Source organism: Danio aesculapii, chromosome 8 (assembly GCF_903798145.1).
Source record: "Danio aesculapii chromosome 8, fDanAes4.1, whole genome shotgun sequence".
Taxonomy (NCBI): Eukaryota; Metazoa; Chordata; class Actinopteri; order Cypriniformes; family Danionidae; genus Danio; species Danio aesculapii.
This window is the reverse complement of record NC_079442.1, coordinates 33,773,185-34,050,839: the sequence shown is the minus strand read 5'-3', so window position 1 is coordinate 34,050,839 and position 277,655 is coordinate 33,773,185. Positions and strand designations below refer to the sequence as shown.

The 277,655-nt window shown below is 36.2% G+C and overlaps 9 protein-coding genes and 1 long non-coding RNA gene across 14 annotated transcripts in view; 6 read left to right on the top strand and 4 right to left on the bottom strand.

Annotated features, from left to right (window-relative positions):
- Positions 1-31,589, bottom strand: part of colgalt2b (collagen beta(1-O)galactosyltransferase 2b) — a 39,736-nt gene extending 8,147 nt beyond the window's left edge. Inside the window, exons 1-9 of the mRNA XM_056463799.1 lie at positions 31,261-31,589; positions 9,338-9,448; positions 7,837-7,954; positions 7,575-7,709; positions 6,327-6,531; positions 2,877-2,996; positions 1,467-1,540; positions 1,239-1,345; positions 996-1,128 (exon numbers count right to left, since the gene is read on the bottom strand). Coding sequence (XP_056319774.1) covers positions 996-1,128; positions 1,239-1,345; positions 1,467-1,540; positions 2,877-2,996; positions 6,327-6,531; positions 7,575-7,709; positions 7,837-7,954; positions 9,338-9,448; positions 31,261-31,490 — 1,233 coding nt within the window. The 5' untranslated portion in view covers positions 31,491-31,589. The remainder of the gene's footprint in view (positions 1-995; positions 1,129-1,238; positions 1,346-1,466; positions 1,541-2,876; positions 2,997-6,326; positions 6,532-7,574; positions 7,710-7,836; positions 7,955-9,337; positions 9,449-31,260) is intronic.
- A 4,790-nt stretch (positions 31,590-36,379) lies between these two features.
- On the bottom strand, positions 36,380-100,036 carry zgc:92140 (uncharacterized protein LOC447854 homolog). Of its 3 annotated transcripts, none has more exons than XM_056463796.1 (6): positions 99,930-100,036; positions 76,515-76,638; positions 52,963-53,048; positions 44,418-44,488; positions 40,796-40,856; positions 36,380-37,814 (listed from the first exon to the last, which is right to left on the bottom strand). In XM_056463796.1, exons 2-6 carry the CDS (start codon positions 76,603-76,605, stop codon positions 37,764-37,766), a joined length of 360 nt encoding a protein of 119 aa, XP_056319771.1. In that variant the 5' UTR covers positions 76,606-76,638; positions 99,930-100,036; the 3' UTR covers positions 36,380-37,763. The 3 variants fall into 3 exon arrangements, with proteins under 3 accessions (XP_056319771.1, XP_056319772.1, XP_056319773.1); XM_056463797.1 differs by having other exon boundaries at positions 99,855-99,939; XM_056463798.1 differs by lacking the exon at positions 99,930-100,036 and adding an exon at positions 85,031-85,119.
- A 1,785-nt stretch (positions 100,037-101,821) lies between these two features.
- Positions 101,822-125,422, bottom strand: edem3 (ER degradation enhancer, mannosidase alpha-like 3). Of its 3 annotated transcripts, XM_056463793.1 has the most exons (21): positions 124,242-125,422; positions 124,100-124,145; positions 123,053-123,153; positions 122,928-122,967; positions 122,722-122,834; positions 119,607-119,757; positions 117,508-117,642; positions 116,936-117,041; positions 116,737-116,834; positions 115,081-115,206; positions 114,914-114,997; positions 114,739-114,822; positions 113,522-113,646; positions 113,193-113,367; positions 112,647-112,792; positions 111,951-112,095; positions 107,664-107,855; positions 107,367-107,532; positions 105,056-105,241; positions 104,825-104,872; positions 101,822-102,971 (listed from the first exon to the last, which is right to left on the bottom strand). In XM_056463793.1, exons 1-21 carry the CDS (start codon positions 124,352-124,354, stop codon positions 102,691-102,693), a joined length of 2,661 nt encoding a protein of 886 aa, XP_056319768.1. In that variant the 5' UTR covers positions 124,355-125,422; the 3' UTR covers positions 101,822-102,690. The 3 variants fall into 3 exon arrangements, with proteins under 3 accessions (XP_056319768.1, XP_056319769.1, XP_056319770.1); XM_056463794.1 differs by lacking the exon at positions 104,825-104,872 and having other exon boundaries at positions 124,242-125,421; XM_056463795.1 differs by lacking the exon at positions 104,825-104,872 and having other exon boundaries at positions 101,822-102,965; positions 124,242-125,421.
- A 1,053-nt stretch (positions 125,423-126,475) lies between these two features.
- On the top strand, positions 126,476-138,351 carry npl (N-acetylneuraminate pyruvate lyase (dihydrodipicolinate synthase)). The gene is made up of 12 exons (XM_056463792.1): positions 126,476-126,551; positions 126,733-126,802; positions 126,891-126,964; positions 127,054-127,141; positions 128,416-128,473; positions 128,688-128,763; positions 130,032-130,124; positions 130,248-130,396; positions 132,361-132,407; positions 135,821-135,905; positions 136,046-136,085; positions 137,483-138,351. Exons 2-12 carry the CDS (start codon positions 126,735-126,737, stop codon positions 137,626-137,628), a joined length of 924 nt encoding a protein of 307 aa, XP_056319767.1. The 5' UTR covers positions 126,476-126,551; positions 126,733-126,734; the 3' UTR covers positions 137,629-138,351.
- A 3,685-nt stretch (positions 138,352-142,036) lies between these two features.
- On the top strand, positions 142,037-151,671 carry sec22bb (SEC22 homolog B, vesicle trafficking protein b). The gene is made up of 5 exons (XM_056463790.1): positions 142,037-142,244; positions 145,353-145,462; positions 147,706-147,866; positions 147,951-148,097; positions 150,500-151,671. The coding sequence occupies exons 1-5, from the start codon at positions 142,170-142,172 to the stop codon at positions 150,652-150,654; spliced, it is 648 nt and encodes a 215-aa protein (XP_056319765.1). The 5' UTR covers positions 142,037-142,169; the 3' UTR covers positions 150,655-151,671.
- A 1,602-nt stretch (positions 151,672-153,273) lies between these two features.
- Positions 153,274-159,682, top strand: si:ch73-281k2.5 (neurogenic locus notch homolog protein 2). Its single transcript, XM_056463789.1, has 5 exons — positions 153,274-153,559; positions 154,675-154,788; positions 156,062-156,295; positions 158,796-158,951; positions 159,047-159,682. The coding sequence occupies exons 1-5, from the start codon at positions 153,487-153,489 to the stop codon at positions 159,250-159,252; spliced, it is 783 nt and encodes a 260-aa protein (XP_056319764.1). The 5' UTR covers positions 153,274-153,486; the 3' UTR covers positions 159,253-159,682.
- Positions 159,683-161,033: 1,351 nt separating this feature from the next.
- On the top strand, positions 161,034-162,105 carry LOC130233648 (uncharacterized). The gene is made up of 2 exons (XR_008838227.1): positions 161,034-161,283; positions 161,383-162,105. It is a non-coding gene; the product is annotated as an uncharacterized LOC130233648 (long non-coding RNA).
- A 21,325-nt stretch (positions 162,106-183,430) lies between these two features.
- On the top strand, positions 183,431-250,421 carry notch2 (notch receptor 2). Its single transcript, XM_056463788.1, is given in 36 exon segments — positions 183,431-183,771; positions 202,574-202,652; positions 223,471-223,736; positions 224,071-224,412; positions 225,081-225,203; positions 226,636-226,869; positions 227,080-227,235; positions 227,349-227,534; positions 227,644-227,757; positions 229,942-230,055; positions 230,162-230,395; positions 231,169-231,279; positions 231,652-231,844; positions 233,740-233,885; positions 233,974-234,087; positions 235,565-235,684; positions 235,824-235,976; positions 236,363-236,591; positions 236,678-236,879; positions 237,475-237,628; positions 237,713-237,897; positions 239,455-239,587; positions 239,665-239,907; positions 240,012-240,124; positions 242,015-242,520; positions 242,991-243,341; positions 243,442-243,584; positions 244,184-244,388; positions 244,935-245,025; positions 245,117-245,267; positions 245,385-245,707; positions 246,297-246,444; positions 246,562-246,659; positions 246,766-247,587; positions 247,590-247,631; positions 247,633-250,421. Coding segments are annotated over 36 exon segments (7,425 nt in total). The 5' UTR covers positions 183,431-183,698; the 3' UTR covers positions 248,161-250,421.
- A 464-nt stretch (positions 250,422-250,885) lies between these two features.
- slc35a3a (solute carrier family 35 member A3a) lies at positions 250,886-270,543 on the top strand. Its single transcript, XM_056463786.1, has 8 exons — positions 250,886-251,260; positions 254,004-254,226; positions 256,711-256,865; positions 261,590-261,712; positions 261,793-261,967; positions 267,795-267,913; positions 268,047-268,180; positions 269,388-270,543. The coding sequence occupies exons 2-8, from the start codon at positions 254,037-254,039 to the stop codon at positions 269,476-269,478; spliced, it is 987 nt and encodes a 328-aa protein (XP_056319761.1). The 5' UTR covers positions 250,886-251,260; positions 254,004-254,036; the 3' UTR covers positions 269,479-270,543.
- A 2,372-nt stretch (positions 270,544-272,915) lies between these two features.
- The window catches only part of fam78bb (family with sequence similarity 78 member Bb), a 6,535-nt gene continuing 1,795 nt past the window's right edge, over positions 272,916-277,655 (bottom strand). Inside the window, exon 2 of the mRNA XM_056463787.1 lies at positions 272,916-273,687. Within this exon, the coding sequence (XP_056319762.1) occupies positions 273,165-273,687 (523 nt within the window). The 3' untranslated portion in view covers positions 272,916-273,164. The remainder of the gene's footprint in view (positions 273,688-277,655) is intronic.

The following is a 277,655-nucleotide window of genomic DNA, read 5'->3' as shown; positions in this document are numbered from 1 at the left end:
TACAGGAGACGTATATGGCCTGTATATGCACATACAGTTGAAGTCAGAATTATTAGCCCCCCTTTTAAGTATTTTTCTTTTTTAAATATTTCCAAAATGATGTTTAACAGAGCAAAGAAATTTTCACAGTATGTCTGATAATAATTTTTCTTTTGGAGAAAGTCTTATTTGTTTTATTTCGGCTAGAATAAAAGCAGTTTTTTTTTCTTTTTTAAAAACCTTTTTAAGGTCAAAATTAATAGCCCCTTTGAGATATATTTTTTTCCGATAGTCTACAGAACAAACCATCGTTATACAATAACTTGCCTAAATACCCTAACCCTTCTAGTCAACATAATTAACCTAGTAAAGCTTTTAAATGTCACTTTAAGCTGTATAGAAGTGTCTTGAAAAATATCTAGTAAAATATTATTTACTGTCATCATGGCAAAGATCAAATAAATCAGTTATAAATGAGTTATTAAAACTGTTATGTTAAGAAATGTGTTGAAAAAAATCTCTCTGTTAAACAGAAATTGGAGGAAAAAAATAAACAGGGGGCTAATAAGTTCAACTGTATATGCACCTCAATTTGCCTATTTGTGCCATTTGTACACATTTATGCACATATATTATCATATATGTGCTTTTATACTACATATAGGTTTCATATATACACATATATCCTCATATAAGTTCTTTCCATGTGGGTTTGCTCCCTCGTTTTGCTAAATGATGACCATATTGTAATAAATTTGTTCCCTTTCTTATATATACAAATGAAAAAATTTGTTTAGCGTGGTAAAAAATTCACAAATTGTTCATTCATGGCCTTGATTTTTGTACAATGGGTTGAATAAGTTAATAAATCATGGCTAAGATTTACTTAAATGAAAGAAATATTTTTTATTGCTCACCACAAGAATCAACTGCTTAATTCAAGTCCTAGTTTTAAAAGATTTTGTCATCTATTTTTAATGTAAAGTGCATATCTATTTATGTGAGTGTGTCTGTACCTGTTTCCAGGTGAAGTGGTGGCTGAGGAAACAGCCGATCTCTCCACGTGTCAAAACTCTACCAGAATATGGATCTTTATATCCTGGGATCATCTCTATACCAAGAGCTTGAAGCTGAGATGTATTCAAAGCCCTGAGAAGAAACAAACAAAGTCTGAAGCGCGTACACATGACCAGTTCTGACACATTTCAAAATACCCCAAAATAAACAGGATTCCACAGATTGTCCCTTTGATGACCTACTTCCCATCGACGGCATCAACCAGCGTGGCCTCAAGACCCAAAACTGCCATCGTGTTCAACATCCGTTCCCTTCGGTCGAACCTCCGCTTCAGATTAATCAGGAAGATCTGAGGGGAAACGAGGGAACGAGAGCATCGGAAGAACAAACCAAGACGAAATGTCACTTCAAACTATTACTATCATGAGTCTCCAGTCATGCAAGACATTCCAGAGATTCTGCTCTCTCACCTCGTCAAAGCTCATCTTGTCCTGAGGTTTGCTCGGAGTGAAGAGGAACTCGGATGGTTTTATGTTATGATCGACTGCAAGAAAAGACATTTGAACTGCACCTCTGACAATTACACCATGGAACATAAAGTTTAAATAAAAACACCAGTTAATAGAGCTTGAACATATAAAGTTAAAAAGCATTTAAGTGATGGAAAAGGGGTGGTTTATTAGGGGCAGTGGCTATGGGTGTGTTTCATGATGAGTTTGTGTGTTTGGCTAAGTTTACATGCCTCAAATAATCCATTACTAATATGGGGTGTGTAAAACCATCTTTAGCCAACTGCGAGTTCTGTAGATACAAACATAGCCAGCGTTTTTATTGTGTTTTGTCCAGATAATATATATATATATATATATATATATATATATATATATATATATATATATATATATATATATATATATATATATATATATATATATATATATATATATTTATGAAAAATAGAAGTCCTATCAGCAAAGAGATGAAATCAAATATATAACTTATAGGATATAGAACACTTATAATTATATATATATAAATTTTTGATTCATAACAATTCATAAATGTGTATTTATGAATTGTGTTTTGAATTTTTGAAAAACAAAAAAATTGTGGCACGAAAATGTTTTGAAATGGATTTGTGTGTTTATGAATTGTGTTTTGAATTTTTAAATTGGATTTGTGTATTTAGAAATCGTGTTTTGAATTTACGAATTGGATTTCTGCATTTATGAATCGTGTTAAGAACTTACGAATTAGATTTGTGTATTTATGAATTGTGTTTTGAATTTACGAATTGGATTAGTGTATTTACGAATCGTGTTTTGAACTTACAAATTGTATTTTGTAAATGTATTATTTTTAAGACTGATCTGGCTCCATACTGACAGAGTTCAGGAAATACTTTGAAATACTTTGTTTATTATCTTAATATGTTTATTATCATACTAACCCACACCTGATTTATAGGTAATGTAAAACCTCAATCAGACTGAATATTTAAATACTAAATACTGAGCATCTATTATGACATGCAAAGATGGGAGATGCATGAAAACAAGCAGCTTTTGATGTAAACAATAGTGTTAAAAATAAACATTATTTCTGTAATTTCTTAACTCGAATAATGTTGCTTCTAATTTTAAACCTTAAGCACTTTATTTTGTTTAAGGAATAAGGTATTTTGACTACTTGATTAAAACACAAAGCTTTATATACCCATCGTCTCCTGAAATGTTTTAAAAAGATTGTCATCCAATTTCTCCAAAGTGTGGATACATTTGGAAAAACTCAAATCAAACATGATACATATGCATAGGTCACTTTGCATTTCTATAACAGATATATTTATGTATATGACGTGTGTAATTGTTAATACTCACTCATGGCCTCAGTGATGGTGTGTGTGAAACTCTCCTCTTCATCTTCAACACTCTGTTGGGCCTTCAGAGGGACAGGCAGAAACCCGTAATGTTCTCTGTTACACACATACATCTGTACACCTAAAAAAAACACAGACGCTTCATAAAATAGATGTGCACGCAAACAGTGATATCTGACATAATTCCATGTACCCTATAATCATCTCTCCACACAATTAGAAACATGAAGTGTTGCATCACTGATGTGTTTGTGTGGTTTGGTGCAGTTATGGGTGTGTTTGGAACCATGGCTTTGTCGTCTTTGTGTTGGTTGTGTGTTTGCTGGATTTACTGTAATTTCTCTGCATGCCCTTTCTCTCGCTCACATTATTTCCCTCAGTGGGATATCCACAAACACCCAGAGAAGCCATAAAAACACCCAGCTGGGGCTGGTTACATTAGCCACAAGATTATCCGACATTAAAGCTGTTACACTAGCAAAAAAAAACTCCTCAGCGATATATACCAGAGCTGGACAGATGGAGGAGCAGTGAATTATGTGTTATGCTCTGATCCGTGTCTGTTTTTGACCCCAAAAAAACAGCAAGCATATGTGCTCTGGAAACATTCTCTGCTTAAAAATGTTGTGTTTCTTAAATAAAAAAAAAACTCATGCACCTAAATAATGCCATAAAATCTGTCATAATGTATAATATTTTAAGTATAATGACCTGCATCTATTTTTATGTTTTTTTCCACATTTGTACATATTTTGTTGAGTAAATTTATATTAATTTAATGTTTAATTAATAGATTTTACATGAATAAATATAAATTTAGCACTGTATATAATACATATAGTAGTATTAAATAGTAAAAGTGAATTGTTCTTTTGTATTGCATTAACATAATGATATGTATCATTTAATATTTCAATTCCATATATATATAGGTAATTTATGAAAGATGATTCTTCATAACGCATATAGCAGATAGATGAGATACATGGATATCGCATACAGACCCTGAGCATACGTCAATAGCGCTACCACATTTGTACAGTGCTCCCAGTACAAATGTCATTCAATCACACTAGTTAACCGCAAAGCCAATGTAAAAATTCTGGACTTTAGCGCTGTGTTTGGGTGTAGTAATGAGCAAGCAAAGAAAACAAAGCATAAAGGCAGAACATTTCATAGGTAAGATTTAACTTATGTTTTTGTATGTTATGAACTTTTGTGCTAAACAGGTAATGTTACTGATGATAATACAGTCTCTTACTGCATTCACCATAAGGCAAAATAGCACCAATACACACTAAATACTAGGCTTTTGCTAGTTTTGTTGAATAAAATAAGCAAATAATGTAAATGAAATATGACATCAAGATGCTGCGGTGCCAGAAACTTGATTTATTGTCAGCTAAGTGAACGAGTCATCCATAACGAGGATTCATTCAGTAACAATTCACTCCCTCCGTTTGAATGATAAGCAGGAGAGGGGGTGTGTTTCAGGACACGGATTAGGTCAAATTTAACAGGGAGGGAGGATAATACATTTCCATGCACACAAACACATGCTCTTTGTCAGCAATGCCTGTGCGGTCACTTATCCATCGATGTAGAAAAGTGATGTAAAATTATAATTTTCGTAATTTAAACTAATATTTGCATACTGAGCACCAGGAAAACTCCAGATTATAGACATATGTATATATTTGCATATCTCTGGCTCTGGATGGCTCAGTCCTTTACTGCACCTTGGTCCCACATTCATTTCAAAGCAGCGCTATCCTCTACTAAAATGGTGGCTCTATTGACGCATTCATTTCAATAGAAAACAATAGCGTAGGCGACATCTAATGTAAATATCTATGGATGAGATAGATAAACATTTTGTTTTCATGCATAGTTTTTAGTAAGGGGATTAAAGTTTACAAATGCTTTAAGAACATTCATTCGTTCAATTTACTTCGGCTTAGTCCCTTTATTTATCTGGGGTCACCACAGCGGAATGAACTGCCAATTTATCAAACATATGTTGCAGCGAATGTCCTTCCGGCTGCAATCCAGTACTGGGAAACATCCAGACACACTTATGCACACACATACACTACAGACAATTTAGTTTATTTAATTCACCTATAGCGCATGTCTTTGGACTCGTGGGGGAAACCGGAGCACCCGGAGGAAACCACGCAAACCAAGCCAAGACTCGAACCAGCGACCTTCTTGCTAAGCGACAGTGACCAGCGACAGTGCTAACCACTGAGCCACCATGTAGCCCCTGCTTGAATCATTAATAGATTTATCAGATTTTGCATATTTATTTTTGTAAGAGATATTATAAGTTTTTACATGTTACATGTTTGTGTTAATTCTGGTCATTTTGGAGTCAATAAATAATTTAATAACAAATTATTTTTGTAAAAATCCTTCAAAATTGTATTAGTGTCAAAAATATCAGTAATATTTAGCCTTTTCTCGTTGCTCACAAACTACTGGGACTGAATTTTGTTGGGAAACATGAATTTTCCAATGATTTTATTGTTAGTTTTTATGTATTACTATGATATTTTCAAATAAGATTCCTCATTAATATTGAAAACAGATGTTACTGATCAGATACAGGATACATTTAATTAAAGAATATTAAAGTATTACTATTTTATAAAACAATGGTTCTTTGGTTTAACTGACCCAGAATGCAAAAAAAGTATAAATCAGGAATAAAAATAAATAAATAAAAAAAATTAATTTAAATGATTATGAATTACATCTTATTTTTTATTTCATATCATAATTGAGAAAAAACTTAAAGGTGCAGTATGTAAGTTTGACACACAGTTTAATATGTATTAATTAGATTATAAACCGTACCATTTCATCAGTGAGTGCACTATTCTGTGCTTCTGAATGGCTGTATTTAAATTTCTGTCATGTTTCGTCTGGTGCAAACAGCCAAATTGCTTTTCACTGCAAATCTCATCACGTAGCATGTTGTTAGGACATGGGTTTACAATCTAACCTGCTCACCTAATGTTTATGCTCAAAATATTTATATTATTTGCTCATTAATAACCTCATGTGGAACTCTGAATCTGTGTCTCATTTCGGAGTCTGCTACTGTCCACCAGAGGTCGCATTTCAGTCACGAGCTCATGCTTTGAATGTCTTTCTGAATGATTTATTGAAATATGTGGTTTTCCAACAAGGCAACCTGGGATGCTGAATTATAATTGGGTAAACTGGCATTGGGAAGGATAAAAAACCATAAACAATACAGCGTTATGGCATGGAATATACAAAGCAAAAGGTTTTTTACTTCAGCATTGTTTTTCAAATAAACAAGAATGTTCACTTGGCATGTTTCTTAAATATCTGTAAACATATTATGGTATCTTTATGCTTTAGGAGACGCTATCTTTAAGAGATATAGTTTTGATGGACAGCTGTTAAAGGAGTCTCTCACCAGCTTCTCGTGCAGAGAATGCAAACACCATGATGTCATCAAATGCCCAGCTGTAGTCAGGATGAGGCGGGTAGAAGGCCATGTCCAGTGTGGCGCTGCGTCTCAGATCCAGCAGGAAGGTGGAGTGAACCATGGGAACTGAAAAACAGCCCAAACGCTTCCACTCACGGATAGGCTGGTAGTCTGGGGTGCGCTTGTAATAACCCTGAGAGTAAGTCAGAAAGGTCAGGATATTAATGTATTGAACATAATTACATAATCAATATGAATGATGAATGAATGATTTTGCGCATTGCAGTTTGGTCCTGAGTTGTGTTTAGGATGAAATTTAGGCTAAATTATAAATATATTTGACAAAAGGGATATACAGAGATGTACATAAATTGTAATTTGAAGCTTTAATGTATATGAAAACACAGACAGGAATAAAAAAGATGACTTTCATCAGTTTATTCGCGTCCTTTCACTGAAGAAAAATGACAACAAGTGCTGAGTGATATGACACGATACATTAACATGCAATAAACACTTATTTTTAGCAGTTTACATATGTTTTTTGCCCTATTACAAATATACATAGCAATTTTCACAATATACATGTTAAACTAACACAACATACATTTAAACAAACCGTATGGCTCTTTGGGGTGGTGTTTTAATATAAATTTATAATCACTATAAGCCATATTTTCCCTTCTAATAAGCAGTGAACACTCCATGATCATACACGGCTGGCTGCTTCACCAAACAGCTCGTTTTTAATCTCCCTGTCTCTCCAGATTTCAAAATAAGAGTCTCATTTTAAACTAAATAGAAACTTACAAATAAGGGGGGGAAATTATCATTGCTATAATCTCACTAGTAAATGTTGTGGCCAATCAAACGCAGTCTAGGATGTGCATATTAATGATCCTGGGTGGATCGTCAGAGTCTCTGGTTTGTTCTAACAGGCCTGTTTTTCAGAAAAACAAACTGTGTTTAAGGCAAGGAAACAATGTGGTTTAAGGCTCAAGGTATATTATTTCCATGTACTGAGTGATGAACTTATTATTCAGCTATATGCCTATATCTAGATTTTCATCCGAAGGGACCTTTGAAGAATGCTAGTAACCAAAAAGTGCCAATTGTCATAGTTTATATTAAAAACACAGCCATTGCTCAGAATATATTTTTATGTTTATATTTTTATGTAACATGAAGGTGAATAAATTATGGCTAAAAAAAATATTTTTTGGTGAGTTTGGTTACCTGAGGTGTGATGCCACACCAGAAGTTTGAGTAAAGAGATCTTGAATCCAGCATGGGCGCCACCAGGGTTAAGTTCTCTGCCATCAGAAGATTCAACACCCGTGGGTTGGTCAGCAGGTTATCACTGTCAACATACTGAGAGAAAAAGAAATTATGAAATTACCGTATTTGGGTTTTAGTATTTGGGTTTTTATATTAACACTGCTGTATTAGATGCACCCTAATCAAGTAAGGGATGACAACAATGATAGAGTGAACTCACCAGTATATAATCAGCCCAGCGAGCTCTTGCAGCCTTCAATGCCGCCTGTCTGAGCTTCATTACATGACTGACACGAGAGGAAGACCAGTGTTTTGGCCCCCACTCATCTGTGTATGACCTAAATAAATAAATAAATAAAGAAATAAATAAATGTAAAAATGAAATCTAATTCAGTTTATTAGATGATTAGAAAATGTTACATTCATATTAAAATAATTATATTTAAAATAATAAGACATGTACTCAAAATTTCTATTTAATGTCTCCTACAGTTCATCATTGTCAAACATTTAAACCAGGCAGGATTAACCTTACAGCAGTACTCAACACTGATTACTGTCAGACTTTCCAAATCCTTAATCGCTTAAATAAGATTATAATCCTTTAAAATTAAAGGACAGACAAAACCAGACACTTTTAAGGTGAGATCATTCTAAGGTTAAATATATGTTTGAAATCATATCATAATACATGACCTTTCTTTCTCAGTAACTGTTACAAATTACAGTTACATCACAAGTTTTTTTGTGTTCAGAAGTTTTAAAATGTAATGTGTTTTTTAGCTGTTAGGTACACAAATGTTTTTACTTTATACACTCACCGGCCACTTTATTAGGTACACCTGTCCAACTGCTAGTTAATGCTAGATAAATTCCTCATACAAGGTTATTGGCTTGCAAGAAAGTGAGGCACTTAGCAATAGCTTGCCAACACCAGCTTGTGAGACATAAAAGACTTATTGTCTAAGTTTCATATTAGCATTCAAAGAGCCTAGCGCCTAGAGCCTAGCTGTTAGGTACACAAATGTTTTTACTTTATACACTCACCGGCCACTTTATTAGGTACACCTGTCCAACTGCTAGTTAATGCAAATTTCTAATCAGCCAATCACATGGCACCAACTCAATGCATTTAGGCATGTAGACATGGTCAAGGTGATCTGCAGCAGTTCAAACCGAGCATCAGAATGGGGAAGAAAGGTAATTTAAGTGACTTTGAATGTGGCATGGTTATTAGTGCAAGACAGGCTGCTCCGAGTATTTCAACTGCTAAAACTGCTGATCTACTGTGATTTTTGTTATGGGATGTGGTGGAACGAGAGATTTGAATCATGAATGTGCAGCTGACAAATCTGCAGCAACTGCGTGCTGCTATCATGTCAATATGGACCAAAATCTCTGAGGAATATTTCCAGTACCTTGTTGAATCTATGCCACAAAGGATTAATGCAGTTCAGAAGGCAAAATGTGGTCCAAGCCGGTACTAAAAAGGTGTACCTAATAAAGTGGCCGGTGAGTGTATATCCATACTGGAAAAAACAGGAAGGTGAATAAATCTCAACAGAACATGCACACTAATTTAATCCTTCTTCTGGAAAAGCTTTGATTCAGAAAGAACTAATACAAAGTCCTGACATAAACAGCTATTAGTGCTAATTGGTTCGGAAGTGAATTGATTAGTGCTAATTGATCTGTTTTGAAACAAGATGTTTTCAACCAACCGTGGCTCCTCCATGGGCCTCCACTCAACATAGTGATATCTGCTCTGCCTGTTCTTCAGCCACTCTCTTAGCATTGCTGTGCTGTTGTCCACATTATGGTCCGTTGCAGCCCTTCAGGAAATGACAATGAGAATGTACTTTTATTTTCACATAAACAAGACCATCTTCAAAAACAGCTGCTCATCAGGAGCACCGAAGGCTCCATGCGTCCCTCGGGCAAGGGTGGATATACCCAGCAATGTGTTTCCAGTTAGTATTTCCTTTTAGACTTGTGGCAGAGCTTGATCAGAATATTAAAACTCACATGAAGATGCCAAAAGTGCTATTTCACAGTGCTAGCGAGCAGCTAGTGCTGTATTCCTAGGGCAGATAAATTCCTCATACAAGGTTATTGGCTTGCAAGAAAGTGAGGCACTTAGCAATAGCTTGCCAACACCAGCTTGTGAGACATAAAAGACTTATTGTCTAAGTTTCATATTAGCATTCAAAGAGCCTAGCGTAGCATGCTTAAATATCTAACAAGACATACCTTGCAACATTTCAGCAAAACTAATCCATAGTTTGACTAAATTAAAAGTGACAAACATACTGTGACATAACAGTGAGTTTTCCCAGCATTACTACTTGTGGTTTGTGGCGATCACATGTAAACACTGACACAAGCATACAAACACACACAGTGTCCTCAGTTGAGTCAGGGCTGTTTGGCTGCGCCAGTGGAAACCTCCACTGCGCAGCACAGGGTCTCTGCAGTGAAAGCGTGTGGGAAAGAACCAACAAATATTGACATCACCTCAGTCGTCACATTCACACACACATGCACATTTCCTCACCCCACCTTTACCAGAAATAAAATCCAACTGCTGTGTATATTCAGATTTTTACTGTACAGTTATATAAAGTTACTTACATACATAACTTTAAATTAGATCAATTACAACACTACAACAAGTCTATTTTTAAGGCTGTTTGTGTTTCCAAATATATTGTTCCTTTGTCCTGTTAGCGTTATAGACTCCTTAACATTCTTTCATTCATTCATTTTCTTTTCAGCTTAGTCCCTATATTACTGTGGGGTCGTCACAGCAAAATAAATCGCCAACTTATCCAGCATATGCTTTATGCAGCGAATGCCCTTCCAGCTGCAACCCATCACTGGGAAACATCCATACACACTCATTCACACACACACACACACACACACACACATACACACACTACGGCCAATTTAGCTTACCCAATTCACCACGTCGTCTTTGGACTTGTGGGGGAATTCGGAGCACCTGGAGGAAACCCACGCAAACACGGGGATAACATGCTAACTCCACACAGAAATGCCAACTGACCCAGCTGAGGCTTAAATCAGCGACCTTCTTGCTGTGAGGTGATCATGCTACCCACTGCGTGACAAAACTCAATTATATTATTTACTTGATTTGAAGCATAAAACTTGATCAATTGAATAAAGTTTGGGCTTCAAACAATAATACACTAAAAAATGCAGAGACCAAAATAAAACCAAAGACCAAAAAACTAATATTTTGATGTTGCTTTAACTTATTTTAATAGATTTAATCAGGTTTCAACTATTTTTTTAAGTTATACCAAGTTTAACTTCATTTGTTTAGTCTGTATGATTGATGTAAGTTGAGATGACTAGAAAAGTTAATTTGATTCAACTCAAAAATGTAAGGCAGCAGGGTTTTTTTACAGTGTACAACAGTATGTTTGTGAAACAGAACAAAACAAGCCTCGACTGGGTCAGTTGGCGTTTCTGTGTGGAGTTTGCATGTTCTCCCCGTGTTCGCGTGGGTTTCCTCTTTGTGCTCCAGTTTCTGCCACAGTCCAAAGACATGCGGTATAGGTGAATTGGGTAGGCTAAATTGTCTGTAGTGTATGAGTGTGAATGAGTGTGTACCGATGTTTCCCAGAGATGGGTTGCAGCTGGAAGGGCATCTGCTGCGTAAAATATATGCTGGATAAGTTGGCGGTTCATTCCGCTGTGGTGACCCCAGATTAATAAAGGGACTAAGCCGAAAAGAAAATTAATTAATGAATGTATTTTCTTTCAAGTACAAAGAGGGGGACAGATCATTAGAAATGTTTTGATGTGTAGATATTTTATTAACATAAAAATACAGGCATCATGGCACCTCGAACTGTGCATGGTTTAGAACAACTTTTTACTTGGTGGATAAAGTAGAGAAAGGACCTGAGTCATATCTAGTTGCCAGAATGTCACATTATTCAGTTGTAAACTAGTCAAATAATACAAAAAAGTCTAAATAACTAAATACAAAAAATAGAAATTCGGTATTCGAACATGACAAGATTAAGTACCAAAAATCTGATAAATCTTAATGAACCAATACCTATTAAATTGATTTAAACTTTGCCATGTAACTCCAGCATTATTCTACTCACATTTATGCCTCGTTTTCACTGAGAGGTGCAGTTCAGTACAGTACAGTATGAGTCGGTACAGATCACTCTGATCAGGCTTGCATTTCCACTGCCAACAATAGTCTTTACTAGGTAGGCATTTGCCAAAAAGCTTCAACCGAAGTAATTTTTTCTGGAAGAAGAAAACTGTATGGGTCATTAAAATATTGCATCTTTTGTGTGTTGTGTTCAAGTTCATTATTTCAGATGTAGATGAGTGGCGAGTGTAGACACATTGAGAAACATGACATGAACAGCCCCATAAACAACAATGGAGGACATAAAGCAGATCCTGTTTTTGATTCTTGTCATGTGGCTGTTTGTCACAAGAAGACACAAGCTTTATTTGAGCTAATGTAGACCATGCATCATAGCTGTGCACACTCATTGCATTATCACGGTATCATGTTTTGGCTGTATATTTAAAAATGGCACTTTTTATGTTGACGTTCTCTTGGCTTGTTGGATGAGCAAAGCCCAGTTATTATCAGTGGAAACAGAAATAAATCCATAACATACTGTACTGTATATAGAAGCATACTGGTTATTTTGGGCCATGTTTTTTGTTTAAAAATGCATATATTTCCGTTTTGGTCTTCCGTCCACACTGAAAAATAGTTTTTAGAAAATTAAAATGTATCTGTTTGAAAATGCAGTCCAAAGGGGAAAAATGTAGAAAATGCCATTTTGTGCTGCAATGTGGATTGTGAAAACAGATGCTGTGTCCCAATTCGCATACTATCCATCCTAAATAGTATTTGAAAAAATAATTGGTATGTCCCACATAATAGTATGTTGAAAAAAGTATGCCAAAGGTTCCCGGATGGTTTACTATTTCCGGTAAAACTTTTGAGTGTAGAACCATCCATACTCTAACGGCTGATATTGCCCACAGTACATTGCACATTAGACGTGAACTTGACTAGAACTACAAACGCTGGTGAAAAGTGTAAATAAACTACAAACATAATGGACACACGAGACCAACCTTCAAGTAGAGAGGCTTCGGTAAAGATGTTTGTATGACTGTTAATTAATATCAAGCCAATTGGAAAACATTTAAATCTCGTTTTCTGTGTTATTTTTCATCTATAACAACAATACTGCACTTATATAAAGACGTGTTTGGACATTAACGTCTGAATGCATAATTACCCAAAGACCTGAGGAGATTTCTCTGAAAGACTTGTGAATGTGAAATTAACCTGCTGCTGCTTCTTCAATAAGGTAGAAAATTAAATATGACAGAAATGTGGATGGTGTGTGGATGATTGACAGAGCTCGTAACTAAGTAACACAACGATCTGTTAATGAGACTGTAGTATGTCCCAAAGCTTGTGTACTATTCCGTTACACACTCAAAAGTATATTTTCCTTCACACAAAAAAGTACACACTTTTAGGGCGTAGTATAAGTATGCGAATTGGAACGCAGCAAGTGGCTTTCGAAAACAATTACATCATGTGACAAAGTCATGTGACCAATTCAGCTAACCTGGTGAACAACATTGTAAAGCAGATATTTTGGATGCTGTCCATTTATGGCAGCTTTATTAAAGATTAATGTCAGTTTGTACATGCTCCATATCGCCTCTCTTTAAAGGACACAGTATGTTTACTGGGAGCTATTGTTCTTTTCCATACAATCAGACTTACAACTTGGTGAAGAAAACAGACAAAAATTCACATTTGAGTCACATTTGAGAAAAGACAGAAGGCAAACAACTGACTCTGAAGGACAAGTCCACCCTGTTCCCACTGCCGCCTCCCAAATCTACACTTATGTCTGCCATGAGCATCTGCAGTGAATAATACTAGTGTAAAGCTGCAAATACACCCACAAACAAACATTGTCAGATAACAATATCTTAGTGTAAGCGTTATTACACTCTTTGCCTTTAAATAACAAGTGATGGACCAGCTATTTGACACCGCGACTGCTATTTTGTCCTTTACGCAAACACAGACAATTACTCAGTCAACTGAGTCTCGCTCTTAACAACACAGAGTGCCAGAAATACAAGCCAAGATAGTGTGTATTTTAAGTATGTGGGTGTCCGGGTTTTTAAGAGTGTATAACAGCAGGCAGAACAGACAGCACTGAGCTTGATTAGCAGTCTGGTTCTTTATCACTGGTTCGAAACACCTGACAAGCAGGTAATGACAGGTAAAAAAGATCACTAGCTTTCAGACACACGGCGCTCCTCTGATGACTTCAGTAAATGTAAGTGTGCCACAGTTGTTTTAAAGGAAAACCAGCCTACAAGCTGCAATCATTTTTACAGAACATCTGTGAAAAATCTGGAATGAACAAAGAAGGAGAAAAGCAACAGAGTGCATGCATGTGCATGTTATTATATCAAGATAAATGCACATTTGTTAGCTTTACTTTGCATGCAACTCTCATTGTTATATTCATCATCTCTCGGTTACTTCTAGCATTGCATTTGGATGAATTAAATATATATATATATATTGTGGTTTCATCACACTGCTGGTATAAACATCTGGAATAAACAGACACGCTCTCTTTAAATGCCTCTCTAATGGCTAATGATTTCACATGCGCGTTGTCCAAACCTCCTGGGTAGAGACACACACACACACTGCATTTTGGGTTGACAAACTGCAATACATACAATTCCCGGTGGTTATGGTGATTTATGGTCCTTTATGACTTTATGCATTACTATGTATTTGCATTTTGTCTGACTGTTCTGTTAATGAGGGAGACTAACAAAGAACAAGGTTTGGGGAAAAAAATCTTAATCTTGGAGTTCTTAATACTCCAATCACATCAAAATAATGTCAATATATATATAATTTAAGATTCAGAAATTTTCCTTTTAGAATAACCCTGACACTTTTGTGAGATTCCTCCAAATGTTCGCTAATTTCTGCTGATATCAGTGTATTTCTGCCTGCATGAAGTCTTAGAGTCTGTATTTTGGCTGTGGCTGCGGGGGGCAACACTTATATTCATGACCGGACAAGCAAACAGCCTGAAGAATTTTAACCAGCCAACATCTGAATGACTGAACTTCTGCTTTCTGGAGCTTCAATCGGTCATATATCCAAGCAGACACTTTCCCCTAACCTTTCACTCTCACCTCTCCATCCTTAACAAATTTCCACAGCCAGAGGTAACAACACACTGCTAACACTGACCATTTTTCATTCTCACACACAAACTTTCATAGACTACGGTTTAATTCACTTACAGAGCATGTCTTTGGACTGTGGGGGAATCCGGAACACCCGGAGGAAACCCACACAAACATAGGAAGAACATGCGAACTCACAACAAAGTCTCATTAGTAAATAGTAAACACAAATTAAAGAGCCCATATTATACATGAAATAGGGTCATATTTAGGTTGTAAGGGTCTCCAACAACAGTCTAATATGCATGCAAGGTCAAACAACACTTTGATGGTCTTATAATCTGCATTTATTTTTACCTAATTATCCCAGCGACTCCCATATGAATCGTTCAGCGATTCATTTGTTCCCAAACCCATCCTCAGCGCGAAGCTAATCTGCGCTGATTGGACCAATGGCAGCCTGCTGCGATTGGTCGACAGTGACAGGCTTCAGCACGAGACAGAGTGAAATGCCCAGCTGCTAATCTACAATATAAAAGTAGTCACAGTGCATACACGCTTCACAGTGGATTTTGGCTGCCAGTGGGTGAATGTAAACACAGACGATGGACTAGAAAATACTGACGACGAACTATTTTATTGAGCAAAAAGTCCAAGAACTGGCGAGGAGATCTCCTAGCCTCCTAGTCACAGTCTTCTTACTCTTTTCACACACACACACACACAAAGGGCCTGCGCGTCCATAAATGAGCGGCTGAATAGAGAGGGCGCGGCGCTCAGTTATATCCGCGAATACCCGTGCGTTACACACACACACACACAGGGCCAGCGCGTCCATAAAGGAGCGGCTGAATTGAGGCGGCGCGGCGCTCAGTTATATCCGCGAATACCCGTGCATTGCACACACGAGGAGACACACACACACAGGGCCGGCGCGTCCATAAATGAGCGGCTGAATTGAGACGGCGCGGCGCTCGGTTATATCCGCGAATACCCGTGCGTTACACACACACACACAGGGCCGGCGCGTCCATAAAGGAGCGGCTGAATTGAGGCGGCGCGGCGCTCAGTTATATCCGCGACTACCCGTGCGTTACACACACGAGGAGACACACACACACAGGGCCGGCGCGTCCATAAATGAGCGGCTGAATTGAGGCGGCGCGGCGCTCAGTTATATCCGCGACTACCCGTACGTTACACACACGAGGAGACACACACACACAGGGCCGGCGCGTCCATAAATGAGCGGCTGAATTGAGGCGGCGCGGCGCTTAGTTATATCCGCGAATACCTGTGCGTTACACACACGGGGAGACACACACACACACATTAATTGACCATTGCATGTGTGTAAACAGCTGACGATCCGTAATCAAAGCGGCACGCGTCGCGTTTTCAACGTGGCTTTACACACGATATGAGAATATAAAGAGTTAACCTGATACAGCACACACGGTTACAAGTAACAAAACACAACTAAATACATCATTTGCAAGCTAGAGTAACCGAGGCAATAATTTTAATCGCACATACTTACACTGGTGAAATGGGGGTAGAAACTGATTCATGATGCACTGATCCATGTTCTGACAGTCTATACTGATCCTTCCTTTAACAAACTGATGAAGTCTTCTTTGAAAGCATATAGTTTTCAGAAGCACTCAGAACTGCTCAAGGCTGGGCTATAATGCTGAGGTTTCCTCTTTAATTAGACTCAATAATATCCATCTGCACAGCGTGACTTCGTTCGACCGGTGTCTGTCTGTGTGTGTGTGTGTGTGAGACTTTTTTTTCTGTTAGTGGGCGGGGCCGCAGGTTTCAAATCTCCCGGGTTTGCGCGCCCAACTACTTGTGTTTCGTAGCTGCGTCATCGCGAAACACCTAATGACTCATTATCAAGACGACTCGTTTGAAGCACTATGAGTCAACTCTTTTATAGATGAATCAAAAGTTTTAAACACTGTACACTTACAGATTTAAGCCTTAGCTGGATATTTCACTTCACTTAGAGCTGTGTTACACACTACATGGAAGGGCATTTTCAAAAACCCATAATATGGGCTCTTTAATGCCTTAACAGTGAGAAATAGCATATTATAGTTATATGTTACAGTAAATGTGAAACTCACATTTAATAAAATGATTACAACTTTTATTCTAATGCGTTAATAGTCATTTAGTAAAACAATTACGACTTTTATTCTGATGCGTTAATAGTCATTTAGTAAAACGATAACGACTTTTATTCTGATGTGTTAATAGTCATTTAGTAAAACGATTATGACTTTTATTCTAATGCGTTAATAGTCATTTAGTAAAACGATTACGACTTTTATTCTAATGTGTCATTAGTCATTTAATAAAACGATTATGACTCTTATTCTAATGTGTCATTAGTCATTTAATAAAATGATTACGACTTTTATTCTGATGCGTTAATAGTCATTTAGTAAAACGATTATGACTCTTATTCTAATGTGTCATTAGTCATTTAATAAAATGATTACGACTTTTATTCTAATGCGTTAATAGTCATTTAGTAAAACGATTACGACTCTTATTCTAATGTGTCATTAGTCATTTAATAAAACGATTACGACTTTTATTCTAATGTGTCATTAGTCATTTAATAAAACGATTACGACTTTTATTCTAATGCGTTAATAGTCATTTAGTAAAACGATTACGACTTTTATTCTAATGCGTTAATAGTCATTTAGTAAAACGATTACGACTTTTATTCTAATGCGTTAATAGTCATTTAGTAAAACGATTACGACTTTTATTCTAATGCGTTAATAGTCATTTAGTAAAACGATTACGATTTGGTGACTTAATCAAGCATTTGATAATGTGATGTACACCACTCCCAATACAACAATCTGACCAAAATATCAATTTTGTCCATTATTACAATATGATAAGTTACTACATTGGCAACATTCTGGTACTGATTGTCATGGCAAAACTGATTCAAGTGTTTAGGGCTGTGTCTGCGTGTCTGTGTGTGCGTGGCAGGATATTTAGGTTTTTTGTATGTACGTGTGCATGCCCCTGCTGAGCTTGGAGGAAGCAGGACTTTGCTTATAAAAACCTAATATTCCTTCTCAGCTCTTTTGAAGTTTATTGTAAGTCTTCAACTCATTATCTGACTCCCCAAGGCCCACTCTCTCTTTTCATCTCTCTGTTTCTCCTTCATATGTCTTTATTGACAGCATCTGGACAACACATGCTACTCACCTCCATACATGCACATCTTACACTCTATCCACCTGCTCATACAGACATTATAGAGAAATATCTGCTGATAAACAATATGCAATCAAACCATATCCTGAAGTAGATTGATCACATGTACACTGTAAAACCCAACAGTCAACTTTATCAAATGAAATGAGTGTAGTTAACTCAAAATTTACTGAAAGTTAATTTTACTCATTTGAAAAGAGTTTTGAACTCAGTGTTGAAGGTAATGAGTTAATTAAATACCTCATTACTTCAACTTATATGGAGTAAGTTCACAATACTCAAATAGATTCGTTTTTTTAACTCAAATGGTTCGTAGCAATTGGTTTCCTCAAGCGGATTGAGTTGTCTTAACTTATTGGGTTTTACAGTACTCAGTTGGTTTGAGTTCTCTTCATTTATTGGGTTTTACTGTGCTCAAATTGCTTCATTTACTGAAATGGACTAAGTTCACAGTACTCATTAGGATTAGTTTTTGAACTTAAATGGTTTGTTGCAATCGGTTCCTCAAATGGTTTGAGTTATCTTAGCTTATTGGGTTTTACAGTGTAGAGCTTGAAAATTTGCTCAAATTTACTCTTTAATTCTGCTCATACAGCACGGTAACAAACGTCCTCCTGCATGATTATTCTTTTGAAAACAATGGCTCTGCTGTATTAAGATCACCCACTTTGAATGTTATCAGCTGATAGATTTGGGCCAGCAGGGGCCTTCTGCGCTTACTATAGTATATACATAAGCTGTTATCATTCATCCACATAGTTAATCAGCTATACTAATAGAGAAGACTCCAGATCCAGATCTGTTTTTACATTATTGTGATGGTTGGGTTTAGGGTTGGGGTAGGGGTAGAAGTTAATAAAATACAATTAATGGGAAATTTAATAAATAATATAAATAATTCTTGTTAACTTCTGGCCGCAGCCATATGTGATCTATAGCTGATTAACCATGTGGATGGATGATAACAGAAGGCACCTTCTAGCCCATATCTATCAGCTGATAACAATCGATAGCGTCCATTAGATACACAATGCAAAGATAATATTCTTTTATTACTATAAATATATGTAAAGATATCCTTAATTACTGATACTCACTTAAAAAATAAGGGTTCCCTAAAATGTTTTTGCAGTGATCTTTAGTGGCCTTTTTTTAGAGTACAGAACATTTGCTCTATTAAAAAAACTTTCTGGAACTGAAAGGACATATGGATGCCACTTCATGACACCACTGATGCCAATAAACAATCTTTGTTTTAAAAAGTGCACTCACCCTCATGTCTATCAAAGGTGCATGATTTACTCTGTAGAATACATAAATACATTTTAAGGATGTTTTTTTCTTGCAAATACAATAAAGATGAGGTTTTCAACACTGAAGCATTGACTTTTGTTGTATGTACAAAAACAAACAAGCCAAAAGGTCCAGTTTTCAAAACATCTTTTGTTTTTTAATACATAAATACATGGTCGGTTTGAAGAAAACACAAGGCTCTTCAACCATGATTCTAAATATATTCAAATCAAATATTAATTTTAAACAATTTAATGTGACTTTAAAACACTGTTTATACTTAAAAAAGATATCTAAACTAAATTAAGCGGAAATTTAACTAAAAAGCTTATATTGTAAATGTCCCCACAAGAATAGCAATACCAGTCATGTGTTACATAATTTTGTGGTCTCCGTGGGAAAACTATACATTAGTAAATTATATTAAATGTATGTTTTTATAATTTTTTTTATACATTTACAAATGCAGAAAATGTTCTGTAAGGCTTGTGTTTATGAGTAAGTTTTGGCAATGGAATATACAGTTTGAGTATTAAAATCATTATGTCTACAGAAGTCCCCATTAAACAAGGAAACCCAACATGTGTGTGTGTTTGCCTTGCAATGGCTCTGCCCCCATGAATGGGTTGACGTGGCTGCCGGGCTCTGTAGTTTGAGGAGGGGGCAATGGGCTTGTGAAACCCCTGCTACTCAAATTCCTCCAGCCACCTTCTGTCAACACGGCCCTCATGACACACACAAACACAGCTTGAGCGGGGTGCCAGTTTATCCCTGCTGCTGACAACAGAAATTTATGTATTATCTATAAGGCATTTAGCAAACTTTTTTGCAAGTGCTGGTGCAAAGGTGATGTGATGCTTGGTAATGTTTTCTTTAGTGTGCTGCATCTGCATATAAAAGATCTGAAAGTAAATAGTTAGAAAGCGCATAAACTCCCACAAAAGGGATTTATTCTGTCTAACAGAATATTAACAAAAGTGTTAAAAGTCCAGATATTACTGCTGCTATGTCTATGTGAACATTTCATGTATTAGTGCATAATGCTGGCAAAGGTTACATGGAAAGAAAACATAAGTGAACTGTAAAGTGTTTTTGCAAAGTCATGCAGAGGCTGTGTTTCAATACAAGTTACAAAATACCACTGTGATCCATTTTTGCAAAACTGAAACCAAAAAATCTTGAAAAACAAAGCACAAGAATGCCTTGTAATAACTGTTTAAATTTTTTTTAAGACTTTTTCAATTTAACTCAACTTAAATGACACTGATAAAAAAACACAAGTAAAAAATAACCACATTTTATTGACTGTAAATTAAAGTATGTGTACATGAGCAAAGTAGCCACGATATTAAACTATTCTAAGCTTCATCCATGACTCACACTTAAATTAGTCAACGGTGTGGTCTACTGCTCTTACGCTTTGGTCGACAGAGCAACAGACTACACTAAGAAACCCATTCATTTCAATGGCTTGTGCAATCCAATCCATTGAAAGGGATGGGCTTCTTGGTGCAGTGCTTTCTGCACCAGGTGTGAAAGCCTCTTCACAGTCTGGAGCAGCATTTTTTGCATAAATTTTAGCAGCCGAAAATGTCCTAATTAAGTCCTAATTATGAAAAAGTACAAAGTCTATTGTTTCCAAATTTTTGAAACTAAAAAGCAAGATGCTTGCAATATCACTTAAGCATTCATATATAGAGAGCACAAGCATTTTCATAATTAAAAGAAATAATCAGAATGGCCCATATAAACAAAACCCCATAAACCCTCTCCTTTAAAAAATCAAAACTGATTAACAAAAGAAATGGATTAAAACACCAATTGTACAGAGGATATGGCTTCATTATTAATTTATTCCTTAAAATATCTTGAAATTACTTGATTTTCCCTACATTACTCCACTATTATAGTTCAGTAAGAATGAATGAAAATAAGTGAGTGAATTTGAGCACTGAGTGCACTGGAAGGGATGCTGTTTTGTTTGTGCTTTGCAGGTTGATGAATCCCCCAGATAAATTATATTTTAAACTTCTTGGTCAGACCCTGTGATAGTTATATAATAATTAGCGAGCTGTCTATTAGTAATGGGTATTTTGATTTCAGCCATTTATACAAAAGGCCAAATATACATGCCGTGTGAACTCTGACAGTGCATTATGGGCTTTTTTTCTAGCTGTTGAGTGTACATGGGTTGTACACATGTTGTTGTGGTGCATTGTGGGATTGACTGAGTGCACTTCAGAATGTCCACTATATTGTTTCGTAAACCACTAGAAATGATTGCTCCCTCAAAGTGTGCACTGTTAAACGTTATAAGGGGATACAGCCCAGGTGTAAACAGGGCCTTAATTTGATACAGCTGCACACTGAAGTAGAACCATTCAGAACATAATATGCTAATGACTCATTGTTCTCATATGCACGTGTTCAGGACTTACAAATCTGATTAAAGCATCAATAGTTGGCAAACTGTCGCAAATCTTTTAGAGAAGAAAAAATATCACTAACATGTGAACATTTTGATCAAACTGCATATATGACTCTAAACTGGCTTGTCTGGAATTCAGGATAGATTCCCACAATTTCAGCTGACACATTGACGGAGTTTATCAAGCAACCACATGAACTCAGAGACTCTTGCTGCAGCTGAGAATATAAACACCTCAGATAAACTATGAACGAGTACGCGATCTGTGTTTATGCAAAGAACAAGAGAAGACAAATTGATTGTGAAAAAATATGAGACGGGGTGTAAGAGAAAAAGACTGAATCGGTGAGAGGAAGACAGATTGATGGATTGCTTGCTGCGGAGACCTTCTGTTAACCAGAAGGATGAAACCACCAGACAGCACTAAAACTGCATTTCACCTCCAACAACATAAACCTCTGTCACCTTCGAATACCTCACTTTTCGCTAGAATGTGTCCCTGCAGAGCTGTCTGCTTCACGCATGCCTGTTTACTGTCAAATGTGCAGTTTGGGACAACCTAAAACAACTATGACTATGACATGTAGAGAGTCGGACTCAAAAACCTCTACAAAATACCTAGAGAACTTATGCATTATTCTCAAATATTACAGTAATACTGTAGTTTCAATAGGCAAGAAAACATTTTGAGTCAGTTAACATGCAACTATAATATATATCTAAAATTAAGACAATTGTATCATTTATATAACAAAATTCATTCATTTATTCATTCATTCATTCATTTTCTTTTCGGCTTAGTCCCTTTATTCATCAGGGGTTGCCACAGCGGAATGAACCACCAACTTATCAAGCATATATTTTACGCAGCAGATGCCTTTCCAGCTGCAACCCAGTACTGGGAAACACCCATACACAATTTTATTCACACTCATACACTACAGCCAGTTTAGCTTAGCCAATTGTACCGCATGTCTTTGGACTGGCACCCGGAGGAAACCCACGCGAACACAGGGAGAACATGCAAACTCCACAAAGAAACGCCAACTGGCCCAGCCAGGCTCAAACCATCTTGCTGTGAGACGATTGTGCTACCCACTGCACAACCGTGACACCCTATTTTACAAAATATATAATTTTATTAGAGATTAATTGCTGATGAATACCCAATATAACTCCATTCTGTCCTCAAATATTGGAAAATATTTAATAAAAAAAAAAACTTTCAAAGGACGTCTAATCATTTATGTAATAATTTATATAATTTATAGTTGTGGTTGACTGTAATGTAATTGAGTTTTATTCTGTAAACTACTGATGCATTTCTTCCTAATTTAAAATGTTGTCATTTTAATTACATATTTAGATTTCAAGTACTTTTGAGCACAACATTGATAATAACAATAAATAATTAACAATCACTAAATCAGCAAACTAATATGATTAATAAATAATAATGTGACACTGGGAACTAAATTAATGGTTGAAAATTCTGATTTATCATTACAGGATTAAATAACATTTTAAAATACACTTAAACAGGCAGTTATTTTATATTGTAATACTTTTGAGCAAATTATTACTTCCTTAATAAGAGATTCTTTTAGAAAGGAAGAGTGAATGAATGAATGAATTCAGTGTCCAACACGTCCAAATTACATACAATAAAACATCAATTTTATATACATTGGCCGGTCACTTTAGGCATGGGCAGGTATATGATTCTGATGGTATGATAACCTTGAAAAAAAAAATTCACGGTATTGTGATTACTCCTTTAAAATAAGTTGTTTTTACATGTCCGGGTAAAAAACAAAAACTTTTTTTCCCTTTGAACACAAAATATTTTATTTTGAGGTACATTTAAAGTATTTAGGAACAGTAAACAGGTCAGGTTTAATAATTCAAACAAATCATTGACTTCTGCTCTCTGCATTTTTGCATATATTTTCTGCTGGAGAAACTGTTGTCCTGAAAATAAAAAAAAATGTAAAAAAATAAATAAATAAATAAAAATTCTTACACATACCTTAGGAACGGTATAGCAAAAATTTTGCCAGTTTTAAAACATTGACTTTTCCAATCCATGGAATACCTTGAAAACGATTATCGTCCTATGCCTAGGCCGCTTATTCAATTCAATTCAATTCAATTCACCTTTATTTGTATAGCGCTTTTACAATGTAGATTGTGTCAAAGCAGCTTCACATAAAAGGTCATAGTAAATTATTATAACCACAAAACTTTTACATAACAGTATCATGCAGATCGTTTGGTCATCTGCCCTGACTCAAAACACTGCGCTCCAATAAAATACTATTCCAGCTCGACTAGACAGTCAGCTATGGTCCTGCTGTCTGGACTTTTGTGCACTATTGTTCCTCTGCTCTTGAACCCCTGACTGTTGGACACCTTCTGGAGTTTAAAGAGACAGTTCACCCAAAAAATAACAACTTTTTCAAAAATGTTGGCTGCCAGTAGCCATCAACATCCATAGTAGTTAAAAAATACTATGGAAGTCAATAGCTACATATTTTTTTCAACATGTCTTTTTAGTAAGAGCCAGTTATCTGTAATTCATTCGCAATGACAAGTTAGTTAAAGGGCCATGAAACCCCCCTCTTTCAGTTCAAGTCTACATTAGATATTTTTCCAAAAATGCTCTGAGATGGACGTGGAGCTCTACGAGCAGAGGGAGGAGCGGGCGTGGCCGACAGAGCAGGGGAAAAAGAGGGGAGAGAAAAACTGTTGTCAGTTGACTCACAAAATGAGACACAAACCGGGAGGAGAGCCTTGATTTTATAGTTTACAAAGTTAAAATGCAAAGAAATAAACTAAGTAATTTAATGTCCTGCTACATTTGTTATTTGTAATTTGATATACACATGACCACATTTTGTTATATCATTATAAAGATAATCATGTTTATGTAAACACTTCTCTTCTCCTCAATCCCTGGGTCTGAATGCAGACACAGTGGACAGCAGGGCAGCAGGTCTCTTGCCCAGTCTATTCCAACCATTAGCCCTGCTGGTAATCTGGAGGATTTTTAACATGTGCTAACACAGCAGCACGTATATAGGCGATGTGTCTGAATGGTAACAAACTCAACTGATAAAAGAGAACGTCTGCCATTGTCCAATTCTCGTACAGCTCTCCCTGCAAAAATGGTTGCTGCAATCCAACAGCTTTGCTGTATCAGCCCTGACAGCATCGCGGGGAAAAACATGCAACAAACCCTGTGGATCATAGAAACAAACACATACGACCCTGTGATGTGCGCAGACGTTACCTCACCCAGTCTTTGGGTCTCACAGCTTGGCAGGTCTGCTTTGCCTTTGGAAAGCACGTGCTCTCATGAACAATCTTCTCATAGAATAAGAAAACTTCGCTATAAATAATAATGAGAAACCGACGCGTTACCACTTCGCTAGCAGATGAGTGCTATGTCACAGATTTTAATCCTGCCCCAAAAATTATCTTAAACCTGGAAGATGAAATTAGCTGACAAAAGCTCAAAATGATCCAGTTTTCCCAACAATTAAAGCTAACAGGTGCTAACGTTGTCTTAACTGATGCTCAACACACACAAATCTGTTAAAATCTCGAAAAAGTATCTAGGGTGTCCTGAATCTTTAAATAGGTTAAAACATGGTGAAAATTGATATTGAAATGTAATAGGAATTCATGATTGTATTATCTAAAATGTATAATTTAATCATTAATACAATTAAAACACTTTTTTGTGGGTATTTTTTGGCTTGCGGTAGTAATACGTCACAATGTCATTACTTTGTTAGGACGTGTTAGGACGTTGGACGTTGGAAGCAACACAGTTTTTTGACCGAGCTATATCGAGTCTATTGTACCTTTGTATTTTTATTTCGCATTTCTTCAGTAAACCCTTTTTAAAAGAAGATTCAGTTTTACTCGCGTCCTTTCAAATAGTGGTTGTTGGACTAGCTGCAAAAGGATGTGCAAGAAAGGTGTGCCACTATACTTCTTTTCTTAAATATCTTTAGAATAAGTAGAAGGTTATAAATGATGACCCTTTAAGTGGACAAATAATTGGATTGAAATTGTTTTTGGAAGAGTTGAAACTGGTTCTGGACACATTGAAAAGAACAATACTGAATAAAAAATATGCTAGTTAGGCTATAGACCCCACCAAAGTGATGCAGTGCCAGTGTTTTGTTTACAGCAGCACTCATGCAAACCTAATAAAACACAAACACACTCGCAGCTGTAATGACACATAATCATTTCCAGATCTCTATTTCAGATCAATATCCAATATATCTCCATTCTTTCCTCAAGACCTTTGTTATATTCACCATGCTTTATTTATTTATTTATTTATTTTTCCCAGCATTCCTCAACAACAACATCATAACTGGAGGAATGAACACCTGAGTCCACTTGCAAGGTTCATTCATTCATTCATTTTCTTTTTGGCTTAGTCCCTTTATTAATCCAGGGTCGCCACAGTGGAATGAACCGCCAACTTACGCCCTTCCAGCTGCAACCCATTACTGGAAGACATCCACACACGCACACTCATTCACATACATACAATACTTATTGGGTAAGACAATTTACAGTAGCTTACCCAATTCACCTATAGCACATTGTTTTTTGGACTTGTGAGGGAAAGCGGAGCACACGGAGGAAACCCACGCAAACACAGGGAGAATATGCAAACTCCACACAGAAACGCCAACTGACGAGGCTCGAACCAGCAACCTTCTTACAGTCTAAAACCATGCTTACATGGTTGTCATGAAAAATCATATCACTCCGATAATAAGTCTAGTAAACACACAAAAGAGAGCAGTCGGCTCTTGTAAACGCTGATTGGTCCGATGACCCAGTCTGTTGCAATTGGTTGACTGCGTTCAGCACGAGAGTGAAATGCCCACCACAGTTTATCAACATTGTTAAAGTAGTCAGAGTGCAGAGTGTATGTGTGAGCCCAATGCAGGAGTGCATTAAAGCAATGCAATTAAAAACCAGCATATTGCTCTATTCCTAACCATAAGTAATAACAACGACATGCATCCAGAATTAATTCACACAGTGGCAAAAGTTGAACTATTTTAAAACTTGTCCGCCACATGTGTGTAGGAACAGCTGACGGTGGCCATAGCAACTACAAACAGCAGAGGATCGCGAGCTCACAAACGCATTTAAATCTGTAAAGAAAGCGGTACGTGCCGTGTTTGCAACATGGTTTTAGATGCGATACGTGAGTATAAAGACTTAACCAGATACACTACAAGCCGCGTAAAGCGGTTACAAGAAACAAAATACAATTAAATACACATTTTGCAAGTTAGAGAAAACAAGGAGGCAACCATTTTAATCGCACTCAAGATACTTACACTTGTGAAATGGAGGAAGGAACTGGTCCATGAACTGTGCACTGATAAAGTTCCTGTCAAGCTCTGACAACGTCCCATACATCAATGGTCTTTTCTGATCCTTCCTTTAACAAAGGGGTGACGAATCCCCCATTGTAAGCATGTAGATTGCTGAGGCACTCATCAGTATAATGACGGGAACACAGCACATGGCTGGGGCTATAATGCTGAGGTATTTTTGCAAACATAAACTTCAACCACTGACTCTTCACAGCCTCATCTTTGGGTAGGGAAAATAACACCAACTTTCTCTCAAACTTCAGAGCACAGCGTCTTTGATTCAACCGGGATTTGCTACAGTGTTTATCTTCTTCTTTTTTTTGCTACATTTTTTGTGGAGGGGGGTTTCAATTATCCCATGTTTACGTACACAACAAATGGGCGGGGCTTGAGTTACATATCAACGTCACGCCGACACGGCTAAAGATTCATAACCCCTACGATTCATTTAAACCACTATGAGTCAACACTTTTATAGATGAATCAATAGTTTTAAACACAATGCACTTTCAGATTTAAGCCTTAGCTGAATATTTCACTTCACTTAGAGCTGTGTTACACGCTGAAAAGTTCATTTTCAAAAACCCATATTTGGGGCTCTTTAAGGAGCTATGTTTCATATACAATCATGACATGATGTTACACTTACACAGACATAAAGCAAAACTCTTAAATCGCAAAAAAAAAAAAAAAAAAAAAACTTGAATCGCTATTCTGCTGAGTAATTTATTTATGCAGTCAATTCACTTGATTGTGGATCTGGTGAATAAGCTCATAAGTGATCATAATATATATTTTGGAAGATGCTGGAGCTAATATATTTGATAATATGTTTGAAAATTTTTATTTGAGCTCCTATGGTGCTCCTATGATTACAGTGAAGGTAAAAATCATCAGCTCAAAAAAAATGCAAAAAGTATTTTGAAAATGTGTTTTATTTTATTCTCTTGTAGTTATTAAAATATGCCTTTTGTGGTTTTATGATATTGTTGCAGTTTATATTTCATCTATGTTAGAAATTGAATTCCGGGTCACTAAAGACCTGAATATGGAATAATGACTATCAAAACTTTAATGCATTCAAGGGTTGCTATATCATTTGTTTTTGTCAGTTTTAAATCAGTTAGTTAGTTAGTTAGTTAGTTAGTTAGTTAGTTAGTTAGTTAGTTAGTTAGTTAGTTAGTTAATAGTTTCAAAAGTTTTCATCTTTGTTGTGAAAGGTCCATCATGATTACAACAATGGACCCTTTTAACAAAACTATTATGACATGTTTACGGTCAACAGCATTTTAGGCTGAGTCCGAAATCACCTACTACTCAGTAGGTACTGCATTTTAATTTAAATGTACTAGTCGGCCATTAGAAATGTACTGTCAGCAGTATGAATGGAACTCGGACGTACTACATCTGCCATTTTGTCATCATCACATGACCTACCCGCATCACTTGCGTCACTTAACTTCCATTCATGAATTCTCTCTCAAAAAAAGTTAAATTTGAAAAAATAAAATAAAATAAAACTAATAAATTAAAAAATTATAATAATTATGTAAAAAAAATGTAATAAAAAATAAATAAATAAATAAATAAAAATAATTCTCTTGCGGTGCTTTGTGGAATAGCATAGCGTCCATCCGATGCACACTTCAGAATCTCGCTGGAAGTAGTAGGCCATCAGGGTACTTTTCACATACTGTTTTTCGAATTCTGTGAATTTGCTCATACTAGTCAACTCGCATACTGTTTTTATTTATATAGTACTGCATACTGTACTATATAGTGTGTGACGTCGGACACAGCTTTAAAGTCTTCAAAATTTTTAATATGTAGACTTTTTTAAAAACGTATGCACATTTATATTTATTTACGTATGCATTAAATAATCTTTGCATCAAATTACAAAAAAGCTAATTACCACTTGTGCAAGGCTTTTGAAATGCAGAGTGTATGGACAGGACAGTAAATTTGATGTTGTTCTCTCTTCTGGCTGCCGTTATCAGTCTCACATTTTTTTTTCCTTTATCTGAAAGTCTTGATAACATCATTGTGGAGTTTTTCTGTCATTATTTCAGCAAATAGGATTGTAAAAAAAAGTACTCTCCCATTCACTGCACTCTAACTTTACCCAACTATGACGATTTCCACTATTTAGAAACCCAGAGGGTCCATAAACTAAAATGGAATCATAAATGTTGCTTATTCGGATCTCAAACACAAATACCAATGTTAATTTCTCCTCTACACGTCTCTAATTCAATTGGAGAAATCACCAGAACAGATGAGAGAGGAGAAAGTGGAATAGAGAGATGTCACAGTGGGTGACCTGTGCACGTGGTGAATTGGGATGGAATGTGGTTTGCTGGGCTACTCGTGGTGCCCCTGTGTAATTCTCAACAGTGCTCCTCCCCTGCCCCATTCTTCTCGCTCCATCCTTTCTTCCCGCTAATTCCCCACATTCTTTCGCAAAACAGTGAGACTTCCAGCCTGTCATTTTACTGCTCAGTTTGTTCTGTAAACTCCTGAAGGTCTTCCTGACACACAAATGACCACAGACAGTGTATTAATGATTTAAATTTGGCATGAAATGGACATTTATGCCACTTGTTATAAAATTCCTATCTAATTGTATGTGCACATAGATGTGTTGAACAATCCTAAGCTAATTTTTGTCGATAATCATTACAGCTCATTGCAATGCGTTGTAACATTGCAACTTTAAGTTCAATAACTGGATAAACAATTTGTCATTGAGGATTTTAAAGCAGCAGTGCTAGTAAATGCTAGCTTATAGTCCAAACGATAGTAAATGAATTAAAAATTCAGAATTATGCTTATCCAGCTAAAACCTGCCAGAAGAATTAGAGAAAAAACAAGTGGTAAAACATGAAATATAGTGTACTGTCAACCCAAACACGTGGAACTGAATGTTTTCCAATCGGTTTTGCTTGGATGTTGGAGCACAGTAGCATTAGGGAAGGGAGGGAGCTGAAATTGAAAGCTTTGTGTATATGTGAGCCTCTATCCAATGGATCTGGAAAGAAAAGTAAATCACCTGTTTACCAAAGGCTGAAGGGAATGGAAAGGAAGTGAGAACAGTTGATATCGATGCTCATCTGTGGCATATGGAAATGGAGAGATAATATGCCAGAGTTTAAACCTTCTTCTCCTCCCACTTGTAATTATTAAGGCACTAAGGATGGAAATATTATGAATGCAGACACAATACTGTTCAACTGCATTCACAATTCAGCACACCCACCTAACTAGAGAGCAGTGACTGATATGAACTATTCCTATAGCATAACTACAGTTAACAACATTGTAAGTACTTCTACATACTCGTATATATGCGTATTCACCAGTAACAACAACTTAAAAGCGCAAACAGAATTCTCTCCTGCGTGAAAGTCACCAGCAACACAGTGGTTTATCTAATTTGTTGCGGAATATACAAAGTATTTGTATTAACTTACCTTGAGCTTTCACTTTACTGATATTACACTGATTACTAGTAGCCTATATCAAAATAAAGCTCAAATGGTTAACAGGATGAGCGGTTGCGCGAGACAAACGACAATTAACGTTGTGCTGTCGCCGCGAATATTAGCTGACAGGAAAACGTCATTAAACAGTAGGCGCTCTAATTATAAGACCCGACAGGACATGTTGCTTAGCCAGCAAATGTCTTTCATCTCCATTTAACATGTAATTAAATCCCTGCACACACGCGTGGACAGAGTGTAGTAAAAGCTCTTTAACAGGTCTGTTTCACGCAGACAGCGGCGTCTCTGTTCCTCTATCTGCCTGAAGGTTTTCATTAACCGAACTTTACCTGCGCACGCTTCACAATAACTCCACTATGCACAGGACCTTCTCGGTTTTCAGCCACCACACTAGCTGCAAAAACAAACATCTGAGCACACAAACTTTCGTCCGAAAAAGCAACCCCCCCATAAAAAAAAATGTTCAGACAAGAGTTTCTCACCATATCGCAATGCGGTCCTTCGGGTAGTCCAGGCGGTCGATGCAGTCCAGGTAGTAGGGCAGGCTGTGCGCAGAGTTTCGAGCTAGAATCGCGATCATGACTTTGGGCTTGAGCAGGGAGGATTCTGGCACGGGGTTCAGGTCCTGCACGTGAGCCATAAGCTCCCCTCGGCAGTTTTGCGCCATCAGAGCGCAAATCACAGCCGCAATAACGAATCCCTCAGCCGGCATCTCTGCCTGATGGACACCGCTGCCTGCCACAACCTGAGCGGGGTTTCCGAGTGAATGGGAGGCTGAAAAACAGAGAGGGTGGGTAAGAAGGGTAGAGAGAGGTGGAGAGGTTTAGAGGGGTTACCTTTGACGAAAGTCTGGTGCCTCCTCCAAATTTTTACACCCTTCACTTTGACAGATCAGCAAACTGATGGCATCTTGGTTGCGCATAGACCTAGTGGAAAACCGCTCAATAAATAAACTAATAAAACGCCAATATCATGTTCATAGTTATGCTTCGTAGGACAACATGCTGTCAATTAGCAGATTTAGGGCTAGGCATAAACATTACCCAACAAAGTGAGTGCTGCTTGCAGTTTACAGGCCCTAATACACATGAGCGCAAATATGACATGCAAATCCACCTGATCATGTTTGTGTGGAGGCTATACTGTGTAGCAGTGTAGAAATTCTAACTGACCATAAAGAAACTTTGTGAGATGAACTGCAATGAGTGAGAACTTGGCATTTGTTTTTTTATGTATAAGTTGCAATGAATAAAATGAAGACAAGGACTTGGTCTCAATATTTGTGCTTCAAGAAATATAAACACATTAACTGACATTTATACATGATGATATATTGAACATTTTGTTTTCAAAATATTTTGGAAATTCTTTGCATTTACTTATTGAATGAATAATAAATCGTATATCTAAGTCTAGGTCTATATTAGGCTACTATTCTTGAAATGGTGAGTTATTGCCTACACATTAGGCTCCATCTTCACTTTATTAGAGCACTATTTCCATTGCACCCTCATTTATGCGCATCTGGACCTGGGCATGTTCAGAGCTCTTGATTGACTTTCGTTTCCCTCCATTCTTTTCTCATTGCTCATTTAATTTCTCCGTTGGGTGCTCGACCTCTTTCCACTCGCGTCTCGTGTATACCAAACTTCTGAGAGTTTAGTCGTGAAATCAGCAGCACATTCACTGCAGCTGACACCTGCTGCTCCGGAATCTCATTCAAACTCATGAATTTTTCTGACGTAAATCAATCATTTTTTGGTGGCCAATACAAAACAGTAAGTTGCATATATAATAAATGCATTTTGTATTTAGGTGCAAAATACGATTATAACGGTGTTTACATTTAAGTAATTTAGTTTTGCTACTACGCTACTCGTTTTCCTCGAGGAACATTTGGGTTTTGTACTTCTGTGCGGGTGTTTTAACACGCGTATATTTGATTGTTTGGCGACACCTGGTGTTTAAAAGCGGAAACGAGGAAAAATGTAAACTAGATGGGTTTTATTATTGTTCTATCAGCGTTTTCAAACGACTTCATTAGGGTTTGTCTGCTGGAATCGGTTCAGCCTGCTTTATCTGATCCAGATTAATCTAGATTTTGGAACATGGTAACAAGTGCCTCTAAGCAATTACGCAAGGTTTAGCAACAAACATTAGTCAACATTTTCCACTTCCATTTTCCTATTTTTTCACATTTGGTCGATACATGCGTTTTAGACACAGAACAGACTTTTAAACTTCATGTTCTCCCACAAAGCAGTTTTTTTCTGGCTTCAGCAAACTTGGTTTCCGTCTGCAACTTCTATGTCTGGTACAAATTCTACATCAGCTGAGTTGTTCTGCAATATTTAACTCTGCCAAAAACGTGAGAAGTTTGGCTGAGGCCACTGTCGAGTTCCTGAAGTAATGCATATACCAGTAGCCTAGTGTTACTTCACAATTCTTATAGTACAGATCAAGAAGAAATCAAGTGATTGAAGAGGTTTATTGACATTCTTTTGGAAACCTCCTGAATTCTAAATGGTGTTTATATAAAATCACAATCATGAAGGCTTTCTACAGCAAAAAGCAGTGCCAGTCATGTAGGAAGCAATGGAATAGAAAAGAGGAGTGGAAAAGAGATATATGTGCAGAACAACGGGGGAAAAGGAGGGCAAAAGAGGCCTGCTGGATTGAGTTAGATGTAATTGCTGTGAGCTCATGTTGGCAATGATGAATGACAACCAGGCCAGAGCTCTCTCTGGGCTGATCTCAACTCTCTCAAACTAGATTTTTCTCCACTTCTCCTACACACACCAGATGGAGCTCTCATACACACGCTCGCACATTAAACCTTTCAAAATGATCCCATTTACATCATTCAGATCCACTTCAAAACACACCAACCATCATGAAGCTCTGTTCCCTCCACCGCTGTCCTCTAGTCACACCAGCACTCTATGTGAGAGAGAAGAACATAGCCAAGCCTCCAGAACATGTTGTTCTCTAATGAGATTGTGTTTTCATGAGGAGATTTATTGGGTTTTACCTCATCATGGAAACATGTTGCCCATATTTCTGCGCATGCTGTTGTCTTCTGTGGAGATAAATGAGACAGAGAATCCCTTTTCTCAATATGACAACCACAGTTTATTCATGTAATGTGTGAGGATAATAAAAACGGTAAAGACATTTACTTTTGTCAATTATTATGCCAATTTCTTTTTGCACATTTTTTTTCGAGTAGATATGAAATTATCACATTTATTTCATTAACATTTTTGTCATCATGTTGTACTTTGAAATACAAAATTGTTTCAGAGAAATATTACTCTGACTATAAACACAAGTAATAATGTCATTTAAATGTATATTACTTCAAATTTAACCATGATAACAAAACATTAATCTAAAAAGGAATAGTATTATCCTATATTTTTTCCTATTTGCACAGTCTTGAGAGAGATTTGTGCAGGACGGGAGTTAAATAATTAAAATGTGTGAATGCAATGTGTGAATTACATGTGTGAATGCAACATACAGTTTAATTGTTGGAAACAGTGTAGTGCGAAAAAGTCTAGTTACTGATAACCTAAATAGAGTTTCAGCAGGTTTTAATTTGCCATTACACAGTTTAAGAAGGCCTTGGAGCAGAAAGACTTAAATTCATTATAATAAAGTCATTAATAAAGTCATTGCATGAAATATTCAATGAAATTCAATGCAAATAAATAAATAAACATGTTTTATTAGATGATTATTTCCATATTCTAGTGTTTGCAAGCAGTTATTAAAATATTTTTAATTCAAATGTAAAATTTAAGAGGGTAAAAAGGAAAAGTCCATTTACAACCCGCAGAAACTCCTTCAAACTGTATTACACGAAGACTGACTGATCAGAAATTAGAACAATACAAACCAAATTACACAATATGTAAAACAAGTTTGGGTCTTGTTTAACATCAGGGGCCAGTTTTTCAATCCAGTGGGATTTTGGATCACTTATTGGCTCAAATCTTGGAAATAAGTTTTTCAACAGTAACAGAGGGATTTCGAATTAAGATCAGACCATGGAATGCACTCTTACATTTGATTTAGATCAAACCTGAACTTTAGGTTATTCTTTGAACTCAGATTGGGATCTATTTGATCCAAAAGAAACATGATTATCCTGATCCCATCAGAAGAGTGGATTCAGTTGTGATTTTTTTTTAACCAAATAAAATTTTTTAAGTTTTAGTTTTTCAAGTTATTATCACAAACCTAATGGCTACTGGTGATATGTGAATTCCTTCATATTTGATGCCTATAAAGCATGTTGCATCTAATGAGATATGGTAAACAACAACAAAACAATATCAAAGCATAGAACAAACTAAAAATGTTTGTTGATTGCAGCTTCTGTTTCTTACTATTAAAACAAACAATGGCTGCTTGTGGCCACTGGTATTTGGCCTACCTGTTGTTCTTTGTTAAATCAGTAGGCTACACTGTTGGTTCATTTTTAAGGCTCTAGTAAACAGGATTTGGTAAGTTGGTATTTAGATCACAGTGATCCAACCTAATGTTCCTTTAAAAACTGTCATAAAAGTAAGATAGATCAGTTAATCGTTTCCTTTCCTTTCTATTCCATGTTATTTCCTCTCTGGGCTGGCTACCTGTCATTGATTTTAAATGATTCATTTTTGTTTATAAATTCTTAAATGGTCTGGGACCATCTTATTGATCAGATCTCCTACATGTATATAATCCTGGTAGGTCACTAAGGTCATCTGATCAGTTTATTATTTCTCTACCAATGTTCCAGTGAAAGTGAAGTGGGGATCAGGATTTTGCTGTTATCAGCCAAAAATATTGGGACAAGATTCCACCCTACATTAGACACGCTCCAACTTTATCTGTTTTTAAAAATCTTCTGAAACTGCATCTCTGTTCTTTAGCATCTGAGTCTTTTTTAATGTTTAGGGGTTTGTCTTAGGTTTTAATTGTTATGCATGTGCTGTATTGCTTATTTTAATTTGATTGTGCTCAGCACTTTGGGCAACGTTTTGTTGGTAAAACTGTGCTATATAAACAAACTAACTAATTAACTAATCCTGGATAGCAAAACATGGGATTTCCAAATCTGGATTCAATTTTATTCTTTCCAAATCTGGATTAAAACGGCCCAGGAGTCACAACTGATGTTGAAAAGTCTAAAAATGTCACATATTATAGTGTAGTGCTGCCTTTCAATCTGCAGGTGGAGACAAACCACAACAAGTGAGTGTAATTAAAACGAACATATGCTTCGCGTTGGTTTGTCAACATCTCCTGTGTCTCATCTCTGTGTGAACTCTTCGAAAAGACGTGATGTCGGACAGCTATTTTAACAGTATAGTTAAACAATTGTAAGATGTTATACATTAACCCACTTGTGTAAATGCCATCTGCACATTTCTGCATTTGAAATTCGAACCCCAGAACCCATTAAGTATTTTAAACGTTATGAGTCAGACCACCAACAGGAAATATGACGCTGGAATAGATTAATGATGTCAGCAAAGCAGTACGTACCTACACACACACACACACACACCTAATAAATGGGCGAGACAGCACACAAACAGAAACCACAGCTCCCGTGTCTTATATTTTAATAGAAAAAGAAAACATATCGAAAATAAACATTAAAAAGGATTTAATCCACTAATTATAATTACAGATGCTTGGTCGGCGCTGTGTCTCCAAAGTGACCCCATCCCACCTCAGACCAGTGTAGTGGTCTCTGAATTTTATGCATTATAGCCAACTCAACTGAACGAGAAACATAGCTAAACATAAACAGGCCTACAGCAGACACCTCATCCCTCTGACAACGATTAACATGGTCAAACCTGGCTCTCAGACATAAATTAACACACTGAAAACCTCAAACAATCCCAGTTTGCTTTCTTCACAGTCAATTAACTATATTAAGAAAAGCCTCGACAGTTGATACAGATCTGTACGTTAAATTGTGCCATCTTGCGGCTTGCTGTTAGGGCTATGTTTGGGTTTGTGCGTGGGTAACAAGTCTGACCATGTTTCCGCCCATTTTCTGAGAACTTTACAAATAATACCAGGATATTCAAATTGAAAGTGAGAACTACTATGTTTGGAAAGAGGGTGGGGTGATTAATTTGGCCTATGCATGTGTGATCGAGTGTGTTATGGGGTCACCGCACAGCCCTGACCTTTACAGCACAAGCTTGAGGAGGTCTGATCTATGCAAAAAAGCAACACATTTATGGAACAAACAAATCAATCTTGACAAAATAAAAAAAAAGGTCCTTCAAAAGGCAGGAGTCCAGATCAAATGTTCAAAAACTTGCCACCTCGTTCTTTATCAAAATATCAAAATAATCAGCCAGTTCGTTCATACATAAAGTCGCTCTTATTAAAATATCTCTCTTGTTCAGTCCCAAAAACCCACAACACTCCATCTTTACATTCGCTCTCCGTTCTCTCTCCAGAAGATGATGGTAAGCTCTCCTCTCGATCCTCCGTATGTCAGATTTTTCTCTGGCCTGCCACTTAAAACAAGGACTGGGAGGGGCATGTCGTCTTTCTTCTCTCCATTTCCTTTCATCTTGCTTTCCTCGACATAATCTCTCTCTCAGTCGGAGGAAGGGGGCCGTTTCAATGCTGGCTGTAGGAGGAGGGGGGGACGGCGGGTCGTCATTTCACATCAGAGTGAGTCTGTGTTGATAATACATCAATCAAGCTGTTCTTTCTTCACCCAAAACCATCTAGATTCTCCAAGCAAGGCAACCCCGAGAGAGGAGAAGGGGTCAAGGGTGCAACAGCCTATGAGGAAAAGTCCTGCGCTCTTTCGCTCTCACAAGCACACACTCTCACGCACTCACACACGCACGCACACTCGCTCTCAGACCGACAGAGTGTCACAGACATAGGAAACACTGATTTTTGAGTTCACACTCGCTCTCTTTTTCCATCTCTGGCAAGATCTGGCACCTCTCTGCTATGTCACATCGTCCTCCTCCTCCTCCTCCTCCGAGCAGTAGTCCCGACCCTGGAGAAGATTAAAGCAGAAATTAAAACGATATAATATTTATATCCTATCCCTCTGAGCGACAAAACATTTTTTCAGTTGCCAGGTAGCTCCAGCCAAAATTTCCCTCCTCAAGAATAGTAAATCTTATCCAAGGAGAAGCTGATATGAGAAACACAGAATACAAGAGTTTCTCCAGTTTCAAATGGGAAAAAGATCCAGACAAAGCGATAGTTCACCCAAAGCTCATCATTCTGTCAACGTTTACTCCGCCTTTGCTTGTTCCAAACCTGTTTGACTTTCTTCTGTTGAATACCAAACAAGATATTCTGAAGGAAGTAACCTATGAGTAGTAGTTTCAGGTTTTCAGCCTTCATTCATTCATTATTTTCCTTCGGCTTAGTCTCTATTTCAGAGGTTGCCACAGCGGAATGAACCGCCAACTATTCCAGCATATGTTTTACGCAGCCGATGCCCTTTCAGCTGCAACCCAGTACTGGGAAACACCCATACACACTCATTCAAACACACACACACACACACACACACACGCACACGCATACACACACACACACACACACACACTCATACACTACAGACAATTTAGTTTATTCAATTCACCTATAGCGCATGTCTTTGGACTGTGGGGAAAACCGGAGCACCTGGAGGAAACTCATGCGAACAAGGGAAGAACATGCAAACTCGAACCAGTGACTTATTTTGCTGTGAGACTACAGTGTTAACCACTGATCCACCATGCTGCCTGTTTTCAGCTGTCTTCAAAATATATTTTGTGTTCAACAGAAATAAAACCTCTTAGTTTTGGAAGCACTTGAGGGCTAGCAAATGTATTTTTTTTTCTAATTACTGTTTAGGGATTTTCACTTTTATTTGTAAGGACAGTGGGGATTTTACAGACAGGAAAGTGTAGGGAGCGGAGATACATTGTAGAACGCAGCAGTCAACTTTAATCAAATGACATAAGTGTAGTTAACTCAAAATATACTGAAAGGTAATTCTACTTAATGGAAAAGAGTTTTGAACTCAGTGTTGAAGGTAATAAGTTAATTAAATACCTCATTACTTCAACTTAAATAGGGTAAGTTCACAGTACTTATAAAGATTAGTTTTTTTAACTCAAGTGGTTTGTTGCAATCGGTTTCCTCAAACGGTTTGAGTTGCCTTAACTTATTGGGTTTTACAGTGTGCTTATGCTGCATATAAATATTTGTTATGAGACTGAATAGAAAACAGAATAGAATAGAGAGTGTTATGCTGATGATACACTAAGCGTGTTTTAGAGCAGTGTTGCTGGATACTTTGGAAAGTGATGCCATTAATGGGTAAGAAAGTGAGGCACAGGGCAAATAATTAGGGCAACCGGATCCAGGTAAAATTGTTTGCCTATACTCGATAGGAAATTAGCCAAGCAACATCGCTCTGCAATATTGCCCAGCAACATTGCTTAAAACGTTGCCCTGTGCATTACTGTCATAATAGGACCAGATCATTCTGCAAATGTCTTTCTTTTTTTTTTCGTTCCTTTAAAACCTGATTTACCACATTTTAATATTTTTTTATAGGTTTAATAATTTTTATTCTTCTTATTTTTTATTTATTATACTGGTTTCATTTATTCTTATGTAAAGCACTTTTAATTACCATTGTGTATGAAATGTGCTACATAAATAAACTAGCCTAGCCTAAATGCAATTAATTTATTTTCTATTTTTAAAAAGAACTGAAAATAGAATAGCAAGCAGTAGTGTTCGCCATGTATTTAGTTACATAAATAGTTTTATTTGCTTATTGCTGAAATCTTGTAACAGGACAAGGTCTTAAACCAGGGGTTTTATATATATATATATATATATTTTTTTTTTTTTGCCAAATCTGAAATATATTCTGTTAAGCAGTTTGTGTAAACAGAAAACAAGAGCCACCACGAAATCAAATTTTTACAAACTTACTCCACTACATCCGCTTGTACAATTGAACTGACACTTTTACAAAGTATTTCATTCTAAACAGTCAGATCTGATTGTAATTTATTAATATAGCAACCAAAATAAATATTCAAAATATTCACAACACTAATAGATTCGATTTCATCACATGTAAAAATGACTGTGAGGACAGTTAGTCAGTGATTCTCTCTTACATTTTCTATAATTTTTTAGTTGGGTAAATAAATTATTATTTATTAATAATAATAATAATTATTATTAATCATGCTCTCTCTGTGTTATCACAGCAAAATAAGTCACTGGTTCGAGTCCTGGCTGGACCAGTTGGCATTTCTGTGTGGAGTTTGCATGTTCTCCCCTTGTTCGCGCGAGTTTCCTCCAGGTGCTCTGGTTTCCCCCACAATCCAAATATATGAACTATAAATGAATTGGGTAAGCAAAATTAGTGTATGAGTGTGTGTGAATGTGAGAGTGTATGGGTGTTTCCCTGTACTGAGTTGCAGCTGGAAGGGCATCCACTGCGTAAAACATATGTTGGAATAGTTGGCGGTTCATTCCGCTGTGGCCTGATAAATAAGGGACAAAGCTGAAGGAAAATAAATTAATTATTTATTATTATTATTATTATTATTATTATTATTATTATTATTATTATTATTATTATTATTATTATAGTACAATATCAGATTATTATTATTAAAATCTAAAATGTTTAATTATAATACGTTTAAATCCAACTGATCTCAAACCTTAGACACAAAGACAGATAAGAGAGAGCGAGTGAGAGAGAAAGAGGGAAGTAATGGGGAAAAAAGCAGATCCATAAATACATCATTTTATCTCCAGAGCTCAACAGGAAGTACCAGACAGGCGAAGCACATGGTCGGAATGACAAGCCAATCTTTTAAATGTCACAATCTAGATAAACGAGCGGTTTCATATACAGTACACCGCCGCCCCTTTAAAAAGTGGAACCCATCTGCTTCCTCCTTTACTTCTGTGCCTCATTTTGTTTTCCCTCCATTCCTCCCTCACCTTCTCAATCTTCTCATCCAGCATTCTGAAGAACTCCTGCTGACTCTCTGACGTATGAATGCTGAGAGAAGGAGAGAGAAAAAGAGAGGAAGTTAGAGGGGGTAGGAGAAGGGAAGCAACAAATACACTCAAATTTTCCATTACAACCAGCATAAAGAGCACAAGCACACACTCTCGTGCATACACACAGACACACAGACACACACAAGGCTACCAGCTCCTGTAGGACCCAGAGTGGCTGGGCAGGAATCATTTTTATAGACACATTACAGCAGCAGGGGCCATAAACCCTCTCCACACACACACAGCACATTAACTGAACATTACTGCATCGACACACATAAAACAATAATGAACTGTTCGTTAATGAACATGCCCCCCAACTACAATTTCTTTTCATCCAGACGTTTCGATCAACATATGTAGTAGTATTCTGTGCAGCATGTTTAAAATGCATCGCAGATCAGTGAAAATTAACGTCCATTAAATAAACAGTCATAAAATATTAAAGGTTACCATATAAATCAATCTACCAGTAAAGATGCTATATGTAAGAATTTTTGTGTTCATTGTTTTTTTTTAAATATTTTTAATGGTTTATTAATTATTAAATATGTTTGTTTAATATTTTAATATTGCCAATATGTGAAGAGCTTGTAAAAAATTTAACTCTCAACTTCCTTGGTCATCTATGAAATTCTGTAGAAAGAATTAATGAAGATTTCATAAAAAAAAATAAATAAAAAAAAACGTAAAAACCATAAACAAAACATAATTTTTGTATAAAATAACAAAAAGGTGTTGTGTTTACATTCCATTTTAGACAACTCAGTGGCAATATTTTAACTTCAGAACAGTTAAGAAATCAATATTTGGAAGAAAAACCTTCATCTTTCAATCATTCATTTATTTTCCTTCGGCTTTGTCGCTTATTTGTAAGGGGTCACCACAGCAGAATGAACCGCCAACTATTCCAGCATATGTTTTACGCAGCGGATGCCCTTCCAGCTGCAACCCAGTACTGGGAAACACCAATACACTCACATTCACACACTCATACACTACGTTAAGTTTATTTATAAACTAATTTCGAGAGGATCATGCGGTTATGATTGTCCTCCGCTGGTCCCACATCAGCTCACGATTGATAATCAGATGATCCCTAACTCACTATAAATAACCAGAGTTTTATTATCTCAGTATCTTCGTCTTGAAGAATCCCCACCCTTACTCCCTCTCCTATCCAGATGGGCGACACGGCGGCCCAGTGATTAGCACTGTTGCCTCAAAGCAAGAATATCTCCGGTTTAAGTCCCTTCTAAACCAGTTGACATTTCTGTGTGGAGTTTGCTCTTTCTTCCCATGCTCGAGTGGGTTTTCCCCCGGTTCTCCGGTTTCCTTCCACAGTCCAAAAACATGCAATCTAAGTAAATTGAACATACCAAATTTTTATCATAGCCAAGCTCTTAGCGAGTACACCTCTCCTCAGCCATCCTATATCTGTCAATAGCCAGAAAAAGCTGGAGGGTGGGTGGGGGGGGTCATCAAGATCTACCTGAGCTCAAACTCCCCTTTCGCCCTGCTAATGGGAGCCCAGGGCTCGAGGATCTCATAAGGTCAGGGCTCTCTCCTGGGACAGCATGCCAAACAAGCTGTATTATCAATCATCAGCTAAGTGTGAACTCTTGAAATCTAATTTAGTTCATCCAATTCACTTATAGCGCTTGTCTTTAGACTGTGGGGAAAACCGGAGCACTCGGAGGAAACCCATGCCAACAAGGGGAGAATATGCAAACTCCACACAGAAATGCCAACTGGCCCAGCCAGAACTCGAACCAGTGAACTGCTTGCTGTAAGGTGACAGTGCTGACCACTGAACCACCGTGCCACCCCGTCTTTCAATCACAACAAATAAAAACTAAGCAATTGCCATTAAATTGGAATAAATGGTATTAGACCTTTATGCAACATGATGAATATTAACATTTTACTCAAAACCATAACTAATAAGTCTAGAAAAGTTTTTTTTACATAACTATTCAGCAGTACAAAAAATGGTCATGTCTAGAATTCAGAATATTTACAGTGCTTCCCACACATAGACTTTACTTGGGCAGACCGCTCATATATTAACAGCCGCCCAAGTATATTTAGTAACACTTTTTTTGTATTCTAACCATCCTTTTACAATTTTTTTGTATCCAAGCAGTATAACCAAACATCCACGATCGATTGCGTAGTGGAAAATTCTCTCTCGTTTACTCATTTCAATAATCTACATCAGGGGTCACCAATCTCGGTCCTGGAGGGCCGGTGTCCCTGCAGGGTTTAGCTCAAACTTGCCTCAACACACCTGGCTGGGTGTTTCAAGTATACCTAGTAAGACCTTGATTAGCTCGTTCAGGTGTGTTTGATTAGGTTTGGAGCTAAAATCTGCAGGACACCGGCCCTCCAGGAACAAGTTTGGTGGCCCCTGATCTACATGTTTTAATTTTGTAATTATTATATTTATTTGAGATTTTGTCTGTTTTTATTCCTTTTTTTCTGTCATTTCTTTCTTATTTGCTGTTTATTTTCTTAAGTTGATGATGTCAATATATTAAATATTTTATACATCTTAAATGACACCAAAATGTCATGCCAATAAAGCAACCTGAACTTAAATGTGAGATAGAGAGAAGCAGATTTTACCTGTCAATGGGTGCACATGGCTCTTTCCTTTTTAATTTATAAGTCTTTTTAAACTTTAACCCATTGAAAAGAAACAATTTATAACAGTTTATTAATAACTAAAAATATTGTTAAGAATAAAATTGTGGTTTATGTGCCCCATATAGTTAACTATTTATGTGATGTGGGTAAATGGTGTGTTTTGATCAGGCTACCACCACAACTATACTTCAAACTTGTGGGAAGCACTGGATTATATTATTATATTTACAGAATATAAATGATAAGTAATAATGAATTAATAATGCTAAAGTTAACAGTTAAAACCCTCTGTTAAAAATGTCTGAAATGAAGAGATACTGAGGAAAAAGAAAGATCTTTGAAAGTGCGCAGTCATGCCTGCAATCATTTTGATAATGGAAAAGTACACTAAAAGCACAAGTTGTGCAATGGTTATTGTAAATAATGGTATATTTACACCCCTAGCTTGAAATTAAATAAGGGTGAAACTTAATCTATGATTGAAATAATACTTTAAATGACTTAAAGATAAAAAAAACATGCTCGATTTTTATTCTTATAATAATCACAGTTCAGTTGTTGTTTTTGTTATCACTGTTGCTTTACAAATACTATTTCACTAGAAACAATTATACCAATTAAACACCCTGAAATAGACAATTACATCCGAAGGCAATAAACACCTCATGTTTACATACAATAAGTTGCAAAACATATGGCACGTTACACTCAAACAGAACATGCAAATGAGATCCAGAGGGGATAAAACCGGCCGCGAAGCAAAACAAACCAATCCAAACCACACACAATTTACAGACTTCTGGCACGTTTTCAACAGAGCGAGAACTCAAATGCCCTCACCAGCATACACAAAACAAACAGAAACACACGCATGGCGCAAACACAAAGACGCATGCATAAACCCACTCACTTGGTCTTGTTGGCGCTGGGCCCGGGCACCTCTTTGTGCTGTTTGGTCCTGTGCTGCGTCGAGCTCTTCTCCTGCAAACACACCCAGAATGAATACGTTTGCACTTACTACTGTTCACAATGGAGCCAAACTCCAAGTCCCTGGTGGCCCTTCGGTGCAGAGGCCCCGTCGGCTCCTGGATGTGAGCCAGAAGCAGCTTCTCTGCCTGGGACACAGCGTGATACTGAGGCCCTGGGAGTGACCTTACTCTGGCCACCGCTAATGAGAATGATGCCCTGCTGAGAGACAGCGAGAGACGGGACTGCCCTCGCTTTCACTGCCTCGCTGTTATTCTGTGAACCCGCTTATCAGAACACGGGCATCCCAACACCTGCTCCGCCTGTACAGCTTCATTAACACAGGCCAGTCTAAAAGGGGATGTGTAGTGGAAAATAGCTCAGTTTGAAGCTTAATAGTTCAGTGTATTGTGCAGAGATTGTGTGTGTTTATGATGCAACTAGACAGTTTAATGAAACGTAAGAGATTCTTGGTTACAATGTCGATAGCTGTGGGCAATAAAGGCACAATATGAAAGATTTTTTTCATTAAAATATACAAACATTACCCCAAATATTCCCAAAAAATTAAAACAGCGTTATACAATTTTATAATTGTCCACACGAATGTTTTTGTTTAAAACTGCATATTTTTCTCTCTTTTTCGGTCTTCCATCCACACAGAGGTGGCATTTTCAGGAGGAGGCTTTAGAAAACGATGACGCAGTTTAGTCATGTGACCAATCAGCTAACATGGTGGACTACATTTTAACGCAGATGCTTTGGGTGCTGTCCGGTTTGACGACTTTATTAAAGCTTAATATGAGTTTGTACATGCTCCATATTGCCTCTCTTTAAAGGACATGGAATGTTTACTGGTGGCTGTGGTTCAGCAGCAGAAGCAGACGACAGTTGTGACATTCTGCCAAAAGCTTCAAACCTATGGAATAAAATCACTGTCATTAATATTTCGTGCGTAAATAAAATTCACGCATCCGTAATTATAAAATCGTAAAGGAAAACGGAGCGTACTCGTAATTTTACGAGGCTACAATTCCAAAATCTGCAATTAGAACAGACACAGATACGACATTTTGTTTTTCTGTTTGTTTATGACTGATAAATTTACGATGAGTGTACTTTACAAACACGAATTACAGTTTCTCCACGGACACGAAGTCCTGATTACGAGTACGAATCAAACAGCGACACTTCACTGTCAAAAATACGTCACCGCTTCCACAGGCATTAATAAACAAGCGAGAGTCATCGATCATAACGGCGCGCCCGCTGGACGTTCGAGCTCCACACACACCGTCTCAGATAAGATTTCTGTTATTCCCTCTTTGAGAAATGTCCGTCATGAGCTGTAATAAAGGTTGAGACTCAATGAGGTCCTATTTCGCTGTGTTTCTTGGACATTTTACTGAATCAAAATTAAGAACGGGCCGAGGATAGAGAGCTAGCATAATGTCAGTTAACATTACAGGTCTCTCAGTGAATCACTGAACGGTGTTCAACTATAACATGACATGTGTTGATCAAGTCACCTTTTTTAAAGCCAGATCGACCATTGATCTAATATGTAATGAAGATATCAGCAAAAGGCAGTTTAAATAATTGAGGGTTTGTGCTCACCAGAAGTTTGTAACGTTAAACATTTATGAGACTATGAATCAAAATAAATAAATGTTAAATATGTGACCCCGGACCACAAAACCAGACATGAGGGGCAATCATCTGAAACTATCCTGTATGTCATCTGAAAGCTGAATAATTAAGCTCCTCATTGATGAATGGAGAGGAGATGATATGATCAGATATATATATATATATATATATATATATATATATATATATATATATATATATATATATATATATATATATATATATATATTTATATATTTATATTATCTTTAAATTTGTACAAAGTAAGGTATTAGTAACTATTGATATAAATGTTTGTTATGTTATTTGTTATTATCTGTTTGTTATATTACTTGATTAAACTATTAGTTACATTATATTGTATTACTATAATTAATAAACTATTACCATAAACATTTATATTACCATCTAGCCGTATACTATTCGGTGCGTTTCCCTCTTTCCGTGTGTGTTTGTTCTATATTGGTGATTGTTTAATTACCACATTATATTTTGCTTATTCTGGTTTATTTAAAGTTAATTAATTGATAAGAGTAAAACTTTTCTTTGTTTTATCTACCTATACTGGATAAATCTGTCTAATTTAATTTGTGTTCTCTGGTGATCTTAGAGTATTTGAGAGTTATTTAAACAGTTAAAATAGGTGACTTAATCAACAGATGTCATGTTATAGTTAAGTGATTCACTGAGAGACTCTGCGCTCGCTGCCTGTAACGTTAACTGACATTATGCTAGCTCTCTATCCTCGGCCCGTTCTTCATTTTGATTCTGTAAAATGTCCAAGAAACACAGCGAAATAGGACCTCATTGAGTCTCAACCTTTATTACAGCTCATGACGGACATTTCTCAAAGAGGGAATAACAGAAATCTTATCTGAGACGGTGTGTGTAAGCTCGAACGTCCAGCAGGCGCGCCGTTATGATCGATGACTCTCGCTTGTTTATTAATGCCTGTGGAAGCGGTGACGTATTTTTGACAGTGAAGTGTCGCTGTTTGATTCGTACTCGTAATCAGGACTTCGTGTCCGTGGAGAAACTGTAATTCGTGTTTGTAAAGTACACTCATCGTAAATTTATCAGTCATAAACAAACAGAAAAACAAAATGTCGTATCTGTGTCTGTTCTAATTGCAGATTTTGGAATTGTAGCCCCTTAAAATTACGAGTACGCTCCGTTTTCCTTTACGATTTTATAATCACGGATGCGTGAATTTTATTTACGCACGAAATATTAATGACAGTGATTTTATTCCATACAAACCTCCTCACTATCATTATTCATATTATTAATATTATTACTTCTACTTTTGTTACCATTATTAGTATTACTGTTCTGACTTGTCCTCCTGTTATCTCCTGATTATTATCATTATAAGTATTTCTACCATTGTCATTATTCAGGTTGCTGTCCTTGTTGTAATAGTAGTAGTGATTGTAGTAGTAGTTGTGCTTGTTGAAGTAGTAGTTGAAGTAGTAGCAGTTATAGTAGACGTCATTGGTGTAGTAGTATCAGAATTAGTAGATGTTGTAGTAGCAGTGGTTGTCATTGATGTAGTAGTATCAGAATTAGTAGATGTTGTAGTAGCAGTGTTGTCATTGGTGTAGTAGTATTAGAATTAGTAGATGTTGTAGTAGCAGTGGTTGTCATTGGTGTAGTAGTATCAGAATTAGTAGATGTTGTAGTAGCAGTGGTTGTCATTGGTGTAGTAGTATCAGAATTAGTAGATGTTGTAGTAGCAGTGGTTGTCATTGGTGTAGTAGTATCAGAATTAGTAGATGTTGTAGTAGCAGTGGTTGTCATTGGTGTGGTAGTATTAGAATTAGTAGATGTTGTAGTAGCAGTGGTTGTCATTGGTGTGGTAGTATCAGAATTAGTAGATGTTGTAGTAGCAGTGGTTGTCATTGGTGTAGTAGTATCAGAATTAGTAGATGTTGTAGTAGCAGTGGTTGTCATTGGTGTAGTAGTATCAGAATTAGTAGATGTTGTAGTAGCAGTGGTTGTCATTGGTGTAGTAGTATCAGAATTAGTAGATGTTGTAGTAGCAGTGGTTGTCATTGGTGTAGTAGTATCAGAATTAGTAGATGTTGTAGTAGCAGTGGTTGTCATTGGTGTAGTAGTATCAGAATTAGTAGATGTTGTAGTAGCAGTGGTTGTCATTGGTGTAGTAGTATTAGAATTAGTAGATGTTGTAGTAGCAGTGGTTGTCATTGGTGTAGTAGTATCAGAATTAGTAGATGTTGTAGTAGCAGTGGTGTCATTGGTGTAGTAGTATCAGAATTAGTAGATGTTGTAGTAGCAGTGGTTGTCATTGGTGTAGTAGTATCAGAATTAGTAGATGTTGTAGTAGCAGTGGTTGTCATTGGTGTAGTAGTATTAGAATTAGTAGATGTTGTAGTAGCAGTGGTTGTCATTGGTGTGGTAGTATCAGAATTAGTAGATGTTGTAGTAGCAGTGGTTGTCATTGGTGTAGTAGTATTAGAATTAGTAGATGTTGTAGTAGCAGTGTTGTCATTGGTGTAGTAGTATCAGAATTAGTAGATGTTGTAGTAGCAGTGTTGTCATTGGTGTAGTAGTATCAGAATTAGTAGATGTTGTAGTAGCAGTGGTTGTCATTGGTGTAGTAGTATCAGAATTAGTAGATGTTGTAGTAGCAGTGGTTGTCATTGGTGTAGTAGTATCAGAATTAGTAGATGTTGTAGTAGCAGTGGTTGTCATTGGTGTAGTAGTATCAGAATTAGTAGATGTTGTAGTAGCAGTGGTTGTCATTGGTGTAGTAGTATCAGAATTAGTAGATGTTGTAGTAGCAGTGGTTGTCATTGGTGTGGTAGTATTAGAATTAGTAGATGTTGTAGTAGCAGTGGTTGTCATTGGTGTGGTAGTATCAGAATTAGTAGATGTTGTAGTAGCAGTGGTTGTCATTGGTGTAGTAGTATCAGAATTAGTAGATGTTGTAGTAGCAGTGGTTGTCATTGGTGTAGTAGTATCAGAATTAGTAGATGTTGTAGTAGCAGTGGTTGTCATTGGTGTAGTAGTATTAGAATTAGTAGATGTTGTAGTAGCAGTGGTTGTCATTGGTGTAGTAGTATCAGAATTAGTAGATGTTGTAGTAGCAGTGGTTGTCATTGGTGTAGTAGTATTAGAAGTAGCAGATGTTGTCGATGTAGATGTTGCAGTAGCAGTCGTTGTAGTAGTATGACTAGTAGTAGTGGTAAATGTTGTTGTAGTAGTATCAGTTGTAGTAGTATCAATAGTAGTAGTTGTTGTAGTAGTATTTTAGTAATTTTCTGTAGTAGTAGTAGTTGGTGTAGTACTTGTAATTATTAATATTGTTGTTGTCAGTCGTTATTACTGTTGTCCTTTCTTTTCATTATTACTACCATCACATTGCTATCATTGTTGTCACTCTTTACCACTGATTGATTTTTTTCTCTATCTATTTTATTTATATCTATGCTATTTGTTTCATTTAATGACTGTTTTACATGTTGTTGATGTATATGCAGTATATATTTTTTTTCTTATATATGTACTCTGACCATCCACCTAGTTACCTTTACAGACACACACACACTGTCATCATGTTTTTGTTGTTGTTTTGTTTTTTTAGTATGTGATCCCATTTTGTGTACTACTTGCATATTCTAATAAAAAAAAGTTTCAAAGAGACGGAAAGTAAATAAAAGCCAGGCAGATATGATGCAGGTAAAAGCGTCTTATGTCTGTACCCATGAACAGTACATGAATTTTCAGTCGTTTTAGTGTGGATGAACATTTTTTGGGAAGAATTGAAAACGATAGTGTGGACATGCAGCATTGTTAGATGAAAACGCCTCTTCAAATTTATCTGCATAAGAGTAGACGTAGCCAAAGAATGTTCAAATCCTAGAACAAGCAATTTTAATAGAGACATGAAGTGCGTTTCTATGACTATTTTAATGACATTATACACAGGATGGGAATTATACATTGACGATCACAGGGGTCAACTTGTTAGTTTGTGAAATACATGTTTCAGTCATTTATGTATATTTATTTATAATTACATCTGATTTATAATCATAATTTTTCAGTGTTTCGAGGGATTACTTTGTGTATTCTGACAGTATATTCTGATTAGCTATTTCAGGTGTTACTATAAAGTTAGGTCAAACTATGCATCCAATTTGACTTTAAATTCAGGCTATATGTTGATAAAACACCAAATTTATGTGAACATTTAGGATGTCTATCGGTGCTCTAGATCTGCCAGTTGCAGTTGGATTTTTTTTTTTCCTTGCAGAGACTGATTGGCACGATTTTGCATTCACAATGGTATGAACTGTTAAAACGGTTGTTAAATATTATCTATTACTTTAATTATTAACATTATTATTTAAAATGGGGTGACACAGTGGCCCAGTGGTTAGCACTGTCTCCCCACAACAAGAAGGTCGCTGGTTTGAGTCCTGGCTATATCAGTTAGCATTTCTGTATGGAGTTTGCATGTTCTCCCCATGTTCTCGTGGGTTTCCTCCTGGTGCTCCGGTTTCCCCCACAGTCCAAAGACATGCAGTACAGGTGAATTGATTAAACTAAATTGACCGTAGTGTATGAGTGTGTATGGATATTTCCCACTACTGGGTTGCAGCTGGAAGGGCATCCTCAGTGTAAAATATATGCTGGATAAGTTGGTGGTTCATTCCGCTGTGGTGACCCCTGATTAATAATGGGACTAAGCGGAATGAAAATTAATGAATGGATTATTTAAAATACAGATCAGAGTGAACCATTTCTCAGTATTAAAGGGGTGATCTCCCCATACATCGTGTTTTCACGTCCTTCGAGGAGCATCAAGCATTAATTGCCCAGTAATTCGGACCATAATTACACAGCCTCGATTTCTGGTTTGTCTGTTTTTTAGAAAACTGGGAAACATCAAAGATGCTTTATTATGCTGTGTGTTTTATTAGACTGGACAGAGCACCATTATAACAGAACCCTAAAATGTATTTAGTATGATGATAAAACCGCAATTAATTGAAAGAAAGATGAAATAATTGAAATCAAAGAATTGGAAAGTGCTAGACTGTATCATAAGTGTCGAGTGTCGCACTCGTCTCTCATCAGCAATTGCTTTTGCTTTAGTTTTGCTTTGACAGCTTTCTTTCTCTGCTTCATACTGCCATAATAAGTTTGGAATATGTTTGTTCATCCATCCAGAAGTCTCTTAGGCTGTATTGAAGACCACAACTCCCATGATTCCACACTTGGTCATTACGTAATCAAGCTATGCCTTTGTTTGTTGTAAATACAGCTCTCTAGCAGTGAAAAAAATCCTACTGTGGCCATAAGGGTTAAAACATGACAATTTTATTCTGATCGCAGTATCATTCCACTCCAAACATTTGTTTTTAAATCTCAAATCACACCAGTAGTTTCAGTTTGGCTTTAAATAAATTTTATGTCTGACATTTAGAAGAAACGCAGTCTATAGTAAAAGCCACTATAATTTGTTTGTATTATTCGAATACTTTCCATTCCTTTTGCGATCTAAATACTGTTAAATAACTTGTATTTGAAAGAGGGAAACTAAAATACAAGTTTATACATATTTGGTTTTATTTAGGGCCCATTTTACTATGTTGTTTTTCTAAAATGTGACTTTTACATGACAAATTTGTTTATGTTTTCTCCGTATGTAACTCACAGCATAAACATGCTAAATAGCGTAAACAGCATGTGTTTGGTGTAACAAATGTAAATCTAAAACAGCAGATTTTTTCTATATTGGACAAAAGCTTAAATATGTATTTTGGAAAAGAAATAAAAAGGAAAAAATAAATGCAGGTTACACCCCCGCTGAGCACATTACCATATAGCATTAACATATGACGACCCATATTTGCATGTCAATGGCAGCGTTTAACAAGCTGGCAGTGACATTATTACTACTTTAACAGGTGAAAAGGTTAACCAACTATAACAGATGTCATTTCCATAAAGTATTAAACCATCTGTTTGGCTGCTTTATTTTGGTATTTAAAGGTCAGAATTGTCACAATACAAGAAAAGTGGAAAAAACTATATGCATGTGTATAGAGCTTTACGTAAAAAAAATAAATAAAATAAAGATGTACATTAAAGGAAAGACATTTTAATAGGCTTAGTAAAAGCTAAAGTTAACTAAATGAATTTATTTCATTACTTCATTCATTCACCTTCGGGTTATTTCCTTTATTCATTAGGGGTCACCACAGAGGACTGAACCACCAACTTATCCAGCATGTTTTACACAGCGGATGCCCTGCCAGCTGCAACCCAGTACTGGGAAACATCCATAGACACTCATTCACACACATACACTACGGACGATTTAATTTATTCAATTCACCTATAGGGAATATCTTTGGACTGTGGGGGAAACCGGAACCTGGCCCAGCCAGGACTTGAACCAGTGACCTTCTTGCTGTGAGGAGACCACTGAGCCATTGTGTCTCCATATATTCTTTTATTAAAGTTTATTATCATTTTATTATTAGGCAAAAAAATAGTCCAGACAAAGCCAGATGTCCCAGAACATTTGAGTGAGTGTGTTTATGAGAACTGGAGAAAATTGAATTTTGTCTGGTATGTGGCTGCCTAAGCATGAGAGTAAGAGACAAAGGGGGAAAATTTGTCAACTTCCCTCTCCCACATTCCAAACATGTTGGCACTCGCTGCATACACTTAGTTTTACTTCTCTATCTGTGCGTCAAAAACAAGCATATGTGCCTCAAGCAGACTGAATGCAAATACAAAGAAAAAATATGACAGGCATCACTGAACAAAAAGCAATTTCCCATGTGTGTTTTGAATCTCACCAGGTTCTCCTGGTTGCGTGCGTTTACTCGGTCCTCTTCTCCGCGCATGTACTTCACCTCCTCCACCCCCTTCATCTTATATTCATCTAAAGTGACAGACAGAGAAGGACATGTGTTAGAAATGATTCACCAAGAAGTGCAACTTCAGTCCTGTATGACTTTTGTCTTACATGGGACTAAAAAAAGAGACATTGAAAGAATGTACTGGTCATTTTTTCCAGTGAATGAGGACCAAAGCTTTCATGCATCAAAAAGGACACAAGAGCACCATAAAAGTGTTTTAAAAATAGCCCATATGACTCATATGCTATTTTCCAAGGCGTCTGAAGCCATAGCATACTTTGTGTGTGGGAAACAAGTAAAATGCAAATCTTTATGTTCAGCTTTTTAAAGGAATCTGTTGCACAAATGATTCAGTGAATCACTCAGATATCCCTTGTTTCACCTCTGTATGAACTACCATTAAAATCAACGAATCAGCTTTTTGAATGAATCTGTTGACCAAATTATTGAATGACTCAATTATCTTGTTTCAATCATCTGTCCAACAAATGATTCACTGACTCACTCATAGATTTCACTTGTTTCTTCATTGAAATCAACTTTTTGAATCACTTACTCATTAAAAGAATCTCCTTGTTTCATTACTGGATGATTCAGTTTTTTAACGAATATGTTGCACAAATAGTTGAGTGGATGACCTTTATCGGTAGATGAATCAGCTTGTTTGAACAAATCCGTTTACTGAATGATTCATTGAGTCACTCAAAGAGGACCCTCGTTACACTGCTGTATGAATTAGCCTTTAACTTGTTCCATAATGGGATGAATCAGCTTTTTTGCTCAAATCTGTCAAATGAATGATTCACTTACTAATTTAAAGATTTAATTCATTTCATGACTGGATGATTCAGCTTTTTGATGAATCTGTTGCACAAATAATTCAGTAAATCACTAAAATAATTCACCTGTTTTACCCATGGATGAATCAGCTTGTTTGAACAAATCTGTTAACTGAATGATTCAGTGAGTCACTCAAAGATGCCCCTTGGTATAATGCTGTATGAATTAGCTTTTTACGTATTCCTTCACAATATGAATCAGCGTTTTTGAGCAAATCTGTCAAATGAATGATTCACTTCCTCATTTAAAGATTTCACTTGTTTCATTACTGGATGATTCAGCTTTTTAATGAATCTGTTGCACAAATGATTCAGTGAATCACTAAAAGAATTCACTTGTTTTATTAGTGGATGAACCACCTTGTTTGAACAAATCTGTTTACTGAATGATTCTGTGAATCACTCAAAGATGCCCCTCCTTACATTACTGTATAAATTAGCATTCAACTTGTTCCATCACAGGATGAATCAGCTTTTTGAGCAAATCTGTCAAACAAATTATTTACTTATTTAAAGTTCTCACTTGTTTCATCACTGTGTGAATCAGCTTTTTTAATGAATCTGTTACACAAATGATTCACTGAATCACTCAAAGATGTCTCTATATCCCTATATATGACATGAATCAGCTTTTTGAATGAATATGTTGAACAATTATTTAATGACTCACTTGACTTGTTTCATCAGTGCAAGGAAATCTGTCAAATGAATGATTCAGTGACTCACTCATATATTTCACTTGTTTCTTTACTGGGTAAAATTAACTTTTTTTGGAACAAATCTGCTGAATAAATGATTCACATACTCAATAAAATCATCCCCTTGTTTCATTACTGGATGATTCAGCTATTAACGAATCTGTTGCACAAACAATTCAGCGAATCACTAAAAGAATTCACTTGTTTTATCAGTAGACGAATCAGCTTGTTTGAACAAATCTGTTTACTGAATGATTCAGTGACTCACTCAAAGATGCCCGTCGTTACATTACTTTATGAATTAGATTTTAACTTGTTCCATCACGGGATGAATCAACTTTAAGCAAATCTGTCAAATGAATGATTCACTTACTAATTTAAAGACGAAACATTTGTTTCATTACTGGATGAATCAGTGTTTTTTATTGAATCTCAAGCAAATGATTAAATGACAAATTCATTTTGACAATTATTTGTCACCACCTACTGGCCAAAAAATATAACTTGCATGATCTTCGGATGAAGAATCAAGTAACTTTCAAAAGTTAACTGTACTCCATGTTCAATACAGTGTTTCTATGCAAACTTTACTACACTTATTTACATGTGAGGTCATCTGACTAGAAACTGAAAACAAGACAATGTGTGGATGAAAAGACTAAAGACTGAAGCTGTTTAATAACCACAACAACTGCTCTCTTAGATTAAATATGCCACTATACTTCAAGCTATGCTCAATTTAGGAATACATTTGTGATTTAAACACTCATGCAGTCTTCTAATGATTAAATGTGTTAGTCTGAAATAACAAGAGTGTAAACAGTAACAAAACTAACAGTCAAAACTCCTCAACCCAGCTCTAGCAGATAAACATTTTGGATTTTGCCCTTTCCCAGCCATCAGTAATTACCAGCGGCCATGTGCGTGTTTGCATGTCCACGCATTCACTTCCTCATAACACATACACACACCCACACATACACACACATAAATCTGTCTTTTACTCTTGTCTACAAATCAGCGTGAGGCAATCGCAGCCCACTCAATCTCTGTTTATCTTCGCCTCTATCCGTCTTTCTCTCCTTTTCTCACTGTGAACTCCCTGTCAGTTACCATCATGACAGCTGGAGTGGGCAGCCTGTGAATGTGACTCAGTGCAGCCCATCCACACAAGCACAAAAAAAGCGAGAAAAGAGAGAGAGAGAAATATAAAAGGAGAGAGGAAAAAGAGAAGGAGCAACACCGCCAGTCTTTCACAGCTTGAGGAATGTAAACATGTCTTTGCACAAAAGACCACGCTCCGACATGCTGACAAACACTCGCACACACACACAAAGCCGAAACCAGAGCGAAACATCACACACAAATTAAAATCAAACTTAAATTGATTTGGCTAAGGTGGGTTACACAAAACAGGCCTCCTGGATTCTGAGAGCCAGAGACATAAATGCACATACATTCATACATACGACTACATCTCTATTCCCCCACACACACGTTCGCATCTATAGCATTACTAAAAAAGGAGACCTGAGGAACATTTTCCATATTCCACATTATCAGAGAGAGACAATCATTCATCTCAGACAATCGGAGGACTTTGGAGTTGTTCAATGTCATTATACTAAGGACACATTACCATATTCTTCGAGACACATTATTCATTTCATATTAAAAAAGGATCATAGATCACCATCCTCCAGTGATTCTGAATAGTCAACTACACATTGACAGGATTACTAGTTCTGTTTCATTACTGTTTAGTTCGGGTTTTTTAATGAATCAGGCAAACAAATGATTCATTTGAAGAAATCACTTGTAACTTAACTGGAAGAATCCATTTTTTAACAAATCCATTGAGTGAATGATTCAATGACTCGTATGAAGAAGTCATTTGTTTTATCAGTGAATGAATTAGCTTTCTGTACATATCTCTGAAACAAATGATTCAATGACTCACTTAAAGATGTTGCTTGTTTTGTCACTATGAATGAGCTTTAACGCGTTTCATTACTGGATGAATCTACTTTTCAAATTAAATAACGAATGGTTATTGACTCACTTGTTTTATCAGTGAATGAATCAGCTTTTTGAACAAATCTGTTAAAAGGATGATTCAATGACTCACTCGGAGATTAAATCAGTTCAATTCATCTTTATTTGTATAGCGCTTTTACAATGTAGATTGTGTCACAGCAGCTTTACATAGAAGATTATAGTGAATTGAAACAGTGTCAGTTAAATTTTCAGTGTTTAAGTTCAGTTCAGTTTAGCTCAGTTTAGTGTGGTTTAATATTCACTGCTGAGAGTCCAAACACTAAAGAGCAAATTCATCGATGCGCAGCTCTACAAGTCCCGAACTATGCAAGCCAGTGGCAACAGCGGCGAGGAAAAAACTTCACCAATTGGTGAAAGGGAAGAATTAAAAAACCTCGAGAGAAACCAGGCTCAGTTGGGCATGTCCATTTCTTATATGACCAAGCATCTTGTGCAGATTGCACTTGTTTATTTACGAGGTAAATCAGCTTTTTTAAACAAATATGTTAAACAAATTGTTTCAATGACTTGCGTATAAAGAAGTATTTCGTTTATTCAGTGGATTGATTAGGTTTCTGTACAACTTAGTGGAATGAATGATTCAATGACTCACTCAAAGATGTTGCTTGTTTTTTCTGTGAATTAGCTTTTAACATGTTTAATTGCTGGATGAATCTAATTTTCATATAAAAGTATTGAACCAATGGTTTATTGTCTCACTTGTTTTATCAGTGAATAAATTACTTCACTTGTTTCATTTTTAAATGAATCACTTTAACAAATGATTAAATGACAATTACAGCTACTTGTCGCCACCTACTGGCCTTAAATATAACGGATTCAACCTTCATTTGAAGCATCAATAACTTAAGTAATTTAAAATAAATTAAAATGATAATAACTTGTAACTATAAATACTGAATGAATCTGATTTTTTGAACGAATGTGTTGAAATGTGTACTCAATGACTCACTTAATCACTTTGCTTGTTTCACCACTGAACAAATTAGTTTTTTGAATGAATCTGTAAAAAAATTATTCAATGACTGAATCAAAGATGTTGCTTGTTTTGTCACTATGACTTAGCTTTAACATATTTCATCACTGGGTGAATCTACTTTTTATATGAAAGTGTTGAACAAATGGTTTGACTCAGTTATCAGTGAATGAATCAGCTTTTTGGACAGATATGTTGAACAAACTGATTTATTCAAGAACTTCACTTCAATGCATTACTGGATGAATCAGGATTTTTAAATGAATCTCTTTTACAGATGATTCAATGACTCACTCAAAGACAACTTTTTTTCATCACTGAATCCATTTTTTTAACAAATCGGTCTAATAAACGATCTAATGACTTGAAGGTCTTAAACGTCACAATTGTTATTTTATTGAATGAATCAGCTTTTTGGACAAACAATTTGATTCATTCAAGAACTTCACTTTTTTATTAATGGATGAATCAGCATTTTTAAATAAATCTCTTTAACAAATGATTTAATGAAAATTACAGTTACTTGTCGCCAGCTACTGGCCTTAAATGTAATGGATACAACCTTCATTTGAAACATCAATAATTAATAATTTGATCATAAGCAAGTAATTTTAAGTAACTTAAAATCATATCAATATCTTGTAACTATAAACACTGAATGAATCAGCTTTTTTGAATGAATGTGTTGAAAAATTTACTCAATAAATCACTCAGAGACTTTGCTTGTTTCACAACTGGACGAATCAGTTTTTGAATGAATCTGTTCGACAGATGGTTCAATGACTCACTCAAAGACAACTTTTTTTCCATCAATGAATCCATTTTTTTAACAAAACGGTGTAATAAATGATTCAATGACTCACTCAAAGATATCAATTGGCTTATAAATGGATGAATCAGCTTTTAATCAGTATTCAATGAACACACACACACACACACACACACACACACACACACACACACACAATTGAATGAACAGTGACACCATTACTAAAACAAAAGATCTAAACATATTCCAAATCCATCTTTTCAGAGAGAGAAACAATCACAAATTGATGCAGAACTCTGGGGTTGTTTGCTGTGAGAGAGAGTGACATTTTGTCAGTTTTGTATGTTCCAGACAGGCTATTTTTGGCAGTAAGATGAGAGCTTCTTTTATGTACGGATATTGTGATTGGCTAATTAGTGATAACAGCTTGATGTCGACCTTTAGGACCTGATGCAGAGATGCATGCTTGCCTTCTCAATAGACGGAAATTGAAAAAAGGTGGCTACTTTTATTATAGACCTGACATAAGGGGAATAAGAAATGTGGCAATATTGATCTAATTTGGAATATCTGATATGATTCCATATTATTGTATTCATAAAAAGAAACAACATTGGGAATACTGAGTTTTTTTATGTGTCTTTTATTAGGCTGTTATATTTCCTAAAGGTAATGATGGTAGGCAGCTTTGTGCCAGCTTTGGGTGTCATGACTCATAAGTATGACAGCACCAAGGCAAGGATATTTTTACAGCATCTGATTTTTCAGTCTTCAAAGCCCCAGAGACAGAGCTGGCCAGTTCAACTGTGTGAGTTAACTGCCAATTTGAAACAATAAAATTCATTTAGTTATTTATTCCTGGTACCACTAAAATGTATAATTAAAAATTAAATACTGCATAGTCATTTTTCTGCATAGATTAAGTTAAAAAATGCATGTAATTTTATGACAGACAAAAAGAGAGCGGGGGGGGGGGGGGGTATTTAATCTCAGCAGTCACACAATTTATTTATTTATTATTTAAATTTTTTTAACCATAGCCTCACTGTTTTATTCATTATTTTACCGCAGCTCCGCGTTTTAAAAAAAATTTCTCGCAGCTCCATCGGCAGAATGCAGCCTGCAGGTTAATGCTGACGTAATTATCATTCGACTGACGAGGGCAAATGTAGTAAGCGGAGTATATTTTTCGTTAAAACCAGTGGCAGCTAGAGTACAACACATGAAGACGATGAAACGGCCGGTAAGTTAACGTTAAGCTAGTTAAGAGCAGTGCAAAACAACGATGTCTGCAAACCACCGTGTGTGTACCGAATTATTCCTTGTACTGTAGCCCTTTAGCAGCAGCCTCTAGTTCAGTTTGCTGCTAACAGTGAAGAGACAGGCCCCGTAATGTTACCAAACACCAGCCATGAACCTAACACACCAGAATGGGCAGGTAGGATTGTCACTGAGGGAATATAAGAATTAGAATAATTCAGATTAATATTAATGAATATTACACCTGCTCAATGAAAAATGCCGAGACAATTAATGAAATCAGATGATTCCCTACATTAATAAATTTGACTTATCTTGATCAGAAAGCTAAAAATGAAAAAAAAAAGATGAAGCCATCATTAGAAAGTAATACTGTGGTTAAAAAAATGTCTGGCAGATAACAGTGCAATACTTCTTTTATACTTTATTTGTATTTAAGGACTGGATATCTATAAAGAATTTTGCACAGAACATATAATCAGATATTGCAGAAAAGGACTTTGTCATGTTTTAAAGAATAGTGTTGGAAATTTAGCTACTCTTTAATGTTTTCATATTTATGAAAAATATTTAAAGTTATAAAGCAGCCGTTTCATTAAAAAAGATATGAAAGTCTCATTTGAAAATTTAATACATTTAATTTTAATCTTTATTTTATACGAATAGCTTAATATATATTTGTATTTATTTGCTTTTTTTCATTTCAAAGTTTGGATATTTATAAGCACTAATTCTTACAGAAAATAGATTCTGATACTGTTAAACATTACATTGTGTTAACTGTTCAAATAAATCTTGAAGTACTGAAGTACTGAATTGGAAATGACGTTATTTTAATATAGTTAGTCATGAACTGAAGTGGGCCGGTCTAAGGCTTGAAACTCCAGGGCTGAAAAGGAGTTCAACTCCGGCCCTGCGCTCACCACACACCAGCTATAGGTGGAGTGGAGAGACAATGATAGAGTAATTTCAGTGGGTGGGGATGATTGGGAGGCCATGGCCAATAGTGGAAATTTGGCCAGGACAGCGCGGTTACACCCCTACTCTTTACGAGAAGTGCCATGGCATTTTTAAAAAGATTGCAGAGAGTCAGGACGTCGGTTTAACGACTCATCCGAAAGATGGCCCTCACTGGCAGTATAATATCCCTTCACTATACTGGGGCATAAGGACCCACACAGACCGCAGGCTGAGTACCCCCTGCTGGCCTCACTAACACCACTTCCAACAGCAACCTAGTTTTTGCATGTGGCCTTCCACACAGGTACTGACCAGGCTCAGCATTGCTTAGCTTCAGTGAGAAACCAGTCTTGGGCTGCAGGGTGATATAATAATTATAGTAAAATACTATAGTGAAATACTTATTATAAGTTATAATAAGGCAGACATATTTAGATAGAAAAATCATTTGATTACATATTAAAATACATTATTTAAGGTTTACGGTGCAGCCCTAAAGTATAAATCAATAGTCTTTTAAAATCTTTATGTTTTCCATTAAACTGCAATGTTTTACTCATTTGTCAGTTAGACATTTTTAATGGGCGGCATGATGGCGCACTGAGTAGCGATGTGGGTTGCTGTTTCGAGCCTCGGCTGGGTCAGTTGGCATTTCTGTGTGGAGTTTGCATGTTCTCCCTGCGTTCGCATGGGTTTCCTCCAGGTGCTCCAGTTTCCCCCACAGTTCAAAGAAATGCATGACTGGTAATTTGGTAAGCTAAATTGTCCGCAGTGTTTATGTGTGAATGAGAGTATATAAGTGTTTCACAGTGATGGGTTGCAGCTGGAAGGGCTTCCGCTGCATAAAACATATTCTGGATAAGTTGGCGGTTCATTCCACTGTGGCAACCCCTGATTAATAAAGGGACTAAGCCGAAAAGAAAATGAATGAATAAACATTTTTTAATTATTTCAAATATAAATTTCGTATTATCACTTAATATTATCCATTTTAATAAGTAAAAAATTAACACCAAAAATATACATTTTCATATCACAGCACACATACTGATCATCAAAAACTCCAATGTTTTATTCTCATCTTGATGCGTTCGTGACTGGATTTGTTCTGACGGCCAGGTAATTTAGCTGTCTGGCTGCTCGCTTAGCTAAAAAATGAAACAAACGGGATGACACGACAGCAACACAACCCCGTCTTTCTCACACTTCTACCTTCCGGCCTAATTTGAGATGTGTTCTGCACTGTGAGTGGCGTGTCTGAGGAACATGAGTGGGCCGCTTTACTTTTAGAAACAGCGTAGAGAAGCTTTGCCCTGCAGCTCCTCTATAAGTGGGTGTCTGTTAACACAGTCAGTCCAGCGCAGAAGAGGAGACTTTGTCAATCTCCTGCTTTTCTCTCATAGTAGGTGGAAGATTACATGCTAATATAACTGGGAAGAGTTACGGAATCAAAAAGAAAATATATATACAATTGAAGTCAAAATTATTAGCCCTCCTTTCTTGGTTAAATATCTCCCAAATTATGTTTAACAGAGCAATAAATTGTTCACAGTATTTCCTTATTTGTTGTGTTTTCCTTATTTGAAAGTCTTATTTGTTTTATCTGGGCTAGAATAAAAACAGTTTTTAATTGATTTAAAACCTTTTTAAGGTCAATATTATTAGACCCGTTAAGCAAATTTTTTTTCCCGACCACTGTTATACACTGACTTGCCTAGTTACCCCTAATTAACCTTGTTAAGCCCTCCCAGCAAACTATTTTGTGCTTATTAGACATCTAACAGACATCTAAACGTAGACAGCTTGACTAAAACAAGGCTAAACTTGGGCTGTCAGTGAAAATCTAATAGACATCTAAGAATAGCCTGAAATTAGACTAATCGTAAAATAGACAGATTAGACAGACTTTGTGTTTAGTCATTCATTTCTGTTTATTTGATGACTAGTCTAGTTTTGAACTATTCTTAGACGTCTATTAAATTTTCACTGACAGAAGTTTAGCCATGTTTCAGCCAAGATGACTTTGTTCAGATGTCTATTAAAAATCTTTACAATTTTTTCCAACTGCTTACACACGTTTTCAAAACAGTGTCACCTTTTTACCAAAACTCTACACACAATTCCCAAAATTGCACACACAAAATGCCTCAGATTTCTTTCAAAATGTAACACTGCATTCAAAATGCCATAAACGCATGTCAGAATGAAGCATTGGGATCAAATGGTAAACACCTCTTTCAAAATATAACACTTTTGGATATTTAGTGTCAACACTGTTGTTCTAAATTGAAAGCTCTTTTCTCTTTCATAGGCTTATATATTTCAATAAAATGTTCTATGGTGACAGTAATCTGTTGAAAGGAGTAAAATGTATACTGTAAACACCAATGACATGAAATATTTATTATATAGGCCAAATATTGTTGGTGTATATAGCATAAAAAGCATAAACATACTGTATGTAAAAATGTAAAGAATATACAGTGAATCCAGAAAGTATTCATAGCGCTTGTTACAGCCTTATTCCAAAATGGATTAAATTCATTTATTTCCCCAGAATTCTACACACAATACCCCATAATGACAATGTGAAAAAAACAGCCATTCAGATCTCTCCAGAGATGTTCAATAGGATTTAGGTCTAGGCTCTGGCTGGGCCACTCAAGGAGATTCACAAAGTTGTTGTGACCATTGAGTTACTGATCACCTCCCTGAATAGGGCCCTTCTCCCCCAATCACTCAGCTTAGATAACCAGCCAGCTCTAGGAAGAGTTCTGGTGGTTCCAAACATCTTCCACTTACGGATGATGGAGGCCACTGTGCTCATTGTAACTTTCAGAGCAGCAGAAATTTTTCTGCAACCTTCCCCAGCCTTGGCCATCAAACACTTTACAGAGCCAGGCTCAAAAGTATTTCTCTATTCTTTTTTAGAGGAATTTAGGATTTGGAAAAGGTGAATATGCGGTAGGTCCAAAACAACAAATTGTAGATGTATGGCAAACCAGTTTTGTTTTGTTTTGTTTTTTTGGACCAGAACAGTCCGGTTTCCTGTCACCTTTGGCCTATACTACAGTAAAGCAGTGATTGTTTAGTGATCACTAAAGAAATTAGTGTTTGCCCGTTTGAGGAGTGTGTGTGTAACCGGCTGAATAAGTGTAGCATTTTGATTGGTTGTGTTTGGAAAAGGAAAGCAAGTAGCTTCCTGTTAGATTAGTGTGTTTTAGCTTGAGCATTGTGTGTAATGTTTTAAGAAAATGTTTTATGCGATTGAATTGAGTTCAAGGCTGAGAAACAGCTTCTGGTTTTGGAGATTCGAGGTGTAGTTTTGCATTTTAAGTGAGATGTTTCAGAAATTGTGTGACAAGAAAGGATTTAGTGTGTAAGCAGCTGGAAAAAATACTGTAAAAACAAATCATGCTTGCTGGGTTTAAATTGCAGTCAAAGTGAATTCTAGTATGCTAAAAAATAAAATAATATGTACTGTCATCATGGCAAAGATAAAAGAAATCCGCCTATTATAATTAAAACTATTATGTTTAAAAATGTCTTGAAAGAAAATCTTCTCTCCGTTAAACAGAAATTGGGGCAAAAATATACAGGGGGGCTAGTAATTCAGGAGGTCTAATAATTCTGATTGTATATAATAAAAACAAAACACAAGACACGTTTTACTCTACCTTCAGACACATGCGCAAAACACGCCTCTGGTTAAAGATCAGTCGTTAAACTTCTCAAGTCATACGTCTAAACCTCAGACGACAGAGTGTCATTGAGATGATCTGTTGCTCCGCTATACGCCGTTGCTGTTAAAAACATTAGCAAAACATTGGGTTTGTGGACACGGTCACCTGGTGACTTTGAGAAATTGCTGTGTGTATGTATTCAGCCACACGTACACACGCGCACACACATATGTATATTCAAACAGTGGTTTTTATCTCTGAAGGTCGACAAGTCTGTATTATCAGGCAGTGCTGTTTTATTAAGCCTGATATTGTCAACTTGCGCAAGTAGCCGTATCTTTTAAAAATCTGTTCGCAGTTAATAGCTAATATATATTGTAGGTCTACAAATTGACATGAATCATTTTTTCTCATCAATAAAAACGAACCTGAGTGGAAAGTTTCATTGCAGCATTGCTGAAATGCATTATGCATCATATCGACATGTGAATCAATGCTGGGAATATCTGGCAGTTCTCCATGCATCATTTTTGTTTGATGCAGGGAGAAACCAATCACTGCTGATACAGAGTTTTTACATCAGGGGTTTAATTTCTAGCAAAATATGCGTGTATGCACTGTTAACAATTTCCTGTAGAATTTACAGTAACTTACTAGCAACAGTTCACCAGTAACTTACTGTAAACTAATTACAAATACTGTATTTTAGTAACTCAAATTACAGAAAAAATACTGTATTTACATTTACAGCACCATTTATCCTGCTGTATATGTATTTACAGAATTGTATGTATATCTTTACTGTAATTTTTACAATGTAGCTTTAAAATTCAGTAACATACTGCATAACTGTCCTACAGTAAAATACAGTTCATATTACAGTTAAATACTGTGTAATTTACAACAATCTAACAAAGTTAACAGTGTGTGTACAGAAATGTAAACCCTGAATGAATGGAAGACATGAAGTTATACAGATTAAACAATATAATCACTCATGATGATGTTAAACACTGATCGAGAGACCTTGACCTTTACTCTTGAGATTCGAAGGTGATTTTGCAGCTTGTATATTGATTTTTGCAGCTTGTATATTGAGAAAAAAACAGTGTAAAATGAAATAAATGCAAAATAATATCTATTGCATTGTGCTCTTGTGGTGCATGGAAAAGCAAATGTAGGGTTTTGCAAAATAGTTTATTTTTTAAATAAAACTACTGCGTGTGATCTCTATTAATTAAAAAAATTCTATTTATGTTTACTTACTGATTTTATTTAATTTTATTTAGGTTAAACCGACAGAAAATGACCATTACTTCCTTTGCAAATGTAGCTTAATTTAACACAAGTTTTTTTATTTTTTTTTTTAAACATTTTGATGCTTTTTGAAATGACAGATCTGATCAGCTCTTGTTGAAAACTATAATATCTTCCGGTCATTTTGTCAATGCAAATCTCCATCAGTGTGAACGGCCCGTTATATAGACTGTCAGCAAACACACACACATACAGATCACATGTAACCAGACAGCATATTCTCCGCCTGCTGCCCCTCTTGTTTGTTTTAGGGCAGCTTGGCCTTTCCTGTCATTGTGCGGAGACCGTGTGTGTGTGTGTGTGTGCTGCTGGGATTGACTAAGCTCTGAATCACAGATGAGGACACACAAGCACACACATACACTCGGCCTGAACACTGACACAGTTTGACTAGTAAACAGTCTGTTGGCAACAATCAAGTCAATCTAGAAATCAAGAAAAAGTGAGGAATGAGAAAAAAATTTATAAACTACGATACAGGAAAAAACACATTAAAACAGGGAATCGGTTTTACAACTGACTCACAAGTTGGATTGTTTTAATCAATGAAGAATGTATGGCAAGATTCAATGAATAAGTGACACTTACAAGCTGATTCTTTGAATAAAAGACCATAAAAAGAATAAGCCACCAGCCTAAAGCCTAAAAAAAACATCCTCATTCCTTCATAATGTACAGCATCTTTAGAAGACAAATTATATCATACTGAAGCAAAACGTAACATAAAAACCTAAATACACCAACATTCATCAATACCTGCCTCTAATAGTAAGAAAATAAAAGTATCTGTTGGAAAATCAAACATCTTCCAGTCACTTTGCTGGTGCAAATCGTCATTAATGTGAACACCCAGCCTGATTTCACAAGAAAACATAACTATTTTACATTTTGTCAGTTTAGTGGCTATTTCAAATTTAGTCGTATAAAATTGTACAGTTTTAAAAAGGAAGCATGGCACCCCAACCCCCCCCCCCCCCCCCCTCTAAATCCAACCGCCATTGAGGATAAGCAAATCGTACTACATTGTACAAATTCATACGAATTAGCCACTAAATCAAAAAGTTATGAATAGTCATGAGATATCATTGGAACACCCCATTATATTTTACTGGCAGCAAACAACAAAAAAACACTACTGTTGGTTTTGGTGGTTTATGAGGACTCTCCATAACCCTAATGTATTTCATTCTGTACAAACCACTTATTTAATGGCCTTATCATACCCCTAAACCCAATCTTGAATGTTAAAAGTAGGAATTTTAAGTGTTTTGAATTACTAGGACATATGTCCTCATAAACCAAATCAAAATTGGAATACCTAGGGGGAAAAGTACATTTTATTTGAAAGCCTATAACTCCAGAAGTACTGTCAATATCGCAATAGCCTTTTAGATGTTGGTTTTCAACAAACAAGTATTTTGTCATCTTAATTTTTAGGGGTTTAGATGGTTCATTTGCAGAGATATGTGCATTTATGTGTTCCATATAGGGATTTATGAGTTAAATTGTAAGAAATCCTTATGAATTAGCCACTAAATCAAAAAGCAGTCAGATATCGCTGAAACACCCCATTAATTTACTGGCAGCTAACACCAAAAAACACTACTGTTGATTTTGGTGGTTTATGAGGACTCTTCATAAGCATAATGCATTTTATATTGTACAAGCAATTTATTAAATGGCCTTACCATACCCCTAAGCCCAATTTTAAATGTTAAAATGCCCTGTTAAGTAGGACTTTAAGCGTTTTAAATTACAAGGACACGTCCTCTTAAACCAAATGTCCCCATAAACCAATTCAAAATTGTAATACCTAGGTCATATTCATGTTATTATACAAAGTTGTGTCCTCGTAAACCAACCAAAACCAGCGCACACACCTAAATAGTATTAAATATATCAAAATACTTTCTACATCTCAGGTAAATCATGATTTCGCACACAAACCTACACTATCTGCCTAATAAACAGTCTGTTGACACTAAACAAGTCAGAGAGTTGAGAGAAAAAGCGAGGGATGCGAGCTGTCTTTCTCTGTTCTATTGATAGAGCCGTTTGACTGACAGCCGGGAAGGGCACCGGAAAGAAGGACATCAGGCTGGCAGCAGAACCAGCGAAAAAGAGCGAGAAGAAGAGACATAATCCACAGTAAACCAGGTCACTGTGCTCTGCTGAATATAATACTCATCAATCTGTTGTCGCTCGTAACAGTTTGCTCAGATTATCAGATCGCCACATGAGCCTAAAGATCACACGCAGTGAAGGAAAGAGATGTAGACCAGAAGATACAGATTTTACAAGACCAAATGCAGAACTAAAAGAGCCCGTATCTGAATATGACCACGAGTTTTATGACTATATGGCTACTTCCTTATGATATATTATGCTGAACGAGAACAGCAGTTTTTATATTGGTAAAGCTGTTATCGAGGATGTGGCTATACTGACACAGTGGATTCAGCATGACCCTACCGCATGCACGTTATTATTGATCGACAATTAAGTTCTTTGTCAAATGCAGTAAATAAGCATGATTAAAACCAAGACATTTTAAGTCAAATCAGCTCACGTCATGAATGTTCAGTCAAGCTTGAAATTATTTTTACCCCTGACAAATTCTGATGAAGTTTTTGTTCAACTATAAATAAAAGCTCAGAAAGCTTTTTTTTTTCCACAATAATGCCTCTTGTACATCGTCTTATTATCTTTTGGGAGAAGCCAGTGTCATTTCTGGTCAAAAGAAAAACTGGCTGGTTGAATGAAAGTACCCAAGTCAGAATTTGTCTTAGCAGGGGTACAAATAATTTCAGGCTTTACTCTGTATTTGGGAAGTAATCATTTGATGCTTTACATGGCAATGATGAGAGTTCAAAAATGAGGGGGAAAGGTACATCTTCTGTTTTTTTTCCTTACGTTTGAAAGCCTATAACTCCAGAAGTACTGTCAATGCCTCAATAGCCTTTTAGATGTTGGTTATCAACAAGAAATATTTTAGCATCTCCATTTTTAAGGCTTTAGATGGTTCATTTGCAGAGATATGGATGTATTCCCTTATTACACTGTTAAACCATTTATTTACAAGAGAAATGAGTAATGTTGGAAAAACAAATAAACTAGAAATGTATCTGGTTTCTTGGGCATTTATAATAAAATGTTATACAATTCATTTAATGTGCTAAAATTATTTTTTTTTTTTAAACATTTGCATGCCTTGTGACTCCACAAGTATTAAAAATATCAGAATTCATTTCAAGAGTTCACACTTAGCTTCCTTAGAGGGGAGTTTGAGCTCAGGTAGATTGAACTCCCCCAACTTATTTCTGACTAATGACAGATATGGAGTGGCTAAGGAGACATGTACGCTTGCTAAGAGCTTGACTTTGATGCAAATTTGGTAATGTCAATTTGTCGAATTTACTAAGGTTGCGAGATTTTTGGACTGTGGGAGGAAACTGGAGAACCTGGGGAAAACCCACACGAGCATGGGGAGAACGAGCAAACTCCACACAGAAATGACGACTGGTTTAGTACAGTTTAGGACTTTAACCAGAGACATTCCTGCTGTGAGGCAACAGTGCTAATCACTGGGCCGCCGTGTCACCCATCTAAAAAGGAGGGAAAGTAGGTGTGGTTGGGGGGATTCTTTAAGATGAAGATACTGTGATAAGAATCTCTGGTTATTATTGTAAGTTAGGAATCTTCTGATAAGTGAATCATTTGTAAGGTAATGCGGGACTAGACGTGTACAATCATAAAAGTGTGATAGTCTCAAAATTAGTTTATGAATAAACTTCACTTTGCATCTCATGTAAATCTCACGGGTGTTTAAATTATTTTTTTGGAAAACAAAGTTTTCAATCAATTAAACTAAAATTAAAATGTAAAATAAACTTTTACTTTCACATTCTAATAAAACTACATCTGATGAATTATAAATCATATAAAATATATTGTGTATAAATAACACAAAAAAAAAAACATAGCTACAAGCTTATTGCACAGTATATATCTAACACCCCTTTACTTTTAAAAAAATATTATGAAACAAATTATGCAACAGCAAATTTTTCAAACAGTTTCTTATTTAATCATACAAGATGCCAAGGAAGAGAATTAAACTGTGACTGAGATTACTTTTGGCTCATTTCTCACACTGGAAAAAACTGACAAACAAGTTGGCAGCATTGCATTGTGGGACACTGTGTGATTTGTTAAATTTAGATGCAAGGCTTCATTTAACATGAATGAAAATGAGCTTGAGAAACAAACTGTTCTTCTTGATCGCTAATAACTTCTGAACTAGAATAACTCGAATTTTTAATTAAAACATATACAGAAAGTGTCACAAGAGCGTTCGATTTGTTATGTTATAGTTTGTATATTTTACTGTTTATTTTGTTGAAAATTTGGAGTTAAGGTTGGAGTAGATTTTAGGTTTTGAAAGAATTGTAATCTACTCACAATGGCAGAATTTATTGGATTAAAATACAGGGAAAATAATAATACAGAAAAATGACTGTTAAAATGACCATTTTTTATTTTAATCAGTCAGAAAAGGTCATTAGTTTCAGTCTCACATGATTATGAAATCTGTTTTTACATGTTGACTTGCCTCTCATTACCATCAATATGAAAAATCCTTTGATGAACACAATCTGCAGTATTTATTTGAAGCTGAATTTTTTTCCACAACATTTTAAAGTCTTTGTCACTTGATTTTCTTTAATACATTCAGATTAAAGGGATAGTTTACTAAAAATGGACAATTTACTCACTATTTACTCACCCTCAAGTGATTCCAAAGCTATACGAGTTTCTTTCTTCGGTTAAAATTTGTGTAATGGTGCGCTTTAAACCATCTTTTTATTAATATCAACAAAACTGAGGAAAGGATCTTTGCTCCAAAGTCAATTGGAAATCATTCACCTGTGTTTATCAACACATGAGCCCACTGAACAAGTGCGCTCTGTAATATCTGAGTGTTCACATAGCTTGCTTACCTAGGGTCAATATGTAGACAGTATTTGTTCTCTTTGCTTTTTTACAGAGATTGAGAGTTTGGTGTACAGCAAAAAGTTATGTTTTTTATTTTACAAAGTTGTGATTGTAAGCATAATACACTATAGATTTACTGTGTGGTACGGAAACATTACAGTACAATCTGAAGCTAAGCTTGGAGGGATGGTGAAGACAGCCATGAGAATCATAGGGAAAAGGGAATACTGATCCTTACAATCTCTCTATGAGCAATCAGTTCAGGACGAAGCTATTAAAATATTAGCTGACCCCTCGCACAGTTTAATTTGTGAGTACGAGTTACTGCCTTCTGGTAGACGATACAGGTTGCCCGTGTGCAGATACAATTGTTTTGGGAAATCATTTTTACCTACATCAACTAGACTTTTAAATATGTAATATTTAATGTTTGTGGGCATCACGGTGGCGCAGTGGGTAGCACGATCGCCTCACAGTAAGAAGGTTCGAGTCCCAGCTGGGTCAGTTGGCATTTCTGTGTGGAGTTGCATGTTCTCCCTGTGTTTGTGTGGGTTATCTCCAGGGGCTTCGGTTTCCCTCACAAGCCCAAAGACATGTGACTATGGACATACACTATGGACAGTTTAGCTTATTCAATTTACCTATATCACAAGCCCAAAGACATGTGATATAGGTGAATTGAATAAGCTAAACTGTCCATAGTGTGTATGTGTGAATGCAAGAGGTGTGGGTGTTTCCCAGTGCTGGGTTGCAGCTGGAAGGGCATCCACTGTGTAAACATGTGCTGGATAAGTTGGTGGTTCATTCCGCTGTGGCGACCCCTGAATATAAATGGTACTAAGCCAAAAAAAAATTGAATGAATGAATGATTGTTTATGATTGCTTGTGTTTCTTGATGTCTGTGTTTTGTTTAGTGTATGCAAATTTGGGCTTTAGAGTCCGAGACAAATTTCTCCATTGGGGACATTAAAGTGTAAACAAACAAACAAAAACAACACTGAAAACCTTGTCATTGACTTGCATAGTAGGAAAATCAAATACTACACAAGTCAATGGTTACAGATTTACATTAACATATCTTATAGGTTTGAAACAAGATTAAACAATGATAGAATGATCATTTTTGGGTGAACTATCCCTTTAACACCATCCATCTGAATGGTGATGTGCAAACTAAATATACACAGCACAAATATCACTAGTTTGGAAGTACTTTGCTTTAAAAAAACATGAAAAGCAGCAAGGAGCCAAGAAACATTGCATTTACTGGCTTTTAATTCATCCAGATTGATGCCATGCGTTTGAATAACAGTGTGTGGATACTGTAAATACACAGCAGACATATTCTAAGTAGTTTGAAAGTACTTTGCTTAACAGAACACGAAAAGCAGCAAGAAGCCAAGAAACGCTGCATGAGGGGGGAAGTGAAGTAAAATAGCTTAGGTAATGGGAAGGCGGCGGAAAAGCAGGCAGAATAATGAAAAGGAGTCGACCCGTTGCGAAGAAAGGAAGGAAACAAGGAAAGCGTGGCCTTGAGAAGAACGACAGATATGCAGAGGGAGGGATAAATGTCAGGGGAGGAAAAAACGGGAGTCGGTGATCCCACGTCACTCACTCTCTTTCTCTCACTCCCTCGTTCTCAGACTGTTTCCGCTCCATCTCACACACAAATCCTTAGAGATTGAGAAAAGAACATGGAAGGAAGATGGATAGAGAGAGAGAGAGAGACAGCAGAGCCTCCTGTGGCTGGTCATTGAGAGCTTCCTGTGTAGATTTTCTGCCGTTTTACCCCTAATTCTTAATCTCCTATAATCTCTGTCAGTCTCTGACAGGTCGCATACTAAGTGCTGCTGTTATCTAAACCCTTTAAAACATATTTACAACCTCTCACACACACAAAAACGCAGCGAACACACTCACAGGCATGAGTCAGTGGCTCACTCCAGCTGATAATGTTATCCTCAAACACACGCCTGCTGGCACAGACGCAGCTGACAGGCTTTACATAGGCAAACGCGTCAGTTTGACTGGCTGGACGGATGCATCCAAGAATTCCCAGAATGTAATCAACATCCCAAAACATTGTAAAACACATTATTTATTGCTTCGACATAAATTACTTACATGGCTATTATGCGTAAATTACTTGAGTGGCTGTAAATTACTTCGATGGCCAATGATTTGTCGATGTTCGAAAGCTTTTTCTTCTTTTTCTGTTCGAATTACTTTCAACATATCATGTCTGACGGAATAACAATGATATTATGAATGCAATGAAATCAATCACTGACTATTCAAACATTGCATTTGGTTTTAAAGAGGGGTAGTTCACCCAAAATGTAATACTAGATCATTTACTTGTCATTCGCCTGTTCAAAAGCTTTTAGAGTTTCTTTCTTCTGTTGAACACAAAAGGAGATATTTTGAAGAATGCTGTTTAATGGCACTCATTGACTTCCATGGAAGTTTTTTTTTCTTATGATGAAAGTCAATGGGTAGCCAGCAACCAGCATTTTTCAAAATATGTTTTTTTGTGTTCAAGAGAAGAAAGAACCCCATAAAGGTTTAAAACCACATGAGGGAGAATCAAATGATGAGGTGATATTACATTTTGGTTTGAAAAATCGCTTTAAGCTTCTAGCTTAAGGTTAGCCAGCAATTAAAAACAACTACTACCAAATTTCTGTGATCATTTGTTTTACTTAAGTAAAAATGTACAGCATTAGTGCAAGCAAATTACTTTCATGTTTTGCTTTAAGCACCTGACTTTAATGTTTACTGTTTAATCTAATTATCAATTAGCCATATTCTACGGTGGCCAAGAGAGCTTATCACGCTGCAATTTAAGAAAGCACATGCAATTACAAAAAACACCAGCAAATTAAGAAACGATCTTCATCAATCTGACAGCACACCTGTTGCAAATTGGTCACAGCACAAACAACTGAAGAAACGCGCTGCAAATTGGTCACAACACTCAAAACACAACGGAAATGTTTCAAGGGGACCCAAAACCAGAGATATGGATATGTTATTATGCCGTGACGGTTGCTCATTGAAGTGATTGGTGGTCTTTGAAAGGCGAGTTGTTTTTTGTTTATTTTAATATCCTAATTACACGACATAATAACACATCCATATCTCACCAGGTTCCGTCATGGTTTTGGGTGCCCTTGAAACATTTCGGTTGTGTTACATGGATATTTGCAAGTGTTATGACCATTTTGCAGCACGTTTCTACAGTTGTTTGTGTTGTGACCAATTTGCAGCACGTTTCCTCAGTTGTTTGTGTTGTGACCAATTTGCAGCACGTTTCCTCAGTTGTTTGTGTTGTGACCAATTTGCAGCGCGTTTCTTCAGTTGTTTGTGTTGTGAGAATTTGGAACACGTTTGCTATCAAATTGATAAAGTTAGTTTCTTAATTTGCTGGTGTTTTTTGCAATTACATGTGCTTTCTTAAATTGCAGCGCGTTAAGCTCTCTCAGCCACCGTAATATTATTCAATTATTCTGTGAAATCATTTACTGAATGAACATTGAACTGTTTGAACTGAATTTAGACATATATTTAGAATTTTTTGTGTTTGTCTTTGTCTTAATATTACACAACCAGTGGTGAAAATAGTAGTGAACTGAGCTAAACTGAACTGAACTTGAACACTACAAACTGAACTACACTGTTCCTATTTACTGTGACCTTTTATGTGAAGCTGCTTTGACACAATCTACATTGTATAAGCGCTATACAAATAAAGGTGAATGGAAATTGAATTGAATAGTGAAATATCATAATCAAGATAAACTTACAATTACTTGCTAAAAATGTAGTAAAAGTAAAAGCCATTCTAAAAGTACCCAAGAGTAGTGAGCATTACATTCTGAACCTTTTTCTATCTTACAAATTAAAAAATGAGCTTACATCACTGCCATTTTCTTTTAACGGTGTTAAATGTAAGTTCAGTTATTTGCCATTTATGAACTATACATTTAAATAGTTCTCACATTAAATAAAATGAGAATAATTTAATGTCAGATCACATCGCATAAATATATGCACCTATAATAAGCCTAAAGAAAGTGGGTTGATGCGTTTACCTGTGGAGCAAAATCTACGTAACCCAAGGGGCAAACTAACAAGCTACGAGTGTCCAGCAGTTGGTGCCTCAAACCAAGCTCTTGATAGAACACATGCAAATTGTCTATGTATTTGAAAACGTATTTCACGCATTCAGTCATTGTTTAAAGCCATTTCAGGGTTTCAGTCTTCATACAGTAGGCATCCTTCATCTTCTCATCAGTTACATGTAATCTAAACAGTTTCTTGGAGGTTATGTGTAAAGATTTTGCATCTTGGAAGCTGTCATTGCTTCCACGCTGTACATGTTTGATGCATTTATAATGACGTATTTTTATTTAATGCCCTGTCAGCAACAAAGGCTATTTTCATGGCAAGAATATTTTATAAATAAATGTACATTTAAAAACAACAAACAAATGAATATATGAATTAATCAAGATTTTTAACGTTAATACATGATGAAAAATACTAATATTTTTTCTTGGTGACATTTTGCTGAAAATCTCCTTAAGTGAGTTAATTTCATAAAAAGCCTTCTGCAGTCATTGTGGAAGGTGTCATAGTTAAACTTAGAGCACAGTGTATGAGAGAATACAACAAATAATTATTTACAGTCCTATTTGCTGAAATAATAAAAGAAAAACTCCACGATAGTGTTACCAAGACTTTTAGAAAAAGGAAAAAAAGTGTGAGACTGTTGACGTCAATCCGAGGAGAGAATAATGTCAAATTTACTCTTAGCCCCATAGACACATTAGAAACACCTCGCAAAAGCGGTAATGCATTTTTGTAGCTTGACGCAAAGATGATATAATACATTCATAAATACATATAAATGTTTATACGTTTAAAAAATATATATTTATATACACATGTATGAGCCTACGAACATTTATATGTATTTTCGAATGTATTATATCATCTTTGCGTCAAACTACAAAAATGTGTCTATGGGGCTGAGAGTAAATTTGACATTATTCTGTATATATATATATATACACACACGTACGTATATATGTATATGTACGTATATATGAATATGTACTGTATGTATGTATGTATGTATGTATGTATGTGAATGGATGACCTTCATTGCCAATCAGTCATTTCTGTTGAGCACATGAACACAATGGCAAATCAGCGATGTTTAAGAATGCACTCGACAGCAGTCAAATGATAGCGAGAAATGGACGTTTTTAAAATTTCACCATCGATTGATACTAAATTCCAGTATCATGACAAGCGTAGTACATACTATACATATGTGTATAGTTCAACCAATGCAGTGTAAAAAACAGGCTTAAATGAATCAATGGAACAAAATAGTGACACAACATTCTCAAAATGTGATAGACAACCATGGGAATCAATCACATCTCTGATTCCATCTGTAAGAGTTTTATCCATGGATAATCATATTGTCCAATCCTGCATGACTTGAATTTTTCTTTAAAAAACAAACAAACAAATCAATTTTGAAGAATACTGGGGTCAAACCAAGCAGTCGATCTCAATTATTTCCTTTGTGTTACAAAAAAAGAAAGTCATGCAGGCTTGGACCAACAGGGTGAGGGTGAGAAAATTATAGATGCGTATACATAGTGGCTTTTTCTTTTGAGTGAATAATACCTTTAAGTGCCACAATGGTCATAACTCATGCCTCGCCTAATCCAGGATTTAAACTCTACAATAGTTTATTTGGCTTTGCGGATCTTTAAATATTATGTACACTAGCCCTTGACAAAGCAATCACCATTTCTATTTGCACACTGGTGAGTAATGTGGGTTTGTTAATTCTGACCATTCATGCAACATAAATTCGTTGTGCGTGTATGTGTGTGTGTGTTGGTGACTGACCAGTGAAGAGGTCACCGTTGCTGTAGGCTTTGCCCCGGCCCTCTTCGTCGGTGGGCACAGCCGACACCTGCTTAGCCGAGGTGCAGCCCATGGCCTCACTCCGTCCCCCCTCTCACCATCTCACCTGACAAGAGACAGTAAACACATTCAGCGCGCACACACACTTTTCAAGTCACGACAGACACACGATTAGCTCCATTAGAGGTTCTGCTGGGTTACGTACTACCGATCATCAGGAAAAGAAAACACATCTGAGTTGAGCTTGAACAGATCCAGACATGCTTTCTATCACAGCCCCCGAGCCAGAGTAACAGATTCATCTTTTTTCCACCTCTTTACTTATGATCGTGTGTATCTTCAAATTGAACACAGGCCAAGACTAACACGAGACACACACACACACAGCAGCAGCAGAAAAGCATTTAGACACACTTAAGGTATGAATGTCAGCGCACTATAAAACATCAAGCCAATGGCATTCACAAATAAAGAAATATAGCACGCAGTTCAAGCACAACATCAACGCTGTTAGGCTTTTAAAGATCAAACAACAGATCTCTGTTTAGAATTAAGGATCTGGATTCTTTGTGGACGTATTTTAATTCTCACAGCTAATGGGATGGAATATACCTGCGGTTACTCCAAGATAACTGTGAAGAAATGACTTTAAACATCAACTAAAGAGGATTAAATAAAACAAACTGACAAAATGGCTTGTATAAGTGAAGTATAAGAAAAACAGCTGCAACTTTTATTGTATCGAATGCACTGACTATCAGACATTATTAAGCATGACTTACATATTATAACAAAGCATTGCTAGGTTTTACTAGAAGAAAATAGCCCAGAATTCAGCATGTAAGCACTTCACATTAAACTTGCGACAATGTGGTACTTCTCCGCAGTTTAATAACCTTAACAATCAATCAATGCCCTTTTCCTCTTCCTCCGCCTCTGGCTCAAAATTATTTTAAAATTGGGCAAACTTCGCATATTTCGCAGAGTTAAAAACAAGACAATTTCTTCCATGGTGGCTAGTGTGGAACCCGCAGATGCTGGAACCCGCCTTTATGCATGCGCAACGTCGTAAATTGTATAGCAAGTGTAAACACATGAATCAGATATGGGTCATAATTAAAAGAACATGTAAACGGACAAAATCAGATATAGGCAACAAATCGGAATTGGGCATCAAGACCTGACAGTGTAAACGTGACCTTAGTGAATGATGCGCAAAAAGAAAGCCCTGCCCCTACTCAATATTCTCTTCTAGTTTGAAGTACATCAACATACATACTGAAATAAAAGTCTCAGCTGACTTTAAAGGATTTATTTATCTTGAAAAAGGTAGTTGCTTACAACTGACAAAATGAGTTTTTTGAGAACAATAAACTTAATAATTTTAACAGGTAAACTTAATATGTTCTACAGTCTGAAGGCCCATCATACTCACATTCAAGTTCTTTTTCTTTATTTATTTAATGGTAACAGTTTTCAATAACCTGAGCAGCAGTATACTGATGATGAACATTGCAACACTGACAATATTGTTGAAAGCAATGTTTAGATGAAGATGGAAGTATGTGCAATGTCAATACAAAATAAAGACACTACTAACCCAACAGCTGTGAGAAAACATATATTAAGAAAGCATCTCATATTAATAGCTGTGTGGATGTTTGCACAGTCTCAGCAATTTCAGCCATTCAGCCAATTTCAGTATTTCAGCCATCACCTTGGACCAGCCGCGTGCATTTTTAATCAAAAATGAATGCCCCCTGCTCTTAGGCCCCGTTTACACTAATACGTTTTAGATTTAAAACGTTGTTTTAGAATGAAAATGATCCATGTCTACACTGTCGTTTCACCTAGTGTTTCTGAACAGATCTCAGTCCATACTGATGAAAACACTGATGAAAACACTGATGAAAACACACATCATGTGACCACACAAATTCTGGCATGTGTTGCAGTGTATGTGCACATTTGAGCTTCAGGCAGTCAGTGGGTGCTTTGAGCACAGCCCCCCAGATAAGAGCTGTGCACGTCGGACAACTCATCAAGGATATACCGCTGAATCTCATCTCACTATAGACATTTTTGGTGTCTGTTAAGTTGTTAATACCAAGATGAAAATAGGCAGTTCCTCATATCATGTTTTCACTTTAATTTAAAGATAATGAAACAACGTAGCCAGAGTGATGTGAATGATGTTAAAGTACACTGTTCCCTTTGAAGATTCACTCAACATCTCATTGGGTGTTTGTTTTCCATATCAAACTTGTGAAGTCTGAACTTACAAGGAAAGGATGCAAGACTGAACTTTGTGTAGGCTACTTAATATTGAGGAAAAAGCCCCAATCAGCCCCAAATGTCTGCAGCCATGGCTTCGTTTCCAGATGTCTGCATTTTCCCCCCATCCGCACTGACATGGAGCAGCAGCGTTTTAAAACCAAAACAGCCTCTTCAGCATTTCCAAAACACTATGTTTTCGGTGTTTGAAAACTCTGCGGTACTGTGGATGGAAGGCGTAACTGTAGCAAAACGTATGCATTTTAAAACGAAAACGTATTAGTGTAAACAGGGCCTCAATTATGCAATCTTCTCCCCCCACCCCCACCGCCGCTCTTCAGTTCGCGATTGTCCCAAACTTTGAACTTTGCTTTGGCCTGATTTCTGAATTTTGCTTGGAATTTAGAAGGACCTTTACTCCTTAAATATCCCACTATTGCAAACATTTTGAATTAAAAACATTTTAGACTAAATTTAAAGCTTAATGGTGGAGAGCACTATATGATGGCTAATGGGGTATGCTAAGGCTGTTCTGCTAAATCGCCTACTAAATAGGTACTACACTTGAATTTGAATTTACAACATGAACATTAGAAAAGTGCATTCTATACAGTATTACGTACTACAACCAGCATTGTATTTATCACCAGGGGTGTGGCGGACATTTTAAAAAGGGGGGGGGGGGGTCTGTCCTAAATGGTCTGTCTCTAAAAGTGAGGGAGACGTATCCCCCCGTCCCCCGTCCCCCCCGGTTGCTACGCCCCTGTTTATCACATGGCCTACCCACATCAGTGGCATTGCTTTACTTCCATTCATAAATTCTCTCGCATGGGATAGCGTAGCGTCCATCAGATACGCACTTTAAAATCTCGCCGGAACTAGTAGGTCATTCAGGTACTTCTCGCATGACTATTATGACTTCGGACATACATCTAGACTTTCATACTGTTTTTAATGTACTATATAATATGGAAGTATGTGATTTCAGAGGCATCATTTGTTTATGGCCATAACTCATTTACCTTTTCACTTTTGCCAATTATTTTTAAGCCTCAAAATTTGTAGAAGTTACAAAACTGAAAACTTTTGTTGGCAAAAATTCTGCAGTGAACCAAAAGCCAGGGTGTTCAAAATATGCCTACAAAAATATGTAATCATTGCATCACATTGCATATTAAAGCACCTTCAGAATCATCAGCAGTGAGATGACAACATCTTCACCAACATGGACCTCGAAGCGACAGTAACAGACTCAGAAACGAGGGAGACAAACTAGAAGAGGACAAAACAGAGAAGAGAAAGATCAAAAGAGCCGCTACTCCTCCTCCTGCCTCTCTCCTCGTTTGAAGTCGATAGGAGGGGCAGTGTTTAGCTCTGCCTTTAACAGCACGGGGCGCAGGACAAAGCACCAGGTGTACAGGCGAGAGAAAGGTGTGCGTGTGTGCGCTCACTCACGAGTCTGACCGCTCTCTGCTTCTAGCCTTGAGTAAACAAAACCTACCTCTCAAGGCTGCCGAGATTCAGTCCGCCATCCCTTAAAAGCCTGTGAAAGTATAATCACCCACAGTAGGGGTTTTCGATGAGGAAGTGTTTAGATTTACACCATCTCAGATCTCAAAAGAGTGTTAGGAGTTGCTCAGAACTGGAACGGCCTTCCTTTGCGAAGATCTACATGTGCAACTTGCCTGATTGCTTATATACAGCATCTCCAACAAAGTTATGTGTGTATTATGTGTGTCTATTTAAAACTTGCTAACAAGCAATTAGAATGCTACACTCAAACAATTGCCCAGAAAAATCACAGCAATAACACATCAACCATCCACTGTATCTATACCATCCATACAAAGACATCATCCATGCCACAGTTCTATCCATCTATACCACTTTTCCACCCAATGCATTCACCATTATAATCTATACTACCCATACATCATCCATCTACACCCCATGTACCCACCCACCCACTCATCCATCCATCCATCCACCCATAGACAGGCATCATCCATCCATCTATACCACTTATCCACCCAATGAATTCACCATTATAATCTATGCTACCCATACATCATCCATCATACTTACCCCCAGCCTGATCTCATGAGGAAACGTAACTAATTTATGTTTTATCAGTTCAGTGGAGCGTTCAGTCATACAAAAATGTACAATTTTAAAATCCCAATCCCACCCCTAAACCCAACCATCATTGGGGGATAAGCAATTCGTACTAAATTGGGGAGGGGATTGTAGTAAGGTTTATAGTCTAGTGAATGCGATAGAGCCACGTAGGCCAGTCACAATAAGGAATTTTTGTTGTGTGATATATAGTCACAGAAATTGTTGCGATAAGCGATATTATTGTCACTTTGAGATTATTTTATACCACTGATTACATAATAATGCAAATAGCCACAAACACTTTAAAATACATATCATTGTCAAGGTTTTTTAAATTCTATAATTTAATGTTTAAAAGGTAAATGTCCTACCAAATACACTATTAAATGTCCTATTGGGTAAATGTCCAATTATAACCCTTGTAACCGATGAGGTAGAATGTAAATCTCATTGTAAAATGGCTTTAACGTTATTTGTGAATTTGTAAATAAATATTGCAGCGGCAGATATTATCGAGGTCATCTCGAGTATTGCCCAATAAGTCAATATATTGATTATTGTGACAGGGCTAAGCCAAAAAAACTTGATTTATTGTTACACTGTGCAGTAACTGCAAAAACTTTATAATTTACATGTATTTTAAAGTATTTTAAAGTTATTTTTATATGTCATTTAAAGTATTTAAAGCCAGTTTAAAGCATTCAAGGCACAAGTATTTATTACGTTTGTAACTTAAAGAAAAAGTCTCTACAGTGTTATTCAACACTTGATAATTCAATTTATGTACCTGAAGACTTCTAGACTCCCAGGAAAAAAAAAAAAACATTCGCAATATGTATCACAAAAAAATAAAATATTACCGTTTTTTCCAATATTGTGCAGTCCTGGTCCATACCACTTAACCAATGCATCCACCTACACAATACCCATCTATTTCTTTTATCTATAACACCCATTTATCTATTAATATCCATCAATCTATACATCCATTTATATAACCCGTCCATCCATTTTTACCACCCATCCGCCCCACAGACTAATACTTTCATACAACCACATCAACCCATTCATTCATCCATACCAAGACATGGTATCATCCTATAGCACTCACTAAACTATTCATCCTTTCCATCAATCTATACCACTCATCTACCCCACCATCCAATCCATCTAATGTATCCATCCATCCACCCATAAATCCACCCACCCAAAATATCCATCCATCAACCTGGCAGACACACACCATTTTAGTTACATCTGTCGATGCATGAGTTGCATCCAGATCTAAATCTGTATTTGACCTATAACCAACCTGTATGAAAGCACACAAGTTTGTTATTACTTTGGTGACACTAGTGCTGCAGGAACTGCTTTGAATATAGTGATTCTAGCAAAGTAGCTAAAAATACGATTTAAATTATTCATCCTTGTGTTACCTAACAGAGGTTGAGAGTCTGTTCACACCTCTTACTACTGTGACATAAACAAGAAGCCATCTGGGCACTTGTGTCAGGTTCACTTTCTCTTAAGCAGAAATAACATTGATGTCTGTGTTGTGTTCAATGCACGTATATACAGGTCATGTGAGTGTCACAGGATGGTCAAATCTGTGTCAACAGGACACAGCTTAAACCTGCTAAATGACTAAAACACACTTTGATGATAATCCGATTCAAACAAAAGCGATATTTTTCCATTGAAATAAAAATAAGGGGAAAAGCGAATAAAGCAGCATTTAAATCCCTTAAAGAGCCCCTATTTTTGGATTTTGAAAAAGACCTTTCATGCAGTGTGTAACACAGCACTAAGCGAATGAAAACATCCAGCTGAGGTTTAAATCTGAAAGTGCACAGTGTTTAAAACTATTGATTCTTTAACGAAATAGTCGACTCAGAGTCGAATAAATGAATCGCGTTGAATTCGGATCTTTTGCTTGAACGCGTCAATGTCGACATGGTACATCATAGGGCTGGATGATTAATCAAAAAGTAATTGAAATCGACATTCAGAACCTATAATCGATCAAATTTTACAAGGTCAACTTTTTCAGTTACTTTCCCTACCGCATGTGGTCACATGACCCCTTCTGTTTACAATTCTGCAAGGAGCGCAGGCTTCACATGGTCGCATACCCCTTGCCATGACTGATGCTGAAGCTGACGTGTCAAAATGTTACTACACGTCACGATGACACACAGCGCAAGCTCTGTGATTGGTCAGCTTGGTAGCATTGACGAATGTGGGCAGCACGAAGAAGACAAAAAAATTAAACAAATAAATAAAACAATCACTTATTAATCGTTATCGAGTAAATAGAACATTTTAATCGAGATTTAGATTTTAGGCCAAATCATCCAGCCCTAGTACATCACCAAATATTCAGTGCTGGAGCTCGTAAAACGTGAACGTGCCTTCCCCTTCAGACCCGAACAGAGTGCTGAGGATCACGGGACTGATAATTACAAGAAGATGACGATCACTGACAGATGAAGATTCGGCTGTGTGGAAAAAAGGGTTAAAGTTCATTTTCACAACAATCCCAAAGTATAGCCAAGCTAGTGCCGTTTGTTCCTGTCATTTTTCAGATTTTTGATACAATAACCTACGCTGCAACTTCTATTAAAGGAAGGAGCAGCAGAGACTATTATGTATGAGACTTTGTCAAACTTTGACAGAGACTTTGTCTGTTGCAGTTCATATGGACAAGTTTCTTCTTCCTCTGGATCATAACATGTAAGTGTAATTAAAACATTTTCTCTGTAGTTTGCAAAATATGTAATTAATTGTGTGTTATAACTTGCAATCGGTCCACGTAGATTGCAATTACGTATCTATTATGGATCAGTGCTTGTACTGTATCTCTCAAGTTAAATCTGTATGGGGCTATTCACATATTGTGTCCAAAACCCCGTTGAAAACGTGACGCGTGCTTCTTTGTTTACCAATTTAATTGTGTTTCTGAGCTCGCGATCCTCTGCTGTTTGCCTTTGCTATGGCCATCATCAGCTGTTCCTCACACACACGGCACAGTAAATTTTCAAAATAGTTCAACTTTTGCCACTGTGTGGATTATTACTGAATGTGTGTCGTTGTTATTTCTTGGGGTTAGGGTTAAGAATACATTGGGCTCACACATATACTCTGAGCTTCTTCCTAACCGTGGTGGGCGTGTCTCTTGGACCCGCGCTGAACCCATTCAATCAATAAGAACAAACTGGATCATCGGACCAATCACAGCAGATTAGCCTCACACAAAGGAGGGATTTGGAAACAAATGAATTGCTGAAATAATCATATGACAGTCGTTGGGATGATTAGGTAAAAATAAATAATGCATATTATAAGACAGTGAAAGTGTTTTGTGACCTTGCATGCATATCAGCCTGTTGTTATGGACCCCCAAAATCAAAATATGACCTTTTATAATGCACAATAGGATTTTTTTAACAAAGAGACAAACAGTAAACAGGCATTTAAACCCCTGATGTGCATCTAAGAATAAGGAATGCACTTATATTAAAATTGTGATAATAGCTAAGACAACAATTACTTTTACAATACAACTGATGAACAACAGATATTAACCAAAAGTGACAGTAAAATCTTTACAAAGAATTCCCACAGAAATGTTTGTTAACAGTTTTCAAAATTGATCACCAAGATCACCAAAATGAAATATGGGTACAAGTACATATTTTCGATGCGCAAAGCGCCTTCTTAACCAACAACATACCATCATACTATCTCTAAGCATTCAAACAATCATCCCCTGACAATAAAAAGAAAATAATGTGCAAGGACAAATGAATAACCTACTTTCTAAGCAACAGCCTTAAAGATGAAGTCAAGCAAGACTTCAACACACCCCAACCACAACACACACACACAAACACACACACATACAATCACACACCCTCAAACAGGCCGCAGGGCTGAGAGCTGTCTGAGCCACCGCTCACCCTGAAAAACAGGCTGATCTGGAGAGAGCAAGAATCATGGGAAGGAGAAAACAAGTCCTCAGAATGCCAGCTGAGACGGGACAACAAAACACCAAACACCAAGAGGAGACCCCATTCATTCAGACGCCCTCTATAATATTTACTCACCCACAAAGACTGAAGCATCAACAACACCCCCCTGTCCCAGATTAAACAGATCATCAAGCCTGCTGAGACCCACAGTCCAAACGTCTCAGTGCTGTCATGATTATCTTCAGACTAAAGCCTCTTTCTCTTTTCCTTTCGATCCTTCTTTATGTCTTAAGCAGGGTAAGCGGTGGTTTGGGGGTGGAGAGATGTTAAAATAATAGAGCTACTGTTTAAGAAGGGAACTCTCCAACCTTGTGAAGAGAGGGGGACGAAAGGACTGAAAAACAGAGAAAGAGAGAGTTCAAGTTTGAGAAAGCAACGAGTCTGAGAAACAGATGGGACGATAAAGATGTCAAAGATGGTCAACGTGACATTTTATGGCCAGAACTTTGGTTAAAAGCAGTAATTTTTACCCACAAGACCCCTTATAGTTGAAAAAAAACATCAATGTCGGACCAAGATGGTTAAGGAAACCATAATAAGGTTTAAACGAACTTCCTCACTCAGCAGCCAATTTGGCTACAGAATTTTATAATAAGTTCTTCTACAATAGCCAAAACAAAAATGCCAGCCCCCAAAAGATTAGTAATTTGAATTTAAATCATTGAACTGCTTTCAGCTTTAGCCAATCACAGTCCACAGAATGTGGATGTAAAATTCTGTTGTAATTTTAACAACATTTACTTTGCTTGGAAATAGTTAGTAGTAGCAAAGACTCTAGAATACACAAGACATATCACTCGTATAGATGTGAATAGGCAAAAGTGTTACAGTCAATATGGCGAATCAAGCCCCGCATACCAGTACAGGAACCAATCATCGATCGCTATAGACTGACGGAGAAGCTCGGACCAGACGTGTGCTTTTTTGTTACGTGGTCAACAAACACACTGGAATCTCAGCAAAAATTTGCTTCACAGACATAAGAAATATATCCAGATAAAGCTTTAAATCCGTACTTTTAAATGAACCAAGTGCATTTGAAAACAAAGGTTTTTTGGTTTTGTAATCTGTATGAAATGACCACAAGGTACAGTCTCTCCTGTCAAACGCACATTACATGACAGCAACTACTCAGACACCTACAAACTTGTAAACAAAGAGTCACGTTTGTTTCAAAGAGTTTCATTTCTGAAGGAGACTCTCCATCAAGACCAAGTTATGAATTACTTCAGAAGACCAGTGGATGATAATGTGTAGAACGGCCATAAATGAGGTTGGTGTCGTGATCTCGTTTCTTTCGAGTGTACATACGCATTAGCTTGGGCAACCTGAAAATATGCAGATTTTGTTTGATTCAGACGTTTAGAAACTAAACTTGTGAGACGGTTGTTGTTTAATTTTATTGGTGATTCCAAATATGTATTGTAATCATAAACTTGGATCTTAAAATGACTTGCCTTAAAGCATAGGTCTCAAACTCAACTCCTTGAGGGATGCAGCTCTGCATAGTTTAGCTCCAACCACCTCCAAATCACATCTGCTTAGAAGTCCATAGTAGTCCTGAACACCTTGATTGTTTGGATCAGCTATGTTTGATTAGGGTTGGAGCTAAACTGTGCAGAGCTGCGGCCCTCCAGGAATTGAGTTTGTGACCTACAGTATGCCTTAAAGGGACTTTGGTAATAGTAAATAGCTAAAAGGTTAGTTCACAAAAACAATTTGTTGAGACCTTTTTTTCATCTACAGAACACAAATGAAGATATTTTAGATGAAATCTTTGACCCTCCATGTACAGAAAAGGTCCTGAGACGATCAGAGACCAGAAAAGGAACCAAAAATGTAAACATAGACCCTGACGACCCGACATAAGAGTGAAGACTCAAATGAAAAAAGTAATAACATTTTTTAGCTCACAAAAGCTTCAGATGACAACATGGAATGTTTTGACAAAGTTTTTGATTCTTTTTCTGGACTTTGAACATCTCCGAACCTTTGTGGTCTGTGAAGGATGAGAGAGATCTAACACTTAAATAGTTTAGTTGAAAAATATAGCTGATGCTAAATGTATTAAATATTAGTGGACAAGCAGTCGATTTTTATCCGATCAAACATCCATTGACATCCATTCTTAAACAATTGTGTTCTGATGCCATTTATGAGGACCTAATCGTGTCCTCGGGCTCCAGCTCAGCGTTAAATGGTCGCACACTTAACAGAAAATGCTGGCCTATAGCAACATGCTGCATCACATCTTGCACCCTTAAGTTCAATTACACGCAAAGTGATGAAACCTAATTGATCAATTATAACCTGCCAAATTCTCTAATGTGTTGATATGTGTTATGGGCAATTTTCACCTTCCTTTAGCAAGTTGGTGGTGTTAATTTCAAACCCTGCCTACCACCATTACTAATAAATGATTGCAGGTTAATCAATGTGTTGACTATTTGAAAAGTAAGGTCAGTAGGACAGTAAGGTCTGACTTTGCTTAGACAAAAGTCTTGTGACTTAAAAAATGTCCAGTATAGAATATAAAGTCATGATGGTGCAGTGGAAAAAGAATTAATATTGTGTATGACTCCCATGAGCTTGGAGGACTGCATCCATACATCTCTGCAACGACTCAAATAACTTATTAATAAAGTCATCTGGAATGGCAAAGAAAGTGTTCTTGCATGACTCCTAGAGTTCATCAAGATTCTTTGGGTTTATCTTCAATGCCTCCTCCATCTTACCCCAGACATGCTCAATAATGTTCATACCTGGTGACTGGGCTGGCCAATCCTAGTACACCTTGACCTTCTTTCCTTTCAGGAACTTTGATGTGGAGGCTGAAGTATGAGAAGGAGGTTTGTAATGTAATGGGCAGTACAAACGTCTTCATACCTCAGGCTGTTGATGTTGTTATCCACTCTGCAGATCTCTCGCACGCCCACATACTGAATATAACCCCAAACCATGATTTTTCCTTCACCAAACTGATTTCTGTGAGAATCTTGGGTCCATGCGGGTTCCAATAGGTCTTCTGCAGTATGTGATGATTGTAATGCAGTTCAACAGATGATTCATCAGAAAACTCTACCTTCTGCCACTTTTCCAAATGATCAACTAGAAGTCAAGCTATTATTTGATGCTCTTACAACTGGGATTGATGACAAGACTATTGTCAGGTAGTGTATATTAAAAAGTCAAATCGGATGGGTGAGATTTTAAGCAAATGAAGATTGGTCCTGTTTTTGTTTTCCCCCCACAAATATACAGTAAAACAGTAATAAGTGAACTATTCGTATTTAAAATGAAAATTTTCATCTAGTATGCTCATTTTTGTGTATGAAAACTGAAGATCGTTTTTTAGGATCCTTAATTGAATGGAAAGTTCAATAGAGCAGCATTTAATTTATATGTAGACAGAAACTTTTGTTCATAAGGCACCTTGATGACAATATTTACAAAATGTTCTATACAAATAAACTTTAGCTTTGGTTCTTTTTTGTTCTTTTCTTGGTACTTTTCAAGTTTAATTAGCGTTTTGCCATTATTAGTTAAACTGTGCGGAAAAACGCTGCCATATGTAAGCAAAACTTTCAAAAATCACAAATTACACTGTTGTTATGTAAAAGTATCCACATTTTATTTTTATTTTATACCAATTTGCCTTATAAAGCAGCAATAACCAATGTTTTTCATGGAAATCATTCACGAGCTAGCATAAAACACCTAGCATAACCGTTTTTAAGCCCAAAATAAAAACTCACTTTCCCCTCGGGAGCAGTAAACATTCATAAATCATCCTTACAGGCCGTAAACCTTCCAACAGAATTGAGACAACGAGACAACTGAAGCAAGAATGGTGTCACATACTATTCACACAGAAGCTCATTCTACTCATACTTCATGAATAAGAGTCAGTGTCTTCAACTCAGACGGTGTAGAAACCTTATTTGCAGAAGTCGAAATCGATCAGTGTCACACAGTACCACTCAGGGCTGTCCCAAACACCGCCTGACTCCAACACTGACTTCACTCCGCAACTGATTTTTGCCTGTCAGCTCTATACCAAGTGTGAAGCCTGGTGTATCTGTCAGAAAAAAGCTCAGTGACTCATAAACAACATCCACCTCTCATATATGACTAGTCGAACCAAACTTTGCTCATTTGTCTTCCGATGTATCAGTCTCTTCAAAACAACACACCATTGTATTGTTCCTTTCTGCTATTATTAAGAAGAGGCATAATTTTTTCCTTCAGCAAAGCAAAGCCAGAGCTTCGTGGAAACTTACTCTGGGGTTCATGTCTGTAATTTTTCCGTATCCATCTCTATAAAGCTGACAAGCATCTTCTAATTCAGCCTATAAATATTCATTTGAAATTACAAAACCATCTATTATATAGCAATTCTGTTGTCTGCTGTCATGTAATTGGGATGGCTGTTTCCTGTAAATATACACACACAGCTTTCTAATGAGCTCTTGAAAGTCTCCAAATGAATATTGTCAATATACACTCACTGGCCACTTTATTAGGTACACCTGTCCAACAGTTTGTTAACGCAAATTTCTAATCAGCCAATCACATGCCAGCAACTCAATGCATTTAGACATGTAAAGATGATCAAGACGTTCTGCTGCAGTTCAAACCGAGCATCAGAAAGGGGAAGAAGGTGATTTAAATGACTTTGAACGTGGCATGGTTGTTGTTGCCTGACAGGCTGGTCTGAGTATTTCAGAAACTGCTGATATACTGGGATTTTTCACACAACCATCTCTAGGGTTTACAGAGAATGGTCAGAAAAAGAGAAAAATATCCAGTGAGCGGCAGTTCTGTGGGTGCAAATGCCTTGTCGATGCCAGAGGTCAGAGGAGAATGGCCAGACTGGTTCGAGCTAATAAAAAGGCAACAGTAATTCAAATAACCACTCGTTATAACCAAGGTATGCAGAAGAGCATCTCTGAATGCACAACACATCCAACCTTGAAGCGGATGAGCTACAGCAGCAGAAGACCACACCGGGTGTCACTCCTGTAAGCTAAGAACAAGAAACTGAGGCTACAATCCACACCGGCTCACCAAAATTGGACAATAGAAGGTTGGAAAAACGTTGCCTGGTCTGATAAATCTTGATTTTTGCTGCGGTATTCGGATGGTAGGGTCAGAATTTGGAGTCAGAAACTTGAAAGAATTGATCCATCCTGCCTTTTTTAATGGTTTAGGCTGGTGGTGGTGGTTTAATAGTGTAGAGGATATTTTCCTGGCACACTTTGGGCCTATTAGTACCAATTGAGCATCACGTCAACACCACAGTGTTACCTGTTGCTGACCATGTCCATCCCTTTATGATCTTCTGATGGCTACTTCCAGCAGAATAACGCGCCATGTCATAAAGCGTGAATCATCTCAGACTGGTTTCTTGAACATGACGATGAGTTCACTGTACTCAAATGGCCTCCACAGTCACCAGATCTCAATCCAATAGAGAACCTTTGGGATGAGGTGGAACGGGAGATTCGCATCAATGATGTGCAGCCGACAAGTCTGCAGTGACTGCATGATGCTATCATGTCAATATGAACCAAAATCTCTGAGGAATATTTCCAGTGCCTTGATGAATCTATGCCACAAAGGATTAAGGCAGTTGTAAAGGCAAAAGGGGGTCCAACCTGGTACTAGTGGGGTGTACCTAATAAATTGGCCGGTGAGTACACATATTTTAACCTAATGATCAAACTTTATTTTCGTGTATGTAAACATACAGTCTTTAGCAGTTCATTCACAAGAAAAACTCTTGAAAACTTTCTTGAAAACATACCTTATTTCTGTGAACCTGAATTTGCACTTTAGTCATTTATGTGGATCCGAGAGTGAACAGATTTGTTTTTTACACTTCATCTATATCATCTATATAGTACACTTTTAGTTTTTAAGTACTATGTTGAGGTAAAACATACATGTATTTCACCTTTATTTGAAGTATAACAAAAATGTTTTAGTTATACCCCTTCAATCCTTATCCATCTCTATGACAAGCACCTCCTAATTCTGCCTATAAATATTCATTTGAAATTAGGAAACCATCTATTATATAGCAATTCTGTTGCCTGCTGTCGTGTAATTGGTCTGCCCGTTTCCTGCAAATATACACACACAGCTTTCTAATGAGCTCTTGAAAGTCTCCAAATGAAAATCTCTCCCACTGTGCGGAACTCATTTACATCTCTTTACAAAATGTTTACTAATTCGGGCAAAATCTAAATAAGGCTTAAAAATATCATCTTTTCCATCTAAATGGCAGCGGTGGTAGACGACACAGTTATTTAAGCATTCAAATGAGCGTGTTCATCTATCTCGTGATGCACGGATGAGGAGATCGTCGATGTTTGACAATGGATGTTGGATCTGTCTTATCAGAAGAGAGGAGGTTTGTCGCACGATGACCTCTACTTGATGGGACAAAAGCGTGAGACAAAGCTCAACCTCTTCAGTCACCTCTGAACCTAAAACTGGAGGACTGGATTTGTAATCGACTCTGTCAACGCTTTCTGAGGCAAGAAAAATGAAGGACAGTGGGTGTGTGTACTATCTTTGACTGTGCAGGTGTTGAGTATTGACTGTTAGCAATTTACTGTAGAATCTACAGTAACTTACTGTAAATCAATTAAATAAAATACTGTATTTACATTTACAGCACTATTTATCTTGCTGTACATGTATCTACAGTATTATATACACTAAAAAAATATTTTTACTGCTTGTTCAAACTAATTTGTTAAAAGGAGCTGAAAAACACAATTCTTGAGATGTGTGTGAGAGAACTTAATTGTTTTATGTTCAATCTACTTAGATTTGTAAAAACAGTTAGGTTTTATTTTAATCTATTTGTGTTGGGACAACATAACGGAATGCTATGGAACTCAGCATTTTTTGCAGTGCATCTTTACTGTAAAATATACAATATTTTCACAATATGACTTTAAAATACAGTAACATACTACATAATTATCCTACAGTAAAATTAAGTTAATATTACAGTTAAATACTGTGCAATTTACAAAAATTGTTAACAGTGTAGCAGGACTAGCGATTAGTAAGAGTTCGGCTGTAATCTGCCACAATGCAAAACTATGAGCCCTACATCATACACCCGGTGCAATAAGGCGCAAGACGTGTTTGCCCCGGCGTGTTGCTATTTTCAGACCAACGCAACCTTAATTTTACCATTTTCCAACACATTGTTTAAATAGCAAATCCATTTACACCACTTTGTGGACTCATGGGTGTTCCGGTCTAGAAAAGAGCTGTGTTAAGGCGCATTGTTGGCGTGTTGCTATTTTTGTGTGCAATAGACCAGCTGAAAGCAGGTCTAAAGTCCAGCGCAGAGCACGTTAGTTGTGCACCTCACTTACAGTTGCTTAATACACACAGGATGTACAACAATACGCAAATATCTTTACAAATGAAAAAGAATTAAAGAAAATAAATTATTAAGTATTATTTTCTACATAAATATAAAAACCACTGCCTCCATGCTTTCTTCATCTCAGGGGCTTTTTTTTAGTTTATTCATGACAACGTGCTGTTGTATAATGTTATTATTATTAGCAGTTTTATTTATTATATAGATATTTATATTTGTTTTTTTTAAAAACAAGCTCAGATTTGTCCACATGTCAAGTTTTGGACCATATGGGACGTATAGTGGGTTTGTATATAACTTCCATTTTTTGACCAAGCTTCGTTATTATTGTTTATTTATTTGTTTGCTGGAAATTAGATGTGAATTCAAAAATAGTTTTTAAACAAATCTTTGCGCTTAACAAAGGAAATTAAATACTGTATGTAGGCTAAAGGATGTCTTCAGTGGAGCACGTAAAACACCATTTCGTTATCTACGAAAGAGAGAAAGAGAAAGTGATTATAAAGGACGCACTGCAGATGGTCTGTTTAACCATTTTCTAGATAGTGCAGCGCTTAGTTTTTCCACTTCCAAAGTCCGCTATGTAAATAGCAAATGCACCATGGCGTGACGCAACTGACTCTTAAAGTGAATGGGAGATGAGACTCTAATTGGTTTATTCTTAAAACACACCCATAACTCATTAAGAGTATAAGCACAACCCTGTTAGACCATGTGCCAGAGCGCAAACCAAAATCCGTCCTTAAAAATCCTTAAAAAAACCGAATCAAACATCACATAATCCGCCCAGTTCAGCGGGAATCAGGCAGGCAGATAAAGCACACAATCGCATCATAACGAAGGGATTAAAATGAAGACAACTGAAACAAATGACATGTGACTGTACAGCATTTCATTATTTGTCTATACGCACCGGCCTTTGTATTTTCATTCATTATATTTGTTTACTCGCCGACCGACTGTTGGCATTGTGCAGAGTCGTCTCGCCACTAATGGAGACATGACCCAGCGCACAACCCTTAATGTAAAACCACAGAAATTCTCTGGTAATAACTCGGTATAATATGCATTTTATAACATCCTCATTTTGATAGACGCCGACAAACAGTCAACCCAAACTGGGTCCCAGCAACCAGCCCTTTTCAAAATATCTTCTTTTGTGATTAACAGAAGAAAGAAACTCAAATAGGTTTTGAACAAGTGAAGAGTCAGTAAATGATGACAGAATTGTAATTTTAAATCTCTTTAAAACAGAGTAAATAAGTAAAAATAAAATCCTCAGATCTGAGATTTCACTTTTGAGTCCTGAAAAAAGTAGTCAGAACATTTCACTAAATAACTCCATTTGCAATCTACATATTAAAAGTAGTACCACAGGTTTGGAAAGACAGGTGGGTTGAGTAAACGATGACATTTTTTCCTCTAACCACCCCACACTGTGCAAAAATCACACGTATCAGTTCAGAAATCAAAAATTGCAATTGACAAATACAACACATAACATCCCCAGAGTCAGTCATACAGAACAACCACCTCCACTCTGGGTAATATGGTAGCCTCCTTTCTGAGTGATGTCACCCTGACATTGCATCACCACCCCAGGAGCTAAATGAGTTGCTTTTCTCAGGTCCCTTAAAGCGACTGGAGCGAGAGAATCTGAATGTAACGGTGACGCTGGAGAAGCTTGAAATTGACTGACGGGGAGGAGGACCCACAGACGCTATTAATAGCCTTTCAGCCTCTTCAGTCACCAGAACAAAAGCCATATGTGAGCAAAGCAACACATACACACTGCTTATAGATGAGAGCGAAACAGATGGAGGCATCAGACTGATGAGAGGTACAGATCTGGCTGTGTCCCCCCATAGAGAAGTCTGCCTTCTTTCCGTAAATTTGTTCTTTTAACCAGTCTGTTTCGGTAGAAAATGACGAACTGTGCTTTTATACGTCATCGTGTGGTTCCTGACATCCCAGAGTGGCACATTACTTGCTCTACAACATTCCTATGAAGCAATTTCTACGAAGCAAACTTCAATAAACATGTTAATTAAGGCGGTTTATTCTAATTTTGTGTGTGAATTTGCTGCAGCTATGAAACGGCATATAAAAAAAACAAAGCTGTTTAGAGTCTCAATATAATTTGCATTCACATTAAACATGAAATTCAGTCACTTCACTTGGATGAAAACATCTTTGTGTACTTAAATTGCTATTAGGACTGAAACTACTTTGTATGTGTGCTGAATGAACAACCTCATAAGCATGAAATGGGGATATTTACAGTATGTTAACTTTTTTTGTTGTTACTCTTAAAAAGGCAAGGGTGGAAAACAATGAGAAAAAAAATCATTTTATGTAATTTTTTTTTTTATATCATCTGACCCTAGCAAAATATATCCAAAGGAATTTTTTTATATTCTGATTTATCTAAGATTTTATTAGTTGTATATCCCAGGATATGTTGTCTTTAGTGTATAGGGAAGACAAGGTAAGTTTATTTATATAGCACATTTCATACACAATGGTAAATCAAGTGCTTTACATAAATAAGAATAAAAGAAACAAGAAAACAAAAACATCAAAGAATAAAAATTATTAAAAACTGATAAAAATGTGTTAAAACAAGTTTTAAAGGGATGAAAAAGAAAAGAAAGACGTAATAGTGCGATCTGTGAGACCTAGCACAGTGCTTATTCAGTAAAGGCACAGCTAAACAGATGTGTTTTAAGACTTGATTTGAATGTGCCTAATGTTGGAGCACATCTGATCATTTCTGGAAGCTGATTCCAGCAGCTGGGGGCGCAGTACAGTAGCTGAAGGCCGATTCACCATGCTTTGACTGAACTCTTGGAATTTCTAATTTACTTGATCCTAATGATCTGAGTGATCTGTTGGTTTTGTAATCAGTGAGCATATCTGTAATGTATTGAGGTTCTATGCCATTTAATGATTTATAGACAAGTATTAATACTTTAAAATCTATTTTGAATGTAACTGGGAGCCAATGTAAAGACCTGAGGACAGGTGTGAGGTGCTCGGATTTTCTGGTTCTGGTCAGAATCCTGGCAGCAGCGTCTTTTTGGGAGGGCCAGTGAGAAGCCCATTACAGTAATCAACCCTGATGTGATAAAAGCATGAACAAGTTTCTCTAAGTCCTCAACGGAAACAAAGAATCTAATTATTGCGAAGTGTTTAGGATGATAGTATGCTGATTTAGTTACTCCTTTTAAAACTCAGATCTGACTCCAGAATCAAAACAAGATTCTTGACCTCATTTTTAGTTGTGTGACCACTAGAGCAAAGGTACGCATTCACCTAGAGTATAAAAAAAATTAAGTAATTATTTATTTATTTACTATTATTTTTATTATGGGGCAACCCGGTGGCGCAGTGGGTAGCACGAACGCTTCACAGCAAGAAGGTCACTGGTTTGCATCTCGGTTGGGCCAGTTGGCGTTTCTATGTGGAGTTTGCATGTTCTCCCCATGTTCGCTTGGGTTTCCTCTGGGTGCTCCAGTATCCCCCATAAGTCTCAAGACGTGGTACAGGTGAACTGGGTAAGCTTAATTGGCCGTTGTGTATGTGTGTGAATGGGAGTGAATGGATGTCTCCCAGTGATGGGTTGCAGCTGGAAGGGCATCCGCTACATAAAACATATGCTGGATAAGTTCCATTTAAACAAGTAATCATATTATTTTCATGAAAAAAAATGCAGGGTTCCATACAATTTATTCATGCTGACCCAACACAAAGTGTTTAAGTGAACTTAATAATCTTAAGTGAAATTATCAAAAAAATAAAATAAAATCTCAAAAATTGTGTTGCTCGTTTTAAATAAATAGTTTGAAACCATTTTTAAAATATCAGTATACAATAATCAGGTCTTGGAGGTCTTAAAGAGGCCATATGTGCTAGAATACAACCCCCTACGAGGCCAAAAGGTGAATTTCATGTTGAAATACTGCATCATATCTATTTTTATACATCAAAATATGCTCAATTTGGTAGTTACAACTATTACAAAATTAAAACATGCAAAACAAAGAAAGTACCGCTGTAGCTATACAGTACACATGAATTGGTAACTATAATATAATAAGATATTTACACTATTAAAAATAAATGTTAATTATTGGCGTTGATGGCTCAAAGCATTAAGTCTCTTTAGACTCTAAAGATTATTAAAATGTTCACTGTGAAAACTCCTTTTTTTGGTTCTTCATGGTATCTTTATTTGTAAAGGCAAATAAAGGTAAAATGGCATACTGTACACCTTAGAGTATTCTTGTAGGATTTTTAAGAAGAGAGCCAGGTTTTTTACATTCAGTTTTTCTATAGTGGTTGATGAATTCAATAAAAGCATAGTCTGATAAGCAACCTCAGACATTGGCTTACAGGAGATTGGTTTTTAAAGAATTATTTATTTACTATTAAAAATCTATTTGCTTATAAGAAACAGAATGGGATTTTTTTACTTCAGGGACCTAACTTTATAAGCATATTAATAGTTCTTTTAGTCAACAGAATCACTGGAATCATGATAGGACTCTACTGTGGGATACAGTCTTACACAACAACTGTTCAGTGAGCTGTCAAACCAGATCATTCAGAGTCTGACAAAACTGAAAGAATCTGTTTTCAGAAATGATTAATGGATCTCGTAAACCACTCTGAAAAAACATGGTTTATTCATGGTTTATTGAATAAAACTATGAATAATGCAAGCCAGACCTGTCTGAAAAAGCAAGCTGAACTCGTCTGAAAAAGACGAACTTGTCTGAAAAAGATCATTTTAAGTTTAAGTTAGAAATTCTTCAAGAATCGCAGATTTGCTTGAATATCTAATTATTTGTTCACAAATCAAACATTACCAAATTAATCAAGTATCATAAAATGGCTAAATGTAAAGTTGCATACAGTATTTGATAGATCTATAATATATATATATAAAAATAACATGTCAAAAAGAGAAGGATTTCTGATGTGCGCATCTGAGGGACAATTTACAACACCATATCTCATTTGTGAATGAAAGTGAAGCAATGCAAATGATGCTGTGGATCATAAAAATGGCTATATGGTAAAAAGCCGTACACCTAGATTACATTTATACTATATATAGACCATTTTGAGGGATGTAAACAAAAACAAATGATCCCAACGTATATCCTGTTTTACATTTTAAATTTCTATAGCTTCCGAGAATCCAGAAAGAGCCACATAATGATAATGTATTGATAGCTGTTCTAACATTAACATCAAGTTATGATTGAATTGCCTCTTGTTACAGTTATGAATTAGTTTGATAACAAGCAGGAAATGTTCATGGGCCGATGACATCCCCACATTAAAATGGTCTATTAACTACAGAATGCTACATGCATCAGACGTCACTAAATACTTCAACTATGGCTGGTGATCGGGGCCAAAAGCCTTTAAACTAAACTAAGTTTGATCAAGAACATGCACAGTATGAACGTTTAGAGGTGCAATTGTTATAGAGTTAGAGTGCAAAAGTTTGTGACCATTTAGAAGTCATTGTGCGACAGTAAGCTCACAATCTTGACACTCAAGACTAGAGCTAAACGATATTGGGGGGAAAATTACATTGTAATATTTGGATTTTCTGTGATTTATATTGAGATACAATACTTTTGAATAATTTCAGATTGATTAGGATGATTTTGAAGGGGAATGCTTATAATTAAAATATAATAAACAACAAGCTTAGATACATTTGATAGAGCAAAGATACAAATGTAGGAGTCAAACAGTATTGGGGTACAGAAATAAACTAAAATCAAATGTACAATAAAGCTGAATAGTCTTTATTATACATAAAAACTTTGAATATTTGTTAAGGCTAAATATATTGATTACTTGTGGCCAAATGCTTTGAACTTGCTTATACAGTCATAGGCTTTAGAAGCACATGCAACTGATAAACCTTCACTCTATTATGGTTAAACGTTTAAATGACTGCCTCCACAAACCTCATGAGTTCTTAACTGTTGTACCTGGTTAACTTAAATCCTGACTTCACATTGAACATACTACGATGTGACAATGGGCTCTATGCACAGCGTGACAATAAACTTCCGGTGAAAGCTTAATGTGACTATTTTCAATTTCACAAGGTCTATGTTAACAGCATCGAACACATTCAGTTAAACAGACTTAAGCATTCGTTTAGTTTTTCAAGCGTAAAACGAGATGAAAGACCGTTGAAACCGTTAGCACCGGCAGTAGCAGCAAGCTAGCGTAGAAATTCCATTAAAAATACAGGGGTAAAATAAACTGTCATATTTTAAAGACATGGCGGGGGGGAAATAGAATTTAATGCAGTGCTTCTTGTCTGATCTGAGACCTCATATCGTATATCTAACAGGCAGTGAAGATTGCTGATTTTTTTCTTAATTGTGACAATTTTGTAATGGAAAGACAGGTCACCGCTGGGCTGTCTGGCTGAAAATTAAAAGTCTGTGTGCATACAGCCCATTGTGAATTCACACATTGCTAAAATGGTGTATTGTGTAGCCCTACTCAAGACTATTTGTGTAAATGTAAAGTAAATAATTTTCAGTTTCTTGACAGATAGATGGATTCAAGACCCCAATCAATGTATTGTTAGGGACCACCAATATTCATTTAGTTTTTTCCTGTATTTTACTCTCTCTATAAATTTGCTAGTAGCTTTGAATCGCCATCACTGTTTTAGCCAAACAATAAAATAATGTTCTACTTAAGAAAAAATAAGTAAAGCGAGTAAATTAACAGCAAATGTTTATTTCGGGCTGAACTATCCCTTTAACAGTTCTGGTCTCGCCAGATAAATACGGTGATCCGCTTCAACAAGATCCGACTCAAGGAAACGATTCGTTTATGAATCAGACATCACACAGCTCTCCCTAGACGTAAACATGTCTGCCATTCAAACACACCGCCATACACACTGAACGCACGCTAATGAAAATACTGCATATGAAAGCACAGTGACAGAAGGACACACACAGCTGCGCCACAGCAGAGACAGAGGGCGCATTGTCTACCCTCAGGACAGTGAAGACACACACACACACATACATACACACGTGTACATATGCATGCATGCCAACCAGGTGCCTTTTGCTTTCTTTATTTGCAGTTCAGCCGTATCACGTTAAAAACAGTGAAATGTCAATAACTGTGCATGCAGTGAGACAGAAACCTCAGGTTAGCCAAGCATCGATCTCCCCTATTCCTGTCTTAATTATGGATGTGACTGAAAACCTAGTGCGCTGCCTACCTAGACAGCATTTTGGACATCAGAGGCGTTCAATTCGGATACCTGAGATGCCCAGAAACGCTGTGCACACACAGTCAGCAGCTTACAAGGTAATGAGACGCAGCCCAAACCACCACCATGCAGCCCAGAATAACTGTTCACAGATCAGATCAAAGTGAAAATGCAAAAAATAAAGACCAATCATTGAGGAGGAATCTACTCACCAGCAACAAAGAAAAACAAAATGCATGTAACAATTATCACAAGCACTCCACCGAATCGGCGCAGGAAACACTCACTTGTCAGAAGTGACCCGCTCGGTCCACTGTCGGCGGCGGCGGAGGCTCGCGCACACACACACACACCCGCACACGCGCACTGGCGGACGGACGGGAGTGAGCGCTGCTGTAGTGATGTGATGTGGAGCTCTGGCTCACAGCCCGCACTCCTGATTTGCTCGAGGAACTGCAGCCATCTTGATGAAGCCCGAGTGACAAACCAACCAGACGCCTAGACGTAGGAGAGGAGGAACTAGTCAAATTATACTAAACATTTTCCCTCATCATCATCATCATCATCATCCCCAGTTGCATGTCTTGAAGAGGAGGTTGTCAGGACTCTTAGTTGCTGATGCAATTTTTTTTATAAATGTTTAGGACAGTAATATTTCACAAAACGTATTAATGCATATAATCTTTTTTTCAAATAGGCTTATAATTAATATATTTATTTTCATTGTTATGTATGTTTGTATATGTATTTACTAGGCTATTTTATCAATAAAAATGCTGAATTTATTTATTTTCAATTTAATTTACAATATAATTTACTCCTATTACGGCGATGGTCATTATTGTCAGCATTACTATATAATCTGTGCTACCTAATATCTCCAATAATATCTGGTTGCAGACTACCATGCATACTTGTTTTCAAGAGTTAATGGAACAGCATTTATTTGCTTTTAGTTTTCACTTAACTGTAATTTTTGATCAATGTCATGCATCCTTGTTGACTAAAAATATTAATTGTATACTTTTTTAATCAATACACTAAACCAGAAATGCCCAAACTAGGGCCTGCGGGCCAAAGTTGGCCCATGGTAACCTTTGATTTGGCCCACCATCCCATCTGACAAGAGTGATGAGAATGATGGGCATGGTATAAATATTGTCCATTCAAATTTAATGCAACCCTTTGTTTGTTTGTTTTATAGTTAAAAGCTAACTGAAATTAAATGTTTAAATTAAATGGTGTAAATTCATCAGATTTTGTTTAAATGTACATACTGTTACCCGACAATACAGAGACTTCGGTAAGCAAATCAAGGCAAATGCAGATTCTGCTTGACTAGTGTATTCAGCATAGAACTCCACTGTGTTATAAATGAGATTGTTTGTTTTTATTGCAATTAGTTATCATTTTAAAAAGTTATACTGCATCAGTTAATAGATTTAAAGTAATGTTTTCTATTTATTTGGAAATTTTCTGAAATAAATTACCCATGGTAACATTAATGTAATTTAGTTTGGTATATTTACCTTCGGCCCTGGGCTCACAATGATATTTGGATTTTGGCCCTTCATACGAAAAAGTTTGGGCACCCCTACACTAAACAGTTCAATTATAATATACCTTACATAATATTTTAGTTTTTATATATTAATCCACGCTATGTTTTTTGCATGGTTTCTTGCTATTTATATGTAGAAATGTATAATTTCTGAAATCTACAATATGAGATGTTGTTTGTGTGTTATAAATATAAACTGTAACTATTTTTATGGGTTTAGTTTGGTTCAATGCTTATTTAATAGAAAGGGTGTACTGGGTGTGTGTACAAGTAAAACGCATCAAATCAGATATTATAGAAGTGGTTACAGGAGTTCCCCAATGCTCTGTTTTGGGGCCATTGTTATTTCCTGTTTGCTTAATATGTTTAGATGTTAATAATGAAACTACGAGGTGTAGCTTTTGTAATAATTTAGCCTTTTTAAAAACTGTTTTCCAACATTAATATGTTTTACAATGTCATTTCTATCTGTGATGTGTTTTACTGTATTATGTACACCCATGCGCAAAAGTCTAGCTGCAGTTTTTAATATGCACATTGTTAAAATTTAATCAAGTTCCCAATCCCTCCATAAATATTACATTACAGAAATGCTATCCAATAAAAAAGAAGCACATATTACAACTTTCAATCAATTTTATTGAGCTTATCACGTTTCATGCCCCCTGGCATGGGCTCCTATTCAATTAATTAGCTATCGGGACAAACGGAGCACTAGCGCCCTCTGGCGGATCCTTCGCACGCCTCCTTCATCCTTAAAGCGGAAAAGTCTGTCACTGACATGCAAAGTTGTCATCCGTGGTCCTTTAATGCTACTCTTCCAAACACTGACCTCATGATAAAGTCATAAGCTGAATGTATAAGACCGTTAAATACTTTTAAATCAAGGAGAGTTTTTGAGCTTTCCGTTCGTATGAGACCTCCGGGGTGATCCTCTTACTATTTAAACACAACAAACATACACACAAGCACTCAGACATACACATATATCGTTCCGTTAAGGTCCTCATATTTGTTTTTATCAGACCATTGCAAACTGAGACAAAAACAAAAAAAATCGAGTATGAATCCTATTTCAAAAGCAATTACTCACAGTTAAACCAGCCATTAAATTAATCGGTCCTTCAGATGATTAATCAGCACTGATGATTTAAGCCTGCGCTTCTGTAATCGGCAAACCCATTTGTTAAAAGGAAGACAAAAACAGGAGCGATTGTGTTCCCTAGGCGTGTAGAAAAAGAGATGAGTGGTAATGTGTGGGTGAGATCTGGAAATCAGTTTGTCAAGAGATCAGAACATGAAATGTGAATCCGAAAAAAGCCCCTGAGAACTGGCCGTAGAAAATGAGCTCTTTAAGTAAAAGTTCTTAAACTCGCCGGTGTGATATATATATATATTTATATATATCGTCCTTATTTGACAGATCTGATTTCTCAGTCTGCGCTATGGCTGGGATGATGTACTAGCGGAGTCCGAGATGAAGAATGTCAAAGCTCATCCTTCTCCATTTGCTTAAATGCTTCCAAGTCCTCCTGCCAATCAGCCATCAGCGAGTCCACCGATTGGTTGTTGGAGTCCTCGTCTGCCGGAGGCTCCTCCCCTGCATCCACGGAGACGTAGCTGCCCAGTCCCTCCGCAGGCTGAACCGACTCGCCTGCTGTCTGCTCCTGAGTGGTGACTTGTGATTGGTCAATGGGTTCTGAGGGAGCGGGAGAACTGTGTTCTCTCTCCTCAGTGGAACAGTCTCCTTCTTCTGCTCCATCTGTACCTTGGGAGTAAAAACAAGGGTTGGTTAAATGAATTACAAGGGTTGCATCTAAAAATCAGTTGTACTTCATGGGCAATCCCCAGCAGACCACATTAGATTTGGAGAATTTACTAGGATTTTGGAATGTGATGATAATAGTATATAGCACATTAAAATTGAACAAAATGAAAATCTAAACAGTTCATGATGGTAATCAGGGCTTGACATTAATACCCGCCAGCCCGCCAATTGCGGGTAGATTCCTGCTGTGGCAAATTAGACAGACATCTCCACTAGCCACTTTGACTGGTTGAAAATAATTTTTAAACTGCCAGAGCTGCCTCGTCCCTAAAGATTAGAATGTTAGTTTAAGACCGTTTGTCAATATGCACGCAACTGTGATCTTAGAACCGAGAAGTAGCATGATTGATTACTTTTTGCGCAAACAAAAGAAAGCAGGTAAATACCGAATGAGAGGACAGTGCTCATGCACCCACAGTCCTCCTGCTTGCAAGAGCTTCAGATTTTTTGTATTCAGTAGCTGTTGCCGCTTTCACCATTCTTTGAACAGATTATAACTAGGCATAACGTTCACCGTGTGCACGTGATCATCTTTTCACTATCGCACACAGAACGTTTTTCACCTGCTTTCTTTTGCTTGCAGTTATTTTTGTTAAAATGGTTTAATTATCATCCTTTACAAAAACATTGTTTTAATAGGGGATTAACTCTCCATTTATTTATAGTTCCCTAATGATCTGGGATCTTTAGCCTGGACAAACTACTGTGTATAGTTTTAGATAAAGAAGAATAATCATTTTAAATGCCAAATGTTTTTTAATAATACTTTTGTTGAATAAAAAGTGTGTGTTCACAGCTATATTTAGCTTGTTTTGACACATTTAAAAAAAAAATGTAGAAAGGAAATAATTAGTTTGGTGTGGCCAGAGAAAAAAAGGCAAATCTTTAGTGTTGAGCCCTGAAAAGTCATTTAAAATAAAAAATAAAAAAGTTAAGGCATGTGGACGTAACAATTTAAATCAAGTAATTTCAGCGTGCCAAAGTCAAATTTATGTATATAAAATATATTTTCCCAACAACAAAATTGTGGCTAGTGAAAATGACGAGTGGCTAGTAACGTTAGAAAACTACTAGCCACAGTGGCTGGTGATCAAAAATGTTAATGTGAAAATGCATCATCACACCAAACTGGTCAGATTAATATTAAATGCTTCTAGATTTAAGAATTTTTAGATATTTGGACAAGAAATAAGAAAAGCATTTTTCACAGTGAACCTGCAATTGTCATATTGCTCATTGTAAATGAACATCCTCAACTGACAAGGAACACACCGGCAAAAAAATTGCACAAAAGTGTTCTTGGAGCTTTGTATGATTAGAGTTGAACCTCTGAAGTCATTTTGAATGTTTCAACAATGTTTTTGGTTACATTTCTGAACTTCAAACATTTTGGGGCCATTGCTGTCAATGGAGGATGATAGAGCTCTCAGATTTCATCTAATACACAGGCGTCAAACTCAATTCCTGGAGGGCCACAGCTCTGCACAGTTTAGCTTTAACCCTAATTAAACACACCTAATCAAACAAATTGAGTCCTTCAGGCTTGTTTGAAACCTGCAGGTAAGTGTGTTGAAGCAGGGTCGGAACTCAAATGTGCAGGGCTGCACACAGAGTTTGACACCTCTGATCTAAAATATCTTGATTTGTGTTCTAAAGATGAACAAAGGTCTTAGGCATTTGGAATGGCACGAGGCTGAGGAATCAATAACAGAATTAATATTTTTGGGTGAACTCATCTTTTAAAAAAGTGGTTTGGATGCATGAAGGGAAAGCCAAAGAGGAGAAGTACTTACTGCCATCCAACAGGGCGCCCGGGAGGGCTTTTCCCTTAAATATGGCTTCTGCATATCCAAGTATAAAAGTAGGGGGGAAAACAGAGGAGTTGAGAAAAGGAAAAACAGTTACAAACACAGAGGGGAAAAGTAATGAAAGGAAGAATATTTAGAAAGGAATGGAAAGATTGAACATGCACCACTTCTCATTACTCGTGTTCCTATTAAGATCTTTTCATATTCGTGTCTCACCTCTGTCTCGAGCTTTATCACTAAGCAGCACTTCCACTTCCTTGTATTCCTTCAGAGCCTCTAACAGGATGTTGCCCTCTTTGTGGAACAGAAAGAGGAGAGGTAAAGTGACATCATCCGTGTTCCGTCCATCTCCCGCCATCTGGAACAATGGGGCCGTATCACTGCTGCTGCCCTCATTGTCATCTAAACAGAAGTGACCAAAAAAAAAAGATATTAGCACACATTTATTCCATATGAAACAGTGCTGTTATCATTAGCAAGACACAAAACTATTGAAAACACTGGGAATAAAGCTATATATTCAATATATACATTTTTAGGGTTTCTGCAGGTTTTATCAAGTCAAATTTAAGACTTTACATGACCTTTTTAAGACTTTTATAAATGAAATTTTAGACTTAAACAAGGCTAAACATTAAGAATTTTTTCTAATGGCCCATTTAAAACATAAAACAAAACATTAAAAATAAATGTTATTGTAAGAATGATAATTAAACCACATTGGTAAATGGAGTTAATAAATAAACTTTTGTTAAAAGTTGTATTGATGGATGGACTGGATGTTTGTTTGCCTGATTGGGTTTGAACTTTGAACTTCACATAGACCTAGGAAAATTAAGCCCTGTTTAAAATGATTTAAGACCTACAACACAATATTTCAGTGATTTTAAAACTTTTTAAGGCCTAAAATTTTGTTTTTGAAAATGTAAGACATTTTAAGACCTAGCAAATACTCTGATTTTAGAATAAATAAATAAATAAATAAGATTATTTTAAAATTTAAAAATTTAAAGGTTGTCTTACAAATAAATACATTTAAAGTTGACAAATTAAACTAGCTAAAATACAGTACACAAAAATAAAAAAATATAAACAAACATTTAAATATTTAAAATATCAAAAAACACTGAAATGCAAGCTAAAAACGGGGGGTCTGAAGAAATGTTAAGAGGAATAAAGAAAAAAATATTTAAGGAAAGAAAATGTATTTTTAGGGCTGTTGACATTACTGTAAAACTGCTGTTACAATATTATCATTACTACACTAAACTGAACTGAACTTCAACTCTGAAAACTGTAGTAGCACAGTTTCAGTTTACTTGAACTTCTATGTTAAGCTGCTTTGACACAATCTACATTGTAAAAGTGGTATATAAATAAACATGAATTGAATGAAATTAAGTATGAAACGTGCTAAACAAATAAATTTGAACTTAAATTCCCCATGAATAACACATTAGTAACATTAATGAGGAAATATAAACATACGGTCAACTAGTATTACACTCAAGACCATGAAAAATCAACAGAATGTCTAAACCAGGGGCGCTCAAACTTGGTCCTGGAGGGTCAGTGTCCTGCAAAGATTAGTTCCAACCCCAATCAGCCACACCTGGGTTAGCTAATCAAGCTCTTACTAGGCTTTCTAGAAACTCCCTTGCAGGTGTGTTCAGGTAAGTTGGAGTTAAACTAAGCAGGCCCTCCAGGACCGAGTTTGGACACCCCTGGTCTAGGCCTCTAAGTTCAAAAGTTTGGGATCAGTTTTTTTTTTAAATTATTAATTTTATTTAATAATTTAAATAAAATATTCTGTTCATCAAGGTGGCATTTATATAAAAAAAATTTAAATGTTAAATATTTATTAAATATTTATTTATGACTTATTGTATGTAGTTTCAAATGAAATTATTAGTCCAGTCATTATTGCTTTTTTTTACTATTACCATTAATAATAACAACAACAACAACAACAATAATAATAATAATAATAATAATAATAATAATAATAATAATAATAATAATAACAATCATAATTATTATTACAGTGATTTCTGAAGGATCATGTGACTCTGAAGACAGGAGTAATGAAGCTGAAAATTAATCTGTAAAATCACTGGAATAAGTGATTAAATGAAATGATAAACTACTTTGAACAGTTATTTTATAGTGCAATAACATTTAAATTTTACAATTTGTACTGTATTTTTAAATAAACAAATGGAGTATTTGTGAGCAGAATAAGCTTATTTTAAAACATTTAAAAATAATACTGACCACAAACATTTGACCTGTAGTGTACCTGCAACTGTTTTGAAATATAATCCCTAGTTTTCTGTAAGACTCACAAAAAAAATCTGTCAAAACTAGTGTCAAAATAAAAACCATGAAAAAAAAAGAGCATCAAATCCCAAATTCTAATACTACAAGACTTTTATCAATTTAATAAACAGTAAATATTTCTTAGATGATATTTTAAAGCTTTTTAAAGGAGGACGTTACATTTTGTGAACCCTAAAGTATTTCTCACCTATGACAATCCCTCCAATGGCTCCAGCTTTCTGCACATGCCTTGCTTTTTCTGCAAACATGCACTGGCCTCTCTGCAGCAGAGCGATACGACCTGCCACAATCTCACTATTACTCAACTCAGAACAGCCATTATAGGGCTCTGCTACAGTCACAAACCCACGCACCTGAGGTAGAGGGAGAAAAGAGAACAGTATGACTAACAAATGTAGTCCCTTTAGCAAGAAAAGACCAAAAATGACAGAGAAATAGCTAGTGAGAAAGTTCATCATAAAAGGTCAGCGTTAATCATTCTCACTCCAGAGCTGCTTTTGGAAAGGTCCATTCCGAACTGCGCAGGGCCTGCGGTCAGAACCACTCTGCCGAAAAAGGGGTGTGAGACGATCTGAACAGCCCGTGGAGGAAGCTGTTCTTTCTGCTGCTGGCTAGAAAGCTCCATCATTTCCTGCATAAAGCGCATGCCGTCCTCTGCAGCAACTGCGCTCACCGCCTGGAGAGAGGAAGAACAGGCTTTGAGTTGCAATCTACAGATTCAAAATACTAATTTTATTGTCTCATTTAAATTATCTTAAAAAATGAAATGTTTTTCAGATAATGATAATTACACAACATTTTGTCAAGAAGTGTGTTTTGTACTAGTACATTGGCTTTTTAAGCTTTTGTACTGATTGGTAACGGGCAAAAATGAATCGCATCCAAAACAAAAATTAGTTTTGACATGATTTAAATGTGTGTACGGTGTATATTTGGTAAGTATATAAATACACAGACATGTATATGTTTGAGAAAATGTTTGTTTATAATTGTTTTGTATAGTTTGTATATCACATATACATAATAAATATATTTATACAGTAGTTCTGTGTGGTTCTTGAATCTGATTGGCTGACAGCCATACAATATTCTGCAAATGGCAGCACTCGTCCAGCCTCTTAACCCTTTACTCGTTTATTACTCCTCCCACATACAGCAACAAGCAGTGGACACTCTACAGCAGGGCTATTCAATTGGCCGGCCCCCGAGGCAATTTGTTCCGGCTCTTCAAGCAGCGTGACCAAGACATCAAAAATTTATTTAGTTCAGTCGAAAAACGGTCGCCATAGTTATGAAGTGGCGTGCGTTTGTTCAATACAGCACAAGCTGCAGTTGAAGACTGCACAGAGCGTGAGTAACCATAAAGCGAGTGGCGCGAGCAGCCGAAAACATTTGTATGTGTTTGTAGAAAAGGCCTTTTGTACAATGCACTGATATTGTTAACAGGGATGCAACGATTAGCCGATTTCACTATTAAGTGTGCTTTAATTCGTCACGGTTAATTAATCGCAAAGTGTTCTCTAAGCCGCATTTCTGTTGCAAGGAACGAAATGAAACTGCTGCAATTAAACAAAGTTATGCCAAGTTGCCAACTATGCGCTAGTTTAAAGTTCCAAGCTTGTACACCGAGGCAAATACGCACGTACACCAGATTAACTATAGCAGCGGCCGTTCCCATATCACGTCTTTTCCGCTTGCAAGCTTGTTATTTCTAATGTAAGAATATATGACAATATGCGCTCACAAGCAGAGCAACGCGCACTTGCGGCTTTCCGGACGCACGCAGTAGAAAACATCTCACGGTGAGAGTTGTGCGTGCCTTTCAGTGCAATGTAAACAAAAGATATGTTAGACAAATTATTATTAAAATGATTATGTATGCATGAACGCAGATGGCAACAACAGTTAATCTAAATAGCTACTTACCTAATATAAAGCTTGAATTTATATTAGACAAGAGAACCGTGAAACCATGATTATTCTTCAAACTATATAATCGTACAACCAAAATCTATAATTGTTGCATCCCTAATTGTTATGCAGTTCAAAACAACATATGAATGTGTCTGAATGTAGAAGAAACCTACTTAAGCAATGCACTGCTTTTGTTGTGCTCTGAAATGCAACATTTGAATGTTGGTAAAAAATAAAGTCTATTGTAAAATGTACTGATATTATGTAGTTTCAAAATACAACATATTAACATTTTAATGTAGAAAAAGCCAACGTGGGTGTCTTAAAGAGCAAAAATACAGCATGTGGGCTCTTATATGCAGTTCTGTCATCACTTAAATTGAAAGTCATATCTCTCTGGCTCTTCGTTTGGGATCCTTTTCATGAACCGGCCCCCATGACAAACTAATTGAATAGCCCTGCTCTACAGTTTGACAACTATTGCTGCTGTTGGACAACATAATGTACTTTTGAGACTTTTTTTAGTCGGGAATGTAGTTGTTTAGATAGCAACTAAGCAGTTTATTTATAAATATAGTGCCTATTTTAAAATATTTATAATTTCTTAGAGACAGCACATCGGCAGCCATTAGCCTGTCATTGAGCAGAACAAAGACGACTGACGTTGTCCACCCACAAGCTGATCAAATCATTATTAAACAGCTAAGTGATGTTCTAAGTCGATCTCTCTTTTGTATGTTGTAGTGCTGTATTTATACCACATAACTGTAGTGTATTGAGTTTGATATCGGGCTAGCATATCAGGAATGTGTATTTTGTGTTGGCCACTCTTTGTAAAACCCTAAGTTATGTTTTTGGTTGACCATTTGTTTGTTTCTAATGCATCTCCTGTTTTCGTTACTGCAGACTAGTTCAGTTAGAAAGAAAGAAAGAAGAAATGGCCACATGTGTTTAGCATTTTTTCCTTATCACAAACACAATCTGGTGGTGTTGGCACTGCTTTGGCTTTTTCGGGGATAATTATTGTGATCTCCCGATTGCAACAGAGAAATACTGGGAAATCTCTGTAGACTGGTGGCATTTCATGCCATTTACCCATATAACCTTAAAATGTCAGCAAAATCACCTGTTTTGTAATCACTATAGACATTACTCTAGATAATCATTTAAATATCAGCTCTAAAGTGAAGTTTTCTGTTGTTCTGACGTCAGCTGCAGATGTGAATGAGTGAAAGTAGTTTCTCATTCAAAAGGGTTTTTAGACACTCTGTGTTTGATATTCTTTTTATATACACGATTGTGCCGTTGAAATGTTGTATGAACGCAATATCACATGAGTAGCAGTATGATATGGCTGCATATGCTCACTGGTAGGACACTAACCAATGCACACCTCCCACCAGTGCCAATATATAGCCATATTGCACTGCTACTTATGTGATATTGCTCATATATAACATACACACACAAACACGCATATTTATATGCAGTTGAAGTCAGAATTATTAGCCCCCCTGAATTATTAGCCCCCCTGAATTATTAGCCCCCCTGAATTATTTTTCCCCCAATTTCTGTTTAATGGAGAGAAGATTTTTTCAACACTTTTTTAAACATAATAGTTTTAATAACTAATTTCTAATAACAGATTTATTTTATCTTTTCCATGATGACAGTAAATAATATTTGACTAAATATTTTTTAAATAAATAAGTGACATTTAAAGGCTTAACTCGGTTAATTAGGTTAACTAGGGAGGATAGTTAATTATTTTATTGTATTAATTATTGTTTTGTATTAATTATAATATTGTATAACGATGATTTGTTCTGTAGACTAACAAAATAGAATATAGCTTAAAGGGGCTAATAATTTTAACCTTAAAATAGCTTTTAAAAAATTAAAAAGTGCTTTTATTCTAGCCGAAATAAATCAAATAAGACTTTCTCCAGAAGAAAAAATATTATCAGACATACTGTAAAAATGTCCTCGCTCTGGTTAACATCATTTGGGAAATATTTAAAAAAGAAAAAATATAAATCAAAGGGGGGCTAATAATTCTGACTTCAACTGTATATATAACAATCTTTTATTTTGGATGAGATTATTCCTTGCCCGGAACTAGTATACCGATACATGGTTATGAGTGACTCATTGGATAATTCATTCAAATGTTTCATTCAAAACAGCTGATTAGAACAGTGTTTCTCAATCCTGTTCCTGGAGGCACACCAACAGTACACATTTTGGATGTCTCCCTTATCTGACCCATTCATTTGAGGTTTTGGAATCTCTTCTAATGCTCTGATGAGTTGATTCGGGTGTGTTTGATTATGAAAAGGTTGAAAATGTGTACTTCTGGTGGGCCTTCAGGAACAGGGTTGGGGAAATACTGCTTTGGAAAGAACACAATAAATGACTATTTAAAAATTGATAATTGAATGCTTGACTTGAATTTTTTGTTGATAAAGAAGCAAAACAAAGACTATCAATACTTAACTTCTTGTACAAAAATCAACATCACATTTGCAGTCCTGCTCATGTGCTAATATAATATTTCTAAAAATAAAAAAAACAAAAACTCATTCTGGGATATTTTCTGCTTTCATAACATGAATTATAGGGTCAATTTAATTCACTGCTTTGATGACATGAATTTTAGGGTCAGTGGAATTTTGGACTCCCAATGGATGTTTTTTTTTAATTGAAGATAAAGTGTGTGACTCAATAATGCAAAAACACTGATATAATATAATATAATAACATAATTTTGTTTAATTAACTTTTATATGAATACATTGTTTGATTTTTTTTTTCAATTAAAATACAGATACAGACAAAGTAAGTTAGTATATGGTACCTGTGTGGCATGCTGAACAAGCTGTACTCGGCCATCTTTCAGATGGATGAGACTCACACCCATCCGCCTCAGCAGCTCCAGATGTTCAGGGTTATTGGCCATGAAGTCCTGAGCCCTAAGAGGAGGACGGCCCATGCCAGGTTCACTGCAAAAGACAGATGGAAAAAAAGAAAAACGAAATGTTATCTTCCCAAAACATCTTGTAATTTCAACCTGGACTGCATTTCTTTAAAATAAAACAGAATAATAATAAGTATGATGTCAAAATTTATTATTGTTCTAGTACATTTGATAGTAATCATACTAATGGAATTGATAAAATATCAGTTAGTCTGATATGATCAATGACAAATGATTCTTCAAACATATTTATATGTACAGATTTGTTGTTTTATTTCTCAATTATTTATAAATGTTCAGATGCTTAATATTTTTGAGCAAAACAATACTCTTATTAATGTAATGTTAAGGTTTTTTTTTAAATAAAAAATATCATTTGTTTTATTATGCCTTTCTGTCACTTTTGATCAAATTCTTGCATTCCTAATGTGAAACAGTGTTGGTAATTGTTTTCATTAAAACATATAAACATACATCATTATGCAAAACTTTTGACCAGTAATGCATATATCTAAATTATGCATATAATATACAGCACAACATGCTATTTAAACGATGAGCAGCTAGTTATATCACCGATGAGCGATGGGGCGCAGGCAACTCTTATCCACCGCGCTCCTGATTGGCTCACGAAAATTGCGTGGGAAGGCGGGATCAGGAAAGAGTAGGCGGGTGTTTGGGCAAGTCCACTCAAAATTTAAGTCATCGAGCTCCTCTATAACCTGCGGTGACAGAAAGATATCATATCAACATCTGATTAGAGAAACAAGTAGGCAGCCAGTCAGAGTGAATTTAATTATATAATATAACAGAGCTCTTCATGGTTTAAGTGATACTTCACCCAAAAAATGAAAAACCTCTCATTTAATCAAACCTCTTGACTTTTTTCTTCTGTTAAACACACAAGAAAACATTTTGAAGAATGTCGGAAACCTGAAGCTATTGATTTCAATGCTATTTAACTATAAATCTTAGTGTTCATCAATTACAACATTCATCAAAATATAAATTTTTGGTGTTTGGAATCACTTGAAGGTGATTAAATTGAGAGTATTGAGTGAATTAAATCAACTTGTGTCCAATTGCCACAACTAGATCTGTTATTCTATTGATGTGTAGTACCACACTGTTGATGACAGGGGGCGCCGGTGAGTTTGAAGCAGTGGAGAGGGACAGAGGCAGGAGATGAGCTTCAGTGGTAAAGACGTAGTCCTCCACGTTGAAAGGCAAATCCTCCTCTTCAGCAAACAGCAGGAACAGGTACTTAAACATCTCCGCCAGGAAAAACGAGTCCATGCTTAAACAAGGTGGGCGGCAGTGTAGAGAAATAAATATGCCGTGAGACAGCCTGTTGCCCACTCATGAACACTCACTTTACAAAATCTATTTGTAGATGAAAATTTCACATAAACCAATATACTCTCTCACTACCCACAAACGCCTGCTCTTACCGATCCTCGTGGCTCCCCGTCCTCACATCCTTCATAGCAGCAAAGCCACAGGGAACTCGAGCGAAACGATTCAGGTTCTCCAGTACAGTACGGCCCACTTCCAAGTAATATGGGTCTCTGGTTGCCTTTAATGGAAATTCACATTTGAATTTTGTCTTTCCTTTCTTTTTTATTCCTTTAAAACCTCCTTTAACACATTTTAATCTGTTTTTTTATCATTTTTATTTTTACTTGTTTCTTTTATTCTTGTTTATGGAAAGCACTTTGAATTACCATTGTGTATGAAATGTGCTATATATATATATATATATATATATATACACTTGTCTTGCCTTAATCATTTCAATGGATTTCTATATTGAAGTGCATATTAGAGCTGCATTGCTAATTGTTAATAGATCTTTATGACGATTTTATTACTAAATGAGAATGATTTGGCTGTCTATTAAACCTTTTACGAGTACAATAACCTCAAAAAGTCCGATTTGAAATTGTGCTGCTGCTTAGAGAAAAGCTAACAAGTGTGTTTAAGAAACAGCTACAGACTTTTGTGTTTTGAATCACACAGTATCACCGATTCTGAGATCAAAATAGAGTAAATCACCTTTTAAATTCAACTTGATGCTTCAACTGAAGGTTGAATCGGTTACAGCGTTTTGCCAGTAGGTGGCGACAATTAAAGTTAAAAAAATTATTTGCTATTTCAGAATAAGTTTAAGAGACTCATTCAAAAACACTGATTGAATCATCTGTTCAAATGATTGACTCAAAAGGCTGACTCGTCCAGTATGTAAACAATGAATTTTTTAAGTTTAGGTCGATAAATCTGGCATTTGGAACAACATTACCCAAAATAAAAACAAGTGAAAATTGTGTGCATAAAGTCGAGTCATTGATTCATTCATCAAAAATGTTTTTTAATTCATTAAAATTAATAATTTTTCTTAAAATAGGCAGCAAAATAATGAATTCATGAATAAAAATATTAATAATTCTGATGCCCTATCCACATGGGAATAGATTTTGGTCAATCAAAAAGAATTTATTATTGTTTTGGCCTTTTATCCACATAACATCGGTGTTATTAGTGCCCTGAAACAAACATTGCAATTCAGCCTGAAAGCAGTTACATTTGAGGGTTGACGAGAAATAAAATAACAGATGAGAAGGAGATGTTGTATTGATATTTATCTGAGAAATAATTGATAACTTTTTACCTTGTAAAGGAAGTAGGTGCTTTCTGCAAACTCTGGCCGCAGGGGGTGCTGAGCCCAGTGAACCCTGAAATCAGTGGTGAATGCCTGGCGAGACAGTACGAGACTCAAAGTCAAGAATAGTAAACCACAGGTAATGATGATATGCACAAAATATATGGCAAAAAAGAGGAAGTACCTCAGGGAGGAAGTTGTGTTTCTTGGTAACCTGATAAAGCATTTCATGAGTCTCTATGGCTGGCCGGATATCTCCCTTTAACACCTGCAGAGACCATAAAAATGTATTTTTGTGTTTAGAGATTTAGGAATAAACGGAAAAAGACAGAGAACACCCTGATTTCTCACCTGCAGTCCAGGGAAAAAGGCAAGCAATGAGTCCATCCATGTGCGCGCTGGAAGCAGGGGCTTGTGGATGTGGACATCAAGTAGTAGAGGAGGTTGGCTGATGTACTTCATAATGGATGCATAGTGCTGGAAAATATATGTCAAGCAGTCACAATTTATAAATACAACTTTTTTTAAATTGAGTTGCAAAAGATGAAGCATAAAAAATAATTCTTGAAAATAAAACAAAAAAAAAGACTAATAAAAAATAAATAAATAAATAAAGAAAGAAAGAAAAATCAAGACAAAACAAAACAGGACAAAACAAGACAAGACAAAACAAGATAAAAGAAGAAAAATCAAGACAAAACAAATAAAAAACAGGACAAAACAAGACAAAACAATTCAAGAAAAATAAAGACAAATCCAGACAAATCAAGACAAAACAGAACAAAACAAAACAGGACAAAACAAAACAAGAAAAACAGGACAAAACAAGACAAAACAAAACAAGATAAAAGAAGAAAATTCAAGACAAAACAAATAAAAAACAAGACAAAAGAAAACAGGACAAAACAAGATAAAATATGAAAAATCAAGACAAAACAAATAAAAACAAATAAAAAACAGGACAAAACAAAACAAGACAAAACAAGATAAAATATGAAAAATCAAGACAAAACAGAACAGGACAAAACAAAACAAAAAAAAAACAGGACAAAACAAGACAAAACAAAACAAGATAAAAGAAGAAAATTCAAGACAAAACAAATAAAAAACAAGACAAAAGAAAACAGGACAAAACAAAACAGGACAAAACAAGATAAAATATGAAAAATCAAGACAAAACAAATAAAAACAAATAAAAAACAGGACAAAACAAAACAAGACAAAACAAGACAAGAAAAATAAAGACAAATCCAGACAAGACAAAAAACGAGACAGATCATGAAAAATTCAAAGTCAAGACAAAAGAAAACAAATCCAGAAAAACAAGACAAAAAAGACAAAACCAATGCAAATCCAGACAAATCCAAACAAAACAAAACGAAACAAGACAAATCCAAACAAAACAAGACAAATCAAGACAAGACAAAACAGATCAAGACAAGACAAATTAAGACAAATTCAGACAAATCCAAACAAAACAAGACAAATCAAGACAAAACACAACAAGACCAATCACGACAAAACAAGACAAATCTAGACAAAACAAAACAATACAAATCCAGACAAATCAAGATAAGACAAGGCAAATCCAGACAAAACAAGACAAGACAAGGCAAATCCAGACAAAACAAGACATGAAAACATGACAACTGAAATGAAACCTAAATTTGGACTGTTTTTCTAACTATTTTCATTTTGTTTTTCAAAATATTTTCAAGTTTAAATTTAACTTCTACACAGTGGATTTGTGTATCCACTTGAGCAATCATGCATATGAAATTAGCAAAGTCAGCCTCTTCAGCATGAAATGGTGTCTGAAACTCATGTGCAACTCAAAAACAAAGTAGCGTGTGACCTAATTTTATGAAAGTTTTCTCAAAATAACTGATGTTTGGGATGAAAAATAAAACAGATTGGTGACGTAAAGCTAAGAGAAGACTATTACAGTGCAACCACAAGCTATTACAGGATTATGACAACATTAACAACAGGATGGTAGATACTCACAGTGTTAAAGCGTAGTAAAAGTTGGTCATCGCCCAGTAATATATATGCCTTCATCAAGTACTCATAATAAGAATCTATGCCTGCCCCAACTCCACTGTCTGGTAAAGAAACAATGACACAAACAAACAAGACTCAGGCTTGACTGACTTTGAAAGTTGTTTATGTTGTGACTGGGTTGTTAGGTACGTTTCAGGCTCACCCCTGCGGACCCATTCTCCAGAGTGGATGTTGATGGTTGTTCCCACTAGATTACTGTTCCTCTGTCTCTTTTCCCAAAGGAAATCAAGAGCCCTTCTTGCATGAGCCTGTAAACAATCAAAGAAAACACCAACACCTAAATACTGGCCTACTTTAAACGATTTAAGCATTGTAAGTCTCTTTCGCCACACACACAATCAGAACATTCCTAACCTCATAATACTTTTCAAAGTGCACAGCGGGTCAAGCCAATGTTTTCTGTGTTTTACAGATGCCACAGTTATGTCATAACTGGTATAGTATAAGAGTATAGTGTAATAATTTTTGATTGAATGAGAACTAACGTTCCAGGATTTAACACTTTGGTTTGTAATAACCACAGTGTTCTTTTGTTTGCTACAAAGCCTGGTGATCTTAAGTGCTCTAATCAACATGAATTATACTAAACGTAATTACACTTCTCTGGAGGTGAAATGAAGACTCTAAGAAATAAATATATATTATGCAAGGATGTTTTTGATGTTCTAATACCATCAGAAACAGAACAAAACTGAAGCAATAGTGATATTTTACCTCAAATGTGGGATCTCCAGTAAAGCGACTCAAAGCTGCAAATTCAAGGATGATGGTCCCGGCACAGGCGGTGCAGGTTTCGGTCTCTGTGCCTGTGCGGGTCTCAGGTCCATGGACTCCGTGACGCAGGTTTACCTGGAAATGAAACTGATTACTAATCAATGTTATAATAAATGGTGTTTAGCACAGAATAATCCCTAAAACTATTTAATTTGGCAATTTATTTAATAAAAACAATAGTAATAATAATAATAATAATCATAGTCATAATACATTTTATGTATCAATATTGAGTATTTTAATATGCGTGACCTTAGACAACAAAACCAGTCTTATGTTGCACAGGTATATTTTTTGACAATAGTCATTACATTACATTACAATACATTGTAAGGGTTAAACAATATACTGTAGAAATTTTTCTTTTATGCTAAAAATCATTAGAATATCGTGTAAAGATCATGCTCCATGAAGATATTTTGTAAATATCCTACTGTTAAAATATCAAAACTCAGTTTTTGATTCATAATGTGCCCTGCAGACATCTTTATAGACAATTTAATCAGAATTTAGACAACTTTATATGCAATTTATTTATTTATTTATTTTTATTTCTCAGATTCCAGATTTTTCCAAGTATTACTCTATACTAACAAACCATGCATAAATTAAAAGATTATTTATTCAAATTTCAGATAATGGAAAAATATTAACTTTAAAAATAAATTGACACTTACTGCATGTATCATTTACTTAAAAAACAAATACATTTTCAGCAGCATAACCCCAGACCGCAATGTTATTTTGAACATCTGAAATCATTACAATATGCTAAATTTTGTGCTCAAGTAACATTTTCTTTAATCAACCTTTAAAAAGTTATGCTTAATATTTTTCAGAAATATTCATTTTAACACTCCCTGGATCAGAAACACTGGATGTATATGTTCTTGGACATCACATATATGGAACTGTCTGTGGAAGGATGCATGGCGCTTCTTCAAAAACTATTACTTCATGGATATGTGCAATAACTAAGATAAAAGATATGTTTTTGTGATTTTTTTTCTTTGCATTTTATTTAAGCTATGTGTAAAAGTCCAATGTATCTACCTTTGTTAAAAGTGTTCTTGTAAGAAGTTAAATGCAGAGGTTAATTTATTTATTTACTTTAGTCATTTATTTATATCTATTCTACCTTTTTTTAAATATATTTTTATTCTACTTTATTTACTTTATTTTTATTACCATTATTATTATTCTCTAGCTTCTTGTTTTTGGCTCTGATTTGTTCCCTTTTTTGTTTAATTATTTGTTATGTTGGCCAGGAAGGGTGGGGTAGGGTAGCATAATAATAGAAAACGTAGTTGGTTGGTATCCTTGTCTATAACTATAACTGTTCAATAAAAATCTGATCACAAAAAAACAGAAATATTAATTTTATCAGCATTATTTCACAGATAGAAAGTTCAAAAGAACATTCTGATAAAGAAATAGAAATGAATTATATGAAATAGACATTTTTGTAACATTTATAAATGTCTTTGTCACATTTAATAATGAAAAAGATATATCACTTCATTGCCACTTTTAATAACTTGTCCATCCATGCTAAATAAAAGTACGATGAGTTATTGTATCATTTAAGAATAAAGCAGCTGCAAGGAATTGTAAGACGTGATATTAGGCGAGTTTTGTAGAAAATGTGTTTTCTCCAACAATATTCAAAAAGATTTGATTACAGAATGATGTGATGGAACAACCAGAAATAGACCTCCAGAAAAGTATGCATTGAATTTGGAGAATGTTCCGCAAGACTGTATAACAAACTAACAGCAACTGGGAAAGGGTGATTCATGCTGATGATGAGATTGTGTCCAAGTCACTGCCTTCATTTCCCTCAGGCAGACATTCAACAAGCCTCTGCACTGAGCCGATTCAACAGAAATACAAGATGCATGTGCATGGAGACAAAGAGAGACTAATGCCTGCAAGAATTTCCTTTCCAAAGAGGGACATATTTTCATTCCGGTGATGACATTTTGCATCAATTGGTTTTGAAAAAGTCCTGCATGTACTGTATGAGTGTGTTCACTCACTCTAGGGTAAGGCAGGCCGCTGCTGGTGTTAAATGCAGGCAGCAGTCTGAGTCCCAGATCTTTGGCCATGTGAAGCAGCTCATTCTGGTACCAGACCATTCGTCCATTTTCTTTCAACATGACAGCCATCGAATGGCCCCCCAACAGTCCACTAAAAGAACAGGCAAGGGTTAAATAAGCAAAACAACCAAAATGTCAGTCCATTATGAAACTCAAAGACCTTTAACACTGTCAATGAATCAATCACAGCATGACAAGTAAACCAATTTTCCCCTATTGATGGGCCAACCAGCAAGATTTAATCTTTACATCAATGTGCCAATTACAAAAAAGTGATTACAAAAAATATTAACAAAAAAGTTATTCAGCAAGGAATTTCTTAGAAAATGGGATTTGATTGTTTGTACATTTGTAAATCTATGTATCATTTATTGAAGTCTTAATGATATGATAGTATATAATGAACTTTAACTTAATTTACTGTTGTATTTTGTGCAGTTGCCCAAGTTGATGCCAAATGGAAAAAATGATGAGATATGCACTGCATGAGTGTGATGGCATGAATCTTCCTTACGCGGTCATTAATTTCAAATAGCGTGTGAAGGAACAGATTGTGGGTGACTAGAGCTCACTTATTCATGCAAAATCTGACACTGCCTTAAAGCCCAAAGTATATAAGTATATATGTATATGTATATATATGTATATGTATATATATATATGTATATATATATATATATATATATATATATATATGTATATATGTATATATGTATATATATATATATATATATATATATATATATATGTATATTTATGTATATATATATATATATGTATATTTATATATATACATATATATATATGTATATATATATGTGTGTGTGTGTGTGTGTGTGTGCGTGCGTGCGTGCGTGCATGTATATATATATATATATATATATATATATATATATATATATGTATATATATATGTATATATATATATATGTATATTTATGTGTGTGTGTGCGTGCGTGCGTGCATGTATATATATATATATATATATATATATATATATATATATGTATATATATATGTATATATATATATGTATATTTATGTGTGTGTGTGCGTGCGTGCGTGCATGTATATATATATATATATATATATATATATATATATATATATATATATATATATATATATATATATATATAAATATATATATTTATATATATATATATATATATATACACATACATATACATACACACACACACACACATACATATACATATATATAAATATATACATACTCACACATATATACATACACACATATACACATATATATATATATATATATATATATATATATATATATATATATAATTTATTCTTTTTTTTTTTTTTTCAATGCATACACTAGTGTATGTAAACACACAAAATTATGGTACCCATTTAGTACTCGATATTAACAAACCATTTACTAATACCAAAGTCCCTTTAAGGAAAGTAATTTAATTCGGCGACTATCTATGAAACACCTCTCAGGCAATATGCTTGGGCATTCTGTCTGAATGGGCAAACATCAAATTCTTCAAAACCGCTTGCCAAGCTTACCATTGAATATCATATTAGGAATCACCAACAAAATTAAACAACAACTGTCTCTTTAGTTTCATTTCTAAACGTCCGAATGACACAAAATCTGCAGAAACTCATGTCTGGTCCAAGTCCCTCTCTCTAAATATTGTCAGTCTATAGAGATTAATGATTGGCTCCTGTACTAGTGGGCGTGGCTTTATTAACCATTTGGGCGTTACACTTTTCCACATGCAAAAAGATACAAGTGACAGGTCTTGTGTATTCTATAGTCTTTGCTACTACTACTAGCTTAATAAACTAATAATTAGCTGCTTATTAATAGCTAGTAAGCTAGAGGTTGGGTTAAGGTTTTGGGTAGGATTAGGGGTGCTATTAACTATTAATAAGCAATTAATATCTAATTAATAGGCAGGTAATACGCCAGTAGTTAGTAGCATTAATTGTAACCTAAACCAAAGTGTTACCCTATTTCTTTATCAGCAGATTAGTAGTGCGGAGTAAGTTATTTCAAAAAAGAAATGAATCGTTTATGTTGTGTACGTTTAAAGAGTCTGTATAGATTTCTCATTTGAGTTTCATTCCTAACAAGAGGTTTGTGGGTGCATGTGGGCGTGTAATGTTGGATAGTTCTAGTTTGAACTTGGGCTTAAAAAAAAAAAAAAAAAAGAAGGAAAAATGCAGACAATGTGTTGCTCTCTGTTGTGTTTTTGTATATTTCACCTGTCTGTGCAATAAAGTATCTATATAAAAAAAACTAATTACATCATTAAATTACTTTTCTAATTACTTTGCCTGTAAAGTTATTTAATTATTAAGAAAATTAATTACTTGACTTAAAATACTACTAATAATGTTGCCTTTATATCTCATCTCAAAGAAAACATAAATTAATTCCTATAAATTTAAGTCAAACAAGGCTTTGGGTTTAGTTACAAAAACAAGTATCTTAATTACTTCAAATATATAAAGCAATTTAATAAAATACATAACATTCTTTAGTTAAAAAACATAATTACTCTGCAAAAAAATTACAAATACGTATCAAAAGATGAAACGACATATTACATTGAAATTAATTAATTTCCTAATTAATTCTCTTAAGCATCTTCAATGTTATTAAGCATGTTATTTATAAATAAATAACTTCATAAATGTATTCATAAATGTAATCTTCTTTAGTTTAAAAATACAATTAATCTGCTAAATATATTTGTATAACAACAAAAAATACTACTCTGCTTCTCTGAATTGATGACGTGTGTAGCCTGATTTTACCCACATTAAAATTTACACACAACTCACATATGCACTTTCATTTGTCCACAAAGAGTGACACTGAACTAAGCTGTGTTTGCATAGAGAATTAATAGATATCAACAACTTTATCTTAAATATCTTATCTTAAAAAAGTACAATAACACTTTTGTAACATGGAAAATAAAAAGCACAGAAAATGGACAAGCATGAATCTGTCATCTGTGCATATTTGAATATGTACATATAAGTGATAAACATATCAACCTACCCCAGAACCCGGATGTTGGTTTCAAATACAGACACCACGATGTCATTATCCAAGCGTACATCCTTCACCACTCGCCTCACCGCCTCTTCAAATTCCACCGTCTTATTTAACAGCTGTGAGATATCAGAGAAGATTATGAGCAAACAACCTTGGGTTTGACTGTACATATACACAAGGTTTCAAGTTTTGTTTGAGATGTTACTCACCGCAAGGGTGTCAAGAGTATCGATGAGGGTGAGGGAGAACCTAAAGGAACAAAGGAACATATTTTTAACAAAAAAAAATCATAATCAACATTTCTTCATGATAATTTTCTTTTCAATTGACGTACTTCCCCAAGGCATCATCTACGTCCCCTCGACTGGGCTCTAGTCCACGTACTCGCCCACGGCAAGTCAATGGCATCAGCTCGTCTGCAGGGTATGCATGGTCCTGTGCAAATGAGAACAACAGAGATCAAATAAGAATGCAGATTTTTCTCAAACATTAATATGCATGCCCTATCCCCTATTTTTTTTTTTTTCTTAGAAAAACACACTTATTGCATTTCAGTCTCATATATCACTTCCAGCCTGCTTAGAGACACTACTGGGAATACCAGAGGTTTTGGGAAATATTTTACACTTGTCAGAAACATTTAGTTGCAAACTAGCGAAGTTTAAGAGATAGCTCCCCATAAATAATAACTATTGGATCATTTCACTACTTGGTGTCATTGCAAATCTATAGCTCTTTCTTTTTTTAGTGAGGCGTGAAGATATTTTAGAAAATGTTTCAACTCTTTTAGTCCATACAATGAAAGTCGGTGGGTTTAAAATAACACTTGGCAATCCTGGGTGGATGGATTAAAAAACAAAACAATCATAACAAAAAATGTAATAATATGCAGTAGTTACACTTTAAGTGTACTTATAATAACAGCAAATTATGCAGAATTACATGTAATTAACACTAAACCAAACCTCACCCAAATATAATTTGAGTAATTATACTGTAATAACAGCACATTAAAATAAAATTGTGACCAGAAATGAGCAAAGAATTTTTTTAAGAAGTTCTTACTTTCATCAAGTTAACATTAAAGTAGAATATAAAAGCAGTAAATGCATTTCTAATGTCACAAAAGATTTCTATTTTAATAATGGCTGCTCTTTTCTGCTCTCCATTTAAGATGAATAAAGAATCATTGATGTTTTTAAGAAATCAACTACTATATAAGCATATGTAATGACTTCTGAAGGATCGTGCAACACTGAAAACTTAAGTAAAGTCAAACATATGAATATATATGCATAAGAATGAACCTAAGTGAAAACATAAGTTTCAAAGCCTCTGTGTGTACCCATCTGTCAACAGTTATTAGTCACTGTGTACATACCATGTAATTCCGATAAGCGTGGTCAAACATTTCCAGCACTTGGATCCTGAGAAGCAAAAGGCAATTCTTAAATTCAGTAAAACACCCTCTAATCATATTCCAAGTGGCTCACAGCTTTACATGTCCTCACACAGACACATACCTCAGTTTGCTCTTCTCATCTCTGCTCATGGTCTCCGACAACCTGATACAGGTTCCTATAAAAAACAGCAGCCAAAAAGCAGGCAACATCGTTGCAGAATGAAGCATCCACATGGCTCTAATCCAGTTTCCCAACCTTCACATAGATGAGGAAAACTGGTGCAGGTGTCCAAGTCAAAGTCTTACTTGCTTTAAATGCTTTTATTTAGCACAATGCCAAAGTTCATCCACCTCAGGTCCATCATTTTCTCCAATTTAATATAAGAATATTTGATGCGGGGTACATTCAGTAACAACCACAGCATTTGAATACATTCACAGTTCCAGCTCAATTACCTCACAGTTCCTGTTCTTATCTAAACGTCTCACTTGGATGAATGCAGCTCTGATGCATTTCTGAGATGTTTTCCGTGTCTTTACCAAACTGACTAGAAAAAGAAGAGCTATGAAGTCTCGTTTTCCACCTTTTTGTTAAGCGCTAACACAGCCAGCTGCTGTTGTCACACATTACTGTCACCTTGATAACACGTTGGCACCCATGTGACCTAATCTCTATCGAGAATTACCTATAAAACAACAGCAACCAAAGGGCATCACTGTGGATCCCCAGCAGAGACGGGCTCAAGAGGAGCTCCGGATGGGGCCATGGAAAGAGATGCTTTGCCTCTAATAGCAACCATCACGAGGTGTCACGATCAGCAGTTTACATCCCGAGAAAGAAGCGGATAAAAACTATCGTATCGATTTCACTAGAACTGATTGAAACGAGTTAGACAGTACGCGGGTCCCAATGCCATCTTCTTGATAGCTCAAACTATATAAAAAACGGTGCAGCGTTATTCAGGTTTAAAACACCCAGTAAAATATTGTTGTCAAGACGATTTGATGAAAAAAGCATTCATTCACGCTCCACGCTTTGTTGTTTAGCTCACCGGCTAACCCTCCGATGACAGCTCGCCACTACTGGACATTTGTTATTGAGGCAGAAACGCTGCTTTAACTAGTGGAAAAGCCCAGCTTGAATCTGTTCTTCTGTCGTCCATTGTTGCCTAGAATATCCGTTCAGCTCCCAGATTCTGATTAATATAAGATATCCAGCGTATGAGAGATTTTATGTCAGGTGTAATACAAAGGGCCAGAGTTCTCTCTCTCAGTCGGCCAGTGAATGATGAGCACTCTTCTTACGCCAGATCATAAGCAGACGTCAACATCCGCATCCGGGTAGCCCGAGAACACACGTCAAAGGTGTCTTGCAGAAACTACATTTCCCAGCATGCCTTACAAACAAGCTTTTATTTTATTTAGAATCATGCAAAATAATAATAATAATAATAATAATAATAATAATAATAATAATAATAATAATTACAATAATAATACAATTAATTTACATTCTTTAGCACATCGTCTGAAGTAACTTTAGTAATAATCTTAAAAGGTGGGAATTTCGAAATTCACAAATATATTATTATTATTATTATTATTATTATTATTACGTTTATTACTACTATAAAGCATTTGCCAGATTATTAAATGTTTGTAAATAAATATATAATAAATTATTTGAATTATATAAACTATAAAATGACGTAATATAAATATTTGATATTTTTCTAAGTGTATTGAATGTAAATAAATATTTTAATTATGCAAACTAAACAATAAAAAACTTTTACGCAATATTAAGAAATGTTTAGTTTTTCAGCAATTCAGCAATTTATTTTAAACATTATCCGTTTAAATATTTTATTCATCATTTAGTATCTCAATGATGTTGAAATAAGTGCAAGACAAGAGAACAGACAGACCGGCAGACAGACAGACCCTGATGATGATGGCGTCATTTCAAAGAATATTTGAATAAGTGCATTGTAAAAAATGGTTTGTCTGTAATGTCAGGTATGAGCTTATTTGTTTAGTTCCCATGTTTTTATTACATTATATCAAATTATATTATATCAAAGGTGTATTCTATAGCTTTTGATTATATTTATATAATAAAAACATAGGAAATAAATGAATAAGCTCATGCTTGACATTACAGATAAACCAATTCACCCGCTTTCAATGATAAATTGTTTCAGGGGAAATATAATTTTTAACTGACTATCACTTGAGGAAATGTTAAGCAACGTTAGATATTTTTGTTGACGCAGCAACAAGTTTTGCGTGCGTACGCCTCCTTCCTCTCGCGTGCATCACATGATTGCCCCGTGCAGTGACGTCACATACAAACAAGTACAGTTCAACGTTCAGTGCGCTGCTGCTGCGCTGAGAGAGACAAGTGAATAGTACAGACCGTGAAAGAAAGGTAAGGGATTGGCTTTCATATGTTGACAGAATTCAAATCATGCAACTGGTTGGTCAAGTTTAATGATCATTCGTCCATAAATAATCACTTTTCAGAGGTATCTAAAATGTGTTTGACTAAATAAATATGTGGAATGTAACCGCTGTGGAGCTGTTCACTAGATTTGTGTCATTGTATGCAGAAATGTCTCAAAACGTCAAAAAGCTCACAGGGCTCGTGGCAGCTACATTCACTCCACTCACTGCAGAAGGGTAAAAATATTGTAATTACTCACAAAAAATGCCTTGCAGAATCATATCTAATGTGAAGGGGTTTAAACGTTATTCTTCAACTTCTTAGGGAGATCAACCTGTCTGTAATTGCACCGTACGTCAATTACCTAATAGAGAAACAGAATGTCAAGAGTGTGTTTGGTAAGTCAGTTATTTTGAGGACTGAGGGTTTCGTTTTTGCTTGTTTGTAGTCTAAATCAACTTGTTTTTGTTTGTTTTTTTTTTTGTAGTTAATGGCACAACAGGTGAGGGCTGTTCTCTGACTGTGGACGAAAGGAAGCAGCTTGCTGCAGCTTGGTGCCAACATGGAAAGGGCAAGTGAGTTGAAGCACATTTATGGTGTTTGTTCAGCTGTGAGAAATTATTATGCCACAGGGGCTATAAAATATTTGAACTGTAACAGAATATCACTAAAAGAACACTTTATTTAATCATAAATGCAGGACAAAACTGGGTAAGGCGTCCTTGTTAATTGTCCCATGTAGCTACTATGGTAATTACAATTAATTTGAATGTAATTGCATGCAACTAACCCTAAGCAAAACCTGTATTCTAACCTAAAACCACACTGTAAGTACATGTATTTAACTACTCAGTAGTTAAATCAATAGTTACACTGTAAAAAAAGACAACTTAAAAAAAAAGGGTAACCCAAAACTGTAATGTGAAATATTATTTCAGTTTAAAAGCTTTCTAACAGAATATTTTTCAGAATATAATTTATTTATTTGGTGCAATGCTGAATTTTCAGCATCATTACTTTAGTCTTCAGTGTCACATGATTCAGGTTCGCTGCTCAAGACACATTTCTGGTTTATATTAATGTTGAAAACATTTGTGCTGTTTCATTTTTTGTGGAACTACATGGAATTAGAAATAAATAGAATAGAATGTAAATAAATAGAATTTAAATAAATAAATTAATAAATCAATACAAAGGTATTTATAATATTTCTAAATATAATAATGTGATTTATTTTTTATTTAATGATCTATAAAAATGTACATGTAAAATATATTTAAAAAACTGATAAGTCCGGTTTATTTTACGAAAACAATTTTTATATTTTTTTCCACCACATTTTTAATTTCCAGCAACGGTACTTCTGATATGCAATAATGTTAAATAAATTGTATACAAAGTCTTTATGTTTTATTGTAATTGAGAAAATTAACTATGATACTAGGTTAGAAGAAACAGGAGTTTTCTGATAAAATAGTCAGCAAATCTGTAAATCTTCTTTGTTTTGCAAACTAACAAAACTCTCTTGTGATAAAAGTATATCCATTGTAACTTTGTATTAGTACAACATCTTGTGATCGTTATTATTCGCCTCTTTGTGATGAAATGCTTGTTTTCCTCAGCTAAAAATCTGGATAAAAGTGTCTTCTAAATAGATAAATGTCTCAAATACAAAATTGTTCATAGCTAAAGAAACACCATAAGACACATCTGCATTTCTTTATTTTCCTCATAAACATTGTTTAATTTTTTATACTGTTTTTGTGTGTGTGTGTGTGTGTGTGTGTGTGTGTGTGTGTGTGTGTGTGTGTGTGTGTGTGTGTGTGTGTGTGTGTGTGTGTGTGTTCAGGCTTGAGCAAGTGATTGTTCATGTTGGCTGCATGAGTATAAAAGACTCTCAAGAACTGGTGAGCACACTGCTTCACATCCTCTTATATTTTACATGCATTATCAACACTTTTTCATGCGTATGCTTCTTTTGTTATGTGGTTCTCCAGTCCCACAAACATCTTTCCTCCCATTTATTATCCATTTGTGTTTCAGCATGTGCAGATAAACAGGTAGTTCCCCCCTAGTGACTGGTTAAAAATGCTGAATGGATGTTTTTTTGCTTTCCTGTAGGCTCGGCATGCAGCCAGTATAGGGGCCGATGGCATATCAGTAATATCTCCTTCCTATTTTAAACCCATCAATGCAGGTTTTAACACTTTTTGTTGTTGTTGTTGTTGTTTAAAATAGTTGCAGTTGTTTTTTTACATACACTACCAGTCAAAAGTTTGGAATCAGAAAGAGTTTATAAATTTTTTATAATAAGCTTATTCTGATAAGAAAGGCTGCATTCTTTTATAGAAAATACATTAGAAAATGTGAAATAATTAAATGTTATTGTAATATTAAATGACTGTTATTTTATTGCATATAATTCAAACTCTTCTTGCAGTTTAAAGCTGGGTTTTAAACATAATTAGTCTTCAGGGTCACATAATCCTTAAATATTATCATGATCTGCTCAAAAAGAAAAAAATTCTTCTTATTATTATTATTGTTATTGTTTTAAGTTTGGAAAACAAATACAATGCTATTCAGAAGTACCTTTTAAATGTATTTACTTTTATTCATCATAATAAATTTACAATGTTTAAAACAAATTGCAAATAAATGCTATTATTTTGAACTTTTTGTTCATCAAAGAATCCTCAAAGTAAGGCAAGGCAGGGCAAGTTTATTTATATAGCACATTTCACACCCAGTGGCAATTCAAAGTGCTTTACATAAACAGGAATAAAAGAAACAAGTATAAGAAAATAAAAACAAATAATAGAAAGGATTAATAAAAACAGATAAAAATGTGTTAAAACAGGTTATAAAAGAATGAAAAAGAAGAGAAAAACATAATAGTACGATCTGTTGGACGTAGCACAGTGCTCATTCAGTAAAGGCACAACTAAACAGATGTGTTTTCACAAGATGTGTCTTGATTTGAATGTGCCTACTGTTGGAGCACATCTGATCATTTCTGGAAGCTGATTCCAGCAGCGAGAGGAGTAGCAGCTGAAAGCTGATTCACCCTGCTTTGACTGAACTCTTGGAATTTCTAGTTTAGTAAAATGTATCATAGTTTCCACAATACTATGAATCAAGAAGATAAAAAATCAGCACTGATAATTGTAAGAATCATTGATTTTGTACCAATGACAACTGATCATAATAGAACAGCAAATCATCATATCATAATGACTTCTGAAGAATCATGTGACACTGAAGACTGGAGTAATGATGATAAAAATTCAGCTTTGAATCACATGAATAAATTACATTTGAAACTACATTCAATAAGAAAACTGTGTATTTCATCTAATAAACGCAGCCTTGTTAGCAGTATTGCCCTCTTTTGAAACGTTAAAATCATCTTTTGACTGGTAGTGTTTATATGATTGTCATTAAAAAGCTTTGTTTTTTTCACAGATGCATTGAGGTTGTTTATAAAGGAAGTGAGCGCCTCTGCTCCAGATCTTCCTATGTATTATTATCATCTTCCAGGCATGACCGGTGTTGCATGTAAGTGCTAACATTACTGGCAGCCAAAATCCTTACTCTGCCGTAAATTCTTCAGAATTGCACATTACACCATGACTCATTGACTTCCTCTGAGTTTTCTTTCTTTTTTCCTTTTTGTTTCAGTAGAGGCAGCTGATGTGCTGAATGGGATCGAGAGGGAGATTCCCTCATTTCAGGGAGTGAAATACAGTGGGACGGATCTGAGGGATCTCGGACAGTGTGTTTGTTACAGTCAGTCCCGTAACTGGTCTGTCCTGTATGGAGTAGATGAGGTAAGAATTTCCCTCACTGCATTTGTCCTGTTCTTGTTATAATTTAAGTTTTTTTAATCGATTTAAAGGGTCAGATTTACTGCTCAAGAAACATTTCTGATTATTATTAATGTTAAAAACAGTTGTGCTGATTCATTTTTTGTGTAACTACATATAATTAGAATAGAATTTAAATGAATTAATGAATTTAATTAATGAATACATTTGTATTTTAATAATATTTCTGAATATTCAACAAAGGCGCCAACACCAAAGCTAAAAAAATGCAAATTTATTAAATTATAAAGACTGACACATATCATGTAACGTTTCGAGCCACACTGCTCTTCATCAGACAATGTTCATCACAATCAGGTGCTCCTTTTTGTACACTTCCAGGTCACATGATCATATATATATATATATATATATATATATATATATACATACACGCATTTATAAATTATACAACTTAGATATTTCAAGTGAAATATAAAAATTAACCATAATGTTACATCACAAATTATAAAAAACTGAATGTACCAGGATACAACAAAATATACAACAAAATCTAGCCAAAAAATAATACCCAAACACCTAATTAAACATTAAAGAATTATTAAAGAAAAGGACGAATGTCAAACTCCTCCTTTAAATCTTTTGGAGACAATGTATCTAAAGTGAAAATCCAAAAGGCTTCCTGTTGTAACAGCAATTTGTTAAGATCTCCCCCCTCCCCCCAACCCCCGACGTGGACACTTCACAACTTCAATATTGTAGAGTGGACACTGAATGTCTCATAACTGAGAAATGTTGCACAACAGGACTTCTAGGATCATGATGTCGAATAGCGCATCGATGTTCAGAAATGTGAATTTTTAAAGGCCTACTCGTTTTACCTACATAACATAAACCACACGGGCACCGCAGCATATAGATTACGTTTCGTGGTCTTGCACGAAATAATGCCTTAAATATTAAACTTTTTCGCTGTATGGGGATGTGGGAAATTTGACGTTTTATATGTGAAGCTACATTGTAAACAATTCCCACATTTAAAATTACCCGTGTGGTATGGTGTTTAAAAAACGCGGAGCGGGTTTCAGATCAGCTCTTACCAATATATTTCAGATATTAGATGTTCTTTTGTGTACCAAACGAGGTGAATTTCAAAACATTCTTTGAGGGTAGGATCACTTAAAATAATATGCCAATGTTTTAACAGCACTTTATTAATGTCTTTAGTCACTGGCGAATATTTCATATAACAATTAATGTTTTGTTTGGGTACATTTTTTTTGGCTAGATTTTATTGTAAATTTTGTTGTATCCTGGTACATTCTGTTTTTTATAATTTGTGATGTAACATTATGGTTTATTTCTGTATTTTCACTTGAAATATCTAAGTTGTATAGTTGTATTTATAAATGTGTGTATATATATGTATGTATCTATGTGTATATATATATATATATATATATATATATATATATATATATATATATATATATATATATATATATATATATATATATATATATATATATATATATATATATATATATATATATATATATATATATATATATATATATATATATATATATATATATTAGTTTTAGTTTTTCTTGTTTTGCGATAGGATTTCATGTGATCCGGAAGTGTACACAAAGGAGCACCTGATTGTGTTGAACATTGTCTGATGAAGAGCCATGTGGCTCGAAACATTACACGCTTTGTTTCAGCCTTTTTAATTCAATAAATTAGCATTTTTGAAACTTTGGTGTTGCCGCCTTTGTTGAATATATAATTTGCACCTTTTGCGTTTTTTGGCTGAGCACCCAGTTAAGAGGGATGTGCGTACTTTTGTACAGTTTTTCATAATAATATTTCTAATAATAATAATGTAAATGTGATTTGTCCTATTCTTGTCAAAATTTAAGGTTTTGATTGTATGTGTTTTTTTTTTACCCTTTCTAATGTAGCAGCTCTTAGGTGCTTTGGTGCTTGGTGTTCATGGAGCAGTGGGGAGGTGAGTGCCAACATCATGGCATCTTATCACTGATTTTCTTGCCTAAGTTGTCATTAATAAATGACCTTTGGCTGTTTTATCCATTATGTGGTTATGTTGTAGCTGTAGATAATCATAGTCTTGTGTGACGGATGTACTTGATGGCAATAGCGTCTTTTTAACACTGCCAGAGCACTGTGTAAAGGTGATGATTTAGCAATAATTTTCGTAAAAACAGGTACCTTGTGAAACATGTTGTTTTTCAGCAATAATGGATAGTAACTGGTTACGTGTTATGCAATTAGATTTAAAAAATGCAAAAGTTGTAATTATATTATTTAATTTAAGCATTTTACAGTAATTTTTAATGGATTAGATGATTGCTTAATATTCACTTCAATGGCAGTAAATTATTTATATTTCTTAAATCATATTGTCTAAGTGTTTAGATTTTGTTAATTGAAAACATGTAATAGCAATAATATAATATCAGTAAAAATAATAATCCCATAAGGGGCGTCACGGTGGCTCAGTGTTTAGCACTGTCGCCTCAAAGCAAAAAAGTCGCTGGTTCGAGTCTCGGCTGGACCAGTTGGCATTTCTGTGTGGAGTTTGCATGTTTTCCCCATGTTGATGTGGGTTTCCTCCTGGTGCTCCGGTTACCCTCACAGTCCAAAGACTTGCGCTATAAGTGAATCGAATAAACTAAATTGGCTGTATGTATGTGTGTAAATGAGTGCTTATAGATGTTTCCCAGTACTGGGTTGCAGCTGGAAGGGCATCCACTTAGTAAAACATATGCTGAATAAGTTGTCAGTTCATTCTGCTGTGGCGACCCCTGATAAATAAAGGGACTAAGCCGAAGGAAAATTAATAAATGAATAATCCCATAAACAAATTCAAAAACAAGAGTCTGAAAAGCAAAAAGTAGGCCATTTACATTAAGTTTTTCATCATGTCATTTTTGTAATTACTAACAGAAAACTAGGGCTGCACAATATATTGAAAAATAATCCTTATTGTGATAATAGTACATGCAATATCCATACTCAGAATCATAAATTAAATATATTTTACATACCAGGCCTTGGTGTTGCATCATACATTTTTTTATCATCTAACTTTAACCAATCATATGGGGCCTTACTATGTTTATTCACACCTTCCCAGTACATGCTGTTATGCTACTGGCTAAACCGGACTCAAAGGTGAATCTTGTGCAAAGAGCTGGTGCATATTCAAGCTCAAACCAATGCACAACGTTTTGCTTTGGTTGTGCAACGGGGTTTGTGATATGTTTTTTCTTGTTTGGTGGGTGGGACAAAAATGTCTAATCGGTATAAACCACAAGGTATTAAAATTATATAATCTCACACAGTAAAGTATTTTATTCAAGATAGCAAGGACAGTGGCTGTAACATTGAGGGTATTTTGCAGTATTAAACACATATTTAGATGGAATTCTTCAGGCTCCGAAAATGTTTCAAATGGAATATGACGAATGGCCTTCCCAACTGCCATAGTTTCAACTCCTCTGTCATCAGAACAAGGTGTTCTACCGTTTGCACTTAAAAACATGTTTGTGATCTTTTGTCAAGGCTGAACGCAGCCCTGAAAATAAACACTAATGATGGGAGTAGAGACGAGTGAGAAAAAAGACAACAGCGAATAAGAATCAGGATTTTTCAGGTTTTCAGTTATTCAAAGTATTTTAAAGTCTAAATGTTTGCACATTTTGTTTGTTGACAGTTTGTTTTAGCCTGAATTAGATTAAACCTTTTTAAAACAAAAAGAAATTGTGTTCCTTTTTGTTAGAAACACAATTAAACCAAAGAAACTGCTCAATAGGATATATGCCAAGCTAGTGTTGTTCCCATACTGATAAACTTCCAGTGACCATTTTTTCCATTTTATACGATTCCTTTTACAGCATCGATGTTGTAATGTAATTAAAATACAAGCAGTTAAATAGATTTTGGCATTCATTCAGTTGCTCAAGCGTAAAACGAGACAAAAAGCCGTTTACTCGCACGCGCCTGTCAGAATCGGCAGGCTAGCGCAGAAGCTTAATTGAATATACTGGGGTAAAATAAATGCTCATATTATAAAGACATGGTGGGGAAAAATGTAATTTAATGCAGTGCTTCTTGTACAATCTGGGACCCACTTTATATCGGATATCACTCAGCCTGTGGAGATTGCTGATTTTTTAAAGAAAACAGACCTTAAACGCGTTGATTTTGTAATTGCAAACAGTTTCCCTGAAGCACTTAACCGGCAAATTAATTAAAAGTCCTATTAGCATGCTTCGGCATATACCCTATAGTTTTTTAAAGTACAAGTTAAAGGCATAATTACATCTGAAAAATGTCTATCACCTCTTTAGTTTTGTATGTTCATTACACAATAAACAGCATTTCTCTTGGGAAATGTTAAATTGCAAAAACAAAATCTAAACAACATTGCATATCTTATATTTTCTCAGTATTGTGCAGCCCTATAGACAACAATTAAGCAATATAAAAATCCATGTTATGTAAAAAGTAGTCCAATTACATTATCTAAAATGAGTAGTTCAGTAGATGAGTAGTCCAGTATTAATGACTTTTCATCATTTCATCAACTTTCCACACTTTGAAATCATTAATAAACTTAATTTTGTACAGTTTGTAAGTTTTACCCAGAAATTAATTGAATGTTGTTTTTGTTTTGAAAACTATAAATATCTAAACAGCAAAATGAGGGAATTCATGAAAAAGTTTGATATTTCTCACCACATTTTCTCTTTCTTACCACATTGTTTCATTTGCACAACAACCAGAAATTGTACTCCTAACATGCAACAATGTCAAATATGTGAAGTTTAACATACTCAATGTTTCTAGCTATGATAATAACACCAGGCATGCATCAAAAGGAAATTATTTAGCTTCCTGTTTCAAAAACTAATGCAAAGCAACGCACTGTAATGTATTAACGAATGAAAACATGAAATGAATTGCCATCAGATATTACATGCTTTGTAACAAGTAAAATGAGGTTTAAAATCGTTGAAGAAATATTTAATGACACAATATTAAGTGGATTGTTGATCTGGATGTTATGTATGAATTTTGGGTTTTTATGTTTTTTATTTGTCTTTGTTGTTATGTATTAATGTAATTTTGTTTTGTGTTCGATGGACCACAGGAGGAATAGCCACTACCTTGGTAGTGGCTAATGAGGATCCAGATAAATAAATAAAAACAGATAACAGCATTGTAATTAACAATACAAAGGATTTGAATATTATTTTTGTACTAAAAGGAATTTGGATGTCCTTTTTTTCTGCTATTTATTTTCTAAAAAATGATGACTTAAAAAAGAAATTGCATAAATGCCTGCTGTCAAGCTTTCAAACTTTACCCATGATACACTCTCTCTATATTTTCCAGCACATATAACTACCTCGGACACATAGTGAACCAGATGCTTTCTGCTTTTAATGGCGGCGATCACACACAGACTAGAGCCCTGCAGGTACAGTATAGCAATCAATCTCCTGTTACAGTATACGTGCCATTCTTAAGTAGAAATTTATTTGATGAATATTATTTAATATTTAATGAACTACTATCATTTTGGCTACAGTAATTAACGATATGCAACTCTGGTTACAGTTTAAATTTATGGAGGTTATCACGTTTGCCAGGACTCTTGGTAAGTTGATCAGCTTTCCACATACATTTCAGATGTTTTTAAAGATTTTTTATAAAATGTCTTTAATGACCAAACTGTAATGATATTGATGAAATATCAGTGCAATTTAAAATAACCATTTATTCCTTTATTTAATTATTTTATGAAAATCTATTATTTTCTTAATGATGAATTATTTCCAAAAATTATACTGTGTGCCATGTTGTTTACCTACATTTAAACAATGTAGAAAAAATGTCATTAAACGTAATTTTATTTGACATTCGTGTATGAAGAAAATCTGGATTAATAAGAGTTCAGTGCTTGGAACTGGCCATACAGTGAGCCCCAAACACCATTGGTTCTTGTCTAAATTGAACAAGTGTAAAACCCTGGTAAAAAAACAGGCATATCAGAACACAATACAGACTTTTAAGTTGCTCACGGGTCCATTTCTAACATAAAGGCTAGTCGGGCAGATTTGCATGAGCAGCCGCATCAGGAGATCAGCAGCCAAAACAGAGGCTGATATGTTACACATGGGACCATTAATATGCACACCCCAGGCTGAGATTTTAACAATGATCATTTTTCTTCCTATTTCTAAGTTTTCATTAAACTTACTGCTGTATGTATGTGGCAGATCAGAGCTCATTAATATTCAACACCTTTCCAAATATGGTCAATAAGGACCGTCTGATTCTAGGGGTATTTTATGGGGTAATGAATGAGCATATAAAACTATTTCTGGATCATTTTTAAACTGACCTAAGGCCCTTCTGTTACATTTTAATTCTTTTATATTTTTTCCAAAGTTCAGTTTAACAGATTTTTTTTCAACACATTTCTAAACATAATAGTTTTAATAACTACTTCTAATAACCAATTTCTTTTATCTTTGCCATGATGACCGTACATAATATTTTACTAGATATTATTTAAGGTGCTTGTATTTAGCTTAAATTGCAATATAAAGGCTTAACTAATTAGGTTAAAGTTAGGCTATTTAGGCAAGTCATTGTATAGTGGCTTGTTATATAGCTAACAACAAAAATATTGCTTAAGGGAGATGATAATATTGACCTTAAAATGGTTTAAAAAAATAAAAACTGCTTTTATTCTAGCTGAAATAAAACAAATTACACTTTTTCCAGAAGAAAAAATATTATTGAAAATACTGGGAAAAAATCCTTAATCCATTAAATATCACTTGAAACATATTTGAAAGAGAATAAATGTTGCACAGGAGGGCTAATACATTTTAAAAGACAAGCATTTAATTGAATTGTAAATCATTTTAAAACATGTCTTTTGTGCATCCTATTTCAAATGTTTGGTTGTTTAAAAAATTGGATAATAAAAATAACTTTGGATGAAAAGCTCTTTATTAAATGTTTTTAATGATTATTTATCTGCAGGTTTTGATGTGTCTGTGAATAAGCAGGTGATGAGTGAAGTATCAGGGTTGCCAATGGGTCCTCCTCGACTTCCATTGCTGCCATGTCCCGTCTCTAAAGCCCAAGCTATAGCACAGAAAATCCACAACTTCTCTCAGGGACATTAAAATGAATGTAGAGATTTCAGTAAATCTAACTGAAATTGCAAACAAATAATCTGTACTGTTTCTTTACACTACAGTATGTTGATGTACTGTATCTTTTATGTTTGCATGCTTTCATACTTTATATTTTCCTGTAATGTTTTTATTGTCAACCCATTTTAGCCTTATTAGCATTTTCTATCTGTAATTAATAACATTAAAAGAAAATAACAATGTCAATGAACTTACTTAAATTACCTAGCAGTTACTATTATTCCTCACTGTTACTGATATCTTTACTCTGTTATACTTCATTTTCTATAACTAATTGTTTGTGTCTTATTGCACAATGTGGCTTAATGCACACACATACTATATGTCTTTACAATATACTTCTGGTTTTGTATTGTTTAATACAGTATTGATTATACTTTGGCTGTGGATACAATTGTTATTAGTCCAGACTGCTGAGAAAATGGTTGCAGGGTCAGCCATGATACCATTGTGTTCTTTTATGACAAGTGGCATTTTTTTACAGCAATTGCTCTCCATGAGATGTACTACAAAAATCAGTTTTATCAGTGTTTTATGCTCCATTTCAATACAATATGTGTGTTAGATTCTTCATAGTGAGCACTGTGGTCTATCCTTAACTTTTTCTGGAAAATCTTCTTATATTTGCAAAGTACCATTTAAAAAGGGATATTTTTAATGTTGTATTCATTGAATAAAACAAAATGCAAGTCATTCTTTGAGCATCTTACTTGATCGCATGATAGCTTATAATCTGCTTATTTAGGTTGAAATATCTATTTTAATGTCTGTAATTGATTGATTGAGTGACTGTGTTGTCCTAAACTGTAATTAGGCCACAATTTACAAGGTGTCATTAATGTCGTTCCATCTCCCACTTTGAAAATATCCCAATTGAACTGAATGAAGTTGAAGGGAGTCAATATTTCTGACTCTGATTTTCCCCACTGTCGTGATGCTCTTATATGTCACAGGTATTGACCAATATCCTCTCAATTCCTCCTTGCTGTTCAAACTGTAATGATCATTTGGAATCTGGGGGGTTGGTCTGAAACAAGATCTGGAAACAAGTAACCATTGACTTCCATAGCTATTTGTTTTTCTAGTTATGGAAGTCAAAGGTTACCGATTTCCAACATACTTCAAAATATCTTCTACTAAACAACTTGAGGGTGAGTACATAGTGAGTTAGTATTTATTTATTTATTTTCATTTTTAGATGAATTATATCAATCTTATATCACCTCAGATGACATTCAGGTATTTAAATCGTTTAAAAAAATCAAGTCTAAATATGTTAAATTTACAAAAATACGTATTTGTGTAAAACTAGGAGTGTTGGTGTTTCGCATCTCTGTCAGCAAACTGTGGTCGAGAGGGCGCTGCATCATCAACTAATCAGCGGTTTTACTGCTGTCTTCATGTCTGACTAAAAAAAGGTCTGTATTACACTGTACATCTTTTATGAGCACACTAGCGGTTTCTTCTCAAGGAGAACACTGAGACAGCTCGTTTAAAGTCAGGTCATGACCAGGTTTCCTTTAGGACATCCTGTCTGAATACAAATTATTCTTATTTTAACTGAAAATGGCTACCGTGTTTACATCGTTTTTGGAAAATCAAATATTATTTATTATTTAATTGTTATTTTTTGCTTTTATTTTTAATTATTTAATTCTTATTCTCGCAGATTCTGTGGTACAGGATTACAGGAATGTGCCTTGTTCAATAGCCTTGTTTCTTTATTGCGTACTGTTCACAAGAAGGCAAACTTTGATTTCATGTGAGAAATACCGCCATCTAGTGTTTGCTAAAGGCACGTGCAGCATCCGTACTATGATAAGAGTGTTTTGGGCTATTTATACTTTTGGTACTATACTATTTATACATATTCCGTTAAATCATAGGTGCCATAACTTTTTCTTATTAAGGGCCAAAAACCAAACTTGATTGAGAGCTGTGGGCCGAAGTTAAATATGCCAAGCCGTATTATATTAAATTTGCCATGGGCAATTTCCTACTTTATTTGCTAATATTCAAAAATAACTAGAAATGTTACTTTAAAAGGCATTAATTAAAGATGCAGTTTCATTTTTACAGTTTTATTATGAACTTATTATAGTAAAAATATAAACAATCCCATAAGTAACAGAATGAGTTCAATGCTGAATACACCAGTCGAGCTGCTCCTGCCTTTGCCTTGATTTGCTCACCGATGTCTTGTGCTTCTGTCAAATGACAGTATTTACATTTTAAAAGTCTGATTTATTTACATAACTTAAATGATACATTTATTTTTTTAGTTGGCTTTTTGTAGCTCCTTAATTAAACAAAAAAAACAAAAGATTATGTTCAATTAGAAATGATGATCTCTGTCAAAGGCATTTGCCCCAACCAACTCCCCATCATTCTCTCTCTCTTTTCAGATGGGATGGCGGGCCAAACGAAAGGTTACCATGGGCCAACTTTGGCCCGCGGGCCCTACTTTGGGTACCTCTGCATTAGATAGATAGCCACCAGTAGATAGCTATAAATTACCAGTAGACACCCACAGGGACTATCGCTATTTTCAATCAAGACAATTTACAATTTATATTGGTCTGTGTGAGTCTTAATGCCCCAGTATAGTGAAGGGGATACTATGCTGTCAGTGCGCACTGTCTTTCGAATGTGATGTTAAACCGATGTCCTGACTCTCTGTGGTTATTAAAAATCCCATGGCACATCTCGTAAGAGTAGGGGTGTAGCCCCGGTGTCTTGGCTAAATTCCCTCTTGGCTCTTAACCATCATGGCCTCCCAATCATCCCCATCCACTGAATTGGCTCTATCAATGTCTCTCCACTCCACTAATAGCTGGTGTGTGGTGAGCGCACTGGTGCCGTTGTCCTGTGGCTGCCATCGCATCATCCAAGAGGATGGTGCTGTGGAGAGACCCCCCTCATGATTGTGAAGCACTTTGGGTGTATGGCCATACACAATAAATGCGCTATATAAATGCACATTACATAACATTATACTATAGATGTTTTTAACCATACTATAATAAAATACTATAGTGGTATGGCAATACAGCAATTGCAAGGTTGCCGGAAGTTAACTAGAATTATTTATTAAATTACATGCATTCGTTCATTTTGCTTTGGCTTAGTCCCTTATTTTATTAAATCACACAATATTTGTATCTTAGGCGACGCAGTGGCACAGTAGGTAGTGCTGTCGCCTCACAGCAAGAAGGTCGCTGTTTCGAGCCTCGGCTGGGTCAGTTGGCATTTCTGTGTGGAGTTTGCATGTTCTCCCGGCGTTCGCGTGGGATTCCTCCGTGTGCTCCAGTTTCCCCCACAAGTCCAAAGACATGCGGTACAGGTGAATAGGGCAGGCTAAATTGTCCGTAGTGTATGAGTGTAAATGAGTGTGCATGGATGTTTCCCAGAGATTGGTTGCAGCTAGAATGGCATCCGCTGCGTAAAACATGTGCTGGATAAGTTGGCGGTTCATTCAGCTGTGGCGACCCCGGATTAATAAAGGGACTAAGCCGAAAAGAAAATGAATGATTTGTATTTTATTAATGTCTACCCCCACTCCAACCCTAAACCTAACCCTCATAAAGACGCTAAACAGTAATAATTATTAATTAAATTGCCCATAAAATTGCATTTTGCTAACCAACAACCCTCACAGTAATGTAAAAACAGTAATTATACAGAGTATTTTTCTAATTTATAATTAAATTACTCATTAAATCATTTAAGCCTACACCATCCATCAACAGAAAATAGAAATTATTGTTGTAGTGTCACAAAATATGCTATATTGATGTTTATCCCAGCTGTATCCCTTCTAGACCTTAATTTACAGAAGTATGAACAATTTAACCAATACTGTTTTCTACAGCTGTAACTTATATTATACTAGCTACACCACAATTTACTATAGTAGTAGTAGTAGTAGTAGTAATAGTACCTACAAACTAAAGAATACTACACTATGTATTACAGCACACTATAGCTAATAGTGTTACAGTATACAGTATAACACTATGAATATAACACTGATTAACACTGAATACTATAATACATAAAGTGCAATACACATTACTATAGTATGGTTCAAAGACACCATAGTATTTACTCTTATTTACTATAGTATTGTTTCATAATTTTCATTTTCATGCAGGGTGACTTGGTTAACAGCCAAGTGCTTCAAAACGTGCTTCATATTTTCGATAACAAGGTATTACTTAAAAACCATTGAATATTTTTAGATGCAATATTGTTGCACGAGGACATAAAATCCACCACAGCAGGAATGACACGATCATAAACCATTCACACGCGGAACCAATGATTGCGCTCTAAATCACTGAAACCACACGGGACAATAATACAGCGACGCCGTGTATTCACGTATTTCCGGCCAGCTCAGCGCACCACGGAGGAGTGTTGTGGAGCTGTAATCCAGACAGAGACATTTGTTTTCCAGCTGTAAACACTTCGCAAACACCCGCCGTGCGTAAATCTGACATTACACAAAAATGGTGCTGTTGACGATGATCGCGCGGCTGGCGGACGGTCTCCCGCTGGCGGCTTCAATGCAGGAGGACGAGCAGGTATATTTATATGAGCTCAGTCATTTCTCACTGCTTTAGCATTTACATTAGGACTGTGTGCGTGCTAAATCAAAGAGCAGTGTCTTGGGAACATAACATTTTCTTTTGAATGTATTGTAAAATACAAGGCAGATATATATTTTACCAAATGTTTAACTTTAACTCTGGCCTTCATTGGCTCAGTTTGCAGTGATTGGACAGCTGTGGTAGTACTTTTATTTAAAATGTTTTATTTGGTATCTAGTCGCGTTATTATTATATCTGGGGCTATAATATTTGGCGCGGTCGTTTATTGTCTAAATAAAAGCTGTAATTGGTCACACAGAGAAGAAGGTTCATTAGATGGAAATCGGTTTGATCAGTTACAGCGCCCTCTTCTGTCTAGATGTGAACTTTACACCTGCTTTTCTTCGCCCCCTCCTTACTAATTATCACCTGATTTATAAAAATAGATTAAATAATTAAAATAGGCTATATTCTTTTTTATGTAGTTTTAATTATGTTCTGACTTTTAATTAAATGGTTATTTATGTCTTTGTAATATTGACTTCCATATAGAAAAAACATATATTATGGAAGTCAGTGGTTTCTGGTTTCCAGCTTTCTTCCAAATACCTTCTGCTGAACACAAAAATCAGGTTTGGAACAAGGAAAGGAAGAGTAATTGATGACGGAATATTCAGTTTTGTGTGTATCTAACTGCGGTATTATTATTATTATTATATTATTATATCAAATATTATAATATTTTGCTCTGTCGTTTATTGTCAATGAAAGCTTTTATTGGTCACACATAGCAAAGAAGTTAGATGATTGTTTTGATCAGTTACAGCGCCCTCTTATGTCTAGATGTGATCTTTACACCTGTTTTTCTTCACCCCCTCCTTACTAAATATCACCTGATTTATAAAAATAGATTAAATAAAATCAGTTATATTATTATTTTCTAATGTAGTTATTAAGCATGTTGTGACTTGTTTTAAAAATAGCTGTTTATGTAGTTATAATATTGCCAGTTCATGTCTTTAAGGGACAGTTCATCAAAAAATGACATTTTACACAGTATTTACAGTACCCACCCTCAAGTGGTTCCAAATCTTTATGAGCTTCTTTCTTCTGTTGAACACATAACATGATATTTTTGAAGAAAGCCAAAATTGGCAGTCATTGACATTTATATAGGGTCAGTAGTTTCTGTTTTCCAGCTTTCTTCCAAATAATGCTGAACACAAAAAACAGGTTTGGAACAAAGGAAGGAAGAGTAAATGATGACAGAGTTTTCAGTTTCTTGTGTATCTGACTGCGTTATTATTATTATTATTATTATATCTGTTTTTAATTATGTTCTGACTTAAATGGTTATGTAGTTATGATATTGCCAGGTTATGTCTTAAAGGGACAGTTCACCCAAAAATAGGAAATGTATGCAGTATTTACCCACATTAAAGTGGTTCCAAACTTTTAATGAGTTTCTTTCTTCTGTTGAACACAAAATAGGATACTTTAAGGAAAGCCAAAACTGGCAACCATTGACACCCATATATGAAAAACAAATACTATGGAAGTCAGTTGTTACTGGTTTCCAGCTTTCTTCCAAATATCTTCTGAACAAAAAAAGAACAGGTTTGGAACAAGTGAAGAAAGAGCAAATGATGACAGAATTTCAGTTTTGTGTGTACTATGCCTTTAAGACCCTAAAAAAAGGTTAATTGCTAGGGATGCACCGATACCGGTATAGGGTCAATACTTAAAATACTCGTTCTCGTATCGTACATGAAATGCCGCTACCATGCACCAATACCACTCAAAAGTATTTCACTACATGGATGTGATTTGTTGTCCTACCTGACTCTATTGTCTTAATTTATGAATGTATTCTATATTAGTCCTTATAAACTATCCATTTATAAAATACATTATTAACAAATCTGTAGGCTACTAAAAAATAAATCGAATAAGCAATATGATCCTTGAGTATGTAATGTGTGAAGTCGTGGATGCATGTCAGCACAGAGATAACTTATTCTTTAAATGTCCATGCTTGATCGGTAATCGATAAGGTCTATCAATTTACAGGGTTGACAACAATGTGTGTATATTTTTGACTTGGAATAGCCTTCTGGTAAATATTTTTGTGTTCATTCTTGCTACAGGCAAAAATTAAAACCTCCTTTCAAATTAATTGCACTTTCATTGAAACCAAATCTAAGAAGTATCAGTATCGGTACTCTGTATCAGCGAGTACACAAATGAAAATACACATTCATATCGGTTTGTAAAAAGTGGTATCGGTTCATCCCTATTAATTGCACATTTTAGCTTAATATCCTGATAATAAAGTTGTAATGCCTTAGAAGTGAATGTTTAGAAGTTCTGTTTGTTGTTTTGCAGATGAACTGCAAGAACTGCCAGATATAAACTCAAAATTGCTTAATTGTTCTATTCAATTGTTGTATTTAAAATCATAATTTAAGGATGTGTAAACAATAACAGAATGTTCCCAGTTAATTTAATAGTATTTATCAATGTAATTTGCACATTATTATTGCACAGAATTATGAAAGGATTTATGGCATTGTGGATTATTAAGAATTGAATCGATAAATTCCTAACGGGTAAAAATTTAATCAATGTGAAATCAGAGCTTGCAAATCAAAATCTAATCACTACATCTGTATCGATATACCCAGCCCTAGCGATTCATTTGTCACTTTTCAGCATTTGTATAGGTTTGATGGACCTATAACTCATCATGTGTGGATGAATTACTATAACTGTGGAGAATTCGATCACAATCATTTGTGTGTTTAAAAATTGTCATATTGATTGCTGAGTTAAGAGGATCAACACCAGTTTAAGGTTTAAGACAAAGATTCTAGAATTTTTTTCCAAATGGTGTGTTAGATATCCATTAGTTACTTTCATTACATTTACCATCATTTGATTAAGTTCTAACATCTTTACATTTCCTCCTTCCACGCTGCCATGAAGGGAAGTGAGAAGGTTTGTGTACCTTTAGATTTTGTGAAATCCCTCTGAAGAAGATGGAGTCAGAATGTATCAGAGTGAGTGTGTGTTATTGGCTCTAATTTGCACTTTGGTTCTCAGATGGGTCGAGATTTGCAGCAATATCAGAGCCAGGCCAAACAACTCTTCCGAAAACTAAATGAACAAAGTCCCAACCGATGCACCTTAGAGGCAGGATCTATGTCCTTTCAGTAAGTTCTCCTTGTGGCAAACCACAAACACTGAACTACAGAACTACAAAATCATCGTGTTTATGCAATTTGCAGTACAACAGAATGTTATGGAATTTGTGGATTAAATAATGTAGCATTAGACACTTAATGGGGGCGACATGGTGACTCAGTGGTTAGCACTGTCGCCTCACTGCAAGAAAGTTGCTGGTTCGAGTCCCGGCTGGGTCAGTTGCTCCTGTTTCCCCCACAGTCCAAAGACATGAGTATAACTAAATCGTCCATAGTGTATGAGTGTGAATGAGTGTTTATGGGTGTTTGCCAGTACCGGGTTGCAGCTGAAAGGGCATCCGCTGTGTAAAACATATGCTGGATACGTTGGCGGTTCATTTCACTGTGGCGACCCCTGATGAATAAAGGGACTAAGCTGAAGGAAAATCAATGAATGAATGAATGAATGAATTAATGAATGAATGAACACTTAAAGGGTTAGTTCACCCAAAATCCAACTTGCCTCATCATTTACTCACCCTTGTGTGGTATAAAAATTTTGAGTTTCTTCTGTTAAACACAATAGAAGACATTTTGAAGAATGCTGGTTGCTGTTTGGCACCTATCAAAACCCATTGAAAAATTACTATGGATGTCAATGGGTCAATTTTTTTTTCAGCATTTTTCAAAATATCTTCTTTTGTGTACAACAGAAGAAAAAACTCATAGGTTTTGAACAAGTGAAGGGTGAGTATATGATGACTGAATTTTATTTTTGGATGAACTATTGCTTTAATAAAAAAACACTTTGCAATGAAGCCAGTTATTTAGCTGTTGTGCAGTAGAGTGTTTTTCTAAAATTATGGAGTAATGACAGTGTGTTCTTCCATGTATTTTTAAACAGAAATTAAATGGAGTTTGAGAAGAAATTAATGTATTTTAAACGGTTCTAATAAAAAAAATCTTAATAGTTGCACAAATTAAATATTCATTTTGGTTACCAAAATAAATCAATAATTAAAATAAAGTACTGGGAAATTAAAAATATAATCCATAAAAATACATTTAAAAAAGGAAGTTGGGGTATGAGCAGAATTCTGGGTGAGAAAATGTAAAGGGCTTCACTAAAAAGAAATGATCAAAAGTAGGTCCATGTGTTAATTTCTTAATGACTGTATAATTTGTTTTATGTTTTTGTGGTTATGTTTTATACACTGTAAAATGATTTGTTGCCTTAAAATAAGCGAGTAAACCCATTGCCTTAAATATCTTAAGTAAATTAACTATGTGCATGATTAGGTTAAAAGGGCACCTATGATAAAAATCAACTTTTGTAAGCTGTTTGGACAGAACTGTGTGAAGAGATAGGATGTCCACTGTCATATTGGAGTGATATAAACCCTACAAGTTTTTTTATTTTCTGACGTTAAAATAGGACCCAAATCTCAGTGAATTTTTTTTTTTTTTTTTTTTTTTTTTTTTTTTTTTTTTTTTTTTTTTCAGGCCCACCCCGACGTGATGTAGAAACACATGTCCACAGAATTTTTTTTTCCAAATAAACTGGGATGGAAATATTTGTAATAATAATAACTTTAAAAAGTTTTTAAAACAGAGCATGTTTGAAATTAAGACAATACAATCGCTGTAATTCTTAACTGCTATAACCACCACGGCCGCATAGTGTCAGTAAACGCACATATATTTGTGACATTGATATTTGTAATATTGAGACTTATCATTTCAGAAAGACTTGAACAAGCTCCACCACAAATTCATGAAATAAGCTTACTTGGTATTTTTGACTAGTGAGCTGTATTTCAGCTTCATTCGAGTCTGTCTCTATCCCTAACGGTTATTTATCTGACGTAACGCATGAGAAGCAGACACGCACGTGGGAGCAATGGGCAGGGAGAAGCAGTTCATTTGCATTTAAAGCCACAGGCTACAAAAACGGCTACAGTGTACTAACAGTAAAATGAACATATTCTGGAGGCTATAATAAAACATCTGATGGGTATTTTGAACTGAAACTTTACAGACACATTCTGGAGACACCAAAGGCTTATCTTACATATTCTAAAAGAGGTAAAATAGCTGCCCTTTAAATCAAGAAAATTAAGTTAACAACTTAACACTTCCAAGTTACAATGGGTTTACTCCCTTTAAGTAAAGTTAACTTGTCTCTTTTAAAGCAACATGTTTACTCACTTTTTTAAAAGTAAATCACAGTTTTTCGCAGTGTAAATGGTCTCTCTTTTCCCTTCTTTTCAAAGCTATGTCATAGAGAAGGGTGTTTGCTATTTAGTTCTCTGTGAGGCCGGGTTTCCTAAAAAGCTAGCGTTTGCTTACCTGGAAGATCTACAGGCAGAATTTCATGAACAGCACGGCAAGAAGGTGCCCACGGTCTCCAGGCCTTACTCCTTCATAGAGTTTGGTAAAAGAGCGTTGAATTGTCAAAGTTTCATTTAATTCCCTTTAAGAGATGACCTCATAACCCATTTTCCTATTCTGTCCAAAGATACATACATTCAGAAAACCAAAAAGTCCTACATTGACAGCAGAGCACGCAGGAACCTGAGCAACATTAACACTGAGCTACAGGATGTACAGAGGATCATGGTGGCCAATATTGAAGAAGTCCTGCAGCGGGGAGAGGCTTTATCTGGTAAATACTGCTTCTGAGGGTCTTCTTTTTCACTTTCAGTACATAGAAATGGAGATTTTCATTTCTCTTCATCTTGTTTTGTTGTTTCTTGTTCAATCTGTTTTTGAGGTATTTAGATTCTCCTAACTTCAACCAAAGCTGAAGTTATTTTAAAAATAAACGCGTAATAAAATGCTCAAGTATTTGATTCTATAGAAGTGTAATGTATTTTAATGGCTTTAGTAATGACTTTAATGGTGTTTTACGTTTGTTTTTATACAAAAAAATAATAATAATGCCAAAAGTCAATGAATGTGGTAGTAATATTGGCTAAAATGAAAATGTAAGAATGGGATTTAACTACAGCGGTTTTAGCTGTAGTCCTCCCGGATGACAAAAAAAAAGGGTATCAGTATGATGGTGAGAAACTGTACATTTCTAGTCGAACCTACAATGGCCAAGAGAGCTTAACAAGCTGCAATTTAAGAAAACATATGCAATTATGTAAAATGCCAGCAAATTGAGAAACTATTTGCACATGTGATGCAAATCCTCACAACGCATACACATAAATAAAAAACAAATTGATGAAATATGCTGCATTTTCTCACAACGCAAACAATTTATGAAAATCCCTGCATTTTCTCAATTTTCATATAGAACGGAACACAACGTAAATGTTTCAAGGGGACCCTAAAATGAGACGGACCCAGCTATTTAGGTTATGGTTATTTAACCGAATAATATATATATATATATATATATATATATATATATATATATATATATATATATATATATATATATATATATATATATATTATATATATATTATATATATATATATTTTTATTTTATTTATTTTTTTTTTTAAATGTGTGCAGTCATGTGTGCTGTCAAACAGATGAAGATCTTTTCTTAATTTGCTGGCGTTTTTCAGAATTGCATGTGTTTTCTTAAATTGCAGCACGTTAAGCTCGCTCGGCCATAGTACAAACCATTCTTCTGCAATTTTATACCAAAAAGGGAAATATATAAGCTAAATATTTTAGACCGCTGCTATTATGTGGTTGTATTGTATTGCACTTAAGTATAAAGTTAAATCAAAGGTAATTTTGAAAAAGTAAACTTGAAAATGAAATGATTTAATGACAATAATGTGCTGCGGTTACAACTGAATTAGTTACAAAAACATTGTAAAAAAAAATAATAAAACATGAAATGATAACATATAATAGTAATTGTACCCAGCCTAAATGTAAAATAAAGTTACCTAAGAGAGAGAGAGACAAAGAACAGTCACACACACACATCTAGATTATTATAAATGAATGATTGTAAATATACTGATTATTATGATTATTTATTTTTACAGTTTATGCATAAATGTTGATTGTTAAATACACAGTTTATTCTGATTTATGTAATTATTTTCTATTGGTATTTTTATTTAATTATCATTGCTATTATTATTATTATTAATATTAATATTATTATTATTATTAATTATTATTATACTATATATTTTAATAATATAGTACTATTTACTGTGATTACTATGGTATTGTTTTGTTTTTTGTTTTGTTTTCTTAAATATACACTGCCGGTTTAAAAGTTTGTCACAATTTTTTAAATATTTTTTTTTTATCTTTTTAAAATTATGCTGTTCATATGCTGTGCTTATTAAATACCTATTTATTACTTATTGTATGTATTTTTTAATGAAATTATTAGTCCACTCATTATTGCTTTTATTACTATTACCATTAATAATAACAACAATAATAACAATCATAATTAATATTAGAGTGATTTCTGAATGATCATGTGACTCTGAATACTGGAGTAATGAAGTTGAAAATTCATCTTTAAGATCACTGGAATAAATGATTAATTGAAATGATAGACAAATTTTAATAGTTATTTTATAGTGCAATAACATTTCACAATTGTACAATTTGTATTTTTGATTAAATAAATGCAGTATTTGTGAGCAGAATAAGCTTATTTTAAAACATCTAAAAATCCTACTGACCCCAAACGTTTGACCGGTAGTGTTTTATGTTCTTTTTAATGTAAACTTTATAAATGGTTTGGAAATACATTTGTAAAAAATTGTATACACCATTTAAAAAGACAGAACAATACTTGAATAATTCAATACAACCATCTGAGCAGAATTTGCAGCAAAAACAAAAAAATCTAATTTAAATAAAAAAAATTTGTAGCATATTTTAAGCAGTGGAGCTGTTCTCAACACTGATAATAACAATATTTATCTAATCAAATAAATTCAAATTTAAAATATATTAATCAAAAACCCCTGCACATTTACTATATTACAAAAATCTGCACTTCGCCGTATTTCTAGTTCAAAAACATTTATTTTTTTTCTTTATTTCATGTGTTTTTACCCTCCTCAGCTTTGGACTCGAAGGCCAGCAACTTATCCAGCCTGTCCAAGAAATACAGAAGTGATGCTAAGTACCTGAACACTCGCTCCACGTATGCTAAGCTAGCAGCCGGTGGAGTCTTCTTCATCATGCTGATCGTTTACGTCCGCTTCTGGTGGCTGTGAGCTCTGGAAGATGTGTGTATGAGTGTGTGGAAGGAAAGAGAGGCTCACAGGTGAAACGCAGACGAACACTTAAATGACGACAAGCTCATGTTGTTTTAAACCACAGCCTGTTCTTAAAGACTGTCAGATCCGGCACTTTCCCTCCTAACAGGCCGTCGAGTCCCCAACCTGATCCTCACTGCTATCTGTTTTATGAACTACACGGAAGTCTGTTTACTTGGAGCGTGTGAATGAATGAATGAAAGAGAGGGAATGAAAGTGCGTTTTTCTGTTTGTGTCTTTGTGAAATCTCTCCAGTCACTGAAATGAATCTTATATACTGTGCTACAGTACCGTAGAGCAACAATGCATCTCAATTAGCCATTCATTCATTCAAATTTGTCGAATTCCTTCCACAAACAACTTCTAGTTGTCATTATTTAGGTAAGGTTTCATTTGGGCCATGGAGATAAATGAGGCGGTTGCATTATTAACAGTCATCTCCAAATATCTGCACAGATTTCATAATTCTGCTTCTATCTGTTAACCAGATATGAAGAGTTTGACTCCTATATCTATGAAAGCCTTATGAAGCGTAGGGGTTAATGAAGTCTTAGTTTGAATTCGTCCCATCAGTTTAGCATTTTGGAACTTTCAGTTGTGTTCCCGGTGCAAAAGTTGCCCAATAAACAGCACTTGCGCTGCTGTAAGGACATTTGAGGTTGCGTCCAGTTGCTCAATACCGCCCATATTAATAGCACTATTGTCAGGGGAAAGTGGGGGCAGTTTTTGACAAGCAGAGGTTTGGGTCGGATGCAATCTAGTGCAGTCTACTTGTCTGGTCTCTTTCACGGTTTGCAAATACTCCATCTGATCCAGGTACATCATTTCCTACATCTGTATTTTACATGCATTGAAGATTTACGCAGTAACCAACAGTGTATCATGTGTCCGCCGCCTGAGGTTAAATTGCTCATATCAAGAGTGTTTGTTCAGATCACAAATCCAACAATAAATAAATAAATTAATTCAGACTCATTTAATAGTTGCTTTTGCTTCTGTTTTTGCAGGTCACACTGTCAGTTTTAAAATATTTGGGCTGCAATATGTCTCTAGAAATCACTGTCAGTCGTATCTAATAAACTGTAATGCTTTTTTTTACACAATTTCAGTGTAAAGATCACAGCAATCTTAAACAAATAAAAAAATTGTAAATAAAACTTTATATTTTTATTATTAGCTTGTAACTTTAAAGCTTTATCACAAATTCCCTACACTGTAAAAATGCTGGATTAATTCCTTCATGGTGTCCCAACCCAAACCAGTTAAGTTAACTTTAATTGTTTTTACAAATTTAAGTGGACTGAACATAAAACAACCGAGTTGTCCCCCCCCAAAAAAACTTTAAAGAATTTTGTTATTTCAGCTCATTTTAATTAAGTAGTTTGAACAAGCAAATATTTTTAGCTTGTAGCTTGCTTTTTACACAAATTTGTGCAGATATCCTAATAAAATAATTTCCAGTAATATGATTACTTACTCATTTTATTTAATTAATTTACTTGAGTGTAGTTAAATAGCCAAGTGAAGCAAAATGTTAATACAAATTAAAAAGTAATTAGTGATGAATGTCTGTTTTGCTAGAAAACATTTAATGTTAATCTGGGTGTTTAAAACCTAAATTTTAGACCATAAAAAGTCTTAAATACACTGAAATATTGTGCTGTAGGTCTTAAATCGTTTTAAACAGGTCTTAATTTAGCTTTTTCTTAAAGCTACTCAATTTGGCCTGACATTCATCCAATGACCAACAATACATCTCTATAAAACCTTATTTTTTATATTAAAGTTTTATATTGCAAAGACATACAATTCACAACAGCTTTTAAACATTTTACAGCAAATTCCCCAAATTAAATTCTCTAATCAAGAAAAAAAACTAAAAACAATTAAACGATACCTCATGATCATAATTAAAAATATCAATCATAAAAATCATAAATCCTGTGGTAGTCTAAATATTGATTCTTAATGGTCTTAAGTGTCTTAAATTTGACTTTATAAAAGTTGCAGAAACCCTATTAATTCCCAAAACTGATAATTAATCATTTATAATTAAAATTAGCAAAAAGTGATAACAAAATATATGATAGTTTAAATGTGTGCTGATAAATCATGCTACACTTAAAAGGCTACAGTAAATAAATATCTCACAATGTAATGTTTGTTTTACAATATTTTAACACTGTGTAAACAGTTGTATATCTATGGTGTTTATACAGATGCTTGGCAATTATTGTTATAATTTTAAAGCAGATTTACTTCACAAGCATTCAGAGAATTGTTAACTGGAGACTCACTCTGATTGGATCATTTGAATTAATAAGTCACTGACTTGAAAGACTGTTTGGTGTGATTTGTGCAAAGATTTAACAGCTTAACTTTTTACCCCATTTTATGAAATGTAGCAATTTTCTTTAGCAACTTCCACTGGAAAATGATTGGCAATACAGAGTTTCTGTCTGCGGAGGGGGGAGAGGATGACTCGACAGACAGGCCTTGAATTCTTGAACTATCCTGGACTTTCATTTGTGGTACAGAATTGATAAGAAATTTTGCAATGTGTTTGTTTTGTGTGTGTCTGTGTGTTCATCAGCGATTTGTGAAATATACAAAAACTGTGAGTGGTTTTGTTTTTGCTCATTCTAACTACCACTTCCTACAAATGTAGTTTCACAGAAAAGATCAAGTTCACAGTTTTTTAATAGTCAACGACTCTTGTCACATACACATATAGACTAATATTTGTCTACAAGTTCGTAAACATTGCCTGATTTTTTTTTCTTTTTTAATATGGACCATTTACTCAATGCATCTTCAGAAAAATTCATTCTTCTTTTTATTTACTGCTTGACATTGTCATATGGTAAGTAGGTTATGCTCTACTTTAAATGCTTGTTTTTAAACACTTTTGATTTGCGTGTTGCTGTCTGGTCAAAAGTTTGGGGTCTGTTTTTTTTTTTTTTCTTTTTTTTTTTCTTTTAAGAAAATTATTCTGTTCATCAAGACAGCATTTATTAAATGTAAAAAGAATTGTTAAATACTTAAATATTTATTTATTACTTATTGTGTGTATTTTCAAGTGAAATTATTACTCCAGTCATCATTGCTTTTATTACTATTATCATTAATAATAATAATCTTATTAATATTATTATTAATATAAGAGTGATTTCTAAAGGATCACACGACTCTGAAGACAGGAGTAATGAAGCTGAAAATTCATTAAAATCACTGGAATATATTATTATAAATTATAAATTAAATGATAAATAAATGATATAATAATAAATAAAATGATAAAAAAAAACTACTTTTGAGCAGTTATTTTATAGTGCAATAACATTTCACAATTGTACAATTTGTACTGTATTTTTTGATGAAAAAAATGCAGCCTTGGTTAGCAGTAGAAGCTTATTTTAAAACATTTAAAAACCTTACTGACACCAAACTTTTGACCAGTAGTGAATGTAGAAAACATCACAGAGATTCTAATGGTTTCCACTGCAAACATTACAAATCATACATTTTTTTTTCTTTAAATAATTAAAACCATTACATTGGGTTCCTAGTGTGTGTCCCAGAATCTAGTGATTTACTTGTCACCAAATGTAACAGATTACCAGTTAAGAGTCACATGGGTCATTGCAGTTTCCATTAAACCATAATACAATTATTATTTGAAAACAACATGGAAAATGTTGTTTTTGATGGTTATACTGTAAATTTTGCTGTCAATTTTGTGTGAACTATCTCTTTAAACTTAAGAGGCTATTTTGAATTGCAGTAATGTTTCACAAAATTACTGTTTTAAATAGTAGCATTGACAGCTTTTTAGTTTTAACTAGTTTTGAAATTACTGTAGGAGCATGAGATTTGTTCTTTGTGATGGTTTTTCATCGGTTTCATGGAGAAATTATTTTAAGACTCAGATCAAATACTTCAGAAAGCTTCATTTTTTTCTTAAAACGTGTTTTAAAGGAACAAACTGCCAGGTGATCTTTGATGATTGTCCGAATCACCGCTGTCAGAATGGAGCCACCTGCATAGATGGAGTGAACACCTACACTTGCCAGTGCCCACCTGGATGGACAGGTAAAGAAATAACCTAATTCTGTCATGTACCCCTCTTCACGAAAAAATTGTTTTCAGTTGAAACAGTTCAAAACAAAACAACATGGAAAAAATATATATTTATACAACAGTTCTGTTTGGTTCTTGAATCTGATCGGCTGATAGCCATGTGATATTCTGCAAATAACAGCACTCCTACAGCCCACATACAGCGACAAGCAGAGGACACTACAGTTTGAGAAATATTGCTACTGTTGGATAACATAATGTACCTTTGAGGCTTTTTTTAGCTGAGAATGTAGTTGTTTAGATTGCAACTATGCAGTTTATTTATAAGGATATAGTGCCTATTTTAAAATATTACAAATTTCGGAGCATCGAATCCAGTGCTTCAGCCTGTTTGAGCAGACCAAAGAAAGTGATGGTTGACGTTCCTTCACAAGATAGTGACAGAGACCGCATAAGACAGCTGAACAAATCATTATAAATCAGGTAAGTGACATTCTAAGATCTCTGTTTTGTATTTTGTAGTGCTGTATTTATACCACAAAAACTGGTAGTATTTGCTTTGCTCTGGCATTTTCGGGGTTCATCATTATGAAATCTCAAATACAACAGAGAAATACTGGCAAATGTCTGTAGACTGATGGCATTTCATGCCGTTCAGCCTTATAATCTTAAAATGTGAGCAAAATCACCTTTTTGTCATTACTTCAGACAGTATGCTAGAGAATCATTCGAATACTAGCTCTGAAGTGATGTTTGTGAACTCCGCTGTTCTGACGTCAGCTGCAGATGTGATCGAGTGGTGGAAGAAAGTTCCTAGTGGTAGTTCCTTATGCAAAAAGATTTTTGAGACTCTCCGTGTTTAATTTTCTTTTTTATGCACACTATTATGCTGCCGAACTGTTGTATAAATGCAATATCATGTGAGTAGCTGTATATCGGTACTGGTGGGGGCACTAAGGCACTCGGCCTACAGCCTTGAGCCAACGCACGCATCTGCCCGGTGCCAATATACAGCCATATTGCACTGCTACTCGTGTGACATTCCTCATATGTATATATATATATATATATATATATATATATATATATATATATATATATATATATATGATTCCTTTTAATTATTTAATCAAAGTGATCTACGTTTATTTAAGGGTTCAGTGCACACTTTGACACAAGCTAAAATGTTTGTGTTTTCAAATTTGAACTGATTTTCTTAATGTTAGCAGAAACCTCTTTAAACCTTTAAAATGTGCGATTGAAATGGTGACTCTTTTGTCTCCAGGTCAGTTTTGCACTGATGATGTGGATGAATGCAGACTGCAGCCCAACGCCTGTCAGAACGGAGGCACATGCAGTAACACACGCAACGGCTACAACTGTGTGTGTGTGAACGGCTGGAGTGGCCTGGACTGCTCTGAAAACATTGATGACTGTGCAATTGAGCCCTGCACCGCCGGCTCCACTTGCATCGACCGCGTGGCTTCCTTCGTTTGCAGGTGTCCTCCCGGCAAGACTGGTCAGTAGCTCCATGAATAAATTTACAATATTTTAGGGTGCTGTATGTAAGTGTTTGACTCTCCAAAAGCATAATAAAAAATTATATGTCTGCAAATATTTTGGAAGCATGCTAAATGAACATACTTGTATATCTGAAAAAACTTCTGTTATAAGTCAACCTATTCTCCTTTGAAAATGTGTTCCATGTTAGAATGTCTGTCTTTGTAACTCCACTCACAGCCAGTTTACACAGTTATATTTTGGCACAGACTTGGTGGAAAAGGAGGTATTTCATTTCAGTCACGAAGGCTGTCTCAATGTATGCAGGCACAGCTGAAAATACAAACTCAGACAGTAGCAGACTAGTGAGATGCAGGTTCAGAGTTCTAAAAATGCATATAAGGCGTTTTTTTAATTATTGCAAATAATATTATCTATGTAAATTCAATTCAGTTGTATTCAACTTGGCGACGTGGTGGTGCAGTGGGCTTGCCTCACAGCAAGAAGGTCGCTGCTTCGAGCCTCGGCTGGGTCAGTTGGCATTTCTGTGTGGAGTTTGCATGTTCTCAATGTGTTCGTGTGGGTTTCCTCCGGGTGCTCTGGTTTCCCCCACAAGTCCAAAGACATGCGGTATAGGTGAATTGGGTAGGCTAAATTGACCATGGTGTATGAGTGTGTGTGTGAATAAGTGTTTATGGATGTTTCCCAGTGATGGGTTGCAGCTGGAAGGGCATCCACTGTGTAAAACATGCTGGATAAGTTGGCGGTTCATTCCGCTGTGGCAACCCCAGATTAATAAAGGGACTAAGCCAAAAAGAAAATGAAATTAAATGAATGAATTCAAGTTTATTTGTTTAGCGCTTTTCACAATAATGTTTCAAAGCTGCTTTACAAAAGGAGCCTATTTTTGCATTACAATTAAATTCAGAATAGTTAAGGTCATTAGTTACTACAACTTTATTAGTTACTAATAACTTTAACTAATTAACTAGTAAATATAGCTTTTAACAGTTAAAGGGCCATGAAACACCACTCTTTCAGTTCAAGTCTACCTCAGATTTTTTTCCAAAAATGCTCTGAGATGGACATGGAGCTCTGCGGGCAGAAGGAGGAGCGGGCGTGGCCGGCAGAGCAGGGGAAAAAGAGGGGAGCAAACAACTGTTGTCTGTTGGCTCACAAAATGAGACACAAACCACGAGAAGAGCCATGATTTTATAGTTTACAAAGTTAAAATGCAAAGAAATAAACAGTAATGCCCTGCTACATTTGTTATTCATAATTTCATATAGGCATACACATAGCCAGAATTTGCTAAATCATTATAAAGATAATCAAGTTTATATAAACGCTATAAATGAGGAGGACATCTCTCCTCCTTAATCCCCGGGTCTGAATGCAGATGCACATTGGATAGCATTGCAGCAGGTCTCTTGCATGGTCTATTCTAACCATTCATACCTATTCTAACCATTCCTGCCAGTATCTGGAGGATTTTAAACGTATGGCGAACACAGCAGCACGTATATAGGCAATGTGTCTGAATGGTAACAAACTCAACTGATAAAAGACAAAGTCCGCCATTTTCCAATTCTCATACAGCTCTCCCTACAAAAATGTTTGCGGCACACAAACAGCTTTGCTGTATCAGCCCTGAAAGCATTATGGGGAAAAACATGCAACAAACACTGTGGATCATAGAAACAAACACATACGACCCTTCATGAACCGCTAAATACTGCATGACGTACGCGGCCGTGGTCTCACAGCTTGGCAGGTCTGCCTTGCCTTTGGAAAACACATGCTGTCATGAATAATTAAGAAGCAGAATCGTCTCATAGGATAAGAAACCTCCGCTATGAATAATAATGAGAAACTGACATGTCAACACTGGACAGGCAGATTTGCGCTACGTCACAGATTTTATTCCTGCCCCAAAAAGTGATTTTAAACCCGGAAGATGAAATTAGCTGACAAAAGCTCAAAAGTATCCAGTTTTCCCCACAATTAAAGCTGACAGGTGCTAACGTTGTCTTAACTGATGCTCAACACACACAAACATGTTAAAATCTTTAAAAAATACTGTAGGGTTTCTTGAACCTTTAAAGTTATTATATTTAAACATAGTTAACCTGCAGTTGTATAGTATATATAGATTCTGTCTATGTGTACATGTTCAATTAAGTGTATTTGTAAACATTAGCTGTGCAGCTTATAGTGTAAGGCTTGATTTTCAGACATGCTCACTATTATCCATGTCTATCTCTAATCTCTAATATATAAGTGTTGTCAGTATGGCAACCGGCATGTACTTGGGTTTGTCAGAGGAGGGGTTGGGTGGAAAAAACCCTCTCTAATATTTTGAATTTGGACTGCAATAGGCCTACCTAATTCAACATACCTCACCTTTAAATGTTTATTTCTATGAAAGTGTTTCTATACAGATGTGAGCTTGATTGTTTTTCATCACAATTGATCTCAAATCAGTTGTAATAAGCATATTGATTTAATTCATGTTCAAGGTTTGCTGTGTCACATTGATGATGCTTGCATCAGTAACCCTTGCAAGATAGGTGCTCATTGCGACACAAACCCCATCAATGGCAAATTCATCTGTAACTGCCCTTCAGGATACAAGGGCAGAATATGCAAGGAGGATATCGATGAGTGTGTTATCGGTGAGAAACTGTGTTTGTCTCTGTTTCTCAACATTTTTTTTGCCTGCACACACACACTTTCATATCTTTACTATCTCTCTTTTTCAATCCACCAGGGCCAAACCCATGTGAGCATGGGGGCTTATGTAAAAACACAGAGGGCTCGTTCACCTGTTACTGTGCTCCAGGTTACACCGGCCCACGTTGTGAGCATAAAATTAAAGAATGTGTCTTCAACCCCTGTCAGAATGATGCCAGGTGCTTTGTTGAGATGGGAAATTACAGCTGCATGTGCATGGCAACGGCTAAAGACGCACTGTAATCAGGTGCATGATTTGGAAACAGGTCTCATTAATAAGGTGTGCAAAAGATATGATGCATACATGCACAGCCGGTATATCACATGTCTAATCCCTAATAAAAAAAATACAGTTATTCACAAGGAGCAATTCACGTGCACAATTATTTACAGGATTTATTCAAAATACAGGGGTTTATGATAAAGTCTGATTTTGCAAATTATACTTGTGTAAATTGTCATGGATTTTCAGACTTTTTGGACAACTCTCTACTGCCTCTTGGATCGATCTACTGTAGTAAGATTAAAGAAGTTCATTTTAAAGTCCTTCCTAAATGAATCCTGCGAGAAATTTAATTTCTAAAGTTTCTGATGAATATTCAGCTCCACAGATGTTAAATATTCCTTTGCTGTCAAAGGATTTTTAAAAATTAAATCAAAGGATCTTTATCCATCTATCCATCCATCAGTCATTGTCTTCTGCTTATCCGTGGCTGGGTCTCAGAAGAGAACTCCAGAATTCCCTCTCCCCAGACAGTTTTTCCAGCTCCTCCTAGTGGTCTGAAGGTGTTCCCATGCAAGCAGAGAGGAATCCATCAATGTCCTGGATCTTCCCCAGGGCCTCCTCTCGGTGGGACAAGCCAGGAGCACCTCCCTAGGTAGGCACCCAGAAGTCATCCAAAACAGATTCCTGAGCCACCTCAACTGGTTTCTCTCAACTTGGAAGATTTTAGCAGTTTTAATGACTTAAAAATGCTGCTTATTACCAAGTCTGGTGTGTCCTTGTTCTATTTAAAAGCAAAACATAATGATAAAAATATGTGGAACAAAAATGTGGATTAACATCTTGGAGAAAAAGCATTTATGTTTACCCCGCACAGCACTCACCAGCTGGCCTCCATCTCACACACACGCTTTCATCATTTAATTATGAATTATGTTTTTAGAATAATTTAGAGTAAATTACTATAGTTATTTATAGTAAATACTGTTACTATTTATAATAATTATATCTATATATTCATACTTTCTTTTTCCTTCAGCTTAGTCCCTTATTTATCAGGGATCGCCACAGCGGAATGAACCGCCAACTATTCCAGCGTATGTTTTACGCAGCTAATGCCCTTCTAGCTGCAACCCATCACTGGGAAACACCCATACACTCTTGCACTCATTCACTAAGGGCACTTTAGTTTATTCAATTCCCCTATAGCCCATGTCTTTGGACTGTGGGGGAACCTGGAGCACTCAGAGGAAACTAACGAAAACACAGGGAGAACATGCAAACACAGAAATGCAAAGTGGACCAGCCGGGACTTGAAACAGCAACCTTTTTGCTGTGAAGCGACAGTGCTAGCCACTGAGCCATTCATTAATATGAATAAATACTGTACTAGTGTTTTTAAAATACTATAGTAAAATACTCAAATTAATATTTTGAGGTTTTTCTATCAATGGTAATACAAGAACTAATAGAAACAAATTACCAAAAACTTGTTTTCTACAACACTGGGGCATATTATATTACAATATTTGCACCACCGTTTACTAAAGTAAAACTAAGGTAGGCAACTCTAGCATTTATTGCAGTTGATCACTATAGTTAATATTACAGTATGCTGCAGCATTAACAAAGAGTTGTAAACAATACACTTTAGTTTATTAGTAATACACTATAGAAGGCCTGTTTACTACAGTATTTTCATGTCTGTGTAAATCCTACTTGTGTTCTACTTTTTTAAATACAAATAGATGGCTGAATCTCACGTAAGTGTGCAATTTTAAACATTTCAAAAAATAATTTATTCAAACTTTTTGATGAAAAGCAGCTGTATAACGCTAATTCGTTCATTTTACACACGAGGTTATATCATTTCATGCACAGCCACCAGAGTGCGCCCGACTGCAGCTCATCAACCCTGTACGCGCACTGTCTCAAACCCTTCCTGTTTTCGGGCCGGGCGCTAATTGGTTTCCGTTATTGTGCAAAGTTTTCAGCAAGACGGAAACTGGGAGAGAAAAAAAAGTGATTTTAGAGACTACAAGCCAGACGAGGTGCTAACTCTTTTTTTCCCTCGATTTTTTTTTTTTTTGTTATGCAGAGACAACGAATCGCTTACGTGCTTTCGCCCCGTTTTGTCTCGTCGTCTGCAGGAAGTGGGCACAGCCGAAAAGAGAAGCTGCCACAGTAGCGTGCATCACAAACCACAGCGCTCAGTCTCAACTCTTCACCCCTCAGCTTCTCTTTACACAGGGGGAAGTGGGAGTTTGCTGAGGCTGACCTGCTGATAAACACCATCAGGCCTTGAACTGTGCTGGAGTTTTCTTCGTAAGAATGAATGAACATCAAAGAAACCCGTGCCCATGCATCAGATTTGAGGGTGCATTTTCCTTTAAGCTGCAGTTATCCTTGAGGTTTACGGAGAATTCAGTAATGCACGCTATGCAATGCTCTTCATGCTAACTCTCGATATGCATCACTGGCACATGCAGATATTGGAGATTGGCAGTTCATGACCCAGCTGTCACCATCAGCGTTATCGACGTCCTCCCACACATAACTAAGGTTGTTATAACTCTTTCTTGCTTGAAGTATAAGTCACTTCCGTCGAGACATACATAAACTCCATAGTTTATAGATTAAGAGAGCATTGAACATTCTCCATTTTGAGGTAAAATTCTCTGTGGAGCGGCACGCCGAGCAAAAGGTGACTGTTTTGTCATCTCACGTTCACCTTCGCAGAAAACCCTTATCTGACACTGTGGGAAGCTGTCTCTTTGTGTGTGAGGAAGTGTTTGCATACTCTTGATCATATATGCTGCGTGAATTGTTTAGTGATACAGACTGGTAGATGTAGTCAGTGGCACACCATTTTTTATCTATTTTCACGCTAGTACTTTATTTACTTATGTAGCTACAGGTGTCTTTTTATTACGTACTAGTACTTTTTGTTAGCTATCAGTGCTTTTTGCTACTACTGTCTTTTGAAAAGATATCACATTAGGCTTACTACTTATTAGCAGCAAGGGTGGATTTAAACAATAAGCGAAGTAAGCAGCCGCTTAGGGCCCCCAATAAATACCTATAAGTATAAATTATTCATATAACATCGTTTTCTATCATATTTTCTATGGCGAGGGTCTAATAAAGTAAATATTAACATAATTATAAAATCTACACAAATTTGTCTTATACCCCTAATCATGGTGCAGTCCAGCAGTCAAGTCAGGTAAAGATTCAGTTTTAAAAACAATTCATTATTTTTGATTTATTCATTCTTTTTAGTTGTGAATTCATTTTAAGAAAACAAATTATTTAAAATGTAGAGTTTTCATTAAGATAAAACATGGAAAAGGAGATTCAGTGACAAAAGAAAAAAACTGCAAATTAAATAAATGAAAAAAAATGTATGAATCTACAAATGGTTTTGTTTTAGGACTGTTGGGCCCCGAGGCTGGAACTGCTTAGGGCCCCCAAATCACTAAATCCGTCCCTGATTAACGGATACTGTAATTTACTCATTTGACATTTGTTTTGTTCATTATACTGTTATTCATTAGATACTAGTGCATATTTATTTTATACTTGTACTTATTTCGATTTTGACTACTAATAATATCTGTCATTGAGATATCAGCTTTTCAGTTCTGACTAGTTTATATTCTAATTTTGAGTACACTGAAGAAAAAAAGTTGTTGAGATCAGGCAAGTGGCCAGCCTGGTTGGGGTGGTTATATCTTCTCAAAAAGTGGACCTTTTTGGAGTTATTTGCATCCTTTTCTATTTAATTGTGAGGTTTAAATACTGCATTTACAGTAAGTGACATCTTAAGCATTACTTTAAACTGGATTAGCTTGTCGGTTGGTCATCATAACCACACTTGTTGATGTTTAAATATTTCCTAAAGATTTACAATAAAGAAATATAAATAAATACACATTTTTAAAATACAAATTTATTACATCATTAGAAAACTAGCCTATTGTAATTCAACTTTTCTCTGTCAGAATTTGGCCTTTTGAATAATAGAAAATTCAAACATAATAATAATAATAATAGTGCATTTTCATATACGTTTGAATATGGATGGATAAAAATATTAGCCAAATTAGTTTTTAAATTAATTTTAATATGGGCTGGTTTTTATTGGCCATTTTTGCCTCAAGAATAAGCTCCAAAATTTAGAATAAAAGTTACATGTAAAATGTTTTCTCTAATTAAAAACAATGCAGCCGCTCAGTAGTGAAAGATGATTTCACCTACTATATGTGAGATTGTTTGTTATATTAGACTCTTGAAAAATAATTGTTTGCTTTGGCCAAAACTGATTAACTAAAGTCACACCAGGATTCCGCTTGATCTTAAAGCCTTTTTCAATGGGTTATTTTCATAATTTATTGTTAGCATAGCAGTCAAAATAGGACAAATGCGCTCATGTATGGGACCAATTCTGGACCTTTGTCAGTGAGGGGTGGGTATTTCGATTTGGCTACGGGCCTGGAATTAACATAAATTATGTACATTGGTTGCACATAATAAAGTTATGTTTATTAATCATGTGTTTTACATGTTAAATCAACATAATTCTTATATGTTCAGGCTACATAATTTAATTTTGATTAAATAACATGACTTTTATATGCTCAAACTAAATATTTTGATATGATTAAATAACAGATAGATAAAGATTAAATATTTTTATACGTTCAAACTACATAATTTGTTAATGATTAAAGAACATGATTTTTTAATGTTCTAATAACATTTTATGCTTGTTAAATTAACATGACATATTGTAATTATTAACATGATAGAATGCTATGGGCTGACTTTACTAAAATGCATTTTATATGTCTACTAAGCTACAACTATTGTACTGTGCAGGTTAAATTGGAAAAAGATAATTCATTCATTCATTTTCTTTATTATGGGATACACACATACACTCTTGCATTCACACACATACACTACGGCCAATTTCATTCATCCATTCATTTTCTTTTCGGCTTAGTCCCTTTATTAATCTTTATTTATAGACATGCAGTATAGGTGAATTGAATATGCTAAATTGGCCGTAGTATATGTGTGGGTGTATGGGTGTTTCCCAGTGTTGGGTTGTGGTTGGAAAAGCACCCGCTGCATAAAACATAAGCTGGATAGTTAATGGTTTATTAATAGTGAGAATTGTACCTTAAAGGGCACCTACTTTACCCCTCTTACAAGATGTAAGATGAGCCTTTGGTGTCTCCAGAATGTGTCTGTAAAGTTTCAGCTCAAAACACTGATCAGATTATTTATTATAGCCTCCAGGATCTGCCCTTTTTATTTTGAGGACAGTGTATTACAAATATGCTGTTTTAAAAACGTTTTAAACTCAAAAAAACGTACAGCAATCCCATGCTTTGTGGACATGTGTATGCATGTTATTATAGAAACATGGCACCTGTCAATCAGCTCGGTGGGTGGGGAAAACCACACTCCTACATCAGTTTGCGGTGGGCTTCAAAATCACTGGGATTTGGTTCTTATTTTAACGTAGGGAAATAAAAAAAAAAAGAGACTTGTAGGTTTTATATCACTCCAATATGACAGTGGACACACTATACCTACTCAAAGTTCTGTCCAAACAGCTTCCAAAAGATTATTTTTTATCATAGGTACCCTTTAAATAATAAAGCGTGGATAATAAAAGTGTCTTTTGAATAAGTACTACAATCTAATAATAAATAAGAAGGCTATATTAAACTAGTGACTGTAATAGGTGCAAGTATTTAAATACCAAGAACTACCATCCAATTATAGGTACTACTACCTACTAGTCAAAACGAAATCGCTGATATTTCACATCAACAATGTCAAATTAGTAATGTTAAATCAATGGGATTTTTTTTTTTACATTTGGTTTTAGTAACAGCAGACTAGTTACTATTGAAGTCAGCACTAATCAAATACTTTGTATATTGTAAAAGTAAAGCTTTTAATGTTCTTGAAATGACTAATGGGCTTGCCTAAAAATAAGGGGGATCAGATGAGCTCAGATTAAAATAGATTAATTGTAAAAATGCCACAGGAGAGTGAGAGAACATTTTGCCAGTGCCTCTGTCTCTCGCTCTCTTTCTACCTTCTTCCTGTCTCTCTTTTCTGTTGCCATGGTGGCAGGGGTGCGTGACAGTCATGTGAAAACGAAGCCGATTAGATTAAAATACTTGGTGTGATCAGGGGTCGGGGATATTGCACATGTACTAAACACCATGAACTGATTGTGCACACAGACACACACATGCGCACCGTGTTAGTAAATTTAGCGACATGTGTGAACAAGTGACACTTTTTGGAATGGATTTGGAGAGAACTAGTTATTGTCAAATATAGAACAACAACCTAATGTTGTGTTTTTTTAGGCAAGGCAAGTTTATTTATATCGCACATTTCATACACAATGGTCATTCAAAGTGCTTTACACAAACAAGAATAAAAGTATAAGAAATAAAAACAGATACAAATGTATTAAAGAGCCCCTATTATGGGTTTTTGAAATAGACCTTCTATGCTGTGTGTAGCACGACACTAAGTGAGCGAAAACATCCTGCTGAGGTTTAAATCTGAAAGTGCACCGTGTTTAAAACTATTGATTCTTTAACGAAATAGTCGACTCAGAGTCGAATAAATGAATCCAATTGGGTTTGGATCTTTGGAACACAGTACATCACCAAATATGAAGTGCCGGTTCCAGTAAAACATGAACGCGCCTTTCGCTTCAGACTCTAGCGTAGTGCAGGGGGATCACGGGACTGATCATGACGCGAAGATGACGATCACTGACAGATGGAGATTTGGGGGAATAAAGGGTTAAAGTTCATTTTCACAACAATACCACAGTATAGCCAAACTAGTGCTGTTTGTTTTTTTTTTGTTGTTTTTTTTAATAACCTACGCTGCAACGAGGGACTCGTCGGCCGTCTGCTATTGAAGGAGCAGCAGAGACTATCATGTATGGGACATTGTCAGACTTTAACAGAGACTTTGTCAGTAACTGTTACAGTTCATATGGACCAGTTTCTTCTTCCTCCGGATCCTAACATGTAAGTAAGTGTATTTAAAATTGTTGTTGCGTTCTCTGTAGTTTGCAAAATATGTAATTAATTGTGTGTTATAACTTGTAATCGGTCCATGTAGCTTGTAATGACTTCTCTTTTATAGATCAGTGCTTTTACTTGATCTCTCAGGTTAAATCTTTATGGGGCTATTCAAATATTGTGTCCAAAACCACGTGTTTCTTCCCTTACAGATTTAAATGTGTTTCTGAACTCGTAATCCCTTGCCGTTTGTCGATGCTATGGCCACCATTAGCTGTTCCTACACACTTTTGCCACTGTGTGGATTAATACTGAATGTGTGTCGTTATTGCTTGGGGTTAGGTTTAGGAGTAGAGTAATATGCTGGTGTTTAACTTCATTGCTTTAATGCACACCTGCATTGGGCTCACAAATATACTCTGTGGTTTTTCATAGCCTTGGTGGGCTTTTATTTTATGTTTGCAACTGCCTAGCAACCACTCAGAACACCTTAGCTACCACCTAGCAACACCTTAGTCACCACCTAGCAACACCTTAGCAACCACCTAGCTATCAATCATAACACCCTAGCAACACCTTATCAACCACCTAGCAACACCTTAGCAATGACCTAGCAACTCCTTGGCAACCGCCTAGCAACCACTCAGAAGACCCTAGCAACACCTTAGCAACAGCCTAGAAGACCTTAGCAACTGCCTAGCAACGCCTTGGCAACCACCCAGCAGCCACCTAGCAACACCTTAGCACTCACATAAAACACCCTAGCCATGCCTTAGCAACTACTCATAACACCTTAGCAACTGCCTAGCAACGCCTTAACAACCAGTCAAAACACCCTAGCAACACCTTAGCAACCACTCGGAACACCCTAACAACTGCCTAGCAACATCTAAGCAACCACTCAGAACACCCTAGCAACCATCCAGAACACCTTAGCAACCACTCAGAACCCCCTATCAACAGTCTAGCAAGAAACAAGCCAATCCATACTAGAAACATGCTAACCTAAGTAGTTAAAACTGTTTCTTAAAAACACCTTGAGTTATTTCAACTTTAAAACTACTTCAAATGTTCAGACTAGGCTTTCTCGAGCCACCATAAAGTTTGTCTATGAACTTTACTTTTCTAGTTCCATCTAACATCTCATTATCCGCATGAGAACTGTTTGTCAATCCGTTCTCATCTGTTACCCAGTGACACTTTACCCATCATAAATCAAAGCACAGCATCAACACAGCACCGCTCTCACACAATGACTGGATTTACACCCATATTACAATTGTTGTTGCCATCTTTTTCACGATATGCCTTGAATCTGAACACACCAGGCTTCCTCTTTCTCTTGCTTACTGTTCAAATTGACTGTGTGATTTGACTTTTCATCATCAGCTCTCCTGCTGTCTTGTCTCTCCTCCTGTTTCTCCTCTCTCACGGTCTCTCGATTCGCACCGCAGAGCCAGAGCAGCTGTACTCCAGTCTACAGGGGTCATAAAAACCAGGGACGAAAGAGGAAGTTCTGAAGGAGCTTGTGAATTATTGCCCCCCAACGTACACAAGGGGGCCTGGGAACTGCCCTCCTCCTTCACCAGGCTAAAGCTTGATGCCCCTTCACCCTGTGTGTACACAATCTCCATTACATACACTAAAGGGACTGACCCTTATACAGAGGTCACGCTAAACTTCATATGTACTGCTCATCAGCCATATGGGAGCGTGGACTAATGTGTTGCTAATTGGGTTAGGGCTAGTTCAGTAATTCTCTGGTTGACTAGGTTTTGAAGAATGTTTCATGTTCATTCAGGAACCATAGAGCAAATTTCTTTATTGTTTCTTCAGTACTTTTGACTTTTTTGAAAAACCATTGAATTGTTTTTGAGAGCTTTGTCCATGTGGCATTTACAATATGATTTAGCAGTAGTTTACAGTTGATTTACTTAATATTACTGTAAAATTATAGTTACATATAAGATTACTCCACTTTAAATTTTCTGCTGTGGAATTACAGAGCAAATTTTAAAGGGATAAGTCAACCAATGTAACTTGAGGATGCTGGACAATGGAGTTGAGGATCCATGTGCAGTACTTCATTACACAGGGAATGGTCAGGCAGGCAATGGTCACACTCAGGAGCAAACAGGAACATACAGGGAAATCCAGAAGCATAATAGATAACAGGCATGATAGAGAAATTAAAGAGTATGTCATTACCCATGTTAATATTGGTGATCGAACAGCAGGATGCAATGCCCAACTGGCCATGAGAGAAACGGTAAAGCTACTTCAGTTTGCTTATCTATAGAAGAAGTGTATAATTTTGGAACAAGATCCATATGTTGATGTTATCTTGACCTTCCCACAATGACTAGGAAAGCCTGGGTGAGACTACCAAAGGAGTTGAAATAATATGGTCCCCCATAAGGTCAAAGTGGGAGGCGGGAACAGATTAATGGGAAAAGTTTTCGTTCTCTTAAATAAAATGAGGAGAGAAGATGATCCCAAGAGTCAAATATTTGGTAGAAGAGGACAAAAAATTATCCAATCACCTCAAACTCTCAAAGAAGAAGAAGTTGGAAAAAATATCATTGAAAAAAGATGTGAGAAAAACAACTAAGCCACTGACTAAGATGTGTAAAGCCAATTTGATAGCCTTTATGACCCAATGGGTCTTACCACACCTGCTAAGCAAAGTATGCCATTTAGAAAAACATTTCAGGAGGCTGGTAGCAGATGTCTAACTTGAGACACTTGGCGCGATCTATTATCCAAAATGTACAATCCACACTCCAAAATTTCAGGGTGGAAGCCATTCAACTCTTTGAAGAATATGACTGCCTCATCCAAATTGACTTTCATAGAAACCAGTCATCTTGATTGGGAGACCATAGGTTTTGTGATGGAAAGAAAAAGAGCTATGGAGCTGCGATGTACTTCAGGAGGGAGACAGAATTGGGTATTCAAGTCCATTTGGTTGAGTTCAAAGCAAAACTGTTACCATTAGAATAAAAAAGAGAAGCAGTCAAAGCTGAAGTATGTGGTGAATACTTTGTGGCATGACTGAGAAAATAGATTGAAAACCTTAGTGAAATAGAGATTGGTTGATGTTCCATCTACTAGAGAGCCAAATTGTGCGAGGAGCAATCCAAAGAGATAGTTATGTGTACCAAACCTTTTTTGTGAACAAGATTGGAGAAATTCAAATAAACGCGGGTCTGTTGAAGACTGGTGATGGATCCCAGAGGACCTGAACATGGCTGATATCATAATAAGGGGAGCAAATCCAGAGGATCTCCAAAAAGATTAAGTGTAGCATTCATGTAGCCTGTAGAACAGTGGACAAATCAGACAGGTAAGTTGCTACATATGTTAAAGAGAGCATAGACAAGCTCCAAAGAAAGTAATTTTCTGCAGCACTCACCATTTAACGCATTGTCAAAGTAAAAAAGAAAAAGCTCAGAGTTGTGCAATGAGAAAAGACTCAAATGGGAAAGCACTTGGAACTGGAACTGGAATGAAGAAAACCAGCTAGAGCAGTTCTGCAATAACAAAGATTTTTGATTCCAGAACGTTCAATAGTTTACAAAGCTAGTCAGAGAAATGGCTTGGATATGAAGAGCTGCAAAGAAATGGAAGATTTTTCCCAAAATATGTGAAGTTCAGAGATCCAAGAAAGCTGTGGTCTAACAATAATAATAATTTTATGAGAGCCAGAACTGCTCTGAAGGAACTCTACTTGTTTTTGAACCAGCTGCAGTGGTCAGATCTTGAGAATGAGCTTTTCCAAATGGGAATGGACCTGCACGATCAGCTGTTTTTATTGTGAAGCTGGCTTTGCATAACTGGAGAGGAGATAGAATTTTTAAATACAGTGAATTCCAAATATTTTTACATGCAACATTATGCTCGTGCAGGGCCCATGCTTGCTTTTTTGCAGGCACATTATGATATGGCCAGCCGTCACCAAATCTAAACAGGCCCAGTGTTGGCTAGCCCAGGTATGGCCCACAGCTTCGGACTCACTATGGGCTCTGTATGAGTAGCCCACACTAGCAAACAGCCCACATTAATCCCATGAAGGCCTACACTTTCATAAATAAAGGTACGAGAGCTGTCACTGTGGTCGTCCCTTTTCAAAAGGTACGCATTTGTACCTAGCAGGTCAGTATTAATACCTCAAGGGTACAGATTAGTACCTAAAAAGTACAAACTTAAAACTCTTTTAAATACTTTTGAGGTACCAATATGGACCCTTTAAGTAAAAATGTGTATCTTTTGAAAAGGTTCCACCACAGTGACAACTCTCGTACCTTTATTTCTGAGAGTGTAGTGTGGGCCAGCCTGTTCAGGCCTAGAGTAGGCTGTGAGCACAGGGCCCTTGAGTTTTGCTTAATAGCAAAATTTCTGGATTGTGGAGTTTCTTCTGTCTGGACTTTTCCAAAATATTCTTGCAAGGATGTGTATTATCACTGTTTCGGATTGTGTTTTGGATTGTGTATACACTGTTGGACTATCACCTTTTTACAGAACACTTTGATTTTTGGCCCATTGAGCTGTATGCTTTCAACAGACTGGGTGTCTTGTTTTATTGTGTAGTTTTAAAGCTCACTGAATGTTTGTGAATGCACCTTTCCTACCACAGTTATTATTGCATCTTTCTATTATAACACTTATAAACATCTCACCCAACTTAAAATGTGTTACCTGTTATTACCTGCTGTTGAGGCTGAACATTACAATCGGATTAACTGGTCCTCATAAATAAATATTGGCATTATGGAAACAAATAAACCCAGATGTGCAATGACTCAACTGAAAAGTATTTATACTGAGACAGATTTATTGTTGTATATTATAATGCAGGGCCTGTGTGAACTATATAAGGTTGCCCATATAGGGCCAATGTGGGCCAGATGAGGGCTTCCTCAGGGCAAGCACTAATGCCTGTTTCCACTGAGTGGTACGGTATGGTTCGTTACACTTTTATGGCATTTCCACTGTCAAAAGGTACCTAAAAGCGCACCGTACCATACCACTTTTTGGGTACCCTTCGCAAAGGGTACCTAGCACAACAAAAGAATACCAGGAGGCGGAGCTAGATGCGCATGAACAGCCACAAAGCCAAGAAGGAGAATCTGCCCTGTGTCCCTAAATTTTTTACAAGGCCGTCTAAAGAGCGGTTTCGCTTTCTCGCTTGCGCTCGATCAATAATAACGTGTGCAAGATTATTGAAGCGCTTTCTGACATCTGATCCTGTCAGAAACGGACAAATGCGAGAGTGACGTGCGTAAAAACAATGGAGAAGCCGGAAAAAACGAAGGAGCAAATGATTGTGATGAGAGGTTTGCACTAACTGGGCTATATGTTGCGTGTTGTTTTTGAACCCAAATAAAGACTTAATGTATGCTGTGTGTAGTTTTTCTGTAATTGGTAACTTATCAGAGACTGTAAGGGGCTGTATGTGTTCATATATGTAGCATTTATTTATTTATTTATTTTATGTAATCGCAGACGTTACAGTAGGCTATTTCGCACTCATTGATCTGCAGTTATAAACAAATTATGTTCATAAAAAGGTTTGTAATGAAGCTTTATACACAAACATTTATACAACGACTCATACAGCTTTACTTTGACATTTTCTCGAGCAAGAATGACGATGCCTAAAACTTTCTGTCGTATACAATGCCCACAAAAAGAGTACCCTTGGTACCCTTTTAGCAGTGGAAATGCAAGCCTGATAAAGGTGACCAGTACAGAACTGTACCGTACCGGACTGAACCACTCAGTGGAAATGGGCCATAAGGCACTAACCTTTTGACAAACTTTCAATGGCCCTGCAATCACAGCCCCCAGGGGAGTTTGGAAAGGCTTAGGCAAGCTCTAAGGGTGTACTTACACGTTGCTATCTGAACCGGGCCCAGGCCCGTTTCCCAGATTGTTTATGAAGTGTGAGTACTCTGAATCGGGCTCAGGCACGGTTCAGTTGGCCGGCCCTGGCTCGGTTGGAAGAGGTGTGCCAGAGCGCGGTTTACTTGAGGCCGAAACTGAAGACGAGACGTGATTTTTAAGGGACTGTTTCATATGTGATTAATTATCATTCTTACTGTTCAATGAACGCAAACTGTCGTAGATTATTAAAGACACAAACCCCTCACTGCACGACAGCTGCACCTTCAGCAAACCACCTAATTCCTGCAGCACAAGGACTTTATTATCGTTTATGAGTGTCAAAAGGGGCTGATCTGTTTGGCGAAGTATTTGCGTGTCATTGCATCCCAAACAACTAAAACGATAAAAAGAAATCTCCACTGTGCTGAGCGAGAGCGCTTCTTAAACTGAACAGCACATCATCGATGACGTAAGCATGCTCAGCCACGAATGCAATGTGAGTGCGGGCCATCGGGGGAGACGAGAGGGGGCACAAGCGTGCTTCAGCCTGGTTCAAGGCAACTGTACATAGTGTGAGTACGCCCTAAGAGGGCTCATTAAGGACCAGCACATGTTTTTTGCAGGGTATCCCAGCTGTGAAGCCTGTCCAAAGAGAAGAGCTAAAATCCCTTGTACAAACCTTCATAGGGACGTCTGATTATTGATTGTTTTATTTCCTGTAGAAGAACAAAAGCAAGATTAGAAGTTATAGAAAGATGATTAGCATGACCTCTTTGGGTTTATGTGTGTCCTGAAGGTGGCTCAGCTGGAGTCCGGTAGGCTGTGTTTCCAGGGGGTGGGGAGGGGGGACAATTTAATGGTGCAACTTCGAGAGTACAAGAAGGTGGAAAAAAAGTGAAGCTCTCTTTTCTGAGAAAAAATACTTTCACACACTCACCTCAAATTTGAGCCTGAAGACACAACTGACCTTGAAAACCTTTATCAAGTTTGGGCAAAGCTGAAAGAAAACCTAGAAACCTTTGCAGTTGTGTTTAGGTGGGAGCCAGCAAAAAATTCGTCAAGCCCCCCTATATCAGCAAGCATCAAAACCTGCGAAAAAGGGGAAACTAGGAAATTAGGGATTTTTGACAATTTAGGAAACCTGTTTGAAAACAGTTCTTTAAAAAATCAGGCATTCTGACTTTCAATTTGTTGATTTATTATTTTGTATGCTGCTTGCCTAAGGCATCAGTTGCATTGCTTTACAATGTAAATCAAGCTAAACGAAATAAAAGTATACTTTGGGCTTCATTGTAACAGCAATAATTGAAACTACAGCTGAGATAGTGCTGATAGCTTATTCAACCAGAAACAGTATGTTAATACTAACCTCTCCTGTAGGCCTGCAAATACAGTGTATGTCTGCCTTTATTCACACAGTTGGTTAACCTCACTTTGTGTCAATGGAGACTGCAGATGGCAGTATTAATAGTGTCCTGTCTAGATTAGCTTCGCTCCTGTGAGAGTCTGTGTTGCAGTCGGAGGTGTGAATACCACTCATGCCAGGCTTCAGGCTGGATTTATGACACAATTAACCCTTGGCAGGGAAAACACCAAGCTCACTCACTTTACACTTTCCCCAGTGTCCTGCACTTGCTCGTATACATCTGTGTGTGTATGTATGTACACTGAAAACACAGTATATTTGTGCATATCTTGATTTTTTTTCTGGACTTTATTTTCCTTTTATTTATCTTATTGTCTTCTCGCTCTCTCTTATTCCCTTTGGGCTGGGTGAGAGTTTACCGACCATAGAGAATTACTTTGACCTCAGTGCACTTTTAAGCCGGAGGGACCAGCTTCCAAAAAATCAAAGGGTGGTTTATTCAGCATGAACTCTAAACCGATTTGCCATACCCTACAACTGTAACCCACATACACAAACTCCTAATGAATCATCACTGGCCTTATAAAGACCCTGCTGTTAAATACATTAATCACTTTCAGTTGTGTTGTGTTTACCGTTTCTCTTTCTTACAGCTTCACATATTTGTTTGTAGAAAAGTAAGTATGTTTTTTTTTCTCTCGAAATTTCTCGAAATAAGATACTTCTACTCTTTGAGTATGACACAATTAAAAAAATTATAATAATCTTATATTCTTTGTTAATTTTCACTTTTTTTGTTTACTTATTTACTTGTTCATTGAATTATTTTTGCATGCTTCTTTATTTCCATATTTATTTATTTATTTATTTATCTATTTATTTAACCTTTTTGCTTTATGTAAATATGTATTTTAATTTTCACAAATTTAGTATTTGTAAAACATTTATGAATTGATTATTTGCTTTTAAAATGCATTATAGTTTAAATATTTTATATATTTTTATTTGATTATATTTTATATTTTATTTGATTTATATTTTATTTTATTATATTTAAATATATTTTACTTTTCTGCTTCTTTACATTGTGTCTGTTTATTCACTTTACTTATTTAATTAAAGTATTTGTATTTTTTTTACGAATTTATACATTCCTCTATATTTATATATTTGTTTGTTTGTCTGTTCATTTATTTACATAATATAGAGTTTATTCACTTACTGATTTTTTCTTTTATTTAGTATTAGTTCTGTATTTATACATTTACTTATGTTTTATGTATGTATCTATTTAATATTTTTTCTTTGTTTACTTTGTTGTCATTTATTTGTTTATGTGCCTAGTTCTTTTTCTTATTTACTTGTTTATATGTTTTTTTTAACGTCTTTTTAGTTCACTTATTTTTATTTACGTCTTAATTTATTTATTTTCTTATTTTATTGATTAGTTTCTTCATTATATTATGTGCCACTATTATTAACTTTCATTTATATATACACGACCGGTCAAAAGTTTGGGGTCAGTTTGGGTTTTTTTTTTCATGTTTTTTTTAAAGAAAATGATTCTGTTCATCAAGGCAGCATTTATTAAATGTAAAAAAAAGTTAAATATTTATTGATTTATTAAATAACTAACTAGTTTCAAATGAAATTATTACTCCAGTCATTATTGCTTTTATTACTATTAACAATAATAATAATATTACTCATAATAATTAATATTAGAGTGATTTCTGAAGGATTATGTGACTCTGAAGACAGGAGTAATGAAGCTGAAAATTCATCTTTAAAATCACTGGAATAAATGATTAAATGAAATAATAAACTACTTTTGAACAATTATTTTTACTTTTGAACAAATACATTTCAGAATTTTACAATTTGTACTTTTTCTTTATGAAATAAATGCAGCTGGAGACATTTAAAAATCCTATCAACCCCTATCTTTTGATAGGTAGTGTATATATTTGCTATTTTAATATATTTATTCTTATGCTTATTAATTGATAAATTAACTTGCTTAAGGCATTCCTGATTCCTGACCGGTGTGTAAACATATCAACTGTATGCATCCACACGCAGACTCTGACCCCGATGTCACTAACGGCGTCCTGAGGCTGAAATGATACGGCCTTCGCTCTTCATGTCTGTAGGTCAACACACATAAACATGAGCGCTCTCGTTTTCCCACAGCACTATATAAATAGCCTTCTCACCGTGTATGTGATGGCTGAGTCGACATCGCACTTGCAACAGCAAATTCCCCCCACCTGCCCCGGCCAAGGTCCGCTTACAGGACGCAACTTTAACTGCCACTTCTCTCCTTACCCCTTCTTCCAGTAACCCCTCTACCGTCTCACTCCCTCTGAGGACAAGAGTGATTTCGTGCCAGGATGTTTCAGAAGGGGCCGTGAGTCGACCCAGGACCCTGACCACTGTGGAACGTTGAGAAGTGGTATCGTGCTGCAGTGATCCCAAACACTTGCACAAAGCGAACCTGAGTCTTGGCTTTTGTCCATGCTGAGACCATGACGCATTTAGTTTGAAAACGCTGAGCGGAGTCTCTCAGGCCTGTAATTATTGCCGTATTACATGTCTTATAAATGTTAGAGATTCATTTAGGAAGCTTGGCATACATCATCGTAGACGTCAAGCAGCCATGTGTTTGGTTAATATGCAGGTTAAATGAAAAGAAGGTTCCTTCATTATTTACTCACCCTAATGTTAGTTTTTTTGTCCCTTCATTGAAATTTTGTTCACTTAGAACTCAAGATGCTTCATAAAAGTTCATATACAGGTAAAAAAATAAACCCAAATAACTTTAACAATGGTTTCGCAGTGAGAAGGTCCCTGGTTCGAGTCTCACCTGGGTCGGCTAAGTTTGCATGTTCTCCCTGTGTTCACGTGGGTTTGTCCGAGTGCTTTGGTTTCCCCCACAAGTTCAAAGACATGCGCTAGGTAAATTGGGTAAACTAAGTTGTTCGTAGTGTATGTGTGTGTATGGGTGTTTCCCAGTGCTGGGTTGCATCTGAAAGGGCATCCACTCCATAAAACATATGCTGGATAATTTGGCGCTTCATTCCACTGTGGCAACCCCTGATTAATAAAGGGACTAAGCCGAATAGAAAATGAATGAATGAATAAACTTTAACAGTTTCAGAGACATGATCACTTTATAAGATGAACCGATTTATTTAATATTTTAATTGCATAAAATCTCTAATCAGCATTCACAAATGGTCTTAAGCATGCTTGCTTGATGCCTGAAAACCAATGAGGTTTGTTTTTTTCATGTCACATGACACGTTTGAACTCAAGGACCAATGAGGTTTATTTTCCATCAAGCAGTTAAGGTTCAAAAACAGTTTTTTTTGCCGCTGTATGTCATTAAAGAACATTTTTTGGGTTACATTACTGTAAATTTTAATAATGTAAACTTGAACTTTTTACACCATTGGAATCTTTTTATTGCACAAAAGACTTAAAAATATAAAAAAGGCTTTAAAGAAGTCCAATTTTGAAAATGAAAATTGTATCCATTTCTCAGTGAATAAAGGCAATGTATTTTTGTCAGATATTATAATTTACTAAGTAGTTTTAAAAATGTGTACTTTTCCTTACCCTTGAGTACATTTTTAGTGCTGTATTGGTGCTTTTACTCCACTATTTTCCTTCAACCTGCGATTCTGCAATTCCTGTCCAATCAAATGGCACATAGAAACTAAATTGCATTATAATGAGCTAACTACACAGTATAATACTCACTACTCACAACTCTTGAGTACTTTGAAAAGGGCTACTTTTTACTCATACTTTGAGTAACATATACAAAAGATACTTTAACTCTACTTGCACTACATTTTTGGGCAAGTAATGGTACATTTACTTGAGTATGATTTTTCAGTACACTTTCCACCACTGAAGATAATACAATTAAATTCAAGCAAAAAAATTACAACTTACAAAATTTCAACTAAATTTCTTCTCTTGATTTTTCCTTTTTTTTATTTTATTTGAATTTAATATTTTTCTATAACATATACATTTGTATGTACTAGTTTTTGGACCGTTATCGTAAGTTATTTTGTTAGATAAGCTCCAGATTTGGCTTTAGTACTGACTAATCTAATGTAAATGCACAAATATAATATAGTATAGCTTCCTATAAAAATGAATTTAAAAGAGAGATTTGTGAGGGGTGTGCTATGCTGAGCACTGTATATTCTTTAGATTATAAAATGTTCTTTATGTAAAGGTTTTTAAAGACCTTTCTTATGCATTGCTTCAAAATCTCCCTTTTGAAACCTTTATTTTTAAGAGTTTAGCTTCCTGTTAGTGAGGCCAACTCAGTTACAGCTCATTTCAAAAGTAAAAAAAAAAACATTAATTCTAAATTTTAACGCTGTGTATTTGATACATTATGACAGTTTTCTGAGAGGCAGCCCTTATCCAGATCATTTTCATGTTCGCATTCTAATTTTGGGACTTTTAACCTCAGCTGTCAAAATACAGACACTCCATTGTATTCAGACTCAAACACACCTTACATTCAAAAGAGCACCAATTTCCATCTTCATATGTGTCACATTAATAATGCTGATGCAAATTACACAGGCCTGCTGCATTTACAAGGCTCATCTCATCACAACAACAACATAACGCTTTCGATTCAGTTCACATTCCACAGAAAAAAATGGCCTATTTTATTAACAAAACTACGCCATTATTGTAAGTCATGTGTCAGCGTTTATATTAGATTGTAATAAATCAAGTTTTCTGTGAATCTCTATTGTGTTGAAACAGTAATGTGATGACACAATGCATGGGTAATTTATCATGAAACACGTAGTAAATGATTTGCATACAATATTTCAGTAAAAACCAGTGTCAAACTAATCAACGCTTTTTCTAATCCAAAACTTCACCTCCTGTCATTTAACTGCCTCTCTTCCAAAGGACTGACACTAAATATGCATAGAGTATAGAGTATATACCTATAGAGATTCATGCATTAAACACACACAGACAAAAAATCCCTTAAGCATTTTCAATATTGTGTATTTAGACTAACTAGAGCTGATCTTAAGCCTGTGTGATCAACACTCTCTCGTCTTACAGCCACTGCTGTGGTTTTTGCAGTGCCATTGAGCTCATATGATGCATGTGTGTAAAGAAGGTCACAACTAGAGTAAGATAATGTACAACTAAATATACACTTCACTTCCTGTGCCCCCTCTCGCATTTCATATTAATAGAGCAAGAGACAGATGATGCTTCCGCCTGGTTTTCACAATATCTATCTATCTATCTATCTATCTATCTATCTATCTATCTATCTATCTATCTATCTATCTATCTATCTATCTATCTATCTATCTATCTATCTGTCTGTCTGTCTGTCTGTCTGTCTGTCTGTCTGTCTGTCTGTCTGTCTGTCTGTCTGTCTGTCTGTCTGTCTGTCTGTCTGTCTGTCCGTCCGTCCGTCCGTCCGTCCGTCCGTCCGTCCGTCCGTCCGTCCGTCTGTCTCTGTTTGTCAATCTTTCAAAATTTTCTCTAACTTCCTCTTCAATGTGAAAGCTGTTTTACATTTGTGTTTAGGTGCTAAGTGTAGTTTCCCACGCTAGTGGAGGGTTGGCAGAGAAGGTGGGGGTGTAGGTAAAGCCAATCATAAGGCAATCAGTCTTCTGATGCCACCTAGCCACAATATATCAGCGTTTTATCTGGCCTTTTGACGCATGCCTATGTGATAAATCACCCTTTGGTTGGCAGGCCATTAAAAAATCGTCCCAGCATTTTCCAGGGGACCTTTGCCTTATCATGGACATCCATTCATTTTGTTATTTACTTGGTGTAGTGTCCGTCAATCTGAAATAATATTTGTTTTGACTTTGAGGGGTTGTAGGAATTTTAGGCCAGTCTCTAAAGGTGTTTTCGCTTGCTCTGACAGGGATGTAACCACCATAATGGACACATTATTGGGAGCTTTATGGACAACATTAGACATTTTTGTACTGGTTCTTTCTGCTAAGCAGGGCTCAGTTTGTTTTTATTTACTTACACTGCAAAAAATGCTTTTCTTACCTAGATTTTTGTCTTGTTCCTAGTCTAAATATCTAACAATTCTTAAATCAAGAAGCATTTTCTAGACAAGCAAAATAATATGCCAACGTGGAGTGCGTTTTTCCTTAAAAGAAGCAATATAATCTGCCAATGGAGTAAGAAAAATAATCTTATGTCAAAAGGAAAAACAAGATTATTTTGCTTATCCCATTGGCAGATTATTTTACTTAATATTGACTTAATATTGGCATATTATTTCTGAAAACAAGATATTATGTTATTCTTGCCTAGAAAATGCTTCTTAATAAAATAATTTTTAGATATTTGGACTAAAAACAAGACAAAAGATCTAGGTAAGAAAAGCATTTTTTGCAGTGTACTTACTCCCAGGGATGTTTATATCGAAGTTGATATTTAGCCGCACCATGTTGGTATTTTGTAACATCTAATTTTTATGAGGTGAGTCATTAGTCCAACGCTTAACCCCAAACCTGGAGGACCAAGACATACTCACATACACTATGGACAATTTAGCTTACCCAATTCACCTACAGCACATGTCTTTGGACTTGTGGGGGAAACCGGAGCACCCAGAGGAAACCCATGCAAGAACGAGGAGAACATGCAAACTCCACACAGATATGCCAACTCACCCAGCTGGGGCTCAAACCAGTGACCTTCTTGCTGTGAGGTGACAGCACTACCCACCGTGACACCCAGTTTGTTTTTAGGATGACAAAATGTTAATTATAAAAAGTTGCTTTTCTGATCTGCCTCAACCGTACTTCTAGTCTCAGTGTCAAAATGACTGAGATGACCAATCAGATTAAGGTGTGTTTTACAGTTTACAGAGGCAATACAATGACAGTGTAAATTGTCTTTTTTTAATTTCAAAGAGAAAAAGAGAGAGAGAGAAGACCGAAGAAGCAAAATATTTAATATATGATATAAAGGCAAAAAAATCGAACAGTTACATCCCGTGAAATAAACCACATTTTCTTTATTTCATGCTTTTAAATGATTTGTCATTCCCAACTGAAAGTGAAAACACAAGGAATTTTGTTACTCTATAAATAATAGCAACAACCCCCCAAAATAAAACAAACATTTTTAACCCAAATCCCACAGTGAGAGGTAGGGGTGAATGTGAATTAAATATTATTTGCAAATAGCTAATTACTTAATTTTACTTTAGAGTGCTGGGTTATTTCAACTTAAAGTTGAGTAAAATATGTACAAATGGGTTACATAATTTGTTTAAAAAAATTTATCCAGCCATTGGGTTTTTTCCATATTCAGGTCCATAGCCAGGGGGTGTTCGGGTGGTTCAAAAGACCCACCCCCCACTGATAAAAGGTCCAGAATTTGTCCCAAACATGAGCTCATTTGTCTTATTTTGACTGCTATGCCGTCATAAATTGTGAAGGCATTAAAGAAGGCTTCCAGTAAATGCAAAACAATCATAGTCCAACGTCCAGTTGTGCAAAAAAAATTGAATCTGAAGTAAGTGAAGTCATCTTTCTCTACAAGTAACTTTTATTTTGAATCTTGTACCTTATTCTTGAAAGAAAACAAAAGTTAAAAAAAGTTTTAGAGCACCAAAAGCGGCCCATATTAAAGTTATTTTAATGCACAGAAAAAAATTATTCAAAGATGATTCCTTGCATTTACATATTTTTATGTTAAGTTGTTGTAAACAATTTATTTGGGCTGAATTTAAACAAACAAATTAAGTTGAAGATTACTAAATTTAAATTGTTTGTTTAAATTCAACACATATAAATTGTTTGCAACAATTTTGCAGACATGTTTTTGTTTTTAGTGTGCCTAAGGGATTAGAAAAATTATGAAGCTTTACATTATTAATATTAATATGTTTTTATTTTTTTATTATTCAGATGGCCAAATTCTGACTGAAGAAAGACTGAATGTACTTGGCAGTTTGTTATTTACCCAATACATGACAATAGGCTACAGTTTTTTTATAAACTTTAACAGACTCCTTTTTTCTAATAATATATTATGTAATAATTTTTTTTTTTTTTGATAATTATTTTTTTTATATTTCTTTATTCTAAATATTTAGCAAAGATTTTTGGTATCTCAGTAAGTGTGGTTATGATGACTATTCGACAAGCTAATCCAGCTAAAAATAGTGCTTAAAATGTCACTACAATTCAGTATTTAAACCTCATAATTAAATAGAAAATAAGATTAATAACTGCAAAAAGGTCAACTTTTTGAGAAAAAGAACCACATTTTTCACCAGACTGGCTACGGACCTAATATTGTAACCAAGCATGTTCAAGACATGGTTATGGCCATGCTGCCATTTCTGTTAACATTTGTTTAACAATGTTATGTTATGGTCTAAAATGATCTAAAATAAACAATATTTTTTAATTTGCAAGAGGTGCCAGGTTTGGTCTCATTCCTACAAAAGAACAAAAAAATCTTCCAGATTTAGCTCTTTTAATTTACATTTTCCAGAAGTTTAAAATAGCAATAAAATAGGCTTTTACAGATGAGTATAATCTGAGCTCATTGGCACAGATGGCACACCCAAAAGTTAAAGCCGTTGTTTTTGTAGGGAGTTTAGGGGAGATTCCAGATGAAACTCAGAGTGAAAGGTTAGAACTGTCGAACATGAAGCCATGCAAAATCATAACTTTTTATGAAACCTTAAAACAACATTAAAAATCTGCAACAGTTCTGCTATAAAGGTCACTTGAATTTTTGGCAAATTAATTTGTAGTATAATGTCAGCTGAGAAAAATTATAACCATCAAATTCTTCTGTGTTTGCAATAAAACAGGAGCAGTAATTGAAAATCACATGATGTGCATCTGAAAAGGTCATCCTTGGGGAATGAGCTGAGACCTGCTAGACGTCTGGAAAAACAGGGAATGAACAGAAAGTCTGCGGCACCCTGGAGGAAGACATTATGGCACAGCAGTGCATTTACTGCAACCAAAGCTGGACCCCCTACAGAGAAAACGCAAGGGTTAATTAGCTCTATTCAGTGCAAAGTCTTTCATCGGAGAAAGCAGTGGAGGACAAGAACAAATAGGGATTGATTTGTTTGTTTTTCCTTTACAACAGCAGCCCATTTCATGCAACATCTTTAACAATGATCTCAGGATAACTTGATTTGTGTGTATTTGTGTTGTAATGTTTTGATGTGATGTTGGTAGAAAAAACTGGGGCAGGATACAGGCAGTGTTTTACTGACTGACGTAACTTTTCCGTGTCAGCAAGTGAAACTACGTTTGATCTTTAGAAAAGGTTTTGAATGATTTCTTTGTGCGAGGATGACAAATACACAAATACTATTATTATCATATAAATATACTTATATTAATACATCATTTCCAAAAAGTCATCAAATTTAGAGTATACCGGTTTTCCCCGTTTTGTTCTTCTTCATGCATTTAGCAGATGTGAAAGAAAGGCAAGGAGTTAACGGATAAATCTCCCTAAATCAAACCCCAGAGAAAGGGGTGGGTAATTTATGAGGTAACGTCAACGGGTGGAGAGGAAAAAGTACGAACGGGTTAAATTTGAGTCATACTCGTCTTTACAGAATAAGTGAAAATTCCTCCGCCACAGAAAGAAAAACGCGTATTAGACCAAAATTGAGCTTGCTTTCAATACCCGCTCAAAGCTACATAATTTCATAGTCAACTTATAAACATAGTTTAACTCTTTCCATATATTTTAAACGCCTTCTAGGAAGTAAACTATTGAAGAGGGCGTTATTTTAGGACGCATCACAGACTATAGATCCACCCGTAGGGTTTGGCGGAAGAACATCTCCGTCTGCGACTTCAGTGACTGGGACGAAAAGAAGAGAGAAGTTCAGAAAGTTTGATCACAGCGCAACTACGAGTGGAAAAAAACTGAATGAAGGCACTACACGGATTTAAGTGGTCGAACGAGACTCCCTGACAGACAAAACACAGCTTCTCCATCGAGTATAATTCGTTTTCCGCGTTTTAAAGAGCTTTTTGAGATTCGTGACGCTTTAACCTGACAGAGCACAGCCTCGCGCTGGCGGCTCTATGTGGATTTTACTCAAAATATGGGCCAATTACCCGGTGTCTCTTCAGGCACAGTCATCATTTTCCTTATTTGCTGCGTTAAACTCTCATATGGTAAGTAGTTTTACAGCTTATATATCTGAACTCATTCTTTTTAACCGCTATTTGCCGTCAGAACGCATCTGTACGGCGGTGTGAAGCATCAGCGCTCACGTTTCAGTTCTGCACGGCCTCGAATGGCGTGTGTCCGCTCACGTTATTTGACATTGACTAACTAAATAAACTAAAGTGTGAGACGTATTATTTACACTTTTGCATAAACATTTTAAACCCCAAAGTTTTTTTTCCCCGAAATGAGCTCTCGTGTTTCACACCTCTGCCCAGATGTGAAAGTCGGCGGATGAAATCTGCAGCGGTTCCAGTAATTAATGTGAGAGGAGAATTCAAAATGGACACGTATGAGGTGAAACATATGGACGTTTTGAGGTTTTCACTCGCGTAATCAAATTAACCACTTTGTTTTTGTATTGGAAAGTTAACTAAATGTATTAACTAATTATTTTGTGGAACAAGTGTGTGGACGGTGAGTTTTTGATGTTTCCAGATTGATGAAACTGAATGATTGATTGCATGTAGTTCTCTGTTATTCCTCAGTTGAGCAGTACTGAAGAGCTTTCCATCTGACGGCTGTTTATTTATGCTTAGCAGCTCATCTCAGCGGGATGCAGACACAAAGGGTGCCATTTGTTGCATTAGAGACAGTTATTTGGTGGAATAAGATCACACATGACTTCTATTCCACATGCAAGTCAGACCCAATCCCTCTAGAAAAGAGGAGCCTCACAAAAGAAAACAAGACAATATAATAATGACTGCAGGCTCGGCAAGAAGAGGGAGGAATGCTGCTGTTGGTGTTTCACATTCCTCTCTCTTGCCTTTCTCGTTTTCTCCCTCACACACACACACACACAGACACACACACACACACACACACACACACACACACACTTTTCCCTGTGGATGCACTCATTTTCACAATGCTGCAGCTCGCCCATTGTGTCCCACAGATGATGTTTCTACTTGTTTCTCTGTATTGAGTATCAATCCTTGGGGTGGGATTGATTTCACTTTTTCTTTCTTTCCTCGCCTGGCATGTTGCCTCAGTTGTGTAGGATGTTTCAAGTCTCTTGTATTTGCTCACATCAGCCGTTAAGCGTGTGTGCAGTAAGAAGTTGGCCCATTGTTCCCGCCTGCGAGCGGCATGCATGGTGCCCGGCCACGGTTCTGACCCGCCGCTGCTCTCTGGTGTGAAATGTGATTTATCTTCGGCAAACTCCCACTTGTCAGAACACAACAGGCTGGTTATGAAATGGCCCACGGTGGTGCATATATCAGGGATGCCCACATCCCACCAGCTGGTGCGGTGGAGGTCTTGACCGGGACATTGGAAGAAGCTTTGTTGGTTTATGATGACATTTTAAAATGATTATCCAGTTTAGTAGGATGTAGTGGGTGGTGAGCATTTGTATACTTCTCTTTTGGTTTGGTTTTTAATATGTGGTACCCAGTGAACTCTTAATCTAGCAAATTAATTGGCATTTTAAGCATCTTATGCCACCTTAAAACTTCAAGGAGTGACACTTACGAGTTTTTTTTTCAAAGGGAACCTGATGAAAATGATGGAAGATGCCTTTTTTTCTCTTTTGTGTTGTACGTGGAGGCCTGAAGGGGTCATCTATGATGCATTGAGCTCCACATAGCCAAATCTCCACACCTGAGGTGTTGCCACAGTTTTTGTAAGACTGTAGGAAAGTGCTGCAGGAGGCTAGAAAGGAATGAGTTGCTCAGTTTCATTAAATCCATGGATTAAAACCCCTGTGCAGGTTAACAGATGAAATGTAAATTAAGACATTCTGCATTCCTGCCACATGGCAATATGCTAGGCATCAGATACATGCACAGTGTCTGTGTGTTCCTGCGTCTGTGTGTGTATTAAAATTATACCAGGTCATGCAACCTCATTAACTTTTTTAGTGCTGCTGTATATTATTGTGTATCAGAAATGTTGATGTAAATTGTGGAAATGAGTGAGCTTATTAATAGGGATGCACCTATATCAATGATACGCTGATAATATCGATAATGTTGATTAATAATAAAACTGTAGAATATTTTGTCTGAATTAAAAATAAAACAATAATACTTTAAATCAATCACCTGAATGCTAAATTAGCATTGGACATCACAACATTGTAATGTAAGAAGTGTTATTAATTTAAATAAGTATTTTTTCATGATCTACTGTTAACATGAATTGACCCGATTAAACGAGCAGTATGGCCAATTACATATACACAACTGTTTGAAAATTTTAGGTAGTTTTAAGATTTTAAGGTAGCTTTTTGAAATAAGTTTTTATTAAGTTAGTATTATTAGTAAATTTATCAATAATTTAAACAAAATTCTCTCTATTGTAATGTTTTATGGCAAAGCTAATTTTTTCAGTGTCAGTCTGGTAATGTCACGATCCTTCAGAAATTATTCTAACAGGTTGATTTGCTGCATAATAAACATTTCTCCATCTTGGACTAAACGTCACTTTTTTTCTTTGCAAAACTGTGTGAAAAGCAAGTGTTTTTTCATAATTCTTTAATCAAATAAAACTTTAAAACAGTTTTTACTGTCACCTTTAAACTATTTAATACATCTTTGCTGATTGAAAGTATAATTTAAAAAGGTTAAACTTAATAGTACGCTAAAGTAAAAATGTTGATTAACCTACTGTGTAATATTTATGAACACAATTTTCACAAGTCCTTGTGAAATCAAAATTTACGATGTTTATTTGGTAGCACACATTGTTATCCTTTAGCTGAACAATTAATCTGTGTAATCCTAATCCACAGAAAAAAATTTTTGTTTTGGTAATCTTCAATCAAAGTCTGACCATTTGCTTCTGCGTTTGGAGTGGTGGTCCACCACCTACTCAATAGTCCATTTTAGTTGGTAGTAAATCAACATAATAAAACAAAAGTCTCCGCAAGTATTTAGGTTTTTCAGCTTTACACTGACTTTAATGTTAGGGTTTGGTTTAGGGCTATTGTAATTATGCATAATTTGCTGTTATTACCATGGCAAGTACTAATATACAATGTAACAAGGACACTTAAAATGAAATGTAACCAAAAATCTTTCTGATCTTAACAGACGGTACGGTAGTGGATCCAGTTTGGAATGATAATGTAACTCTCTCATTTTAGTCAATAACCAGTATATGAAACATTTCTATTAAGGAAATTGGTTAGAGTTTTTGTGCTTGTGTTGATGTGAAAGGGCTCGCTCTGATTGTTAGCACACAGCCAGCTCTCAGGACACTTTCATTGGAATGTTGTTGTTTTGAGAATTATCAGGTTTCCTCCCAAACTACATGCAGCCTATCATTAAACAATTAGGGTGCTTTTTGGCCCCATGTGATGTACAGATTTAATGAGCGCCACTGAAAACCTCCCTTCACCCTTATGTTATCAAATCTGTATGCAATTACGCCCCCTGTCTCATTACAGATGGCTTTGGGAAGGGTTTATTGTTTGTTGCCATGTCAACGTTTAGGAGAATAGAGAGCGTTTGCTGTATATACAGGAACACCAGGAAATGGGGTTACTTCCTCACTCAGCGTGAACAACTTCCTTCTGCTGTCCAGCATGGATGTGGGCCAATGTCGACAAATCTCTTCTGACTCTCTGACTCGCTCTATTGAGTACTTTCCTCTCAACCCAGCCCTGTCAGACTCGCATAATTACTTCCCCATCTCTCTCAGCAGCTATTAGTGCTAACAGAGAGCGGGAGAGACACACACGAGCAGAGATGTCCCTTGGGTTCTGGGTTTGGTCGCGGGGATGAGGCCGTGCTTGCAGACAAGCAAGTCTTACAGCTGTGAACCAGCTGCTCTGTGCAAGAGCTCCGACACACTCATGTCGTCTGATCCGTGTCAGGAAGGAGGGGAATCAGACTGTGTTGGAAACACTCCTTGACCTTATTAAGGCTGTTTGCATGACCATTTCTCTTGCTCACAGTTAGGATTAGGCATAGGATGATAACTGGTTTTAAGGTTTACCGTGGTTTGGAAAAGTCAGGGTTTTAAAACCGCTAAAATTTTCTGTTATATTGCTCCTAAGGTTTATGTAAGCAGGGGTGGATTTAGTGATTTGGGGGCCCAAAGTTTGTACTTTATTCTTAATTGGTTTATTTTGCTGTTTTTTTTTTCTTATATCACTCAATCTCCTTTTCTATATTTTGTAAAGCATCTTGTAAAACCTTTTAAATAATTTGTTTTCTTAAAATGAATTCACAACTAATATAATATATAAACTTTACCTAATTTGTCTGCTGGACTGCTCCATGATTAAGAGTGGGGGACACATTTGCACAGAAGTAATAATCATTAAACTTTTTTTTCTTTAGGCACTTGTCATACAAAATATAATAGAAAGGTATGTTATATATAATTTATAGGTATAATTTATACTTCTAGGAATTTATTTAGGGCCCTCAGATTTCCTGGGGCCCTAAGCGGCCACTTACCTTGTTTATTGGTTAAATCCGACCCTGTATGTAAGGGTTTATTTTATGTTATTTTTTATGTGTTGTAAATAAATCTGTGTTATTGAAACTAATGAAAACAGCAGAAGTCAATGACTTATTTTAATTATTTAGCCTGACATGTTTACTGTTCCAAATTATCATAAATGTTTCCTAAAATTAAATATATTATGTCAACTGGAGGGAAAAAAAGGAGTTGTTTTACCCAGACATTTAAAAAGAACTTATTTTAGAGTAGTAATCACAATACCGTGATATCGTCAGAAACTTATATCGGTCCATGCCTATTTAGGATTAGAGGTTTTAATGAATATTGCAAGTAAATATTGAGTAACGTACAGTTAAAAAAAGAATCTCCTAATTAGCAATCGACTTAAGATCCTGTTTCATGGATGCTTTACATTTATTTACATTTTAGAATTACATTATTAGACCTCAATCTCTGCTCTGATTATAAAACTACATAGAATGTTTTTGTAGTTGTTATCCAATCCAGAAAATATATATTGTTTTAAACTAAAAAAGTCACTAAAAGGCATTTTGTTAAACTATTTAAACAACAGATTTTGTTGTAGCAGAGATCAAATGTCCATAAAGCAAATCTAAACCAATAATAAATTAATGGAAAACACCCATAAATCTTAAACTACAGAAAACTCTAGTTAACTGATATTCTCAACAGTGAATTGATATTAATGAATGATTTAGAAGAGTTATTATAATCTTGAATGAGTGAAAAAACTTCAAAAATGAGTGGTGAAAATGTCAAACTGTAGTTTTGCTATTGATGACCAGCACTTACATTTGACTGATACAGTGTTGTGTGAACCATCTATTTCATGTGTCTTTGTGGGTGTATTTGTGGACGCCTCTTTAGATCGCATCTGTTTTATGCATTGAAGACTAATTTTCCTCAGCTCAGCAAAGCGTAGGTCCTAATTCATGACAGATTTTGTGTTGAAAACTGTTTTTGTAAGTTGCTGAATGTAGTTTAGAGAGGCCCTGATCCTGTTCCTGCATTTAGTGGGGATAAAAAAGTCATGGGACTGCTTTTTATTGAAGGCAGGTTTGAGTTGGCTTCAGATCGTACACCCAAGTGTTCAGTGCCAGTAAACACACACTCATATACACACACACACACTGAATACTGGTGTGCTGTTCTGCTTGAGTACACACACATTATGAATCTGCTGTGTAGATGTTTTGCAATTGATTTATAACCAGTTCTAAGAAAGACATACTTTCACATCTGGTCACGTTACTGTTGGAGCCCCATCTGAGACAGAAAATGAAAAACACAGACAGGAAAGAGTATGAGGGTGCAAGATCTATCTATCTATCTATCTATCTATCTATCTATCTATCTATCTATCTATCTATCTATCTATCTATCTATCTATCTGTCTGTCTGTCTGTCTGTCTGTCTGTCTGTCTGTCTGTCTGTCTGTCTGTCTGTCTGTCTGTCTGTCTGTCTGTCTGTCTGTCTGTCTGTCTGTCTGTCTGTCTGTCTGTCTGTCTGTCTGTCTGTCTGTCTGTCTGTCTGTGACACAATGGTTGAAGTACAGCTATATAGTATATACAAAAGTAAATTATTTTAGAGTAAGCTAACATATTACTGTGTATATACGTAGAAATTAAATATGCAAATTTTTATATATTGTAAGTAACAACAAATGATACTTTACACAGTTGATATATGAGTTTCAAGCTTGTGAATAAAAAGCTTTATTTCGAAACCAGCAGGCAGCGTTTTTCTTATTAAACATAAACATGACGGTTTATTATTTGTAAATTAAGAAATTAAACCATACAATATTTAACCATAATAATATTTGTGCCTCAGATTTATGGTGAAATAAAATACATTTAATTATTGTCTTTATTTTACAATAGAGTTATTACATTATATTTCTTATTTTGTGTAATATGTTTTTCTTAATAACTATAAAATCATCATATGTGTCAATTTATAGTCATATTGGATTGGTAAAACATTATGAGAATGTGGCATCATAAAGAAAGAAAATAAACAACCTTAATTGCATTTATTGCATTTAGTAGTTTTTTCTATAGAAAAAAAAGACTTTTTACTCAGAAATTGCAAGTATTATTTCACAAATAATGAAATGTTGAATTAAATATTACTTTCACGTGTGAACCGTATGTCAGAGCGCACGCGTGTGTGGGACTCGCGCAGGAGTTCTGAAAATGAATGCCTCACCTGAACAGCTGAAGGAAAGTTACAACGCACAAATTAAGTCTTGCCTTTCAACGTTATGACCAATAATTATGTCTACCTTTCCGACTTGATGAGCATTCAATCGGTTATGCCTGGAACATTGGAATGTCTCACTGTGCTGCGTCTTATTAAACACATCTTATTCTTCTTATTTTTGTAATATTAATCAAACAACAAAATATAATGGAATCACTCTGCTCTTGACTAAATAGCTATATAGCTCAGTTATGGTTAACCTTCTTTTAATTCATATTATAGTATGCAGTGTTATTTGTTTACAATTTTCAGTTTATGTAACTGAAAACTACTTTTAGGTACATGGAAAAACCTGAAAAGCACTGTTTATTTTAGTATAATCCTTGCTATATTATATTTATTTTGTATTGTATTTTGCTTGTAGAGTTTTTATTATATCATATATTGAACTGTAGCAAAAACCAAACTGAACCATGTGAAGTCTGTATTGTTGCACCCTTAATAGACACAAACAAACATTTTCCCATTGCATTGCATCTAAAACTTTTTAGCTCCTTCCCATGAGCCATGTGTTTTCAAGATTGTGTAAAGTTAAACTAGTCTTACTTTGTAAATGTCCTTTAAGACCCTGCATTCTGTTCCGTTTCGATTCACTCCGTCTGGCTGTTTTTGAATGCAAGAATGCATGTAATGTAAACATTGCCTGAGAAACATGTCTGTTTGGCATCAGGTGCACCAGAAACCTGTGGTTCAGGCAACCCAAAATGACACAAAAAATGTGAAAATGTAGGCTTGCACATTGTTACTGTTTATCTGATGTTTATCATTAGATTTTATTCCTGGAACATTAAATCCAGTCCTTTGTTCCTGGAAGAACTAGATGGCTAGTGAGCAGATTTAGTTAAGCATAAGGGCAGAGAAAGATGCATTTGTTTTGAGCAAATGAGTGTGAATTGCTTTTCCTAATTATTCTACTTACCACCCTCCTACTTTTTTTACTAGGTTTTTACCCCCCCCCCCCCCCCTTTTTTTTTTTTTTTCTCACATTGTCCTCACATTTGCCCCTCACTCCATTCCTTCACACCTCAGGGACAGAGTTTGGCCTCATTAATGTGGAGAAATGAAGACAAAATGTTTAGCAGTTGGTTAATCACAGCAGGGTTACTCTAAACAGAGTTTGTGTGAAAGTTTGCCTGTTGTTTGCTTGTGAGGAATCTCACGATAAACACAAAGAGTGAATTTGTCTTGTGCAAAGTAGATCATACACACATTTTTAAGCCAACATGCATGACTTAGGAACGGTTCCATCCTGTTTGTCTGATCATTACTCATTGGGCGGTTCAGACTGGAGCCTGATCACAGATCAGTGATGCAACGAATTGTCTTGACTCTTGGCCAGAATCTTGATCGCAGCAGGTGTGCAGGCTTTAAGTTTAAGTGCCTGGTTTACAGTAGGCAGATCCTGGATTTAGATGTGCAGGAGGTCGTGCAGGATTCAGAACTGCCTCTTCAGTGGGACTGGAAATGAAGAGGACTTAAAAAGTGTTCATTTAGGAAAGCCAGTTCCAAAATCCTTTGAGAACTTCCCCTCCGGCTGTTTGATGAAGCATATGGGGAGCTTGACAGACCAGTCAGGGCTGAGCCTCTTTTCTCTGTGCAAGCCTCACCCTTCATATGTGTGTCTCACTCATCTACATTCTGTCGTTTTGTCTTCATTTTGTTTGCTTATGAGACTTTGTGACCACACTGTTAGAAATAAAATGTCACCATCCTTACAGCAGTCAGGAGCAAAACCTGTTTCATTTCAAAACTATTGATGGCAATTTTAATATTAGAGCAAAAACTTGTTTGCCAATGTACAAGCTGATTGATGTAAAACATATATATTGTAACAATTTACTTTAAAGGTACATGTGCTAAAATCTCCAGAAACTGTTTTACAGTCCCGTTTACAACCCTAGGATTTACCCCATTGAATGTAAAGCTCTGTTTTTACCGTAGTAGGGGTCATGAATATTAATACACAGCATGGTGTACACTTAAATGCACATGTGCAAAATAATCATAATTCAGTTGTCAAATTTTTTGTAACAAATGAATGCCCTGTTAAATAACAATCGTTTTAACTGGCAGTGAAGAGGTTCACATTTAGAGTGAGTGAGCTATCTGATTTAAAATTACTAAAGCAATGACATTTAACCATCTATTGTCACTCAATGAAGTAGCCATGTCTTGAACTTTTATTAACAATTAATCTAGTAAGCTTTGAAAATGTAACAATATTATTACACAGTGCTTCCCACACATAGACTTTACTTGGTATGTTAGCGGCCGCTCAAGTATATTTAGTGACACATTTTCTTTTACTATTATTCCTATCATCCTTTTCCCGTTTCTTTATGTGCACGAGACCTGTCAACACAGATAGTCTCACGTGCTCTGCAGACTCACAGAGATGTGCATTTTGGTACTTAAAAAGTTTGTCCGGCCAGGGTTTCTAAATCTCCTAAAATCGTAACTTTTTATTTAAGCCTGTTTCGCTTGACTTCGCAGCTGACGGCTGATTGACAAATAAATCATTCTTTATTTGAAACTTTACTATACTATACTCAGAGAGGACAAAAGGACTTGTCTTAACTGGCTGCAAAATATATGTAGGAACTACACCATTGGTAATGGTTAATTAACATTTGTCTTAATTAAATAATCACGTTTAATCTTGTAATTATTATATTTTTTGAGATTGTCTGTTTTTATTCCCTTTTCTGTCATTTATTTCTCATTTGCTGATTATTTTATTATTGATGATGACTGATGATGTCAATATAATATTTTATACATATCTAAAATGCTTTGGTATTCAAGTTTGCTTAGAACTTGAGAGAGAGAGATTTTACCTGTCAAGGGGTGCACATGGCTCCTGAATAGCATAAAAGTGATAGAAATTGTCGACTTCTTTTTTTTAACCTTAACCCATTGAAAAGAAGCAGTGTATAACAGTGTCTTAATAAATAAAATTATTGTTAAAATCTGTTCTGTTAATTCAACAGGCTTATATGCTAGTACTGTATTTTATGGAGTATTTATGGAGGATTCACACAAGCATTTATTGGACAATATATCATAAGTATACAGAAAAGCCTGACAGTGTAATTGCTATATGATATTTAGCTTATTTACTTTTCTTGTGTTTACAGCTTATTGACTCATTATAGAGTGAATAACTTATTTACATGCTTAAATCAGAAAGCATTTTAAGCTTTCTTACATTTTTTATTATAAAAAACATATAAGCAATTCAAAACCTAATAAAGACAAAATTTGTATTTTTACAAATACTTTATACTTATACAAAGTGGCTGCAATGAACATTTATAAAAAAAACTTTATTTTTAAAGGGTGCATTCACAGTCTAGTGTTCCCCAGCCTTTCTTTTTTCTCTTTCGTTCTGCTCTTCATTATTGCCTCTTGCCATCTTGAGCACACTTGACTCCTGCTCTTGTCTTCTATTCTTCCCTCTCATATCTCCAGCACTCCAGTTCCCCTCCCCTTGGCTCTTAAATCTCTGTGAAAGCACAATTTCACACTCAGCTTAGCCACTTCTCCCAAATATTTCCCACCACAGTTGCTGCCAAAAAGGGGTGCAACCAAACGCCTTCTCCAGTTGCAGGCTTTGACCTCACTGGGCATTAGATGCCTGGCACAACACTGACTCTTAGCACAGTGTCTATAAAAAGTATTCATTCTGCTTGGACTTTTCCGTGTTTTCTTGTTTTACACCATTGAATCACAGTTGAGTTGATTTGGCTGCACATTGGTCTTTCTAATGAAAAGACTCTAATCTCAAAGCGGATGTAGATTTCTATACATACAGAAAAGGATTTTTCAGATTTAATTCATAAAAATAATCACTGGTTCAGTCAGTTGACATCACATTAATAATTAAATGCAGTTTCAGTTCATTGTAAAAAAAAAATCTTTTATAGATCGTCCAGCTTCTGTTTAATCAGTATTGGTTATTATACTCTATAGGGCTGGGCGACAAGATGATATTATCATATATTGACGATGCCTAATGAGCATGGCGATGTCAATTTTGACATTGAATAATCGTGTTACAACTGATATTTTTAAGGAAAAAATAAGTATGATAAAGATATTACGTAAATAAGGGTGCTCAACCTTTTTTTTGGAAATCTACCTTCGTACAGAGTTCAACTCCAACCCTGATCAAACAAACATGAACCAATTAATTAGGACCTGAACAGCACTTGATAATTATAACCAGGTGTGTTTGATATGGGTCGCAACTGAAATTGGCTGGAAGGTAGATTCACAGGAACAGGGTTGAGCACCCCTGGCGTAAATGTAGGTTATCTAGATGATATTTAATTGTATTTTAAATTGTAATAACACTACACTTACCTTTAAAATTTTTATGAATGCATATGGTATAGCATGATGGCTGTATTTACTTTTATTCATTTCTTTTCCTTCGGCTTAGTCTCTTTTTTTATCAGGGGCCGCCACAGCAGAAAGAACCACCAACTATTCCGACATATGTTTTACACAGCGGATGCCCTTCCAGCTGCAAACCAATACTGGGAAAGTGTTTACTTTAATGAAGCACATTATTTCAGAAATGTCCTATAATTTAGCCCTATAAATACAGTTAAAATAAAATATAGAAGTAATAGAAAAAATAAATGTAGGCCTATAATTGTAAATGTATTAATTTGATTCAAAATGCAATTAAAATGAATGCTCCTGATGTATTTATTGATCAATTTATTGTCAAATTAAATTGAACAAAATGACATTCAGGCACATGACTCTTTTGGAATCAATTCATAATGTGCATATAAAAAAACTCTTGCATCTGCATATCTAAAGCATTTCCTAAATCAAAACTAGATTTAGTCTGCCACAATAGCCAGCTAAACTAGGGCAAAAATATAAACTTAATTTTTTTATGTTTAATCTAAACTTTCCTCAACATCACATCATGAAACGAGGCAGGTTTCTGGACAGGAAAACAAATGCACTTTTTCCAAAGTTAAAGCATTACTGTGAAGCATTACAGCAGTCATACAAATCTTTTCCAAATGACTGCTTGCATGCAGGTGCACAAGAAAATTTTCGGCTTACAAGGGAAATTCGTTATTATTGCTTAATCAATAATATCCTTCCTGGGACGATGCGCAAAGCTATAGGTGAATTAATCATTAATTAGTCAAGACGGCAAGATGAAGAGTGATTTAATGTAGTAATATTATTATTATTATTATTATCATGTGATGTAGGGGTGGACAAGAGTGTTCTCTGTAACGCTGCATTGAGTTTGTAAAGAGTTTGATTAGCGGCTCAGCTTTCTGTTTCGCATTATAAGTGGGTGTATTTGGTTGTTCAGATGAGCTCACCAGGGTTTTTCTTCTTCTTCTTCTCCATATAGGTCTCTTTAGTGATTATACTTGTTTGTTCTTTCACATTTAACATGAATGCTTGTACGTGGGCCGGCAGTTTTGTGGCCACAATCTCGCAGCAGATATGGAGCCAGAATTGAACGAGAAATATTTTTTAATATGTTACCAAGCCTTAATACTCCATAAAGATAAAGGACACACCAAGCAATTTAAAGCAGTTCAAGAGGCAATTAAAAATACAGCAGACGGAGGATGAAAACAGGAAGGTCAGCAGTTGCAGCTTTTTAGAGAGTAGCAGAGAGAAGGCTCTATTCTGATGTCATATGACATCTCAGCTGAAATCATGTGGAAGACTTTAAAAAGATAGTTCACCCAAAAAGTACAGTATACTCATGATTTATTTTTCCTTAGGCCATCCAGTATGGAGGTGACGTTTTTTTTTCTTCAGTAAAGCATTACAGATGATTTTAGCTGAAACTAATACTTGATTTATAAAAAATGGACATCAGGAAATGCAAATGGACAACTGCTGCTGACAAACAAAACAGGCAAAACATAATGAATGCCTGTGACTATCGACAGTAAATTAATGGCTTGTTGTGAAGCAACTGGCAATTCAAGAAAATTACATAATTTACAACATTTGAACCTTTTATTCACAGCCTTGCAAAACTGTCCTGAGTGTGTTCACACAGTCTGAAGCGTGAGCTGTCTGTCTGATAATTCTGTGCAAGTGTATTATCATATAAGCATCTTTAATGTTCTATGGAAGTTTTTGGGGTCCAATGAGACCACAACTGAACCAAATACTTTGTGTGGTAAGAAACACAGCGTTGAAATGCAGAAATGGCAGCATTGGGCCCAGGAGAGGCTCTTCTCCAGATCTTAAACGCAGATAAAACCTGGTGATCGTGAAGCTTGCAAAATTCACTTTACAGTGAGAAGAGTTTTGTTTTAGACCTCATTAGTGTTTTTTGGATGAATGAAATTAATTTCTCACTTCCAAATAAAATAAAACTTGTATTCTTTTAGAGAATGAAAGTTGTGCAACTGCAGTGGCCAGATGCTAATGAACTCAATACAAGAATACTTATTTTAAAATAAATAATTTGATACTTTGACAAGATGAAAAAATAAAGCCAAATTCATCCAAGTTCACTGTTGGATGAAAACCTCAGAGGGCGAGAAGGCTTTTTGGATGAACTATGTTTTATATACTTTTGAGTGTTTCAGAGTAAGCACGGCATTATCTCTTTGAGGAGGCGGAGGTGTATGAATGTAAAAATATAAAATATCATGGTTTCTGCTACATTCATTCTTCCATGGCCACACCAAAATTCCTTCCCGCCACAGCTACATTACAGCTTCTCATTCAAAACCTTCAGTTGTTGCTGTTTTAAAATTTTTTAGCCTGTTATAATCACACCAAAACACTGAATGTGCACTTACTGAATGTAAGTGAATTATAACAGAGCAAACATTTCTGTAATCATAGTAGTACTGTGCGTTATTTGTTTAACCATTTAAGGTTACATGCTGACTGACTGACTGACTGACTGACTGACTGACTGACTGACTGACTGACAGGGCTGAGCGATTATCAGTTATGATAAGCACAGTTTATCATAGAATGGAGAATGGAAGATCTGTGTAAAAGACCTGCCACCACAGCTGGAAAAAATCCTACAGCAAACACTGAATATAAATTAATGAAGTCTATTAATTAACACTCATGGATCTGAGCTATTTAGTGGTTTAGGTGTTGTTTTAATGCATCATGTTTGGCAAATAGAGTTGTAAGTGGATGGGAAGACCACATACACCACCACTCTTCAACCTCTTTTTGCTGACATTATTTAGCCCTTTATTTATTTTTTCTTTATGTAATGCTGTGTGTTAGCAGGCTCCTGAAATGTTAGGTATATGTAATGAGCCTGTGTCTTAAACTTTTTCTTTTCCATGCCGTTCTTGACTTCAGTATCGAATTCTGTCTTTTAGGTGTTAGACTTCCAAGTGTTATTAACGAAAATGTAGCGATGCTCGAAGTTGAAGAGCTTTGGGGCATTTATGTAAAGCCCCGATTTTAGCTGTTGGCTCAGTGCCCAGGCTGTGCACACTTGCTTTGCACTTTTGCACACAGGGATATTTTGAGGCCCGGTCAAAGTACAGGAAGTCAGTGTTAGTGCTCAATGCACTTCCTGTCTTGAGCTGTAGTAGTAAGTTACTTGGTGTTAGCGCTGCTTTGAAATCATATGACATGCTACCCAGTGTCTGTAAGGGAAGTGTGGGCCAGGGTTTGCTTCTATTTGCAAAAATGTACTTGAGCTGTCGATAAACTTGCTTCGTTTGCAAAAGTCAAGAGCTATATAATAAAATGTTGTGTTAACAAAATAAATATGTTGTTTTATCTTACTTTTTTGTACATATTTAAACTAAATTTTTGCTATAAGCTTTGAAGATTCATACACTTAAACAGTCTGAAGTCTTGGGTCCTTTCCTCCTTCAATTACATAACAGTACTATTTTAAGGATATTAATATTTGTGAAACTGTGATTTCTATCTTGATTCTATCTCCCCCTTATTTTGGGTTTTGTCTTTCTCTTTTGTACATATTTAGTTGAAACTAAATGTTTGCTCATAGCTTTGAATTTGAAATGATGTTCAAACACTTATGTGACGTCCCAGTCTGTGACGTGTGTCCAGATGCTTCCTGTATTTTTGAGAGGAAACGAGTGAAAGTCTCTGATCGGTTTGGAATTTCCATCTTGAACGTATTTGACGCATCACAGTAAAGGGCTATAGGTTTTTCTTCACCTTTGTTGCTCTGCCACTTTGTCTCTCACCTCTTTCCCCCAACAACTCCTCTGTCAGTATAGTGTTTGAATCAGAGGGAGTGGTGTGGTTACAATCTACAGCAGCTTTTTTCCTTCGCTTTGTGTCGTCACAAGAATTTTGACACGCTCTTTGTAACATCCTGACAACGAAAAGCAGAATTCGCTTTCTACTTACAACTAGTTTCCAACACGCTTATCTGATTGTAAGACTCAGGGATTTAGTGTTAAATATAAGCCACAATGAACAATTTTTATAGAGAGGATACAGTTTAACGAAAGTCTTTTAAAACATTTGCTTAAGTGTGTGGTCCCTGACTCCATCTACATAATTGTAATATTTTAGGGATATTGACTTGACATATCGGGTTTCCTATCCTGATTCTATCTCCCTCTTATGTTGTGTTTTATCTTTCTCTTTTGTATATATTTTAAGCATTTTTGTCTTTTTTAATTGTGATATGATATCTAAATGTATATATAGAAAGACTGTTCACTGGCATTACTATAAATAGGGAAAAGTGCAATGCCTTCCGGTCGTAATAACCAATCGTCAATCTTTAAATCCATGCAATTCTGTGAGGGAGGGGTCTGTACAGATTTTGCAAGCCACATTGGTTGTTGATGACAATGTGCCTGCGTTGATTTTGACAGGAGAAATAACATCACATTGCATCCCATAAATTTTGTGACTTCCAGTGTCGTCCTCCAGTCTTTTCTCAGGGTTTTGTCTCTGGTATTCTAGTGTTTATAATCATGTGGTTACATCTGATTACCATTTAAATAGCTGTAAAGGATATTAGTGTCATCATCATGCCAATTTTTGTGCAGTAACTGGAGCTAACTCCAACCTGGAGCTAACAAGTAGCTGGAAATTGTGTTTTTTATATTTAATTAGAGCTCAAACAACAACAGTAATAGGAGTTCAGCTGGCAGTTTTCGAGATTTCAGTATTCCCCCATTAATTTTTGGATGAGCTGCATATAAGGCCGCAGAGTGAACAGACTTTGCTTTGAAAGAGATTTTGGTGTAGATTCCTTGATTTATTTATTTGTTTTTGTTTGAAATGTTGTTGATCAGGTGACACCGCAAGATGGCGTTGGTTCGAGTCCCAGCTGGGTTAGTTGGCATTTCTGTGTGGAGTTTGCATGTTCTCCTCGTGTTAGTGTGGGTTTCCTCCGGGTGCTCCGGTTTCCCCCACAGTCCAAAGACATGCGGTACAGATGAATTAAATAAACTAAATTGTCCTTAGTGTATGTGTGTGAATGTGAGAGTGTTGGGTGTTTCCCAGTACTGGGTTGCAGCTGGAAGGGCATCCGCTGTGTAAAACATAAGCTGGATAAGTTGGTGGTTCATTCCACTGTGGCGACCCCTGATGAATAAATGGACTTAGCTGAAGTAAAATAAATGAATGAATGAATGAATGTTAATTAATAAAATTAATAGACCGTGTTGGGCAAGTAACTTAAAAAAAGTAATTAGTTATGGTCACTTGTTACTTCTCATAAAATATTACATGATTATAAAAGTAACTAATCACCAGAAAAAATAACTATTGTGTTACTTTTAAAATAATATATTAAAAAACTTTAATGCCCTCAATATTACGTCTTTTAGATAAATAAAATGGACACTAAATTAAATAAATTCTTCTTATTAAACATTGTACCCTATTATATACTATATTAATGCTGCTGTGGGACAATGTTAGAGACAATTATGAAATATTATATTTTACTTGTAAATCAATAATTTCTTTAGTAGAATAAAACACAACAAACAAAAACATGTTTTTTAGAACTTTTCATATTTATTGCACAGTTGACTACAACTGGTCAATAAATGCATCTAAAAATGATGCTTAAGAAATGTAACAAAAATATAGCATAAATATTACAGTATTGTTTTTAGAGTATTATTTTTATATTTATATAAAATATAAAGGCAATATTGACATCTTTCCATAATTGAAACACTGATTTGGCGATCACATGAGATACTTTACATTTCAGTCCACGATATCTCTCACGCACACTGGTGCCATATGGCCAGATACTGCCTTCATTCACAGCAAGTTGATGTTGCAAAATATACTGAAGTCATTGAATTATTTTGTTACTTTTGATAATTTCCGTGTGTCTTTTTCAATGTAGTGGCTCTGTCTCTGAAAGCGGAGCTCATGTCACCTGCGTTCATAGCCAATCATCATCAGTTATGTGGTTGTCTCACCCCCAATACACACACATGCCGATCTTCATCAGTTATGTGGTTGTCTTACCCCATACAATACACACACACACACACACACACACACACACACACACACACACACACACACACACACACACACAAAAACCACTTCAGTGAGCCCAATTGCAAATTGTATATTAAATATATAATGGCCCATTTTATTGTCAGTAATGTTAGTAAAACATAATTGCATTAGTAAAACCTTTTATTTTTAACGCTGTCACTCTCATCACTGCTAATAAGGATGCACAATATTTATTGGACAGAAAAATTGTAGCCTAGTATGTGTCAAAATGACAATTTATATTGCTCTAATAAATAAAACCAAATGAATACATACATACATATACATATATACCTGGTGCTAATTCTGTGTGCAAATTTCAAAACTTCTAAACATTAGACAAACGTCAACAGGTGTAGACATATTCTGTCTGACAGAAAATATGATTATTCTGACCTGAGCTAATGTACTGAATCAACCAACGCACATCTTTTTTTCATTCTTTTTGATATTAAAGTCATCTATTGCAGCTTGCCGTTGCCAAAGTCATTGGATGTGAATGTCCCCATTCCCCTGTGGAAGTTAGGCCCCTGCCTGGGTGCACAAACTACAGATTATAAAAACATTATAATTTCAAAATAGGAATTTGATAATCTGTAGCGATAATGAAATCAGTCATGTGAATGACTATTATATAATTTCCAACCCGTGCTCCCATAAAAGCGAATAAAAAACAACATTAAAAAATATTACTTTCTAAATTTTATTTATGTTTTTTTTTCTAATTTCTTTCACGTTAGTCTAAAAATCTATTCAGAGCTCATAATATCAAGTAAATCGTTGGCCCACTTTATAGGTTGTATTTTTTTATTGTGCTCTTTATTCATATTTTCACATTTGCTTGGCAAGCCACTTTTTCTACTGGACATTAAAATGGATTTCTGAACACAAGATTGTGAGGAGCTACTTAACGTAGTCTTGTTGATGTCACAATGACATCACTTCCTTCGTATTTCCTCAGTGTCAGCTTTATTTGTGTTTACCATATCTGTTCACCTTTGCCACCATTAAACCCTGATGTTGTCAAAAGAACAGCATATTAGACAGGCTTTTACATAACAATGAAAATGTCTTTTCTGTCAATTGATTAATCTCTTTCTTAATCGTTTATTTCAGAAAAGACTTGCTGAACTACAATCGTTTCAGTAGTGTATATTAAAATGAATTAAATGTGCAAAAATTAATATGAATTAATAAAAATGTAAATACTTTATAAGACGAAATGTCATGGAATTTGTCATATTTTGGATACATCAACAATAGGATCTTACAAAACTGTCATATGGACTAGTGTTTAATAAAAGAATTGGTGTGGTTATGTTTAATAAAGCACACATGAAGCTTGTAGTGTTTTCAGCTTTTCCCCTAGTACGTTTAAAATATTATTTAGTAAAAAGTCAGCTCTTTAATGACATTCAGCATTGTTTTGTGGGTCTTTTAAAATGTCGGTTCAGTCCCTGTTTATGCACCACTACCACTTTAAAAGTAATGCCCAACCTAGTCCTGATCTGATGTGTTCATGTTTCTTCACAGCTCTGCAGTGTATCGACGACGAGAAGCCCTGTGTGAATGGTACCTGTGTCATTTTACACAACGGGACACACTACTGCAGGTAAGACTCTCAGATTTGAACTCAGAACTAGAAAAACCCAGTGGCGAGACTGCTTCGCTCAAAGCCGCGTTGCCTAACTTCAATTTTCCACAGAAATAATGAAATTAGGTCACGCTAAGTCTTTAATATTGCCAAATCTGCTTTCCTGACAGAGTTGGATTCCTCCCACGGTACACTGAGAAGTGTGGGCCTTAATGATTGCTTTTTATGTGTGCTGGTGTGTGTTTGAGGGTAGGAAAAACTATGCAAAGTGGATTCAAAAAGACAAGTAACAGTTGGAGTGGAAAAACGGTAAAATGCATCCAATTCTTGTGGTTGCAGAGTTTAAAATACACACACACACACACACACACACACACACACACACACACACATACACACACACACAGTTTCCTTTACTTCTAAATGCCGGTTCCTTTACTTCTGTTGTTCGTTGAACGCTGCTTGTGGCAACTTGTAATTGCACTTTTATGCCATATGATTGAGGGTTGCATTTATTGCTTTGCCCAAAATAAACACTTGCTAACAAACCTATCATGTTACTTTTCTATGGGCTGTGAAACACAGAGGGACTGTTTTCCCATCGTTGAGTGAATAGTTTTTCTTAAATCTACTGCCATGAAAATATATTTGACAAATTTCACGTTTCTTACCTTGATAATATTTTACATCTCGAGTTTGGGTTACAGTAAGTGAGTTCCTACAGCTGCATCTCCAGCCTTGAAAGCAACAAAGAAATTGAAACCACATCTGATAGTAAAGCTCGTCCTTGCGGTAAATCAGGACAGGAATGCACAGAAAGTTTACCTCAGCACCACGAAACCTTCAGAAATTATTTGCGACTTCAGCTGAATTGTTGCTGGTTGTTTCTTGGCTTCCACAGAATGAAAGTTATGACCTTGTGATTTTTACAACAAATATTGCCAGGAAAGCGCATGAGTCAGGCCTTCAGCAAGGGTTCAGATTGAGCAAGATAGACATGATAAAACCACAGGCATATTGTTCTCAATTTTCATACAAATAATCCTCCACATCTACCTCAGACATACTTTAGTGAGCTGGTTAGTGTTGGCTTATAAAGAGTTCAAACTGCTTGGTGTGTGGAGCAAAGCCTTTTCATTACTGCAAAGTCTTCGAGGTTTCGGTTGTGTATTGTGGTTTGGTTAATGTATTGTTTACCTTTGTGTTGGTTTGTAATTGTGATGTTATTGTTCAGATAATTTAGTCTTTATAGAGATGATCTTTTTGGTAATAATTATATTTCATTTAATTTTTTCAACACTCGGCACTGTCCCGGACAAATCCCATACAATGAGTCAATCAAAACAACAATGACAACATAGTTTAGCAGGTGATAACAGAAAATTAAATAAATAAATAAAGGAATGTAAATAAAGAAATAAAATAGATAAATTAAGTCTCTGAGGAATCCACAGAGGTTGAGTGGCTGTTTGTTCATCCAGATATTCGAGAAATAAACCCCAGACACTAAAGAATTTTTCAATAGATTGAGTCCTCAGAAATCTCAGTCTTCTTTATCTGTATTTCCAAAATCATGTCTGCGATCCACATTTGAAATGAAGGGGGTGAAGATGATTTCCAATGCTGGAGCACATGCCTTTTAGCCACAATCATACCCAAAGACAAAGACTGCTGAAGTCCGTTTAGATGAAAACTGTATTGTGAATATCCGAAAATAGCAAGTTCTGGATCAGGTGGTAAAGATTTACTATAAGCAATCAAATATGCTTGACCAAAATGTATATAACAAAGGGCAAAACCAGATAGAGATTATCTTTAAAGTGAAATGTTTGACTTCATAATAAAATATTTTACTTTCATATTTAAAATATTTGTGTGATGAACAATAGATTATATGAGTATCGTATCATTTCTTAGATGACATTAAATATTTTCTTGTCTGAATTTTATTTAACTTAAAAAATTTTTTTTTAGAAATGTGTACTGCATATTTTTATTACTGTAATCAGTATTATATTGGTATTACTTATTTAATATAATTATTAATTATATTTATATTTGTATTTTTTCTTTCATCTTAATTTTTGTTTATCTTGAAAATGAAGTACGAATTGATGAATCGATTTTAAACCGAAATTACAATTTTCAAATCGCAAAAGCTGTGATTATTTTTAATAATCACGATGGCGAGGGAGGAGAGCGCGGGTAATTAAAATGCTCCAACAAACGTTACTTAAAAAAGCAGACAACTCTTACAGCAGAGCCCACAAGCCCCTATTCATTGCAATGAAGAAAATGAAAGCTGTGAACTTCATCCCTGCTCTGTTTCTCTCTCTCTCTCTCTGTGGACCTTTGACCTGCTTCCGTAAGGTAACGTTTGCTCTCCTCTCTCGGCTGTTACAGCGATTCTGTTGGATCCACACATAAGCATGTCTGCAGAATGAGTTTTATCCACCACGTCTATCATTGATCAGCTGTGATATCCGCGCATTATAGACTGTAACAGCGGCCGTTTAGCTGTATCCGCGCGACTCATCGGTGAATAACGCCAGAGCCACGCTAACCGTTAGACAAACCAATCGTAGGCCTGTTGAGAGCTGAAACACAATGACCAATTACAGGCGTTTATGAACTCACTCGACAACACCCAAAAAGCAAGTGGGATAATATTTACATTCATTTATTTGCTATAAATGTTGTTCATGTTGTTCTGTGCATGTACTTGAATTTAGTTTGATACGTTCAAAAAGAGTTTTTTTGAGCAGGTAAAATTAAAGGTAGAGTTCATATATCTGACTGCTTGTAATACAGGCCAAAATTGTATTACAAATAATATATAAATATAAATGTATTTATAAGTTATACATTTTAATACAAGAGGTCTTGTGCTGTCAAGTAAAATCTAAAATTGCGTATGGAAAGCATTGTCAGTGCACCGTGAATGTCATTTATTAAAAATATAACAATCTAAATGTAAAGGTTTTAAAAGTTTTATAGATCTATATAAAAGATTTTAGATATAATTTATTTAGTTGAATTTAAAATACTGTAGTTATTTTTTAATTTGGCATAACAACTGATAACTTTATTGAATAAATTGTTTTAAATAAACAGAAGTATAGTGTAGTGTACTTTGTGATTATGCTAGGTCTTTCTTTGGTGCTGTTAAAACCACCACATCAAACCTGCAGCTCTTTTATGAAATTATTATTATTTATTTACATATTTTTTTATTTAAATACTTTTTTTGTTTCAGAAAAATCTGATACATAAATACTGTATTAGTAACCAAATACCAATCAAAGAACCACCCACCTCATCCCGACAGAGCCATAAAAAATATATACACATAATAAAAAATAAATAAAACTTTAAAATAAAATAAAATAATATAAAGGACAATTATGAAAAAAAAAACCAAAAAAAAAAACAAACCATTAAGACAATGACAGTTCAACATCCAATGAAAGTGAAAAATATATTAAAGTGAACAAACATAGTGCATATTAACACAGTCACATTGTTTGGGATTACTAAACTGTCAGTCCATTCTTACCTAAAAAAGGAAGGAAGAAGTCGCAAATCTTGTAAAATATGTGCATTTTTTGTTTGATTGAGTAAGTTAGTCTTTCCATTGCTATACAAGAAGACATTTCCTTAATCCAGAGTGACAAAGATGGACCAAGAATACAAAGTTTAGGGCAAACAGGGATTTCTTTACCAATAGTTTTAGAGATTACACCTATTAATTCTTTTCAAAAGGATTGCAAGTGCTCACATTGCCAAACACAATAGAATAGTGTGCCCTTGTAAGTCAAACATTTTCCACAAATGTCCAAAATACTTTTATGAAATTAAAGTAAATTGCATTTTAAATCGCAATTTTGATCAAATAAATCACAATTAGATTTTTTTTTTCCAACTCGTGCAGCCCTACTTTAACATACTTTATTTATGTTAGTTGTTAGTTATATCACACACAATTTCAGAAATCTTTTTATTTTAATTATTGTGACATAAATACTGTACAATATTATATCATTTTGACCATTAATTATTTGGTCATTAGTTGTAAGAAATATAGTGATTAAAATGTTTTAATATTGTCATAAAGAATGATCAGAGCAGAATTATGTTATGTTATTTTAGTTTTGACAGATGCTTACTAATCTCCAAAACTCTTGTTAGAGATAGAGTACATTTTTTTTGTCAGGAGATTTTAAAAATCAGGATTTGTCAACATCTCCCATGGCATGACTGTAAAAACAGTTAAACTAACTGAGAGAGGTTTCTTTTCTATGGGTAAGATTGAAAGGTGTTTGTAAAAGAGATAAGATGAAAACCACAGGACCGTGCTAATGACGTTATCGTGATTTGTTGCACTAGAAAATTCCTCAAAGTTTTTGTTAGGCCCTGCTACTGAAGTTTCTGGCGTGAAAAACAAAATCTGACCTTCCCAGGCTGACAAACTCAGACAATCGAGCCGACAGCGCTAGACTCTCTACAGCTCAAATTCTTGAATTCTCTGAAAGTTCATCTCGGCTTGACTTTGCTTGAGAATGCAGGCTTTTAGCGACCTGAAATGGCTGCCTGGCTGGGTGTGCGTGTGATCTCAAAATGGAACAGGCTGACACAAGGTACTCTCAGGACTTAGTAATACATTCTGTGTAGGTGAGGTGACACCCGAGAACCAAAGTCAACAAGGTGTTTTTCAGTTTTTTTTTTTCCCTCTGCCACTGAGAGCTCTGTACAGGAAAAGCAGTATGACAGAGGTTGGCAGAGCAGGGTGTGTGTGTGTGTCTGTGTGTGTTAGTGGTCAGACCGGTGTGTCTGCAAGCCTCCAGTCAGGGTGTGAGAACCAAGCTGTGTGTCACCTGTGTGCCTATGTCATTTTTTTGTATGTTTTGTGTGCGCACATGTGTCTGTCTGGTTTCATATGTGCCTGTGTGTGTGTGTGTGTGTGTGTGTGTTATTGTACATGAAAGCGTGTTTGTAGTATAGGATAGAGATGTGAGAGGAAGCACAGCATTTCCACTGCAGCACCACAGTTTCAGAAATAATTGCATGCATAATAAAGTATAAAAATCAGGTATGAATAAGCATGGCAAAGTAACTTTGAAAACCTGATCTTTTGATGAAAAAGTGATGCTGTTTTGTAAATTAGTTTGCATTTCTTTAGTTTAGGGTATATTAAAAGGGGTAAACTTAGAAATGCAACCATTCTGAGCTAGTTTTAGCTCTGCTGACACTCTGACTTCCTCAAGGTGCATTACCGTCTCTATTTGGTTTTAACATGCATCTTGTGTAAGCACTTGTGTTTCTATTTCATAGAGACTTGCATCTTATTTCGCAACACTCCACTTTACTTTTTCAGGAATGCTCAGTATGATGCATAAATACTATTGAATGCTAGCAGGAAAGCAATTGAAAAATGCATTTGCTTCGAATGTAATCCATGTGTTTTGGTCAACATGGGTTCATTCTGAAAATGTAGCCCTATATACATTTCTGGAGATCGCGAATTATGTAGCCAGAAGTAAGTATTGCTGCATTTTATCTTTAAAACGAATGCTACGGGGTGGTACGATGGTGTTCCTTTTCGCACTTACCTGTTTACCTCCGTATGCTGTCACCAGTTTGTCCAGTAGCTCGCCATTTATGTCGGCAAACTTGACACACAGAGAGGAGTTGACCACCCTGATGGGGTTCAAGTCTGACAAAGAACTGTTCCAGAAAGTAAGACAAAAACAGAAGCCAAAAAATGAAATAAATAAGTAAATAATAGGGTGAGAATGTGGTAAAATCTGAAAACGTGGTAAAATTCAGGTAAGAGCTTTTCTTTTTCTGGATTGCTTTTTAAAACAGTCGGGTTTAGGGAAGTGGGTGGTCGGGGTCAATCGGTGCTTTTGAAAACACTATTGGTTGGGTTTAGGGAAGGAGGAGGGTGGGTCAGTTGATTGGTCAGTCAGTCAGTCAGTCGACAGCGGCCTCTGGTGAATTTACGCAAGAAGAGCAGGTATGAATGGCACTCACAAGAGAAATTTGAGATCTGAAAAAGCGTCCACAGCGGCCTCTAGTGGACTCGTAAAAAACAAAAACTGCAAAAAAAAAACGTAGCTCCTGGCGGAGGTTTTTGGCGCTCTACAGAAATGTATATAGGGGTACGTTTTCAGAATGAGCCTGGTTGAGTTTTTGGTAGTAGCAAAATATATGTACAATATTTTTTCACAAAACGTCCTAAACAATCACATGTTAGGTCACTGTATGCAAGAGTGGCTGTTTTTGTGTGCGTTCAACCACATAAGTGTTAATACTACAAAATCTTTCTGTTTGAGATAAATTCTGGTCTTTAGGATTTCCAATTAATGAAAGATCCTGAAAAAAAGACAATCGTTTCCACAAAAATATTTAGCAGCAGTGTTTTATTACATTCATATTAATAAGAATCATTTCTGAAGAATCATGTCACACTGAAGTATAATGAATTCATTCAAAACTGCTTGTTAAAGTTGTAATAACTAATCCACGGAGTTATAGTTTGTGAGTGTTTTATCAAAAAAAAATGCAACCTTGAAGAGCTTAAAGTTTAACAAAACATAAATAACCTGTGGAGTGTTTGGTACATCCTTACATGAAACAAAGGAGCAAAATTCTAAGCTTATCTCACAAGTCAAGGATTTTGCAACTTGCAAATGGACCTGCGCTGATCTGAGCCAGAGTGAGTGAGTTAGCAGTAAGAGAATCGCTGCCTGTGTGTGTGTTTAAAGCAGAAGTGAGACTGCCTTGAATACCTGAGCTCACTACCTCTCTCTCTCTCTCTGCCCAGAATCTTATTTTCCCTCCTCCACATCAAACAAGATCTCTTTGTCTTGGCCTGCTTCAGGGGTGCAAACTTATTAATTTTTTACCCCTCACTTCCTCCCCCCACCACCCTTCAGCTCTTCCTCCCCCTCTCGGTCGGAAGGGAGAGTGGAGTCAGCTTGGCGTTTGTTTGATCTGACAGGTAGAATGTGCCTGCGGCGAGAGAGGAGCAGTGCGGAGACGTCTTTTAGCGCTCAAGAGGGTGAAATCGGAGATGTGTCTGCCTGCTGGTGAGAGATAGAGGAGGTAGAAAGAGAGATTACCCTGTCAATACCTCCCTCTGTCAATCATCTCGTCTCATAGCCCTCTGTTCCTTTACTACCTTTTCTTTGGCTTCTTCTTTCATTGTTACTTCATCTCAAATCTTTGAGCTATATCATCCTTTCCCTTAACATGGTGCATTGTTCAGATATTTTTTTATTCTACCCTCCTTTCATCCCTGTCCTTCGTTCACCCCTCTCTCTCTTGTTTTTTTCTGTCTCTTTATGTGCCTACAGGCTGGGCTGATTTGTTTCAAAGCCACATTCAAAGTGTGATGGCCTCAGGAAGAGCGTCTGCCAACCAGAAACTCTAGTCATAAATGAGAGAGAGAGAGAGAGAGAGAGAGAGAGAGAGAGAGAATGTAGGCCTCAGAAACATGTACCAAATTCTGTATATAACACTCAAGTCAAAGTCAACAACTCATCTGTGTGTGAAGAGTGGCAAGCAGAGGCCGTGATTTACTCAAACTCCCCCGCACACACGTTTAGCTAGCTGACCCAAGTGAGGGCATGCCGTCAACTTCTTATTTGTTTTTTTTTGTAAATAATGTCAGTGTGACATCAGTATTTTTCAAAACTATAAAAGACATATTTCTTGTTTTCTATTGTTGAATATGAGTATCTTTTAAAGCAGATTCTGCAGTGCCTTTGCAAATTAAATTTAGCAAGATGTCTGACAAAATAGGCACCTTTTGGATGGCAAAATTACATTGCCTTTAAAGGTCCTGTGAAGTGCTTTGAAACATGCATTTTTATTTAGTGTTTGATGTAATCTCAACCTAAACATGAAGAGAGGGTGGGACATAGAGTAGCTCCTCCCCTTTTTAAAAAACAGCCAATAGTGTTTTATTTTATCACAGCTCTGCCAGTGAGTGGTAGAGATCAAGCGCATCAAATGAAAATAAAAAAGGCCCCATTTACACTAATACGTTTTTGTTTTAAAGTGCATACGTTTTGCTATGCCATCCGTCAACTCTACGCCAGAAAACTGATCTTTTTGGAAACGCTGAAGAGGCCATTTTCATTCTAAAACGCTGCTGCTCCATCTCAGTGTGGATGAGGGAAAACAGAGACATCTGAACACGGAGGCGGGGCTGCCGACGATCTGATTGGGGCTTTTCCTCAATATTAAGGAGCCTACACACAGTTCAGTCCTGTATCCTCTCCTTGTAAATTCAGGCTTCGCAAGTTTGATATGGAAAACAAACTCTCGAGGACACGAATCTTCAAAGGGAACAGTGTACTTTATAACCTTATTCACATCACCCTGGCTACGTTGTTTCACTTTCTTAACAATAAAATTAAAACATGATATGAGGAACTGCCTACTTTCGTTTTGATATTAGCAACTTAACAGACACTAAAAATGTCGAGGCGTCGTGTAGGTCATCTTCACTGTATGCATCCCAAAACGGAACCTATAACATAAATGCCTCCTTCATTTTCATTGAAAATATGAAACATACCCTCTCTTTCACTGAATATCAGTTTAATAATCAATAATGGCCATTATAAAAGTAAAACATACAATAAGCTTAAACAATATCGGAAATAAAGGCCAGCAATCAGTCAAATGTGCAGAATCAGTGTCCACGGTTAAATTAATTAATATATTACCCTAACTTATCTTTGCACCCAGCCAAAACACGTTACCTAAGAACAAGTAATAGATTCAAAAGACCAAAGTCGGGGAATATGTCGTTAGATAGACAACAGACAGTGTGTGGTCATGTGATGTGCATTTACAGCTGTGTAATGTAGACGCAGAGTTGTTCAGAAACGCTGGGTGAAACGCTAGTGTGGACGCAGATCATTTCATTCTAAGACGTGGTTTTAAAACTAAAACCTATTAGTGTAAACAGGGCCTAAGAAGCATCATGAAGGGGGCGGGGCCGGTCAGATACTAGAGAGCATTTGGTTGGTCATGATTTGATGAGAAACTGAAGTGTAAAGTGATGTGAATAAAACTGTTGATTCATTTAGGTGGAAGTGACTACAAGCTTTACATGTTTATATCAGTTTTATATCTCTTAAATGCTAATTTTGTCACTATTTTGCGGCACACTAGCTTATAGATAACCTAAAAAAACAAATAATACTGATACTAACATCTGAAAAAAATATATTTTAATTTCATGGGACCTTTAAAGCTCAACAAGAAACTCAAGTAAAACTTAAAAAAAAATTGTTGATCTGTGCGAACGCGGATCATTTTGAGTATGCAACCCAGGCTCATTCTGAAAACGTACTGCTATATACATTTCTGGAGAGCGCCAAATACGTCCCAGGAGCAATTTATTTATTTTTTTTGCAGTTTTCACGAATCCACCAGAGGCTGCTGTGTACGCTTTTTGAGATCTCAAATTTCACTTACATGTGCCATTCGCGCCTCCTCTTCTCCACTAGAGGCCGCTGTCAACTGACTGACTGACCGATCAACTGACCTTACCCCTTCCCTAAACCCAATTACCACATTCTCACCCTGTTATTTACTTGTTTATTTTATTTTTTGGCTTCTGTTTTTGTATTACCCACTTTCTGGAACCGTTTTTCGCCAGACTCAAACCCCGTTGTTATGGTTCACACTTCTCTGCATCTCAAGTCCGCCAACGTACATGGTGATCTTACCAGACAAACTGGTAACAGTGAGAAAGCTGTTCACACGGAGGTAAGTGGTCAGCTGGTAAGTGTGAAAAGGAACAGCATTATATGTCCCCATAGCATTTGTTTTAACGATGAAATGCAGCCATATGTACTTCTGGCTACATAATTTGCGATCTCCAGAAATGTATATAGGGCTACATTTTCAGAATGAGCCTATGTTGCGAGTATTTGAAGCTTCAAAAATGCAAAGGAAAAACATTTCAGTTTTTAGTACATCGTTGTGTAAACACACCTTAGGTTTTTTTATTTGCCTTCGTGATGTCTATATGCAATAATTAATTAAAAAAATGGCATTTTATAGAAAAAAGTTACTATTTGTGGTACCTTTTTTTTCTTTGAGGGTATTTAAGAAAGTTTTGTGAGATTTGTGTGGATTTTATGAACAGGATTTTAAAGGAATTAATATTTGACTCAAAACAACTTCAGCAGCGTAACTAGCGCCTTGTTTACCACTTGAGCTACAGGAGGAAACGGTTTGTATATTGTTTATACTGTTGTTTTTTCTATCCCAAATATCCACATAAACTCACTCAATCCGCATGAAAAAAGTTTCTTACACAGCCACCATTCTGATTCTTTCTCTCATCTGTTTTGCACAATTAACGGCAAAGGTTGAACATTAAGTTTAGATTTTCTGCAGTCTGAACCCTCACTATCTGTATAAGTGTTAATTTATGAATGTTTTCACCACAGTCTTACATCATTTTTTACATGAGAGAAAGTTTCATAACCTTGCCAACTAATCTAATATACAACTGTCGTAGGCCAGGAAGGGACCGTCCCATGTCAAGACGAACAAGTCTATTAAAAACATTTTCACAAATGTTTCCTATTGCTGGAGGCCTCGCACAATAGTGGGAAATGTAGTAACCAGGCCCTAAACCCACGACACGGCTTGCTGACAAGTGGAGCTGAGTGACAGAAAGATGACATGATTATGAGAACAATGACACACACCAGCGCACACACACAAACACACACATAACTTGGGGTGTTAACGTTGCTGAGGTTTTAGGTTACCTAGAGTACAGGTTTGGCTGTGATTTCTCTGACATTTCCAACTGTCGGACTAGGGCGGAGGGAGACCTGTAATGATTAAGATTTTGGGTTGCTGACAAAAAGTTGTGCATTCGGTCCTGAGCAGTGTTTTGTCCTTGGGAACGGTGCTTTAACCCTGTGTGTGTTGCTCCAGGGGAACCGACCCTATAATTACAGCACTACGAGGCTCTTGGAATGAGAGCCCTCTGGTAAATGGCAAGTAATTAACTAACTACTCTGAGATTTAGAGCATGTTAGCATTTTGTTGCATGAAAATTCCTGAAAAGTATACTGAAGGATTTTTTTCATTTGGGGAAGTAGTTTGTCTGCCACTCACTAAGCAAACCAATAGATAAGATTAAAAATGCTGCAGATCTTTTTGCAGGTCACAAGACTTTCTAAAACGGGCATGATAAATGTTTCCATCTGTTAAACTAATGATAGTTAGTCAGCTCATTTTGGTAAAGCCTTCATTGTGTACTTGGGCATGTTGTTGACCCTATGACCTTCAGGGGATATATAAAGACCACCTTTCCTGTCATCTAGAACAAAGACCTCTGCGTAATTGCTGTAATTAACTCTATTTGTGGGAAAACTTTGTATGAAAACATCAGCATGATGCGCATTGATCAAACTGTCTGTGCCAGCTTTTAAGATTTTTCATTATTTTAATAGTTTTTTTTTTTTTTTTGCTTTTGTATAGATTTGAACACCATTTAATCACAAAAGCAAAAAGTTTTGTTGTGTTTTATTGTAATTTGTAATTCTTTTTTCTTTTCTTTTTTTTTTAATTATGTGACATAAACTCAAATGAAATAAAATTATTTATATATTATATTTAAACTGTCCCCCTTAATATATGTTCTCTGCAGATCACACACAGGCCCATAGCCAGCCTGGTGAAAGGGGTGGTTCTTTTTTCTCAAAACGTGGACTTTTTGAGCAGTTATTTACATCATTTATTTATTTCAAAATAAATAAAGTAAAAATAAAAAATAAATAAAAAAATAGGGCTGGGCAATTAATCGAAATCGACATTCGGAAACTATAATCAAACTAATTTTTCCAGGATAATTGTTCCATGAATAATAATAATAATAATAATAACAATAATAATAATGTAGAGCTTAACGATTTCTCTAGTTATCTTGTAAAAAAGTCTTTTTGAAAATTCATGGATAACAACAATAGCTTAATTAGTATTAAAATTTGATAATTTTTTTCAAGATTTAGAATAAAAATTCCTTGTAAAAAGTTTTCTCTATTTAACAACAATATAGTGGTTCAATAATGAAAGCTGACTTCACTTGCATGAGATTCCGCTTGTTCTTGAAGCCTTTGATGGGTTATTTTCACAATTTATTATGGCTTAGCAGTCAAAATAAGACAAATAAGCTCATGTATGGGACAAATTCTGGACCTTTGTCATTTGGGGGTAGGTCTTTCAAACCATTTTGAATTTGTTCAGTCATGTCCAAATTTAATCACTAGTTTTTTCATTGAAAGATTTCAGATTTAATTCATTGTATTTTACCATTTTTGTAGTTTGACTTTATTTTTAAATGCTTATTTTTTTTTAAATAGTGCAACAATAATTGCATTTAAGATTAAATAAATATTTTTAATCGTTTGTCTTTGTGTACTCTGCAGGATCACAGCTGTGGATTTGTTCGGCCAAGTTTTGTTAAGTTCAGATTTGCTCAGTGTGTGTTTTGGAGCTCAGACTTTACACTAGCACAATGAAGCTTTTCATCAAAGCAAAGACCAAAATGGTACAGTAACTGAGTGAAGCGAAAAGAAAGAGACTATAGAAGAGAGCAGGAAAAGAAAGAGCGAGAGAGGAAGAGTATATTAAGGAGGAGTATATAAAGAGCAGAGAACCCTCCCTTCAGAAAGACATGCTGTTTTCAGATCAGATTTATAGCACATATGCACTTGAAGTCAAACTCGGTCTCACCACAGCACTTCTGCCTACTCCACCCTGCCCTTCAATCCGCTTCTTTTTTTGTTTCGTTCTTAATTGGGGGAAAAAGGAGAAACAAAACTTGACTTCGTTTTTTCACTCACTTTTTTTCTTTCTTTCTTTCTTTCTTTCTTTCTTTCTTTCTTTCTTTCTTTCTTTCTTTCTTTCTTTCTTTCTTTCTTTCTTTCTTTCTTTTCCTTCCCTTTTCTTCTCTTTCTTTCTTTCTTTCTTTCTTTCTTTCTTTCTTTCTTTCTTTCTTTCTTTCTTTCCCTTTCTTTTCTTTTTTTCCCTTTTTCTTTCTTTCTTTCTTTCTTTCTTTCTTTCTTTCTTTCTTTCTTTCTTTCTTTCTTTCTTTCTTTCCCTTTCTTTCTTTCTTTCTTTCCCTTTCTTCTTTTTTTCCCTTTTTCTTTCTTTCTTTCTTTCTTTCTTTCTTTCTTTCTTTCTTTCTTTCTTTCTTTCTTTCTTTCTTTCTTTCTTTCTTTCTTTCTTTCTTTCTTTCTTTCTTTCTTTCTTTCTTTCTTTCTTTCTTTCATTCCTTATTCTTCCTTATTCTTTCTTTCTTTCTTTCTTTCATTCTTTCTTTCTTTCTTTCTTTCTTTCTTTCTTTCTCTGTGGTTCAGCCCTGTCTGTGTTACTCTTTTCATTTTGCACCCCTCCCCTTCCTCTGCTCTTTTTCCCTCTGTTTTTCCTGTGGTCTTTTGGCTTTCTAGCGAAAATTAGAGAAAGCCGATGATGTGGAGGAGGGCCGACTGCGTCTATAAATACAGACAGCTCTTTTCCTTAACAAAGGAGGAAAGGAGTGTGGACAGAAAGGAGACTTTTGAGTTACCATTTTACCAGTTTTGCCCACTCGACCCTCAACTGGTTCATATTAGATAATCTAAGTACTGTGTGGGTGGGGGACAAATTCCAAGGTGACTTTTTTTTGCAACGAGGAAGTGAGTGGGTTGAAATCAAATTCTTCATGAGGTGCTTTGTAAAAGTATGAAGTAAAAGAGTGTTCCCCCACCCAGTCACCCTAGGCCCCGTGGATGGGACATGAAGAGGTCAGTGAGCCCGAGAGAGGGGCGCTAATATGAACCATCTGTAGAAATCTGACACCTCAGGAGAAAGAGCGTGAATAAGGGGGAGACGGAGGAAGGGAGAGAGAAAAATGCATGAAGTATAACAAAGAAACCTATAGATGAGTTTAGCTGCCAGAGCTATCATTTTGTAGACGGCTGGATTTTAGGTTTTTGCAGTCTGTGAATGTTTGTGTATATAAATCACCACGACTGTCAGAAATAAAGTAACAAATGCTCATTTATTGTTCCAAAGCATGGCTGTGATAACTGCAACCCTTGAGAGCAGTGATGGTGGTCTGAATGAGCTTTTCTCTGCTGAAATCAAAGGAGCAGATAAAGTGAAAATCCCTCCATGACTTTGAGTAGTATAAAGTGACACAACTGTCTGAAAAGGCCTGTTCCCTTGAGTCCAGGCTGTTTGCTTGCGCCGGCTTTAAGTGTGTTTGTTGTTGTTTGAGTGTCAGCACTGCTGTGATCTCGTGACCAGAGGGTCACTGTGGGTGTATTCTTACCCAAAGCAAAAACACACACACATACACACACACACACACACACACGCTGGAAAGCAGCTAAATCATGCTTGTACGGTGTGATGCATGATGTGAGATTATGATGTTTTTGATTATGAGATTATGATATTCCGCTCTGTGGTGGAGAGTATGGACTTTCAGATACAGACAGGATGGAGAAGATGAAACAAAATGCATGATGATAACAAATAAGTTGTGTGAGTGTGTGTGTATCGGAAGTGTACAGCTCAAAGTGAAATCATGCACAGAGTGCAAGTTTTACTCCACCTTGCATGAATGCAAGTAAAAAAATTGGCCTCTTCAAGTAAATTTGAGATCAATTTCTGGCAAATAATTATGTTACTGTTCAGGTGAATATTACCCTTATTTAATTGCAGACTTGTTTATTTATATATTTTTAAGAACTACATATTTTTAAATCTAAATCTATTTTTATGTTACATGCAGGGTTCAACAATAAGGTCTGCCCCGTGACCTGGCCAGCGTGAGAGACACTCGGGACAGTAGACAGGATCATTACTGGCCCGATCTGGCTAGTGCTGCCTTGTCACTAAAGTTTAATTTTCCTGTAACTATTTGTCAATTGCATGCAAATATACTCTTAGAATCGACAAACAATATTTACTTTTAGGCCTTTGAATGCTACCTTCTCTATGATGACGTGAACACCATATTGCTTATCTGATTGGATGTTGTGAGCATGTTATTTTTTTCCGTAACCTGGTAACAATCAGTAGAGCGAAGAGATGGTAACATCAAATTATGAGTAGTAAAAGGCTGCTAGAAAACGTCTGTTTCTAACATCTTGAAAGCAGACATTTATGTGGGTGCAACACAACAAAACGTGATGTTTTGCACAGTTTTCCATCAGTTTGGCAAGTCAGCCATCTTTTGTTAAATTATTTAGAATGGCAATAAAATACTTGCACATTTTCCATACTGCTCTATTTGTTTGCATAACTCTTTGGTATTTTGCTCATTATATACATTTATTACTTTGTTTTAAATGTATAAGTTCTAGATTCACAGATGTTGTTTTTGACACATTATTGAAAATATGTGGCTAAGAAATAGCAATTAACTTATTTTTTTTTTTGGGGGGGGTGGGCCAGTAAAAATTTGGGCAGGACAAGTAAAAATCTGATCGCGCCAGTAGAAAAAATCGTAAGCGTTGAACCCTGACATGAGAATAGCACAACATAGAACTTGACCAAGGCAATATGAAATATTCTACTGCTTAAAACTGCTAAAATTAAAATCTGAGGAAATGACATTGTGTTTCACACGTTTGTGTTGTTACTGATTCGCTAAAAAAGATTTTGTTAATTAATAAATATTACAAAATAGATTATATTGGTTATTTAAAAAATTGAGCTGCAGATTTTCTCATTTGAAACACCAGAATTAGAACTTGTGTGTTTCTAAAAAGATCTGATCCTGAGCCATAATTCAGCTGCAACAATTGTGTGTGGGTTCTGTGTATGATCTTAGGAGATACGTTTTGGGAAACGGGTTGTTTGGAATCTCAAGTAGGTGTGTATATGCAGTCATACGGGCGCTACTACTACTACCACACACACACACACACACACACACACACACACACACATACTTGTATACATATACAGTATATATCCGGATGAGGGGTCTCAAACTCAAATTGGCGGGGGGCCATGTCAGTGATTGACAATTCATAGGAGGGCCGTTTTAACATTCAAGCACAAGAAAAAAAAGTGAAAACCTGATTTAATTGATGCACTCAGGCATTCTTCCCCACAGTATGCTTCTTTTTGTTTCTTGTTGTACATATTGAAGGGATAGTTTAAATTGCTATGAAAATACTGCAATTTAATAATAGGCATAATAATAATAATTATTATGTCCCAATCAATTGTTGCTTAACCAAAAGTTTAAGAGATAGCGCAAGACAGCAGAATGGCAATTGTTCTTCTCATTATCATTCTTTTTTGTAAGTATGAAAAAAGTATGTACACAGCAGTTAAATTTTACTAATTCACATTTTTATACAATTCTTAATATGCATATGAGGAAAATCTATTAAATGAGACCATTTGAATCGAATATTAGCAAAATGATCATATTTACACCACCAGCATAATGTGTAATCCATATAGAAGTGTGTGTACAACAAAGTACATGTGGCATAAAACTGATTATAATGAAATGACTCTTGAATATTTACAAAAGTAGAGCTTTAGTAAAAAATAGAGCTCTTATGGACATTTATTTCAATATTTAAATCAGCCACAGGAATAATCTGCATGTGCATTACTCTCGACTGCACACTGAGAGAAACCGAAAGTAACCCGTATGTACAGTACTGTACCTTAAATGTCTATTAGGTGGGGGTCAAAACCACAAGTGGCTATGTGCAACTGCACATCGATAGAGTTTCAAAAATATATGTTTTGGTGGGCCGAAACGCATAATATTTTTGACGTCAGTTGCTGGCCAGAGGGAGGAGGAGGGGGGCCGCAAATGGCCTGCGGGCCGGCAGTTTGAGACCCCTGGTATATATTGTTTACAGGGACACTTTATAGCTGTAATATATTTTATACTGTAAAAACCGCTAATTATATAGCCCTACCCCACCCCACCCCAGCCCCTAAACCCAAACCTCACAGGAAACCTGTGGCAAAATGTGAATTTCCACCTTCATAGAGTATATCTAAATAATACCAATTTCATTATATTATACAAATCTGTGTCCCTATGAACCAGATATACCTGTACACACACACACACACACACACACACACACACACACACACACACACACACACACACACAAAGACATTGTCAATGGGGCTTTTTTATCCCTCGTCTGTGTTACCTGAACGTCCTCTGGGAGCCCGGCACCTGCATGGCAGCAGGCTGTAGTGTGTCACACACAAGATCACTTTACAAGTGTCTGAAACTTTACATTAGATCTAGTCATTTAGCAACTTACAAATGAGCATTGAGTTACAAACTAAGTTGAATTAATGCTAAGGAAATTAATGCTCATCCTTATCTTGGTTTCTTTAGTTCTGCCACTCTTTTTCTCAAATCAAATACTTTCTATATCTATGACTTCACTAGACTGTGATGGTTAAACATTAGCAAGAACTAGAAAGGTCAGAGAGAGAGAGAGAGAGAGAGAGAGACGGAGGGGTGGGAATCAAATGGATAGAGAGAGAATGAGACAGAAGGGCACACAGGGTTTTTTCCCTCTCAATCTTATTTTGCAATCATGTAATTTCCTCTTTGTGAGCATTGGTCATGTGCTGAAATCTCTGGAGAGTTATAGTGAGGAGGAGGAGAAATGTGCCTCACTGTCTCATGACGAATTGTTGTTCACTGTCATACAGAAATGAAACTTATTCGGAATGCTTTTGACATCTTGTATTGCCCTCATTCTGTCCTCTGTGTGCCATCATCACCTCACATGGCATCTCAAGGACTTTGAAAGACGACATGGAACTTCATTTGCAAAGCAAAGATAGCATCAATCATTTTGATATCCTTTTATCACTTCTACACATATTCAAACTCAAACTCGGGTACATAACTGAATACAATATTTACCTGCATAAAAATTAACTGAAAATGCAAATGCTTTGAGCTCAATGCAAATGAACAGTAATTCATTTATTTACTTATTTTTTTGCTATGGGCATTTAGCTGACAGTGGTACTTTTTTTCATAATTATGTAAATTACAGTGGTTTGTTTGTTCTTTACATTTTCAAATTGCTTCACAGGGTATTCACTAGGGCTGCACGATTCTGGCAAATATGTGAATCACGATTTTTTTTTTTTTGCTTAAAATCAAGATCACAATTTTTTTCATGATTCTGTAAATGTAAAATAAAGGTTAATATGATTAGCCTATTACTATTGTTAATTATCAAACATATGGTAAAACAATAATAATAATAATAGGCCTATGTGTAGGTCTACTGTTGCTTAAAATGCAAAATTTTGTATAGTCATTATGGTGGAAATAAACAGACTTTCAATATGTTCTGTTTGTTAATTTACAGTAAAATGATGACATAAGAACACAACTATTTATAATTCCAACCCAGGCTCATTCCGAAAACGTAGTCCCGAGGACGTTTCTGGAGACTGCGAAATACGTCCCGGGAGGTACGTATTTTTGCCGTTTTTGGTTTTCGCGAATCCGCGAGAGGCCGCTGTGTGCGCCTTTTTGGCTTCTCGGACGTCTGTCGTGAGTGCCGTTCGCGCCCGCGCTGTTCTCGCATGAACCCACCAGAGGCCGCTGTCGAACGATTGTTTGTCTGTCCGACTGGCTGAATGATTGACTGGGCGACCGGCCGACCCACCCTCCTTCTTCCCCGAACCCAACCAATTTAACTGATTGACCTGCCCGCCCTAAACCCAACCAACGATTTACAAAAGCCGTCCGGAAAAAGAAAAGCCCTCGTCGTTTTTGTTGCACAGGACGAGCTAACCGGAAATACTGGGTGCGGCGGGAAAGCCCTCCACATGAAGGTAAGCGATCAGCCGGCGAGCGCTAAAAAGAACGGCGCCCCGACCCCTATCATACCGTTCGATTAAAAAACGAAATGCAGCCATACGTTCTTCCGGCTACATAATTCGCGGTCTCCAGAAACGTCCTCGGGACTACGTTTTCGGAATGAGCCTGGGTTGCATAATTCTGAAGTTGATTTATTATGTTTAAGACATGTGCTTGTCATCTGCCATTGACAACATTATTAGACCATTTGTTTTCCATTATATATAGGATAGGGTTGTTATACTGACATGGTAACACTGTGTTCACTGTGAAAGAAAAAACATATCAAATGCTTGTCGTAATCATAACTCTAAAATGCAATATGATCATTTAAATGATCTGCGCACAGGTTTCACTTTCACTTCCGAGTGCGGCTCATGGCTGCGGTCACTGTGAGAAAAAAACACATACATGCAAATTAAACCTCCCGTACGGCCCTCTAACGATCGCTCTGTGCAACAAACTGAACGTTATTTACAACTTTATTACCTGTTATTCACAGCCTATGCAGGTTCTGTTCACTAAAGTTGGTTTCATTTGCGTGCACGCACACATTCTCTGCAGTAAACAAACAGCTCGCGGTCAGCTTACGTGAGATTTCGCCACCGTAAATACGACATTACATGAAGACAGAAATGTGATTTTTGGGTGAATTATACCTTATAAATACAGTAAGTGACACTTTTAACGCCATTTGAAGATGTCAATGTTGCTGTGAAGACTTGTGCGACTGCCTTGCTTCTCTCCTGACCTTAAAAATATAATTGGCTGAATCGTAGAAAAGCTGAATTAAGATCGTGTGTAGGGTTGAATCGAGATCATGATCTCTTTTCGATTAATCGTGCAGCCCTAGTATCCACGGGGTCTTAAAGTCTTAAATTCGCTGAAATATTGACATGTAGGTCTTAAATCATTTTAGATGAGTCTTGTTTTCCAATGTCCATATACTCAGTGTCCATATACCATACACGGTGTACAGTATACAGTCACAAACAATTCATCTCCATGAAACTTTTAACAAAACTCTATTTACAACTCTATTTAACAATATGGTTCCTCACAATAACATTTGTAAGGTCTCTGTGTATTTATTGACCTTATGTGGGGAGGACACTGACCTGGAAAGACTGTTAAACATTTAGTTTATTATAGTTTTTAAAGCTTGTCAAAGAAAAGTATGTATGGCTTGCATGTTTTGACACATTATTTAGGTATTTTTAAAGTAATAAGAAAATGTTTTAATGGGAAAAGTAAAAATCCTTACTCTTTAGCCCTCTACAAGTCTGAAATTTCATTCATTATAGTCTTAAAAGGTCTTTAAAGTCTTCAATTCGCTGAATATTGACTTGTAGGTCTTAAATCATTTTAAATAGGGTCTTAATTTTCCATTGTCCATGTAAAGCTTCCCAATCATGCCAACACCTGTACACAGTATACAGTCACCAACAATAACAATTCATCTCCATAAAACCATTAACAAAACTCTATTTACAACTCTAATTAACAATATGGTTCCTCACAATAACATTTGTAAGTTCTCTGTGTATTTATAAACCATATGAGGGGAGGACACTGACATGGAAAAGACTGTTATGCGTTTAGTTTATTATAGTTTTTAAAGCTTGTCAAAGAAAAGTATGTATGGCTTGCATGTTTTGACACATTAAGTAATTAGAAAAATGTTTAATGGGACATGTAAAATCCTTACTGTTTATAAGTCTGAAATTCCATTCATAATGGTCCTAAAAAGGTCTTAAAAAGTCTAAAATCTGCAGAAACCCTGGCTTCAGTTCCAGATTTTAGTTTGTTTAGATGCACTTGGTGAAGCACAGTTTTATTTGTGGCAAAACACATAAACTATAACAGTATTTGTGATAAAACAATATATGTACTCTTTTTGTGTGTGCGTTTCAGGTGTGCTCCTGGTTTCTTAGGGGAGTACTGTCATCACAGTGACCCGTGTTATCTGTTGTATTGTAAAAATGGAGGAGAGTGCAAGGTGAGCGTGGCCGGTGTCCCTGGGAGCCCCACATGTGTCTGTCCTCTGGGCTTTGCGGGTGAGCACTGCGAGATCCAGAAAAACTCCACCTGCTACCCCAATAACCCTTGCACCAATGGGGGAAAGTGCTTGCTCCTTCCCAACGACCAGTACAAATGTCAGTGTGCCCCTGGGTGGACAGGTCAGATCTCACTCTTAATCTTTTCTTTTCATAACCATAAAAACAACAACAAAACATCTTTGTCATAGACCATTTCAATGGGGTCATGTCATCGGCCCATGAACATTTCCTGCTTGTTGTCAAACTATTTCATAACTGTAACGAGGCAAATTCACTTAATGTGAAAACAGCCATCATAACATAATCAATATGTGGCTCTTTTTGGATTCTCGGAAGCTATAGAAATTAAAAATGTAAAAGAGAAAATACATAAAGACCATTGTTTTTGTTTACATCCCTCAAAATGGTCTAAAGTTTGAATTGATTTTGTCTTATGCTGGTGTTTACTCTTCAGGTCAGCATTGTGAGCAAGAGGACGCATGTCTGTCCAGCCCATGTGCCAACGATGGTATCTGCAATGCTCTGCCAAATCGCGAATACTCTTGCACCTGTAAGCGAGGTTATCATGGTTCCCGTTGTCTTAACGACACAGACGAGTGTGTGGCCTCACCGTCGATATGCAAGAACAAAGGTGTTTGTCTGAACACCCCAGGCTCATATCGATGTACTTGCCAACCTGGCTTCACCGGCTCAGACTGCGGGAGTCCTTACTTGCCCTGCTCTCCGTCCCCCTGCCTCAATGGTGGGACCTGCCGACAAACTGCAGAGACCACCTATGTATGCCACTGCCTGCCAGGTGAGTTCCCTAGGAGAGAAAGTAGAAAGCTGTTTTGATCATAGGAAAAAAAGGTGATAATCTGAAGGGAAGCTAGACTTGTTCATATGGAACTGAAACATGTTAGTCAGACATGCCACAGCTTGCCGGATCATTACGTCAACGTCCACTTGGACCTGAGCCAGGTAGACCAGTGTCTTTTGGGATTTTACTGCAGCACAAGGGGAAATCCATTAACATCTATAAGTCACATTTGAAAATGCTTTATTGTAATTATTTTTCACAATCTTACTAGTCCTCTTTTGATCAAATCACTTCTAGCTTTTACACTGAATAGAGGAGAAGGCTTAATTGAATCTCTGTCAAAACAAACAGTGAAATCTCTCCATTAAATAAGATGCCGGTTATATCTGCATCTGTTTGAGAGTAAACACACAGAGATACTTTAAGCGAACTTTATCAGTTTATCATTTAAAGAGAGCCGTGCTGGCAAAACACAGCAACAGGCCAAAACTCCTCTCTCACCCCAGGCAGCGAACACGAGCCGTGAGAAATGTCTGTTCGTGCTTTAAAGTTGAGTAATTATGTTTAATACTGCCAGAGCGAGACAGGGCATCTTTGTGTTACCGATACCAGGGATTGAGAGGGAGATGTTGAGGAAATTTACTCTTTTTCTTTTCTCAAATCAGGATTTAATGGTACAAACTGCGAGGTGAACATTGATGACTGTCCAGATCACCGCTGTCAGAATGGAGCTACATGCATGGATGGAGTCAACACCTACAACTGCCAGTGCCCACCTGAATGGACAGGTAAAGAAATAACTAGCTGTGCTTTAATGCTTGTTTATTTGCTTCGTTTGTTTTGGGAAACAAATCATTTTCACAAGTGATTTTGTAATGATATCGAAACATAATTGGCTAGCTTTGTGCTTTAACCAGCAAAGAAATTAGACAAATTAGACAACGTAAAGACAGTCATAAATATCAGTACCATATGTGAATTACTATTTAATTGTTATTATGATTAAATTGCTGGCTTATTTTATTTTACACTCTAATAATAGTTTTGCAATGTACAACTTGTCTTCAAATAAAGTTACCATTTCAACTAAATAAAATAATATTTATATTACATTAAAATTATAACGCTCTGGTTTCCCCCACAAGTCAAAAGAAATGCTGTATAGGTGCATTGGTTAAGCCTAATTGTCCATAGTGTACAGTTGAAGTCAAAATTATTAGCCCCTTTTTGAAATTTTATTTCTGTTTTTAAATATTTCCCACATGATGTTTAACAGAGCAAGGAAATTTTCACAGTATGTCTGATAATATTTTTCTCCTGGAGAAAGTCTTATTTGTTTTATTTTGGCTAAAATAAAAGCAGTTTTTAATTTTTTAAAAAACATTTTAAGGTCAGAATTATTAACTCATTTAAGCTATTTATTTTTTTGATAGTCTACAGAACAAACCATCAATATACAATAACTTGCCTAATTACCCTAACCTGCCTAGTTAACCTAATTAACCTAGTTAAGCCTTTAAATGTCACTTTAAGCTGTATAGAAGTGTCTTGAAAAATATCTAGTCAAATATTATTTACTGTCATCATGGCAAAGATAAAATAAATCCGATATTAGAAATGAGTTATTAAAACTATTATGTTTAGAAATGTGTAGAAAAAGAATCTTCTCTCCGTTAAACAGAAATTGTGAAAAAAAAAAATAAACGGGGGCTAATAATTCTGACTCCAACATTATGTGTGTGAATGAGAGTGTATGGGTGTTTGCCAGTGATGGGTTGCAGCTGGAAGGGCATCCGCTGCATAAAACATATGCTGGATAAGTTGGCGGTTCATTACGCTGTGGCGAACCCAGATTAATAAAGGGACTAAGCCGAAAAGAAAATGAATGAATGAATGAATGAATGAATATATCTGTTTTTGAACTGTCTATTCATAAAAGCACCCTAAAATATTATTATTAGAATGTATTAATTATAATTATATGTATACAACTAATTTTAAGCCGAAAAGAAAATGAATGAGTAAAAGAAAAATATATAACAACATGTAATCTATGTGACAAGTACAATAATCATTATCTGATTCTGGGTTAAATCATGCAGTGGTTAAATCATGCAGTCGTTGATTTTTTTAAAATTAGTTTTAATGTTCCACTCCAGCTTACTGTCAAACCTTCTTTAAAATGTGCGAATGGTGAAATGGTGACTCTTTTGTCTCCAGGTCAGTTTTGCACTGATGATGTGGATGAATGCAGACTGCAGCCCAACGCCTGTCAGAATGGAGGCACATGCAGTAACACACGCAACGGCTACAACTGTGTGTGTGTGAACGGCTGGAGCGGCCTGGACTGCTCTGAAAACATTGATGACTGTGCAGCTGAGCCCTGCACCGCCGGCTCCACTTGCATCGACCGCGTGGCTTCCTTCGTTTGCAGCTGCCCTCCCGGCAAGACTGGTCAGTGTAAACAACCACACCGGCTAAATATGACATTTTGGCATTTGATTTATTACACTAAATCTCAAAAACTGGCAGCAATCCTTATGAACTACAGTCTGTGGTTGTCACATGGGTAAAATAATATGCTTAAATATTGTTCACTGAAGTAGTAAACAGAAACGACTCCAATCAGCTGTATTAAACATAGTGTTTGTTTCCATGTTCAAGGTTTGCTGTGTCACATTGATGATGCCTGCATCAGTAACCCTTGCAAGATGGGCGCTCATTGCGACACAAACCCCGTCAATGGCAAATTCAGCTGTAACTGCCCTTCAGGATACAAGGGCAGCACATGTGCAGAGGATATCGACGAGTGTGTCATTGGTAAGATAGTTTGCTTTTCTCTTTTTTGTATTTCTCTACATTTCCTCTTTTATTGCATACACAGTATATTAATTATTGTATATCTTACATAAATCTGTCTTTCGATCCAACAGGACCAAACCCATGTGAGCACGGAGGCTCATGTAAGAACACAGAGGGTTCGTTCACCTGTAACTGCGCTCCAGGTTACACCGGCCCACGTTGTGAGCAGGACATCAATGAATGTGGCTCCAACCCCTGCCAGAATGATGCCACCTGCTTGGATCAGATAGGAGATTACACCTGTATCTGTATGCCAGGTACTACATTTACACACGATCTATACTCATTGGAAGATGACATTTTTTGGCTCTGTGTATTAATATTAATCTCACGATGATGTGTGTTTGTCTGTGTTCTTCTTTATAGGATTTGATGGAACGCACTGTGAGAATGACATAAATGAGTGTCTCAGCTCACCTTGTCTTAATAACGGTAGATGTCTAGACCAGGTCAGCCGATTCGTCTGCGAGTGTCCTCAGGGTCAGTATAATGATGCTGTCCAACAATATTGAAGGCTCCATTACTGTGCATCCTAAAAGTATTTACAACACTTCTCTTTTTCCATATTTTGTTGTTACAGTCTTATTCCAAAGCTAAATTCATAAAACAAACAATTTACATTTTTTTAAAAATTAACATTTTTTGCAAATCTTTGCACAAAGGTAATAAACAAATGAAATGTACATAAGTATTCACAGTGTTCAGCATGGCTCTGTCCGAAATTGCATACCTCCATACAATATAGTCTGCTAAAAACAGTATGCGAGCTGAGTAGTATATCCGAATTCATAGTATTGGAAAAACAGAATGTGATGACCGGCTGGATTCTGAAGTGCACATGCGGTGGACACTACGCTGTCCCTTGATGCCACGTGAGTTAATTCATGAATGGGAGTGAAGTGACGCAACTGACACAGATAGGTCACGTGATAATGGCAATTGGCGGATGTAGTACGTCTTAGTTTCATTCATACTACTCACATTCATATTAGATAGAATCTACTTTTCTAAAGGTGATATAGTAAATTCAAATATAGTACCTACTGAGTAGTAGCAGCCATTATCAGGGCAGAACCTAAAGCACGGTCCTGGCCAAATTGAGCTATCAGAGGTGATGCTTCTTTCTCAGTGAGGTGACCAAGTACCCAGATGGTCACTCTGAAAGAGCTTTAGCGTTGCTCTGTGGATTAAGGAAAAACCTTCGAGAAGAACAACGTCTGCATCACTCCACCAATCAGGCTTGTATTGTAGAGTAGCCGAACTCTGTGACAGCCTGGAGTTTGGAGTTTGCCAAAAGGCACCTGAGGCACTTTCAGATCATGAGAAACACAATTTTCCTAAGCCTGGATCACACTGTGCCGTTTTAATAGTCCTAAATGAATGTAGCTTTTCAGACTGCATAAACACGATTCCCACTGTAAGATCTCAACTGTTATAATGTTAGACTAAATGACAATCAAGATGTGCCAAACAGATTTTGCAAGTAAACTAATCTGGAGTTGGATGCCATTCATCCTTCACATTTTCTGTAACACACATTCTAAAATAATACCACACAGCAAACATAAACTGTAGCGTTAATTTTGCTCACAAAATGCCTTAGTAATGGCAAATTTAGGCATTTCCGTGAGGTGGTTTGAAGTTGTTGTACTGATTTGGTTCTCCGATTGGTTCTTGGTTTGACAGGAAAGTGTCTGAAATCTTTTGATTCTGCTTCATCAGTGGGAAAATTTGATTGCAGTGGCTATGTCAGTGAACACGTCAAAGCATTGATTAAAGACCACAGATATTAGCCCAGGATTACAGGAATCTTTTAGCACCGTGTGAGCAGGCCTTTAGCTGATGAAACAAAGATTGAGCTGTTTGTCTGGAGGAAACCAGGAAGCCTGGTCAATAAATGATGAATTTAATCCATTTTGAAATATGGCTGTAACATAACATAATGTGGAAAACGTGAAGCTCTGTGAATACTTTCCAGATTCACTGTATAAGATTTATGAAATATCTCAGGTACTCTGATGTGATCTAAAGCGGCATTAATCGAAACTAGGAGTGTGGCCTTAGTTATTAAACCATGATTCATATTAATATAATTTCAGTTAATGTCATGGGTGCATGTTTGTCGTAGCATTTTAAATCTGTTTGATAGTTGTAATGCTGTATTATATCAGTATTAATAATGTAATTCACACTATCAAATAATAAGCAGGACAACTGAAAGTTCAGCTTTGTAATTACAGCAATACATTTTGTTTAAATATTAAAAAAGGCAAGTTTCATTATTATCAAAAATATTAGAATAGTTATAATATTTCACAATTTATCTGTTTTTACTGAATTTTCATGTACCTATGGTGAACATAAGTAGTGTTCTTTCAAAATCATAAGGGAGTATTAGCACTAGTAGATGTTTTCACAATTATTAAGGTTTGTATCTGATTTTTTAAAATGACTGCTTGATCTCTGTAAAGTTGCTTTGGCACAGTCTACCTTGTATAAATAGCTTTAGAAAAAGGCCACTTGACTTGATATTAATAATAAGTGCAGACAATTAATAACACTTCCTGTTACAGTGTTGTTGAAAATAAGCTGTGGGAACACTTCTTCTCAAAGCTTGCACTACTTTATGGTATTGTCATGAGACTGTGTGTGCTTTGACCACAGGTTTCACTGGGGAAACGTGTCAAGTGGACATCGATGAGTGTGCCAGCACTCCGTGCCATAATGGTGCCAAGTGTCTTGACCGTCCTAATGGTTACGAGTGTGAATGTGCTGAAGGTAACATTATTAACATTAACCACTGTAAATAGTTATCATTAGTAAATGTTCTCAAAGAACTGATCCTACTGTATGAATCCATTGTCTTATCTGCTGGTCTGTTTAGGTTTCACAGGGCCATTGTGTATGGAAAACATCAACGACTGTGAACCCCAACCCTGTCATCATGGCAAATGTATAGATGGAATTGCTACCTTTCACTGCGAGTGTCTGCCAGGTTATATGGGCCCCATCTGCAGCGAGCAGATACGCGAGTGCCAGAGTGATCCCTGCCAAAACGGAGGCCGCTGTGTTGACATGGTTAACAGATACCAATGCAACTGCCAGCCGGGTACCGCAGGTGAGACTCACCCGTGATCTGTATAAGTTGTTCTGAAATTTATTTAAGCCCCTCTCACTTTTTATGCAAGTCTAATAATGAAAATACCCCTACAGCTCTAATACACGTGGTAATGGTGAATTGGGTAAACTAAATTGGCCGTAGTGAATGAATGTGTGTGAATGTGAAAGTGTATGGGTGTTTTCCATTGCTGGGTTGCAGCTGGAAGGACATCTGCTGCATAAAACATATGACAAAGTAATTGGTGGTTCATTCTGCTGTGGTAAGCTCTGATAAATCAGTAAAAGGATATAATAAGACTTTAGAATTAGACAGATTTTTATAACTTTTGATTACTTATTATTAATTTCGAGGTGTTTATATGACCTTTATTAATCAGCTGATCTCTGTGTGGAAAATCTGTGAGTTTGTGTGTTTCTATTTTAATTTGCTTCATCATAAATAACACAACAGAATATTAATGAACAATTATTTGCTTGATTTATGCTAGTGATCTGGGGATACTGGTCAGAAAGATTTGCGCAGTACATGATAGTCTACTTAGTCCATCTCTCTGCTTTATTTTTGACAAATCCTATATTCTAAAAAAGTCCTATATTCATCAATCAAATAAAAGAAGTAAAGCTCACTTAACCCCCCTGCTGGATACATCCTTTTACTACACACACACACACACAGGAAATAAGGGCATTATGTAAACTTTCTTAGAGACTACTTCAAGAGCTGTGGTGTAAAGCTTCCTTTGGCTATTTTTCCATTTGTTTTCATCATAGGTGAGAACTGTCAGATTAACTATGATGACTGTGCCAGTAATCCTTGCCAGCACGGGACCTGTGAGGATGGAATCAATGAGTACAAATGTGTGTGCGAACCTGGATACACAGGTTTGTTCATCCCACATGCACAAATATAAATGCACATATGCAGATGTGCTTTAGTCATTAAGTTCTGTGTAAATAGTTTGTAACACAGCCACACAATGCATGTCTTCAATTTGATAAATCACATGTGTCAAACTCCAGTCCTGGAGGGCCACAGCCCATACAATTTAGTTTAAACCGCAATGAAACACACCTGATCAAACTAATTAAGTCCTTCAGGCTTATTGAAGGTTTGTGTGTTGGAGCAGGGTTGAAACTAAACTAAGCAGGGTTGTGGCCCTTTAAGAGCTGAGTATGACACCACTGATATATGAATGTGCTGCTTCAATCAACAGTGTAAGTTTTCATTACTTTCTTACTCTTTTTTTGTTTCAGGGGAACGATGCACTGAGGAGATCAACGAGTGCAGTTCAAACCCATGTCAGAGTGGAGGGACGTGTGAGGATAAAGTGAATGGATTTAATTGCAAGTGTCCAGTTGGGACTTATGGGCCCCTGTGTCTCTCAGGGGCAGACCGTTGTATCCGCATGCCCTGCCGGCATGGAGAGTGTATTGGGAAGCTGGATGGGTAAGAACTGACTTAATTTGCAAGAAATTTTGTCCATGTATCAATTCTTTTTTATTATTTATTAACATTGATACAACATACAATAACATACATTTAAAACATACACAAAATTCACACTCAATAACACCAAATGATTTTACAAATATTAAAACAAATATGTAAACATGCCAAAATGCATTTTTTTAAATTCATGACACAGGTTCCCACTGCAATGAGAGTCACTATAATGTGTATTATTATAAACCCAGGGCCCTGTAAAATTGTATTTATTTTATTATATTTTATTTACAGCTTTACTTTTTTCTAAACTTTTGTTTTATTTTTCCTGAATTACTTTATTTTTCATTGTTCCAGGTCTTTTGGGCCCTATCATACACACTGCGCAATAAGACGTGTTTTGCGCGATCAGTTGCAATTTTCAGACTAACGCAACCCTAATTTTCATGTTTTCGCCGTGTTGTTTAAATAGCAAATCCATTTGCGCTACTTTGTGGACTGGTGTGCCGGTCAATAAAGAAGATGTGTTAAGGCGCATTGTTGGCAAGTTACTATTTTGAGAAACTGAAATAGACCACGTCATTGACAAAGTAAAAGGTGGCCTAAAGTTAGTTATGCGCCTATGCAGGTTCAAACGCTTAATACACAGAGGATGTACAGCAATACAGTGCTGTCGCCTCACAGCAATAAGGTCGCTGGTTCGAGCCTCGGCTGGGTCAGTTGGCATTTCTGTGTGGAGTTTGCATGTTCTCCCTGCGTTCGCGTGGGTTTCCTCCGGGTGCTCCGGTTTCCCCCACAGTCCAAAGACATGCGGTACAGGTGAATTGTGTAGGCTAATTTATCCATAGTGTATGAGTGTGAATGAGTGTGTATGGATGTTTGCCAGAGATGGGTTGCGGCTGGAAGGGCATCCGCTCCGTTAAAAAAACATGCTGGATAAGTTTCGCTTCATTCCGCAAGAACGATTCATTCCGCTGTGGCGACCCCGGATTAATAAAGGAATTAAGCCGACAAGAAAATGAATGAATGTACAGCAATACACAAATATCTTGACATATGGATAAAAATGTTACAAAAATTATTATTTACTATATTAAAAATAAAAAAACACTACCTCCATGCCTTCTTCATGTCCGTAGGGCTTTTTTCAGTTTATTCATGGCAATTTGTTGTTTTATTATAGTCTTATTATTATTAGCCATATTATTTATTATATACATATTTATATTTGTTTTGATAAAAACAAGTTTAGATTTGTCCAGTTGTCAGGTTTTGGTATGCATCACCATATAGGGCATTAGAATAGGAAATGTGTTTTGCCACACTTCGTTATTATTGTTCATTTATTCGTTTGCTGGAAATTAGAACTGAATTTAGAAATAGTTTTGAAACAAATCTTGGCGCCTAACAAACGAAATTAAATATGCAGGCTAATAGATCTCTTCAGTGGAGTGTGTACAACACCGTTTCCTTATCCACGAAAGTAAAGGAGTAAAGTAAAGTAACGAGAAAGTAAAGAGGCCGAATGGAGGAAGTTTGTAGCTTGTTCTTTATCCTCTTGCTGCAGATATTGTGTGTAACGATTTTCTATCTAGTGAAGCATTCAGTTTGTCCATTCAGTTTTTCTTCTTACAAATAATACACCCATAACTCATTATGAGAATAAGCACAACCCTGTTAGACCATGTGCCGTGGCGCAGAGCGTATTTTTCCGTCATTAAAATAGCAAAAGTGGATTCGGACACTTCCTAAATGCTTTTGCTCCATGCGCTTTAGACTTTGTGGCTAGATTGTTAAAAAATAGCCCTAACTATTACTAGGAACTATTAAATGCTTAAATATATAAATCCTCCTCAGTGGCCTTTAATTCTAACTATTTTCATCTGTTTTCTGTGTAGGTATCTTTGTCAATGTGAGCCTGGCTGGGAGGGTACGAACTGTGACCAAGACAAGAATGAGTGTCTGTCTAACCCGTGCCAGAATGGTGGAACCTGTAATGACCGTCTGAATGAATACACCTGCGTATGTGCCCGTGGGTTTGCAGGTAATGGCATGTGATCCTTTCTAAACAGAGAAACAAAGCCATTTATGTCATACTCCAACTCACTGGTTTGCCCTTTTCTTGCATTCAGGTTTCAACTGTGAGATCAACATAAATGAATGTGAGTCAAACCCCTGCATGAATCAGGGAACCTGTGTGGATGGAGTCAACAGCTACATATGCCACTGCAATCTACCATACACAGGTTATTCACACATTTACAGTCTACAGTTCTTAAAAGCACATTCTCTTGACTTGGTTTTACTTTTAGAAGCATCATTTATGGCACTTAATTGGTCAGATTTTATAAGCTTGATATGAATGTGATAGTTTCCAAATTATAATGTTACAATTGTGATTTTAATGTATTTAAACTGACAACCCTGCAAAATTAGTTATATACATATAATTGTAATTAGTACATACTAATAATATTATTTTAGGATGCTTTTATGAATAGACAGCTCAAAACAGATATTATAAAATATATTATATTATATTATATTATATTATATTATATTATATTATATTATTTCTGTTTGATTGTAAGGACATATTTAATTCTAATGAATATGTTTTAGTACTTTGGGGTAGGGCTGCATGATATTGAAAAAAAAATGACATTTGGAATATTTAGTTTTTCTGCGATATATGTATTGCCATTAGGGCTGTGCCATTTAGGGAAAATATCTAGTTGCGATTATTATATATTTTTTTTGACATATTGCGATTTAGTTTTGTTGTCAAGCTTCAGCTCTATAATATCTGCAAGCCGTAGCAACAATTCTGCGACAGCTCTTAAAAATTACACGTTTTTATTTGATGTCTGTGACTTTGAAACCGAAATATTCCCATATTACCAGTGCTGTTTTTCTTTGATATTAATTTTCGTCTATTAATGTTTTTAAAGTAGCAGATGCCATTATCCCACTCGTAAGCGATTTCCAGTTTGTTTTTTGTGGCCGTTCCACATAGTTCAGTTGCGCAATTCTGATTGGGCAGAACAAAAGTGTGCTCACTCAATTAGATAGTAAGACTATCACACACAGACGGCAGTCACGCATTTGCTCTGGGCGGGGGGAATTAAAAAATACAAATATATTTAATATCGCAGCCTCTTGCAATTTAGCTAATTGCAAAGTTTGAAATTGCGATTGCGATTCGATTTCGATTAATCGCACAGCCCTGATTGCAATTTTGCAATTTTACCAGATAGCTTGAACAGCTCTGTTTGGAAAGAATTCAGTAAGATTGATTTGGATGATTCTGTAGAGGAGGAAATCATGCATAAAATAAACAAAATAAAAGCACAATAAATGTACAATAGACAGTGCTTTGTGCTTTTCTGGGGAATCTGACAATATTCAGGCACAGCATTTGAATAATCAAATGTAAAAACATTGTGTAGTCTTCATTGTAAAAATTATTCAATAAAAGATACAAATGGTAAATTTATTGTGCCTGAATGCTTACATAGTCACAGGCCTTAAAAATACATTCACTCCATTATCGTTACATCCTGCAATGATTCCACATCTGAAATATCTCCCTTAGACAACTCATTTCAACATATGATCTCAACATTGCACTTCCTGTGATGTGACTATTGCAGATGCGCACATTGCAAATCCAGCTGAACAGCGTTAAATTCTCCACAACTGACTGTACTTTTTACTTCTCAGGGAAACACTGTCAGGAGAAGTTGATCCCATGTGCGTCTCAGCCCTGTCAGAGACGAGGAGTCTGTCAGCCATCGCTGGATTACACCAGCTACACCTGCAAATGCCACAGTGGCTGGGAAGGTGAGTGCTTTAAATCTGGGTGTTACCCATATTTGATCTGAGACGATCACGTATAAACTTTTCCTTGATAAATCATGATGTGAGCTATGGACATCTATTGAAAGTGTCTGAAGGGATTTTGTCTGGTATGTGTGTGCAGGAGCCCAGTGCACAGAGGATAAAGATGAGTGTAAGAAGAGCCCTTGTCAGAATGGTGCTCGCTGTGTGAATATAGTGGGCAGCTACCGTTGCGAATGCCAGCCTGGATACAGCGGGGACAACTGCCAGACCAACATCGACGACTGCAGCTCCAGTACGTGTCTTTCCCGCACAGATTCATCTATATGCAGTGGCTGGGTGGGCACATCCGCGTGTCCTTCTGTTAACATCTTGTTAAAGTAGGGTAGTGCAGCCTAGTGAGATTCCCAAATAAGGACTCCCAAATAAGATGATTCTTATGTGACAAACAATAAATAAATAAATAAATAACTAATAGAATCTTTGGCTGTCAGTAAATTAAATAATTAAGGTTAATCTCATTGCCAGTTTTAAAAAGAAAGAGAATTAGTTTGGTCAAGTAAATTAAATTAACAAGTTAATTTTGACAGCCCAGAAGAGAAATTGTGTTTTGTATTTTCTGCCTGTCAACTCAATCTGAAAATACTTCAATCTCATTTTTTTCTCTCATTTGTTCTTCAGATCCATGCCGTAACGGTGGTACATGTGTTGATAAAGTGGGCCGGTACTTGTGCGAGTGCAGAGCTGGTTTTTATGGCGAGCGCTGTGAGGAAGAGGTGGACGAGTGTGCCAGCAACCCCTGCTGGAATGGAGGACATTGCACAGACTACGTGAACAGCTACACATGCCAATGCCCGCCAGGCTACGACGGCATCAATTGTGAACGTGATATCCCAGACTGCACTGAAACGTACGTTTTCTATACAAGTGATAGGGATTGTGTTTCATTTTGTTTTATTATATAAATTGTTATTCATTCCCTCTTTTACTCCACAGCTCTTGTTTGAACAATGGGACGTGTGTGGATGGAATTAACCAATTTTCCTGCCGTTGTCGGCATGGTTTTTCGGGCCAGTATTGCCAGTTTGAACTGAACGAGTGTGACTCTCATCCCTGTAAAAACGGTGGCACCTGCATAGACGGTCTGGGGACTTTCCACTGCAACTGCCCACTAATGTATAATGGAAAAACTTGTGAGGTACAAACTGCACATTCTGTGGTCATAAACATAAACTGTAGATGTTTAGCCAAAAATGAAAATGACCTTATTATTTAATCTTCCTCATTTTAAACCTTTATGACTTTATCTTCAAGAAAAGAAGATATTATGAAGAATGCTGGTTGCTGGGACCCACTGATTACCATAGTAGGAAAAGAAAATACTATGGTAGTCAATGGGTCCCAACAACCAGTTTTTGTCAAAATGTCTTTATTTGTGTTCAACAGAAGAAATAAACTGCTAAAGGTTTTAAAAACAACATGAGGGAGAGTAAATAACGAGATAATTTTCAACTTTGGCTAAAATATCCCTTTGATTTATGCCTACTTTCTTGACCGTATGCTTTTTAAATGCATTTGCATTCTTTCAATACAGAAAATACAAACTAGTTATTTGTAGTGATTTGATTATTTGCTTGCTAGTAAAGACCCTGAAATACCCAAGTGAAGCAGGATTTAGATGAAAGCTAATTCAACATGTTTAAAGTGATGTAATGCCAGTTTGTTCTACAGTTTCTCTTTTGATTTTGATGTATATCTTTGTGTGATTGATGTATACACTTTTGTTTTTTCAGTCAATGGTGAATTTGTGCAGTCAGATTAAGTGTCAGAATGGAGGTACTTGCATTCAGAAAGAAATCAGTTGGAGATGCAGCTGTCAGCCTGGCTGGACAGGCCTGTATTGTGATATCCCCAGCATCTCCTGCCAGGCTGTTGCACTCCAAAAAGGTAAGACATTAGACATGTTAATTGTAACTGCTTTGGAAGATATTTTATGTACAATTCTTTATTGTAAATTCTGGTGTGCTGTAGGTGTGGCGGAGAACATGGTCTGCAAACATGCAGGTCATTGTAAGAACATAGGCAACACGCATCAGTGTGAATGTCAGAAAGGATATACGGGCAGTTACTGTGAGACTGAGATAGATGAATGTCTCTCCAGCCCTTGCAGAAATGGAGGGACATGTATGGACTACCAGGGTGGATATGACTGCAAGGTACCATCAATCTCATACAAATGCTTGCAAGATCATGTTAAACTGCTGGAAAGTGATTATAAAACCATGTTACAAATATTTTACAATTATTTCAAATAAATGCAGTTCATTTAATTAAGTAAATAATCCTGGAATAAGTATCATGTTTACAACAAATATAAAAATAAAAGCAGCACAATTGCACAACAGTGATATTATTGTATAAGAAATTGAGAATGAATTTTAGAATGATTTCTGTTGCTAAAAAAAATTCAGCTTTGAATCACAAATGAGCAATATCAAACGAGTAGCAGTGCGATATGGCTGTATATTGGCACTGGTGGGACTGCTATAATTGTGATATTACTTCATACAACAGTTTGATGGCATAATCGTGTGTATAAAAAAGGAAATCAAACACGGAGAGTCTAAATTATTTTTTGTATGAGGAACTACTTTTTTCCTCCACTCATTCAAATCTGCAGCTGACATCGGAACAGCAGAAACCGTTGCTACTTCACCATCATAATTTTTTGAGCTAGTATTTGAAAGATTCTCTAGCGTAATGTCTAAAGTGATGCCAAAACAGGGGATTTTGCTCACATTTTAAGATTATAAGGCTGAACGGCATGAAATGAGATTTCCCAGTCTGTTGCTGTCGGGAGATCACAATAATTAACCCCGAAAAAGCCACAGCAAGCAAATACTAGCAGATTACTGTTATGTTTGTGATAAGGAAAAACACTAAACACATGCCGGGATTTCTTCTTTCTTTCTTTATACTGAACTAGTCTGCAGTAACAAAAACATGAGATGCATAAGAAACAAACAGATGGCAAAGCCAAAAGTAACTTGGGGGGGGGGGGGGGGGACACAAAATACATACATTCCTGATTTCCCTGATTTATCTCACACTCAATACACTGCAAATTATATGGTGTAATTACAGCACTACAGCATACTAAGGGCTTATTATGCGGTCTCTGTCGCCATCTTGTGGATAAACAACATCAACTGTCTTAGCTTTGCTCATTAGGACAGGCTGGTATATAAAAACTGGCCAACACAAAATACATACATTCCTGATTTGTGAGTCCCATCTCACACTCAATACACTGCAAATTATATGGTGTAAATACAGCACTACAGCATACTAAGGGCTTATTATGCGGTCTCTGTCGCCATCTTGTGGATAAACAACATCAACTGTCTTAGCTTTGCTCATTAGGACAGGCTGGTGCATGCAGATGTGCTGTATCTCCAAAATCATAAATATTTAAAATAGGCACTATACTTATAAATGAACTGCATAGTTGCAGTGAGGAGGCTGTACAAGTGCTGTTATTAAGGGAATATTGCACGGCTATCAGCCAATCAGATTGGAGAACCAGACAAAGCTGTTGTATAAATTACAATAAGAGATATTTTTAAACTAATAACTGAAAGTTTTTTCTCATTTCAAAAACATTAAAACATCTTACCAACCTCAAACCTTTAATCAGTGCATAAAGTGTAGACTATCTATCATTTCTGTTCTATTCACTCTCTAATAGCTAAACCTCTCTCTTGTTCTTTCAGTGTAAAGCAGGTTTTCAGGGTGTGAACTGTGAATATAATGTTAACGAGTGCCAGTCAAATCCCTGTCGCAATGGAGGGACCTGCATTGATCTGATCAACCATTTTTCCTGCTCATGCCCTCCTGGAACAAAAGGTATGACTGATTCTTTATCCTCAGATGCGTCAGTGATATTAAATGTCGTCTGACCACCTGCTCTCTCTGTTCTACAGGTTTGCAGTGTGAAGTGGACGTGGATGAATGTGCCCCAGAGTTTGGCCTGCGCTGTAAGAATGGTGGCCAGTGTGTGGATGGTGTGGGCCGGTACACCTGCAACTGCCCTCCTGGTTTCGCTGGAGAGCATTGCGAGGGAGATGTGAACGAGTGTCGATCTGGACCGTGCTACTCACCTGGCACCATTGACTGCGTGCCGCTTATCAATAGCTTTCAATGTCGTTGCCGTCTCGGTTATACTGGTGAGGTCTTATTTTTAGACTCATAAATGCCATTTAAAAAGTGGCTCAATAGACAGTAGCTAATTTCTTATTTTAATGCCTTGTTTGCTCTTTGTGCCCTGTAGGTCAACGTTGTGAGTCAATGGTTGATCTGTGCCAGTCCAAGCCATGCCACAACAACGGTAGATGCTCTACAAATTCCAGTTCAGTACACGGATACATCTGTACCTGCCAACCTGTAAGTTTTGGTAACTATTTAATGAAACGTATAGAAAAGGACATGGCATTTGACTTTTTAAAATAATATATAATTAACAATGTTATCAATACTGAACAGAATTGCATAATATATATTTCAGATTGGCTGATGAAATGAAAATTCAACAGAATAGCATTTATTTCTAAATAAAAATCATACTGACTCTAAATGTCTTCTTTTAAATTAAGTTAATGTTAATCTTTCTAGTCGGTAAAATAAAAACAATATAGATCTTTGTATAATGGCTTGATACTGTACGGTCTAAAAGCTAAATCCATATAGTAAGGAAAATGCACATTATAGACCATTTTGAAGGATGTTAATAAAAACAATGAGCCCAACGTATTTCCTGTTTTACATTTTTTATTTCTATAGCTTCTGTGAATCCAAAAAGAGACACATGTTGATAAATAATGTTATGATAGCTGTTTTAAAATTAAGTTATGATTGAATTGCCTCTTGTTACAGTTATGAAATGGTTTGATAACAAACAGGAAATGTTCATGGACTAATAACATCACCACATTAAAATGGTCTATATTTAGGATCTGCTTAAGGGTTGCGTCACGCATTGTTAAAATATTAATAGGCCTACAGGGAATCTGCGTGTGCAGAAATCTGCAGATTTTTGCTGATTTTTAACTTGTTATTGAGTCTATTTGTTTACGTGTGTAAATGTGTGTGAAATTATATTTAATTTTTTAAAAATTAATTTCAGTCATATTATTGACTAATATGAAAATGCTAACTTTTTACGTCTTTTAGTAGATATATTATTTGAGCAGGGCTTGACATTAACACCCACCAACCTGCCAAATGCAGGTAGATTTAAGCTGTGGCTGGTTAGACAGACACTCCCACTAGCCGCTTTGGCTGGTTGGAAATAATTTTGAAAAATAGTTTTTTTAAAAGCAGGGTTTGACAATAGAGATGGCCCAATTTTCGAGCAAATGTGATCTTAGAATCGAGAAGCAAAAAGTGAAATGAATGAGGAGGTATGTGGACGTAACACAATAACTAAATCTAAAAGTAATTTTAGCATGTCAAAGTTATGCATATAAAATATATTTTCTCTATAACAAAAGTGTGGCTAGTTAAAATGGCGAGTGGCTAATAAAGTTTGAAATCTACTAGCCACAGTGGCTGGTGATTAAAAAAGTTAATGTTAAGCCCTGTATCTGAGAGACTTGCTTTGTTTACCAAATAAGTGGATCTAATTGGATTTGCATTGTAAACATTAAATAAAAGTAAAAAAAGTTATTATTTTTATTTCATATATAAAGTTTTTAGCTGCGATACTCCCAAAATCATTCCGCATAAATCCACAGATCTTTTACAAAATTTTGTGCAGAAATAGAAAAAAATGTCCGCAGATTCTGTCTGGCCCTAAATATTAGTGATTGATATTTCCTGACAGAAAATAAACATGCAATATTCAATATTGACCAATACGACAAAATGATATCAGTCAGTAATCACTGTAGTTCTAAAGCCTTCTGTAATTTCTGTAAATACATTACCCGTCTATGTAATATTCATTAACTGTTCACTGAAAGGTTTAGGAGAGAAATTTACAACTACAATGTCTCTTCAACATTTCTTTCGCACCCTTTAACACCTGCATTTTTCCTGCTTGGTTCTGCTTTGCTTTGAAAACATTTCTTGTTCTGTCTTCATTCTCTTGCTTTCACTAAAGACTAAGGCTGCATAAATCAGGTATGGAGTTAAACTCAGATTTCCTCTTTCAACTCCTCTTTTAATCTCCTTTCATTAACTCCTGCCTTCTTACCAGCCCTAGTAATTTGCTTGTAAAGTAGGCTGTGATTTGTTTGTTTGGCCAATATAATCGCCCACGTGTTCCTCTTTCAGGGTTTCTCTGGCTTTAACTGTGGCGATTTGGAGACGTTCTCATGTGCCAATTTGCATTGTCTGAATAGCGGACAGTGTGTGGAGATAAAGAGCCGCCCTCAGTGCCACTGCCCAGTGGGTTTTACTGGAACACACTGTGAGATGTTCACAAACCGTTGCATGTGTCAAAACGGTGGCACCTGCATGCTAGATGAGTCCAACAACCTCAGCTGCCGGTGTCCACCAGGGTTCAGTGGGAAGATGTGTGAGACGGCTCAACCTTCTTGCCCTTATCTGGAGTGCGAAAAGCGGGCTAGAGACAAAGTGTGTGACCCGCAATGTAAGAACCCGGAGTGCAACTGGGATGGAGGCGACTGTACGCTCCACTGGGAAAACCCCTGGAAGAACTGCACGATGCCCTGCTCGAACTTATTTCATAATGGCCGCTGTGACCCAGAGTGTAACAATGCAGGCTGCCTATTCGACAGCTTTGAATGCCACAAACCTTCATCGGCGGGAAACTGCAAGTATGTTTACCAGTGTATTTTTAATACTTTAGCACATCGCTTCTCTCTACTAGCAAAATTGCTAATATAATGCAGCAGTATTTCACAATATTACAGTTTTAGCATAAACCTTTTTCTGAAAAAACAGGAAATGTACTGATAATGGTAGTGTTAGCCATGTTCGTTCTTATTCAACACCAAACCAAATTTGTGCACATTATGCCTACTAGATGTTAATTGCATTATATTTTGGTATAGAATTTCCAGCACACTTATTCAATTCAACTTATGTGCAAGAAAATATATATATTTATGTAAAGTCATAATGCGGACTCACCAGCTCATACTTTCAGAGCCATAGCATTTTGACCTTTATTTTCTATACTTCATTTTGCACTTTTGGTTAGACACTAATTTCATCTCTGCACAAACATGGAATAGATCAAAAACATTTACGAGCTCCAATCTCTCTTACTTTTGTTTTTCCTTAGATATGAGAAATACTGTGCAGATCATTATGCCAATGGTCATTGCAACCAGGGCTGCAACACAGAAGCATGTGGCTGGGATGGTCTGGACTGTGCCAGGGACACTCCTCCCAAGCTAGCAAATGGCACACTGGTGATTGTGGTTCTGCTGCAGCCCGAGGAGCTGCTGGGTGACCTTAAGGGTTTCCTGCGTTCTCTGGGGACACTCCTGCACACCAACCTGCAAGTGATGCTAGATGAGCATAAGAAACCTATGGTGTACCCCTACTGTAGATCTGAGCAGAATAAAATTCAAAACGAAATCGCCGCTATGAAGCAACGTGGAAAACGTGAGCTGGAGAGTGAGGTTATCGGGTATGTTCTGCACCCCCAATCCCTATACCCTACCTAAAACAATTCTGTTTTTATTAACCCTTTGAATTTCATTTCGTATTTGTATTTGTCTTTGGTTTAGATCGAGAGTTTACTTGGAGATTGACAATCGGCTATGTTCTCAGAACTCAGATGAATGCATCTCCAGTGCAGACCAGGCTGCGGCCTTCATAGCTGCTGAGTACCTGAAGTCAGATTTGCCGTACCCTGTCTACTCTGTCACCAGTAAGTGAATGACAAAAAAGCTAGAGATTGTTGTCGTTATGGATTCAAAGGTATTACTACCTTTAGAGTAGTATTATTTTGGTGTTTTTTTGTTTTTGTATGAAAAATGAAAAAGGCATAAACCACTGCACCTTAATATTTAAACAAATGTGCTGCATACATAACATAAACATTTAATTTAGGCTGAAAAATTTGCTTTGTGAAATTGTGCTTTAAAAAATGTTTGCGTTATGTGTGCATTTTGCATGTGTGTGCATGATAAACACAGACTTCACGTGTGAGAGAGCACACTTTTAAATTGCAAATGAACTATTTGCACAAATAATCACAAATTAGAGATGGTTGGTGAGATAAAATGTGCAAAGTAATATGTTTTTAGCAATAATAGTTTGGAAATGTATTTCTTTTAGTTTCTCCTTTATTAAGTGCCGAACTGAAAGCATTAGAGCTTCTCAATAATCCAGTCTTTTATTATTTAGCACTAATTGAATCATGCCAACAACAGTTTCTTGTACACTTCCTTAGTCTGCAAAATGAAACAGTAGTTTTACTGTGTTGTTCTCTCTTTGTAAACTGTTAACTGTCCTCTTCCACCCCAGGTGAGGATGTTAAACGTCCCACTGAGGATACTTTGCTGTACCTGGTTGCTGTGGCTGCTGCCATCATCCTGCTCATTTTGGTGCTGGGTGTTTTGGCTGCCAAGCGCAAACGCAAGCATGGGACCCTGTGGCTTCCTGATGGCTTTCTGCCAAACAAAGAGAGCAAGCGGAGGGAGCCAGTGGGACAGGATGACTTTGGCATGAAGTAAGTGTTCACCTGAACTCCACAATAATCTCAGGATATTTGCTGCCTTCAGGTCCTCCTTGGAAAGTTTCGGATTAATAAACTGTGACAGTGATGTGATTAAATAGTACCGGTTGGAGTAAATAGACAGGACAATTTCATATATATTTTACTGTTACTTTGAACTGTCACAAAATCACAGGTTTTCCCATTGATGAGCAACGTTTCATGAGCATTGGTCTCCTAAATACATTCATTTTGGAGTGTGTGTATATATATATATATATATATATATATATATATATATATATATATATATATATATATATATAAATTGACATAATATTTACATTTTACATAATAATAGTATTTAGTAGAAGTTTGCAGTTTTTTTTACTTTATTTTATTAACTTAACAAAGACAAAGAGATTTTTTTGTGCTAATATGAAACAATTGGTAATATGGTACCTTGAAGGCATCAAATCCTGAAGCTGTTTTTGATGTTTCTGTTAACCTGTTAATTGGTATCTCTAATCATTCCCATCCCCTCTGTCCTCTTTCTCCCAGGAGCATGCAGAAGCCACAGGATGGGGGATTATTGGATTGCAGTTCGAACCATCATTGGTCAGAAGAGGATCATCTTCCTAAAAAACCAAGAGTGAGACAGCTTTTTTACAGCCCTAAAGATGACAGTTGAGCATCTTTAGTATGAGTTTGATCTATCTGAATGCATCCCTCTAACCCCACAGATGGAGGATAAGCCATTGCTTTCTGTTGGAGTGGATGGAGTGGACAGGAGAGAGTGGACCCTGCAGCATCATAAAGCTGCTGACATCACACTCACCCCACCTCAGGCAGACAATGACATGGAGAGTCTGGACGTCAATGTTAAAGGACCAGGTTAATGGACAGACTGATCATTTCTTAATTACTTTTTGGATAAGGAAGTTTTCACATACGTGTTTCCCCTTCAGAAGTTTGACTAACTCTTCAATGTATTCTCTTCAATGTTCATAGATGGTTTCACTCCTCTCATGCTGGCATCACTAAGAAATGGCAGCAGCCCTGACTGTGGCAGCATGCTAGGAGAGGAGGAGGAGGAAAGCGGTGCTGACGAGCCTGGCACAAACGTCATTACCGACTTAATTGGCCAGGGTGCGTCGCTCAATGCCCAGACTGATCGCACAGGGGAGACTGCACTTCACCTCGCTGCACGATACGCTCGAGCAGATGCTGCCAAGAGACTGCTCGATGCTAGTGCTGATGCCAACGCTCATGATAACATGGGCCGCACACCTCTTCATGCAGCAGTAGCAGCAGATGCTCAAGGAGTTTTCCAGGTAAGGAGATGTGCTTTTATTCACATGTCAGATTATAATCATTTTCACGGTTCCCAGTGGAAAACATGCAATTATTATGGAATTTTCAAATTTAAATATACAATATCTAATAAAATTAAAATAAATTTACAGTACAGTAATAACATATTATGGCATTTAAATGGTACTAAAAAGTTATATACAATAAACAAAACTATTTTCTATTATTATTACTATTTAACCATATTTTTATTAACAGTTTTTCTTTGTTGTAATGTATAAAAATGTCTAAAGTTTAAATGTATGAACAGTTTGTAAACTAAAAAAGGTATTTTAGGATTTTTCCTAATAAATTTATATACTTTTTTTAAGAATATCATGACTTTTAGTTTTTAGTTTGTCCTATACTTGCCTTGTTAGTTGTGCTACTTACTTGCTAATCTTCCTCGTGCATTGTGGAACAATGTTAGCATGTTATAATATAATACAGCTCCTGCAGTATACAGATATTATATTTCTAATATCTATCTTCATTCAGGGTTCAGGGAAGACATTTTCAGAATTTGTGTGTGCACATACCAATCGTTGCTGTAATGTTTCTGATATCCAGATTCTCATCCGGAACCGTGCCACTGATCTTGATGCCCGTATGAATGATGGCACAACACCTCTCATCCTAGCAGCCAGACTGGCAGTGGAGGGCATGGTGGAGGAACTGGTGCACTGCCATGCTGACGTCAATGCTGTGGATGATCATGGTAAGATGAAACACATGAATGTACAACAAAGTGTCAAGATTTTGGATAAATATATATATTTTTTAAATTAGGAAATAAAAAAGATACCTTGGTCAATCTAGTTGATCTCTTTCTCAGGGAAGTCAGCTCTGCACTGGGCCGCTGCTGTGAATAATGTGGACGCCACTTTGGTGCTACTCAAAAATGGAGCCAACCGAGACATGCAGGACAACAAGGTGCTCTTTCACGCCTGTTTGCTTATGTGCATGTTTAATCGTTTTTGAAGCCCAAAAATATTTTGTGTCAGTCAAACACTTCAGCTCTGTTTGTTCTGTGATGTAGGAGGAGACGCCATTGTTTCTGGCTGCTAGAGAGGGCAGCTTTGAGGCGGCTCAAATTCTGCTAGACCATTACTCAAATCGTGACATCACCGATCACCTGGACCGCCTGCCACGTGACACTGCACAAGAACGAATGCATCACGACATCGTGCGTCTGCTGGACGAGTACAACCTGGTGCACAGCCCACACTCCGGGCCCAACCATGTCGGAAATGGTGGAGGGCACTCATCGATGGTCTGTGGCACAAACGGCACAGGATACATCCTCGGCATGCGTCCTGGACCACAGGGCAAAAAGAACCGCAGAGCTGGAGGAAAAGCAAATGGTGTAGCAGCCGGGACAGCCAAAGATCTGAAAGAAATAAAAGCCAAGAGGCGAAAGAAGCCAACCGGAGGAGAGGGGCCGAGTGTGGTGCCGGTGACCACAGCTGTAGGAAGTGTAAGCAGAGCAGCTGGTGGTCTCTCCGAGAGCTCAGTCACCATGTCTCCTGTGGATTCCCTAGAGTCTCCACACTCATACGCCGGAGAGCCCTTGGCCACCTCCAGCACGGCCAATTCTCCACCTCTGCTCAGCAGCCCGTCAGCGAGGCCCATGCTGCCGCCGGTGAGTCACATGCTGGGCCAGCAGCAAAGCTGGGTTGGTTTGTCCAAACACAGCTACAATGGCCACATGTTCAGCCTTATGCCACACCATCAAATGAGCGCAGGCCACAGCGGCATGCAGCAGCACCACAGCCCGGGCATGTCTGCCCCAATGAACGTCACCATGAGCCGTGAACAGCTCCCGCCAATCGTCACTTTCCAGATGATGCCGACCGGCAGCGGGCAGAGCCTCCTCAAGCAGGCACAACAGGGGCAGATGCAGGCCCAAGGGCAAAATCAGCCACAGGCTCAGCATCTGCACTGCAGCCAGGGTATGATGTACCCCATTCCTGACGTGAGCATGCAGCACAGCCTGTCCCACGCCCTTCAGCACCCTTCCCACGCTCACAACCACACACTCCAGCATGGGCTGCCTGATGGCCAAGCACGGCAGGTGGTGTCCTATCAGCCACGTCAGAGCCCTGTGGATAAGTACCCCACGCCACCTTCCCAGCACAGCTACGCCACTGCCGGCTCGGAGGGAACCACACCTGGACATCCAGCACAAAAGCCCAGTGAACACCCCTACCTCACCCCTTCACCAGAGTCACCCGACCCATGGTCCTCCTCGTCCCCACACTCCAACTCAGACTGGTCCGATGTCACCACAAGCCCCACACCTCTAGGAAACCCACACACAATGCCACCTTCCTGCCACACACACATTCCCGAACAGGCCCAGCTGCAGCCCCCGTCACAGGCCGCGCAGCCAACGCAGTCCCAGCAGTCCCAGCGCAGCAGTGTGTACGCATAGACACTCAGACCTTTGAGAGTGTATTGATTCTCTCTCTTCAGCAGCCAACCATCCTATCCTCCACTCTTTATGTTTTTATTACGCTCTGCATGTTGACTGTGAAGTTCTTACATATTGTAAATTCCCAACAGCCCCAATATTTTATCTCGAAGGACAAAACAATTCGGGATTCCTGTTTACAGCCATCTGCGATCTGAGGCACTGTTACCATTGAACGATCACACTGCCAAAAGTAAGGAGTCTCATTTTGTGGGTACGGAAAATTTCAAATTTAAGTCAAACCTTGAAGGAACTTTTAATATGTCATTTTATTTTATTTTTATTTTTTGTTGGGGTTGAAGGCAGACATCATAAGTTACATGAATAGTTCACGCAAAAATGGAAATGATCTTTATTTAATCATTTTCAAATCATTCCAAACATGCATGACTTCCTTCTGTGTGACAAAAAACAAGACTCCATTGAGTTCTGGTGTATAACGAAAATAACATTTTGTTCAAAATGTCTTCCACAGAAGAAACAAAAAGTCAAACAGTAAGTTTGAAAGCACATGAAAATGAGTAAATAAAGATCTTTAATTTTGCGAGAACTATTCTTTCATTATTTAATTCATCTTTTTTATGCATTGGGTCAGCTTTCATGTGTTCTGTCCCAGCAAGCAGTTTTTGTTTTTAAAAGAGAATGTCTAATAGATGTCTAAACATAGTCGTCTTGGCTTAAACAAGACTAAATTTGGGCTGTCAGTGAAAGTCTAATAGAATAGCCTAAAACTAGTCAAGTCTTCAAATAAACAGAGATGAATGATTACACGTATAAAGTCAGTCTATTTGACGACTAGTCTAGTTTTGGGCTTTTCTTAGATGTCTATTTTCACTGACAGCCCAAGTTTAGCCTTGTTTTAGCCAAGCTGTCAACGTTTAGATGTCTATTAGACGTCTGTTTAAAAAGTGTTTGCTGGGTTTTTTTTGTATAGATCAACCTGCGTTTTTTTTGTAGTAATGAAATGTTTCTTAAATGAATTGGTACTTTTTTTTGTGCACGTGATCGGTGATTCACACTCGCGCCCACATACATCTCATTCATTCATGTGTGGTTCAGAGAGCTAAACTGTGGTGTACATAGTTAAAATATTACGCTTTGTTTTATGTTTCCATGTTGTCTGTTACGGTTTTATCTCGGCTTTGGCAGTGAGGTGAATGGAGGTGTGTAAATATGAACGGGCTCCTCTTTGTTTCTATTGAAATGGTTTGCAGTATTCAGTGGCCGCACAAACACGACAGAGGTTTGAAGAGGAATTCCAGCAGCCGTCGTCAAGCCGAAGCAGAAAAGCAAATGTTTTCCATGAATGATATTATCAGTGCCTTTTACAGCGCATGTGTATCCATTGTTACTATTTTATTGTTCTGCCTTTGTTGTGTTACTGTATATTAATATTCTGAGCAGTTTAACTAGTTCTTTTATTTACATGCCATGTATTTTCTTCATCTTAAATACAATCAGCTTGTCTGTGCAACCGTTTGAATCACTCGCTAATTAAGAAATCATACTTTATACAATTTAAATGTACTGTTTCACTTTTTTCTGTCTCGTGTTTTTGAGCAAAGCTTTATAAATCTGTTTAGTACAATCACATTTTTAAACTGTTTTGCACAATAAACCCATGGGTCTCTTAAACGCCAAATAAACACTCTTGATAGTATTTCGAAATGCATGCATACATTAGCCAGAGTGGCGATCAACTCCCTGTATGCTGTATTTGTTCAGATGGGTGGGTCAGTCAAATTGTTTGTGCTCAAGGTCAATATTAAGAGAGTCTTCTTATGCAAACAGAACCCTTTATGTACTATAGGCGCCTTATGGCATATTGTTTTTATTGGTTAATATCCTGTAGCACTTAAGGGCCCTTCAACAGTATGATCTTTAGTGTACTGAAATCTGGGGAATTGAATGGGTGTAAGTCCACCAAATAGAGATCAAAGAAAAGCTTTTGGAGTATCGTACTTTCACCCAAATGTTATGCAAAGCTATTTTTATATGTGCTGTATATAATTCTATAATTCGGGTTTTTTATGCCATTGTACTTTATTTCCATGTTCACCAAACATATGCATACAGCATGTTAGTATGAAGTAAATGTTTCGTCTTAGTATTTTGTTGATTTTACATTTGTGATTTCGAGAACAAACGCCTGTGTATTGGACAAATCCAAGACAATTGATTAAGATAGAGATGAAACGCAATAAAGGAATACCTTTACAAATTGATCTCCCGAAATGACTGAGTCCTTTTTCACAGCTGTTTCACATGAGCTGTGATGAGTCATCTATCTATCTATCTATCTATCTATCTATCTATCTATCTATCTATCTATCTATCTATCTATCTATCTATCTATCTATCTATCTAATCCATCCATCCATCCATCCGACACTTAAAACAGTAATTTTAAAAACAACGGGCAATGGTTTGTCATCAATTGCTTTCCCAGATTTGAAATTAACATGACTTGTTCAACCTTCACATAATCTAGTTACAATACTTAAAAAAAAAATTAAATACGGATTTTGAGCAAGTTTGATGCGCAAAACTGCAACAAAAAAATAATATGTGCAAAGATGAATACTCACTCCATGAGGATTCTGTTCTACTCCGACTTCATTAACTGATCCTCCTTCTGTCCGCCGACCAACAGGTGGCGACAACAGCTCACAATGAGGATCGCAACAGCAACAAACACTAGGAAGTACCGCAAGACTGTTGAGATTCATGTGAAGATTTTCTGCACTTCACTTGACAGTTTGTTTTTCATTCATGATAGACGAGGGAATCCGCCACGGGAGCGACGTATAGCAGATGATCATGCGCAATGAACACCCGGAACAGTCGATTTTTTCTCAAGTAAAAGTAGCTTAGCTGCAGTAGCTCTCAGTGTTTAACTGTCAATAAGACACTGCTCAACTATTTACTACACTGTATGGCAATTCAATTTAAGAAGTACTCTTCAACAAGAACGTATATTTGAGATGGTTTTGAAGTTTATATTCGCTTTCAAACTCCTATTCACAAACTAATTTACAACTCTTCCGGATCTTCAGGAAAGGTAAGATTAATAACTTGAGTCATTAAAAACTAATTGGGGTCGTAATTCTTCTGACAATGTAAGTGTGATTTACGATGAAATCTAGACGTTTAGATTTGATTATTTTAGCCGTGAACGTGTATTTCTTCACTTCTAAATGCGGACAAACACTTTACAGCTGATTGTCCAATCTTTTTGACTTTAAATTCTCTATTCAAATGAGCTCACACAGAAGTGATATTTGTGTAATTGTTTATTTACAAAAAAGATGCATTTGTCTCAGTTACCACTTTAACTGTTTGGTAAAACAAGTTGTGGGGATCCAAAATGCAATCCTTAACTATTTTCTTTTGTGTTTTTGATGGCAATTCAACTAAATCAGGGGTGTCTAAACTCGGTCCTCGAGGGCCAGTGTCCTGCTGAGTTTAGCTCCAACTTGCCTCAACGCACCTGCCAGGAGGTTTCTAGTATATCTAGTAAGAGCTTGTTTAGCTGGTTCAGGTGTGTTTGATTAGGGTTGGAGCTAAACTTATCAGGACACTGGCCGTCCAGGACCGAGTTTGGACACCCCTGAACTGAATGATTACACACCTTCCTTTTTTTGCTGAATCTTTATCCTCGGGTTTTACAGACAATACTTAAAAAGGTAGTTCACCTGAAAATGAATATTTACTAACCATTTACCCTTCCTTAAGTGGTTCCAAATCTTGATAACTAACTTTCTTCTGTTGAACACAAAAGGATCAATTTTGAAGAAAGCTGAATCTGTTGACTTCCATGTTAGAAACAACAAATACCATGGAAGTCATTGATTACAGGCTTCCAGCTTTCTTCAAAATATCTCCTTTTGTGTTCAACAGAAGAAAAAACGTCAAACAGGTTTGGAACAAGTAAAGGGTTAGTAAATGATTACAGAATTGTTGGTTTTGGGTATACGTCCTTTTAAAGCCTAATTCCAGACGAAAATGTGAATCTGAGCTATTTCAACTGAAAGAAACGTGCACTGACTGACGTATCACAATAAATATAACCATTAATATCTAATAATAAAATACTTTTTTTTTTTCCTTCAAGATGGACTGCAATGATTCTCTTTCTACGGCACATTTATAAATTTTAGTTTCAAACTCTCGACAACTGGAGTGTGAACATTGTATCTGTGTACTATTCTAGATCAGGGGTGCCCAAAACCAAACTTTTAATTTTAAACATTTAATTTGAGTTTGCTTTTTTTGTAGCTCAGCAATAATACTAACAAAAAAGGTTACATCAAATTAGAAATTATGATCTCTGTGTTAAAGAGATCACCCCATTCCCCTCCATTATTCTCACTCTGCTCTCAGTTGGGATGGTGGGCCAAATTAACGGTTACATTGAGCCAACTTTGGCCTGCGGGCCCTACTTTGGGCATCTCTGATGTAGATGGAGGAAAGGGAATAGGTAAGCTCTTTCACGTGATATACAGGGCGCACATGCAGCATTCTTTTAGTTATACACACTAGGTTATGGATTTGTGCCACACTTTTAAGTTTTGCTTTGGAAGGAGAGAGTAGGTAAGATACGGCATCGCGGACATTGAAGGTTTACCATTTCATTTTATTTTGTAGTTCTAGGGGAAGAGTTAAAGGTTAGTTAGTTGATTTTGATTGTTTGGCACAGTCCCTTTCCTTCTGTCCTGCTTATGTCTGTTAAACTTGGTTATTTTATTTTTTTTGTGAAATCGTTGTCTTATTTCTTATAACTACTTTTGTGTGAAACTTTATTTTTCTTTAAGCATTTAAACATAAACAGCTTGTTTATAATAAACAAGTTCACCTTAATAGCACTTTGCTGTCTTGTTGTTCCTCATCTATTATAAATGGCAGCAATAATTACAACTGGCTAATGTTTTACTTTTTGTTCCTCCTCGACCATTAAAAAGTAACGAAAGGGATGTAACAACAACTTCAATATCCTACATACAGTTGAAGTCATAATTATTAAACTCCCTTTGAATTTTTTTTCTTTTTTAAATATTTCTCAAATTATGTTTAACAGAGCAAGAAAATTTTGTCTAAAAACTGTCTCATAATAGTTTTTTCTTCTGGAGAAAGTCTTATTTGTTTTATTTTGGCTAGAAAAATAAAGCAGTTTTTAATTTTTTTAAAGCCATTTTAAGGTCAAAATTATTAGACCCTTTAAGCTATATTTTTTTTCCGACTGTCTACAGAACAAACAATTGTTATACAGTAACTTGCCTAATTACCCTAACCTGTCTAGTTAACCTAATGAACCTAGTCAAGCCTTTTAATGTCACTTTAAGCTGTATAGAAGTGTCTTGAAAAATATCTAGTCAAATATTATTTACTGTCATGATGGCAAAGATAAAATAAATCAGTTATTAGAGATGAGTTATTAAAACTATTATGTTTAGAAATACATTGAAAAGATCCTCTCTCCGGTAAACAGAAATTTGGGGAAAAATAAATAGAAGGGCTAATAATTCAGGGGGGTTAATAATTCTGACTTCAACTATATATCCTAATCCCGGCTTTGTCTGTGAAACCATACCTAAATGCCCTAAACATTCAAGTCCTAAATTTAGCAAACTACAGTTTCGATGTTTGATTTCTTGCTCAAGGACACTTTACTTTTCTATATAGCTCTTGTGTTGTTTATGGCCATTAATGTTTACAGAGCAGCTTGGCTGTCAGACTCAGCTGGGACAACATTGTATTTCAACATCTGTCTGCTCTTTGCCCTCTTCTGGCTCATGTCACCCCAGTCTGTCCTGGTCTCCTCGTGAGAAGCTGTCATCATGGCATCAGCCAAGCTCAAGTACCTCTCTCTGGGGGTTCTGGTGTTCCAGACCACATCCCTGGTGCTGACCATGCGTTACTCACGCACCCTTCAGGGCGATGGGCCGCGTTACCTGGCCTCCTCTGCTGTGGTGGTGGCAGAGTTCCTCAAGATCCTCACCTGTGTGGGGCTCGTCTTCAAGGAGAACAGTGAGTTTCTTTTTTTCTTTTTTTTTGTAATTCAGTTTTTATTTTCAAAATTAAAATGTTTTTACAATCAGATAGAAAAATGCTTTAACAGCTATTACCCTGTATATATGCACATCAGGAAACACAGGATAACCGTAGTTAAGACCAAGTAAGCATGTGACATTAAATTAGATTTTCATTGTATCAGATGAGAGTTAAGTGTCTATGGGCCCTATCATACACCTGGCGCAATAAGGCGCAAGATATGTTTTACGTCGAGGGTTGCTATTTTCAGACCAACACAACCTTAATTTTCCTGTTTTTCGCCACGTCGTTTAAATAACGAATCCATTTGCACCACTTTGTGGACTCATGGTCTAGAAAAGAGGTGTGTTAAGGGGCATTGTTGGCACGTTGCTATTTTGAGAAAATAAAATTTACTTTGCAGTAGACCAGCTGAGGTCAAAAGTCCAGCGCAAAGCACGTTAGTTGTGCGCTCCGCTTACACATTGCTTAAAACACACAGGATGTACAGCAATGCACAAATATCTTTACAAATGAAAAAGCATTAAAGGATTAAAATGTTACAAAAATTATTATTTTCTACATGATTATAAAAAACACTGCCTCCATGCTTCATCTCGGGGGGGCTTTTTTCAGTTTATTCATGTCAACTTGCTTTTGTATAATGTTTTTATTAGTTGTAGTATTATTTATTATATGCATATTTATATTTGTTTTATTAAAAACAAGCTGAGATTTGCCCACCTGTCAGGTTTTGGACCATATGGAGCATATGATATATGTTTGGATATAAATAGTTTTGAAACAAATCTTTGTGCTTAAAAAGCTAAATTAATTATGTAGGCTAAAGGATATCTTCAGTGGAATGCGTACAACCCTGTTTCCTTATCCACAAAAGAGTTAAAGACCAATTGGATTAGGCTCATTCTTTATCCTTGCGCTGCTGATGATCTGTTTAACTCGATAGTGAAGTGTTCAGTTTTTCCACTTACAAAGTCCGCCATGTAAATAGCAAATGCGCCATGTCGTGATGCAACTGGCTCTTAAGATGAATGGGAGATGAGACTCTGATTGGTTTACTCTCAAACACACCTATAACTCATTAAGAGAATAAGCTCAACCCTGTTAGACCATGCACCGTATTTTTACGTCCATGAAAACGCAAAAGTGGATTCGGACACGTCCCTAATGCTTTTGCTCCATGCACTTTAGACTCTGCACCTAGATCCCTTAAATAGAGCCCTAAGATTTCTTTGATGTCACATAAATAGATTTTCCACACCGTCAAAATGTCCAGTTTAGCATGGTTAATCCATGCTGATGACAGTTCTAGGTAATGTATTTCCAATAGTGAATGCAACCAGTGCTTAACAGAGAGATCATGAGGGTGTTTCCACCTCTGTACCAACATTTTCTTTGAGCAGTTTAAGCAGCTAACCAAAATTTACAAACCTTTGCATTTTAGGGAAATTGAGAGTTCATTCATTCATTTTCTTTTCGGGTTAGTCCCTTTATTAATCAGGGGTCGCCACAGCAGAATGAACCACCAACTTATCCAGCATATGTTTTATGCAGCGGATGCCCTTCCAGCTGCAACCCATCACTGGGAAACATCAATACACATTCATTTACATACATACACTACGGACAATTTAACTAACCAAATTCACCTATACCACATGTCTTTGGACTTGTGGGGGAACCAGAGCACCTGGAGGAAACCCACATGAACAAGGGGAGAACATGCTAACTCCACACAAATGCCAACTGACCAGGCAGGACTCAAACCAGCAACCTTCTTGCTGTAAGGCGATCGTGCTATCCACTGCACCACCATGACGCCCGAAATTGAGAGTTAACCTTCAATAATAACAATACAGGATCTTTGGGGAAACAATTTTTGGTAACATTAAATAAAATGTCCAGCATAGAATTCCAAAGTTTTTGCACCTCCAGAGATTGCAACATCATATGTAAAAAGGTATCTGGATGCTCTGGTTCACAGAACTTACAATAAGGATGTGGAGATAAACCTATGATGTGTCTGATACGTGTAGTTAAATATGCCCTGTGAATAGTTTTGAAGCATACAAACTAAAATTAGGGTTTTTGGAAGCTGGAATACATTATCCCACACTGTTTCCCTGTCAATAGTTTTATTAGGCGGAGATAAGAAAGGTGAATTTCGTTCTGCTTCCTGGGGATGGGTGATATGGGCCTAAAACTATATTTACTTTTATTAGTTTACCAGATGCGTCTATCTAAATCAACTCACAATTAATGACAACAGTAGTAGCACGTTAAATCATCATACACACCACTACTCTATATGAGTAATTCCATGCAAATGTCACCCGTGCCATGAAAAAAAAGCTGTTTTCACCAAAATAGCAAAACTGTTTCATGGTGGAATGGCTGTTTAATAATCCCCTGATAAATTATTATTGGCTAAAAAGCGTGTGTCTTGTGCGTGTGATACAGGTTACAGCGGCCGAGCCCTGAGCAGTATTATGAGACAAGAGATCATACACAAACCTATAGAGACGCTGAAGCTGGCTATACCTTCAGGGATCTACACACTACAGAATAACCTGCTTTATGTAGCGTTGTCCAACCTTGATGCTGCTACCTATCAGGTAAGATCATTTTCATCGGTTAGTAGCTTTTCTTTATGGCACTTTAGAAGTCTAAGGAGCAAAGGTGTTTGTTCTTATTTTCTTCTTTTTATTATTATATTTATAATTTTGTTTTGCCCAAAATATTCTGGTCCATCAAAACCTTAAGTCTTAGAAACACCAAATTTGGCAGGATGGGCCCAAATCTCATTCACTACTCAGATGCACACATACACCCCAATCAGACCATAGGTAACAAGCTGATTTTGATATTAAAATATCCTAAATACAGATTCTGATATGTCAAGTTGTCAGAGATGACTGGTCCAGTTAAAATGAGGAGACAATATTATTTGTCTGTTGTAATATAGTAAATAAAGTTTAACACTCATACTAGGTTTAAAGACTCGGCCATTGTACCATGACTGTTTTCCAGTAGACACATTATTATCAAATTCCCATCAAATATTATTGAAGACTTAATTACGATGCTGTGACATTTTAAATTCAGTTTGGATGGCATTTTCAGCTTTAATTGGTTGAAAATATGAAATTAAAGAGATAGTTTGACCCAAAAATAGACAGAACTGTCATTGTTTACTCACCCGCAAGTGTTTCCAAACCTGTTTGTTTTTTTTCCTAAAAGTTTGTATTTACATAATATTTGTGTGTACTGTGTAAATTCATGATGTGTATTTTGTATACATGCATACTGAAAATTGGTTGCACTCAGCATTTGATGGTTTTAAATTATTACTTGATGTTTATAATGCCACAGCCATATCACCCTGCAGCCCAAGATTGGTTGTTCACTGAAGCCAGCCTGGTTAGTACCTAGATGGGAGACCACATGGAAAAACGTGGTTGCTGTTGGAAGTGGTGTTAGTGTGGCCAGCAGGGGGTGCGCAACTGCGGTTTGTGCGAGCCCTAATTATGTAGTATAGTGAAGGGAACACTATACTGCCAGTGAGTGCCATCTTTTGGATGAGTTGTTGACTGTTTAGACTGTTCAGACTTTCTGTGGTCATTAAATATCCCATGGCTCAAAAGAGTAGGGTCCTGGCCAAATTCCCTCCATTGGCTCTTTCTCATTATGGTCTCCCACTCATCCCCATCTACTGAATTGGCTCTTCACTGTCTCTTCTCTACCTGCAGCTGGTGTGTGGTGAGTGCACTGGCACCGTGGATGCTGCACACTAGTGGTGGTGTGGAGGGACCTACCTTACCATAGACTGTAAAATATATGGACGTAGTATCCGTGACGTCATCCATGGGTTTCTGAAGAGCGCAAATGAAGCTAAAAGTAGGTGCGGACAACCGTCGCCATTTTGTTCGCGCGTCATCACACACATGGCAGGATACCAAACAAGGGCAAAAAGGCAGAGAGTGAGCGGAGCTACAGACACGTGCTGGCATTTTGCTTGGACCTGGTTTAGACAGAGCTCACTTTGGGAGAAACGCTTACTACTTTATCTGCGACTCGTTGTGTTCTGACCTCATTGGTTGAACACTATATCAGTAAAGTGTTTAGACTTAGACTTTAAAAACAATGCTGTAATACACAGAGCCATTAAACATTGTTCTTATGACGTTTTTCAACAGGAGTAAAATGCGAATTACTTCCAAACACTTCAAATGTAGTCTGTGTTAGTAAATGCAAGACTATTGATGAAATCCAGCATAACACTGTATGACAACGCTTCAGATGACTGATCTAGAGCCTACAGCTAATCAATCTGTCAGATTCTAGAGGGCATTACAGCTCTAAAGAACATTATAAATGATAGATGATCTTAAATAAAACATATACATTTTTAGAGATGGTATATAAGTAAATAATTTCACTCACCAGGGAAACGGAGGCCACATGAATGGTTTGTGAGCACAATTAAGTGTATACAGCATGTCATATCATCTGATAATGGTAGGAAATAATCCCAAAAGGCAATTGACTGTGTAAAGAAATATTAACCAAAACAAAAATACAAAGTATATGCTGAGTTCAGCGGCTAATTAGCTCGAATCAGCTGAGGTGACGAGACCGTGAGCAGCGAGACCTAGCTGTCACTCAAGTGGCCACGCCTTTAATTATGCAGACTTAATATAACTTAATAAAACGAAATGGATGAGTTATAAATAAATTCATCCCCCCTCACAGTTGTCATGAAGGTTAATCATGGCTATATGCACCAAAGCCATCTTTTGTACCAGGCTGTAAGCATGTTTTTATCAGCTGTTAAAATGGCCAATTTCCCATTGCAGTCAGAAATGACTTGGACTTCCTGGAGCCAGCACCCCAAGGCGAGTCGATGAATTGCAGTTTTAGTTACTTCCGTATTGGCTTCCCGAGGGAGAGCGGGAGGTTGCCGCTTGCCCCTCACACAATTGTAAAGTACTTTGGGTGTATGGCAATACACAATATATGTTCTATATAAATGTACATTACTTACTACAGGGTCCCTACAGAGTCTTAAATAGTCTTAAAATGTCTTGAATTTCAAAAACTAAATTCATTGAAATATTGTCTTGTGGGTCTTAAATCATTTTAAACAGGTCTTAATTTTCATCTGTCCAAGTAAAGCTACCCAGTCGGGAGGACATGCATCCAATCACCAACAAGCCATCTCAATAAAACATTTTTTTTACATTTATTTATTTTTTATTGTTAAAAGATCCCATTTAAAATAGCTGTTTAACTTTTCTTTCCTCTTAATTCAGTTCCCTAATCAGGGAAAGAACACTAAAACAATTACACAATTCATCATGATAAAAATCAATTGTCATGATACACTATACTCAATCAATTTGGACCAAAAGTCAACAAAAGTGTATTTTTGATTAGTTATGTCATTGTCTCCATAATAAATAAACTTTTAACAATGTTAAACTTGTCATAAAAATGAATTTAATATATTGTGTTGAAAAAAAGTGCATACAACTAGAATTTTATTGTTATGACACATTAAAATATATTGTTGAGAAATAAGTACAATAGATATTATTTTTTTATTTTTATTTTTTGGCCGCCAACCTGGTTATTAGAAATGATCATTAGTGTTTAGCCCTGTATAAGTCTAAAATTGTATTCTTAATGGTCTTAAAAGCGTATTAAAAAGTTTTAAATTTGACTTGATTAAACGTGCAGGTATTGAAAATGGCTAGAAATAATTGTATGACTTTTCAGATCATTATTTACAAACATGTACCTTTTTAAAAATATATAGAGTTGAACTACATTCTCAGAACTTATCAATTTAAATCCTGATTGTCTGCTATTCAAGCAACTTCACAACTAGTGGTGCAACTGATCACAAATCTCATGGTTCAGATCACTTTTTTTTTTTTTTTTTTTTTGTCATGGATCAGACCATTTTTCGGATCACCCAAAAAGGGGAGGAGACTTTCCAGTTATTACAAAAACAGTACTGCAATTTATTTGGTTTTAGCAAACAGATCTTTGAACCTGTGTTTTCATTAATAATAAAAAGAAGAAATAATCAGCTGAATAAAAATAAATGGTAAAAATAGAATAATTCACTGTTACTAATACTGTTGCTGATAATTTGAAATGTATAAATCTAACATTATAATTTATACAACCCATATTTATTTTTAGTCTCGTTTTCAGTAAATGATTCAATTATTCTCTTATAAGTAATTATAAGAGAGTAATATATAATTCAATTATTCTCTTATTCGTTTCATTGCTAGATGATTATTTTTGAAGAATTATTCTGTGGCATATTTTTGATGTCTGGTTGTTGCCACCTATTGGTAAACAATGTAATTGTTGCCTACAACTTTCATTTTTGATCTTCAAGTTAAATGCATATGACAATGTTTTCAATCTTTACCATAAACATCAGTGGTTTTATCTAAACTATAAACTGTTATCCCAGTACTTCTGTGTTATTTGACTGTTTCTAACTTCATAACTAAAAAAAGACTTAAAGACTGAATCAAGCGTTTGATTCAAGCGTTTTCTCAGAGGATGACAAACAGACAAACCAATGCTGCAGCTCTGATGCAAGTTTATGGAGAAAAGTAAAAAGCACTGCAGTCTTTGTGCGCTGTGTTTGTCTGAGGTAATCAGTCTACCATTACTTCTGAAATGTGTTTATTTCATACAAATTGCAAAACAGATTGGTTAGTTCTACTTGTATGAAGTGTGGTGTGCTCGCAGCATTCGGAAATATTCAGATGATTTTCAACTAGGTGTGCCTGGAAAATGCGCATGGTTCACGTGCGAGCGGCTAGCACAACATGTGCGTCGCTCCGAAACGCGCGCGTGCAAGTTGCTCGCCACCATTGGAAATGACAAACTTACACCCTAAGGCTAAACTTATTGCTAAGCAGCCACATTTAATAAAACTACAGCCTTTATACCGAAACTTCATACCGATTTTTATTTATTTTTTATTTATTTATTTATTTATTTATTTATTTATTTATTTATTTATTTTTTTATTTTTTTATTATTTTTGACAACAGTGTTTGGTCAATAAATATCGATACCAATTTTATCGGCCAGCCCTGTCTTAAGGCTCTTGTTATTTACTTTCTCTACAGTATAAACTGTTTAAATGTTAATATTGCAAGGTAAAATGCAAGGTTTTACTTTTATGCAGAAAAACTATCCCCCCATAAATAACCCCAACGCCCATACCCCCCCCAAACACACACACAAAAACATGTACAGTTAAATGTAAATACAAACTTATTTTGGGTCCCATATGCATTTCTAGGTGACGTACCAGTTGAAGATCCTGACTACAGCCCTGTTTTCTGTTTCAATGCTGGGCCGCAGACTTGGGGTTTACCAGTGGTTGTCTTTGCTCATTCTCATGGCTGGTGTTGCATTTGTACAGGTATCTTGGCTTGATATTGACTGGCAATAGAACACTTGATTTTGCTGTAGTGTTTGATGCCTGATTGTTTGTCTGGACAGTGGCCTACAGACTCTCCAGTAGATCCTCAGAAAGAGCATTTGACAGCTGGCTCTCAGTTTGTGGGGTTGGTTGCCGTGCTGGTGGCCTGTTGCTCCAGTGGGTTCGCTGGCGTTTACTTTGAGAAGATCCTGAAAGAGACCAAGCAGAGTGTTTGGGTCCGAAACATCCAGCTTGGTAAGTGTGATCTGAAAGAAAATGACTTGTATGTTATTCTAAACTTCTCTTTGTTGAGCTAAATTCATTAAGATAAAGTTCTTGGATTTTTTATTAACGTTTTTTGATCTAGTTTTAATTTATATCTTATCTTATTTTAAAATAGATTTTTGTGTATGTGTTTTTGTTAATTTCTAAATGGTTTTATTTAAATTTAAAGTCAAAATAGTTAGACCTCCTGTGAATTTTTTTTCTTCTTTAAATATTTCCCAAATGATGTTTAACAGAGCAAGGAAATTTTCACAGTATGTCTGAAAATATTTTTTCTTCTGGAGAAAGTCTTATTTGTTTTATTTCGATACAAGAATAAAAGCAGTTTTTAATTTTTAAAAAATATTATTTTAAGGTCAATATTATTTAATAACCAAGTTAATTAGCCAAACTGCACTTTAAGCCGAATACTGATATTCATCATGGCAAAGATAAAATAAATCAGTTATTTGAAATGAGTTATTAAAACTATTATGTTTAGAAATGTGCTGAAAGAAAAATATTCTTTTCATTAAACAGAAATTGGGGAAAACAATGTACAGAGGGCTAATAATTCAGGAGTGCTAATAATTCTGACCTCAACTGTATTTCATCTGCAACAAGATAAAGTAAACTGTTTGTTATTGTGAAGTAAGTATATTTATAATGCAATTATGTTTAAGCCTTTTACCATACACCAAGTACTAAGGTTATTATAGTTATGGTTATTAGATTTAAAACTAAAAGCCTAAAACTAAAAAAAAAAAAAAAATAGAAAACCTAAATTACATTACATTACAATACATTTTATTTCAGCTGGCTGCCATGGAAATATTTCTCATTTTAATCTAGTTTAACTTGACATACAAGCATAACTACAACTCAAATATAATAAAATAAACATGAAATGTGTAAATTAACAACTGAAACTAAAACTTTTTTAATAATATAAAAAAATGAAATAATCTTAATAAAAAACAATAGACATGCTTAAAGGGCACCCATTTTACCCCTTTTACGAGATGCAAGATAAGCCTATGGTGTCTCTAGAATGCTTCTGTAAAGTTTTAGCTCAAACTACTCTTCAGATCATTTATTATAGCCTCCTGAATATGCCCATTTTGGTGTCTGAATACATTGTAGCTTTTTTGTAGCCTATGGCTTTAAATAGAATCGAGCTACTTCTCTCCGTCCACCGTTGCTACGTGCATGTCTGCATCTCATCATGCGTTACGTCAAATAAACAGCACAGTGACCAAGACAGACTCGGATTAAGCTGAAATACAGCTCTATAGTCAAAAATACCAAGTAAGTTTATTTGATGTATTGAAGTTTGTTTGTGGTTTCTGAAATGAGTCACACACAAATGCTGTTTGCTGTACACACACACACACACACACACACACACACACACACACACACACACACACACACACCCACATACCAGCACATGTTTACTGACACCATGCGGCGGTTGTGATTTATAGTGGTTAAGAATTCCAGTAATTTTACTGTCTTTATTGCAAACATGCTCTGTTTCAAAAACGTTTTAAACTTATAAAACTCATGAAAATCACAAACAGTTGTAGAAAATATTTTAATCCTGATTTATTTGCAAAAAAACTGTTTTGTGGACATGTGTATACATGTTACTATGGAGACATGGCACCTGTCAATCAATTCGGTAGGCGTGGAAAACAGCACTCCTATGTCACAGTGCAGTGGGCCTCAAAATCACTGGGATTTGGATCCTATTTTAATGTCAGAAAATTTTTAAAAAAGAGATTCGTTGGGTTTCTATCACTTCAATATGACAGTGTATGCAATATACATACAGACAAAATCTCTGTCCAAACAGCTTACAAAAGTAGATTTTCCTCATAGGTGTTCTTTAAAAAATTATTAGATTGATGAAAAAGGACTTGAATGTTAACCAAAATTCAAAAATCAAAACTGAAGAAATATACTAAATAACTAATCACCAATTAACTGCTTCACAATGATGGGCAGCTACACATGTGCAGGCGATGTATGATAAGACCTGCGTAAATTAGCAAACCGCTGTTGCAGAGGCATTTGCATGTGAAGTCACTCAAAGTGTGGTTTCAGTATAATGAAAGCCTCCTCTTATGAAGGGCATGATGTGTGATGCTCATCCTCAACATAAACATGCTGGTGTTTGGATCAAATTAACACTTTGACACTTCTCCTGCAACAATTACCTGACAACATGCATCACTATGACACACGCGGTCTATTTTTAGACTAAACCTCTGTTTACCATCTCTATAATGTCTGTTTCCTGTTTCCATTCTTACATTTCAGACAGCTGTTTTTATTTCTTTAAACAAGCTGAATTCTAGCAAAACAGCCCGAGGTCACATTCAGGAGCTAAAAGCAAATATTTGTGTGTGTGTCTTCAGTCTTGCCATGTGGAGACTCAGTGCAGGGTTTATTTATAACTGTCAATGTGTGAATTGAGCGTCTGTAGTGATTCACCTCCTAATGTGAACTTCTGTTCGTCAGAAAGAACTGAGCCAAAAAAGCTTCCCTGTTCTTCAGTGTGTAATAGCGTAACTTGATAACCTATAATTTGACCATATAAGGGTTTAATACTGTTATTAATTTTCTTATATTTTTCTTAGAATGAAGTCATTTATTCATTTATTTATTTCCTTGCATAAATATGCTGCCATTTGTGCATTACAGAAGATTTTTTTCAAATACATGCTGGACTTTCTATTTATTAAATATCCTGAAAAGAATTTTTAACAATAATATAATACTTTTAAATGCATATTATGTGTATGTGTGTTTTAATCTCTCATATAAGCTTTGTTAAAACAAATGGGAGTATGGGTAAAATAGTAAACCCTCATTCATGATAAGCAGATATAACTGTGTAAAGATAATCAAAGTCATTCAAATATGTGAAAGAATTAGTAGTCATTATAAATTTTATCATATTTATAAACGGATAAATAAAGCCTTATTGCTGACTTAAAGGATCAAGAAAGTGTATGATATTTTGAAATAAATGAAACATTCTAAAAATCAAAAAAAAAAAAAAGTTAATATAGCTGCAAGCAGCAAATATCAGGGGTCAAGCAGCCCAGCAGCAACATCATAAACAGGCACGGCAACACGCTACAGAGCAACTGGAAAATTCTAGAACTTTTTGGTAGCATGATCTGAGCCAAATTTGGTGGAAATTGGGCTAATGATCTATGGAGAATTCAAAACAACAGATTTTCGAACTAATTCAAGATGGTGGACAGGAAGTCGTGTCAATTAGGGAATAAATTATATCGATGTTCTCTGTATGATCCAAGGAATCTGCAAGACCAGTCACATGACAATAGACAAAATTATTCAAAAGTCATTTGATTTTTTTTTTTAATGATTTCTATTGATTCATTTAATTGTTTGTCAATTTTACCCAGAAGGTGGTGCAAACTGATGTAGTTTGGTCAATGTCAGTCCACAGTGACGTCACCCATAGGTAGGCCTACACGGAATCTGCACGTGCAGAATTCCGCAGATTTTCCACAGAATTCTGCAGATTTTTAGCCCATCATTAATTCTGTTTATTTACTTGAGTAAATGTGTGTAAATCTATATTTATTCAGTTTTTAAATTAATTTCAGTAATATTATTGACTAATATGAAAATGTTCATCTGATTTATGTACAATGCAGTTCAGTTTGTACAGTAATATTTTCTGTCTTTTAGTAGAGATATTATAGGAGAGACTTTGTTTTTGTTTGAGGCTTTGTTTACCAAATACAGTGAATCTTATTGGATTTGCATTTTAAACATTAAATACAAGTTAAAAAGATATCATTTTTTATTTCACATATTAAGGTTTTCGTTATGATACTCCCAAAATAATTCTGCAGAAATCCGCAAATTTTTAACACAATTCTCCGCAGAAATAGCAAAAAACGTCCGCAGATTCCGTCTGGACCTACCCATAGGTTTCTGAACACTGCAAAATAAGCTACAAGTAGGCGCGGCCAACCGTTGCCGTTTTGTTCACGCTTCATCGCACCCACGGCGGGATACCAAACAAGGGCAAAGAGGTGGAGAGTGAGCAGAGTTGCAGACACCTGCTGGCATTTTGCTTGGACCTAGCTTAGACGGACTTCACTTTGGGAGAACGCTTAATACTTTATTACCTGCGACTCGTTTGTGTTCTGACCACATGTGCTTGGCCGTACACTATATCAGTAAAGTGTTTAGACATTTAAAAACACTGCTGTAATACACTGAGCCACTAAACATTGTTCTTATGACGTTTTTCAACAGGAGGAAAACGTGAATTACTTCCAAACACTTCAGATATAGTGTGTTAGTAAATGCAAGACTATTAATGAACTCCAGCATAACACTGTATGACAACGCTTCAGATGACTGATCTAGAGCCTACAGATAATCAATCTGTCAGATTCTAGAGGGCATTACAGCTCTTATTATAAATGATAAATGATCTTAAATAAAACAAATACATTTATAGAGATGGTATAACTTCACTCATCTGGGAAATGGAGGCCATGTGAATGGTTTGTGAGCACAATTAAGTGCACACAGCATGCCATATCATCTGATAATTGTGGGAAATAATAATCCCAAAAGGCAACTGACTGTGTAAAGAAACATTAACCAAAACAAAAATACGATGTAAATGCCGAGTTCATCGGCTAATTAGCTTCAATCAGCTGAGGTGAAGAGACGGCGAGCAGCGAGACCTAGCTGTCACTCAAGTGGCCACGCCCTTAATTATGCAGACTTAATATAACTTAATAAAAACGAAACCGATGAGTTCTAAGAAAATTCACCCCCCTCACAGTTGTCATGAAGATTAATCATGGCTATATGCACCAAAGCCATCTTTTGTACCAGGCTGTAAACATGTTTTTATCAGCTGTTAAAATGGCCAATTTCCCATCGCAGTCAGAAATCACCTGGACTTCCTCGAACAAACCCCCCAAGGCGAGTCGATGAATTGCAGTTTTAGTTACTTCCATATTGGCTTCCCGAGGGAGAGTGGCAGGTTGCCACTTGGCAGAAACGCAGCAGCTCACTTCTGACCATGGTTGTCATAACACACCAAGTTTGGTGTGAATACGTCACTGCGTTACGGACATAACACCTTAAGTAAATTTTCGCAAGCTCTACGCTAGATTTGTTTGCAAGTTAATCGCAAACAGTTTGTCAAATCTACTTGAATTCCATAACTTTTGGTCAGCAGGGTGTGTAGATCATGTGATTCAGTTTTGGTGAAAATCGGACAAACGGCCTAGGATGAGTTTGTTCAATTAGTTTTTTGCGAAAAATTCTTGATGGTGGAAAATTTCAAAGGGTGCATTTGAATCAGCTTGAGCAAAGGAATCAGAGGGAAAAAAATTATTGTAGCCTATTGGGTTCAAAAGTTATAAAGATAAAAATTTGGACAAGTGGTGGCGCTAGAGAGTTTGAGTTAGAAAGTTTGAATTTGTTGTGGTTGAAGATCAGACTGTCCTCTATCAGTGTGCCAAAGTTTACTCAAATACCGCAAACGGTTCATAGGGCTGCCATAGTCTCCCTGAGCGGAGGAAGACGAAGAAGATAGAAGAATAATAATAAGAACTGCACCTTCTGTGCTTGGCCCCTAACTAAAGATGTGTTGCGCTAAACCTTTGATGTTTAAATATATATTTGGTCTTGATTTGTCCCACAAGTAGTTAATGGTGAAATCCTGCAACTGTAGTTTTCTGCATTTTGCAGTGCTGTGGTTCTTTGTTTGTAATAAAGACCAGGTTGTGTCTCCTGTACACAGGCTTGTTTGGCCTGGTTTTTGGTGTCTTCGGGATGTTGGCTTATGATGGTGACAGAGTCCGAGAACATGGAATGTTCCAGGGCTACAACACACTGACCTGGATAGTGGTCGCTCTCCAGGTGAGCATAAACACAAATGTTTACATGTGAGCCAGAAATTTATAATGGTTTCACAATGAATAATCATAGCAAGAGCTTTTCTCCTACAACACATTAATGTGCAACAATGTAAACTGATTTCTTTTTCCCACAGGCTCTTGGAGGGCTTGTAATTGCTGCTGTCATCAAGTATGCTGACAACATACTGAAAGGCTTTGCTACATCACTCTCAATTATCCTCTCCACATTAATTTCATATTTCTTGCTTGAGGACTTTGAGCCTACGAGGTACTTTTATTTTTTTTAAATCTTCTTGTGAAAATGTGTGCTTTAAATTAATCAAAAAGTTCAGTTTATTTTAAAGGTGTCCTATTATACTTTTTTATAAAGTGTTGATTCTGTTTAGGGGTGTACTAAAATATGTACACATGCTTGGTTGTTCGAAAAACAATATTTTTCAGTTATATTTTAGATGATTAAAATAGCTTTCTCCCTAGCCCCTAACGAATAGTGATTGGTTAGCTGTCCCAGTGCATTGGGATCGATGAACAGAGATTCTATTCCAGTACCATACCCCTTGTCAAAGCAGCAAGTCTAATCTGTTCCTCAGTGACCGGTGATGAGCCACAGAAAGACAAGTGCGTTACTTGTCAAAGATCAAAGCTTATTAGTGTTTTTAGTGAAATAATCTTTGTTTTGTGTTGCAGACATTTGAATACATTTGCAGTAGTCAAAATAGTTTTTCAAAATTGTCAGACAAGAATGGTTGTTGTTCAATAGTTTTAGGATAACTTTGATGAAAGGTTTTGAACAACTTCAAATGTTGACTACTGTATGTACTAGCAAAACATGTATGGTTTGTAAAATACATGCTGATGTCTATGAAGATGTCAATGATAATAATTTTACACTATCTAAGGGTGTCTCGTTTACATCAGAAACCCGGTTTGCATTTGTAGTCTATTGTTAAAACAAGTTAAAGAGCCACTTTTATGTCATTCGTGATATTTACTTGTTGTAAATTCATGAATGTGTGGAAGTGGATCATTTTCGGAAATTTTTAAAACTAAAAACATATTAGTGTAAAAAGGACCTAAGTGTGTATTTTTCGCGAGCGGGTTGCTGCTGCAACGAGGGTGGGCTGAGGATCGCGATGCTGGCTCAACATCGTAATGGCTATCGGCCATTGGCGATGGACGATGGTGTCATCTATTGCCCCAACCCTAGAGTGTAGGTGGCATTTGGGCCACGTAGTGATTTTTATTATATCCTGGAGAAAAAAAATTGTAGTTCAAATGAATTGTTTGTTGTAAACAGAATAAAAAACAAAATATCTCCATTTTTAGTGGACTTTGAAAACTTGATATATATATTTTTAGACCCAAACATAACTACAATCTAAAAAGTGAAAAAGCTTAATAAGACTTCTTTGAATTAAAATGAACTGAACTAAGAATCCACTATTTTAGTTTTTTTTTTCTCTTTCCTATAACAGCGTGTTCTTCTTGGGAGCAATACTTGTCATAACGGCGACATTTCTCTATGGTTATGAGAACAAACCGCCATCCAACCCAAGCAGAGCATAAAAAAAGGATGAGGTGAAAGTGGAGTGGAACAAAGGGATGAATCGAGTGGAAGGACGGAGAATAGCAGAGGAGACGTTGAGAGCGGGGAAAAAAGATGGATACAAGGTTGGATAACAAGCTACGGCCACTGCTGTGCAGTGCTGAGCTGAAGCACACTGGGTGAATTGCTCTGGGCCTCCACTTTCCGTCTAACTCTCGTTTAGCGTGAAAAACTTTCATCCGCGCTAATCACATTAATGGGTGATGGATAAAAACACTTCATAATGCGCCCTTTTACAAATGTTTCTGGATGCGCTGAGAGGTTTTTTTTTTGTTTTTTTGGAGGGGGGGGGAAATCAGGACAAAGGACAAAGTTATCTAATATGTCAGAGCTTTTGGATCGTTATAGTGGCCCGGAGTAATTCGCCACAAATGAAACTTGAATCTCGCAGAAACCTGGCAAAAGAGATTAGCTTTCTGATGAGATTGTTGCATCACTGTATTTTTTTTTGTCATTATTCAAACTGCTTACAAATATTTTATGCTATTTTAATTGACTGGGTTACTGGGATAATTTCTGTGGCGATGAAATTAAGGGAATAATGGACCTTTGGTGAATATAATATAAACTTTTGATATTATGGTTATCATGAAAATGATAATAACAAGGCTTAGCTGGTTGGTTTGTGGGATGTCATGATTACAGACTATTTTACGGATTACCTCTGTCACCAGGCAACAAAGAATACTTGAGTTACTCCATTATATATGCAAGGAAGTGTTTTTTTTTTAGCAACTTTGCACTATGTGTGAAGCTATATTAGTATCTGTTGAGGAGTGATGATAATAAATCAGGTGTTTAATTAATTTTTTTTTTTTTCAGACAGTACATACATTTTCACCAGGGCAGCACAAAAGGTGTAAACGACGCATGAAATCACATTTTGAAAAGGGTACAAATATTTTTCAGTTCCAACAAAGAGACGTTTTTCAGACGTTTCCATGTTTATTTGATCAGTCAGGACATTCTAGCTGCCCCACACACTGTGAAGTCTCCAAAACAATAAACTATACCATTTAAAACCAGCATCTGAATTTTTTTTTTAAGTCTGTTCATCCCGCATGGCACCATTTCATACAAATCCAATGGCTTCCTTGGATCCGTTTTTGATAATCAAGGAGTCACTGTGATTTGTGGAGGCGCAGGATCCTCTTTCAAAGAAGAAGAGTTGAGTGTTTGTTGTGCTTTTGTGTGTGTGGATGTGTGTTCGTTATTTCAGTAGGCAGGTCCGAGTGGTTTGCACCTCTCTAATGAGTAGCGGTGGGAGCTGGTGTTTGCAGAATTGTTCAAATCTTTCTCTTCCCCTCGCTGGATTGCCTCGGCCCCAGGTGAGCAGAACTGTGAATTAGTTGACAGCTCCAGACATTCTTAAGCTCAGAGATTTAAGCAGTCAAGCTCCTTTTATTTCCATTGCATTGTAATTCGCATTTCAGATTGTGCTCAGAGGAAGTCTTACATTGTTTTTCATTCTTCGTTTGTGCTTTGCTGAAACGCAAACTTGTCTCATGGTTAGGATTTATGCTTTTCTCCAGTTTAGTTGTGAGTGAAGAGGCAATGCTGAATTCAGCTGTACACCTTCTGAAGTCATACATTCATGTCAACGTTTTTTCTCATCTTGCAATATTAGCTGACTCCTAGCTGATTTGGAAAAAAGGTTTAAAAGATAAGATGAGGAAGTCATTAAAGAGATACTTCACCCAAAACTCGAGGGTCGAAGAATATTTAGAGTTTTTTGGGAGCAATTTATCAACTTGAGAGGTAAAAGAAACAAATATATACAGGCAAAACAAAATGAATACCCATGGATCTTAATGTCTATAATTTTTCAAGAAATTCTATTTTCCACAGAAGAAAAAAAAGGCATTTAGGTTTGGAACAATATTCAGATTAGTAAATTATGACAATTTCCAATTTTTTTTGGAGTGCCTATGTGGTTTGCAGCGGTCTGTATACACTACCTGACAGAAGTCTTGTCGCCTATCCAAGTTTTAGGAACAAAAAATAATAACTCGACTTCTTGTTGATCATTTGGTATCAGAAGTGGCTTACATGAAAGGCAAAGGCCTCTAGATTACACTTATTTTACCAAAATAAAATATGATCATGCCTTGATTTTAAATTATTTAACTAAGACAGTAAGGTCTGACTTTGCTTAGACAAAAGTCTTGTCACTTAACAGAAATAATGTACAGTATAGAATATAAAGTCATGGTGCATTGGAAAAAGAATTAATATTGTGTATGACTCCCATGAGCTTGGTGGACTGAATCCATACATCTCTGCAATGACTCAAGTAACTTAATAAAGTCTTAGTAAAGACTTAATAAAGTCATCTGGAATGGTAAAGAAAGCGTTCTTGCAGGACTACTAGAGTTCATCAAGATTCTCTGGATTCATCTTCAATGCCTCCTCCTTCATCTTACCCCAGACATGCTCCATTATGTTCATGTCTGGTGACTGGGCTGGCCAATCCTGGAGCACCTTGACCTTCTTTTCTTTCAGGAACATTAATGTGGAGGCTGAAGTATGAGAAGGAGTGCTATCCTGCTGAAGAATTTGCCCTCTCCTGTGGTTTGTAATGTAATGGGGAGCACAAATGTCTTGATACCTCAGGAAGTTTATGTTGCCATCCGCTCTGCAGATCTCTCGCACACCTGCAAACTAAATGTAACCCCAACTCATGATTTTTACTTCACCAAACATTACTGATTTCTAGGAGAATCTCGGATCTATGCGGTTTCCAGTAGATCTTCTGCAGTATTTGTGATGATTGGGATGCAGTTCAACGGATGATTCACTGGTAAAATCTACCTTCTGCCACGTTTCCAAATGATCAACTATTATTATTTGCTGCTCTTACAACTGAGATTGACAACAAGGATTTTTGTCAGGTAGTGTAAATAAGTTAGTTGCTTCTCTCAAATTCTTAAGTCTGAGGTTTTAAGGCAAACGGGATCGTTCACCCAGGCTATCATTGTTTCAAAAGACTTGGCTAAACGGTTAAATACTAGTTTTCCTTTTACAGGTTCACAGCCTTGTTTTTTTACCATTGACATTTTTAAACCATTTTGTTTGCTGAAGTCACGTGACTGGCAGTTTGACACCGTTTACACCTTGTATTAAGATATGTTTTAAGGTTGTAGTGACAGATTTCCATTAACACCTGGTGTTTTATCTAAAGGAAGGGTCTTTGGGCAGGGCTATGGATGCACTTTTTCTGATCTTTCAATCTATAATTGTAAAATAAATCACGCAATGTAGGGTAAAGGGAGACAACAGAACAGAAAGAGGAACAGCTTTCCTTTCTGCTCTGAAAGCCTCCACCAAACGCTGTTGGGTTGGGTTAGAATCCAGACCGGAAAGAGAAAAGTGTGAAGAAAACACTTCTTACAGATAGAAGAAAGCTCTGAAACACATTCAAAACAAATGATACGGAAACGTTTTGCAGCACCTGTTACTAGAAAGTCATAAAGGTTTGAAATGCAGGAGACTTGGGTTTAGCATGCAGAATTGTCATTTTGTTTATGAGCTGTTCCTTTAAGTGTCTCTAGGGAGATTCCGAACCAAATTTCATCAAAGGCAGCAGTGTGGATTTAAGGCAAATTGAATATTTTGATTAAAAACCTTCAAGTTTTCCCACAACCTGCTACTTGGAGGGGATCACCACAAGTGGTGGCCCTCTCTTGGGTCTCCACATTAGCACTTGGGCATCATTAGCGTTGGGTTTACCCAGAGCGTTAGGAGGAATCTGCTCCATATGGGTCAACACTTTGGGCTGGTCCTGGTGCACCCGGCCGGTGAGTCTTGCTCGAGAGCTGAGCGGCTTTGATGGATCCACAGCAATGTCCACTTTCATCCTCCACTTTACTGTCTGCAGGAGGATCTTCTCCTGTGTGGTCACATTTAAAGCCACCAGCCATGTGGTGAAGCTTTGGTCACGTTTGATCCGTGTGAGCAAAGGCACATTGCTCTCGCTGACCGGGACGGCCCATGTTACGCTGGGGTAGAAGTTGTCATTCATGCTGACAGTGAAGCGTGAGGGTTTGGATGTAGGTCCAGACAGGGTCACAGTTTCTGTTGTGTTTCCGTACCAGGGGTAACTCACACCGTCTGAGTCGCTGATGGCTTTCACCAGTCCTTCTCGTAACTCTGGCAGCTCCCAACTTGACCTGTGGAAATGAATGTTTAGATGTTAATTTTGGCCCACTTCTGAATTCATTTATTTCTTGAAATGCGTGTTAAACTAAATATTTCTGCTTAGGATTATGGAAATGTTTCTCATGTAGCTCAGTCATTATTATATGTGACGTTTTACCGTCTTTTGGATGACGTTAAACCAAGGTCTTGACTCTCTGTGGTCATTAAAAATCCCAGGATGTCTTTTGAAAAAGAGTAGGGGTTTAACCCCGGCATCCTGGCAAAGTTTGCCCACTGGCCTCCGTCTATCATGGCCTCCTAACCATCACAATATCATAATTGGTTTCATCACTCTGTCTCCTCTCCACCAATCAGCCGCTGTGTGGTGTGCGGTCTGGTGCAATATGGCTGCAGTCGTGTCATCCAGGTGGATGGTGCACACTGGTGGTGGATAAGGAGATTTCCCCCCCCCAAAAAAATGTGTAAAGCGCTTTGAGTGTTCAGAAAAGCACTATATAAATGTAAGGAATTATTATTATTATTATTTCTATTTCTTAACCATAAATGTGGTTTGGAAAATTTGTAAAAAATCTAATAAAATTATGTATATTATTTCTGTGTTGGAAGAAAAATAATCACCCATTGGTCTCAATGCTGTTTGCTGAAAATCAACACTTTAAATAATATAGGCTTTAGTGTATATTCATTTAATTAAAGATAGAAAATGTAGAATAGTCAGATACTAAAATATAAAACACAATGCATGATAACTTCTGAAAATCCGCCAATTTTGTTTATTTTTATAGTTTCACTTACTAGACGGTTGCACCAGTGAATGAAGTGTGAGAAACCCATTTCCTGTCAAATGGTTTGACTGAGGACCAGGCGTGACAAAAAGGCAGAAGTACAAATTATTAGTTATTTGCTCCTCAGTGTGCACTACAAGTAGCATGACAAAGTGTGAAAAAATATTGTCACTAAATTTGAGAACTAGTAGTGTTTTTCACACATTAATTGCAGTACATGTGGCTATGACAAAAACATTTTTGTGTGACCCTAATGTAATCTAATATACACTACCTGACAAAAGTCTTGTCGCCTATCCAAGTTTTAGGAACGACAAATAATAACGTGACTTCTTGTTGATCATTTGGTATCAGAAGTGGCTTATATGAAAGGCAAAGGCCTCTAGATTACGCTTATTTTACCAAAATAAAATATGATCATGCCTTGATTTTTAATTATTTAACTAAGACAGTAAGGTCTGACTTTGCTTAGACAAAAGTCTTGTCACTTAACAGAAATAATGTATAGTATAGAATATAAAGTCATGGTGCAGTGGAAAAAGAATTAATATTGTGTATGACTCCCATGAGCTTGGACGACTGCATCCATACATCTCTGCAGTGACTCAAATAACTTATTAATAAAGTCATCTGGAATGGATGGACTCCCAGAGTTCATCAAGATTATTTGGATTCCTCTTCAATGCATTCTCCATCTTACCCAAGACATGCTCAGTAATGTTCATGTTTGGTAACTGGGCTGGCCAATCCTGGAGCACTTTGACCCTCTTTACTTTTAGGAACTTTAATGTGGAGGCTGAAGTATGAGAAGGAGCGCTATCCTGCTGAAGAATTTGCCCTCTCCTGTGGTTTGTAATGTAATGGGCAGCACAAATGTTTTGATAGCTCAAGCTGTTGATGTTACCATCCACTCTGCAGATCTTTCGCTCGCCCCATACTGAATGTAACCCCAAACCATGATTTTTCCTTCATCAAACTTGATTCTTCTGTGAGAATCTTGGGTCAATGTGGGTTGCAATACATGTGGGTATTTGTGATGAGTGGGATGCAGTTCAACAGATGATTCACTGCAAAAATTTGCCACTTTTCCAAATGATCAACTAGAAGTCAAGTTATTATTTGTTGTTCTTACAACAGAGATTGACAACAAGACTTTTGTCCGGTAGTGTAATATATAATAATTTTCATTGTTGGTTAGTATTAAAAAGTACTAAAGTTTTTTTTTTTCTAGTGCTTGTTTTGGCAAATTGCAAACAAACCAATGTCCTTCAATTTGACATGCAACGAAACATGACAAACAAACAAACAAACATCGCTGTTGAGTATTTAATAGAAAAGAGATTCTGAGTCCAATAGTGCAGATGATAATTGGGGTTAATGATGACATTCATTATCAGGGTCCCAGCTGCCAGTTTAAAATGACTCAGTGTGAGAGGACGTTAATGTGGCTGGGTGTTATTAGGTATGACCCGACGCTGGCATTTCTTCTTCGGTACAGCACCATCTGTGTCACAGAAAACCCCACGCAACCACCCGCTCGGGCAGTGATGCACTCCCCCACACACATGTCCACACCTCCACACAGACAGGCCACCCCAGGCAGCATCCGAAGGGCCCACGTCACGAGTCACAGGGCTGGTGGGTGGGTGTGAGAACGTCTCCGTCTCTCATTCTCCTGCGCTGGATTTATTTGTAGATTAAGCAGCGAGCACTTAATTGCATTTGCCTGCAAAACGAAACTCTGTTTAGCGTAACCACACTGATGTTTCAGAGCAGCTATTCTGTTTTTAACCGCCTCTGATCCAGTGACAGGCTGTGAAACTCATTTGTGGGAGTATAAATGAAAGCAGTGACTGATGAAGGTGCAAACACTCCTCCCCTCAGGCACTGAGCTGATGTATGCATACTCTCTGTGAATATAAATCACTGGTGCACTGCACACAAGATATTCTGTGCTGTACACACTTTAGGGTCTTAATTGAATTGAAGTTGTGCATATAGATTATAGATCTGCTCATAGACTGTTAATACCGGTGGCACATTAACAATTAAACAGATTTAAAGAGATGTTTTTTTTACATGAATTAGTAGTTTTAAAATAATTTTAAGCTTACAATAAAAAAGATTGTTGTATGTTTGTGTGTGTGTGTGTGTGTGTGTGTGTGTGCATAGACTACCTGACAAAAGTCTTGTCGCCTATCCAAGTTTTAGGCACAACAAATAATAACTTGACTTCTAGTTGATCATTTAATATCAGAAGTGGCTTATATAAAAGGCAAAGGCCTCTAGATTACGCTTATTTTACCAAAATTTTTGCCTTGATTTTTAATTATATAATTATGACAGTAAAGTCTGACTTAGACAAAAGTCTTGTCACTTAACAGAAATAATGTACAGTATAGAATAACGTCATGGTCCAGTGGAAAAAGAATTACTATTGTGTATGACTCCAATGAGCTTGGAGGACTGCATCCATACATCTCTGCAATGACTCAAATTACTTATTAATCAAGTCATCTGGAATGGCAAAGAAAGCGTTCATGCTGGACTCAATGCCTCCTCCTTAATAATGTTCATGTCTGGTGACTGGGCTGGCCAATCCTGGAGCACCTTGACCTTCTTTGCTTTCAGGAACTATGATGTGGAGGCTGAAGTATGAGAAGGAGCGCTATCCTGCTGAAAAAAATTGCATTCTCCTGTGGTTTGTAATGTAATGGGCAGCACAAACGTCTTAATACCTCAGGCTGTTGATGTTGCCATCCACTCTGCAGATCTCTCGCATGCCCCCATACGGAATGGAACCCCAAACCATGGTTTTTACTTCACCATACTTGACTGATTTCTGTGAGAATAATGGGTTCGTGCGGGTTCCATCTTCTGCAGTATTTGTAATCAGTGGGATGCAGTTCAACAGATTAATTATCAGAAAAATCTACCTTCTGCCACTTTTCCAAATAATCAACTAGAAGTCAAGTTATTATTTGTTGCTCTTACAACATCGTTGCTCTCATAACATTCAAGTATTTTAGTAGATTTCTTAAGCCACAGATACCATATAGAACCAATTTTTGTCTCCTCAGAAAAACTTTCAGTGAAAAGTTCTTAAAGGAACCATTTCTTTTCTAATTATAAGAACAATCTAAAGAACCCTTTCCTATAATGAACCTCTTGGTGAACGAAAAGGTTCCATGTGT

What these genes read in the sequence shown, in the direction of transcription:
- si:ch73-281k2.5 (XM_056463789.1), top strand. Translation starts at nt 153,487, where the DNA reads ATGGACCATTTACTCAATGCATCTTCAGAAAAATTCATTCTTCTTTTT. An exon ending in CTGCTTGACATTGTCATATG is followed by an intron (nt 153,560 to 154,674) that starts GTAAGTAGGTTA and finishes CGTGTTTTAAAG; the next exon opens with GAACAAACTGCCAGGTGATC. An exon ending in GTGTCCTCCCGGCAAGACTG is followed by an intron (nt 156,296 to 158,795) that starts GTCAGTAGCTCC and finishes TTCATGTTCAAG; the next exon opens with GTTTGCTGTGTCACATTGAT.
- sec22bb (XM_056463790.1), top strand. Translation starts at nt 142,170, where the DNA reads ATGGTGCTGTTGACGATGATCGCGCGGCTGGCGGACGGTCTCCCGCTG. An exon ending in CAATGCAGGAGGACGAGCAG is followed by an intron (nt 142,245 to 145,352) that starts GTATATTTATAT and finishes TTTGGTTCTCAG; the next exon opens with ATGGGTCGAGATTTGCAGCA. An exon ending in GCAGGATCTATGTCCTTTCA is followed by an intron (nt 145,463 to 147,705) that starts GTAAGTTCTCCT and finishes TTCTTTTCAAAG; the next exon opens with CTATGTCATAGAGAAGGGTG.
- edem3 (XM_056463793.1), bottom strand. Translation starts at nt 124,354, where the DNA reads ATGTGGATGCTTCATTCTGCAACGATGTTGCCTGCTTTTTGGCTGCTG. An exon ending in CATTGGAGGGATTGTCATAG is followed by an intron (nt 105,242 to 107,366) that starts GTGAGAAATACT and finishes ACTTCTGTTTAG; the next exon opens with ATGACAATGAGGGCAGCAGC. An exon ending in TGATAAAGCTCGAGACAGAG is followed by an intron (nt 104,873 to 105,055) that starts GTGAGACACGAA and finishes TTGGATATGCAG; the next exon opens with AAGCCATATTTAAGGGAAAA.
- zgc:92140 (XM_056463796.1), bottom strand. Translation starts at nt 76,605, where the DNA reads ATGGGCTGCACCTCGGCTAAGCAGGTGTCGGCTGTGCCCACCGACGAA. An exon ending in CACGCAACCAGGAGAACCTG is followed by an intron (nt 44,489 to 52,962) that starts GTGAGATTCAAA and finishes GTGTGTTTGCAG; the next exon opens with GAGAAGAGCTCGACGCAGCA. An exon ending in CCCAGCGCCAACAAGACCAA is followed by an intron (nt 40,857 to 44,417) that starts GTGAGTGGGTTT and finishes TCCTTCTCTCAG; the next exon opens with CATTCATACGTCAGAGAGTC.
- npl (XM_056463792.1), top strand. Translation starts at nt 126,735, where the DNA reads ATGTCTCAAAACGTCAAAAAGCTCACAGGGCTCGTGGCAGCTACATTC. An exon ending in GAATGTCAAGAGTGTGTTTG is followed by an intron (nt 126,965 to 127,053) that starts GTAAGTCAGTTA and finishes TTTTTTTTGTAG; the next exon opens with TTAATGGCACAACAGGTGAG. An exon ending in TCCTGTATGGAGTAGATGAG is followed by an intron (nt 130,397 to 132,360) that starts GTAAGAATTTCC and finishes TTTCTAATGTAG; the next exon opens with CAGCTCTTAGGTGCTTTGGT.
- slc35a3a (XM_056463786.1), top strand. Translation starts at nt 254,037, where the DNA reads ATGGCATCAGCCAAGCTCAAGTACCTCTCTCTGGGGGTTCTGGTGTTC. An exon ending in GGATAGTGGTCGCTCTCCAG is followed by an intron (nt 267,914 to 268,046) that starts GTGAGCATAAAC and finishes TTTTTCCCACAG; the next exon opens with GCTCTTGGAGGGCTTGTAAT. An exon ending in GAGGACTTTGAGCCTACGAG is followed by an intron (nt 268,181 to 269,387) that starts GTACTTTTATTT and finishes TTCCTATAACAG; the next exon opens with CGTGTTCTTCTTGGGAGCAA.